General features: G+C 40.6%; 3 protein-coding genes across 10 annotated transcripts in view; 1 reads left to right on the forward strand and 2 right to left on the reverse strand.

The window, feature by feature from the left end:
• Window positions 1-11,168, reverse strand: part of LOC132822339 (ERC protein 2) — an 820,981-nt gene extending 809,813 nt beyond the window's left edge. For 2 of the 3 annotated variants that reach the window (XM_060835589.1, XM_060835590.1), the window contains exon 1: window positions 1-46. This exon is cut by the window's left edge and continues 773 nt beyond it. The gene's annotated coding sequence lies outside the window, so the exon portion shown is untranslated. Of the gene's footprint in view, window positions 52-6,981; window positions 7,041-11,145 lie in introns of those variants that run through there. The other variant, XM_060835591.1, reaches the window with a different exon arrangement.
• Window positions 11,169-99,760: 88,592 nt separating this feature from the next.
• ccdc66 (coiled-coil domain containing 66) lies at window positions 99,761-178,797 on the forward strand. Of its 2 annotated transcripts, XM_060835169.1 has the most exons (19): window positions 99,761-99,898; window positions 119,468-119,532; window positions 122,142-122,167; window positions 124,634-125,060; window positions 126,545-126,731; window positions 127,544-127,647; window positions 133,416-133,531; window positions 141,074-141,253; window positions 142,433-142,564; window positions 143,580-143,836; window positions 147,548-147,632; window positions 149,619-149,780; window positions 151,045-151,189; window positions 151,310-151,435; window positions 152,938-153,455; window positions 161,137-161,195; window positions 176,007-176,260; window positions 176,695-176,816; window positions 177,717-178,797. In XM_060835169.1, exons 1-19 carry the CDS (start codon window positions 99,888-99,890, stop codon window positions 177,819-177,821), a joined length of 3,081 nt encoding a protein of 1,026 aa, XP_060691152.1. In that variant the 5' UTR covers window positions 99,761-99,887; the 3' UTR covers window positions 177,822-178,797. The 2 variants fall into 2 exon arrangements, with proteins under 2 accessions (XP_060691152.1, XP_060691154.1); XM_060835171.1 differs by lacking the exons at window positions 119,468-119,532; window positions 122,142-122,167.
• A 3,323-nt stretch (window positions 178,798-182,120) lies between these two features.
• On the reverse strand, window positions 182,121-239,240 carry tasora (transcription activation suppressor a). 5 transcript variants are annotated; one of them, XM_060835593.1, is made up of 23 exons: window positions 238,761-239,240; window positions 227,697-227,845; window positions 227,528-227,620; window positions 221,344-221,416; window positions 221,082-221,173; window positions 220,527-220,661; window positions 220,232-220,356; window positions 208,536-208,555; window positions 205,928-206,030; window positions 200,191-200,294; window positions 199,408-199,511; window positions 198,981-199,050; window positions 198,791-198,868; window positions 197,446-198,186; window positions 194,455-194,978; window positions 192,307-192,445; window positions 190,642-191,666; window positions 188,276-188,401; window positions 187,051-187,210; window positions 186,553-186,661; window positions 184,959-185,137; window positions 184,713-184,871; window positions 182,121-183,615 (listed from the first exon to the last, which is right to left on the reverse strand). In XM_060835593.1, exons 1-23 carry the CDS (start codon window positions 239,092-239,094, stop codon window positions 182,996-182,998), a joined length of 5,262 nt encoding a protein of 1,753 aa, XP_060691576.1. In that variant the 5' UTR covers window positions 239,095-239,240; the 3' UTR covers window positions 182,121-182,995. The 5 variants fall into 5 exon arrangements, with proteins under 5 accessions (XP_060691576.1, XP_060691577.1, XP_060691575.1 ...); XM_060835594.1 differs by having other exon boundaries at window positions 190,642-191,624; window positions 194,455-194,993; XM_060835592.1 differs by having other exon boundaries at window positions 194,455-194,993.
• Between the last annotated feature and the right edge of the window lie 49,118 nt (window positions 239,241-288,358).

Here is a 288,358-nt window from a genome sequence, read left to right on the forward strand (position 1 = left end):
TACCGCATTTCCCCACTGCTGGGCGAGGAGGGCTTTGCCTACTCGTCAGAGCTGCAAGATATTTTAATAAAATAATGTACAGAATCATTCACATTCAACATATTTATAAACTAAACAGGTAAGCGGGGGGGGAGGGGGAAATCAGCGAATACAGGCTTCCAGAAATACAAAAACCCTTTGAAAAATAATCCCACAAATATAAAGCGATGAACACTGATAAGTGTGACATGTAAAACTAACAGATCTCCACAAGAACGTGTGAGAATTGACGATGCACTTGATAGAAACTATCAGCTGAAGGCATTTCTTCACAATCACGTTCAAATGTACCAAATGCTCATAGCTACTGGTACTTTTCTGTGCATTATATTTGTATTTTTGCTTCACCTTCAGAACAATGTTTTCTAAATATTAAGCACTAATGGTTAATATTAAGCTATCAAAGCAGAGATCTTGCACAGCACATGACTAAATGTAATTAAGTAACTGGAGTTAAGCAAGTAACATGACCTCCAATTTCCAATCTAATTTGCATTTCTTGTAATTCTGAGGAATATATTTACATTGTGTCTCTCTCCCTTCAACCTCCGCCCCCATCAATGTTTCTGTTTCCTTGGTTTTTTTCCTTCGCTCTGGGGGTATTTGTACGGACTACCGTATTGTCTTTGGGTGAAAGTGAGGACTGCAGATGCTGGAGATTAGAGTAGAGATAATGTATTTTCGGGACCTCCTTTCTGTTTATGTTATTGAGGCCAAGGTAAACCACTGCCTTTGACTCTTCACCTTCGATATTGGCTCTCATTTCAGTAAAGTCTTAATTTTTGCAATTCTTTCAAGTTTTTAAGTAAACTCTCTAAAGTAGACTCTTCCAGTTCCACAATTAATATTTCTGATGAGCAAGCAATTGCAGCATAAACTCCTCTAGCCTCTTGGCTCCTACTTATGACCCTGAATGAAACCTCTGACTAGCCTTTTGACTGAAAGAGAAAAACTTTTTTATTGTGTGGCATGGTATCAAATATTGTCTTTATATGGTATTGTGAAACGTTTTGGAACTTTTTGATTATCTTTCAAGGTGCCATATAAATACAAGTTGTTATTGCCAGTATTACTGCCTTCACTTGCCAAAGGAGTGAAACCAAAAGACAATGCAGTCCAGAGTGTGGTGCTGGGAAAGTGCCGCAGATCAGGCAGCATTGTAGGAGCAGGAAAATTGACATTTCCAGCAAAAGCCCTTCATCTGGAATGTGGCTAGGAGCCTCGGCAGTGGAGAGGTAAATGGGAGGGAAAGGGGAGAAGAGAGAAAGGAAGGTAACTGAGAGTGCAATAGGTGGAGAAAAGTGTGGTGCTGGAAAAGCACAGCAGGTCAGGCAGCATCCAGGAGCACCTATTGCACTCTCAGCTACCTTTCCCCATGCCCCACCCTCCTCCCATTTACCTCTCCACTGCCGAGGCTCCCAGCCTCATTCCAGATGAAGGGCTTTTGCTGGAAATGTCAATTTTCCTGCTCCTCCAATGCTGCCTGATCTGCGGCACTTTTCCAGCACCACACTCTGGACTGCATGGTCTTTTGGTTTCACTCCTTTGGCAAGTGAAGGCAGTAATACTGGCAATAAAAACTTGTATTTATATGGCACCTTGAAAGATAATCAAAAAGTTCCAAAATGTTTCACAATACCATATAAAGACAATATTTGATACCATGCCACACAATAAAAAAGTTTTTCTATTTAAGTCAAAAGGCTAGTCAGAGGTTTCATTCAGGGTCATAAGAAGTAGCCAAGAGGCTAGAGGAGTTTATGCTGCAATTGCTTGCTCATCAGAAATATTAATTGTGGAACTGGAAGAGTCTACTTTAGAGAGTTTACTTAAAAACTTGACAAGAATTGCAAAAATTAAGACTTTACTGAAATGAGAGCTTCTTCGAAGGTGAAGAGTCAAAGGCAGTGGTTCACCTTGGCATCAATAAGATAAACAGAAATGAGGTCCTGAAAATACAAGTTAGGGAAAGGCAGGATCTCCAACACTGTAAATCACAGAATACTCAGAATACCACATTCTACCTGGCACAGAAATCAGAAGCTTGAAAAAAAGACACACGGCTGGAAATTTGGTCGGGGAGGGAGGTCTTGAGATTTGAGGCTCCAGCACTGGTTTTGGGCAATGGGTTACATCTATATGGGACCAGGAGGAGCATTCTCAAGGAGAGATTTCCTAGTGCACTTGCTTGCTACGGGGACAGGAACAAGATATAAAAAAAGAGTTCAGATAGAATGACAACAGAGCGGATTATGGAAAATAGAAAAGCTGGAAATGAAAGTGAAACACAGCAGAAACAAATCAGAGAATCAACTAGCATCAAAACAAAAGGCAGAATTAAAAGCACTACCTGCATGCACATATCATTGGCAACAAGATAGGTAACGGATGGTACTAGAAGTAAAAGATTTAATTGGCATTATGCAGACATGGTTTCAAAGTGATCAAAACTGGGAACTGAACATTAAAAATGATATTCATCATTTAGGAGGGATAGGCAAAGAAAAAAGGTGGGATTGTGATGTTAATAAAAGGGCGGAATCAATCTACTGGAGGGCAGGGAATCTTCAATCAGAAGAATGGGATGTACAATCAGGAAATGACCATCTCCAATGAGAGAATCTAATCACTGTCCTTGACTGTCATTGATGTTACTATCATTGAATCCCTCACTATTTAAAATCTGATTGAAGATTTGTAGCTCGGGTATCCGTTGTTGTGGTTCTGCTCACCGAGCTGGAAGTTTTTGCTGCAAACGTTTCGTTCCCTGGCTAGGGAACATCGGTGCTGTTGGAGCCTCGTGTGAAGCGCTGCTTTGATGTTTCTTCCGGTATTTATATTGGTTTGTTCTTGCCGCTTCCGGGTGTCAGTTTCAGCTGCAGTGATTTGTATGTGGGGTCCAGGTCGATGTGTCTGTTGGTGGATGTTCTTGCCGTTTCCGGGTGTCAGTTTCAGCTGTAGTGGTTTGTATATGGTGTCCAGGTCAATGTGTCTGTTGATGGAGTTTGGGGATGAATGCCATGCTTCTAGGAATTCTCTGGCTGTTCTCTGTCTGGCGTGTCCTATGATAGTGGTGTTTTCCCAGTCAAATTGCACACAACACTACATAGTGGTGTTTTCCCAGTCAAATTCTATGTAGTGTTGTGTGCAATTTGACTGGGAAAACACCACTATCATAGGACACGCCAGACAGAGAACAGCCAGAGAATTCCTAGAAGCATGGCATTCATCCCTAAACTCCATCAACAGACACATTGACCTGGACACCATATACAAACCACTACAGCTGAAACTGACACCCGGAAACGGCAAGAACAAACCAATATAAATACCGGAAGAAATATCAAAGCAGCGCTTCACACGAGGCTCCAACAGCACCGATGATGTTCCCTAGCCAGGGAATGAAACGTTTGCAGCAAAAACTTCCAGCTCGGCGAGCAGAACCACAACATCCCTCACTATTAATATCCTGAGGATTACCATTTACCAGAAACTCAACTGGACTCACTGCAAACACAATAACTACAAAAGCAGGTCAGAGGCTAGGAATCTTGCAGCAAGTAACTCACCTCCTGATTTCCTAAAGCCATCCAGGAAGCATAAGTCAGGAGAGTGATGGAATACACCCTAATTGCCTAGATAAATGCAGCTCTTCACAATAAGAAGCTTGATACCATTTAAGACGAAGGAAGCCTGCTTGATTGGCATCACATCCACAAGCATTCACTCTCTTCACCAGCAACACTCAGCAGCATAGAAATGTACAGCCATGGAAAAAGACTCTTTGGTCCAACCTGTCCATGCCGACGAGATATCCCAACCCAATCTAATCATACCTGCCAGCACCCGGCCCATATCCCTCCAAACCCTTCCTATTCATATACCCATCCAAATGCCTCTTAAATGTTGCAATTGTACCAACTTCCACCACATCCTCTGGCATCTCATTCCATTATGTACCAACCTCTGCGTGAAAAAGTTGCCCTTTTAGGTTTCTTTTATATCTTTCCCCTCTCACCCTAAACCTATGCCCTCTAGTTCTGAACTCCCCAACCCCAGGGAAAAGTTTGCCTATTCACCCTATCCATGTCCCTCAACTTTGTAAACCTCTATAAAGGTCACCCCTCAGCCTCGGATGCTCCAGGGAAAACAGCCCCAACCTGTTCAATGATGCGCTACAGAAATTCACCATGGCTCCTTAGACAGCACCTTCCAAATCCATAGCGATTTCCATTTAGAAGGTCAAGGGCAGCAGATCCATGGGAATACTTGCAAGTTTCTCTCCTGCTATTCTAACTTGGAAATATATAACCATTCCTGCAGTGTTAAACTCTTTCCCTGACAGGATTATGGATCTGCTAACAGCACATGGACTGCAGTGGTGGTAAAGTGCATTCTTGAACCATCTTCTCAATGGCAACTGAAGATGTTAGCCACACACACACACACACACACACACACACACACACACACTCCATAAATTGACTGGATGAAGCTAAGAAACATCAAACAATAGCAATTGTTACGAGTGATTTTTATACATCTAAACAACTGTAATATTGTGGAACAGAGTTTAAAATACAGAAGCTGAAAGTGCATATTACAAGGGGAATAAATAACCTGGATGACTACGATCCACATCTTGGCTGGGTAAATTAATAAATACCAATTCTTAAAATGTGCTGGAGATTGTTGGTTCCTCCACAGACTGCTCAAGAAAACTAAAGACACAGGATATTTTAGATCTGATATTATGCAATGAGAAAGGGCTAATTAATAACATTTTGCACAAGAACCTTGAGGGAATAGCTGGCATAGTATGGTAGAATTTTCCATGCATTTTGAAAAAGAGGTCATTTAATCCAGAACTAAGGTCTTAAATGTAAACAAGGGTGATTGTGAAGCTGAGGAGGAAGCTGGCTGTGATAGATCAGGTTTAAAAAAACAATTCTTTCAAGGCAAAAATACCTTGTAAGTCATGATGAACTTTGGATAAATTAAAGATAGCACTAGATAAAAAAGAAGTTTTATAACATTTTTTTTAAAAAGTTGCAAATCTGAAGAGAATTTTAGATTTCAGAAAAGTAAGACCAAGACATTAACAAAGAAAAAGAATACAGTATCAATGTATATAGGTATGCAAAAAGGAAAATATTAGCAAAACATAAATCTGGGTCCACTGCAGGCCCAGACAGGAGAATTTATAATAGGAAAGAGAAATGGCAGAAAAGCAAAACAATTACTGTGTGTCTACCTTCAGAGGAAAACAAAAAAAAACTGTCTAAAATACAAAAGATCAAAGAATCTGTTGACAGTGTGGATTTGAAAAACTCATTTTGAAAAAATTAACGAAGTTTACAAATCTCTGGGACCTGACAACCTTCACCCTGGAGTGTTGGAAGAGATAACTAGGGTTAGTGAATCCATTGGTATTCATCTTCAAAATTCTATTAATTCTACAACACAGTGTTTGCAGACTGAAAATTTTAAAAGGAGAAGGAAAGAAAAGAACTACGGACCTGTTAGCCTATGTCAGTAGTAGGGAAATGTTTGAATCAGTTGTACAACACAGGATTGCTGAATATTTACAAAATAATTGTCCCAGTGAACAGTCAACGTGGATTTTCGAAAGGGAAAATGATGTTTTAAAACCCTGATAGTTTTAAGGATGTTACTAGAAAAATTTATAAGGGGAAAACTAGTGGACATGATGTATTTGGATTTTCAGAAGGCTTTTAATAAAGTCCCACACAAGATACAAGTGAACAAAATTAAAGTGCATGAGATCTGGTAAAATAGCCTAGTGTGGATTAAGGATCAGTTAAACAGGTGTAAACAAAATGAATAGAGTAGTTCTTTTTCAGAGGGTTGGCAGGCAGTGACCATGGAGAACCATAAGGATCACAGTTTGAGTCCCAGCTGTTCATAACCTAGATCAATATTTGAATTGGAGGACAAACTATGATATTTACAAACTTGCAGATGACAAAACTCAGTGGGAATGCACATTGCGAAGGAAGCAAAGAGGTTTCACAGGGATTTAGACAGACTAAGTAAGCGAAAACATGGCAGATGGACTATGTGGATAAATGCATGGTTATCCACTTGGACAGGAGGAAGGAAGATACAGAATATATTTTTTTAAAATGGAGAGAGATTGAAAATGTTGATGTTCAAAAGGACCTCGGTATCCTTGTTAAAAAGTCATTGACAGCTAGTAAATATTGCAGGAAGCAGCAGATTAGTCTTTAGTTCAGGAGCAAATAAGTCTTGCTTCAGTTATACAGAACACCACAATATGGAGTACTGGGTGTGACGATACAATGCCTTTAAGAGGTGTATTTTTTCCTTTTTTTTGAAGGGAGGGTTTAAGGCAGAGGTGAAGAGCTGTCTATTAAAAACTCAAAATAAACAGCTTGAGGCCTTGTGTGTTTTGTTTGAAATGTTGGAACAGTAGAAACAGCCAGCATGGGTGTGGTCAAGCTCCCGCAGAACCAGGAGTTTTAGCTTCAGCTTTCAGCAGTTGGTGCTGAAGTCTAAGCAGGGTTTGGAAACTGCAGTACATTTGTCCCTGCTACATTGAGTTTTCTCTTGGTATTTTCCTGCTGCTAGAGTTGCATGTGAGACAATAGGTTTTCTGAATTTGCTTTTTGCCAAGGATGTGTTTACTATATTGGAGCAGTTAATTATTATTCTATTAAATTTTCTAATAGAGTTGTTATACCAATTTCTTCTTTATTTCATTGTATAATAACAATTGTGAATGAATAAAGTCTGTTTTGCTTTAAATTCAGTAGTCTTGCTTCCAGAACGAAACTTGTCTTTAAAACAAAAAGAGAGTTAGGGTCTAGGCTATCTTCATAATGTATTGTTGAGGGGGTCTAATCTGGTCCAGAACAGTACACAAAATTGCACACCTTGACTAAGGAAGAATATACTTGCCAGAGACTAAGTGCAGCAGAAGTTCACGGTACTGATTCTTGTGATGATGGGTTTTTGTCCTATAAGGAAACAAATTCAGGAGAGTGAGCCTCTGTTTTCTGAATTCAGAAGAACAAAAACAAAGGGCAATCTCATAAACTTACAAAATTCCTTCAGAAGGGACCAGCAGTAGATGCAGAAAGCATATTTCCACTAGCTGAGAGGTCTAGAACTAGGGGGGTTACAGTATCAGTATAATAAACAATCCATTTCAGACAGTGATTCATTCAGAGGCTGGTGAATGTTTGTAACTCCCTCGCCTAGAGGGCTGTGGAACCTCAGTCATTCACCATGTTCAAGACATTTTCTTATTCAAATGATATCAAGAGATATGGGATAGCGCCAGAATACAGCGTTGAGGTAGATGATTAGCCACCACAGTCAAAAAGTGTGGTGCTGGAAAAGCACAACTGATCAGGCAGCATCCAACGAGCAGGAGCTCTTCAGCAGGAATGAGGGGGTGGCCCAAAGGGGTGGGGGGGTGTGGTCACTGGGAATACGATAAGTAGATGAATGTGAGGGGTGTGATGGTGATAGATCGGACAGGAGGGTGGAAAGGATAGGTGGGAAGGATGATGGACAGGTAGAACAGTTTAAGAGGGTAATGCCGACTTGGAAGGTTGGATCTGAGATAAGGTGGGGGGGGGGGGAAAATGAGAAAAAACTGATTAAAAATCAACATTGTTCCATGTGGTTGGAGGGTCCCAAGGCAGAAGATGAGGCGTTCTTCCTCCAGGCATCGGGTGGCTAGAATTTGGCGGTGGAGAAGGCCCAGACCCAGAATGGGAGGGGGAGTTCAAGTGTTCAGCCACAGGTCAGTGGCGTTGTTTAGTATGTGTCCCAGAATTGTTCTCTGAAACAGTCTGCAAGTTGGCAACCTGTCTCTCAAATATAGAGGAGACCACATCAAGAGTAATGGACACAGTAGATGGTGTGTGTGGAAATATAGGCAAATCTCTGTCTGTGGAAGGAACACTTAGGGCCTTGGACAGAGGTGAGGGGAGTGCAATGGCAGGGGAAGGTGCCATGAATGGAGGGTGGGTTGGACCTAACAAGGAAGTTGCGGAGGGAATGGTCTCTGAAGAACACAGATACGGGTGGGGAGGGAAATATATCTCTGGTGGTGGGGTCTGTTGTAGGTGGTGGAAATGGCAGAGGATGATGCACTGTATCGGGAGGATCGTGGGGTAGAAGTTGAAGACCGGGGTGGGGGGGGCTGGGGTTCTTTCCATGTTACGATTGAAGGGGTGGGGTTCAAGGGAGGAGATGCAGGAAGCGGAGGCGATGCTCTGGAGGGCATCATCGACCATGTGGGAGGGGAAATTGTGGCCCTTGAAGGAGGCCATCTGGGATGATGTATGGTGACATTGGTCCTCCTGGAAGCAGAGAGGCAGAGGAATTGGCAGCAAGGGATAGCATTTCTACAGGAGGCAGGGTGGAGCTAATGTAGTCCAGGTAGCTGTGGGGGGTCAAGTGGGTTTGAAGTAGGATGTCCATGTTGAGTTGGTCGCCAGAAACAGAGATGGAGAGGTCCAGGAAGGGGAGGGAGGTGTCTGACATGGTCCAGGATGGGGAGGGAGGTGTCTGACATGGTCCAGGTGAACTTGAAGCTAATGTGGAAGGTGTTAGTGAAGTTAATGAACTGTTCCACTTCCTCATGGAAGCATGGGTGGCACCAATACGGTCATCAATGCAGCAGAGAGAAAAGGTGGGGAATGGGGCTGGTGTAGCTGCGGAAGATGGAGTCTACCACATACCTAACAAAGAGACAGGCATAGCTATGGCCCATGCAGCCCATGGCTACCCTTTTGGTCTGGAGGAAGTGGGAGGATTCGAAGGAGAAATTGTTGAGTGTAAGGACTAGTTCAGCCAATCAAATAAGTGTGTATATGGAAGGGTACTGGTTGGGTCAGCGAGAGAGGAAGAAAGAGAGAGCTTGGAGGACTTCGACATGGCAGATGGATGTGTACAGGGACTGGATTTCCATGGTCAAGGTGAGGCATTGGGGACTGGGCAAATGAAAATCATGGAGGAGGTGGAGGGCATGGAACAATCCACCTTCCACAGATGAACTGGCACCATTCTTTACCTTGATCTTCGTTACATCAATGATAGAATTGACATCACCTTGTGCTCCCACAAGGAGGTTGAACTGTTCATCAACTTCACTAACACCTTCCACCATGACCATCTCGGACACCTCCTTTCCGTTCCTGGACCTCTCCATCTCCATTTCCATTTCTAGCGACCGACTCAACACACACATTTCGTTCAAACCTACCAACTCCCACAGCTGCCTGGATTACACCTCTTCCCACACTGCCTCCTGTAAAAACACTATCCCTTGCTCCCAATTCCTCCACCTCTGCCTCATCTGCTCCCAGGAGGACCAATTCCACCATTGAACATCCCAGATGAGTCCTTGAAGAAGGAGGCGCAATTTCCCCTCCCAAGTAGTCGGAAATGTCCTCCAGTGCATCTCCTCCACGCTTGAACTCAACCTTCCAATCACAACAAGGACAGAACCCCTCTAGTCCTCACCTTCCACCCCAACAACCTCCGGATACATCACATCATCATCTGCCATTTCTACCACCTACAAACAGACTCCACCACTAGGGATATATTTCCTTCCTCACCCCTATTTGTGTTATGCAGAGACAATTCACTCCGCAACTCCCTTGTTAGGTCCACGTCCCCCACCAACCCACCTTCCATTCCCAGCATCTTCCCTACCACCCAAGTAGTGCAAAACCTGCGCTCATACCTCCCCTCTCATCTCCATCGAAGGCCCCAAGGGATCCTTCCACATCAAACAGACTTACCTTACTTCCACACACATCATCTACTGTGTCTATTGCACTCAGTGTGGTCTCCTCTACAATGGAGAGAAAGGACACCAACTTAGGGAATGTTTCTGAGAACAATCGGAGACACACACAAACAACCCCACCATCCTGTGGCTGAACACTTGAACACCCCCTCCCACTCTGCCAAGGACAAGTCAGTCCTGGGCCGCCTCCACCACCAAACTCTAGCCACCCAACATGTGGAGGAAGAATGCCTCATCTTTCAACTTGGGACCCTCCAACCACAAAGGATCAACGTCAATTTTACCAGTTTCCTCATTTCCCCTGCCCCTACCTTATCCCAGATCTAACCTTCCAACTCAGCACCACCCTCTTAAACTGACTTACCTATCCATCTTCTTTCCCACCTATCTGCTCCACCCTATCACCATCCACGCCCCCACCTTCATCTACCTATTGCATTCTGAGCTACCTTCCTTCCCAGCCTCACCCATCTCTCAGCCCCCTGAGGCCACCCCCTCATTACTGAAGAGCTCATGCTCAAAACATCGACTCTCCTGCTCCCTGGATGCTGTCTGAGCAGCCATGCGTTTCCAGTGCCACACTTTTCGACTCTGATCTCCAGCATCTGCAGTCCTCACTTTCTTCTACAATGGCACAGCACTCAACAGGCTGAATGGCCTGCTCCTGCTCCTATGTTCACATGTCATTAAGGAGAACCTGGGGAGATGAGAAATAGGAGGACAGAGGCACTGGTCAGGGAAGGAAAGATAAGCCATTGCAAGCAATATTCAGACTATGATCAGACAGACAGAGAGAGAGAGGAATGGAACCAGATGAACACACACCTACCCAGTGAGTGGAGGAAATGTTGAACAAGATGGCATGATCAACCATGTCAGAAGATGGCTGGCAGGCAAAGAAAACTTCAAGGAACGTTATTTCCCTTTGTCACAATCACAGAAAATGTCATTTGCGACTTTGATTTTGATATTGTACCAGGGTAGAAAGCTACAGCATGCCCATGGGTGTGCCTAATCCTGACCCTGTAAGGTAAAATTCCACCTATGTACTAATGGTATCAAAATCAAACAACACTGCCGTTTGGATTCTTCTTGCCATCATAAATGAGTAAGGCCAAATAAGTGTTATTAGTTAAAACATGCTCATCGATGGGGGAAAAAATCCAGGAGGAGGAAAAGATCTGGTGTAGTGATAGGAATTGCACTTTAATAAAAAAAATACATAGCAATATTTTTACCAGGTTCACAGTAACTTGAAATAACCAAATACTTCCAAAAGTGCTATACTCCACCTCAGGTCAGACTTGAAAGTACTGTTCACTGCCAGTTAGAATCTGCAGAGGTAGAAGAGCTGTAGGGAAAGAAACACATGTCAGCTTGATGTGCTCCTGGTAGGAAAACAGATAGTATAATTGATCTCATTTTTATAAAGAATGGCCATCATAGAACTGAATTTTCAGTGGTGACATTTTTCTAGAGCACTGTTCATTAATCATGTTCACCTATTTAGCCTTGCATAGTCCACAAGGGATTAATCACGGCAACAGTAAAAATGGAGTCCCAATCAATTCACAAGTCACGCCATCCTGTGTTATTCTCTCAAAATAAAAGAACATCCTTCTTCCTTCATCAATACCTCTGAGGGCAATTCACCTTTCAACTCCTCTCTCTTGATAGATGTCTAGCTTTTATTTGCTATTTTCCTCCCAACTATGAAGACAATGTATTATTTTGCTGAACAACTTACCAATAACCTACTTTTGCACTTTTAAAAATAGTAAATGGCATGCAAGTGAATCACGAACAGATTTATTAACACTCAAGTAGGTGTTGCGTTCTCCCATGGCGCAGCATTTTCTTGCAGTAGCAGTTGTCTAAGACATGTTATCAAACTGAGTTTATGAATATACTTACTTCCCAGAACATAAATCATTCCCTCCTTTGAACAATTTAACAGCTAAATAACTGAATTAAAATCTTTAATGACATACTGGATACATGGTCATTGCATTTTTTTTTGCAAAGACAAACTTTTGTGCATGCTATGGACAATGATAGCAACTGGAATATCCACGTTTTGCCCTCAAATTATTTAGCATTCCAGTTTATTCTTTCCAGTATGTAAACTAACTGCAAGAAGGAAGTCAATTACCAAGACAAACTTTAGATTAATCATTTGGTTTGACATTGCTTTTATGTCTGAGCATATTGAAAAAGTTTGTTATTGTGCATGAACTGATTACTACTTCAAAGTTATTGGCCAAATCAACATCCCGCAGACATTGTTACAGGAAGGAACAAGTCCAAAACGATTAGTCATTACTTCAGAATTTGCACCAATCAAAATACACACTTCTGGGCTTGTTATAATGTTAAAGCTGGGAATTCCCAACTAAAAAAAAAACTGGGAAGTAAAGTAATTCAACTACCTGTGTACAACAGGGAATTAGTTTACTTAGATATATGTTATAGAAACAGGAAGCACTTGGTCTGCAATTCATTTCATGGAATAACAAACCTGTAAGAGGATACAAAGATAATTTTCCTCTGTTACCGAGTGTCTTGTGACATTAATGGCACGATCTAAATGCAAACTGTTGCCATTAGATAATCCTACTTGGGCAATAAAATTACCATGACAAAGTTTATGCATAAAGAACAATTTGTAGCCACCAAGATTATTGTTTTGTCATTCCAACAGCCTGAAACATTCTTCTAAACCAGTTAAGCAGAGTCAAGAAATGATAGATAATTGTCCTCAAATGTTTCTTACAATTTCAACATTTAGGGGATACGTCAGTTCCCAGGGAGGACCATCTGTACAAAAGCAAAATATAGTAGATGCTGGAAAGAAAACAAAACATGCTGGAAATAGACAGCAGTTCAGATAGCATCTGTATAAAGAGAAAAACAATTCATACCAATGATTTTCCATCAAAACGGATTTAATAATTAGAAATGCAATGCATGTTAAAGGGGGGTGGGGAGGAATGATGAGAAAATAAAAGCAAGGTTGAAGTCAGGAGAGAATAAAATGGCAAAAGAATTGGTGGTACATGGCCGAAGGCTGCAGCAATGCAGAAAAGGGGGAAAAAAAATCTAAAAAACATGTAGACAAGACATGAATGGTCGAAAAAATGACCAGACGGTATTTAAAAGCAAAAAAGAGAAGGATAATAATAGACAGAGTAGACTCAACACCAGCCAAGAAACGGGGGCAGATATTCCACAAAAACTGCTGAAATCAGCACTGAGTTCAGAAAGCAGCAAAATGACAAATCAAACATTTGTGCAGTTACAATGGAACAGTACAGGAGAATAGAGATCCAGCTTGGGAGTAAGGTGGAGAATTCAAATGATAATGACCATTATCTCAGGATCATGCGAATGGACTGAATGGAGGTAGACCACCGAAAAGGGGTGACACAATATAAAGTTTCCTTTTCACAAAGATGGGTAAATGGTTAAAACTCAACACCAGGCTACAGTCCAACATGTTTATTTGGAAGTACTAGCTTTCAGAGTGCTGCTCCTTCATCAGGTGGTTGAGTACACAATTGTAAGGCACAGAATTAATAGCAAAAGTTGACAGTGTGACGTAACTGAAATTATACATTGAAAAATACCCTTGATTTGTTTGTTAAGTCTCTCATCTGTTAGAATGACCATGTTAGTTTCATTTCTTTTATATGTAAATCACAAAACTCTTTTAAAAAGTTACATTCTCAGGTTAACTGTAACAATTGGTGTCAGAAAGTCTTATCTGGCCTTACAACAATTGTTAGTTAACCTGAGAATGTAACTTTTAAAAAGAGTTTTGGTGATTTACATATGAAAGAAGTGAAACTATCATGGTCATTCTAACAGATGAGAGACTTAAACAAATCAAGGGTATTTTTCAATGTATAATTTCAGTTACGTCACACTGTAAAACTTTTGCTATTAATTCTGTGTCTTACAATCGTGTACTCCACAACCACTCCGAAAGCTAGTTCTTCCAATTAAAACTGTTGGACTATAACCTGGTGTAGTGTGATTTTTAACCTTGTACCTCCCAGTCCAACACCGGCATCTCCAAATCATGAGTAAATGGGATTGAGATTATCAAATTTAGGATACTAAACTGAATGATATAGAAGTGAATCACTGATTCATTTCGGAATTTGGATGGTGAGGTAAAAAGAGCAGGTTTCTTTTTCTTGCACGTAAAGACACACTTAAAGTTGTTGCCAAGGGAACGGTCCCTTTGGAATGCTGGAAGTGGAGAACAGGAGGTAGCTGATGGAGTAGTCAATGTTATTACTAATCAATGTGTGGCAGTTCAAATGGGTTTGAGCAGGTTAAATTAACAGAACTAGCCGACGTGAATATGCAAGTTTATCAGATCAGACGTTTAAAAAAAACTGGAGTACATTTAAAATGGAAACACATCAGTAGCAAGAACATAAAAAGCTAGCCAATGGGTTGGTTAGGTTACACATATATATTAAAAAAGTGAACAAAATGTTGAGATAAATAGCAAAAGAGCACAACTTACAAGTCCAAGGTAAGATATATCTGGCCTCAAAGAAACTTCTAACACTACTGAAGTCAGGATCTGAATCTGCACGAAAATGCTGAATTCTTAGAGGAATACCAGATCACTGTTAGGATGACAATTCCTTAAGTGAAGTGAGGAAAGTGGTCTCTCCTGGTTGTTTATTCTCTGTAAGAATAGGAAAAGGGGACTGTGAGAAAGATCTTAAAAATTTGCAGAATATAAGACAAAGGAGCAGAAATTAGGTCATTTGGCTCATCAAGTCTGCTCCTCGTGGCTGTTAAATTTCTCAATCCCATTCTCCCACTCTCTCCCTGTAACCTTTGATCCTCTTGACAATCAAGAACCTATTTAGTTCAGTCTTAAAATGTACTCAATGACCCAGCCTCTGACTCTCTGCTTTCAGCCCGACAGCCAAGCTTCTATCCATGCTAGCATTTTGCTTCTAACACCCTGGGCTCCTATCTTACTCAGTAGCCTCCTGTGCAACACCTTGTTAAAAGGTGTTCTAGAAGTCCAAGTAGATAGCATCCACTGGCTCTCCTGTGTCTAGCCTGTTTATTATCTCATCAAATAATTCAAACAGATTTGTTAGACATAACCTCCCCTTGATGAAAGAGAGTGTTGACTTTGCCTTATTTTAGAGAAATCTGAAGTGGCTAATGGGGAGGAATAGAATTAGAATAGAATAGAAAAGTACAGCACAGAACAGGCTCTTTGACCCATGATGTTGTGCAGAGATTTAATCTTAGTGTAAAATATAGTAACAACCCACACACCCCTCAACTCACTACTATCCATGTGCACGTCCAGCAGTCGCTTAAAATGTCCCCCAATGACTCTGCTTCCACCACCATGCATTCACAACTCTGTAAAAAACCTACCTCTGACGTGTCCTTTGTACCTTCCTCCTAATATCTTCAAACTATGACTTCTTGTACCAGTCAATCCTGCCCTGGGGAAAGTCTCTGGCTATTGACTATCTATTCCTCTCATTATTTTGTACACCTCAATCAGGTCTCCTCTCCTCCTCCTTCTCTCTAGAGAGAAAGTCCAAGCTTATTCAACCTTTCTTCATAAGGCATGCCCTCCGGTCCAGACAGCACCCTGGTAAACCTTCTTTGCACCCTCTCCAAAGCCTCTGCATCTTTCCTATAGTAGGGCGACAAGAACGGCACACAATATTCCAAGTGTGGCCTCACCAGGGATTCGGAGAGCTGCAGCAAAAACCACACACTTCCAAATATCCAGAAATCTCATCCTTCACAATGGGCTTCAAAATCTTTCCTATGACGGTGGTCAGGAGAACGGGCCTGTAATTTCCCGTTTTTTTGCCTTACTCCCTTTTTAAACAGGGAGTTTACATTTGCAATTTTCTAGTCCTCTGGGAACCTTAGTGACTCCAATGAATCCTGAAAGATCATCACTAATGCCTGCAACTATCTCTTCAACTATCTTCTTCAGAACTGATGGAATAGTCCATCTGGTCCAGGTGATTATCCACATTCAGATCTTCCAGTTTTTCTAGCACCTTCTCCTTGGTGATGGCCAGCATAATCACCCCCAACTCTCTTGGACTTTTGGGATGTCAGAAGACTGACAAAGTACTTACTCAGTTCCGCCATTTCTTTGTTCCCCATTACTACTTCTCCAGCATCATTTTACAGTGGGTTAATGTCTTCTTTTGCCCTTTATACGTCTAAAGAAACTCTTGCAATCTTCTTTTATATTATGCCTAGCTTACCCTCATACTTCTCCATCCTTATTTCTTTTTTAGTTGCCTTCTGTTGGTCTTTGTAGGCATTCCATTGTCCCTCGCCATACTATGTTTTTCCTTGGCTTTAACACTGTCCCTGACTTCCCTTGTCAGCCATGGTTGCCTTCTCCTCAGTTTAGTATGCTTCCGCCCCCCCCCACTTGGGATGAATCTTTACAGTGTCTCCTGAATTACTCCCATGAACCCCTGCCATTGTTGTTCCACTGTCTTTCCTGCTAAGCTCCTCTCCAAATCAATTCTGATCAGCTCCTCCCTCTTGTTTTATAATTGCCTTTATTCAACTGTAACATAGCTTTAAACAAATAAAACTTCCTCCTCTCAAACTGCAAAATAAATTCTATCATTGCCTTCAAAGAGTTCCTTCGCCTTAAGCTCCCTGAAGAATATTCTCTTCCACTCAAGCCTCAAAAACATGCAACACCATAATATAACTACCAATGATTAGGCACAAAGAAATAGCAAAGGTAATTAAAAAATGATCGTGTTCATCTAATCTGTATCCAATTTTTGCCAATGTCTTACTTAACTATGGCTAAGCTGATGAAAGACGTCAGAAAGTACTACAGAATCGAAGTTCAATTTGTATAGTATTATATAAAGATGGATTCCAAATCCTTAGTATTTCTGTTGCAAAATAAAAGGGTGGGAGTTATCTAACAACTTTGAACCTAAAAAAAAATCACTGCCCAAGACAGTGATCGCCTGTTTGAAATACTGTGCTATTAATTTACAAAAACATTTATAAAATTTTAGATATTGATAAAATTGACTCAATAGTAAAAGGTTTTATTTCTAGCTAGGAGCTTATATACTACAGACAATCCTTCCCAAACTTAATATCCACTGAAATTACTCCCAACTTCCCAAAGTAGTCACCATGGTTTGAGTGAAATCATGATGAGTCAAGCTCAAACACCACAATTTGGTCTAATCAATGCCAGCAGAATCACAAATTCAGTCGAATGACTCTCGTGATGAAGCATAATTCCACACAGCTAACTCTGAATTAGCTAAAATGGTTTACGTTTGTCATGTGACCCTACTGATCAAACACAGCAGAGTTGAACCACAAAAGCAGAAAGTCATGGAGTGCTGCACAAATCATCATTTGAGACACCGCCGAGCGAAAGGGAGGTGCAAAGTATCACACTTTCAAAAAAAGCTCCTAACCTGTTTAACTAATCTTTTGGAATTTTAAGACATTACGAACACCATGGATAATGGTGACCCAGTAGACATGGTGTACCTAGAATTCCAAAAGGCCTTCGACAAAGTGCCACACAAGAGGCTGCTGCATAAGATGAAGATGCATGGTGTTACAGGAAACGTATTAGCGTGGATAAGGAATTGCTTGACTGACAGGAAGCAAAGAGTGGGGATAAATGAGTGCTATTCTGGTTGACAATCAGTAACTAGTGATGTCTCTCAGAGGTCAGTGGTAGAACTTTAAATATTCACAAATTACCTAAGTGATGTGGAGTTAGGGACCAGTGTGAAAGTTTGCAGATGACACGAAGATGAGTGGCAGAGCAAAGTGTGCAGGGGACCGTGAAACTTTGCAAAGGGACATAGATACTTTAAGTGTATGGGCAACGGGCTAGCAGATGGAATACAATGTTGATAAAAGGTGAAGTCATCCAACTTTGGTCGGAGTAACAGTAAAAAGAATTATTAATTGAATAGTAAAAAGTTGCAGCACACTTATGCAGAGGGACCTGGGTAACCCTGTGCATGAATCACAGAGTTTCTCTGCAGGTACAACAAGGGTAATTAGGAAGACAAATGGATGGGGACAAGGGGGTGCAGAGGAGGTTTACTAGGTTGATTCTGGAGTGGAGGGGTTTGGCTTATGAGGAGAGATTGAGTAGACTGGGATTATATTCATTGGAATTTAGAAACATCTTATGGAAACATATAAAATTATGAAGGGTAGCAGTAGAGAGGATGTTTCCACTGCAGGTGAAATTACGGAGGGGGTGGAGAAGAAAAAAAAGGCGGCATAGCATTAAGATTAGGGGGAGCAAATTGAGGATTAAATTCAGAAGGAACTTCTTCACCCAGAAGGTTGTGACTCTATGGAATTCCCTGTAAAGTAGATGATGTATGTTTTGAAGCTAAGATAGATATGTTGTTGAACAATGAAGGAATTAAGGGTTATGGTGAGAGGGTGAGGAGGTGGAGTGGAGGCCACAGAATGATCAGCCCAGAGGGTGTGCTGGTGTATATGCCTGTGAGAGGGTGAGGGTGTGTGCGCGCGTAAGTGCACTTCTGAATGCAGTCCTAAATCTGAAACCCCCCCCCCCCAACATTGAGGCTAAGCCCTCTTTTCCTAATTTTACTTGCCATTGGAAACATCCTCTCTACATCGGTCTTCTCTATTTCTTGCATAATGTGTACACCAGTGTACATGTGTGCATAGTGTAGTGCGGTCACCTATAGAATAACATGAACCAAACATCCCAGTTGAGGCCATTCTTATGGGTACTGAACTTGGCTACCACCTCTGCTCGGCAACTCTGCCTTGTTACATATCCCTAAGTCCACCTTGTAGTACTGTCACCCAAATATCCGAGGCCAAATGTCCTTGATTGCTTGAAGTATTCCCCGACTGGGAGGGAACATCTCTCTTTGACAATTGTTGCGCAGTGTCCATTCGTCTGTTTGGTCTCGCAAGGAGTCACTGAAACAACTACACAGTTATAACATGTTTCATCCCACTATCAGACTTACCATAGACTACTCTTTCAAATCAGTCTCATTCTTGGACACATACATCTCCATCAAGACAGACATTCCACCACCAGCCCACAGATAACCTCATGATGCTGCACTTCTCCAGCTTCTACCCTAAACATATTGAACGGCTATCCCCTATGGACAAGCCCTACGCATACACAGGATCTGTTCAGTCGAGGAGGAACGTGACGGACACTTAAAAGGGCGTGCTTCAGCATCTTTTAAGAACAGGATGCAATGTCCAACTCATCGATTGCCAGTTCTGACATGCCACAGCAAGACCTCATCAGGAGACAGACATGGGATACAACCAATAGGGTCCACTTCGTTGTCCAGTACTTCCTGAGAGCAGAGAAACTACGCCATGTTCTTTGCAGCCTGCAACACATTATCAAATGAAGATGAGCACTTCACCAAGACATTCCCTACATCTCCACTTCTCGCCTTTAAACAACCGCCAAACCTTAAACAGATCACTGTTAGTAGCAAACTGCCCAGCCTTCAGAACAACATCAACCACAACACCTACCAATCCTGTCATGGCAACCACTGCAAGACATGTCAGAATGTCGACATGGATACCACATTACACATGGGGACACCACCCATCATGTGCGCAGCAGGTACTCATGACTTGTCCAATGTTGTCTATCTGATACACTGCAGGCAAGGATGCCCAGAGGCGTGGTACACTGCCATAGCGTCTGCTTGGTCTCGCCAATGGATGAATGGACACCGCACAACAATCACCAAACAAGGACGTTCCCTCCCAGTTGGGAACATTTGAAGTGGTCAAGGACATTCGGCCTTGGATCTTCGGGTGACAGTCCTCCAAGGCAGGTTTTTGGACATGAAACAACAGTCACTGAGCAGAGGCTGATGGCCAAGTTCAGTACCCACCAAGATGGCCTCAACCAGGATCCTGGGTTCATGTCACACTACTTGTGACCCCACTTCACATACACACACTAACACATGATCACATTCACACACCCTCTCCTCATACACATGCTCTCTCAGACAGACACTCACCGCCACACTCACAGGCATTTACTGTCACACTCACACGTACACACACCCAAGTCTAAGATGAATTTGCATTTGCAGATACATTCTATTTTGTTCAAAAAGCACACACAATAAAATGTCCATGTGACATTTTATAAATTCACACTTTGGAAATATAACCTGCCAGTATTCCAATCTTGAAATCAGACCAACCGTAACCTCACGCCTTTAACGCACTAAGCTGAGATGTTACCCTTTTTTAATAAAAATCTTAAATTAGCGAGTTGAGAAGATTTGTAGCTCAGGCTGAGGTTCTGGATGTAGGTTTGCTCACTGAGTTGGAAGGGTTCTTTTCAGACGTTTCATCACCATACTAGGTAACATCTTCTCTGTTTGGCTTGTCCTAGGTGGATGTGTTGTCCCAGTCGAAATGGTGTCCTTCCTCAATTGTTATGTAAGGATACTAGTGAGAGTATCATTAAGAAAACTATAGGTGTTACCTAACTACGAGTTTAAAACAAGGAGAATGGTGATACTCGCATGTCAAAACTACTGTGTCATCACATCATTTAAAGTAAACTTGCAATTCTTTCTTCATCCAAGTATGTGCCTGCTTGCTTGTGGGATCTTTGGTTGAAATTTCAAACTAATGCTGAACTGAGGATTTTATTTGAGACCTACACCTACCACAAAACAGGTTACAATCACCCAGATTAACTTCACAGGACCGTCACAGTTAGCATTACAGACCTGGAATAAGTATCACATCCATGGAGGCAACTGCACTATGTGCCAATCCATTCAACAACTCCCACTATTTCATTAAGTAAAGAGTGCAACCAAAATATCTGTTGTTATGTCTAATTAATATTTCAGCAGTACAATGTAAATGTAGATTCATTATTTTAAGTACAATATGTCAAAAACATAAGTACAGAGATATCTTGAACACTAGTTGATACTATTTTGCTGAAAATATCTGAATGAATGCATAAATTTCATTAGCAATTTGTTTCATATTTGGTTAGAATAACACAATTAAAGAAGGAAAGACAAAACTAACAACAAAAGAAACTATCGGAATTTTGCTGATGTTATTTTAAAAACTCAGATACAGCAATTTAGGAGATGATAAAACAGCTTTTATAGCCAATAACCAACTTGATTCAACGAAAAAAGGCACTGCAATGACCTCAAGGTATAACTTTCAATTTAGAAATGACTTTATGATGGACTTTCTGAATAATGAAACAAGCTAATATGCTGAAAAAGCACAACTATAACTGCACCATGCTTGGAATCCAAATTCCCATCAAACATTGCAGCAAGAGATTGAAATTACAGTCCCTGGTTGATTCAACACATATTCAACCACTGGGCTAAAACTTAAGATGTCAGAATGACAGCCATCTTCATACTTTCAAGATAAGGCAACTAAAAGAAAACACTACCTCTATTTCCAACATAAAACATGCAAAAAGACAAGGGTACGAGTTAAGAAAAGCAGCTGGGCAGGAAAAATAGTTCAGTGCAATGAATTGAAAAATGTTGCAACACTGGCCATCATACGTGATCAAGTTTCTTTATCAATCAATTAAACACAAGGAATAGAATTTAAAATCAATAGCTAGGAGACTGGAGTTAATTAAAATTTTGTACTTAAATTTCATATACAAAAGCAACGTTTACGAGGCATTTGGACAAACATACGAACAGGCAGAGAACACAGGGCTTCTGACCTTGTACAAGCAGATCAGATTAGTTTAGAATGGCATCATGATCGGCATGGCCATGATTGGCTGAGGGGCTGTTCTTCCCTATGTTCTCTTACATGTATTTCAAACAATACACAGAAATAAAAAAATGTTGAGGCATTAATTTTACTTAGAACAGTCAGTCTCATATTTTAAATAAATGCAGATATTTAGATTTTTGATAAACTTACTCCATGTAAGACCAAAAGACATAGGAGCAGAAGTTAGGCTATTCAATCCATCAAGTCCACTCCACCATTCAATCATGGCTGATAAGTTTCACAACCCCATTTTCCCACTTTCTCCCTATAACTCTTGATCCCCTTTCCAATCAAGAACTTATCTATCTCAATCTTAAATATATTCAATGACCCGGTTTCCACAGCCTTCTGTGGTAATGAATTCCATAGATTCACCACTCTCTGGCTGAAGAAGTTTCTCCTTATCTCCATTCAAAAAAGGTTTTCCCTTCACTCTAAGGCTGTGCCCCAGAGTCCTCGTCTCTCCCACCAATGGAAACATCTTCTCTACACAGGCCATTCAGTTTTGTATTTTTCAATTAGATCCCCCCCCCCCTCCTAAAACTCCATTGAGTATAGACCCAGAGTCCTCAAGCGTACCTCATATGTTTAGCTTTTCATTCCTGGGACCATTCTTGTAAACCTCCACTGAACACACTCAAGGGCCAGAGTATATTGACTAGTGGTATTATTGCGGGACTATAAACCTAGAGATCCAGATAATGTTCTGGTGACCCCGATTTGAATCGGCACAGCTGATTGAATTCAATAAAAATCTGGAATTAATCTAATCCCACAAATGATTTTTAAAAATTGACCAGGGAAAGGAATACACAAAAACAGCTTTTATGTGGGACTTTCAATGTACAAAAGGTTCCAGGGCACTTTCAAAAAAAAAAATTAACATAACCACCTAAGAAGATATTAGACAGATGACCTGGATGAATCTTGAAGCAGCAAACCCAAAGGAGGCAAAGACCCTTAAAGATGAACAAGGCAGTCTGTGTAGAAGCATAGATACAGGTGACATACCAAACGAGTATTTTGCATCAGTATTTACTGTGGAGAAGGATATGGAAACTAGAGAACTTGGAGAAATAAATACTGATATCTTGAAAAGTGTCCATGTTACAGAAGAGGTAGTGCTGGACATTTTAAAATGCACAAATACTTAAAGCCCCAGGACCTGATCAGACATATCCTTGAACTTTGTGGGAGGATAGGGAAGTGATTGCTTGGCCCTTTGAGATATTTGTATCATCGACAGCCACAAGTGAGGTGCTGGAAGACTGGAGGTAGCTAATGTCGTGACATTATTCAAGAAAGATGGGAAGGAAAAGCCGGGGACTATGGACAGGTGAGCCAGACATCAGTGGTAGGTAAATTGTTGGATGGAATGCTGAGGGACAAGATTTATATGTATTTGGAAAGGCAAAGACTGACTAGGGATGGTCAACATGGACTTGTGCATGGGAAATCATGTTTCACAAACTTGAATTTTTTGAAGAAGTGATGGAAAGGATTGATGAAGACTTGGTCGACATGAACTTCAGCAAGGCAATCGACAAGGTTCTACATGGCAAACTGGTTACCAAGGTAAGATCGCATGGAATGCAGAGAGAGTTAACCATTTGGCTACAAAATAATTGGCTCAAAAGGGTGGTGGTGGAGGGTTGTTTTTCAGACTGGAGGCCCATAACCATTGGAGTAGTGCAAGGATCAATGCTGGACACACTGCTTTTCGTCATTTAAATAAATGGTTTGGTTGTGAATATAGGAGGAATGGCTAGTAAGCTTGCAAATTGACACCAAATTGGGAGGTATAGCAGACAGTGAAGGAGGTTCTGTAAACAATACAAAGAGATCTTGATCAATTGGATCAAATAGGTTGAGTGGCGGCAGATGGAATTTGATTTTAGATAAATCTGAGGTGTTGCATTTTGGTAACACGAATCAGGGCAGGACTGGTACACCTAATGGTAAGGTCCAGGAGAGTGTTGCTGAACAAGGATCTAGGGGTGCAGATTCATGGCTCCTTGAAGGTGGCATTGCAGGTAGACAGGGTATTGAAGGTGGCATTTGGTATGCTTACCTTGATTGATCAATGCATTGAGTATAGGAGTTGGGAAGTCATGTTGCAGTTGTGCAGAACATTGGTTAGGCCACTTTTGAAATATTGTGTGCAATTCTGGTCTCCTTCCGATCGGAAAGATGTTGTGAAACTTGAAAGGGTTCAGAAAAGATTTACAAGGATATTGCCAGGGTTGGAGGATTTCAGCTATAGGGAGAGACTTAATGGACTGTTTTACCCTGGAGCGTCAGAGGCTGAGGGGTGTTCTTCTAGAAGTTTATAAAACCATGAGGAGCATGGATAAGGCGAATAGCCACGGTCTTTTCCCCACAGTATAGAAGTCCAGAACTAGAGGGCATTGGTTTAATATGAGAGGGGAAAGATATAAAAGAGACCTAAGAGACAATGTTTTCATGATGAGACGTGATGAGTGTATGGAATCAGCTGCTAGAGGAAATGGAGGAGGTTGGTACAACTACGACATTTAAAAGGCTGGACATATGACCAGGGAGGCTTTAAGAGGCATATGGACCAAATGCTGTCAATGGGGCAACTTCAAAATAGGATGTCTGGTACGATTTGGATCCAAGGATCTGTTTCCATGCTGTACATCTCAATGACACTAAGTAGAGGCATAGAGAAATGTGGCAGAGCAATTCCTGGGTTCAGAGGCTAGCACCTGCAAATGGAAGAATGATTTTAAAAAACATATGCACAAAGTCAGAATTGTTAGAGCATATTTAGTTAGAGGGCAGAAATATCATGGGTAAAATTTGAAAACAAGGATCAGAATTTCAAACCAAGGGGCTTCTTGATCAGGAGGCAATGTTGGTCAGCAAGAACACTCAGTCCTCATTACCCTCTGATTTGCTACCCACGGATCCACGTACTCAAGAGGTCAGCCCCAGATCCCATGATCAGCAGGAAATTGATCTCAGTTCTCTGCAGGCCACAAGAGTGGTAGAATGTTTACTATCCATGGGAAGTCCATGCCCCCATCCCTTGTGGATGACAAGGATTAAGTGCATGCAAAAGATGCGCGAGCAGCAACTACTACACAATCAGGTGGGAGAGATGTGGGCAGAGATTTGAATGAATTAAAGTTTGAGGAAGGTCAATCACTGGAGAACAAGAATACACAACCAAGTCCAGAGGTAACTAAGGCACTGATGATGGTTTCAACAGCAGAGGGGTTAAGGAATAGGGAGAGTCACATAATGTTAATGCACTTGAAGGTGCAAAGGCTTGGTTACAGTTCATCTCTGTTCTATGCCTAACATCAAAATTTTTAAGAATCTTACTCAGTTGTTGGAAGAGGGATAGAGCCAGTGATAAGGGAAAATAGTTTGTATCAGGTGAATAGGTATATTTTTCTTAATATTTTATTGAAGGAAAATTTATTTTCATCCAACCCTGGATATTGGGCAGCAAAGTAATAATTTAGAGATAGAGGAGAGGCCATGTAAGAGAAGTAGCAAAAAGACCAGAATCGGAATACTGCTGAAAGAAAAGGCATCTTTTGTTAAAGCTTTTCATTTTACACTCATCAAGACCATTTCCAAGAAGTACCAAAGTAAAGGTAAAACAATTGGTGGTTGGTTGGCAAGAGATTGGTCCATTCTCCATGGCCACCCCTCTACCAATTAATGATGACTGAGAAGTAACTGTCAAACTTTGTTGAATTTTAAACCAAGCAGCTGGACTTTGATTTCTCAGGACAACACCTTGATCAGTGAACCAGAGAACTACCTACTTTGTTTGAGTTGGAATTTTTAATTTTGTCTGAAAGGAACAGGGCTCATTGTCTTAATATATGTATTGTCAGTACACAGAGATGTCACAGTGCAAGTCAAACTGACAACCAATTGAGGAACGTCAGCATAATGGTCAGGATTATGTAGCAAATGTCTGATTGCAAAATGTAAACATTGGATGGTGTGCTGAGAATTGTACAATCATGTGGGGGGGCATGGATAGGGTAAATAGGCAAGGTCTTTTCCCTGGGGGTGTGGTCAGTCCATTGCTTGCTGCAAAACATCCGAATGATTCTGCTATTTGGTGTGATCAGCCTGTCATTGGGACAGACAGCCTACATGCTCAATACCACTGGCACTAAATTTCATAAGCCACATTATTCATTTGAGAGACAGGTAGAATGCATTTTCAGCAAATAAAAAGGCCCTCTTCTTGACAGATAGAAAGGATATGCAACACAATCCATCTGTTTCAACACTATAAAATAGGTTTGTTTCTCAGGGCAATGTTTTGACTAATCAGAATCAACTTGCTGCATTTAAAATTTAAACAAATCTTGGTAGTTAACTGCCAGTCATCATTAACTGGTGTAATTGCCATGGAAAAGAAATGGTCTACCGGAGTGCATGTTCTGAACCATCAGCACTCTGCTCTCATGCAGTGTAACTTCACTTTTCCTTTATTTTGTGTTTTTTTTTCAAATTCTCCTCTCCTGATTGGAGAGATTCTCACAAAAATGTTCTGGGAAGGTGGAGCATACATTTTGGAGATGGAGAGACATGCAAGGTCATCAGATAGGATAGGGTGGTTAACAATATGGTGGCAGCTTGCCAGGACTGTGGAAGAAACAGTTCAGTTGAATTTCTTTTTGAAATGATGGTGGTAGATTTGAAGAAAAAAAGACAACACCTAAGGTGAGAGAATTGCTATTATCAGCTGCCATGGAAGCCAGAAAGAAAGTTGAATAGATAACAATTTATTATTAATAAAGTCAATAGATGCATGTCAGCGGACACAGAGTGGAAGACAAACAGCACAAGAAGTTGCTAATTTAAAGGTTAGAGCAGGAAGCAGCAGATACATCCGAACAGATGTGTCTTAATTTTTGGAACAAAAAAATTATTCATGAGCTTCTCACATTTCTTGTTGAAAGCAAGTGTGGTTTGCTAAGATAGTTTGTGTTGGAAAAAACAGAAGCTGTTTATTTTTGCTTTTCTAGATAGCGTTTGATCAGTGATGGAGCATATTGCCTGATAATGCTTCAAGTAATCTCATCAGATCTAGTGATAAATGGTTTAACCAAACACATCCATGTTGGACTTGAAGTGAATGGAGGTGAAGAAGGAATTGGTGGAATGGTTAGCAAGAAGAGGGACAACAACGTGACAAGCATGTGATTTAACAAATCATTAACCATTCGGAGTCACAATGGTTTAAAAGCCAAAGACTAAATAATTGGGAATGATAATTCAGTGGCCATCGATTTGAAGGAAGTTTTCCCCAATGACAGAAATAGAAAGACATGACCTGCATGGGCCAAGGAGGAGGTGGGGACAATGTGGATAAAGAGCAACACAACTGAATGATTAGATATATCCAATCATGGCAATGATAACAGCAAGAGAAGACCGAGGAGGTAATTGAGTTTGTGGAAAGACCTGAGATGGCACTTGCAGTGAGATAAGAACTCGCTCATGCATGGAAAATAAGAAAAGGATACCTCTGAGAAATCCATTGATGTACATGTGGACAAGGATTTAAAATGGTATGGTGGGTTTGGTGGTGGTGGGGGGCGCGGGGAAGATGGCCAAAGCAAGTTGCCTGGAGGAGCAACTGCACCTAGAGGACGAGGAAGAAAGACCTAGGTATAGAAATAAAAGGGTTACACCATGGTGAAGGTATTACTGCCAAAAGAACATTCTACCGGATATGGCAACACTAACGTAATTGCCTGGAACACCAACAGCCAAGCATAAATGCTGTGATATTTCAAAAGGCCATTTCTTTTTATTGTTCTATATTTTTGCTTGTGGATTGAAAAAGGGAAAAAAGGACAGTTTTAAAAACCAAGTATCATGGAAAGAATTACTGTATTTGTTCATTAAAACTTACATGCACTCAAACTAAGGGCTATTTATGCTGCTTTTTAATTGTGGCAGTGAGGGAAGTTATGATAGAAAAGCTGGAGCTGAGGGGGTGTACCAAGAGAGATTCAGCAAGCAACAGATAGTCATCATTTTACAGACTAATTGTTGATGACAAACGCTTTCTGCTAATAACAGAGATTGGCTCCCAGGTAGCTGAACACACTGTGTGAATGAGTGGTCAGAAGCCATGCTACCCCGATAACATAACATACTGCACAATCAATCAACAGACTTCTTCTGCTCACAACTATCTTTTATGTACAGAGATTGTACAGTATTCAGAGTCATAGGGATATACAGCAAGAAACAGACCCTTCAGTCCAACTCATCCATGCTAGCCAGATAGCCTAACCTAACCAAGTCCCATTTGCCAGCACTTGGCCTACATCCCCTTAAACCCTTCCTATTGATATACCCATCCAGATGCCTTTTAAATGCTGTAAGTGTACCAGCCTCCACTACTTCCTCTGGCAACTTATTCCATACACTTACCACCCTCTGCGTGAAAAAGTTGCCCTTTCGGTCTCTTCTAGATCTTTCCCCTCTCACCCTAAACCTATGCCCTCTAGCTCTGGACTCCAACCCCAAGGAAAAGGCCTTGCCTATTTAGCCTATCCATGCCCCTCATGATTTTATAAAATCTCCACAAAGTCACCCCTCAGCCTCCAACGCTCCAGGGAAAACAGCCCTAACCTATTCAACCTCTCCCTATAGCTCAATTCCTCCAATCCTGGCCACATCCTTGTAAGTCTTTTCTGAACCCTTTCAAGTTTCACAACATTCTTCTGATATGAAGGAGACCAGAACTGTACACAATATTCCAAACGTTTGCCAAACCAATGTCCTGTACAGCCACACTATGACCTCCCAGTTGCTATACTCAATGCAGACCAATAAAGGAAAGTATAGCAAATGCCTTCGTCACTATCCTATCTACCTGTGACTCTACTTTCAAGGAACTATGAACCTGTACTCCAAGGTCTCTTGACCTTACATTAAGTGTATAAGTCCTGCGAAGATTTGTTTTTCCAAAATACAGCACCTCACATTTATCTAAATTAAACTCCATCTACCACTCTTCAGCCCATTGGCCCATCTGATCAAGATCCCATTGTAATCGGAGGTAACCTTCTTCTCTGTCCACTACATCCCCAATTTTGGTGTCATCTGCAAACTTTTTAACTGCACCTCCTATGTTCACATCCAACTCATTTATATAAAATTACGAAAAGCAGTGAACCCAGCACCGATCCTGGTGGCACTCCATTGGCCACAGGCCTCCAGTGTGAAAAACAACCTCTACCACCACCCTCTGTCTTCTACCTTTGAGCCAGATCTGTATCCAAATGGCTAGTTCTCCCTGTATTCCATGAGATCTAACCTTGCTAATCAGTCTCTGATGAGGAACCTTGTCGAATGCCTTAGTGAAGTCCATATAGATCAGGTCCACTGCTCGGTTCTCATCAATCCTCTTTGTTACTTCTTGAAAAAACTCAATCAAGTTTGTGAGACATGATTTCCCACACACACTGCCATGCTGACTATCCCAAATCAGTCCTTGCCTTTCCAAATACATGTACATCCTGGCCCTCCGGATTCCTTCCAACAATTTACCCATCACCGATGCCAGTCTACGGCTCAGCAGTCTACAGCTCCCTGGCTTTTCATTAACACTTTTCAGAAATAGTGGCACCAACTGAGCCCACCTGGAATCTTCCAGCACCTCATCTGTGACTATCGATGATACAAATATCTCAGCAAAGGTGCCAGCAATCACTTCCCTAGCTTCCCACAGAGATTTAGGGTACACCTGGTCAGGTCCTGGGGATATATTCATTTTTATGCATTTCAAGACATTCAGCACCTCCTCTGGAATACGTACATTTTTCAAGATGTCACCATCTTTTTACCCCACATTCTACATCTTCCATGTCCTTCTCCACAGTAAACACTGATGCAAAGTACTTGTTTAGTAATTCCCCCTTCTCCTGTGGCTCCAAACATAGGTTGCCTTCCTGATCTCTAAGGGGCCCTTTTCTTCCCTAATTACCCTTTTGTCCTTAATGTATTTATAAAATCCCTTTGCATTCTCCTTAACCCTATTTGCCAAAGCTATCTTATGTCCCCTTTTTGCCTTCCTGATTTCCCTCAAGAATATTCCTAATGACTTTATACTCAAAGGATTCATTTGATTTATCCTGTCTATACCTGACATGTGCTCCCTTCTTTTTCTTAACCAAAACCTCAATTTCTTCAGTCATCCATCTTTCCCTATACCTAACAGCCTTCCCCTTCACCCTAACTCCTTTCACTGGACTCCTGTTATCTCATTTTTGAAGGTTTCCCATTTTCTAGCCATCCCTTTACCTGCAAACAACTGCCCCCAATCAGCTTTTCGAAGTTCTTGCCTAATACTGTCAAAATTAGCCTCGGTCCATCACTATTTTAAAACGAACAGAATTATGGTCACTGGCTTCCAACGTGCTCCCCCACTGACACCTCAGTCACCTGCCTTACTTCCCAAGAGGTGCAAAACTTGACCAACTTCTCTAGTAGGTACATCCACAGACTGAATCAGAACATCTTCTTGCACACCCTTAAATTATCCTCCATCTAAACCCAGTCGATGTTTGGAAAGTCAAAATCCCCTACCATAACCACCCTGTTATTCTTACAAATAACTGAGATCTCGCAAATATGTTTCTCAATTGCCCTCTGACTGTTAGGGGATCTATAATACAATCCCAATAAAGGTGATCATCCCTTTCTTATTTCTCCAGTTCCATCCAAATAACTTCATGGATGTATTTCCAGGAATATCCTCCCTCAGTACAGCTGTAGTGCTATCGCTTATCAAAAATGCCACTCCTCCTCCTCTCTTGTCCTCCTTTCTATTCTTCCAATAGTATTGGTATCCCGAACATTAAGCTGCCAGTCCTGTCCATCCCTGAGCCACGTTTCCGTAATTGCTATGATATCCTAGTCCCACGTTCCTAACCATGCCCTCAGTTCATCTACCTTCTCTGTTGGGCCTCTTGCATGCATTGAAGTAAGTGCAGTTTAATTTCTCAGTCCTACCTCATTCTCTGTTTTGTTCCTTCCTGCCCTGACTGACTCACTCCCTTTTCCAACTGTACCAGTCTCAGACTGATCTCTTTCCTCACTATTTCCCTGTATCCACCCCTCCACTTTACTCATTTAAACCCTCCCAAGCAACTCTAACAAATCACCTTGCCAGTCTATTAGTTCCCTTCCAATTCAGATGCAATCCGTCCTTCTTGCACAGGTCACCTTTACCCCGAAGAGATTCCAATGATCCAAAAGTGCAAACCCTTCTCCCATACACCAGCACCTCAGCCACACATTCATCAGTTCTAACCTCCTCCCTACCCTCACCAGCTCGTAGCACCAGGAGTAATCCAGATATTACTGCCCTCAAGGACCTCCTTTTTAAATTCCTGCCTAACTTTCTTTATTCTCCTCCAGAATCTCATCCTTTTCTCTTCCTATGTCATTAGTTCCAATGTGTACAATGACCTGCTATTGGGCCCTCTCTCCTTTGAGTACATTCTGCACCATCTCCTGAGATATCCTTAATCCTGACACCAGGGAGGATTCTAATTTTTTGCTGCTGTCCACAGAAACATCCGTCTCTGTCTCTCTAGTCATAGTCCCCTATCACAATCGATTGCTTGGAACCTGACGTACCCCTCATTACATTAGAGCCAGTCTCAATACCAGAAACTTGGCTGTTCATGCCACATTCCCCTGAGAATTTACCATCAGTCTGGTTAGGTGGATCAGATTTCTCCATATCACTACAGACTAAAAATTTAATTGGCCACAAAAAATTTTCTTACGTTTTGCAAAAGAACATGCTATCTGGCTAATTTGTACATTAGTATCTGGGCTAATTTCGAGTAATCAGCTTACAAACAAGCACACTTCCAGTGACTAAAGGTAAGATGGAATGGGTTCGTACATCTTAACATGTTAACATACTTTGATACAATCACTCTGAAAGTATCAATCTGACTGATATACAACAGTGAGTCTGCAGTAATTGTTTGTGCACAGAACAGAGATAGAGAGAACAGGATCAAGCAATTCGGGTTTCTGATCATTAGGAGGCAGTAATAGGTGCCTTGATAAGTCTTTCCGGAGGATGCCAAGTGAAGTTATGTTGAAAAGAAACTAAAATCGGAGATCATGGCATGAAAGCAGAGAACCCAATACATTATGAAAAACAAGAGTTTCCAATCTGTGTGTGAATTTATTTTCTGTGATCTTGGGTAATTAGGGAGGAGACAGTGACAGAGATGGGTAGAAGCTTAAAAAAAAAGGAGGCAAATGATAGATTCAGGTTCAAGGTAATAGCCAAAACATGCACTACAATTAAAAGGGGGAAAGCAAAGCTATGTGGAGAGCAAGGATACAAGTTAGATCATGATAGCTGAGCTTTGAAATACATGAAGAACAGAGGAGCTAACATAGGAGTTAAAAACTAGATTTAAAAATCAATAGTTATACAAACTTAATGGAGTGAAATCAATGAGGAACTGAAGGCCAGGTGCTGACACAGGTGAGTAGAAAGATGCAATACATGGAACAATGAGACACACATTTCCGAAACACTAGAACAGTTTCTCCATCTGTATTTCAATAAGTATTGCTGGAACCATCACTTCCACTGCTGGAACCAAATCAGCGCAAATAAATGCAAGAATTAAAAGAACAAGGTACCATATTCATCAGCTGTCAAAAACGGGAGAACAAAACCATAGTTCAAACCATTGCCTGTGTATTAAAAGAGACTAACCAGAAACGGTGAAGAATTTCTTAAATGACAATCTCAATGACTAGCCCGGAAGACCAAAAGGAGCTAAGAGATTGATTCAGGCACCCGTCAATGTCGATATTGTCAGTTTCAGTTACTGTACTGTTTAAGCTCATTCATACAGATGGCATTTAGATCCCAAAAGGTCTTGGCGGATTCAAAATTACACTGACTGGTAATGATTCCACTGGACAATGCTCTGCCTGGTGATCACAGGTCCCAGGCAACCCCCACCTACACAAAATAAACAACAGCTCAGCAGAAGAAAAATCTAGATACAGCACTGTAGTAGCGTCAGCTGAGAAACAAGATTTCAATGATTATACCTGCCGTACATGAAGTAGTGTATCATACAGGATACAGGACAGAGACAAGGAACATTGAGTTATCTACAGATCAGATATACCAGGGCCCACGATAATGACAGCCTCTATCAACAACAAGTCCACTTGGATCTCCAAAATTCTCTCTTCCTGTTTATCACCAAACAAGCAATTCAACAAAATAGAACTGTCAAGCCTGTTCACTTTTAGGAGTATATGGACAAATGCATTTAAGTATAATAATACTTACTTCACAGAATAATGTTTCTTATTAACTAAATTATCAGTTACGTTAATCATTATTTTTGACAATAAAAACACAGGCTGGCTTTAAACATGGCCACAGGAGATGACAGCCCTGTATTTAATTTAAAAAACAGCTTAGGTCGGTGAAATTTGTAATTGTTTGCCATATTTCTCTGTATAAAATATGGGCCTAAGATAGGGACGGTTGTATTTTAACCAATAGCCATCTAATAATAAAAAAAATACCAACTTGACTCAGAAAGGGGGATGTCTTAGACCATCACGGAGGTGCAGGATATCATCGATCTGATCAAGACAGGTGCTTAGAAAGTACTTGGATCGTAAATAAAGGGGACTGCTGAATCAGTGCCTCGTGGGTGGCTTAAAGATGAAGTAGTAGCGAGCGCTGTTAATCAAGATGGCCAAGCAAGCAAGCAAACTTGAAATGCTGACAACACAATTCAGTCAGGACACCTACTCATACAGCATAGAACGAAAGCATACCTCTATCAGGTCTTGTGATTCATGGTAAGCAGAGAAAAGATGGTTACCAAGACAAAAAAAAAATTGCTGTTCTTGCAAGTTAATGTAACAAGCAGGGTATGAAATAATATCCACCCAAGGACCCAGATTTGAAGGTCTACTTTTGATTTCCAGGAGCATCTTTTTTATTCTCACTGACTGTTTTATTAAGTAATGATATCACACAGTAACATTACCTTTTATATTTGAATTGACAAATGGGTCTTTTGCTTGACAAGGAGCAAAATTAGAAGAATTTATCAGAATCCTCAACCCTCCATTAAAACCACCGATACAAAAAGTGTTTCCTCAATACCAAAGTATCAATAAAAGTTTTTTTCAAAATAACTGACTTCTGCATGCAAAATGTAATCAAATAAACATACCTTCCAAATAGGCTAAGGGCACAGCCAAAGCAATACCCCATCACACATTTGCAAATCAGATATTTTAGCCAGGCATTACCACAAGATTTAAAATTTAACAAATGGCATAAAGTATTCATTACAATAGCATCAGCTACATTTCCCACTGTAGGTTAGCCCTTGAACATAAGCAGCAGTAAGCTGGAGATCCCACCTTTATTTGCACATGATTAAAATGACCTTAGTGATTTCAAGTTTTCTTAACTCTTAGTTATAGTAGGTAGTATTTGTTGTAGTTCTGTTCACCAAGCTGGGAATTTGTGTTGCAGACGTTTCGTCCCCTATCTAGGTGACATCCTCAATGCTTGGGAGCCTCCTGTGAAGTGCTTCTGTGAAGTTTCCTAGGATGCTTCACAGGAGGCTCCCAAGCATGGAGGATGTCACCTAGATAGGGAACGAAATGTCTGCAACACAAATTCCGCTCGGCAAACAGAACCACAACGAGCACCCAAGCTACAAACATAGAAGTATTTAGTTAAATTTGCATTAAAGATAAAATCATTTTTCTTTTATTCGTTCACAGGACATGGGCGTCTCTGGCTAGGACAGCAGTCACTGCCCATCCCTAACTGCCCAGAGAGCAATTTAGAGTCAACTACATTGCTGTAGGTCTGGATTCATGTGGACACTAGTGAATCAGATGGGTTTTTCCAACAATTGGCAACAGTTTTATGGTCACCATTAAACTCTCCATTCCAGATTTTATTGGATGCAAATTCCACCAACTGCTGTGGCTGGATTCAAACCCAGGTCCCTAGAACATTACTGGGGATCTCCAGATTAATTGTCAAGCAATACCATCACCCCCCACATTAGTTAAAATATAATTTTACATCAGAAATCTGCTTTTTACATTAGATCAAATAGTTTGAGAATGTTTTAAACATTTAGTTCTGCATTATTTTGGCTATTGATTTGACACTTGTGGAATGACACTACCACCATAACTTCAAGGAGATTCCCAAGGACATTATCACATCAGGAATATAGTGCATAAACATTTTAAATTGCATTTGAAAGGTGTATGCAAAGCCAAGATATTTGATTTATGGTACCACTGCCATAGGTGCAAAACATCCATCACGTTCAGATGGTTGCCCACCTAAAAGTGAGCTAGTAATGTCTTTGACATATGTGATAAAGCACCTCCTCTCCAACATTTACAGAACATGCAAATTGTATGCTGTTCAGTGTTAGTGAGTTGCACAATAAACATTTTGTGTTGTATAGTGGTTAGCACTGCCGTCTCAAAGGACTGGGGACCCAGGTTTGCACAATCACCTGAAGGTGGAATCAACTCCACACAGGCATTCGCCCAGTGTCTACATGGGTTTCCTCCCAGTGGTCCAACTTCCTCCCACAGTCCAAAATATGTGCAGGTTAGGTAGATTGGCTATGCTAAATTACCCAACCAGGTCCATAGATGTGCAAGCTATGTGGGTTAGTCATGGTTAATGCAGGGTTATGGGGTGGGGTGAGGTGAGATGTTTTTCAGAGAGACAGTGCAGACTCAAACAGCATATTTCTGCATTGTGGGGATTCTAGGATTTTCGTTTCTGCATATCACAGTTTCAAACTCTCACTAATCAAAACAGCAATTTGTTTCAGCTGTTCAACATTATTGCCACATTAATGACTGTTGGCATTTCACAGAAGCTCATAACTGGTATTCACAAGGCTTCTGGAGTTATAAAGATCCACATGCTAAATGGAAATAAAATCCCACGTGCATATCGAAGGTTTAATGTCCTGCAGATTATTACACAGATTAGATTTCAAACTATTCTGAAATATTGACAACATGTTGCCAAGGCAGCTTAGTAGCTCACTGGTTAGCACTGTTGCCTCACAGCACCAGGAACCCAGGTTCAATTCTAGCCTTGGCTTCCTGTGTGCAGTTTGCATGTTCTTCCCAAGTCTGCATTAGTTTCCTCCAGATGCTCCAGTTTCTTCCCACAATCCAAGATATGCAGCTTGGGTAGATTGGCCTTGCCAAACTACCCCATAGTGTGCAAGATTGGCAGGCTAGGTGGGTTAGCTATGATAAATGCAGGGTTATGAGATTAGAGTGGGGTGTCTGGATGGGATGCTCTTCAAAAGTGTCAGTGCATTCAATGGACTAAATGGCCTCTACCATCACTATAGGGATTCTATGATTCTTTGAAGCCAAACCAGGGAAGTGCAGGCCTGTCTAGTTAACATTAGGCCTAAAATGCAAATCAACAATGATTGAAGTCAATGGCAGTGCAAGATAAAAGGGGTAGAATAACCTACTCCTGTTCCTAAACTCTTTTCCACAGTCTGTTTTTTTTTGCATTCATCTTTCCGCTGCTTTAATGACAACCATAGATTGATTTTTTTTTAAAAGGTTATGTAGTATGAGCCTTGAAAACAATATTTAGGTCTTACTTAAACTTTGTGCATGAAATTATTCTTTGCTCAGAAAGCTTTAGATCACAACCATACTGCTATGGAATATTTACTTGAAACTAGGCAGCTCCTACGGATAAAGCAGAAATGATTAGCTGTCATCATGCAGCACTCATTCACTCTCCTCGCGCTGTTTACTCACTGCTAATGGTTGGGTTCAAGTAGATTCATGTGCTCAATACTGGCAGTCCACTTCACGTGGTCAGAGACATTGATTTAGCAAAGATACCCTTAGCAACACAAACATGGGTGTATCCATTTTACTGTTGTTATAGAGACAGAGGAGGGAAAATAAGCAAAACAAGATACATAAGGCAGGGGATAGTGTTAGAGTGGAGGAACAGTAGATGCAAATCAGAAATCCTAGTTAAGAACTCAAAAACTGCAGATGCTGAAATCAGAAGCAAAAAAGAGAAATTGCTGGAAAAGCTCAGCAGGGCTGGCATCATCTGCAGAGAGGAACAAAGTTAACGTTTCGTTCCCTTCACAGATACCAGACCTGCTGAGCTTTGCCAGCAATTTCTGTTTTTGAAATCCTAGTTACATTGCTTAGATCAATTTTGTAGTGTGACAATTAGTTGGTTCTGCTTCAAAGATATCAAACATGTCGGTGGTTACGGTATCCTCAGTGTTTGATTCACACCAAGGACGGGATTAACTTTAATTTATTGACTTTGGGAAACCTATTGATCTCAGTCAGTTTGCACCAGAACTTCAAACTCCCCAAGTTTCAAAAATATTTTGCTCAATGTCTCATTGTGATGAACAGGACAACAGAGCATGGTTAGCCAATCACAATGTGCATTCATTCACTTTGAGTCGAGTTACTGTTGGGAGAAGGCTGTTTTTGTGACTCGATGTTGAATGCCACTGGACACCAATGATCAATGCAAGATCCCCTGTTGTTCATGAATAATCTAAATAAAAATGTGGGAGGAAAGATACGCAAGTTTGTGTCGTCTGCATCGATTGGTTGACAATGAAGAAAACTATCTTACATTATGAATTTCGACAAATTGGTCAGATAGACAGAACAACGACAGATGGAATTTAATCACGAAAAGTAAGAGAAGTAGTAACAAGAGATGGGGGCATTCAAATGAAAATACATGAGGAAGTTGAACAGATAGATCTTGTCCAAAGATCCCTGAAAACAGCAAGACAGATTAATAAAAGGTAGCTAAGGTGGCATGAGACACTTATCAATTGTTTAAAAAAAACCCACAAACACCAAGTTATAGTCCAACAGGTTTAATTGGAAGCACACTAGCTTTCGGAGCATTGCTCCGAAAGCTAGTGTGCTTCCAATTAAACCTGTTAGACTATAACCTGGTGTTTGTGGGTTTTTTAAACTTTGTACACCCCAGTCCAACACCGGCATCTCCAAATCATGACTTATTAATTGTGGCATAGATTATAAAAGCAGAGGGGTTAGGTTTGAGCTGAATTAAAGGAACAGAGGGCGGCACGGTGGTTAGTACTGCAGCCTTGCAGCACCAGGGACCTGGGTTCAATTCCAGCCTCAGGTGACTGTGCAAACCCCACACAGACATTTTCCCAGTGTCTGCGTGGGTTACCTCTCACAATCCAAAGATGTGCAGGTCAGATGAATTGACCATGCTAAATTGTCCATTGTGGTAGGTGCATTAGTCAGAGGGAAAGGAGTCTGGGTGGGTTACTTTTTGGAGGGTTAGTGTGGATTTGTTGGGCCGAAGGGCCTATTTCCACACTGTAAGGAATCTAATCTTTAAAAAAACTGGCTTGTCGACAGCTGGAGTACTGTGAACAGTTCTAGTTACTGCATCAGAAGGGGTGTGATCGCACTGGAGGGGCTGCAGAAGAGATTCAATGAGACATTGTTGAGGATGGAGCATTTTAGCTACAAAGAGAGGGCTAAATAAGCTCATTGTTTTCTTTGGAGCAAAGGCGGCTGAGGGTTAAGATATACAAATTATGAGGGACATGGATAGGATGGATAGAAAGCAGTCGAAGGGTTAATAACAATGAGGCACAATTTTAAGTTGGAAGTCAGGAGGCTTCAAGGGGATTTTCACTGTGGGGCTGGAAGTCTGAAATGCATTGCCCGGAAGGGTAGTTGAAGTGGAAAACCTCAAGCATTAAAAAGTGATCGATGAACACAATGTTTAAGGCTATGGACCAAATGCTTAAAAGTGAGCCTTGTGTAGATTTAGGGTAGTTTACTTGGTGCAGGCACAAGAACCAAAAGGCCATCTATACTGTACAATTCTTGTTGAGATGTAAAGATTTTCTTTCCACTAATTTTCTCTTCTCTCATGAATGTGGTATTTCACACTAGTCATCCCATAGTTTGGCCATTCCTCATCCTTAATTAACCCACCCAGTAATTATTCGCAAATAATTGAACAATGTGTACCATCACAGTCCAGCCCTTCCCGTCTTTTCCTGGCTATGTACATGTTTACTTTCCAATGGAAAATAGCAGATTTCAAATCAAGGTTGGGAATATTGCCTCTTGACCTTTCGACTATAAATATTGTAATCAAATGCAGCACTCCATTCATTAACCCAACTGAGATCAAATACAAATGATAGAGGGTGGCCCAAGCTGAAGTCACATACATTTCTGTCATCATACCTAAGAGTCAAATCATTTTCTGCTTTTACTTAACGAACCATCTGGGATATCAGTTTTGAATAATAATCCAAAATAAGTGGATGTCAGCCATTCATCCATGAGGATCAGGTAGAACAGTGAACAAGATACTTCATTGCCACTCTTACCCACTACATGTAGCATTAATAAAAAAGGCAGCTCACACTTAGTTTGCTCCAAACCGTCCCGCTTTTTCATTGTTATTTCATCCTAAATCACCTTACATATTTCTGCACCATGTGTTATTTCTACAGGAATGGGATAATGTGCTCCTTGGCCTCCATCAATGACATTTTAACAATGAAAGACAATTCACCCCTAAGTCCTCCTCCACTTGGAGAAATACTTTTAGCTTCATTTCAACATCTCTCATGAACAACGCATCCCAATTCAGATCGCAGTACAAATAAAAGTTACAAATTAAAAATCGACAAGATAGGATGTGATTACAGTATGCATTACCTGTACTCACCTAGAAATATTTCTGTAACGTCAGTGAATTTGTCATGACCCATTTTTATATGTCACACAGTGCAGAAACAGACCTTTCCATCCAACCAGTCCATGCCATCCATAATCCCAAACTAAATGAGTCGGATCTCCCTGCGCTTGCCCCATATCCCTCCAAGCATTTCTTATTCAAATGCCTTTGAAAGATTGTGACTGAACCAGCCTCCACCACCTCCTCTGACAGCTCATTCCATATACATACCACCATCTGCATTAAAAAGTTCCCCCTCACACTCTCTTTAAGTTTTCCCCCTCTCACCTCAAAACTTATACCTCTCATTTTGGGCTCCCCTACCCTGGGAAAAAAGACCTTGGCTGTTCACTTTATCCATGCCCCTCGTGATTGTATAAACCTCTACAAAGGTCATCGCTCAGCCTCTGGCATTCCAGGTAAAATACCCCAGTTGATTCGGCCTCTCCATGTACCTCAAACCCGCCAATCCCAGCAACACCCGATTGTGTTTTTAATTAGTAATAATGCTTAGACAGGAGGTTGTATCAGGAATTTTGTTTATTTCTTGTTTTTAAAAACTAAAAAACTAGCTTTTTTTTCCAGAAACACCTTGCAGTATTTTATCATTAAAAGCACTTCAAAATTGTCTGGCAAAGGTGTGAACTCACCAATGCAATCTTCAGGAGCAATATGTCAGGCTGTGACAGCAGTGCATGCAATGTTGCCTTGGTTACAAATAGATGTAGAGCTGTGTTAGATTTTATGCTTTTTTTTCTCCATTTTGTGAAGTTTGGACTTAACAGAAGTGATGGGATGTGAATTTTTTTTCCCCTTTTTGGTTACCCATCCAAAATTATATATTCCAATATCTGGCTAGAATCACTTAGATACAAGTTACAGTTTCTTTTATTTATCCTGGGACCCAGTCCCACTATTTGACCTTCAGCATCCCATGGCTATCATGAGCACTGAGGACAATTAGCACAAGTTGTATCTTGTGAACTGGTGGCAATAAACAAGAACAGAATAGATCAGCTGAAAAAGCAATAAAGCCCTAAAATAGAGGGATTTCTATTTTACCTACCTGAAATGGATTCAAATCCAGATCCCAGCACATGAAAAAAAAATTGCATACAATCCCAACAATACAAATAACATTACCAAACCACTCAAATGTATCAATATTTCTAAGATACAGCACTAGCAAATTTTTTGGCACATGTTGATGCTTTGGACCACTTACGCCTGTGGGTTTCACAACTGAAAACTGACACCATTATTTATCAGTCGCTGGGCTTTTTAAAAAAATAAAAACAAGATTTTTGGATCATTATAAGTCGAATTATTTGTGAGCAACCAATGAGTGATTTGATGCAATGGCTCCCAATGACTGCCAGCCACAGTTCTAGCATCACAAGATTTTCATATGCCGAAGGGAAAAAAAAATCACGCCAGTGTTTCACTTAAAATAGACGTGAAATATTTCATAGCAAAATGTTAAACAGCGATTGCTTTATACAGAAGAAAACTCATTTGATCTGATATTTCATATGCCCAAAGGCACGTTTGAAAGCATCGATTAAATGAAAAGAACAGTCCATAAACGTTACCAAAAACCCTTCAATGGGCTATCTTGTCTGGAATGTCCTTTTTATTTAAGGGCCCCGCCCCCTCCCTCCAAGAAAAGAGGGCTCGCCCGAAACCGAAATTACTGCCAAACTTAACGCGGTCCAACCCCGACCTGTCGACCGGTCAAAACAATCCAAGATTTCTAAATTTTAACTTGCAGAATTGTCCATGAGATCTCAATCTGAATATCCCCCACCATTCACTTTACCAGGTTAGGCAGAGGCAGCAGCTTCCACGGACAGTAGATGGAGAGGGCTGTGCCCAGGAAACCGCCTAGAAATCAATACCTTCATTAAACCTCAGTTACTTTTAAGCAAATACGATGTTTTTCCTCTCAAAAGCAAAAAAAAAGAACAGTGATCCCGAAGATATTAAAGACACCGTTCTGCCCGACCATTTATTCTGACAATGGGCGTTTGCTGTACACATCTTGGCTCAGCAATACACTCACTGTATGTCTAATATAAAAGGCATTTCGAGGCCTTCTGCTGAAAAAAAAACTACGGACTGAAACGCTGGGGAATTTATATTTAATACACAGAAAATGTCACGTTTCTCCTGCTTTGATTTACAAAAGATGTCTCGCCCTCCCCTTGTAGCTGCAATAATGAAAGCCAGTCGCTCACCTCCAATCATTGCATGTCTCCTCACATTACACACCAAACAGAAAATATAAAAAAGCCCCTCAGCTATGTGACACACCAGGATTCTGCTGCTCAACAGAGACTCTGCAATAGCCGCATAGAACCTGAATGCGGTGATCCCCTTGAGACAGGAGGGGATTGGGCGGGAGGGGGGGGGGGTGTGGAAAAAAAAGCACAAAATAAGAACCAGTTCTTCAAATTTTTTTTACCTCGGGAATCCCTGCTCACTCCTTCACCATTCAGCTTATCCCAGCCAGGCTTGACTTAATATTCCCAGCATTCTACACCTCCTCTACAATTGGCTGGAACCACACCATTCAGCCAGGAAATTTAAAGACACAGTCACATTTCTGGATTCCGACCTCGAGTTTTTTTACCCCATTTATTTTTACTGGAATCATTCACATTATATGTTACAGGTTGCAGTTATAGTTTTTGTGACGGCTCTACTTCTGATTCAGAGCCAATTAACAGTAACAATTGACAATTCATTCTGTTCGATTCACAACCGCACGTTATCTCCACAAGCTGCAGTCGCCTTTTATTCTCCTCGGTTGAAGTTTGTCACAGTTAGAGGGCGTGGGCTGGCATTATGAAATAGCAAAACTACAGTATTACATTCCGCCCTAAAAATTACTTATACTATCCAAAAACAACAATTGAGAGGAAAAAAAATCTTTGTTACCGAAATGTAATCACCTATTTTCCCACCACTCTTTACTCATGGAAAAACAGGACCCTCATGAATAGGAAGATATATTTGAGTACTGTTAAATGAAAAAAAATCTCCGTTCTCCAGATTTTTTTCTTAGCACCCACCATCATGCTAAATGCTAAGTTGGCAAGGTGATTAGACACCTCGTTGCTGCCTTTTTGACAGATACCCTCTGCCCAGGTAAAGGTCGCATGCTCAGTGCTGGGAGCTACTGGCAGCAACGCCATCAGTATTTTTTTGGTTTAAGGTCTGGAGTCTCGGTGGACAATGGGTAATCGCAGGCAGAAAATCAGGAAGAGCTCACGTTTCCTGAAACACATGCGAGGATTACGGAAATACTCTTCCTTTCCCCCTGTCATGATGGCCATTCAAATTGAAAAGGGAAAACTCTGACAAGGGACCAAAGAGGAAGGGGAGAGGTGTGGCAACGTGAGCAGAAGACCTGCCCTTGGACAGATCACAACTGCTACTACTGTAATGTTACCATGGTAAATGAGGAGGGTGAGTGAGAATGGAGTGGCTACTTCTCCTGTATCTACATGGCAGAGTGCCAAATGTAAAACAGATTGAGTATAATTGAATTGATTTGTTGTTTTTCTTTTGCAGCGACTTGTTTTTCATCAGATGGCTGTCTGACACAAACATCAGACATAAGAATGTCAAAGCTACTAAGAAATACACATACATATATTTGCTTCACAGTACATACACTTATAAATCAATACATTGTGGGTTTGGAGCATAGTATAGGACTTTAGTGCATTATCCAAGCTGAAGGAGTCCTGCATTGTTGGAACTGCCATCCTGTGACAGAGCCATATCATTAAGGAACTTCCTTTTCTTTCGGAGGAAGGTAAAAGATGGCAAATTGTTTTTTTAAAATTGCGTCCCAATGACACTGGCCAGCATTCTCCTTCCAAACAATGTCATATGTTTTTTCAAGTGATCATTCATCCCCTTGTTGCTTGTGAAATGTGGCAATATGCAAAATAGCTGCTATTGCAGTGACAAAATAAAGTAACTAATTTTATGGAGAGTGATTTAGAGCATCCTAAATTAACTGAAATGGTCCTTGAAATAACTCCACAACGAGCAATATCCCATCACCAAGCTGCCTTTTATTTACATGTGCATAGTACATTACAGTGACCCAGCTCACCCAGAACTGGCATCTAGAGGGAACAGAACCCCTGATGCTTTTGATTTTTTTTAAAAAAATTATGAAACAGTACAAAATACAGTTAACAATAAACAGAAAGCAGCAGTTCACAAAAAAAAACACTACATACAGGGGAAGGGGCAACAAAGCTAAATCCCGAAACCCACTGTTCAACCAGTTTTCAGGGAAATGAGGACAAACCTCAAATTGCTCCTGTTTACATCTATCAGCCAGGATTTCCTGATTGGACCAAGTTACCAGCCTCAATCAGGGAATTCATATCTTATGAGGCCCACCTGGTTAACCTCATTCCAATCTTGCCCAGCTAAGTCCTGGGATACAGACCCATTCTTTTTCCTGCAGCTTACCAGCTCCAATTCCTCCAACTCTGCCTTGGATACTGGCAGTGTATACCGGAGGTTACCTTCCCCCACCCCCTTGCAGCCAGAGCTTCTCGGTTGAAATTCATCTTCAGGTGGTAGTGCCATTGAGGTTGCGACATCTTTGGTGTCCATCTCATCCTCGGAGGTTTATTCAACACTAGGCAGAGGACAAGAACCCATGGTTCTGACAGCCCTGCAGAAAGTTTTGAGGGACTGGGTATGCTTTGTTCCTGCCTCGGTTGCGAGGTTGCAGGTGTCCAGTAGTCCATGTGCTTGGTTAGGACTGTCTCTACTACCCGAACCTTGTACATCATGGAACCTGACCTCATGTCGCCCATGCCTTTTATGCAAACAGGACCACTCCCATGGCTTCAACACCAAACTTCATCTCATGAAGTAAACCCTCTCTCTCACATAGAGGCATCTTGTGTCTGGCATTGGCATTCCTGATGCCATTTCATCCTCCTCCTCCATGTCCAGGAAGATCAGATTCAATCTAATGTGGAGTCTTCTCCCTATTAGCACCTCTGCTGGAACTGTTCCTGCAGTTGAATGAGGGGTAGTCCAATAATCAAACAGGAACTGGGACAGTTAGGTGTTGAATGAAGTTGTAGGCTGTTTCTTTCAGCCTGCCTTCAAACTTTAGACTGCTCTTTCTGCCAGACCATTAGACAGTGGAAGGTATGAACTGCCCGTACATGCTGGATGCCATTTGACTTTAGGAAATACTCACATTTCCTGCCGGGAAATGGTGGCTCATTGTCTGTGACCAACGCCTCTGGGAGTCCGGATATTGCAAAAGATGCTTGCAACTTTTCAATCATTATCCTCATGTTGATGAATGAACCCTATATATGTTCAACCACTTTGAATGAAGGTCCACAATGACTAAAAACAGAGCCCATGAAAGGACCAGCATAGACAACGTGTAATGGAATCCAGGATCTACCCAACCATTCCCACGAATGTGGGGGAGTTGCGGGCTGTAATTTTTGTCCTTGATGGTACTGTGGGCACTGCTCCACCAGCATGGCTATGTCTGCATCAAATCCTGACTACCAGATTTAGCTTATCACCAACATCTTCATTTTGGAAACCTCTGGATGACTCCTGTGGAGTTTAGCCCATATCTGCAGTGTCCTTTGCTCATGACAATCACACTTGCTCCCCATAATAATATGCTGTCCTGTATGATGATCTGGTCTCACTAGGTCCACAAAGGTTTCAGTTCTGATTGTAATGGTCCTTTTGTTTCCCCCAACAACCCCCAGCTGTTTTAGTTTTGCCAAGATGGGACCTTTTGTGTCCACAGGTTGATATTGTCAGCAGTGACCAATAGGGTATCCAGAAAGCTTAAGACCAGAATGGACTCTTCTCATGGCAGCATCATCAGTGGTGTATCAACCAGCAGGAGGCAGCTAAAGGCATCCGCATTTACCACTTGGCCTCCCAGACAGTGTTCCAACTTGTGATTGTGCACTCTGAGAATAAGAGCCCACTGGTGAATTCAACCTGAAGCTGTGAGAGGCAAGGTCTTGTCCTCTTTAAGTAGCTCTAACAAGAGTGTGTGGTCCATTACTCCTACAAATTAACATCTGTCAAGGTGAACTTTCTCACACCAAAGATGACAATCAAACCTTCCTTCTTTATCTGGGTGTGTCTTTGCCCAGCATCAGCCAAAGTCCAGGAGGCATATGGTATTGGGTGTTCCTCTGTGCTGGGCCACCAGTGAGCCAATATTACCCTGATGCCATTTGGAGAGACATCGCATGTCAGCATCATGTCTTCCTTGGAATCATAGTGGGCCATCACCTCAAATGACGATAGCTGCTTCTTCACTTCACTAATGGCTCCATCTTGGCTACAAGAGCATTTCCAAGACTGACCCTTTTACAATATGTGACAAGGCTTCTCATTCTGGCAAGGTGATGGCGTCTTTGAATTTTTTTCAGAGAGATTGTAAATGGCCCCATCTCTGAAAAGTCTGAGAGTTTGGATAGATTTTAGCACCCACTTGTTTACAACTAGCAGATACTGCCTCAGGTAGAAGGCTTTCAGGTTTTGAAAAAACTTGTATAATGATAGGGCAGTGGCCAGTTCAGCAGCAATGTGTGCAAAGAAAGGCTTCTGGAAGCAAACCCAGCCTGGTTCTTTCTTTCTCTCTTTCTTTCTCTCTCTCTCTCTCTCTCTCTCTTTCTCCACCACCCCCCCCACCCCCCCCAACTCTAACTTCAAGCCTGTAAGCCCTTGTTTCTTTTTACCTTTTGTGCCAAGGGGTGTTTATTGGGATTGTTGCAAGTATTTTGGAACAGCATAACCAAGTCAGGATAGCTTGTTATGTTCGGATAGGGTAAGTCATTTTGGTATTCTATGTTCTTTGTGCTTCATTCCGTAATCTTGTAAATAAATTATGTTTTGTTTAAATCTAAGTCAGCTCTGGGAAAATCTGCTATATACTTTCATAAATCAAATAGTAAAGTTAGGATCTGGGCTACCTGCTTAAAGTGTTTTAAAGGGTTGGACCTGGTCCATAACAAATAGCATGTGAAAGGCTGTTAGGATGGAGGCCAGATCGGAACTTTCTGTAATAATTCCCTAACCCAAGGAAAAACTGAAGTTCATTACAGGCTTGGGAGCTGGAGCACTTTTTATTACCCTCACTTTATCTTCCAACAAGTGTATTCCAATCTTGTCAACTCTGTAGTCCAAGTAGGTCACTTGGTGTGCCTGCATTTTTCCCTTCTAAGATTATACCCTTACCTTCAAAAATGTGTAAGCACAATGTCTAAATTCTCCAAATGCTCTTTATTGGTCTTTACAGTTAATAGCATTTCATCAGATAAATGGTGACCTGGGGTAGACTTTGTAAACTGTTCTCCATTGTCTACTGGATGTAGCACAGGTTGCTAATACTCCAAAAGACAGTCTTGCATATTGATACAAATCCCTATGGGTATTAGTTGTAGCATATTTCTGGGAATCTTCATTTAGTCACATGGCCCAACTATATGAAGGAAAAACCCCGCCAGTTTTGAGTTAATGTCCTGTATGGGAGGGATGTATCTGTCTGTGAAAAGCAGTTCACCATCTGTTTGAGATCCCAGCAAAAGTGAACTAACCTGTCAGGCTTCACAATCTGTATGACCAGTGCTCATTCCACAAATTGTACTGGTGTAATGATTCCTTTGCTTTCTAGTGTCCTGATTTCAGCATCTCCTGTTGCATATAAGGCACTGGGCAGGTCTTGCAGAATCATGGTTTCTGGTTAACATCTGAGGTCACCTTGGCCCTGTGATTCTCCACAGACCTCCTTGAAAATCATCTGGTGTTTAATTAAGACATCACTCAGGCAGCCTTTCAAGTTGAAACTTTCTCAACCAATTTCACCCCCTTAAGTTTGACCCTGGGCCCTTACCACAATCAGTGGTACTGAACCAGTAGTCTCTCACCAGAGACTGTAACTGAAGGTGTGCCCTTAATCTGTAGGGCTTCCCTGGTATCGGTTCTCAGCCTGACCAAGGTCTTATGTGAACTTAAGGGTTGGAGTCCAGAGTGAATTTTGTTAAAGACTGGGTCTGCAATCAATAATAGAGCAGCCCCGGTATGGACCTCCATAAGAACTAGGTAACCATTTAACCAGATGTTTATTTGATTGATTCTGATTTGAATGTTGCTAAGCAATTGAACTGGTCCAAACCAGTTGTAGGTGGACTTTCCTGGTTGTGCGCTCTCCTGGATATCAGCCTATGAGTTCTCTTACTCAATTTAGGGTTGTTAGGACACTTTTCTGTCTCAAGTCTACATACTGACAGCAATTAAAATGGCCTGCTGACCCAGATCCTTGAGAAAATTTTAACCACTTGGCCAAGGCATGGCTTTGTTTTGGGGTTTTGCTGTGGGCTGACCTAGGACCCCTCTATTCAATATATGTCCTGAGTGAGGCTATACAATTGCCTTCACTCAAATTGTGTCCCCCAAGCTCAGTTGGCCTGGCAAAGGTGTCCTCTTCCATCAGCACATCCTATAACTCCTTTGCTCCACTTGCCATGTTTTCTAATGATAAGGGCAGTTTAGTGCCTGTTGATGTCCAGTTGGGCTTCAGCCAGTAGGCACATTTGCATAGTTACATCATTAATCCCGCATACCAAATGGTCTCTCACCATCTCACTTATGATTAAACCAGAATACATGTTTCTGCCAGTCACCTTTACCTCATCAAAAATGACAATATGGATTTCCCTGCTTCCCGAACTGTTGAGTAAAACTAGAATTGGAGGAGGCTTGGAGTCATAATATTCCTTAGCTTAATCTGCCAACTCCTGAAAGGTTTTAGTATCTGGTGCCTCTGGGAAAATTAGGTTCCTAATAATCAAAAAAGCTGCAGGTCCACACACTGTCAGGAGAATTACTTGTTGCTTTTCATCTGCCCAAACATCATTAGCCCATAAAAGATAACACATTCTTTCCACAAACTGGGCCCAGTCTTCAATGGCAGGATTGAACAAGTCAAGCTTCTGAAATAGCAGTGGGATGCCAGAAATGCCTACCATGACTTGTAGATGACTGTTGTAAGAGAATCTCTTCACGGGCATGTTTTCTCTTGTAACCATCGAAATAACTCCATCAAGGCTGGTATTCCATCACCAAGTCACCCATTATTACCAGGTGCATAGTATTTGACACTCTCCCAACTAGCACTGAGTCAGGTCCTAGAACAGAACCCCTGACACTCCTGTTTATATCTGTCATACAGGACTCCCTGAGTGCGGGGCTGTTAGCCTGGCCCATATTCTATGATATCTACCTGGCTGACCTCGTTTGATCACACAATCCTTTAAAGACAGAATTTTTTTCCCCATTATCCTTTCCTGAATGTGCTATTTTCAACTTCTAAACTTCCTCTTGTTTTCTCAACCTTTTTTTTTCAAATTATTGACACATTGGCATGAGGTTCCCAAGGTACAGAGAGCACCTCTGGGGCAAACTGTTCAAATAAGAGCCTAAACCAGACAGCAGAGATTTTCTATTTGGGAAAGATAATAACAGTGCAATAACAGTAAATTACTGTTTAATCTGCCACAGTTCCTGTTGTCAGACTAATTTTAATAATTTTGGTAAGCCTGCATCACTAGCACCGCTACTCACCATTTGGTGTGGAGGTGAATACAGCATATTACTTCTCCGAATTTGTCAGTAACTCATGACGACAGTTCTTTTCCCTCCTCATCCCACAAAACTAAATATTTCCTTCGAGCAAATCCTTCACTGTCTATCACAAAGACATATTGTATCACCTCATAATATCATTCTAAACATATCATCATCCCTTCCGTGGTTCCTTCAAAGCAACAACTTGCACCATTGTTTTAATTTGGAGCCTTTCCACAAAGAGCAATGTATCATACAGTTCCTTTTTCACATTCCAGAATCTACTTCTTGAAACAAAACATCAACAGGTCATCAGCTCTTGGTGGGCAGAGTCCAGTCCATCTTGAAAACCAGCCTTCCTTGTATTGACTCTGTCTACACTTCCCGCTGCCTCGGGAAAGCAGCCAACATAATCAAAGACCCCTTCCACCCAAGTTATACTCTCTTCCACCCTCTTCTATAAAGCAGAAGCTACAAAAGTTTGAAAATACATACCAACAGATTTAAGAACAGCTTCTCCCCTACTGTTATCAGCCTTATAAACTGATCTATCATGTATTAGAGTTGGTCTTTTGCTGCAAGTTCTCTGTAGCTGTAATGCTATATTCTGCATTCTGTTCTATTACCCTGATGTAGTTATGTAAGGTACGATTTGCCTGGTTATCACACAAAACAATACTTCTCACTGTATCTCAGTACATGTGACAATAACCAATCAAAACAAATCAGATCAATGTTAGTTAGCTGAGGAGGGGGTGAAGCATGTGCTTGTGACTGGACAACCCAGAAATACCAGAAGCAAAAGAACACACCAAATGTAATGAAAGGGCCACATTAGCATTTTACAAAGTCCCAATTCCAATAACCATTCCATTGGCCCTGCAAGCTAGTTTAGCCTGGATGCACTTTCTGTGCAATGCAGAAGGTGACATATTTTTATGTCAGAAGTCCAGCAGTATTCCGTTGCAGAATTTAACTGCAGAACTCCTTTAATTGTGGCTCCCACCATGAGTACCCATAAGAAACAGGCCAGAGTCCTTTGGGCAATCTTCCATCTTTCCATGGACAAAATCCAAGTGGGTAGGTATGAGCAGCAGGCAAAGAAAATATACTCTGGGTGGGGCTTTCAATGTGCACCACCAAGAGTGGCTCGGCAGCAGTACTCCAGATTGAGCTGATCAGGTCCTAAAGGACATAGCTGCTAGACTGGGGTCTGCGGCAGGTGGTGAGGGAACTAACGAGAGGGAAAAGCATATTTCATTCTACCCTTATCCATCTGCTGGCTGCAGATGCATCTGCCAATGACAATATTGTTAAGAGTGACCATTGCATAGTCCTTGTGGAGACAAAGTCCTGCCTTCACATTGAGAATAACCTCCATTTTGTCGTATGGCACCATCGCCATGCCAAATGGGATAAACTTTGAACAGATCTAGCAACTCAAGACTGGGCATCCATGAGGCACTGTGGGCCATCAACAGCAGCAGAATTGTACTCCAACACAATCTGAAACCTCATGGTATAGTATATTCCACACTTTACCATCAAGCCAGGGGATCAACCCTGGTTCAACAGAGAGTGCACGAGGGCATGCCAGGACCAGCACTAGGCATATCTGAAGTACCAACATGGTGCAGCTACCAAACAGGATTACCTGCATGCCAAACAGCATTGGCAGCAACTGATAGACAGAGCTAAGCAACCACAAAACCAACAGATCCAATCTAACATCTGTGGTCCTGCCACATTAAATCATTAATAGTGGCAGACAATTAAACAAGTCACTGTAGAAGGAAGCACCACAAATATCCCTATCTTCACTGACAGAAGAGCAACAAACTTGCTCCTAACATAAAGTTAAAGTATTCTCAGCAATCTTCAGCCAGAAGTGCCAACTGGATGATCCACTTGTCCTCCTCCACTGGCCCCCAACATCACAGATACCAGTCTTTAGCCGATTCAATTCCATCCAAATGATATCAAGAAACAGTTGGAGGCACTGGACACTGTAAACTGGATACTGTATACTGGCAATAGTACTGAAGACTTGTGCTCCAGAGCTTGCCGGTCTCCTAGACAAGGAGAAAGTGAGGACTGCAGATGCTGGGGATCAGAGCTTAAAAATGTGTTGCTGGAAAAGCGCAGCAAGTCAGGCAGCATCAAAGGAGAAGGAGAATTGACGTTTCGGGCATATGCTTTCCTGAAGAAGGGCTCATGCCCGAAATGTCTGTCCCCTAGACAAGTTTGTCCAGTATAGTTACAACATTACCATCTACCCGACAATGGGGAAACTTGCCCAGGTATGTAATGTACACAAAGAAGCAGGACAAATCCAATCCAGGCAATTCCCATCCCCTTCAAAGTCTTCTGAATTATTAGTAAATGCCAGGCAATGGTCATCCCCAATAAGAGTCACTGCCCCTTGTCATTCAGTGGTGTTACTATCACTGAATCCCCCACTATCAACATCCTTGGGGTTAGCATTGACCAGAAACTCATTCGACGTGCTTCATAAACACAGTGGCTACAAGAGCAGGTCAGAGGCTAAGAAAATTGCAGCAAGTAACCTATTCCCTGACTCCCAAAACCTGTCTATCATCTGCAAGGTACATGTCAGGAATGTGATGGAATATTTCCCACTTGCCTGGATGGGTACAACTCCAAAACACTCAAGAAGTTTGAGACCAACCAGGACAAAGTCGCTTGCTTGATTACCACCACATCTACAAGCATCCACTTCCTCTACCACTGATGCTCAGTAGCAGCAGTGTGTACTATCTACAAGATGCACTGCAGAAATTCAAAGATCCTTAGACAGCACCTTCCATGACCACTTTCATCTAGAAGAACAAAGGCAGCAGATACATGGGAAAACCACCACTTGCAAGTTCCCCTTCAAGCTCCTCACAACATCTGACCTGACTTGCCATTCCTTCATTGTTGCAGGGAGACAACCTAAGGGTATTGTGGATCAATCTATAACAGATGGAGAACAGTTCAAGAAGACAGCTGAGCCATCACCTTCTCAAGGGAAACTAGGGACAGAAATAAATGCCTGCCAGCCAACAACGCTCATGTCCCACAAGTGAATAAGTAAAAGATAGGCATTATGACATTGTGAGATCACAGGAAAAGGGAGACAGATTGCAATGGAGTGTGGGGAGTAGGAATCCGAAGGTGGTCAGGATTCTGATCATACATGGAGCACTGTTGGATTGTGGTCTGAGATCTCAATCACAAGTAGATATAGGACAGATGTCAGAGGTAGTTTCTTTACTCAGAGAGTAGTAGGGGCATGGAACGCACTGCCTGCAACAGTAGTAGATTCGCCAACTTTAAGGGCATTTAAATGTTCATTGGATAGGCATATGGACAAGAATGAAATAGTGTAGCTTAGATGGGCTTCAGATTGGTTTCACAGGTCAGTGCAACATTGAGTGCCAAAGGGTTTGTACTGTGCTGTAATGTTCTATGTTGTATGCTCTATGTTCACAAAGAATGGTCACACTGTGATGCAGGAACCTCCAATCAAATTATGATTAGAGGTGGGGAGTAGATAGATCATGGGGCACGGGCATTATAATGTAGCAAGAATTCCTGCTCCTCCTGGCATATACCTCTTGGATTGAGGCCCTCCTGCTTTCTAGAACTCAAAGAATTTGCAATTATAAATAGAATGATTGTGAAGATAAGCTGTCTGATTATAATATTTAAATGATCAACCTGTTTCCCATGAACAAATCAGTTACTCACTCTTCACACTGCCTCTGTTAAAGTCAGCAGTGAATGGCTTTGAGAGCATAATTAATTTTTCAGATCTTTGCATTTAAATCTGACATGACCTTACGTACCCAATTTAGGGAGTTAATTTCCAATCTATAGTTTCAGAATTGCCTGCCTGGAAGACTGCTTTCATTACTGGAATAAAAATCACGTTCTAGGATATGCTTGTTGAAGCAGATGAATCATCTTATTTGGCTGCATGGTTTAATTTCTCTCTTAATTAATGACTACTGTGGTGCAAGGTGTATGATTTATATGTAATTTTAATATCATTTATTTTGCATTTTTGAATTGTGTGCTGGGGCATATAGGATTTGTGTGTGTGTGTGTGTGTGTGTAAAGGAGGTTAATGATTCACTTGTCAGCATTTCTGTAGCCATGGTGATTTCTTTTAAAACACAGTATTTGAGAATGACTTCCTGGAGAGTTTTTTTTACAATGGGTTTGGAAGATAACAAAGTAAGGGCCTGTAGTGCCTAAGTGTCTAGATAGAACATTCAGGAGTAGCTTTTTGAGCCTAAAGGAAACACCCGTAGCTTGGAAGAAAGATTTTTCGTTTCAGTTGGACAGTTTTCCAGAACTCTTGGCTGAAAGTGGATGTGTGAAAAATATGCCTCTGAGAAATGGAGGGAACTTAGGATTGTTAAGAAAGAGGTTACCTTCGTGAAATGAATTTAGTTTAACAGCTCCAGATAGAAGTATTTGGTTAAAACCAAAGAGGTTATGTGAAGCTAAACTTGTGATATAACAAATTAAAGAAGAGGCTATGAAATTCTCAGAACCCATAATTGAAGCCATAGCTAAGCCAAACCTGGATTGGATAGAGAAGGGAATTCTCTCTGATGTTTGATTTACTGTATTGGGGATGCTGTTGGGATCAATGGGATTGTATTTTTACTGTCTGTTTCAAAACCTTTAATATGTTATATGTAATTAATTGTTTTACTGTATTTTATCATCATTTCATTTCTGTCTTCTAGTTAAGACCAAATCTTCAGTATTGTGTGTTTGTGTTTCAGTGAAAGACTACCTCATTAAAACTGAAAAGAAAAATCCCTGATCTATCAAGCCACCTTTCAGTCTGTGATCTGACTTGTCCAGTAATGACATCAACTGGGATTGTAACAATATAGAGTTACAATGCTACTTTCAGCGATGCCTGAATTAAGTGTTAATTTAGACTTCAATCTTCCAGCTGTTACCCTCCATTGGTAGATAAATAAAAGTAACTATCCAGTTGGCCAACAACAAGACTCACATGCCTTTTATGGCTGGTAACTACTTTGCTGTCTCTCATGTATTCGTTAAGTCCAGAATATAATGTTGCAATATACATTACACTGACATCTGGGCAAATCCCATTCTGCAAACTTCAGAAAGCACGTCTGTAGAACGACTACTATTGTTGCTGTAGAAATTGACCTAGTTACACTCCTGGAAACTTTCTACATCTTTCAGACCGAAATTAAAACTGCGCTTGTGAAAAGTTCAGTCAAACATCTAGATACAGTCAAAAAAACCTTAATCACCTCTGTCTCAATGACAAATCATTTGGATTGGCAGTATAGTTAGAATTAATGTTGTGTTGTTCAAGACATAGGCAAAATCATATCCTTTAGCACAGCATTGCCTCTGGCAAAATCTTAGCTAGTTTATTGGCTTGCCACCAACTTTGTGGCTAGAGTTGACAGAAAAGCAACAAATAGGTGCATTGATTGAATTGAAGTGATTGATTTGAAAGGCTAGGCTCAAGCTATGGATCACCACAATTAAAAACAAATTCACAATCCTGAAAGAGTCAATACTTATTCAATATAGTGGAAGAACAAATATCATGTTCTGAACTATCCCCATACTAATTACCACAGAGTGTTAAACTGTCTTTTCTTTAGGGGAAAAAAACTTTGCTTAAAACAAGTCTAGGAGAAATTAGTCTACTTTGTACCAGGCTTGCTGCCATAAAATGGAAACCAATTTCCGCACAGAATATCCTGCACCAGATCTGTGCCACCTACATGGCCACTGCCACATTGATTATCAGTGTTTTTGATGCCTGACAACAGTGTGAATCCAGTTTATGAATGCAATAAAGGATCCTATGCTGATTACAGGATCATTCTGCATCGTAAGACCCTCCTAGATTACACAGAATTTCTGCAAAGTTCCATAAAAAAGGTTAAATATCACACAATACCAGGTTATAGTCCAACAGGTTTATTTGAAAGCACTGCTCCTTTGACAGGTAGTTGCTGATGAAGGAGCATCACTCTGAAAGCTTGCACTTCCAAATAAATCTGTTGGACTATAACCTGGTATTGTGTGATTTTTAACTTTGTCCACCCCAGTCCAATGCCGGCACCTTCAAATCAGAAAAACAGGGCAGAACATGCTCTGTACCTGTGCCCATTAATCTTTCCAGATCCAAAGCAGTCTACTTAACAATTTTTAATGGGACCTCTAGATGCTGTTGAAAAAGGACAGTGTAATTTTTTTTAAAGTCATATTTAGGTGGAGTCAGGGAGAGCCAGAATTTTATTCAGAAATAAACAGAAAATTAATTATATAACATTGAAATTACATCTCCATGATGTAATTTGACCAGACACATAATTCAAAATTGCTTTATTGAAAAATATAGTTGACAAACTTGCAAAATGTAATACACTGCTTAAAAAGACTTTGCCAATAAATTTGATATGTCTGAGCAAAGCATGTCCAACCAAGGATAAGGAATGGCCAAGTCTGTGCTCAACAAAAAATACATAATCTTGATTGTTAGGCTAAATATTATTTTGTAGCAAAGGATACATCTACTACTAGAGAAGCCACATTTAACACTTCCAAACCAATAGATGCACATTTGTAAGCCAATTTGTTAAACAAAAATTTTTGTTCAAAAAGACTATGTCATTAATTTCGGAATTATCACAATTCTGTAAAGCTAAAATATCTATTTCTAATTGTTTCAGTTAGAAGAGATCTAATTCTCCTGCCACTGTGTGTTGTGCGCAATTTTATTTTGAGTGGGCTGAGAGGTAAGTTTCTGTAGTAGTCATAATACTCCCACTGACAGGCTGAGGAGAAGTTGGAGGAGCTGTTTGACAGAATTAAGGAGTTAGTTCCCACTGATATTGAGACAGTTTGGCCCATCTAATAGATCAGACAGCTGATCAAGGACAGCCAGAGAAAACTAGAGATTTCTCATGGAAAATCAGGTCGAAGCTTTCACAGTGTATAAAAAAAGTATCTCTTCAATCATCCTGATTAGAAATGTTATGACACATTGTTATGGATCAGACCAAAGCCCCTCTAAACATGCCAAGGAGACAGCCTAGACCCTGACATTTTCTTATATTAAAAGTAAGTGGCAGATGTTGCATTTTGGATGCAATTTGATTGGTCTAACTGTCAAGCTTGAAGCAAAACACACTATAATTAAAATACAAACAAAAGAAAGAAGGATTGGAATAACTTTACTCAATCAGAAAAATTAACAGAATGATAGATTATCAAACTACCTAACAGCAACTGTTCCAATATAGTAACATCTTATAAACACACCCTTGGCAACGGAACATTCAGTAAAATAGATTGTCTCACATGTAATTCTCCAGTCCAATAGGATGGAATATCAAGAAAAAACTCTGTGTGCGTGAGAGGGAGAGAACTCAAGTATTTTTTTGTGGCAGTGAGAGATGTACTGCAGCTTCCAAACTCCAAAGGCTACCGAAAGAGAAACTAAAATCCTGGATATGTGGGAGTGTAACTCCACTCCTCCATGCTGCTTCTTTTATTCCAATTTTAAATAAAACCCAAGGCTCACAAGCTGTTTACTTTATTCAAGCAGACCACTCGTAACCTCACTTTCAACCTCTCTTCATTAAAAAAAGGACAAAATACATCTCTTAAAGCCATAGTATCATCACAACATTAGTGTTACTGGTGGGACTTGAACCTAGACCTTCTGGCCAAGAGGTAGAGATGCTACCAGTGACCACAAATTGCCTTTTTCACAGTGTATAAACATTGATAATTATTGTTTTATTGAGGAAATTTCAAGAATTGCTGGTGAAGAAAACAAAAAAAAATTGCTTTGATGGACTGTGTTTGGGATAAGGCATGTTACTAATCAATGCTGAGGGTTTCACCTTGCATCCTAACCCACACAGAACTTGGCATCTGATGTCAGATGTGTAAATTATGAATGTTTTCATTCCCAATACAGAAACTCCAAGTGACATAAAATTCCCACTTCCCTGAATTAAGCTTGTATGAAGGGTTATATAATAAATGTGCTGAATTATTTTGTAACTCAGCTGGGTAAAAAATGTTGCATCAACTACTGATTTTTAAACTCTGACGAATCGTGAAATACATGTAATTAAGGGCTTCTCTTATGTCAATTGTACTGTAATTATGAACTGGCAGAAAGTACTCTTGTGGTTTGAAAACTGTTTATTTGTGGAAGTCTCAAGACACTTACTTTGCATAATGAACAGGAAGGGTTATTTAGAGGACACCTTAGAATCTTCTCTTAATATCAGATAAAATTAATTGAAATAATCTCAAATGAAAATTCAAATCCATAAATCTACATATTCCTGCTGCTATGAAATTATATTAAATTCAAGTTTGAGTGTTTACATTCTTTTACTGCATAAGATTGTTCAGACCTTTGTGGAACTTAAAAGTTATATTTTAAACTTTAAACTATTAGAAAAAAATTTTTTCACCATAATCTTTACAACAAAACTGATGCTTCTCTGACTGAAAAAGAAATGTCATGAACTGGGAAATTGCATTATTTTGTTTTATAAAAGTCACATATATTTTTCTTCAAACATATTTAGTAGTTCCTTACCAATGGTAAATTATTAATCGTTTAGTTCTACGTCTTTTCTACTGTGCAGTATGATAAGGCTTGCTCACACAAAATGATGCCTTTAAAAGGTAATAGGAAAGAATTTGATTATAAATGTTACAATTGATAGCCTCATATTGAATCTGTATTCCCAACCATTATTTACAAGATTCTCATTAGTGCTCCAATAACCACTTTGCTGTGATGGAAATGCAACACTTGACTTAAGTGCTTCTTGGCTTGCCAGAGTGCTGTGACCTTTGCCATGCACCACTCACTAAAGTCAGCCATCTTACAGGCATTTCTAATACAGACAGAGTTCAAGCAGCAATGCATTCATTGAACACATAACATGGTGTCAAGAATGGAGCTGGAATCGAGATTTGAAAAGCTGTCATTGAGCCCCAGGCTACTAAAAGTAAAGCTTTAAAGGCTACTGAAAAAGGAAAGTAAACAAAGAACCAGGCTGTGACTGAATCATTTGGTGAGTCACATTTTTCCCTCTTGCGCAATGGGTGTAAATTTTCCTTTCCCAGCTCCAGTCAAAAGGAAAGGCGATGTGAAAAACAGAACTGGCAAATTTTCCTCTCTCAATGGCAAAACTGCAAGATTGCAACAGATTTTATTGCAAGCCAGATAGGTACTTTTGACTATTGGGGAGAGACAAGTGTGAGACAAAACTGCAATTTAAAATGCGTGGAGTACACAGTTCATTCACCGACAGGAAAAATTCTTTGCCCTGGATCCCAAAAAAGTGAGAGCTGTAGTAGCAATTAGTGACTAACTGACATAAAAGTAATGCAATGACTTGTTGGATCCATGAACAACTTAGCAAATGTTTTTCCAATTTGTCATCGATGTGTGAACCACTGTGCCACCCCTCTGCTAAGGTGGTATTGGGGCACAGACAAGAAGTACATTCATTAAAATCAAGCATCTGCTAACTATACTGAATCACAAACTGAATGGCACTGTGCTCAGAGTCCCTTTGAAAGGTCCCTCACCATTCCTTGCTTATGAACATTTTCATCAATTGGGGGAAGAGACAAAGTAACAATTAATTCCAACGACAAATCATTTGAAAGCATTTTTCATTGTTGTTATCTGTTTCCAAACACCTACAAAGAATGTTTGTCAGGTTACAGAGTTACCATCTTGACGTGATACACAAACGAGGCAGGTGAATTTATATGTCAAGTGCAGCACTCCCGATGAAGAAAGTCAAGGTAATCACAAAAGAGTGTTAAATCTTGCAGACTGAAAGTGAAGCAGCAACTTAACATGCTCTGGAAATAATCAACCCAACAGCAACCTTTCCTCCAATTCTCTTACTGGCTGCGTGAGCCTAGAAGGCCTATGTGTGGCAACAACTTCTGGAACTGGAAGTCAAAGCTGTGATTGATATGCTGATGCTGATTGTTATGTGGAGAATATCAGAGCGACAGTGTACACATGCAGCTGCACAGCTTAGAGGGGTTGTTGCCCAGTGGTGATATTGAATCTGACAGACAAGGGTCTTTCTCAACTCAAGTGAATAACCCAACAAGCATAGCACCCTCCTGTGATCACGAGAGCATATTGGGCAATTAGGAATGGGCAACAAAGGCAACACTCCATCCTGTGAATAAACTAAAAAAAATGTATGCGAGAAGGTACATCACCCAGATGAACAGACAATGATAATGCATACCTTTAAAATAAAAGACCAGGAAGATCTAAAGACTGTGTATGCAGAGATTAACTAGAATAGAATTAGTAACTGCTATGACATTTGGATAGAAATAATGATGAGCTATCTGATTTGTGGGAGTCATGTGACTTTATCTATGAGACACTCACAACAAGCAGCACCTTACAGGATTTTTTTAATAAAGACTAAGTAGAAACAGCAGTGTACTCTTTGAACAAGTAACATAATTTAACTGTAATTGTAATTCATGAAGGATCCCATAATAGCACTTTCCAAACCCAACCTTTACCCTCCAAGCCACTCACTATCCTGACTTGGAACTATATCGACATTCTTTCATTGTTGTTGGGTCAAACCCTGGTATTCCTTTCCTAACAGTACTTACAGTGTCCCTAAAACCCACCATCACCATCTCCAGGGCAGTTAGGGATGGGCAATAAATGTTGACCGAGCCAGTGACTCTCACATCCCATGAATTCATTATTGAAAAGTATCAGTGAAAAGTACAGCTCAATTCCTATGTCAAATTTGTTATGGATACTGGAATTTTATAAGATGGTTATGTTTTCAACTGTGTCCTTCAGTTCAAGGTAAAGTGAAGTAGTTTGGAGATTAGGAAGTGATTACCTGCAAACTCTACCCAGCAGCAAGCATGTGACCTCGTATTAAATCTGCCTGGAGACCATCCCATATGGCTTGCTTTTTATGAAGATGTAAATTGAAATTGAAACAACTTGCAAGTGAAATGTGAGTTTTAACACCCGTACAAAAGAGGGTGGAGCTGGTTTTGCAGTGCACAGTCTCTCAGACTGTCTGACTCAGTCAAATGGAGAACATTCCTGATGAAGGGCTTGTGCCCAACATGTCAACTCTCCTACTCCTTAGATGCTGCCTGACCTGCTTGCTTATTCCAGCACCACACTTTTCAACTCTGCCTCTCCAGCATCTGCAGTCCACACTTTCTCCTCCACTTTGAAAATGCAACCCCACAACAGATATAGACTGTTTTGGAGGTTAACTACCAAGCAGAATGCTACTGAGGACAAATTTCTGGCTAGAAGACCAAGGCCTGAGGAGGGTAAAGGACCAAGGTTACAGAAGGTATCTTGCTTCTGGAAGTCCACTCAATTATACTCAGAGAATTGAGTGAAGTGACTTTGTTTGAAAGGTCGTGAAAAGATGTAATCTGATGTAACCTGGTGAGGCAGAGAGAATACATCCTCTTAAAGCCAGGTGGAACTTTGGGCATTTTACATAAAACTACATTTTCGTTGATAGCATGGTGTAATCTATAAATATGGTTTGGAGTTTTTAGTTTGTTAAGAAGCTAATGGGGGATTATATTTTCTGTAGTTCTTACATTAGTTGCTATATATATATTGAGCAGCAATTAGTCAATATTGACTGCAGTTTGTTTGTCACAATAGAAGTCATAAAATGTGATAGCTTTTGTGATTCTTTACATTGGTTCCTGGGAAACATATATCTTTTTTGTAAAGATATCAATCTCTCTGGGGATCATAACAACTTCAAAGTAAGGTTCCATAAAATAATAAAAATTAGACAAATTATAATTATAGTTATGTATTAGTTTGCACCTCACAATATAAGGTCCAGTCAGTTCCATTGAGGAAAGGTGACTCGCCATAAATAAGTCTTAAATTACTATGGAAGAGCAGGATCTGGAACAAAGCAACAACTCAGGAAGTAAATTTTTCTAGCCACTTGCTGTTCTTATTCTAAAACTTGAGTGATTGAGGAACAGATTCTGGATCAGTGGTGCTGGAAGAGCACAGCAGTTCAGACAGCATCCAATGAGCAGCGAAATCGACGTTTCGAGCAAAAGCCCTTATTCCTGATGAAGGGCTTTTGCTTGAAACGTCGATTTCGCTGCTCGTTGGATGCTGCCTGAACTGCTGTGCTCTTCCAGCACCACTGCTCCAGAATCTGGTTTCCAGTATCTGCAATCATTATTTTTACCTGATTGAGGAACAGAGCACAGCCATGTCTTATAGTATACCCAAACAAAATATAGGAGTCCCCTACTAATAAACCCAATCCTACACAGGGATATAATTACAAAGATCCGATATATGAGCACTTCCTGTACTTAAAAGTGGTTCCTTTACATTGTCTTGCATTGTGGTCTGACTTGCATACAGTCAACTTGCAAACAAACTGAAGAACAGGATTCGTTCATAACACGGAGTCTGCCTGTAGTGTAATCTTGAAAACAGAGAAATTCAATCCAGACATTAAAAGGAGCGTCGTAAAGACACAGAACAAGCAGATTTGGAGATGGGCAAGGTTATCATGCTTTGCATAGATAACTTTAAATTCGTAGCATGGCCCTAGAGTTTAGATTAGCTTGTGGCACTGTTAGGGTCAGAGATCTTAATGCCATTAAAGGTACACAGATAACAGACAATGAGTAAGAACTGAGAACATTTACGAAGAGGGAAGACCCTTTAAGGGGTTCCTTTAATTTGGCTAATTGATTAATTAAAGTAATATAAAGCTGGATACCTGGGTCACTGAGTTAGTAACTAGGAGACAGATCTGTATTGCTGCTTCTTGTGAAATTCTATCAAGGAAAACATTTATTTTTGTGCTTCACTTCCTGGGTTAGTTGGAATAGCAATGGAATCTACTGCTGTGGACAAAAAGAGATTGTTGGGAGTGGGGCATAAAGGGTAAAGGATTGTAATGGAAGACCAATAATAGAGTTGCAATGAAGAAAACTTTGATGAACAAATCTGCTTAATCTCGATGGGGAGCATTACAAATTCAAAGTAAGATTCCATAAAATAATCAAAATTAGACAGACTATTTGAACTTTTATAAAAGTGGTTGGTTTTGTGCAATTGTGAAGTAGCAGAAACAGAAAATAAAGACTTGAACAAAATATTTTTCTTTAGCTTGATATTGTATGGCTGGTGGTGTTTTCCATGGATCTGCATTTCTGCTCTATATTGATATAAATAATGCTAGTAATCATGTGGACGCACTGGTATTGGATGGGTGGACAAAGTCAGAAGTCACACCACACTAGGTTATAGTTCAACAGGTTTATTTGAAATCATAAGCTTTTGGGCACAGCTTATAAAGGGGCTGCACTCCAAAAGCTTGCGATTTCAAATAAACCTGTTGGACTATAACCTGATGATGTGTAACTTCTAACTAAATAATTTTAGCAAAAGGACGAGAAAAATGGCAACAAAATTCATTGATGATGCTAAAATAGTGACAGAGCAGTGTGGGAACAAATCCCTGCAACTTAAAACATTCATTATCAAAGTTCTCTTTAGGAATTTATTTGTATTTGTAATTTTGGAACATTTCAGATTATCAGATAAGACATTTAAATATGGTTGCAATGTAGAACAATTAAACAATGGGATCTGTTGCAACACTGAGAAAAATAGGTGATTTAAATAAGGATGGAAATCAATTTGGACTTTATTTTGAGAGTACTTGTAAACTTAAATTACAGTGCAGTGCATATTCAAAAATAAATTATGGATTATACAGCCTACGCAATGTTATCATGTTCCTTGGATAATGGGGCATGCAGCATATGACTCAGCAGCACCATCACATAGAAATCAGTCATTAAATGGTTACAGCACAGAAGGAGACAACTTGACCCCAAAGTGTCTGTGCTTGTTGCCTGCCATCATATCAGCTACTCCCATTTTTCAGTCCTTTCAAAGCGGCCTACAATTATATTTTCTTTACAGATATGTTTTCATTAAATGTTTTTCCAATCTCTTTTTGAAAACATGATTGAATTCATCTCAAATTCTCAGGCAGTGAATTCCAGATACAACTTGCTTCATAAAAACATTTCTCTTCATGCCGCCAGTGGTTCTTTTGCCATTCATTTTCAATCAGTATTCTCTGGTTGTCGACCATTTAGCCAGCGAGAACTGTAGCTCCATATCTACTCTGTACAAATCCCTATAGAGTCATAGAGTCACACAGCATGGAAACAGTCTCTTCGGTCCAACATGTCCTAAAATGATCTAGCAGTACTTGGCCCATATCCCTGTAAACCTTCCGATTCATGTCCTCATCCAGATGCATTTAAATATTGCCATAGAGTCATAGGGTCATACAGCACAAAAACAGACCCTTTGGTGCAACTAGTTCATGCAGACCACAATCCCAAACTAAACCAATCTCACCTGCCTGTGCTTGCCTCCAAATATTTCCTAATCATGTACTAAAATGTCTTTTAAAAATTATAACTATACCCAATTCCACCATCTCCTCTGGCAGCTCTTTCTAAACATGCACCGCACTCTGCATGAAAACATTGCCCCTCAGGTCCCTTTTAGATCTTTCTCCTATCATCTTAAACCTATGCCCTCTAGTTTTGGACTCCCCTACCTTGGGAAAATGACATTGGCAATGTCTCTTTGATACTCTTCATGCCTCTCTTGATACTATAAACCTCTAAAAGGTCATCCCTCAGCCTTCAAAACACCAGGGGGAAAAATCCAGACTATTTGGTCTCTCCCTATTGCTCAAACCCTCCAATTCTGGCAATATTTTTGTAAATCTTTTCTGAACCTTTTCAAATTTAACAACATCTTTCCTATAGCAGGGAGACCAGAACCGAATACAGAGTTCCAAAAGTGTCCTCGCCAATATCCTGTACAGCCACAACATGACATCCCAATTCCTATATTCAAGGCACTGACGAATGAAAGCAAGTATACCACATGCCTTCTTCACCACCCTGTCTACCTGTGACTCCAATTTAAAGGAACTATGCACCTGGACCCCTACGTCATAGAGTCTTTTTGTTCAGCAACACTTATCATTGATGTTAAATGCCTTCATCAAAAACAAAATCAAAACAACAGCACTTTCAAAAGGGAGAGCTACAGACAAAGGAAGCACATGGTGAGGACAGTGCAGGAGAGAGAGAGAGAAACCCACATTGCTAACTGACAGAGTTAGCAGTTACTGCCCTTGCTGCTGAATTCATGTATCGCTGGGCATTGGAGAAAATTAAAAACAGTGAAATTCACAACTGATCTTGGAGGAAACTGTTGGGAGAGGTCGCTGTATAGAAACAGATAAGTGGATGTATTAAGCGAGGTCTTAAAATAAGTCTGCAGAAGTGAGTAGAATGGGTTTTTCTTGATTATATGTTTTATTGAGCTATGTCTCTTGATTAAACTTAAAATATAAGCCACAAGTATTAATCTAACCTGGAGCAGTGTTTTGTAGAGGAATAAGACAGAGCTATTTTGTGGGTTTGTAGATTGAAAGAATCAAAAATGCCCTTTAGTAGAGTGATATGCTTTTCTTGTCAGATGTGGAAGTTTACAGAGAGTTTACGGATTACCAAATGCTGTTGGTTGCAAATCCTATCAGATCGAATAGATTGGTTGGAGAGGCAGTTAGAAGCAATGAGGAATTTAAAAGAGCAAGGGGGTGTGATGGATGGCAGTTGTAGGAAGGGAAAAATCACAGATACAGTCACATAGATGGGTTAACTCCAGGAAAAATAAGAGAGGTCGGCAGCTAGTGCAGAAGTGTTCTGTGGCTATCCCCATTTCAATCAGGTATGCTGTTTTGGAAAGTGTAGGGGCTGATGGATTCTCAGGGGAATGTAGCACAAACAGCCAAGTTTCTGGTATTAAGACTGACTCTGATGTAGATTAGATTAGATTCCCAACAGTGTGGAAACAGGCCCTTTGACCCAACCAGTCCACACTGAGCCTCCGAAGAGTAACCCACCCAGATCCATTTCCCTCTGACTAATGCACTAACGCTATGGGCAATTTAGTATGACCAATTCACCTGACCTGCACATCTTTGGACTGTGGGAGGAAACCGGAGCACCCGGAGGAAACCCACGCAGACACATGGAGATGTGCACTCCACACAGACAGTTGCCCAAGACTAGAATTGAACCTGGGACCCTGGTACTGTAAGGCAGCATTGCTAACTACTAAGCCACCGTGCCACCCCTAATGTAATGTAATGAGAAGTGCATCAGGTTCCAAGTGATCGATTGACTTATGGGATAGTCTAGTCTGAGGTACAGACAGATGTTCCTGTGGCCAGCAGTGAAAAATCAGAATGGTGTGTTACTTCCCTGATGCCAGGATCAAGGATGTCTCAGAGAGGGTGCAGAATGTTCTCATGGGTGAGAGGGGCCAGCAAGAGGTCATTGTCCACATTGGAACAAACGACAGAGGAAGGGAAAAGGTTGAGATCCTGAAGGGTGATTACAGAGAGTTAGGCAGAAATTTAAAAAGTAAGTCCTCCAGGACAGTAAGATCTGGATTACTCCCAGTGTAATGAGCTAGTGAGTGCAGGAATAGGAGGATAGAACAGAGGAGCTGGTGTATGGGAGAAGGATTCACATTTTTGGATCATTGGAAGCTGTTTTGGGGTACAAGTGACCTGTACTAGAAGGATGGATTGCACCCAAATTGGAAGGGGACTAATATACTGGCAGGGAGATTTGTTAGAGTGCTCGGGAGGATTTAAACTAGTAAAGCGGGGGTGGGACACGGAGATAATGAGGAAAGATTTCAATCTGAGACTGGTACAGTTGAGAACAAAGGCAAGTCAATGCTGGATGACTAAAGAAATTTAGAGTTTGGTTAGAAAAAGAAGGAAGCAAATGTCAGGTATAGACAGGATAGATCAATTGACTCTTGAGTAGAAAATAAAGGCATTAGGAGTATTCTTAAGAGAGAAATCAGGAACGCAAAAAGAGGACATGAGTTAGCTTTGGCAAATAGAGTTAAAGAGATTCCAAAGAATATTTACAAATACATTAAGAACAAAAGGGTAACTAGGAGAGAATAGGGCCCCTCAAAGATCAGCAAGGTGGCCTTTGTGTGGAGCCACAGAAAATGGGGGAGATACTAAATGAGTATTTTGCATCAGTATTTACTGTGGAAAAGGACATGGAAGATATAGAATGTAGGGAAGTAGATGGTGACATCTTGAAAAATGTCCAGATTACAGAGGAGGAAGTGCTGGATGTCTTGAAACGCATAAAGTGGATAAATCCCCAGGACCTGATCAGGTGTATTCTAGAACTCTGTGGGAAGAGAGAGAAGTGATTGCTGGGCCTCTTGCTGAAATTTTTTTATCATCGACAGTCACAGGTGAGGTGTTGGAAGACTGGAGGTTGGCTAACGTGGTGCCACTGTTTAAGAAAGGTGGTAAGGACAAGCCAGGGAACGATAGACCAGTGAGCCTGACGTCGGTGGTGGGCAAGTTGTTGGTAGAAATCCTGAGGGATAGAATGTAAATGCATTTGGAAAGGCAAGGACTGATTCGGGATAGTCAACATGGCTTTGTGCGTGGGAAATCATGTCTCACAAACTTGATTGAGTTTTTTGAAGAAGTACCAAAGAGGATTGATGAGGGCAGAGCTATAGATGTGATCTATATGGACTTCAATAAGGCACACACAAGGTTCCCCATGGGAGACCATAGCAAGGTTAAATCTCATGGAATACAGGGAGAACTAGCCATTTGGATTCAGAACTGGCTCAAAGGTAGAAGACAGAGGGTGGTAGTGGGGGGTTGTTTTTCAGACTGGAGGCCTGTGACCAGTGGAGTACCACAAGGATTGCTGCTGAGTCCACTACGTTTCATCATTTATATAAATGATTTAGATGTGAGCATAAGAGGTATAGTAAGTAAGTTTGCAGAGGACACCAAAATTGGAGATGTAGTGGACAGTGCAGAAGGTTATCTCAGATTACAACAGGATCTTGATCAGATGGGCGAATGGGCTAAGAAGTTTAATTTAGATAAATGTATTTTGGAAAAGCAAGTCTTAGCAGGACTTATAGACTTAACGGTAAGGTCCTAGAGAGTGTTGCTGAACAAAGAGACCTTGGAGTGCAGGTTCATAGCTCCTTGGAAGTGGAGTCACAGGAGATAGTGAAGAAGGTGTTTAGTATGCTTTCCTTTATAGAACATAGAACATAGAAAAATACAGCGCAGTACAGGCCCTTCGGCCCTCGATGTTGCGCCGATCCAAGCCCACCTAACCTACACTAGCCCACTTTCCTCCATATGCCTATCCAATGCCCGTTTAAATGCCCATAAAGAGGGAGAGTCCACCACTGTTACTGGCAGGGCATTCCATGAACTCACGACTTGCTGAGTAAAGAATCTACCCCTAACATCTGTCCGATACCTACCACCCCTTAATTTAAAGCTATGCCCCCTCGTAATATCTGACTCCATACGTGGAAAAAGGTTCTCAACTCCTAATCATCTTGTACACCTCTATCAAGTCACCCCTAAACCTTCTTTTCTCCAATGAAAACAGCCCCAGGTGCCTCAGCCTTTCCTCATACGATCTTCCTACCTAACCAGGCAACATCCTGGTAAACCTCCTCTGCACCCATTCCAGTGCCTCCACATCCTTCCGATAGTATGGCAACCAAAACTGCACAAAATACTCCAGATGAGTCTTATACAACTGCAAAAGTCAGAGTATTGAGTACAGGAGTTGGGAGGTCATGTTGCGGCTGTACAGGACATTGGTTAGGCCACTATTGGAAATTGCGTGCAATTCTGGTCTCCATCCTATCAGAAAGATGTTGTGAAACTTGAAAGGGTTCAGAAAAGATTTACAAGGATGTTGCCAGGGTTGGACGATTTGAGCTATAGGGAGAAGCTGAACAGGATGGGGCTGTTTTCCTTGGAGCATTGGAAGCTGAGGGGTGAAGTCAAAGAGGTTTACAAAATCATGAGGGACATGGATAGGATAAATAGGCAAAGTCTTTTCCCTGGTGTCAGGTGAGAGGAGAAAGATTTAGAAGAGAACCAAGGAACAACTTTTTGACGCAGAGGGTGGTACGTGTGTGGAACGAGCTGCCAGAGGATGTGGTGGAGGCTGGTATGATTGCAACATTTAAAAGGTATCTAGACGGATATATGAATAGGAGGGGTTTGGAGGGATATGGCAGGTGAGATTAGGTGGGTTGGGATATCTGGTCAGCATGGATGAGTTGGCCCGAAGGGTCTGTTTCCGTGGTGTGCATCTCCATGACTCTATAACCCTGGAACCATTCGTGGAAGAGTTTCTAATCCCACTCTTGAGCATGAAATTGTCTTTCATTTAAACTAATATTTTCCTCAGGTCAATGTTGCGTTGCCATACTGAAAAGAACAATAATTTGCAGCAAGCTTAATTTGTGAGTGATGACTCCAACAATATTGCAGTTGAGGGACTATGACATGCAACAAACCTGCTCTACTAAGTCCACAACTGAATAGCTTTTCATTGTTTTGATTCCAGAAGTGAAAAACTACATGTGTTTTTCTTTGCAGCCTGATAAGCATGGCTGCAACATTTCATCACAAGGCAGATGCTGGCTTTGTAGAATTTGCTAAAGGCCCCATTGTCGGAAGTTATTGACTTAGTCTTTTCATTATTAACCATAATGTATGATGTTCTACTTTCTCCTTAGATCTGCCATTATGTTTTTCAGATCTCAGGTTTGTATGAGATTTTGTCTCAGTTTTCTTTGTTTTGGTGGTTTAATTTTGATTTGATTTGATTTATTACTGTCACATGTGATGAGGTACAGTGAAAAGTGTTGTCTTACATGCATTACACGCAGATCATACTACATAAATAGTTAAGGGTAACTGAACAGAGTACAGTGTTACAGCTGCCAGGAAAGTGCAGAGAGAGATTAACAGTAACTTTTGAAGAAGTGCATTCAAAAGTCTGATAACAGCAGGGAAGAAGTTGTTAATGAATCTGTCCATATGTGTATACAAATTTTTATATCTTCTGCCAGATGGAGAGGGTGGAAGAGAATATAACCAGGGTGGGAGGAGTCTTTGATTATGTTGGTTACTTTTCCGATGCAATGGGCAGTACAGATGAAGTCAAAGGATGGAAAGGTTGTTAGCATCATGGACTGGGCTGTGCTCTCTGTAGTTTCTTTTGGTCTCGGGAAGAGCAGTTGCTACACCATGCTGTGATGCATTCAGAATGGATGTTTTCTATGCATCTAAAAAAACTTGTAAGGTTCTTTGTGGAATGCCAAATTTCCTTAGTCTCCTGAGAAACTACAAGTTTCGCTGTGCTTCCTTGATCATAGTGTCAACATGAGTGGACCAGGGCAGGTTGATGGTGATCATCACTCCCAGGAACTTAACTCTCTTGACAATCTCCACCTCAGCACTATTGATACACACAAGGCATCCCTTCTACTCTGCTCCTTGAAGTCAATGACCAAACCCTTCATTTTGCTAATGTTGATGAGAATTTGTTGTCTTTACATCAGGCTGGTAAGCACTCTATCTCCTTCCTGTACTCCATCTCGTCATCGTTTGAGATCTGACTCACAACGGTGGTGTCAGCAAAATTGTAAGTGGAGTTAGGGAGGGATTTGGCCACACAGTTGTGAGCGTATAAGGAATATAGTAGGGGGCTGAGTATGCTGCCTTGTGGGGTACCGGTGTTAAGGATTATCTTGGAGGATGTGTTGTCACCTATCCTTATGACCATTCTCTGTTTGTCAGGAAGTCGAGAATCCAGTTACAGAGGGGGGAGCATAGACCTAGGTCCTGGAATTTGAAGATGAGCTTGTTTAGAATTATGGCATTGAAGGTGGAGCTGCAGTCAGTAAGTCGGAGACATATGTATCCTTGTTGTCCAGATGTGCCAGTGATGAGTGTAGGTCCAGAGATATGGCATCAGCCATGGGCTTATTATACCAGTAGATGAATTGCCAGTGATCAAGGCAATGTGGGAGGCTGGAGTTTATGTGAACAATGACCAACCTCTTGAATCGCTTCATAATAATGGATGTTAGAGCCCATGGGCAGCAGTCATTGAGGTGTACAGCATGATTTTCCTTTGACATCGAGATGATCGTGCGTCTTCTTGAAGCAGCCATGGACTTCAGATTGTAGTAAGAAGAATTTGAAGATATCTACAAATACTCATGCTTTCTGTGGGTTCACCTTCAAGAAGGCCGATCTAATATGTGTGTCAATGACCAAGTGTACAGGTGCATCCAAGACTGACAGGAAAAATATATAATTTCACTGTCCTTCTGTTCAAAGTGAATGTAGAATGCATTAAGCTCACTGGGTAGGGATATACTGTTGCCCATGAATCTGTTCGATTTTGGTTTGTAGTCCATTATGTCATGTAAGCTTTGCCACAAATGGCAGGTGTCTCTTTGGTTAGTCTGGGTCTCCAGCTTACTTTGGTATGGCCTCTTATGAAGGTTGTATCTGGATTTCCTGTATATGTTAGGGTTGCCCAACTTGAACACCTCAGATCCCTGGTGGGACAAGAGATGTGTTGGTGGAATTCTGGTAGCACATTCTTGAGGTTGCACATGTTGAAGTCATTGACGATAAATGACTAGGTTATTCCAGCTCAAACTGTTTGTAGAATTGTATACTTCATCAAGTTCACTCTTCAATTCAGCATGGGGGTGGGATGTAGACAGCTGTCAGAATAATGGAAGTAAACTCATGCAGCAGGTAGTATGGATGGCATTTAGACAGAAATGTTTGCCAAGACACCAAAAGAAGTCCCTATTTTGTTTATGCACTCTTGAATAAGAAGATGCAGCCTCAGTTTTATGCCTCATCTGAGGAATATCACCTCAGACCATACAACATTCCTACAGTGTTCCACTGAACTATCACTTCCTGAAATGGTGCTTGAACAAATAACCTCTGGCGCAGGCATAAGAGTTTTATATTAAATCACGCTGACACTTGGAAGCGCAGAAATGAGGTCTACCACAAATGTTAAATGAGGCACGCTGTCACAAAATATACAAACAGATCCACAAAACCACTAGCTGCACCAAATCACTCAAAGGCTAATACAAGATTATACTTCATGGATATCCCTTCCAAGTTCCATAAATGTCATCCTCAATGGCAGAAAGCTACAAGAGAGGATGTGGCAAGAAAACTATTTCCCTACATATATACTGGCTATGCTTCTACCCTGACTCTTTCCAGAGAACAATCCTGCTGATTAAAGCAATTTGAAGAGTCCTCAAATAGCAACCCAGATCAATACTTGCTGGGCTGAACTCAATAGCAAAAACCTTCTCAAACCAACAAACTAGTGTACATAGTGCTGTTTATTGCAAGTGGATCCCACAAAGTTACAAAATGTAGGGTGTAACACAACAAACATCAGTTTAAGTATATCCCAACTACTCCCTGATCATGAAAGAGAATGAATTGCATGACCACTAATAAGTCTGATCTTCACTCCACTGCTTGCCCTTGGCGCTAGACCTACCTAATTGTCAAAAACCAAGTCAAAATATTTTCCACCCCTTGACTCACATTTTGTTAAGCACATGCACAATCATGTCAAAAAAACTGCAGATGTATCTGTACACTTTCCTCTCCAAGTAACCAGTAATCCAATATTAAATAGCTTTAGATTTAGGTATACAAATGATAATTCTGCAGAATTTTTAAAGAATTATTAAATATAATCTTTGTAATGTTTCAAAAGTTCAAAAAAATCAATGTAGCAAAAAAAATTTCTCCTCATTATTATATTTTAATATGCAAATTCATCACTAAAATGGTTTGTGAAACTTTGACACTCACGTCTGCTGATGAATACAGATTTGGCTTGTAGGGCAATTCACAACACTAATAAACTAGTGAGAGTAAATTTTAACCTTCCTCTAATGAAGATAAAATCTGAATCTATTGTGCATAAGAAGCTTGTTAGTATGTCCGAGATACAGCGCAGGGACAACAGTTCATATGAAGCAAACATCCAGGCATGTGACCTATAAATTACAGAAGCTGACTAACTTTGTTAATGTACCTGACTCATTGTTAAATCATGATTTGTCTTCGTTATAAATCATTCAGAATCAACTCACATTCAGTAATTACTGAAGATTGCATTCATAAGCATGTAGATCATACATTCTATGAGGAGATTCATACCAGCAAAATAAATTATTTGGCACTCTCATTAAATAGTCTTTTGTGTTGATCTGTGCAGCAAAGACCCATCTGTAATAAAAAGAGAATTTAAGGTGTTAGTGGGGGAGCACTTTGGGGACAGTGACCATAATTCTATTAGATTTAAAATAATGATGGAAAAGGATAGACCAGATCTAAAAGTTGAAGTTCTAAATTGGAAAAAGGCCAATTTTGATGGTATTAGGCAAGAACTTTCGAAAGTTGATTGGGGGCAGATGTTCGCAGGTAAAGGGACGGCTGGAAAATGGGAAGCCTTCAGAAATGAGATAACAAGAATCCAGAGAAAGTATATTCCTGTCAGGGTGAAAGGAAAGGCTGGTAGGTATAGGGAATGCTGGATGACTAAAGAAATTGAGGGTTTGTTTAAGAAAAAGAAGGAAGCATATGTCAGGTATAGACAGGATAGATCGAGTGAATCCTTAGAAGAGTATAAAGGAAGTAGGAGTATACTTAAGAGGGAAATCAGGAGGGCAAAAAGGGGACATGAGATAGCTTTGGCAAATAGAATTAAACAGAATCCAAAGAGTTTTTACAAATACATTAAGGATAAAAGGGTAATTAGGGAGAGAATAGGACCCCTCAAAGATCAGCAAGGTGGCCTTTGTGTGGAGCTGCAGAAAATGGGAGAGATACTAAATGAGTATTTTGCATCAATATTTACTATGGAAAAGGATATGGAGGATATAGACTGTAGGAAAATAGATGGTGACATCTTGCAAAATGTCCAGATTACAGAGGAGGAAGTGAAAGATGTCTTGAAATGGGTAAAGATAGATAAATCCCCAGGACCTGATCAGGTGTACCCTAGAATTCTGTGGGAAGCTAGAGAGGTGATTGCTGGGCCTCTTGCTGAGATATTTGTATCAACAATAGTCATAGGTGAGGTGCCGGAAGACAGGAGATTGGCTAATGTGGTGCCACTGTTTAAGAAAGGTGGTAAGGACAAGCCAGGGAACTATAGACCGGTGAGCCTGACCTCGATGGTGGGCAAGTTGTTGGAGAGAATCCTGATGGACAGGATGTACATGTATTTGGAAAGGCAAGAACTGATTAGGGATAGTCAACATGGCTTTGTACGTGGGAAATCATGTCTCACAAACTTGATTGAGTTTGTTGAAGAAGTAACAAAGAGGATTGATGAGGGCAGAGCAGTATATGTGATCTATATGGACTTTAGTAAGGCATTCGACAAAGCTCCCCATGGGAGACTGATTAGCAAGGTTAGATCTCATGGAATACAGGGAGAACTAGCCATTTGGATACAGAACTGGCTCAAAGGTAGAAGACAGAGGGTGGTGGTGGAGGGTTGTTTTTCAGACTGGAGGTCTGTGACCAGTGGAGTGCCACAAGGACCGTTGCTGGGTCCTCTACTTTTTGTCATTTACATAAATGATTTGGATGCGAGCATAAGAGGTACAGTTAGTAAGTTTGCAGATGACACCAAAATTTGAGGTGTAGTGGACAGCGAAGAGGGTTACCTCAGATTACAACAGGATATGGACCAGATGGGCCAATGGGCTGAGAAGTGGTAGATGAAGTTTAATTAAGATAAATACAAGGTGCTGCATTTTGGGAAAGCAAATCTTAGCAGGACTTATACACTTAATGGTAAGGTACTAGGGAGTATTGCTGAACAAAGCGACCTTGGAGTGCAAGTTCATAGCTCCTTGAAAGTGGAGTTGCACATAGATAGGATAGTGAAGAAGGCGTTTGGTATGCTTTCCTTTATTGGTCAGAGTATTGAGTACAGGAGTTGGGAGGTCATGTTGCAGCTGTACAAGACATTGGTTAGGCCACTGTTGGAATATTGCATGCAATTCTGGTGTCCTTCCTATTGGAAAGATGTTGTGAAACCTGAAAGGGTTCAGAAAGGATTTACAAGGATGTTGCCAGGGTTGGAAGATTTGAGCTATAGGGAGAGGATGAACAGGCGGGGGCTGTTTTCACTGAAGAGTCGGAGGCTGAGAGGTGACCTTATAGAAGTTTACAAAATTACGAGTGTCATGGATAGGATAAATAGAAAAAGTCTTTTCCCTGGGGTCGGGGAGTCCAGAACTAGAGGGCATAGGTTTCAAGTGAGGGGGAAAGATATAAAAGAGACCTACCAGCAACTTTTTCACACAGAGGGTGGTACATGTATGGAATGAGCTGCCAGAGAAGTGGTGGAGGCTGGTACAATGACAAATTGAAGAGGCATTTGGATGGGTATATGAATTGGAAGGGTTTGGAGGGATATGGGCCAGGTGCTGGCAGATGGGACTAGATTGGGTTGGGATATCTGGTCGGCATGGATGGGTTGGACCAAAGGGTCTGTTTCCATGCTATACATCTCTATGATTCTATATCTTCGCAGAGTTCAATTTAATTTTCCTATTTATTCTTTAAACCACTTTACTGCCTCTGTTACCTTAAATTCAGATATAAAGAATCACTAAAGTCTGACTTGTACCTCAAAGATTATTGCATTCCATAACACAAAAGGGGAAAGTGAATTATCACTGAGAAACTTAACTGTCAATTTATTCAGTTTTCAACAAATACCTTACATGTAATATGCATTTCCATGTACCTCACTAATATAGGAACGTACAGGTTAATTAATCAAATATTTATTGATGGAGGGCACATATTATGTAGGATACCTTAAGTTTTTTTTATAAATATCTCTTTCTGGGATGGATGATCAAGTACTTGGACAGTTGAATCTCTTTCCCTAACCCTTCCTGCCCAAACGCTGGTGAATAAAAACATTAGTGAAGATGTAAAAGATGTTTTTGTTATTAAGATTAATAAAATTGTGAGATATGGAAATAGCTTTAAATTTGTTCCCAGGATATGTGAGATGCTAGTAATACTGTATTTCTTGCCCATTCCTAGTTATCCTGATAAGGTCATGGTCAGTCTGTCCATGAGCTTGTTTCGATGCTACGTGTACAATAATGTAAGTAGCACATTCAAGGATATTGAACTAGTGAGGATGAAGTGATATTTCATGTTCAAGTCAGAATGGTGGGTAACTTGGTCATGATACTGTTCCTGCGACATTGCAGCTCTTGTTGTTATCAATAACAGACACAATGGGAAAGAAATGGAGATGGTGAGGAGCTACAGTGCATCCTATATCTAGTTTATATGACAATCACAGTGATCCAGTGATGGAGGGGTTTCTATTGATTTAGTGGCAAGAACTTTCACTGATCAAGTCGAACTTTTTTTCTTGGATGATGTTGAACTTCTTAAGTGTAAGTCTGCACATCCATTGTAACAATTGGTGAACATTCTATCACACTTCTGACTTGAGCCTGTAAACAGTGGTGATGATTTGAGGAATTAGTTGGTGAGTGATTCATTGCAGCATAGATTGTTTGCCCTGGTTTTATCGTTACAATTTTGCTATAATTGGTCCAAATAACTTTGTCGGCAATGGTGCCCCCACGATGCTTGTGAAACATATAGCAATGATGATGGCATAGATTGTCAAGAGGAGAGGCCAGGACTTCCTTGGATTGGAGATACTTGATCCATTGCTAGCTGAAGTCTAAATGCGACTGAATTCCTGACTTAAGCCAACATGAGCTGCATATTACTGGACCAGCTGTGAATGAAATTGAGTGCTATGGAATCCTATTACTAATCTATGATGAAAAGAAAGATTGTGATGAAGCAACTGAAGATGGCTGGGCTTAGAATGCTTTTTCAAAGAAATCCTGAGTGATTTCCTGGAGCTATGATGATTGGCTGCTGTAATCATCTGCCTTTGTGTCGGGTTTTTCTCTTTAACAAGCAAAGACCTTAGTTTTGCTCAGAATCCATATTTAGTTGAATGCTGCCTTGGTGTCAATAGCAGATAATCTCACCTTTCCATTAAAATTCAGCTCCTGCATCCATATCTTAATCAAAACAGTGATGAAATATGGAACCGTTATTTCGACAGGAGCCGAACTGGACGTTGATGAGCAGGTTATTAGGGGAATAAGTGTCATTGGATGGCACAGTAGTGAATCCTTCCATCACATTACTGATGATTGGTAGAAAGCTGATAAAATGGTAATTACTGGATTTGACTTATCCTTTTTTTCTGAACTCTCTAGATGTCTACACACTGTCAGTAAAATGCTATTTTAAGAAACTACCTGCTATTCTCCTGCCTGTGTCTTTTTGTGTTTATCTTTCAATCACATTTTCATTTATCTATTTACCTCCCTCTGACTGACACATATCAAGTATTGATTTAGATTGCTTGGATGTAAACCATTAGCATTGACCTTTTCCAACTGTCAAAACAGGACAGACAATTACATAGCTCCCGCATTCAATTAGTGCTCTTTTCAAAGGAACTAATATTAAGTGAAGAATGACTCTCTCCAGACCAGGGAATAATTTTAACCTAATTAGTTCAATAGAAAAGTGACAGATTCAAATCAAACATTTGCTTTACATCACATTGCAATCTCCATTGAAATCATTAACAACGAAGCTAACATCAGCTATAGGTATATGCCTTGGATGACTACAGGGTTCCCTAAGTGTGGTCTGTATGCATGTCACACATCTTATTGGTTTCACTTCTCATCTGATTTTCTAGGCCCAAATGTTTTTGGTTATCACATGATGCTTTTTATTACATGTATCATTAATAATTGTTTATTGGAACTACTGATTGGTTAAATTATTCAAAACATCATACAGAGACATACTGAACCTGGAATCATACTGTGCAGAAGAGGCCCTTTGGCCACATGTGAAACACCTGACCTTCAACCTTATCCCATTTACCAGCACTTGGCCCATAGCCTTGAGTGTTACAATGTGCCAAGTACCCATCCGAGTACCTCCCAGTGCATTCCAGACCATCACCATTCTCTGGGTTAAAAACCTTTTCCCACATCCTGCCCCTTGAACCTGTGCCCCTTCATGAGTGACCTGTCAACTAAGGGGAACAGTTGCTCCTTATCCATGCTCCTCATAATCTTGCACGCCTCAATCAGATTGCTCCTCAGTATTCTCTGCTATAATGAAAACAGTCCAAGCCTATCCAATCTTTTCTCATAACTTCAATTTTCCATCTCAGGCAGCATGTTGGCAAGTCTCCTCTGCGCCCATTTCAGTACAGTCACATCTTTCCTGTAATGTGGTGACCAGTACTGCATAGGGTTCTGTAGCTGTGGTCTCACCAAAGTTCTATGCAATTTCAATATGAGTTCTTTGCTTTGTAATATATGCACTGAGTTATCTGATGTCACTCGAGGCAATAGTTCATCATATATCTAGCAATTATTTCATGAAAGGATTATACACAGAGTCAGAGCAGGATCCAGGTGAATTACAAAGTGTCTCTCCACAGGCCACTTGCTGCTGGCCCCTGCTAACTAATTTGGGCATGTCAAAACATGTCAAAAATCACACGACACCAAGTTATAGTCCAACAGGTTTATTTGAAAATACAAGCTTTTGGAGCCTCATTCCTTCTTCACGTGTGAGCTAGGCTCCATATGCTTGAGTGTTCAAATAAACATGTTGACTATATCCTGGTGTTGTGTGCTTTTGACCTTGTCCAACCCAGGTATAACACCAGCACCTCCACATCATAACTAATTTGGGATCTCTGCTTTAAAGGACATATGTAAAGGCCATGAAGGAGATAGGCACTGGAGAGCTGCTGTGCATTTGGAGTCATATTTTGGTACAAATCTTTATTAATGAAATGAAGAGAGAGAAAAAACGATTTCCATTCTTAGGTTTCGGTGAATTTCCAGTTAGAGATCAGTGTAAAGTTTAGTGACAGCAAACAGGCAACCATACATGGTAAAATAGGGTAAAGTCAGCATGGTTTCTTCAAGGGTAGGTCATGCCTGGCAAATCTGTTAGAATTCTTTGAGGAGGTATTGAGCAGGTTAGACAATGGAGAGCCAATGGACATTATCTATCTGGACTTCCATGAGACTTTTGATAAGGTAAACCTGAAGGTTGAGTCGGTAGTTAGAAAGGCAAGGTGGATGGGAGTAGTTAAGGCGGTGGATGGATCTGATTGAAACTTCCAGAATACTTAACAGCCTGGACAGAGTAAAGGTTGGAAAGATATTTCCTTTGGCAGGAGAGATGAGGACCCGAGTGCACAGCCTCAGAATAAAGGGAGGACCCTTTAGAATGGAGACAAGGAGAAACTCCTTTAGCCAGAGAGTGGTGAATCTGGGAATTCATTGCCACAGAAGGCTGTGGAGACCATGTCATTGAGTATATTTAAAACAGAGACTTAGCTTCTTGATTGCCAAGGCTGTATAGTATGATTGCATTGCCAACACTTTAAGTGTTACTTGTATTGTGCCATTCTTGTATAGCGCAGGGTCGCACAGGAAGGCAACTATCACGCTACAGAAGAAATGAATGTATGTGATCACTAACTGCACAAACAAGTAGCCCTGAAATACACCCTGGTCCACTCCATGAATAGGTGCTTGTCCCTGGGCACAAAATAGTCTGGCAGCAGCATTGCAGTGAAAGATGAGGAGTGAGTGGTGTGGAGGGAATTTGAGGAAATAGTGGGTGATAGAAATATGGAATGTATTGCCTGAGAGGGTGATAGAGGCAGGTGCTCAACCAACATTTAAAAAGCTTCTGAATGAGTACTTAAAATGCCAGGGTATAGTTGGCTACGGACCAAGTGCAGCTAAATGGGATTACAGTCGGTTCTACTATAACGTGCGTTTCTTCGACATTAATTGGCTGTAGTGCAATTGACAAATTAAGACCATTATTTGTAGAACACAAACTTTCCTTGCCTGTATTGGGTATGATATGATTCTGGTCCCATTGGTTTAAATGATGCTGCTATTACATGATTTCTTATAATGCGAGATCACACAGAAACGGAACTATTGCCAAATATCAGAACAGACTGGAGGTTAGTTTGTTTTTTATTGGTCAGCATAGACATTGTGAATAGTTTCTATGTTGTATGGCTGTAAAGAGCAGAACTCACAGGCTTTGTTTTTTAATTCGGTCAGGGGATGGTATACATTGGTGGGGGTGGGGGAGTGACCTGGAAGGTATTGCATTTCAGGATGTTGTCATGGTAGGGCATAAATAACATGGGAGAATGGTATGGAGGTTTAAGTATGAAAGTAATGAAATGGGAGAAAGGATGGATTGGTATGGGAGAAATGGAAAAGGCAATGAGGATGGCATGGGAAGAAGGGATGGAATGAGGGCATGAGATGGTCATGGCATTAGAGTTGACATGAGATGTGGATTTAAAGAAATACCATTGCAACCAGATACTAATTGTCCTGCAAGTATTTTGCATGTATCTGCTAATGTAGATACATTACAGTACATTTTTAGTTTGCAATTTTTACAGAATTTCAGTTGTAGTTTATGAAACCCAGACACTAATGTAACCTCTGCAGTACATTTTGTAAATAAGCAGTGGTAGATCAGCAAAAAGCATGCAACATTAAGATTTTAAAACTGAAAATGTCATTGACAGGAACTTGATTGAAATGCTCTGAGGCATGGGATGACTAATGTATGACTCAAGACTGATACTGTGGAACAAAACCGTCAAAAGTGATGGCTTTCCCAAAGAGACCCGAAGGCATCTATTAATTTATTTTCTGAAGACTTTCTCACTGCTGTGGGGTCCCAAGACTGTACCAATTGATTGAAATTTGTTTGGCCTATGAATTACAGGCACATGGATTGTTATTTTTAACTGACCTGTATTTTCACCGCCATCAGATGCCAAAGCACCTTATTGCCAACTAAGAACTTTTTCAAGTGTAGTCACTGTTGTAATGTAGGAATGTAGTCAATTTGTGCATAGCAAACTCCCATTAAAAAAATGTGATAACGATTAAATAAGCTACATGATGTTAAGTAAAACAAAGAACTGCGGATGTTGGAAATCTGAAACAAAAACAGAAATTGCTGGAGAACCTCAATGGTCTGGCAGCATCTGGAGAGAGAAGGCAGAGTTAACATTTTCTTCAAATTGATTGGGAGATATGTATTGGCTCGGACACTAGCTGTAACTTGCCTGCTGGTCTTTGAAGGACTGTAATTAGATCTTTTACATCCACCCAAGTGGCAGGGGTGCTGGGGGGTGTGGTGGAGGTCTTGGTTTAATTTCCATATAAAAACATGATCTGAAGACATTATGGGCATTTGTGGTTGCCTGTGTTTTACTCCAGATATCAGCCAGAATTAAATTAAAATCAAAAAATGACGAATATTAGTCGCAAATAGCTGACTCGTATGGCTAGACTTAAAGCAGATATTGATTCTCTTGTGGCTAACTTCTGTAATATTTCAGGCTTGCAATACCTTCAAAGGATGTTGGTCTGGTTGGGATCAGGAACCAGTACTTGCACAATTTTATTTCACTTATTTTAATTTTAAAAATATTTTGAGCTTTCTACGCATGAGAGGAGCATGTGAGAGCACTAGCCATCTAATTCAGGTCATCTCTCAAATAAATTTGAATTAATCCAAAACTATACTGCTCATTTTCTATCATGCATCACATCCCACGCACTGACACATTTTTCCAGTACTACAAGGTTCTGAAAACTCTGCTGCTTCAATTCTGACCATTTTCACATTCTACAAGCTTTGACCCAATATTGACTGTTCTCATCTTCAGCCATCTAGGTCATAATCTAGGTGATAAGCTCTGGAATTCCAAATTAAACAGTTCCATGTCTCCAAAATATTCTCTCTATCTTTAAGACCCTGTTTAAAATCTCCATATTGATTAAATGTTTTGTCATTTTCTCATTGTCTCCTCCTTTTATAATTTTTGACTTTTTTATTCTGTTAAGCACTTATGATTATCTCCCCTTCATCTCTATAATTGTGCACATCAAAAGGTGGAAGTGACAAAATTCTTTGATTATGTACAAGACAACAGAAATGACTTCATTCCACTTGGTAGAAACTATGGCAATCTTGTCATTTACTTCACAATTATGAATTACAAGAAATTGTGACTTGCCTTATCATCAAATCTAATGACTTTGTGGGTATTAAATGCTCACCTAAAAGATCAACTCTATATTAATATGTATTCCTTTCTAGAGATAACTGATTTATTTTATATCAATTATAGCTCAACTTATTTGCCAAAGACTGTTGGCATACTGAGCTTAGCACCATCTGTAGATGGGAAAGAAAAATCCTAGAAGACAATACAGAGAACAGGACAGTATCCTAGTTTACGTTATTTGTTACATTCCTATTCATCAATATGAATAATGTTATAATAATGAATATAAATAAAACAAGCATCAACTTTTCCATCTAATCAGACATAATTACAATTGTATTGTATTAATCTGTACTTTAAAATAAAGCATCTTCGTTGTAAATGCCAAATTCCTTTGATATTTCTGGTTAGGTATTTAATTAATTTGTATTGACTCATGTATCAGTTAGGACACTTGCTTCGTGGCCCCACTGATGCTTGACAATTGAGTTCTCCAGCCAAGTGTGTGATGTGATTTGATGCTGTACAGCTTGGTTGTTGGATCTCATGAAAAAAGATGACACTCAGTAAATGGAATTCCTGGCAAATAAATTGTAGGATCAAGTAATATATGAAAGCCATCAGCTATGATGGAAAATAGAAAGGGGACAAACAAAAAACAGCAATTGAAGAAAAGCTGCAAGCCATTTATTTTGAGATAGAAAAATGCAAATTAGTATATTCTAAAAGTGAGAATGATAGCCTAGACCATAATATAAGCAAAAATCGGGCCATTCGGCCTATTGAGTCTGCTGCACCATTTAGTCATGGCTTACAGGTTTTTCAATCCCATTTTCCCACTTTCTCCCAATGCACACATTTTAAAAGTCCGTGTTTTAGGAACAATGATTTTATCCGTCAATTGCATTATAGTGAATTTGTCTTGACGAAACGCGTGATTTAGCAGAACGACCTTTACTTTGAACCTACTTGATACTGGCAGTCCTGCCCTGCTTTTTTGTACTTAGTACCCTCAGCCAGATCTTAAATGCTCACAATTTCTCTGTCTTGCATTGTATTTTTAGCACAGCCACAAAGCTAGGCAGTTTGTCAGGTTGTCAGCAGTGATCAGTCAAGGAAATGGACTTGTTGCTGTACAATACCATGCTCTGTCAATCTTACACCATATGCCTGACATATGTGTGCCAATACACTGCATGTGCTTTAGCCAAATGGCCATGCCCCAAAGTTGACAGATAGGGTTACCAAGAAGGAAATTGTATAGTTGTACAATGGTAAAAGGCTGAGCTTGAGGCTTACTGCTGAAAATGTGACCATTTCCACAAGCCTTCAATTGTGATGCAAATAATTAGGAAGAAATGGAGATGAAAATGGTGGACACCACATCCAGAATGGGCAGTGTAGCTGTTTTGTTCTGTGAAACACTTTCAAACAATATGAGGCCCTTCAAAGGCCAACAGCAATAAACAGACAAACATATTGTACAACTGAGAGACACCCACGTGCACTACATTCTGTGAACCTTAGGCATTAACCTGCTGAATGGACTTGACCCCAAGCACTCTTGTCAACATTATGCAGCATGAGGAATCAACCCCACTAATGGTTGTGATGCACAAGCAATATGTTACAATCTGAAAAGATTCACCTGAGTTGTCGAGATAGCAATCACCTTCCAAGGTCCCACAGCCTGGATGCGATGCAGGAGCTGCTCGCTTCACACCTTGGACCATAAGAACTCATGAAGCGCCAAGGTGTGGCTTTTGCACCTTTTGTTTTCCACTTGTTCCTATACAAACATTCACACTAAAAGCTGAAGATGGAAAGTAAACATATATTTACAAATATAAGAAACCATTTACAATGAAGTATCACCTATGTCACCTACACACCCTCAGGAGGACCTCTTCTTCCTTTCCCTCTCACAGTATCTTAATGCAAACTAGAAGTCCACAACCCAGGCAGAAAGGGGATGATTCACTGAGCATCCTGGACCTGGTTCTCCACAGCAGCCACCAACTGTTCTGTGGAAAATTGTCAGATGCGCACATGCTAAAATTAGCTTATTATAAGCAACATTGGTACAATCCTGCAAACTTTGTGTCAGTTCCCTCAGTGTCTCCAACAAACATGCCTGTTACTTCTGTGTCTTTCTATGAGTATTTCTATGAAGTTGCCAACATCATGGGCTCCTCTCATGGCTATGCCTGAGCAAGTGCATGGTCTCCAGCAATCTGCCGAGTGCCAGCTGCCGGGACATTTCTTCCTCAACCAGCTACCAAGATGTGGCAGTAAAGTGCTCACAGCATGTGTTTAACCTAGCTCACGTACCCAATTAGGTGTCAGTATATAAGCTGTTGGTGGGTGGAGAAAGCAGCCTTACTGATGTATTTTCAGAGGGATCTGAGGCATCTTCCTCCAAAGTGGAGAAGGAGATGCCTTGTGGGGCCAACACTTGGTTGCTGAAATTGAGTAGGTGTCATTTATACCTGCAGGATGCAAACGAGTAAACGTATTGCTAATAAGGAATAGTAGAGCAAACATGTTAGAGTATATTCACAGTGCAAATAGTGAGAGAGTTTCACAGCAATGGGCAATGCATTTTACTTGGTTGCCTGGACATGGATGTTTCAGTATCATCACATGAGGGTCTCAGTCCTTATCATTTTCATGGGGGACAAAAAGCGAATGTCGGGTGACCCAACACCCGTTGTGGCTGTCTTCACCCTGCTGTGAAAAGCAGGGACTGAGTGCGAACGCGATGGATGAGTTTGGCACAGCTAGTGATGCTGTTCTGGGTGGGGGAAAAGTGTTAAGAACTCCTGAGTGAGTGAATAGGCAGTGCACAAGTATACAGGGTTAGTAGTGTGTTTTGGTGGGTTTGGGAAGCTGAGAGCAAATGAAGGAAGATGTTTAGGTAATGAGTGTGGTACACCATGAGCCTTGTTAGCTGAAAGATTGTGTCACTTACCCTAGTGGAACAAAGAATGTAACTGATATTCTCCCTGTATTGCTGAGTGTTTCTCAAGACCAAGCACATCAAACTAACCTAGGTGGCAATCTCTGTCTAAGCTGGCAGTGTTGTGGTCTCCTCTGCCAGTGCTGGGGTAAGAGGCAGACCTCCTCTGCACCATATTATTCACCAGTTCTCCAGGTCCATATCTGCAGAGCCACATGCTAATCTTCTCTTTTCTGTCATGTCCGGGACAAATAACATGATTATACAGGGCATTCCAGACTGCCAGCTCTTAGTCTGATGTACAATTGCCTTTTATAAATGGTGGTGACACCAGGGATCCCACGATATCCGAGAAGTGGCAAATACTTCTGTCTATAGAAAATCAGAGGGTAAGACAGACAGGATGCAAAAGGTAATGAGGCATAATAATAAGTTTGGGAAGATAGCGTGAGAAAGCTCACTATGAACCTCACAGAGTGAAACCCTCCATGCAGCTTACCAAAATTGACATTTAGCCGATTCCTGGTAAGATTCAGCCTTTGATTTCACTTTAAGGTGACCTAGAGTTAGTTTACTTTCAATTTGCTTTATTTATGCTAGCATTGCTTAAATCTTTGACACAGCTAAGAGATTTGTAGAAGCAAGAAAATCCTGAACATGTTTTGGAGATTACTACTTCAAGGTCAGAGCTACATTCTGAACAGAAGCTGTTTTGTTTTGGTTTTAAAATGTCAGTAAGTAGAAGAAGGCTTAACCTGGAGGCTGTCAAAGATATGGCTGATGTTGTGAATGAAAGAACTCAGTTCTGTGTGTTTAGAGGGAGAAAGAGAGCTCTGGAGAGTTGGCTAAAATCAAAATATCTTGTGAATACAAAAGTCCTAATGGGAAATATATGCCAAAGGAGTGTGTGTCTCAGACTTGAAATATTAATTCTGCTTTCTCTCCACAGATGCTGCCAGACCTGCTGTTTTTCTCCAGCAATTTCTGTTTTTGGTTTCAGATCTTCAATATCTGTAATTTTTCATTTTATATTTGTGTGGTTGGTAGGTTGTGGTGTGTGACTGTCAGTGATGTCTGTACTTGGACCAGGAGGTCATTAACGGTCGGAGTATACCATTGATTTGATCCACGATAACAAGTCACTGCCTTCAAAACTATCAGAATGTCTAACCGTCTATTGGAGTGAAAGTCACAGTAAAAATATTAGGCAGAATTAAATCTGTTGGATTGAATTTTGAGGTAGAAGGTTACGTTGTTTGTCTTACTTATTAGAATATTATTTTTGTTGCTTTGTTCTAATTTGTATGGTAAAGAATCTTTTGGTGTTTCAATCTGGAGTTGTGCCACTAATTTTCTTAACCTTGTTTTATCCATGAATTATATTCTTTAAGTAATTATGTTGTATCAATCTGGATCCTAATAAATATTTAGCTTGTCTAGTATCATCATCAGTCTGATCTTCATGCATTATTTCAATGTTCTTGTGCTCTATATTCGCATTTCAAAATCTCAAGTATGTCACACTGCATAAGTTAATAGTTAACAATGCAAAAAAAGTACAAAATCACAGATTTTCATTTAATATTTTTGGTGAAGTAGTAAACATTATATTAGCTAGAAATAAGAATACATAGTTGTTTCATCCTTTTTCCCAATGGTGCATCTTTTTAAAATCTTATCTTCCTTTTTGCTAAAATTATTGAAAGAATAAATGATCAATTGGAGGTTCACAATAAAATTGTTCCTCTTAGTGAAGTATAATTGTTGAGACCATGTAATTCAGATAATTCATTTTCATAAATTGCAATGAAATTTTATCCTTCCCTTGCCGTAGTATTGTTGCCTCCATAAAACACGTTAGCATTCCATGTCAGGAGTTCACTGGAGTCGGATGCTATCAAGTCATTCAGTGCTGCATACTGCATTAGTACTGGCCAAAAGCAGACTCGAAGTGACATGTGTCGTGAGATGATAAGTCTTCAGTTATAAAAGCTGAACCACTGAGCTATAATCTATAACAGAACTTGAAGTGGATTTTCAAATCAGGCTCTTATGAGGAGACCACTTCCACTGATAGACTGTGTGAAGAGATTTATGTTTTCAATATGCTTGTTTATGTTGCTGCATGCCTTGCTTACTAAAAATGTATACAAAATGCAGTAAGGTCCATAGAACCATTTTTCACTCAAGTATTACTGATGTTAATCAGAACATTATCAGCAGTGGTCTTTTTACTGCATGAGATGGCAAGAATCACTTCCAATGAATGTAGATGTAAATCCTCCCACAGAATTGTTACTGTTAAAATGTCAGCCAGAAATGTGTCATGCAGATAGAGAATCACAATTTCTGATGCATGTGCTTAAGTTGAGGTAAGTGTCATCATTTGGATTCAGTTGTGCTTTATGTCTGAAAAATGGTGAATGTATTTGCTGCAGAGGAACTGAAATACATATCAAAACAATGCACACAATCACAGAGATAAATTATTTGAAAAATATGTCGAGATAGGTCTCCTATTTTTACAGTCCAATAATTAACAAATCATCAGTTTTGCTGTTAGGTATGAAGTGAGTAAAATGCCAATATGGGGGTCAGAGAACAGTTGGCCACAGAATAACTAAATTCAACAAGGAGTGAAAAGTCAAATGTAACAGTACTGTATTGGATAATAATAAAGTCAATTCATTAAAAAGGGATCTGATTCAAACTGACTGGATAAAAAGTTTGAAAATATTAAAAACAAATCAACAGTTGAAAATCTTCAAATGTAAGATTAAAAATTCATTATAAATATACTTATTTCAGGCAAAGAGGCGGTGCATGAATATATGGAACTTACAAGAACATTAAAAACAAGGAGTAAAAGCAAATATTTAAATTGTTTGAGCCCACACTACCATTCAATGCGATCCACGGCTGATTTTCTACTTTAATCCATTCCTGCACTATTCATGTATCATTTGATATTATTCATATGTAGAAATTAGCAATCTCAGATTTGAACATATTCGATGATTGAGTCTCACTTAACCCCAGACAGAGAATTTCAATGAAATTCCTTCTCATCTGAGTCCTAAATGGTCTGTCCCACATTCTGAAACTGGGTCCCCTGGGTCTAGATCATCCTACCATCTTGCCAGCCAGCCAGTCAACCAGGGGAAACTTGCATCTACTATGTTGATCCCTGTAAGGGTTAAGTATGTTTGAATGAGATTACCTCTCAGTCTTCGAAACTTCAGAGAATACAGGCCCACTTTATTTAATCTTTGCTTATCGGACAATCCCTCCAGCTGAGGAATTAGTTTGGTGAACACTTATTGCACTCCTTAGACATAGACATCAACACAAACTGATATACTGAACATAAAACATGTAGTAGTAAGATAAAAAGGAAGAATGGAAGAGCTAAAGGCAGATATGAAAATAGGCCTTCAGATTGTGTAAAGTAATAATGGATTTAGATGTACATATAATGTATATTAACTTTAAAGTGAGACAAAAGCAACTGAGGGAATGGATATCTAATTAGGAAGGATGATGGTCTACTGGAGATATGTTGTTGTTAGGCAAAATTCAGAAAGATCCTAGTTAAACTTTGAGAAAACTCTATATATCCTGATTCAGTGAGAAGGGGTGAGGAAACAAGTTGTTTCATAAAACAAATTTACTGGATTAGATACAGAATTTATTGGGATTGTTGACGAGCAAATATAATTTGATTAGAAAAATTACATTCCTATTCAAGAAAGGGAGGGGAGTTAACTTGTTAACTAATGGCCAAAATGTCTAATGTTAGTGGTGGAAAAACAACCAGAAACAATTATGATTATAAACAGGAACCTATTAGATGAAAAATGTGTGTTGTTACAGGTGCACAATTCTTTCAGCATTTGGCTTTTAAGTGGCTGGCTACCATTGTTTTAAAAGCTGAATTCAAGTTTTGATGCATAACGAATGAATATTGGGTCTTAATTCAGAATTCTACCATTCTTCTTGTCCAGATCAAAGATGGGAGGAGTCTTAAAGATACTGGTGCTCACAACACCTGGAAAAGTCTCAACCAATACAGGTATTCAATAAAACGGTTAAAATGCAGCAGAATATACTGGTATACTATTTCAACTGAATTTTGATTTCCAATATGAAAAGCTACATGTTTTAGTGGATCCAAAACTTAAAAGTATGCAGGAAGACAACAAGTCAGTACCTGCAAAAAAAATGGAGAGAAGGACATTAACTAAAATGCAAATTGGAGTATGCAACAGTGTTTAAAATCAGAAGAGAAGTGAAAATATAAGCAAAGGCTGAATGGTGAAAAGGAAAATGTAGCAAGATATTGGAGGACATCAAACTAAGTACAAAACAGTACAAACCAGGGGAGAGAGAATGATCATGTAAAAGTGTTTTGTAAAGTGAAGAGTCTGTACCCACACCAGCTAAGGTTACCATGAAGAACTCTCCTTCTCAATCTCTCCCTCAACTGAAGCGTAGTGACCCGAAAGTTAAACCACCACCAGTCACCTCCCTCTAATGAGAAAACAGCCCTACAGTTCAATAGGACCATGGTGACTTTACCTTTCCTTAACTTATAAGTGCCCCAGAGCAGAAAAAAGAAAGTGAGGCAAATTGCAAACTATGAACTTTGTGTGTGACAGAGGCAAAGAGATCAGAAAATAGTTCCAGAGTGTAGAGACCTTTATGTGAGAATAAATAAGGCAGCCTAATGACCTTTTCATTCCCAGCTACTTATTACATCAAAATGAAAAGTAGAATAAACAAATAGGAAGAAACAATGAAGAAAAAGAAAGGTACGTGGATAAAGGGAACACGAGAAACAGAAGTAGAAATGGGGCTGAATGTCCCTAGCCCCTGGAGGATAGGCGTAATGGCAAGTCATTTGGGAAAATATGGCAAGATTGGGAAAATGAGGCTCCTGATAGCGAGAAAAAAAAGTATACTTTTCACCCAAGGTGTGTGAGATAAGAATGCTGCTAGTGAGACACCTATTTGAGTATATTTATTTTATATGCAATTTGCTATTCTCCCACACCACGGAGAAAAATAAGACAGCAATAAATAGGAAAGGCAGAGCAGATGCACGGTGATTCCAGCTTGCCATATCCTTCATCTTAGCCAGGAGTCTCAAAAGACACCAACTGCATGTTCATGGAAGTTGGCATCAGAAATACACCACCCTTATCATATCATTATTGCATATCTCCAATACACTTAGAATATACTTCACCATTTCAATATTGCACTTTGATGCACAGCAACATCTTGCGGTATTTTAATGCTGCTGCCAGGCCACTTGTCATATTGAGAGAGCACATCCAATCATGGGTTGAGCAGGGTGTATCTTGGTTCTTTGCTTGTTCACACAGCACTCACTTGCCTTGCCATATTGCACTTTGCCTCCTCATTCAAGTGTTACATGTTTATAGACTTTCTGTCTTCCCTTGCCTTCTAGCACAAACTCAAACAGTTCTGAAGAAGAGTCGGGAGTGCGGTGCTGGAAAAGCACAGCCAGTCAGCAGCATCCGAAGAGCAGGAGAATCGAGGTTTCGGGAATAAGCCCTTCCTGATGAAGCATTTCCTGACTTTCTCCAGCATTCTCGGTGTTTGTTTCAGGCTTCCAGCGTCCACAGTATTTTGCTCTTATCAAAGCCAAGCAGCTTGGCGTCAGCAATGATCAGTCAAGAGTGTGGTCATGTTGCTGCATAGCACCACACTACCTCAACGTCACACCTCAAGACATCTAAGGGGAGTGATCCTCAGTCAAGTCTCTAGGAGTTGTCATCTGTCAGGGGGTATTAGCACAGTAAGTCCAATCTTAATTCGTGTGCTTGTATACAGTCAGTAGTTGTTAGGAATATGTAAATTAGGGGGTTCATACCAATAAAATCTGGGGAGTGGGTCTTAGTCAGTCCTGCAGGTCCAGTGTAACCAGTCCGGGGATGAGCAGTAAGTCAGTTAGGGAGCTTCACAGAGATCAGTAGGGATCTGGTTGCTCATCAGAAGGGGTTGTCTTCCCAGAGGTGAGGTGAGAATGATTGTCTTGATATGAATGCAGCATTTAAACAAGTGTGGCATCAAGAAGCCCTAGCAAAATTAGAGCCATAGAGTCAATGAGACGCAGGGGGAAAAAAGCTCAGCAATTTGGAGCTTCCCCGAGCACAGAGGCTTTGATTGTTGAAGGTCATTCATCTAGGACCTCTGAGCAGGAGTTCCATAGGGTAATGTCGAAGGGACAACCAACTTCAGCTGCTCCATCATTGACCAACTCTTCATTGTAAGGGCAGGAATGGGGATGTTGTCAATAATTGCACAATGTTCAGCACAATTTATGACTCCTCAAATACTGAAGCAGTCCAAATCCAGCAAAACCCAGACAATACCCAGGTTTGGCTGGCAAGTGGAAAGTAACATGTGCCACACCAGTGCTAGGCAACCACCACATCATAATTTTCAATGGCATTACCAACACTGAAACACCCCAATATCAACAACCTGGGGAGGGTTACCATAGACCAGAAAGTAAACAAAATAGCTATCGCTACAAGAGAAAGTCAGAAGCTAGGAATCCTGTAGTAAGTAACTCACTCCTAACACTGCAAAATCTGCCCATCATCAATAAGGCACAACAATGAGTGTGAGGAATACTCCCCATTTACTTGGCAGTGTTTACCATAAATCATTTTCTTCTGTATGGATCTCCACGTTCCATGTGCAGCAGCAACCTTTGGAACCGTAAATCAATACTGTGATCTACATCAGCACAAAATTGCAGGCCAGCTGTGCAAGCAATTTAAAGGATATGTTGTTGCCTGGATGAGTGCAGCTTCAACAACACTCAAGAAGTTTGATACCAGCCAGACAGTGCACCCGTGTGATTACCACATCAAAAAGCAACCATTCTGCTAATGCTCAGTTGCAGCAAGGTGTACCATGCAGATTGATGATGCTAAATTGCCCATAGTGTTCAGGGATGTGCAGGCTGGGTGGATTAGCCTTGTGAAATGCAGGGTTACAAGTAGGGGTTTATGGTTGGTTGGGGGGGGGGGTTATGAGTGGGATGCTTTTTGAAGTTTGGTGTGGGCTTAATGAGCTGAATGGCCTGCTTCCACACTGTAGGGATTCTATGATCCCATGATCTGCCCACAGCCCTCCACAGTGAATGCTCAAACATCAGGAACATAGGACTGAAGTGCACAACTGAAGAATTTTCAAATAACTAAAAAGAGGGTGCAAATGCCACAACCAATATAAACATGGTCCATGAAGTAAACAGTTGGGCTGGGAGTTCATGAACTGCTGCAAACTGCGGTTATAAGGACTGCTGTGTGCAACATCCTCACCCAGGTCCCCAATGGAAAATGGGAGGATTCCCAACTATAGCACTCTCCACTGGGGATTCCCACCACCCGGTGGCAAATGAGCATGCCAAGGTATGTCCAGGTGGTGGATGCAAGAGTCAAAATGGATGGTGTGCAGCAGCAGCCTGAGTACCTCATTTTTAATGCTATGGCATTCAGGGACTGCACCTGCCTCAGCTTAAGTGAGTTTACTTTCAGATAGTAGGTTTAACAGCAGTCAGCTATCAAATATCTATTCATTAACTCCTTAGGGTCTTTTAGACTGTCAAAAAAGTTTCAGATAACCAGACCAGAGGGTCTGTTTGCAGTAACCTCAGCCTCCACTGGAGAACTTGTCTCAGCATAAATCATGGGAAAATGCCAGGTACTTTCCCTGCAGCTGTTGGCTCTTGATTGGCTCAGCAGGCTTCTCAGAGACCACTGCTGAGGAGAAGGTTGACCCCTTCCTCAGGTAAAGTGGGGATGACTCCCCTGATCCTAACACAAGGTCCCTTTCTTTGAATACAAAATCTTAGTAATTCTTGCAGATTTGTATAACGTTATGCATCCAGTAAAAGAGGATGAGCATGTACCCTGCATCAATTCCTCTTGCCAGCATCTTGGCACATACTGCACTGTCCAGTGGGAAGACCCTGCCTTTGCTCAGCAACAGAATTTGGTAAGTCCTAGTATCCCTCAGCATCACAAGAGGCTTCGTTACCTCACCTTGGCAAAACGTGACCAGCCTTTCTTTGAATACAAAATCTTAGTAATTCTTGCAGATTTGTATAACGTTATTCATGCTCTCAGAACTGCCTTTAAAGGGATTCACAACCACAGTAAGAGCCATAGACTAGTCTGCTATGCTTGCTCATTTACCTCCATTCTTTGTAGGCAGTGTACATGATCCAGTATGTCCCATTGGTTTTTCCCTTATTCTCCAGCAGTTGGCCCAGACATATTGCATACCTTTCAGCAATTAAAACACCTATGCTATTTGGCCTTACTTTTGTCTCAGCACCATCCTTTCTGCCATGAGGAAAGCTCCAGCATTTCTCGATCTTCCATGGATGCTCAGTTTCCCATCACTTGCTCCACCTTTACCCTTCCAGTTGGCGATTAGGAAAAAAAGTCAATTCCGGAACAGGATTTTGTTGATCAGCTCGTAACCATCAGCCAGAGTAGCTGCTGCATGCCTGGTCCCTATTACAATGTTCATCTAGATGTGTTAATCCCAAGGCTTCAGAACTTTTAAGGAGAATTATTTCAAAGATTTTCTTCAGTTGCAATTGTTGCAAATGTAAACATCTACTGATCAAATGTTTGTTTCTTAAGGCTTTCAAATTTTTAGTACTTTTAGTCAGACCATTTCCTGACTGTGTGGAATTTTTAATAGTACACCTTTGGCACGAACTAGACACTTAAAACAGCCATGTTTTCCAATAGTTACTGGTAATTTCTACAGCAAGAGACAGTAAGCTTCAAGTCTCTACAGTAATAAACAGCAAGCAATATTAGACCAGCTCTTAACTGCTCAAAAGAGATAAAAACAGCACTGACCCTTTCTTCATCAAACTTAGCAATACGCAAACCAGATTGCCTCAGCCCTCAAGGCTAAGCTAATGGTGTCTTTAAGAGATACAGTAGGATTCCTGCCCCTCACCTGGAGATGTTTTATTTTAAACTTCCTATGCTTCTTTCTCTCCTGAAAATTCTGTGCCCTTTCTTCTCCCTCCTTCTTGTTCTCTTTCTTTTGTTTTCATGAAATTCCAATTTCCGTTGCTTCAAATTTAATCTCAATCATTACGATGTTTCATCTTTTTCAATTTCCACTATAAATGTTTGGCCATCTCAAATGAGTTCAGTCAGGAACAGGCCCTTCACCTCTTAGAATTTCACTCAGAAGCCGGAATACCATAAATTTTAATTCCAAGAGCCTAAATCTTTTAAGTGATCGAGGGACAGAACTTGTAAATCCTCAAAAGTAATTTCCCCTAGTTCTTCTGAAAAACTGCGAGCATCAGAGACATTTCTGTACTTTAGTCACACATAATCAAGACAACCTTTTTGCAACAAAAACAGAAATTGCTGGGAAAATCTCAGCAGGTTTGGCAGTATCTGTGGACAGAAATCAGAGTTAACATTTCATGTCCAGTAATCCTTCTTCAGAACTAGACCCGAAACAGAACTCTTGACTTTTCTCCACAAATGCTGCTAGACCTGCTGAGATTTTGCAGCAATTTCTGTTTTGTTTTAAGATTTCCAGCATTCACAGTTTTTTTAAGCATAGCTGTTTTGCAGTTTTTCTCTTTGGGCTTTAAAAGCTATTTTACAAAGTTTACTTTTTATGCTCTAGTTCATTCAGGTCATCTAAGAATATCTATTCCAGATAAACAAGACCCCACGGGTGGCACTGCTGCCTCACAGCGCCAGAGACCCAGGTTCAATCCCCGCCTCAGGTAACTGTCTGTGGAGTTTGGACATTCTCCCCATCTCTGCGTGGGTTTCCTCCGGTCCCCTCCCACTGTCCAAAAACATGCAGGTTAGGTGAATTGGACATGCTAAATTGCCTGTAGTGTTTGGTGAAGAGGTAAATGTAGCGGAATGGGTCTGGGTGGGTTGCTCTTTGGAGGGTTGGTGTGGACTTATTGGGCTAAAGGGCCTGTTTCCACACTGTAAGTAATCTAATCTAATCAAACTTGTTATTAAAACTGAAAGAACTGTGGCTGCTGGAAATCAGAAAGTAGAATTCTGAGGAAGGGTCACTTTCTGTTTTTTTCCCCCCAACTTGCTGAGACTTGTCTCGAGAGCCCAAAATCATTATGATGTGATGTGAAGAGGGAGGAATTGTTTCCCTGTTTTCTTCCACTCTTGCTTTCTGTTGATTGCAACAGGTTAATTTAATAGAAAGGTACTTTTCCCCCTTCCTTTATATTTATATTTTAAAACGAACCAAGAAATCCTGGTTTGCTTTAGTGTTAAAGATGAAATCCTTTAGACAGTAAAACACGCAGACAATTAAAACAGAACACCTGTAACAGAGGTTAGAAATGAGTAAAAAGATTTTTTATTTCAAAAATATACATTATTCATAAAAATATCTTTGTATACATAGTCACTAAAGCAGTTTGGTTCTATACAGTAGCATATGGGAAACAAAGTAAAGATGGAGCTTGACTTTATCCAGCAAACAAACCAAAGGCACTTCTTACCTGAGGAGCAATAAGGTAACAGGTCAACAGATATACAAAGCAGTTTTTGGTTTGTCCATGCAGAAGAGATAAGTAGTTGTTTAGTTGAATGATTCTGGTAATGTTGACTTTGGCAGTTGAGCAGCTGATTTGGAGATTCTGAATTCTGCAGATGAGCCAAAAGTTGTCACCCAGTTTCCAGTCTGATTGTGGCTTCTGATTGCCAATTTGATTTCAGCAGAGAGCAAGAGAGAGAATTAACGTGAGCTTGGGGGTCTAGGAGATGTCCTTCAGCAGTGATATTCACAGCTTACTCCAGCGCACTTGCACTAGAATGCCAGGGATGGAGTTTAAAAACAGAGAGGTTATGCTGCAGCTGGTGAGGCCACACCTGTAGTATAGTGTACAATTTTGATCTCCTTAGTTGAGAAAGGATGTACTAGAGGGTGTGAGATTCACTAGGATGATTCTGGAGTTTATAGTGTTGGCTTATGAGGAGAGATTGAGTAGACTGGGAGTATACTCATTGCAATTCAGAAGAATGGGTGGAGGGGGGGGATCTTCCCTAGCTTCCCACAGAGTTCTTGGGTACCTGATCAAATCCTGGGGATTTATCCATGGTTATGTTTTAACACATCTAGCACCTCTTCTACTATTATACGGACATTTCTTAAGATGTCATTATTTAATTCTCCGTGTTCTATATCTTTCGTAATCTTTTCCACATTAAAAGCACTGATGCAAAATACTCATTTAATGTGCTCCATCTCCTGCGGTTCCACACATAGGTAGCCTAGCTGATCTTTAAGGGCTCTTATCCTCTCCCCTAGTTACCGTTTTGTCCTTAATGTACTCAAAATTCCTTTGGATTCTCCTTAACCCTATTTGCCAAGCTTTCCCATGTCCCCTTTTCGCTCTCCCAATTTCCCTCTTAAATATACTCCTGCCATGATATTGTTCTGAGAATTCACTCAACCTCTGCTGTGTATACTTGACATGTGCTTTCTTCTTTTTCTTAGCCAAAACCTCAATTTTTCTAGTCTTCTAGCATTCCCTACACCTACGAGCATTGCCTTTAACAGGAACCTACTGCCTCTGGACTCTTGTTATCTCATTTTTGAAGGCTTCCCTTTTACCAGCCGTACCTTTACCTGCAAACATCCACTTTACTTATATAGGTCACTTCTACCCTTGAGGATCTACTTCTTAAATTCCTGCCTAAATTCCTATATTCTCTCCTTGGAATCTCATCCTTTTCTATTCTTATGTAGTTAGTTCCAACATGTACAACGACGTCTTGCTGTTCCCTTTCCCTTTTGAGAATATTCTGCACCCCAGATATCTTAGCTCCAGGGAGGCAACACACAATTCTGATTTCTCACTGTTGGCCACAGAAATGTCTGTGCCTCTGACCTGAGAGTCCCCTATCACAATCGATCGCTTCCCTTGTGGTCTCTGCCTTTGTCTCTCTTCCACCTTTTTAAAAGTGCCATTATTTAGATTTTTATTCCCCCAAAGTTGCAAAATAACTGAACAGCTTATAAAACAGTAATTACTGCTCCTGGAATTCAAGGAAATCAGCTCCAACACTGAAAAAAATACATTAAAAAAAGAGTAGCTCTTACAGCCACAAATGTTTCCCATCCTCCATCTTGGATTACCCAGAATCCTATGTTTAAACAGATGTACTGGCGTGGTCCCTTTAGATAGAACTGCTTGAACAATAAGGCCCATTTACTGGAAAATGCAAAGGACTCTTCAAGTTTTAAGCTATTAGTTAACAGCTACTCAACTCCTGCATGAAGTCTGCATAGAAATACTCAAGGTACCAGATGGATATTACTTGAAGAAAAGAATAACTTGCACTAGAGAACTTAATTTCAGTTTTGGTCAGTTTTAGACTGACCTTTCAGAAGGATGTGCAAAGGTACGTAGTGGGGATTTACCAGAATGGTTGCATAGTTGAGGAAAATTAGTTAAAGTTCATCAATACTAGGAATAACTCAAATGAAACTTATGATACCACATGAGTACGAGAAAGCGAGGACTGCAGATGCTGGAGATCAGAGTTGAAAAGTGTGGTGCTGGAAAAAGAGCACCCAGTCAGGCAGCATCTGAGGAACAGGAGAATTGATATTTCAAGCTTAAGTTCTTCATCAGGAAGAAGGAGATGGCCCAAGGGGGCAGAGAGATAAATGGGAGGGTGCTGGGGTAGCTGAGAATACAATAGCTTCACCAATTTCTTCATTTCCCCTCCCACCATCTTATTCCAGATTCACCTTCCAATTGAGCGTTGCCCTCTTGAATGGTTCCTTCCACCCTCCTTTCCAAAATATCAACATCACCCCTCACCTCCACCTATCTATTGCATTCCCAGCTACTTTCCCACCAGCACCAGCCTCTCCCCCTTCCATTGATCTCTCAGCCACTTGGGCCACCCCCTCATTCCTGATGAAGAATTTACACTCAAAATGTCAAATCTCCTGCTCCTCGGATGGTGCCTAACCTCCTGTGCTTTTCCAGCACCGTACTCTTCGATCCCACACGAGTAATGTGAGTGTCTAGATTACCATCCCAAGCCAACTGATTTCCTTCTGTGCGTTATGTTTCTACTACCTTTCAGGATCACGAGCCATCTTAAAATCAATAACCGCCAACAAACAATATGACATAAACTATACTCTTATGATACTAACTGTAGATTGGTGTCTTGAGAAGCAATTATTCTTTTTTGGAATCCACATCATAGGATCTTTTATGGCTAGCTCAGAGTTTAGGATGTCTGAAAAAGGACTCTTGGGATGAAGTGTTCGTATACTTACCTCTGGTCCAGGAAACCCAGGCTCAAGTTCCATGTGAGCCAGTAGTATGTCATAACATTCTTAAGCAGGAATATTAGAAAATATCTACAAAGTTTCAATTAAAAATTTCTTTTCATCATAACGAAGGCATCTCCTACAGCACAACTCTCCCAGTACTACACTGATGAGTCAGCCTTGGATTCTGCATTCAAGTTCCAGTCCCAACAACTGAAACGTAAGACATGAACTGGTGAAACTACTTGTAACTCACCAAAACTGTTCCTTTTTACTGGCTTTCTTGCTCCTGTTAATTAGCTCATCAACCACACCATCTACAACACAAGATCTAAGGAACAGCAGGGACCATTCTCTCCAGGACACCCTGGACCACTCTTCCTTAACTCCCAACAGCCCCCCACGGCCACTTCCATTGCAATACCTGCCCGTTTACTTCCTCCCTCCTCAGTGTCCAAGCACTCAAACATACCATCCAGGTGAAGCCACACTTTACCTACACTTCACACAATCTAGTCTACTGCATTCACTGCTCACAATGTGCAATAGAGCAAACTCTTTGCTACCTTCTCCCCAGCCCCACACCCCCCATTTATCTCTGCACCCTAGAGGCTACCTACCTCTATTCCTGATGAAGGGCTTTTGCCCAAAACATTAATTTTCCTGCTCCTCAGATGCTACCTGACCTGCTATGCTTTTCCAGTACCACTCTGATCTAAACTCTGGTTTCCAGCATTTGCAGTCCTCACTTTTGCCTGCTCACAATGGAGTCTACTCTGCATTGAAGAAATGATTTGTTGGTGCCAGTGTTGGACAGGGGTGTACAAAGTTAAAAATCATAAAATACCAGGTTATAGTCCAACAGGTTTATTTGGATTTTGTAAGCTTTAGTCCCAACAAGAGCAGCAACATAAAGGTGAAAACATGACTGGTGAAACTACTTGTAATTTGTTCCAAATAAACCTGTTGGGACTATAACTTGGTGTTGCACGATTTTTAACTTTGAAGAAACAAAGTATAGACTGTCTGACTTTTTCACAGAACCCCTACATTTTGCCTGCAAAAAAAAAAGACCAAGTTTCCAGTCACCTGCCACTTCAACTGTTCCCTGGCAACATTGCTGTCTCTCAGGTTTGGTACGAGATTCCAGCAAAGTTCAGCACAAGCTGGAAGAACAACACGTAATCTTTCACATGGGGACACTGCAACCCTCTAGACTCCATCCTGAGGCATCAATTTTCCTGCTCCTCACATACTGCCTAGCCTGCTGTGCTTTACCAGCAACAAACTCCCACCTCTAGAGTCAATATCAAGTTCAATATCTTTAGGGGCTGAGCTCTCCCATGTCCTGACCCCCCCAACCACCACACACCAGACCTGGTTACCGCATATTCTGTCATTACACAATACCTATTGTTAGCCACTGACAAGTCTCCATTTACAGCTATTCACCCTCCCAGCCAGATCGTTATCAACTCCTTTGTCTGTCTCTCTCTTCGAGCTCTATCCCTACCTACCGTTTACTCTATAACCCCGCCTCACCGCAATATAAACCGACAGTTCCTTAAACTAACTTGAATTTCTCCTCAGCTGAAAATGTGTGGCTGGTTAAAGCACAGCAGGTTAGGCAGCATCCAAGGAATGCTGCCTAACCTGCTGTGCTTTAACCAGCCACACATTTTCAGCTGTGATCTCCAGCATCTGCAGACCTCACTTTTTACCTGAATTTCTCCTCATACCAGATGTGCTGAGCTTCTCCAGCTATTTCTGCTTTTGTGTCGAAGGGACGGTATTGCCCATGCGCAGACAGACATGGGAATATGTGCTTTGCTGATTGGTGGGAGTCGGGCAACGGTTGTGACCAATCAGAGAGCCGCTTATTGCGTGAGTCCGGTAACGGTGGTGTGGAGTTTGTGACGGCTGGGAGCTAGGCAGCGGGCCCAGGGCGAGCGGCGTCGGTGGTGGCTTCCCACTTTACTGGAACCTTCCCCTTCCTTTCTCCAAACAGCTTATATGACGAATGTGCCATGAATTTGGGGTAATTGTGTAATTTTTAAATGTAAAAGCAAAACCATGTTCGTTATGAGGAATAGCCCATGTCCGACCCCGGGTTGTGAAGTCGCTGAAGGTGGTATTCCGGGCTGACCGAAGCCAGGCTTATTCCTGTCAGCTGGCGATCGGGGAACAAGTTTCTGTCATTAATCCAGTGTAATCGCCGAGGTCGTGAGATAGGATAAGGCAGCTGATTGATGTGGAGAAAGTGAGGTCTGCAGATGCTGGAGATCAGCGCTGGAAAAGCACAGCAGGTCAGGCAGCATCCAAGGAGCAGGAGATTCGACGTTTCGGGCATAAGCCCTTCATCAGGAATGAGGAGAGTGTGTCCAGCAGGCTAAGATAAAAGGTAGGGAGGAGGGACTTGGGGGAGGGGCGATGGAGATGTGATAGGTGGAAGGAGGTCAAGGTGAGGGTGATAGGTTGGAGTGGAGTGGTCAGCTTTTCGCTTCCCCGGTCCCCAACGCTTTATCTTCACCATGGACATCCAGTCCCTGTACACCTCCATCCCCCATCACGAAGGACTCAAAGCCCTCCGCTTCTTCCTTTCCTGCCGTACCAACCAGTACCCTTCCACTGACACCCTCCTTCGACTGACTGAACTGGTCCTCACCCTGAATAACTTCTCTTTCCAATCCTCCCACTTTCTCCAAACTAAAGGAGTTGCCATGGGCACCCGCATGGGCCCCAGCTATGCCTTCCTCTTCGTAGGATATGTGGAACAGTCCAGCTTCCGCATCTTCTACACTGGCACCACCCCCCACCTTTTCCTCCACTACATCGATGACTGTATCGGCGCTGCCTCGTGCTCCCATGAGGAGGTTGAACAGTTCATCAACTTTACTAACACCTTCCACCACGACCTCAAATTCACCTGGACCATCGCAGACTTCTCCCTCCCCTTCCTAGACCTTTCCATTTCTATCTCGGGTGACCGAATCAACACGGACATCTACTATAAACCGACTGACTCCCACAGCTACCTAGACTACACCTCCTCCCACCCTGTCCCCTGTAAAAATGCCATCCCATATTCCCAATTCCTTTGTCTCCGCCGCATCTGCTCCCAGGAGGACCAGTTGCAATACCATACAGCCCAGATGGCCTCCTCCTTCAAGGACCGGAGATGCCCTCCACCGCATCTCCTCCACTTCCCGCTCCTCCGCCCTTGAACCCCGCCCCTCCAACCGCCACCAGGACAGAACCCCACTGGTTCTCACCTACCACCCCACCAACCTCCATATACAGCGTATCATCCGTTGTCATTTCTGCCACCTCCAAACGGACCCCACCACCAGGGATATATTTCCCTCCTCTTCCCTATCAGCGTTCCAAAAAGACCACTCCCTCCATGACTCCCTCGTTAGGTCCACACCCCCCACCAACCCAACCTCCACTCCCGGCACCTTCCCCTGCAACCGCAAGAAATGCAAAACTTGCACCCACACCTCCTCCCTTACTTCTCTCCAAGGCCCCAAGGGATCCTTCCATATCCGCCACAAATTCACCTGCACCTCCACACACATCATCTATTGCATCTGCTGCACCCGATGTGGCCTACTCTATATTGGGGAGACAGGCCGCCTACTTGCGGAACATTTCAGAGAACACCTTTGGGACACCTGGACCAACCACCCCGTGGCTCAACACTTTAACTCCCCCTCCCACTCCAACAAGGACATGCAGGTCCTTGGACTCCTCCATCGCCAGACCATAACAACACGACGGTTGGAGGAAGAGCACCTCATCTTCCGCCTAGGAACCCTCCAATCACAAGAGATGAACTCAGATTTCTCCAGTTTCCTCATTTCCCCTCCCCCACCTTGTCTCAGTCAAATCCCTCGAACTCAGCACCGCCTTCCTAACCTGCAATCTTCTTCCTGACCTCTCCGCCCCCACCCCACTCCGGCCTATCACCCTCACCTTGACCTCCTTCCACCTATCACATCTCCATCACCCCTCCCCCAAGTCCCTCCTCCCTACCTTTTATCTTAGCCTGCTGGACACACTTTCCTCATTCCTGAAGAAGGGCTTATGCCCGAAACGTCGAATCTCCTGTTCCTTGGATGCTGCCTGACCTGCTGCACTTTTCCAGCAACACATTTTCAGCTGATTGATATGGTATTTCTGGAACAAAAAAAAATCACGTTTACCACTTTTCCAGGGCAGCAACTTGTTTTCTTTTATCTCGGCAAATACTACGGTCATTTTGCATATCCAGAATGTTAACATTACAGCACCTGATCACTACCACCTGATGAAGGAGCGTCGCTCCGAAAGCTAGTGTGCTTCCAATTAAACCTGTTGGACTATAACCTGGTGTTGTGTGATTTTTAACATTACAGCAGTTTTGGCTCGCGACAGGAATACCTAATTCAGCAGATTATCCTCTCCCGTCCATCAGCACTGTGAGGACGTTGGCCCTGGCTCTGTCCACGTGCAATCTGTTGACATATATAGGTTCATCCCCCAAACATAGAACTTGTCCCACTGTCTGAGCAATTTAAACCCCTTGCTGTTTTTCCAGCTCTGTCCCAAGGAATACTATAGACATCAATACATTTTAGGTCCAGCTTGCTTCATTCCCTTAAATCTATCTGGATGGTCTGTTCCCTATTTTTTTTTTACCTGTGGTTGTACCAATGATGTGGAGGTAACAGGGGTGGTCAAATGACACCAGCTTATAGTCTAAGATGTTTATTTGAAGAGTGGAGCCCCTTCATCAGGTGTTGTGTGATTGTACCAATATAGAGAAGAATCTCTGATTACTGATCTCCTCAAAGTGCTTTGTAGCTTCTTAGTAACATCTTCTACACTGAAACCAGGAAGGCAGTGTACCATTTGTGAATCATGTCTGTGGCTGCAGATACACTGTTTGTTCCTCTAACAACAGAATCCCTAAGACTGGTGCTTCCCAATTATTTTTTCCTGATTCTAAGGCCAAATATACTTGTTTCTGGCTGCTATCAGCTCTACACGTTTTCAGAATTAGTTGCAGAGTGAAATGCACTCTGGAGACTGATACGTTACCTATCTGATAATCTTTGCATGTATAACCTTAAGCTGTGGATTGACTATGTACAGTACTGTGTTTTAACATATACTGTTCTACAAATGTGCCAAAGTGGCACCATGGGCTGCTTGGGCTCTCAAAAACAGAATTTAAACTCTTCCAGCTAATGATAGCTCTTGCACACATAGTTCTCCAAGATCAAAAATTGTCCTGGTGTTCCCATTTGGAGAAGCATATTGAGCTTACTTAATTGAAATTGAATTTCTGAAATTAAACTCCACTATTAATCATAAGATTTAAAACCTGATTAATTATTCTATTTCCATATTGTAGATGTTTACATCAATGCTTGCCTGCTGTACCGATCTTGATCCTGTCACCCCTTCCTCTCCATTGATTAGCATCTCTTCAATGTTATTCTTGTAATTTCTATCCAGGTTAAGGTGGGCGAGGGGGCTCTGTGCATCTACTGTGTCAAGCCCTCTAGGAATCTTTTATGATGTGATAAAGTTGCCTTAAATTCTTTTAAATTCCAATCAGTATGGCTTGACATACTCGGCCTTGCCTCATAAACAATCCCTCCGCACCCAGTATCAGCCAAGTGAACTTTCTCTGGACTGCTTCCAATGCCGATATATCTTTCCTTGGGTAAGGGGCCCAAAACCTCACTACTTTTATACACCATTTCCTTCAAAATAAGGGGCAACAATTCATTTACCTTCCCTATTAGCCTAGTGTTTTGTATTTCCTGCAAAAGGATTTCTGAATCCCTTACTTGTATTTTTTCTCCATTTAAATGTTATTCAGTTAACCTATTCTTCCTGTCATTTTCTAACATTTTATTCCATCTGCCAAGTTCTTGCTAATTTGCTTAACCTTTGTTCTTCTGCATATTCTTTATGTTATCCTTGCCACTCGCTGCATCACCCATCTTCATGTCATCCACAAACTTGTTTACAGTATATTTATGTTCCTCAGCCAAGTTATTACTATATATTATGAACAATTATGGCCCCAACACTGATCCTTTTGGCATTTCATTAGTTAAGGGTGGCCATCCTGAAAATGCCTTGCATAGCCTAATGTGCTTTCAGTTAGCCAATTCTCCATCCATCCTAATATATTACCTCCAACACTACAGGCTCTTGTTAAGTAGCCTAATGGGAGATACTTTATCAAATGCCTTCTGAAAATCCGAATATATTACATCCAAGCTTCCCTTTATCTATCCTGCTTGGTAACGCCTCAAAGAATGCTTGTAAATTTGTCAGGCATAGTTTCTACTTCATGAGGCCATGCTGACTTTGCTTGATCATTTTATGTACTTCTAAATACTCTAATATTACATTCTTCATAATAGATTGTAACATTTTCCCCAATAAGACATGAAGCTAACTTGTGACCTGTACTTGTGTGTTTTTATCATCATCTTTCTAAGTAAAGGTGTTAAATTGGCAGTTTCTAATCCTCTGGAACTTCGTATCTTTAGATGATTTCTACCAGTACATCCACTATCTCGGTAGCTACTTCATAGAGTCATACGGAAACACCCTTCAGCTCACCATGTCTGTGCTAACCAAACTACACTAATCCTATTTACCTGTACTTGTTTTAAGTGCTCATCCAGATACTTCTCAAATGTTGGAAGAGTACCTGCCTCTATCACTCTCTTGGGCATATTTCTACCACTGTCTGGGTGAAAAGCAGTTTCCTCAGATTTTGTCTAATCCACTTACTCTTCACCTTAAACTTATGCCCTATGTTATTTGACTTGTCTGCCACTGGAAAAAGATTCTCTGAATCTACCTTATCAATGCCTCTAAATTTGAATATTCCAGTCAGATTCCACATTCGCATCCCCAAAAAAGGGATAATAAATCCAACCTATTCCATTTCTTCTCATAACAGAGACTTTCCATCCAGGCAACATCATGGTGGATTTCCTGTGCACCCTTTCCAGTGCCATCACATCCTTCTGATAATGTGACCGGAACTGTACATAGTATTTCCTCTGTGATCTAAGCTCATAAAGTTGCAACAAGACTCCCCTGCCTTCTTGAACTGCTGCAATCCATCTACTGTGAGTTGACCCACAATGCCATTAGGGAAGGAATTTGAGAATTTTGACCCAGCAGCAGTGAAGGAATGGCAATATATTTCCAAGTCAGGATGGTGAGTGGTTTGGAGAGAAAGTTGGAGGTGGTGGTGTTCCCATATGTCTGCTACTCTTAGTCCTACTAGATGGAAGTGGTCATGGGTTTGGAAGGTGCTCTCTGAGCATCTTTGGTGGATTTCTGCAGTACATCTTGGAAATAGTACACGTTGCTGCGACTGAGCATCAGTGGTGGACAGAATGGATGATAGTGAATGTAGTGCTAATCAAGTGGGATCCTTTGTCGTAGAGCCATACAACATGAAAACACACCCTTTGGTCCAACCAGTCCATGCCGAGCATGATCCCAAACTAAACTGGCCCCATCTGCCTGCTCCTGGCCCTATCCTTCTAAAACTTTCCTATTCACGTACCCATCCACATGTCTTTTAAACGTTGTAATAGTACCTGCATCCACCACTTCCTCAGAAAGTTTATTCCACGTACGTACCCTCTGTGTAAAAGTAAAATTACCAGATATCTTTTTTAAACTCTCTCCTCTCACTTTAAAAATGTACCTCTTAGACTTGAAATTTCCCATCTTGAGGGAAAAAGACAACTATCATCAACTCTATCTATACCTCTCATTATTTTATAAACTTCTATCGGGTCACCTCTCCTGTATGATGTCAAGCTTCTTGAATGTTGTTGGGATTGTGCATATTTAGGCAAGAGGGGAGTACTTCATTACGTTCCTGACTTGTGCCTTGTAGATGGGAGTCAGGAGATGAGTTACTCACTAGAATATTCCTAGCTTCTGACCTGCTCTTGTCCCATTGTATTTATGTGGCAAGTCCAGTTTAGTTTCTGGTCAATGCTAACCCACGGGATATTAATAGCAGGGGATTCAATGTTGGTAACACCATTGATTGTCAACGGATGGTGGTTAGGTCTTTTTTATTGGTGATGGTCATAGCGTGGCATTTGTGTGACACGTATGTTACTAGCCACTAGTCAGCCCAAGACTGGATATTGTTCAGATCTTGTTACATTTGAACATGGACTGCTTCAGTGTCTGAGGAGTCACAAATGGTGCTAAACATTGTGCAATCATTGGTGAACATCCCCACTTGTGACCATATGATGGAGGGAAGGTTATTGATGATGCCGCTGAAAGTGGTTGAATCTGGGACACTTTCCTGAGGAACTCTTGCAGACATGTCCTGGAGCTGAGCTGACTGACCTACAACAACCAGGGCCATCTTCTTTTCTGCCTATCCCTTTGAAAAGTCACATACCCCGACTGTTTAGTTCCCAGATTGGATCTTGTAACCATACCTCAATAATGGCTATAAGATCACACCCATAAGCCAGTGTTTGTGCTATTAATTCATTTATTTAGTTCTAAATACTGCATTTGTTCAAGTAAGGAGCCATTAATTTTGCTTTTGTCCATTTTTCCCCCTTTTGACCCTATTTACTGCTTTTTTCATGTACACTCTGTGTCTTCCTGTCCCACTCTATAGTTATAGTGTTGGTTCTTTTCACGAGGTTTCACACACAAAATGCAATTTGCACACACCAACTTCAGCAAACAGTTAAAGTTTATTATAGCCTGTACAAGCTAGGTGACCCCCCCGACAATCTTCACGGGCTTGTGAAGTTGAGTCAAATGAGGCCCCTCACAAAGGACCCTTTTATACAGGTCAGTTGGTAATGCTCACAGGTTCTCCAGCCCCATCTCCCTGCCCCCCCCCTCCAAAAAAAAGAATCCCAAGTATAATGGTAGGATGAGATCATCCTCAGAAATTATGTAAATGCCCTAATCCTGGAGAATCATTATGCAAATGATTTCCTGATTCCGTGATTTTCCCCATGACATTGTAAATGTGATATGTTCCAGCTTTGAGGCAGCCCATCAAACTAGTTCTGGCTCCACTACTTCCCTGGACAATGTAGATGTGATATACTTCAGTATTGGGTGGGAGTGGGGTGATCACATAAATTCATTTGATTGGCTGGGGGATGGCTATGACAGCATTTCTGAATGGAAGGGACTGAACGAGCGTTTAATTTGAAACTAGCAGTGGAGTACTAGTAAATGGCTGCCCAAATGAAGTGTGGATTACAATTAATAGTCATGTAAATTCCTGCATGCTATCTGTGAGACAGAATGTCGCCCCCACCCACTTTCAGCATGTTTAGCTTCTTTGAGAAAGATAGTATAATTTAATCTTTTAACATTACAATAGGTCTGAAGCTCTTCTGTTTTTCAGTCTCTTTCTCTCTTCGCCTCACTTGTAGCCCATCTCTGTCTGAGTCCCACCCCTTGGAAGTCTCACTCCTTCTTTGAATCCTTCCTCTATCTTCATTGTCTGTCCGAGTCACCCTTATAGTCTATTGGTTTACCCCATGCCATCCCCTACACCTAAGCAACAGCCCCCACCCCCACTTCTACTCCACTCCAACCTATCCCAGCAATTGTCTTGCAACCTCATCTGTCATCCCAGGTAGTCTCTGCCCGTCACCCTGCCTTAACTTTCTCCCCAATTCTCTCCACTCTAATTACAGAACCAAGTTTTCTCTGATTAGTCACCTCCAATTAATTTTCCCAGACAATTTGAGGACTTTGAAGAGCTGACTTGACTTCTATTCACATGCATTTTCAGCACTCATTGTCTTTGAGATTGTGGTAGATAGATTTTTGACTAACAATGGGATTTACTGCTTAATAGAATAGTTGATTGTGATGTTGATGTTGTAATTGGATCAGCCATGACCTAACTTGTTGATTGGAAGAGCAGGCTAGAGTGGCTCGAGTTCATATTCTCATATGTTCATGGGGTTTAAAAGCTGGAGTATTGTAGCAACAAAAAGTTATAAAACAACTATGAACAGGCTTTCAAGGTAGCCAGATATCAAAAAGAGGTGAGCTATGATTATTAATTGAGAGGTCAATTGATTAGAAAAATCAAGGAAAGGCCAGAAACAGTTTGCTCAGGGAGACACCACTGTTGATGATAGAAGTTGGAGGTATAAGAATTAGCTGAAAATGTGTTGCTGGTTAAAGCACAGCAGGTTAGGCAGCATCCAAGGAACAGGAAATTCGACGTTTTGGGCCAGAGCCCTTCATCAGGATTGAGGAGAGGGTGCCAGGCAGGCTCAGATAAAAGGTAGGGGGGAGGGACTTGGGGGAGGGGCGATGGAGATGTGATAGGTGGAAGGAGGTCAAGGTGAGGGTGATAGGCCGGAGAGGGGGTGGGGGCGGAGAGGTCAGGAAGAGGATTGCAGGTTAGGAGGGCGGTGCTGAGTCCAAGGGAATCGACTGAGACAAGGTGGGGGGAGGGGAGATGAGGAAACTGGAGAAATCCGAGTTCGTCCCTTGTGGCTGGAGGGTTCCTAGGCGGAAGATGAGGCGCTCTTCCTCCAACTGTCGTGTTGTTATGTTCTGGCGATGGAGGAGTCCAAGGACCTGCATGTCTTCGGTGGAGTGGGAGGGAGAGTTAAAGTGTTGAGCCACGGGGTGGTTGGGTTGGTTGGTTCAGGCGTCCCAGAGGTGTTCCCTGAAGCATTCTGCAAGTAGGTGGCCTGTCTCCCCAATATAGAGGAGGCCACATCCGGTGCAGCGGATGCAATAGATGATGTGTGTGGAGGTGCAGGTGAATTTGTGGCGGATATGGAAGGATCCCTTGGAGCCTTGGAGGGAAGTGAGGGAGGAGGTGTGGGCGCAAGTTTTGCATTTCCTGCGGTTGCAGGGGAATGTGCCAGGAGTGGAGGTTGGGTTGGTGGGGGGTGTGGACCTGACGAGGGAGTCACGAAGGGAGTGGTCTTTGCGGAAAGCTGATAGGGGAGGGGAGGGAAATATATCCCTGGTGGTGGGGTCCATTTGGAGTTGGCGGAAATGGCGGCGGATGATACGCTGTATACGGAGGTTGGTGGTGTGGTAGGTGAGAACCAGTGGGGTTATATCTTGGTGGCGGTTGGAGGGGCGGGGCTCAAGGGCGGAGGAGCGAGAAGTGGAGGAGATGCAGTGGAGGGCATCGTCGATCACGTCTGGGGGGAATCTGCGGTCCTTGAAGAAGGAGGCCATCTGGGCTGTACGGTATTGGAACTGGTCCTCCTGGGAGCAGATGCAGCGGAGACGAAGGAATTGGGAATATGGGATGGAGTTTTTACAGGGGGCAGGGTGGAAGAAGGTGTAGTCTAGGTAGCTGTGGGAGTCAGTCGGTTTATAGAAGATGTCTGTGTTGAGTCGGTCGCCCGAGATAGAAATGGAAAGGTCTAGGAAGGGGAGGGAGGAGTCTGAGACAGTCCAGGTGAATTTCAGGTCGGGATGGAAGGTGTTGGTAAAGTTGATGAACTGTTCAACCTCCTCATGGGAGCACGAGGCAGCGCCGATACAGTCATCGATGTAGCGGAGGAAAAGGTGGGGGGGGTGGTGCCAGTGTAGTTGCGGAAGATGGACTGTTCCACATATCCTACAAAGAGACAGGCATAGCTGGGGCCCATGCGGGTGCCCGTGGCAACTCCTTTAGTTTGGAGGAAGTGGGAGGATTGGAAAGAGAAGTTATTCAGGGTGAGGACCAGTTCAGTCAGTTGAAGGAAGGTGTCAGTGGAAGGGTACTGGTTGGTGCGGCGGGAAAGGAAGAAGCGGAGCGCTTTGAGTCCTTCGTGATGGGGGATGGAGGTGTACAGGGACTGGATGTCCATGGTGAAGATAAGGCGTTGGGGGCCGGGGAAGCGAAAATCATGGAGGAGATGGAGGGCATGGGTGGTGTCCCGAATGTAGGTGGGAATACCGTACAGCCCAGATGGCCTCCTTCTTCAAGGACCGCAGATTCCCCCCAGACATGATCGACGATGCCCTCCACTGCATCTCCTCCACTTCTCGCTCCTCCGCCCTTGAGCCCCGCCCCTCCAACCACCACCAAGACAGAACCCCACTGGTCCTCACCTACCACACCACCAACCTCCGTATACAGCGTATCATCCGCCGCCATTTCCGCCAACTCCAAATGGACCCCACCACCAGGGATATATTTCCCTCCCCTCCCCTATCAGCTTTCCGCAAAGACCACTCCCTTTGTGACTCCCTCGTCAGGTCCATACCCCCCCACCAACCCAACCTCCACTCCTGGCACCTTCCCCTGCAACCGCAGGAAATGCAAAACTTGCGCCCACACCTCCTCCCTTACTTCTCTCCAAGGCCCCAAGGGATCCTTCCATATCCGCCACAAATTCACCTGCACCTCCACACACATCATCTATTGCATCCGCTGCACCGGATGTGGCCTCCTCTATATTGGGGAGACAGGCCGCCTACTTGCAGAACGCTTCAGGGAACACCTCTGGGACGCCTGAACCAACCAACCCAACCACCCCGTGGCTCAACACTTTAACTCTCCCTCCCACTCCACCGAAGACATGCAGGTCCTTGGACTCCTCCATCGCCAGAACATAACAACACGACGGTTGGAGGAAGAGCGCCTCATCTTCCGCCTGGGAACCCTCCAGCCACAAGGGATGAACTCGGATTTCTCCAGTTTCCTCATCTCCCCTCCCCCCACCTTGTCTCAGTCGATTCCCTTGGACTCAGCACCGCCCTCCTAACCTGCAATCCTCTTCCTGACCTCTCCGCCCCCACCCCCTCTCCGGCCTATCACCCTCACCTTGACCTCCTTCCACCTATCACATCTCCATCGCCCCTCCCCCAAGTCCCTCCCCCCTACCTTTTATCTGAGCCTGCCTGGCACCCTCTCCTCATTCCTGATGAAGGGCTCTGGCCCTAAACATCAAATTTCCTGTTCCTTGGATGCTGCCTAACCTGCTGTGCTTTAACCAGCAACACATTTTCAGCTCTGATCTCCAGCATCTGCAGACCTCACTTTTTACTGGTATAAGAATTACCCTGTGTTTAGGCTAATGGGGTTTGAGTTTTACTACTGAGACATGAATTACCATTTCATACTGTAATGTAGCTAACATTTAGTATTTTAGCTGTAATATATAGCATGATTTGTGAGGATAGTAAATGAGGACTTTCAATGAGTTCTCAAAACGCACTTTACTCTTTCACAAAAAAATTCATTCAATTAATATTTTGTGAAATGTCTGAATCTCTATATGAATAGAATCATGTCTGTGCTTGTATATAACATTACACAGCATGTATGGCATAGAAACAGGCAATGTAGCCCAACCAGCGCATGCTTCCTCCCATCATACTGACCATTTATGTAAAGTTTGCTGTTAGATGGTGTAGTGGACAGTGAAGAAGACTCTCTCTCAAAACAATGGGATCAGATGGGCCAATGTCTGAGGAGTCGTAGATGGAATTTTGTTTTTAGGTAAATGAGAGGTGTTCCATTTTGGGAAAGCAAACCAGGGTAGGACGTATATAGTTAATGATAGGGCCCTGGAGAGTATTGCCAAACAAAATAATCTAGGGTTGGCGGTGATGGTTACTTGAAAGTGGAGTTGCAGGTAGGCAGGATGGTGAAGAAGGCATTTGGCACGCATGCCTTCATTGGCCAGAGCATTGAATATAAGAGTTGGTACACCATGTTGCAGCTGTATGGGACATAGGTGAGGCCACCTTTGGAATACAGTACTGCGTATATCTGATGATCCTTCTTTAGGAAGGATGTTATTAAACTTGCGATGGTGCAGAAAAGATTTACAAGGATGTTGCTAGGACTGGAGTTATAGGGAGAGGTTGAACAGTCGAGGGATTTTTACCCTAGAGCATTGGAAGTTGAGGGATGACCTTATGAAGGGGCATGGATGAGATGAATAGCCACGATCTATTTTCCTAGGGTGGGGGAAGTCCGAAACTAGTTTTAAGGTGAGAGGGGAAAAATTGAAAAAAGACCTGAGGAATAATTTTTTCATGCAGAAGATGGTATGTGTGTGGAAAGAGCCTTCAGAGGTTGTGATACAGGTGGGTACAATTACAACATTTAGAGTCATAGAGATGTACACCACAGAAACAGACCCTTCAGTCCAACTTGTCCATGCTGACCAGATATCCTAACCTAATTCAGTCTCATTTGCCAGTACTTAGCCCATATCCCTCCAAATCCTTCCTATTCATATACCCATCTGGACACCTTTTAAATGCAGTAATTGTACCAGCCTCCAACACTTCCTCTGGCAGTTCATTCCATACACGCACCACCCTTTGCCTGAACAAGTTGCCCTTTGGGTCCCTTTTATAGCTTGCCCCTTTCACCTTAAACCTATGCCCTCTAATTCTAGACTCGCCTACCTCAGGGAAAAGATTTTGTCTATTTATCCTATCCAATACCCTCATGATTTTATAAACCTCTATTATGACCTCCCCTCAGCCTCCGATGCTCCAGTGAGAACAGCCCCAGCCTCTCCATAGACCTCAAATCCCCTGATCCTGAGGCATCTGGATAGATATATTAATAGGAAGAGTTTAGAGTGATGTGGACCAAATGCTGACAAATGTGACTAGGGCAGGTTGGGATGTCTGATTGGCATAGGCGGGCTGGACCAAAGGGTCAGTTTCCATGCTGTATGACTGACTCTATCTATTTTCTTCCTTATTTACCTCGTTACATCTGCCACTGAGTTAATAAAAGTCAGGCATTTCCTTCAGTTGTTTAAAGATAAACAGACTAACAATATACTTCAGGCACTGATATATTTTCAACAAAGTTAAAAATCGCACACCAGGTTATAGTCCAACGCATTTATTTGGAAGTACAAACTTTTGAAGTGCTGCTGCTTCTTCAGGTGGTTGTGAAGCAACACCATAAGACACAGAATTTACAGCAAAAGATTAGTGATACAATGATACATTGAACAAACCTAAATTAAGTCTTCCATCTTTTAGAATGGATTTGCTGGTTTTGGTTCTTTAATATGTAAATCCCAGAACTCCTTTTAAGTTAGAATTATCTTGAGAATGTAAGGTTTTATAACAAAAGATAACATCTCAGCTCAGACAATGCTTTAAAAGTGTGAGTCAGACTGGTTCTGTTTTCAAAGTGGAATTTCCAAATATTGTATGGATTCACTGCCTGCATTGACTGCTTACAGGTTCTGCATTTCTTTGAGTAAAATAGAATGTTTCTGCCAATACAAATTCGCCCCATAAACTTATATGAGTGTGCATCTGTAGGAGAGAGAGAAAAAGAGATGGTGAGTGTACATGAGAGTGCATGTTTGTCTGTGTGCAAGCTTAGTAAAGTACGAGTGTGATGGAGCTTGAGAGAGTGCATGCGTGTGGAAGGTATGCGTGTATTTAAAAGAGAGTGTATAGTGCAGTGTGGTCATCTGTAGTGCGACATGAACTCAAAGTCCCGGTTGAGACCATTTTCATGGGTACTGAACTTGGTTATCAGCCTCTGCTCAGCCACTTTGCATTGTTGCCTGTCATGAGGTCCGCCTTGGAGGATGGTTACCTGAAGGTCCTAAGACCACTGAAAAGTTCCCCATCTGGGAGGGAACACCACTGCCTGGTGATTGTTGTGTGGTGTCCATTCATCTGTTGCTTGGTCTTGCCAATGTATCATGCATCGGGGTATCCTTGCCTTCAATGTATAAGATAGACAGCATAGGCTGATTCACATGAGTAACTGCCGCGTACATTTTGGGTGGTGTCCCCATGTGTAATGGTGGTATCTGTGTTGACACTCTGACACGTCTTGCAGTGGTTGCCATGACAGAGTTGTACGGTGTTGTGGTCGATGATGTCCTGTAGGCTGGGCAGTTAGCTGCTAACAGTGATCTGTTTAAGTTTTGGTGGTTGTTTAAAGATGAGAAGTGGAGGTGTAGGGAAGGTCTTGGCAAGGTGCTTATCCTCATGTGTTGTAGGCTGTGAAAAGCAGGGCATAGTTTTTCAGCTCCTGGGAAGTACTGGAAAACGAAGGGTACCCTATCTGCTGTAACTTATATCTGTCACCTGAGGGGGTAATTATGGTTTCTCACTGTGGCACGTTGGAACTGGCAATCGACAAGTTGAGCATTGTACCCTGTTCTTATGAGGGCATCCTTGAGCACCTTCAGGTGTCCGTCATGTTCCTCCTCCTCTGAACAGAACAGATCCTGTGTATGCATAGGGCTTGTCCATTGGGGATGGCTGTTTTAATATGCTTAGGGTTGAAGCTAGAGAAGTGCAGCAGCATGAGGTTATCTGTGGGTTTGCGGTAGAGTGAGGTGCGGAGGTGTCCATCTATGATGGAGATGCATGTGTCCAAGAATGAGACAGATACTAAAGAGTAGTCCATGATACATCCGGTGGGATGAATCTCGTTGATATCACTGTGTACAGAGGAACCTTGATTATTCGAATCTTGATTATCTGAATATCGGCTTATCTGAAGATGATTTCTTGGTCTTGCAAAAATATTACATCAAAGAGGTAAGTGTATTCGATTTACCTGTACTAAAGATGATATGAGAACACTGGCAAAAACAAAAGAAACATAAGCATCAGCGACTGGATTTTTTTTAGAGGTAAGGGTTGTTACACAGTCCTTTGCAAAAGTAAGTATTTTACAGTATTCCCAGCACTTTACTGGGCTGTTCATTTAAAAAGAAAGGCCGAGAACATAAGCGCATGTGCAAGCTGAGGTTTCCATCTTTCTATCACTAGACTGAGTTACAAGAAACTGATACTGTTTCTTTATCACTACTCCTAAATCCAAGTTTTCTTCAACTGTACAAAAAATTAATTACCTCATTTATTTTCCTACCAAAGTGGTCTATCTCACATTTAACTGTATTAAACTTGTTTTGCCAATTATTTGTTCATGGTCTTGCGATCATAGAAACTGTTTGGGACCATGTTTAATGCTGGAATTTCATGCTAAGGTTTAGTTCTTATTTTAACCTCTAATTTGCAGATGTAAGGATTAGTTTGTTTAAATGGCAGACTCATTAAAATTATAGATTTAAACAAATTCTCCGGTAGAGCAATGTTATATCAGTATGGCTTCCCCTGTTTAATCTAAAATCGGTTATCTGAATGAAATAGTGCCTGCCCATCTGGTTGGGAGAACAGAGGTTCCTCTGTAGTAGGAAATAGAACCAGTTTGACTCTCACCTTTTTAAAGCATTGTCTGAACTGAGATGTCATCTTTTGTTATACAACCTTAGAATTATCTTGAGAATGTGACTTAAAAGGAATACTGGGATTTACATATTAAAGCACTGAAACCAGCAAATCCATTTTAAAAGATGAAAGACTTAACAATCTAGGTTTGTTCAGTGTATCATTGTATCACTGTAATCTTTTGTTATATCTTCTGTGTCTTATGGTCCTGCTTCACAACCATTTGATGAAGAAGCAGCACTTTGAAAGCTAGCGCTTCCAAATAAACCTGTTTGACCTTGTCCACCCTAGTCCAACACCGGCTCTTCCAATTCATATTTCAGTAAAGCTTGGTACCAGCATAATGTATAGTCCAAAGAAACACTCATACGTTCTAGCAAAGCTGCGGATTGGATTTTTTAAAAGGATGCATTAATGCTGGGAAATGGGATGAATTGACTTTTTACTTCAAATTGTGGATTGTTTTAATTAGAATGTAGCAAATTGTCTATGCTCTGACTTAGAATTTACAGCGCAGTCAACATCTGAGCAGATTTTGCACAGCATGTTGTTAGCTCAGGATTGATCTGTAACCTTCTCGGCTGGGCTGTTATAGAGCATCAACTAGAGTTTGGGAATTGTAACAACATTCATAATGTTATAACCATATTGAATCTTAATTAGGGCACACAGGTTGAGCAGAATTTCTAGAAAATTGAACTTAATTGTAGAAAAAGAAAGCATTGTATTCAGGTTGGGTTTTTTAAGGACCTTACTAACCTATGGTACAAGTCTGAATGTTTGCTTTATCACTACTCCTAAATCCAAGTTTTCTTCCACCATACAAATAATAAATTACTTCGTTTATTTTCCTAACAAAGTGGACTATCTCATATTTAACTGTATTGAACTTGATTTGCCAATTATTTGTTCATTATTATGCAAGTTTATTAATGTGCTCTTGTAACTTTGTTTGTATTCCTCAGTATTGCCTATCTCTCCCAATTTGTTGTCATACACAAATAGGAATTGTGTGTTCTTGATTCCGAAGCACAAATTGAGAGTGTAATTTGTGAACAATGTTGGTCCCATCACTGACTTTTGTGAAGCTTGCACCTTCTGTCATTCTGGATAACTACCTTTCTGTTGCTCATCTGTGCTTTCTGCAGGCCAATTAGCAGTCCATTTTGTTATTTCTCCCTTTCATGATAAAGGGGTCTAGAAAATCCAAATAAATAAAATTCACTGCATAACGATTGTCTACTTTCTCTATTACCTCTGGTAAAGGCTCACAGAAATGCTTCTAGTGATCATGATTTTCAATTATATTGATAGATTAGAGAACTTAGGATTTGCAGTTGTTGTGGATATGTTCGCTGAGCTAGGAATTTGGATTGTAGATGTTTCGTCCCCATTCTAGGTGACATCTTCAGTACTGAGGAGCGTCCTATGAGTCTGTTTACCTCGATTAGCCAAAGAAAGAATAGCCAATCTCTTGGACAAACAGACCAAATGACATAACTGGGAACCAATCAACAAGGATGGTATACTCAAACTACCTGACCTGTGCTTGGCAACGCACCTTATATTCAATAGCCAGATATACAAAGAAATCAATGGGACACCTATGGGCTCACCCATCTCTGGACTTGTAGTAGAAGCAGTGATGGAAAGACTAGAACGAATAGCCCTCCCTCTAATCTGATCCAAACTTTGGATCAGATACATGGATGACACTTTTGTAATAATTAAAAGGACAGCAATCAAGAACACATGCCTGATTATCAACACCATGCTCACAGAGACCAAATTTACGAGAGAGGATGAATTTAACAACCAACTCCTATTCCTGGATGTGATGGTAGAAAGAACACAATGGGGAATGCACAACTAAAGTTAAGAGAGAGAATCCCCATACAAGGAACAGATCTTGAATTATAACAGCAACCATTCAAACTCTCGCAACTGAAGCTGCACTAGGAACCTGTTCAAAAGAGCTACAACGCAATAAACTACTCCTGACTGCGAAGAGAAGAAGGGCACCTCTCCAAGGTCTTTGCCAAGAACAGATAATGCCGCAACTTCACCTGCAGATGCCTGGCAGACAAACAATGCGACAACGACATGTCACAACCCAAGACACTAACTATTCTACATTCTATTAAAAAAAAGTCTGGAATCTGACAGCCAGACCCCTCCAACCATTTGGATTTATCACAGCACATGAACCAACAGCCATGCTCAGACAACTCATCAGAACAAAAACCCAATAACCATCAAGTGCAGGTCAAATGTGGTATACAAGATTCCATGCAGAGACTGCATGAAACATTATATCGGACAAACAGGTGGACAACTAGCAATCCACATCATGAACATCGACGAGTCACTAAATCCCATGACCAGCTATCCTTAGTATCTGTACACACAAATTCAACTGGAACAACACAACAATAATAGGACAAGGCAAACAGGATAGCCAGAGAATTCCTAGAAGCTTGGCACTCATCCATGGACTCCATGAATAAATTCATTGACCTAGACCCAATATACCAACCACTGCAACAAGTGACTGGAACCGGCAACCGGAGGTAGTGAGAATAAACCAAATAAATTCCAACCAACACAGTACAACAGCGCTTCACAGGAGGTGCCACAGTAGTGAGGATGTTACCTAGAAAGGGCATGAAACATCTGCAAACCAAGTTCTTAGTTCAGTTAATATACCTTCAACAACTGCAACCAGCACCTGACCTACGTACAATCTTTATATAAACTTAGAATTTAGGAGTGTTTTCCTTGGAGGAGATCTGATAAAGGTATTTATCATTTTGAGGAATCTGGGAAGAGTAATTGGGGAGAAACAAAACCAATTGGTGGAAGTATTGAGAACAGGATGGCACAAATCTAAGGTAAATGGAAAAAGAAACAATGGTGGTGTGAGCAGAAATCTTTTCACACAATGCGGTTAAGACCTGGAGTGCACGACCTGAGAAGGTGGAGGAGGCAGGATTAATTAATGATTTAAGAGCAAAGTGGTTTATTATTTGGAAAGAAAAAATGTGCAGAGTTCTGGGAAAAAGCTGGGGAATGGCATGAAGTATACTGCTCCTTTGGAGATGTAGCACAGATGGGCTGAATGGTCTCCTGTGATTTTATGATCTTAAAAAAAAAATCAACAGGCTGAATGCTGCAGCTGGCCTTTTCTGCTCGTGGTTAACAGATTAGATTAGATTAGATTAGATTACTTACAGTGTGGAAACAGGCCCTTCGGCCCAACAAGTCCACATCAACCCGTCGAAGCGCAACCCACCCATACCCCTACATTTGCCCCTTACCTAACACTACGGGCAATTTAGCATGGCTAATTCACCTGACCCGCACATCTTTGGACTGTGGGAGGAAACCGGAGCACCCGGAGGAAACCCATGCAGACACGGGGAGAACGTGCAAACTCCACATAGTCAGTCGCCTGAGGCGGGAATTGAACCCGGGTCTCTGGCACTGTGAGGCAGCAGTGCTGACCACTGTGCCGCCCACAAACAGTAAAAATATTAAATTAAAATAGATTGAAACTAATCACCATTGATCCTTTGGACCGCTGATTAGAATGGTTTTGGAATTGGTTGCTTTTTTATGTACTTTCATTCCAGATAATTATTTGCTGTGTTACATGAATCCTGTGCTCTTTAGGGTCAACTGTGCTCTTTAAGGTCAGCTTTATGTACTGGATTCTTTCTTTTTTGTATACTCTGCAAAAATGAATTTCAAGACTAGAGAGTGTTGCTGAACCTTGGAATGCAGGTTCATAGTTCCTTGAAAGGAGATAGGATGGTGAAGAAGGCATTTAGTATGCTTTCCTTTATTGGTCAGAGCATTGAATATAGGAGTTAGGAGGTCATGTTGCATCTTTACAGGACATTGGTTAGGCCACTTTTGGAATATTGTATGTAATTCTGGTCTCCTTGCCATCGGAAGGTTGTTGTGAAAAGATTTGCAAGATGTTGCCAGGGTTGATGGATTTGAGCCAAAGGGAGTGGCTGAACAGGCTGGGACTGTTTTCCCTGGAGTGTTGGAAGCTGAGGAGTAACCTTATAGAGATTTACAAAATCATGAGGGGCATGGATAGGATAAATAGGCAAAGTCTTTTCCCTGGGGTCTGGGAGTCCAGAACTAGAGGACAAAATGCCCCTAGATTAGGTTAGGATATCTGGTTAGCGTGGACAAGTTGGACCGAAGGGTCTGTTTCTATGCTGTACAACTCTATGACTCTGTCTCAGAATAACAGCTTTATACAAACCTGAATAATATAATCTAAGTGCAAATAACTATTTTCAAATATCTTTCAAATGCATTATGCATACTAACAAATTATGCTTACTTGCAGGGATGGTTTGAAACTTGAAACACATTTTTTTGATGGAAAGCCTAAGTTAATTTTAGCACCTTTTGGTAAGTGTTAACTAAATAACTGATGTAACCTTATAAGTTCACCCATCATAAACATCACCATTTTGGGTGTGGCAAGACCTCCTCTTCCTTATTGAATAGGGAGAATAGAAATAATACAATTATCCCACGTTATTTGTACAGATCATGCTCTGTTTGCCCAATAATTAGTAGGTTCCAGTTCCAGACCACTTTTACCTTTTTCAAAAAAAGGGGGGAGCGGTGGGGAGGTAGTGTGCATTAGTGAGCTGATTAATTTTTAATGATGGCATTTTTGATAAAGTTGTTTTCTATCGTATCCTATGTAAGATGTACTACTTTGCTCTTTATTCTGTTAGCAAAGTAAAGTCTGAAGACTTTCAATATTTCAGCCCACTTGTGCAGCAAGTTCTTGTTCCACTTATGAGGAGCATTTTAAAAGTGGTATCAAAACTGATTGAAAAAAAACTAGGTCACTGCCTTTGAACAGGTACCTAGAGAAGACCAAAGCTACTCGCTCCAAAAGAAAACAATGTAATTAATGATACTAGTCCGATACTAATCTGGGTGTAAAGTCATTGTATACAGTCTTGGAATTCCATGGTAAAAATCCTGCATGATACTTTATGAAGAGGAAATAAAGAACAAAAATTTAATGTAAAACGTGTTTTTAAGGAATTGATTTCAAATTTGTTATCTCCATTTGAATGAACATAAACACATGATTTGGCATAGCACCTTAATGAAGTCATATGAGAGTCCAATCCCAGTTATCCATATTTTCTATCAGCAAAACATTCTGCCTCGGATGATGGTTGATCCCTAGTATATATACTGCCAGAAGTCAGAAAATAACATCGATCAGTCTCTGGCATTTGCCACTGCCTATTAAATTGTTGAAACTAATGTCTGCCCCGCCAGGTTAGGGATTCACTACTGGCTGTGTGAGGAGCTTGTTAGCTCAGCCCAATCATCCTCAGTTGCTTCATCAATGACCTTCCTTTTGTTGTCAGATTGAAATTGGGGTTGTTCAGTGATGATTGCACAATATTCAGTATCATTCGTGATTCCTCACAACCCTTATTCAGCAAGACTTGGAAAAGGTTTATTTTGAGGTGTTGATAAATTGCATGCGACATTCACCTAACACAAATGCTAGATAATGATCATTGCTAAAAAGAGTGAAACTAGTCATCTCCCATTGACATCAGTGATTTGATTACAACTGAATTCTTCACCACTAATAATCTAAGTTCACCATTTACTAGAAATTTAACTGGACTAATCATGTAAATACTGTGGCTACACAACCAGGTCAGAGGCTAGAAAGCCTGCAGCAAGTAACTCACTATTTGCCAGGCACAAGGGAGTAGTGTAATGGATAACGTTCCCTGTTTTTAAAAAAAAATAATTTTTTTGCTACTGTGTGGATCTCCAAGGTCTGTGTGCAGCAGTGGCTTCAGGGTGTAGAAGCCATTTGTCAACATGTCAATTGATGTGTCCTGAGCTTCTCAGCAGCTATGTGGCAGTACAGCTTAGAGGAAACATTGGTGGAATTCTCCTCATGTATCTGGATGTTTGCAGTTCCAACAATACTCATGAAGCTTGGCACAATGCAGGGTAAAGTTGGACTGAGACATCAGCTATCAGCTTTACCATTCTCTTCAACCATGGCCAACATTCAGTGACAACAGTGTGTGCCATATGAAATATGCACTGCAACAACATGCCAAAACTGTTTCAACAGTACCTTCCAAATTTGCAAACTCTACCTAGAATGACAAATGGCAGATGCATGGGAATATCAGCACTCACAGGATTTCTTCCAAGACACACGTCATTCTGATTTGGACCTATTCTTGCATTCCTTCATTTCATTCAGTTAAAATCCTAGAATTTCCTTCCTAACAGTACTCTGGGTATATCCAAAGAAAAGGAACTGCAAACATACAAGTAAGTGTCTTGCCATCACCTTTTCGAGGGCAATTAGAGTTTCAAATTCTGGCCTTGCTAGGGTGCGAACATCCCATGAAAGAAGAAAAGAATGTAATGCTCTGATTGCCTGGTGATTATCCTTGCTGATAGTAACATGAGCAAAATAGAATTAACCTTTTGTAAGCTTGTTTCCACCAGTAGTACTTGTAATACATAACTTTATATAATCTGTTTGTTCCTGCTGTTAAATGCTATGGTGTGTCCTAATGTCCTCTAATTTTTGCGTTTATTTCACTTTGTGGGCGATGGTAATATTTCCATTGGGCACTAATTTGTCAATATAATAACCAGAATATGCTCATGTCATTTACATCCATTGTGTGATGATTTAAACCACACTGGAATAGATTTATTCATTAGTCCTTGTTCTAGCATTTTTTACTTTCAAAATTTTGATTGGGAGCCTTGGGACCAAGTTTAACCTTACCCCAAGTGGGATTGGTTTCACACGTGTTCTTCTTTCCCACCATTTTTGCTTTCTTGGTTTCCAGAGGAGTGGCAACGTAAAATAGGTGGAAGTCTTGCTTTTTGTTGGCATAATTGGGTGATTATAGTAGTTCTAGCAGAGTATATTTAATTTGGAAATGCATTCTCTTTACTGTTGTGTAATTTTCATGGCTGGTCTAATCTTATTACAGATGCTTCATCAAAAGATATTAAAAGGGTAAGTGCTGTAATCTAATTCATCTGCAATGGTATCAGAAAAGAATGTCAATAACAACATTCCAACCCTGCACCATTGATGTCAAAATTGAACTGATGGATACCCACCTGCTTACGAAAGAATTTTGTAATCAACAGAAGCAAAATTTGATCTCCAGATTACTTCTCTCCAATGCTCAGCCTTCCTGCTGGAAGTCACAATAACAATAAAATGCCTACTATTCCTTCCCCTCTCAGATAAACTTAAAAACTCTACTTCTCGTTGAAACAACAGTTAACTCATTCTGTGTTGCATAATGTTTGTGACTGTCAAACTGAGGCTAATTCACTTTCCAGTAGTCCCTCCAATTTAATACATGCAGAAACATCTCCCTAAACCACTGTTGATGCAAATGCCAGCTCCCAGAATTCATTATGAATAAATAGGGAAGAGTCACTATACAGCCCACTGAGTTAGATGGTAACTCCCATTTCTCCTTTCACTGGTTCTTTCCCTTTTTTGTCATCTTTCCCTAAGCTGCTGTTCAGCTTCCACCTCTACCTCATCTGCCATGACTTGCCTTTCCTTGTTTTTGGAAGCTTATTTAAAATTACCAAAGGAAGTGGTATGATCCCAGCTGATGTTATTATTGGGCAAGTCTGATCCCAGACTGAAATGTGATTTGATAGATCATGTTTTGTTTTGGTTTTAACAAGATGGTGTCTCACTAAAATATAAGCATTCAGAATTGCAAATTTGGTTTCAAAATAAAAAGGAAGTTTATTAATCAAAAGAAATTTAAGATAAAGTTGAGTAAATCAGTGTACTTTTAATGAAAACTTAAGATATTTGAAACATATGACAAAAAGTATTCCCATCAATCCCAAAATAAACCTGTGTGACACCCATGGCCCCCGTTGTACAATATTCACACCAGATTTAAAAAAAAATTCTAGCATCTTTGGTTTAATTAACTGTGGCATCCACTTCAGGTCTGGAAAATTTGATAGCCTCATCGTGGAGCATTCCTATATCTGATTTTACATGTTCACAGATTCATATAACCTCATCAGGGTTTTATTCAAACACTTTTTGGTCTGGAACTATTGCTAAAGTCCTTGCTGCAAGGAAATCTATTTTTACTATTTTCTCCTTTACTCAGGAGAACTATTTTCATGCAAGAACATCTGCAGCAAAATTAGAAATTACAACTTTGTCTAGCTTAAAAACATGCAATTCCTGAAGTCACTACCAGAAATCAATTGATTCACCAGTTGTTTACCTTCCTCGGTTGTAAAGTTCTCTCTTAATATGCACAAAAAAACCCATAGTTGGGTCAACTAATTTCCTCAAGCTGTTTTAAAACAAGTTACGATGGTGACAGAAACACTTGCAAATTAATCATTTAATCTCTTAAGACATAGTAAACCTATATATTGTAATGTCTACATTGCAGAAGCATACACATTGCTTTGGTGTTATGGATTTGTATACATATAAATGATAAATCCTCAGCAGAGATTCAGAATTTGAAATCATGCAGAAAGTTGAAAGGAAGTTGGGTTTACTTTCTTCTCCAAAGTTGAGGCAATTGAATTGAAATTTTTAGATTTTCAATGAAAAGTTGATGGAAGTTAATCCAGGTGAAAGGTACAAAAAAGGAACAAAAACATCATTACTTCGGCAGAATCTTTGCCTAGAAGAGTCTTGTGGAATAGTTCTCAGAATTTTAGAGGTGTAGCAATGCAGGAGGATGCTATTCAGCTTGTGATGTCTGCACTGACTCTCTGATGAGCATCAAACTGCTGTTCTTCTGTCCTCTTCCTGTAAGTGTGCAGATTGTTTGCTTGTTCCTTTTTGAATAACTATCTAATTCCTTTTTGAATGCCTCAACTGAATCTGTCTCTACCATCTCTTGGACCCACGCTAACCACTTGTTATGTGAGAATGTTCCTCTGATTTTTCTTTTTTGTTTTATTTAATATTTTAGATTAGTGCCCTCTTGTATCATTTGTAGAGAGTTGGGAACGTTTTCTCCCTATTTACACTGTCCATTTGTGATTATGATAATTCAATCCGATCTCCTTTCAGACTTTTCCAAGAAAAAAAAGTCTAAATATCACCAATCTATTTCCATAACTGAGTTTCCTCATCCCAGTGACCATAGAAAAGTATTGAAATAGAAAATATAATTATGTTCATTTAGTGTATTTTTAGAATTAATAGATGAAAGGAAATGGTACGGAATGGATTATTGGATGGAGATAGAGATCAATAGGCAATTTTTCAAAAGATGTTCATTGAACTGCATATCATTGACTTTTTTTAAACTTTTGAAATGTGGCATCTCTTCATCTTAGCTTTGTAGAAGATAATGTAAGTTGTAATGTGTTGGCATTCTGCAATGTGATATCTGAATGTGTTTTAAAACCTTACACAAAGAGGAGTTTCTAACAAAGTAACTGCTCCATTCTGTATGTTTGGCAGATAAAATACAAGAATAGAACAACAACGCACCAGCTGAGATCTAAAGTTTTACAAGAAGTCCCTTCAACTGCTGAACATAATTCAAAGACTGAGAGGCTATTACTGAAACATGCTGTAAATTACACTACTGTTGGATCTGGGAAAGGACCAAATACAGAACAGTTGATTGTAGATAAAAAAACTGATAAAAGCAAAAACAACAGTGAAACAGCTCTCAAAAATGGGCAGTCTGGAAATAAAACTACTGTGAAGAAACATGTTGCCACTAAGCAACAGCCAACAAAGAAGCAAAAGATCTCCTCTGAGGTGTTAAAAGAGAGCTTGGTATGTCTGACTCAAGAGCAACTCCAGCAAATTCTTGCATCTGTAAGTCAAGTGAATGGAAATTCCAACCAAAACCAGCAAAGAGACACGAGTTCAAAGCCAGGTTGGTGTTATGGCGGCCATTGCTTTGGCATCAAACATTTCAGCAGAAATTTATTTTCTCTACTTGCAGTTGCAAATGCTGTGAGTTCAACATCTTTACTGTGCTGCCTGACCTGTTGAGTATTTGTAGATTTTTTAATTTCAGATTTTAAGCATTCACAGTATTTTGCTATTATATTAGCTTTCCTCTGATATTTTTCCCAAATGGTAATTCTTTACATTTAAAATTGGGCATTGAGTGTCAGTAATTTCTGTTTATTCTGTCATCCATTTGAAGATGTATAAGGCCATTTGCAACAACAAAAGCTGTCACGTTGGCTGAAATGAGGTGACATAGCACAAACTCGGAATAAAACCTGCAGTCTTTGTGATTAAGATACTGCAAGTCATTCTTTTTAGAGATTCTTAATATCACTGTACTGTCTAAAATGTAGGTCTGAGGGGAGTTCATGTTGTTTCATACTTGTATAGTTTACTATATTGTTGACTTGTTTTGTGTGATCATAGTTCTGTTAGTGTTATGTAACTGTGATAAACATGCTGAAATTGGAACATTTGTGTTCATAATAGGTTGTCACATGCAACATTCTGAAAGTAATGATCTAAAGTGGGCTTCCCCCAGCCCACCCCCTCCTATTTATCTCTCAGCCTCCTTGGGCTTCCCTCACATTTCTGATGATGGGCTTATGCCCGAAATATTCACTCCCTTGCTCCTCTCTTGCTCCTCGGATGCTGAAAAATGTGTTGCTGGAAAAGCGCAGCAGGCCAGGCAGCATCCAAGGAGCAGGAGAATCGACGTTTCGGGCATAAGCCCTTCTTCAGGAATGAGAAGATGTGCCAAGCAGGCTAAGATAAAAGGTAGGGAGGAGGGGCATGGGGGAGAGGCATTGGGAATGCGATAGGTGGAAGGAGGTTAAGGTGAGGGTGATAGGCCGGAGAGGGGGTGGGGGCGGAGAGGTTGGGAAGAAGATTGCAGGTCAAGAAGGCGGTGCTGAGTCTGAGGGTTGGGACTGAGATGAGGTGGGGGGAGGGGAAATGAGGAAGCTGGAGAAATCTGCATTCATCCCTTGTAGTTGGAGGGTTCCTAGGCGGAAGATGAGGCGCTTTTCCTCCAGGCATTGTGTTGCCATGGTCTGGCGATGGAGGAGGCCAACAACTGCTACCGGGACATTAAAAAAAAACCCTCCGGATCCTCAGATGCTGCCTGACCTGTTGTGCTTTTCCAGCAACCACACTTTTTGACTCTGATCTGCAGTCCTTACTTTCTCCTGCTGTTCTTTTACTGTTGCAGAGAATAAAGTATCAATAGTCTCTTTTTTTGAAAATTGTTGAGCCTTTTCCTGAAATGTAATATTTTAAACAAGATATCACAAATACCAATTTTTAATTTGATGATGGCATTATTTTTACCTAACAATTTTCACTGGTCCAATGTACACAAAGGACAGTTATCAAGAATTTCTGCTTTGTTTTCTTTCTTATCAGATAAAGAAGTTAAAGAAGCTGAGGGCACATGTGAAGATAATGCAACCAAACCAAAGGAATTTCTCTGTACCAATAATGAGGCTTCAAAAGACAATAATTCATCTCAAAATGCACAAGCCAATAGTAAATTTGTAGCAAATGTTGAACAAGCAAACTCATTGCAAACTGATAAGACAGTGGCTGTTAGGTAAGTACTGGTTTAAAAAAAGCAAATGAGTACTGTCTGAATGTCAATAAATCAAGATTATGTATCATAATCTTCAATACCAGACTGCGTAATTGTAGAATGGTACATTATGTTTGCGAGGTAACGTAGAGAGATTATGATGTCATTTGATATATTGAATGATCTCTGTTATCAACAGTTGGCTTCAGTCAAGCAGTATCTTGATTTTGGAATTTTCATTGTTGTTCTTCCTTTGGCCTTGTCCCTTTTTATGTCAACCAGTCTCCTCCAATATGTCTGCAGTCACTTAATTCTAGCTTCTTGGCATCCTCCTTTTTGGTCATTCCACTATTGGTGGCCATGCCTTCCACTTCATAGGGTTTTGGAGTTGTGATCCTGCATTTAATTGTCTTTTTACCGTTCCTCCTTGACACTCTTTGCAAGTTAGCTCTTTTACGAAGCTTTTGGTCATATTGCCTAAGCTCTCCTTATTTGGCTGAGCAACATTTTGTTTTGCTACTTCTATGCTGTGCTGAGGAACATTTTAATGATATTAAATGTTCAGTGTAAATACTAATTATTGTTTTATATCACATTCTGAATGGAGATGTTGACATAATCAGTTAAGTGTATTACTACATAACCTATAAATGACATGGGTTTTTGAACTGAGTACAGTTATTTACAACAAATGTGATATTGCTACTTGCTCCATAGAGAATTCAGTTGATTTTACAATTGCATTGCAAACGTAATTTTCATTTAAACAAGTCCAGAAAACAAATTATAATCTTCTGGTTCTTTTTTTCTGTGAATGGCATTACTTTGAACAGTACATTCAGCCAAGTCAGTGATGGTCTTTTCAGGCACCTTGGAGAACGAGACAATGAAAAGGATCAGTTGGAAGCGAAGAGACTCCAGTGGAAAAAAGAACTAGGTACATGATGATCCATGTCTATTTCTGTTTTTTTTTAAGAAGACCCCACATGTATCATTAAATGTGAAAATTCAGGCATTGCTGTCAGAGTTACCTTCCTCCAGGGTGTTTGGCTGGGATATCCTCCAGTCTTCTGTTCTAAGGTACTTTATTGAAAGAAATGCAGATAAAGTTAATAACTGTGCTTTCAGCTGTAAATGATTTTGTTTCAACAACATGACAAATCTTTACTGGAAAGTCATCTTTCTGCATTGAATATTGAATTGTACAAATATGGAAGCTCATTCCTTCAAAATTTAAATAGTTTTGGAGATTTTAAGTGGGAAAAAAAACTGTTTTCTGTTTTTTATCTTTCTCCATATTTCCTTTTTCCGCCATGTCCCTTTTATTTATTGTACATGATTTTACATTAAACCAGACAGGAGATATAAGATTTAATTCAGTCTTTGGGCCCAATGTTAACTGTCTGCTACTGGATGAGTTTTGAATTAGTTAAAATCTTGCTTTGTCAGCCCTCCTGTATATGGATGTTTGTAGAGCTACGTTGTTGCTTGCTTTGCTCACACAAGCCTCATCATGTAGAGAGCACTGTACTGGATGAAGTGCCCAGTGATGCTAGCTGCTGTTCAAAAGCCGATGAAAAGTCTGTAGGTCTTTGTTCTGTAATTAAGATAACTTTATGATTGTTTTCATTTTGTAGATCATCAATGTCACTGGGAAGTGAGGAGGATTTTTAGATCAAAAAATGGGAGACATTTAACAAATGCACTTTGCATTAGGTTTTTCTGATTAGAGAGAAAGTAAATTCTGAAGTGGTAGCTAGTAATATGATAGTATTATAATTGGTAAAAAGATATTTTTATCTAAATTATTTGAGTTAGAAAAAGACAGATCCACAGTCTGCAACCAAATATATGTTGAGAGATGTTTTAATGCATTCAGGGAATGTGGACATCACTGACTATACCAGAATTTATTGCCCTTCCCTAGTTGCCCAAAGGGCAATTAGGAGTCAGTCACATTGCTGTGGTCTGGAAATAGGAAGAAGGAAACTGCTGAGGTCTTAGACATGCTAATCCTAGGCTCCAGGGGACTGGAGAATGGCTATAGTGCCTATATTTTAAAAGGAAAAGAGCTAAGTCTTGAAATTAATAACTAATGAGCTTAAAATCCATGGAGAAAATAATGAAATTAACGCATGTATAGGTAAAGACCAAGCAGAATCCGCCAAGATCAATGCGATGATTGTAATGTACTTAGTCTGGACAAGGCAACACATAGTAGATAAGTTATTTGAGAAGATTAAAAGGTATGGAATTTCAGGATAGATAGCCAACTGGATTAGAAATCAGTCAGAAGCATCATAGAATTAAGCGTGAGGTGATACATTGTGATTAAGAATGAAGAGAAAATTATTGATGGGGGAAAGTGGGCATAATATTGTGGAACAATGGAGTTGAAGGTATAGTCACATAGTAAAAGCAGTAATTCAAGTCGATGAATTTAAAAAAAATCATGCAATTCTGTTTAAGGTTATAAGCCAAAGTTTTTTTTAAACTATATAAAATTGTAAAACCTCAATTCAGGTGTTAGTTGAGGGGTCATGTTGCGGCTGTAAAGGACATTGGTTAGGCCACTGTTGGAATATTGCGTGAAATTCTGGTCTCCTTCCTATCGGAAAGATGTGAAACTTGAAAGGGGTCAGAAAAGATGTACAAGGATGTTGTTAGGGTCGGAGGATTTGAGCTATAGGGAGACATTGAATAGGCTAGGGCTATTTTTTCCCTGGAACGTTGGAGACTGAGGGTGATCTTATAGAGGTTTACAAAATCATGAGGGGCATGGATAGGATAAATAGACAAGGTTTTTTCCCTGAGGTGGGGGAGTTCAGAAATAGAGGAACTTAGGGTGAGAGGGGAAAGATATAAAGACTTGGGTTCATTTTTATACACTCAACACAGGTTAGAGGTAATGTGATTGAAATATTGGACAAGATAAATGAAATCAAACTGTTTCTGATGTCGAAGAAACTAGAGACGGTAAATGCAATTAAAGCAATGTTGGAGATACTCAGCAGGTCTGTTTGCATATTGAAAGGAGAAACAGAGTTAAGTTTTCAAGTCGAATATCATTTTTCAGAAATTAAAGTCCTAGAAAGTGATGGTTAGTATGGGGGAAAAGAGGGGGAACAATAAGTGGAACAGGTGAATGTAGCCAGAGCAAAATGCAAAAGGAATACAAATGGTAGTAGAGGAATGATATATGTATGCAGAATATATGTTAATGGTAGGTGTTCAGACTAAACCTTGCAACCAAGACGCTGGGAAAGTAGGTTTTGGGTGGATGGGAGATGATGGTCGTGGTGGTGATGGTGTTGTAAGTAAATTGGAGGTCATGTTTCCTGACTGAAGTTGTTGAGTTCAATGCAAAGTCCTGAGGCTGTGCAGTGTGGAAAATAAGGTGCTGTTCCTTCAACATGCAAAATTGACCTGTTTTCCCCATTTAATGCCTGCCGGTAACACCTATCCTGCATTTCTATATTTTCTCTACTACTTTTGCCTACTGTGCTGGGCACCGTCACCCAGGGTTCTACTGGCTCTTCCTTCCCCACTCCAAGTCACTTACTGAAACTCACAGCTACCTTGATATCAATCCTTCATTTTGCCAAGGTAACTCTACAGCTCTTGCTTTGAGTCTTTTGCCGCCACTTCCTCCTCCTTGAACATACTTTTACTGTCTTCTATTTCATTTTTCATTGGTACAACATTTGCCAATTGCAAGGGTTGCAAACTTGAGTGGTCTACTGAACTTCACACCTCTGAATTTTCTGGGTAGGTAAATGTAGCCTTCAGATTTCTTTAAGGCCTTATGGTTCACATCTCCTCTCAATTTCTGTCACCACCTATAGCCATCCATTCCTCTACTAACTTTGTGCTGCTCCAACTGTAGTGTCTTGCGCTTCCTTGGCTCTATCATTCATCCTATTTCCTGCTGTCATCTGTGCTCTCGGCTCTTTGATGTGACTCCATAATCTTTGCCAGCCTTTGCTTCTTGTATGTTTCTCATTTATCAATCCACCTCTTTCACTTTTTATTTACCTCTTATCGTATAATCTTTGCTTATTGGCCAGTTACTGAGCTTCATTAAGTTACTTTGAGAGATTTTTCCATGTTACCATATGAAATATTTTTGGGGACATGTCTTGTTCAGCAACGTTTTGAGTCTGGATGTAGGTTTGCTCACTGAGCTGCAAGGTTCATTTCCAGACGTTTCTCCACCCTACTAGGTAACATCTTCAGTGGGCCCCCGGGCGAAGCACTGCTGATGATTTCTGCTTTCTGTATATATGTTTGGGTTTCTTTGGGTTGGTGGTGTCATTTCCTGTGGTGATGTAATTTCCTGTTCTTTTTCTCAGGGGCTGGAAGATGGTGTCTAACTGGATGTGTTGATAGAGTTCCAGTTGGAATGCTGTGCTTCTGGACTTCTCGTGCGTGTCCTAGGATGGATGTGTTGTCCCAGTCAAAATGGTGTCCTTCCATATCTGTATGTAAGGATAGTGAGAGAGAGTCATGTCATTTTGTGGCTAGTTGATGTTCATGTATCCTGGCTACTTTTCTGCCTGTTTGTCCAATGTAATATTTGTTATTTGGTATTTTATAAATGGCATTAGTTTTGCTTGGGTCTGTGTAGGATCTTTCAAGTTCCTTATCTGCTGTTTTTTAATGTGTTGGTGGGTTTGTGGACTACCATGATGCCAAGGGGTCTGAGTAGTCTGGCAGTCATTTCCAAGTTGTCTTTGGGTTTCTGAAGTTCAAAAGACTTCATAAATCTGGAGAAATAAATAAGACCAACTTCCAAAAAATGAAACCAGATGGATCCAACATACCACGCTTCTACCCAAAATTCACAAACCAGGAGCCCCCCTCAGACCCATAGTCTTGCTATCTGGAACGCCAATTTACAGATTGGCTAAGGAGCTTCACCAAAGACTCGCGCCACTCCATCCAAGAATTCCTGAAGACCATCAAAGACACTAAGATAGAAGAGGATGAAATAATAGTCTCCTTTGATGTAACAGCCCTGTTTACATCAATCAATGTTAACCTGGCCAAGGAAACACTGACTACACGATTAGAATTCCCAAAGAGACATACAACAAACACCACTAACTTCATCAGCAAGGACAGTATCGTCAAGCTAGTGGACCTATGCCTTACCCCACACTTCACCTTCAACAACAAAACCTACAGACAAACCAACGGAACACCCATGGAATCTCTGATATCAGCGTTCTTAGCAGTGGCAGTAATGCAGAGACTCTAATAAATAGCTCTGCTAACCATCCAATTCAAGGTTTGGGTCTGCCACGTGGGCAACACCTTTGTCATCACTAAATGAAGCTAATTAGAGGAAACCTTTAAGACCATCAATAATACCCTTACTGGCATGAAATTCACTAAAGATGATGAAAACAACAACAAACTGCCAGTTCTAGATGTCACACTAGAGTGAACAGCCAATGGGCAACTTCAAACTAGCGTCTACAGGAAAACAACACATGCAGACCAAATATTGAACTACAGAAGCAATCATCCCAATGTCCACAAATAAAGCTGCATCAAACATTATTTCAATGAACTAACATACAGTGCAGCACAGAGGAACTAGGCAGATCAGAGGAAAATCACCTATACCGTGTATTCAAAAAGAATGCGTACCCAATGAACACAGTCTGTCGATTTCTCAGCAGCAAACCCAAACAAGCAGACAAAACATGTCCAGAAACCCTAGCCACTCTCCCCTACATCAAAGACATCTCAGAAATGACTGCCATACTACTCAGACCCCTTGGCATCATGGTAGTCCACAAATCCACCAACACATTAAAACAGCAGATAATGAACTTGAAAGACCCTATACAGACAACAAACAAAAACTAATGTCATTTATAAAATACCGTGCGAGAACTCTTAACAAACACTACACTGGACAAACACACAGGAAACTAGCCACCAGGATACATGAACATCAACTAGCCACAAAACGACATGACTTTCTCACTAGTATGCTTACAGATAAGGAAAGACATCACTTCAACTGGGACAACTCATCCATCACACGACAAGCCAAACAGAGACCCGCACAAGAATTCCCAGAATTTACATGGCATTCCAACTGGAATTCTGTCAACAAACACATAGAGTTAGACCCCATCTACCACCCTCTGAGAAGAAGAACAGGAGATTACATCACCACAGGACATGACATCACCAACCCAAAGAAACTCAAACATACAAATAGAAAGCAGGAATCATCAGCAGTGCTTCGCCCGGGGGCCCACTGAAGATGTTACCTAGTATGGTGACTAAACATCTGGAATGAACCTTGCAACTCAGCGAGCAAACCTACACTCAGAACCTCAAACTGAGCTACAAATCTTCTCAAAACTCACTTTTTAGCAAACTTTTATTAAAACTGGCTAGAGCTAGAAGTGCTAGACTTTTGTAATTGTGCTGTTTTGGGGTTGCAACCAGAGCAAATTATTATAAGATTATATAGACATTTAAATAATACTGTATTGCCCAGTACTTAAAAGTGTAAATAAATATTTTTCCACTATTACATCTATATCTTGCTGACTAAAATATTTTTTTCCTTCCCACAAAGAATGCTAAACCTTGGCTGTAAGATTGGATTTCACAATACTAATGCTACCAAATGGTTAACTGACTTAATTGATCGTGTTTCTTGTTATTGGAAATCTACAGATGAACAGGTGGCTTTAAAGAAACTGCTAGCAAAAGATAATGCAACTTCAGAAGTTCTGGAGTGGAATCCATGGGGACGCCCTGGTGCAGGAGCACCAGCACAATCAAAAACAAAGGTATGGGTTTAACAACACTTTATATTCTCTCCCTTTTGCATACTTTGCATACTTCCCTCCACCTTTCTTTAACTCACTGTTTTTTTTTATGTTTTCTCCTGCTAAAAGAAAGGTAAAATACTCTAACTTGAGTGGCCATAATATTGCTTGCTAATATTGCAGTAGCTATTTTGTTATACACTGTACATGAATATCATTTTGCCCAATTTCTTGTTTAAATATTTGCCTTATTTGTCACCCTCAAAATTTAAGAAATGGAATATTAATTTAATTGAGCCAGTTCATTTACAGTGCAAGAGGAAAACTGCCAGAAAGGCACTATGACACCTTTTTAACTTCCCATCAAAGCACACAAAGCTGCTGTATAAACTGCTGATGAAAACACAGATATTGGGTGAGGTCAGCATATGAAGAGTTAAAAACAGGTTCTCAGACTGGGCAGAAAACAAGTGCTAGACCTTGGACTAAGGCATTGATGAAATATGTATGTTAGAAATCTTACATGTGATTCCTTGTAAAATGAAGAGGTCAGTATTGCTAAAGATGACGAAGACAATGCAATGACAAGAAGAAAGAACTTGGACTTAGGTAGCACCTTTTAAAATCTTGTGGCATTTTACAGGCGCCATACAGAATTAAATAATTTTGTGTAATTACTATTGTAGACTGATATGGCAACCAAATCTTGCGCTGCAGAATACCAGAAATGCAGATAGAAAAATTATGTAACTTTAGTAATCATAAATAATATGCTACGAAACAAAAGTTCCTGTGTTCTTCAAGTAGTAGCATGGGACCTTTCACCTTCACTAGAGATAGGGAAGCAACTTTGGCATAAGAACATAAAAATGTCAGCTATAACAGTGCAGCAGTTCCTCATTTCTTAAGTTGAAAGGACATCTTTTGTTCTAATATGTCTTCACAGTAGTTAAGCAGGTAGTTCCAACACATCTTGCGCAGAATCTGCAGCAATCGTTCTGCTTGATGGATTTTTTTTTTCCCTAAAGTAAAAATCATTATTGTAATGAGGTTAACACTGGGCTCAGATGTTTATGGCGTTGGTGTAGCTGATCTGGATCACCTCAACTATAGTTGTCGATTTATAGCCAGTGAAGGGCCTGAGTTTAACTTTGGTAATGTTTTGCTCCACTAGAACTAAGCATCTATTTCCAGGCATCTCGTTTATGTTGAAGAATGCAAGAGAAGCAGTGAAGGGAAGGAGGGAGAATAGAAAAGCACTAGTGGTAGGGGAATCAATGGTCAGATGGATTGACAGGAGATTTTTTGGTCAGGAACTGGACTCCCAGAAGGTATGTTGCCTGCCCAGTGCCAGGATCCAAGATGTCGCCGAAGGGGGATGATGAGCAGCCAGAAATCATGGTACATATTGACACCAATGATTTAGCCAGGAAAACGATTAAGGATCTGACAAGTGACTACAGAGAGCTAGGTTGGAAGTTGAAGAGCAGGATAAGTAGAGTAGTGATCTCATGTTTGCTACTGGTGCTACGAGACAGTGAGGTGAGGAACAGTCAGTAAGTGCAGATTAATATGTGGCTGCGAGGCTGGTGCAGGAGGCATGACTTCAGATACCTAGACCATTGGGATGCCTTCTAAGAAGGTGAGACCTGTACATGAAGGATGGGTTGCATCTGAGCTGGAGGGGCACAAATGTCCTGGGTGGGAGATTTGTTCGTGTGGTTTGTGAGGATTTAAACTAGTTTGGCAGGGGGTTGGGAACCAGAGCTACATATCCGAGATGGGGAAGTTGTAGATGGGGCAGTGACAGGATATAGTGAATCTTTCAGGAGGGTTTTCTAGGTGATGAAACAAAGGGATTGGTTAAAGTATGTCTGCTTTAACACAAGGAGTGTCAGATGAACTTAGAGCATGAATCTGTACTTGGGGCTATGATGTTGTGGCCATAATGGAGGAATGGTTGCTAAATGTTCCAGGGTTTAGAATGTTTAAAAAGAACAGGGAGGGTGGAAAAAGAGGAGCGGGTGAAGCACTGCTGATCAGAGAGTTGTCAAGGCTGTCAAGGAAGGTTTGTCTACTGAGTCAATATGGGTGGAAGTTAGGAACAGCAAGGGAGCAGCCACCTCATTGGAGGTTTTCTATAGACCCCCTAATAGCAGTAGGGAGATTCATAGGCTGGCAGATTTTGGAAAAATGCGGATGTACCAGGGTGGTTGTTATGGGTGACTTCAACTTTCCCAATATTGATTGAAACCTCCTTAATGCAGATGGTTTAGATGGAGCCGTTTTTGTAAGGCGTGTTCAGGAGGGTTTCCTTACTCAGTATGTAGACAGGCCGATGAGGCAAGAGGCCCGATTGGGCTTGGTGCACGGCAATGAGCCAGGACATGTGTCAGATGTCACTGTGGGAGAACACTTTGTTGACAGTGACCACAACTGCCTCACATTTACCATAGCCTTAGAGAGGGAAAGGAGCAGTTACCAAGGGAAGATATTCAATTGGGGATAAGGAAATTATGATGCTATCAGACAGGAGTTGGGAAGGAGTTGGGAGTAATTGTTCCACAGAAAGGGCACAACAGGCATGTGGAGACTGTTTAAGGAGCAGTTGTTGTGAGTGATGCACAAATTTGTTCCTCTGAGACAGGCAAAAAGGAGTAAGATTAAGGAGCCTTCGATGGCGAGAACAGAGAAGCTTGTTGTCAAAAGGAAGAAGGCAGCTTACACAAGGTGGAGGAAGCAAGGATTTAGCACAGCTTTAGAGGATTACAGGCCTACTAGAAAGGAGCTCAGAAATGGACTGTGAGGAGATCCAGGAGGGGGCATGAAAAAGGCTTGGCAGGAAGGATTAGGGAGAACCCAGAGGCATTTTACTCAAATGTGAGGAATAAGAGAATAATCAGGGAGAAAGTAGGGCTGGTCAGGGATAGCATAGGGAACTTGTGCGTGGATTGTGAGCAGATTGGGGAAGCCCTAAATTAGTTTTCCCTGAAGAAGGGGACCTTGTTGTGAATGAGAACTTTGAGGAGCTGAGAAACAGGCTTGAACTGATCAAGATTGATGAAGTCGATGTGCTCGAAATTTTGGCAAACATTAAGATTGACAAGTCCCCAGGGCAAGGCCAGACTTATCCTAGGTTGCTCCGGGAATGGAGAAAGGAGGTTGCTAAGCCACTGGCGAAGATCTTTGCTTACTCACTCTCCACGGGAGTCGTACTGGAGGATTGGAGGGAGGCGTATGTTATTCCTCTTTTCAAGAGGAATTTGGAAATCCCTGGCAGATACAGACCAGTCAGTCTTATGTCTGTGATCAGCAAGGTTTGCGAAAGAATTCTGAGGGATAGGCTTTATGACTATTTGGAAAAGCATAGTGTGATTAAAGGCAGTCAGCTTGGCTTTATGAGGGGCTGGTCATGCTTCACAACTCTTATTGAGTTTTTTAAACAGGTGATTAATCAGGTCAATAAAGGTCGGGTAGTTGATGTGGTGTATCTGGACTTCAGCAAGGCATTTAATATGGTTCCCTGTGGTAAGCTCATTCACAAAGTCAGGAGGTATAGGATACACGGAGATTTGGCTGTCTGGATTCAGAATTGGAAATGAGGAAACTGGTGCAATCCACATTGACGCCATGGGGCTGAAGTTGATTAACTGCTCAACCTCCTCGTGGGAGCACGAGGTGGAGCCAATACAGTCGTCAATGTAGCGGAGGAAGAGGTGGGGAGTAATGCCGATGTAACTACGGAAGATGGACTGTTCTACGTAGCTGACAAAGAGACTGGCATAGCTGGGGCCCATACATGTGCCCATGTCTATCCCTTTGGTCTGGAGGAAGTTGTAGGATTCAAAGGAGAAATTGTTATGGGTGCGGACCAGTTCGGCCAAACGTCGGGTGGTGAGGGAGCAACAGTGGTGGAGGCCCAGGACTTGCATGTCCTCAGCCAAGTGGGTGGGGGAGTTGAAATGTTGGACTACGGGGTGATGGGGTTGATTGGTGCAGGTGTCCCAGAGATGTTCCTTAAAGCACTCTGAGAGAAGACGTCCAGTCTCCCCAGTGTAGAGAAGACCATACCAGGAGCAATAGATACAATAAATGACATTGGTGGATGTGCAGGTGAAACTTTGATGGATGTGGAAGGCTCCTTTGGGGCCTTGGAATGAGTTGAGGGGGAAGATGTGGGTGCAGGCTTTGCAAATCTGGCGGTGGCAGGGGAAGGTGCCAGAAGGGGAGGATGGGTTGTTCGGGAGTGTGGACCTGACCAGATAGTCATGGAAGGAACGATTTTTGTGGAAAGCAGAAAGTGGTTGGGAGGGAAATATATCCCTGGTGGTGGGGTCCATTTGGAGATGGTGGAAATGTCAGTGGATGATGTGATTTATGCGAAGATTGGTAGAGTGGAAGGTGAGGACGAGGGGGGTTCTAGCTTTGTTACGGTTGAAGGAGGTGAGGTTTGAAGGCGGAGGTGCGGGATGTGGATGAGATGCGTTGGAGGGCATCTTTAACCACGTTGGAAGGGAAATTGCAGTCTTTAAAGCAGGAGGCCATCTGGTGTGTTCTGTGATGGAACTGGCCCTCCTGGGAGGAGATACAGCGGAGGCGGAGGAATTGGGAATATGGGATAGCATTTTTTTTCAGGAGGTAGGGTGGGAAGAGGTATAATCCAGGTAGCTGTGGGAGTGAGTGGGTTTGTAAAAAACAATGTCAGTATCAAGTTGGTCGTCATTGATGGAGATGGAGAGGTCCAGGAAGGGGAAGGAGGTGTCAGAGATGGTCCAGGTGAATTTAAGGTCAGGGTGGAATGTATTGGTGAAGTTGATGAACTGCTCAACCTCCTCACGGGAGTATGAGGTAGCGCCAATGCAGTCATTAATGTAGCGGAGGAAAAGGTGGGGAGTGATGCTGGTATAACTACAGAAGATGGACTGTTCTACGTAACCGACAAAGAGACAGACATAGCTGGGGCCATACGGGTGCTCATGGCTATTCCTTTGGTCAGGAGGAAGTGGGAGGATTCGAAGGAGAAATTGTTAAGGGTGATGACCAGTTTAGTCAAATGAGGAATTTGCCGTACAATCCCTCTACACCTCCATCCACCATGACCAGGGCCTCCCAGTCCTCTGTTTCTTCCTCTCCCGATGTCCCCAACAGTACCCTTCCACCGACACTCTCATTCGTTTGGCCGAACTGGTCCGCACCCATAACAATTTCTCCTTTGAATCCTACAACTTCCTCCAGACCAAAGGGATAGACATGGGCACATGTATGGGCCCCAGCTATGCCAGTCTCTTTGTCAGCTACGTAGAACAGTCCAACTTCCGTAGTTACATCGGCATTACTCCCCACCTCTTCCTCCGCTACATTGACGACTGTATTGGCTCCACCTCGTGCTCCCACGAGGAGGTTGAGCAGTTAATCAATTTCACCAACACATTCCACCCCGATCTTAAATTCACCTAGACCATCTCTGACATCTCCCTCCCCTTCCTGGACCTCTCCATCTCCATCAATGATGACTGACATGACATTGACATTTTTCACAAACCCACCCACTCCCACAGCTACGGATTACACCTCTTCTTACCCTACTTCCTGCAAAAATACTATCCCATATTCCCAATTCCTCCGCCTCCGCCGTTTCTGCTCCCAGGAGGACCAGTTCCATCACAGAGCACAACAGATGGCCTCCTTCTTTAAAGACCGCAATTTCCCTTCCCACGTGGTTAAAAATGCACTCCAACACATCTCATCCACATTCCGCACCACCTCCCTCAAGTCCCACCCCCCCAACTGTAAGGATAGAACCTTCCACCCTACCAACTTTCACATAAACCACATCATCCACTACCTCCAAATGGATCCCACCACCAGGGAAATATTTCCCTCCCAACCCCTTTCTGCAAAGACCGTTCCCTCCGTGACTACCTGGTCAGGCCCCCCCCCCCCCCCCCAACAACCCACCTTCCCCTGCCACCACCGGATTTGCAAAACCTGCGCCCACACTACCTCCCTCACCTCCATCCAAATCCCAAAACGAGCCTTCCACAACCACCAAAGTTTCACCTGCATCTCCACTAATGTCATTTCTTGTATCCATTGCTCCCGATGCGGCCTCCTCTACGCTGAGGAAACTGGACACCTTCTCGCAGAGCGCTTTAGGGAACATCTCCGAGATACCCGCACCAATAACCCCACCACCACGTGGCCCAACACTTCAACTCCCCCTCCCACTTTGCAGAGGACATGCAGATCGTGGGCCTCCTCCACCACCGCTCCCTCACCACTCGATGCCTGGAGGAAGAATGCCTCATCTTCCGCCTCGGAACACTTCAACCCCAGGACATGTGGACTTCCCCAGTTTCCTCATTTCTTCTTCCCCCGACCTTACCCCAGTTACAACTTTCCAGCTCAGCACCATCCTCATGACCTGTCCTACCTGCCAATCTTCCTTCCCACCTATCTGCTCCACCCTCCTCTCTGATGTACCAACTTCATCCCCACCCCCATCCACCTATTGTACTCTTTGCAACCTTCTCCCCATCCCCCCACCCCCACTCCGATTTATCTCTCCACCCTGGAGGCTCCCTGCCTTCAGTCCTGATGAAGGGCTTTTGCCCGAAATGTTGATTTTCCTACTCCTTGGACGCTGCCTGACCTGCTGTGCTTTTCCAGCACCACTCTAATCTAGACTTGGAATATTGTGTCCAGTTTTGGTTGCCCTATTATAGGAAAGATATGGAGGCTTTGCAGGGGTGCAAAGAAGGTTTATCAGGATGCTGCCTGGACTGGAATGCTTGTCTTACAAAGTGAGGTTGAATAAGCTCAGACGTTTCTCCCTGGAGAGAAGGAGGAAGAGAGGTGACCTAATCGACGTATGCATGGTAATGTGAGGCAAGGATAGAGTCAATAACCAGAGACTTTTTCCCAAGGCAGGATTGACTGGCACGAGGGGTCATAGTTTTAAGATATTAGGAGGAGGGTATTGATGAGATGTCAGAGGTAGCTTCTTTACACAGAGAGTTCTGAATGCATGGAATGTGTTGCTAGCAATGGTGGTGGAAACAGAGTCAGAGACATTTAAGTGACTGCTGGACATGCACATGGACAGCAGTGCATTGAGGAGTGCGTAGGTTAGGTTAGGTTATTTTATTTTAGATTAGGAATAATCCTCAGCACAACATCGTGGGCCAATTGGCCTGTTCAGTGTTATTCTGTTCTATGTTCTATGTTGCTTTCACTTAAGTAAATTGAAGAAAATATCCAAAGACACAATTTATTTCTGTTTATTTAGCCTCAATCTGCAATTTAACAAATTTCAGATAATACAAATTAACTAAATTACAGTCCCTGATGTATTAGAACTTAAATGGAGCAGGATCCAAACATGTGTCTGTGAAAGGTTTTTCATTTTGGACACCTCTTGGCAAGCTTCTTCCTCAAATATTATTTTAAGTTTTAGCCAACCACTAACTCTAAATCTTTCTAGCATAATCCAGTATAATGCCGAGAATGCTACTGTATATTTTCAAGTTACAATGTGCAGATTGTTGCCTTTGTTTCTCTTAGTCGCAAGCCACGTTACCAGCCGCATCCGGACCATGTACTGACAGTCGAGTGATTAACACAGCCCCCACTACAGTGAACACTGTGGATATAAGCATTCCTTCAGATCCTAATGTTGGTAAAGCTTCGAGCTTTAGTTTTCCAGATTTACCTGCTGCCATCCGTTCAGCTTTTGTTCTCGGGGTAAGAAAAACTTCTTATGTCCTTCCCCTGATGTTTCATGAGAAAGTAATATGTTTCTTGCTGAAGAAATCTAATGGTGAAGTGAACAGTATTACTTCGAAAGAAAAGAGTTATGAATAACTAATTATTGTATTTGAGCTGGACTGATTTTTTTTAAAACACTGAGAATGCATTTCTGTTGTGAAAAATGACTTGCTGTTGTGTTAATCTTTTGATTAGGTTTACAACCAATGGTTAACTCTCGACTGCAGCTGCCCTCTGGACAATAAATATTGGCCTGGCCAGCAATGTTCATGTCCCATGAATGAATAAAATATAAAGAGTTCTTGCTTTACACTTTTGATATTTTCACACATTTCCTTTGGAAAGCACTGTTAGTGGAAAGGTTTACAGGTTGATTGACAATATTAGGTGCAGGCATGTGAATTCTCCTTCTAGACCACCTTCTATATCAAGTTATCCCCATATGACGTATGATGGGAACAGTTTGAACTACGCAATCCACAAAATAACAGAGTTCGGGTGACGGCATAAGCTGTCTCAGCTATTCTCACTCCCGCTGAATATTCCAGAGTATTCCATATTTCAGAGCTGGGCCGCATGTCTCTACTCACCAGAATTGCCCGGAATGGGACATGATCCAAAACAGAATTGAGAATGCTACCATTAAACCTTATTCCCACTTCATTGTCTGAACAGTACATTAATTTTATTTAGCAAAGACACGTTGATGTACTGATGCTAGATAACTATCAAAAGCAATACAATATATTTAACTATATTGTTGCAACAATAAATACACTTTCAATCTTCTGTATTGCAGCGTAAATTTATCAGTCTAAACTGACCCAGCATACAATAGCGTAATTCATATTGATATGATAAAAATTTGACTCTATGTATCTGGATTGGTGCCAAAATATGTCCCTTGATCCATCCTGCTTGTCCTCAGCTAACAACAGATGTTAATTTTATTTTATGAAGTTATTGTTGTACTAAATGTATGTTATGCACACAGAATTAAATGAAAATATTAATTGGTTGAATCATTGCATCACAAAAGACTGCCAGTTATCCCATTAGCAAACCATCAAATCGCATGTAGGGTGATATCTGCTTATCTTTAAGTTAATTTATTCTGCAAAGTGTTTTGAAGTGTTTCATTTTGGTGTTATATAGGAATCTGCACCACTAGATCATCCTTTCAGTGCAGTAAAACGTGATCAACAAAAGAAGTGGCTCCAAGAACTGGATAAACAAAGAGAGGAAGTAAAAATTAGGAAGATGCAAGAAAAGCTAAAATATTCAGAGGTACACGTGAAAACAACTTATCCAACCTTTAATTCTTCCTGTGCTGCACTGCGGCCATAAGATTTGGAGTTTATTTAATTAATTCAAAAGGAAAATATCTACCTTATCTCTAATGTAAAGTATATTGAGATCAGTAGTACAGCTATACAGTAGAGATGTAAATTATGCTTTTATCTCCTAACTTTTCTTAAGGCAGCTTTTGGGTATATGTATTTCCCACTCAATTGGAAAAGGTTGATGAGGCATAAAATGATTACCCAATTTATAATCCCATCATTTTTTTTGTATCCATGAGTGATTCATTTGTTCAATATAATGACGTTGGTGCTTCTGTGTGGTGTGTATGTGGCGTGTGTGTGCGCGAGCGAACGAGACAGACAGAGAGTGTGTGCGTGAGAGTGGGTGAAAGGTGGAGGATGGAATTAATTTTCAGTTTGAAGTTCAGCAGTATTTTTACTCCCTACCCTCATTTGCCACCACCAAACAGCCAGACAACTCTAATGAAAATGGTCAAAAAAAAGACAGCTGGCTGACTATGGGCAGGTAAAACTGCAGACCCCAGTATTGAAATACTGGTAGCTAAATAAATTGTGGGAAGGGGATCAAAGCCATATTTCAAAGGTATAGAATCCAGAAAACTTATGAGGTCCAGAATCTTTCCTGCTTCTTTTAGCACTGGTATGGAAAATTCTAATTTCAGTCTGGCCTCCTGGTTCTTCCCCTTTGAGTTTTAACGAGTAGGGTGGCCTTGGTGGATACCTCTTGCAGCAGCCCTTTTAAAATGCCATTCAAGTCATAATGAATGGTGCAGCACTTAATAAATCAGATAGTGCATTGACTGCATTAAAGTATGATTTAGTTCAAATAAATATCTTTGGAAATCTAGTAGAAATGGGCAAAGTCTTTGTGGGACTATTTTAATTAAGCACCACAATGGTCCAGCCAGTTGGGGTGGGTTAAAAATTTCCCTACACTTTTCTAACAATCGATCATTGCCTGTCTTTTGCTTTAATAGGGCGATGATCACAACAGATGGGCTATACATTTTGATTCTTACCAGAGGAAACCTGAGCAACTGACTCCAATTTCTGTGCACACTTCTGGATCAACACTAGAAAAATCTTCTGAAAAGGGAGATGGAGAACAAAGTGCATCATCTGAGTTACAGCAGTTTCCTGTACTCAGTCACCATAACTCTTCCACTGGAGAAAATGTCAGCAACATTGGCGTTTTTATGGGACCTGATGTGCTGTCTAACCCACAGAAGACTAGGTTAGGCTCATCTACAATTTTTATATGTTCCACTGCATGACTCTATCACTCCCTCAACTCATCTAATATTTAAACTCTCATCTCTCATCTATGTCTTTGTTATGTGCATACTTGATTCCAGCACATTACTGGCTGGCCTTTCACATTTGGTCCTCAGTAAACCTGATAATCCAAAACTGCAAACTGAGACTTGCATCTTGTTGCATATAGCCATAACATCTGTTTTCAGTCATTTACACGAGCTCCCCATCAAACAATCCCTCAATATTAAAATCTTCATCCTTGGTTTCTCGTCCATCCTCGCCTCGCCTTCCTATCTTTGCAATCTGTTCCAGCTCCAAAACCCTCCAAGCTAACTGTGCTCCTGTAATTCTGGCCTCCTGAACTTCTGTGATTTTAATTGCTCACCTTTCATGATGTTGTCTTTTAGTCTCTGGAATTCTCCTCTTAAACCTCTTCACTTCATAATCTCTCATTCCTCGTTTAAGACACTTCCATAAAATCTATCTTCTGGTCATTTATTCTAATGGTGCTTTTGTGGCGCAGTGTTAAAGTTTGTTTACCATACTTGTGTGAAGCACATCGAATGTTTTTATTTCCATGATGAGAGAGGACGTAGCTGAAATAATTGCATGCTTCTTTGCCATACGTATGAACAATTTCTGCCTTCACGTGAGGTCCCCAGCATCACACATGCCAGTCTTCAGCCAATTTGATTTACTCCATATGATATTAAAAACAGCTAAAATCTATAGACATCGTGGCAGTAATGTTGAAGACTTGTGCTACAGAACCAGCCATGTCCCGAGCTGAGCTGTTCCAAAATGCTACAACACTGGTATCTCTCTATCAGTATGGAAGATTACACAGGTATGTTTTGTGCATTAAAAACAGGACAACTCCAACCTGGATAATTACTGTCCTATCTATCTACTTTCCTTCATTAGCAAAGTGATGAAAGAGGTTGATGATGCTCTTGAGCAGCACTTGAACTCACTGACCTTCAGGTCAGGTTCCTACAGGCCCACTCAACTCCTATCCTCCTTACAGCCTTCCTTCAAACATGGACCGAAGAGCTAAACTACAGCGGTGAGGCAAGAATAATTGCCCTTGACATGAAGGCAGCATTTGATCAGGTGTGGAACAAAGGAGCAATATTGGAGTTAGTGGGAATCATGGACAGCTGTCTTCAGGTTGGAGTCATGCCTATTATGAAGGAAGATAGTTGGGACATCAGTGCAGGATGTTCCTTGGTGTCGTGTCCCAGACCCAACCATCTTTAACTACTTCATCAATAATCTTTTCTCCCTTATAACGTCACAAGTGGGAATGTTCATTGTGCAGTCATCAATGTTTTAACACCATTCACCACTCCTCAAACATTTAAACAGCCCATGTCCAAATAGCAAGATTTGATTAAAAACCAAGTTATTCGTGTCAATTACATGCTATACAGTAACCATCTCCAACATGTAAGAATCTAACTATCTCCCTTGATATTCAACAGCATTGCTATCACCGAATCCCCAACTATCCTCAGCCTTCAGAGGGTTACTATTGTCCAGAAACTGAACTGCCCAGACATCAGATACTGTGGCTACTGAGATCAGAGGCTAGGAATTTGGCTCCTGTCTCCACAATGCCTGTACTGTACCGAAATAACGCAAGACAGGAATATGATCGAACACTCTTTACCTACCTAAATAAGTGCAGCTCCAACTACACTCCAGGCTCATGCCATTTAAAGTAGCATGCTTGACTGAAACTCCATCCACCATCTTCAATATTCATTCCCTTTAGCACTGCAGCAACTCACCAAGGCAACTGCAGTAGCAACTTCCAAACTCTCAGCCTCTGCTCCTTAGGAAGACAATGGCTGCAAAGTCAGAGGAACATCCATCACTTATAAGTTGCCCTCCAGGTCGAACACTATCCTGACTTGGAATCATTTTCCTATTTCTTCACTATCACTGGGTCAACAGATAGACAATTTTCCCAAACAACATGGTGGACTTATCTATTCCAAGTGGTCTGTAATAGTTCACGAAGGCAGCTCAACGTTACTTCCTTGAAAGTAATTCAGGATGGGGAATAAATGCTGGCCTAGTCAGAGACACCCACATCTTGTGAACAAGCTTTTGAAGAACTGCCTATTGATTATGCATCAGATAAAGAAAATGTTCAAATTGTTCAAACAAAATAGCAAATATAGCACTGTCAGTTATAGTGAACCAGAAAAGTTAGATAGTTATAGATGTCGCAGTATATTTTAAAATAGAAATCGGAAGTGTAATTGAATAATCCTCATGTGCCTGGACGAGAGCAGCTCCAACAGCACTCTATGCTTAACATTGTCCAGGATAAAGCAGCCTGCTTGATTGGCACCACATGGACAAACATCAATTCCGTCTGCTCAGTTGCAGACATGGATACTGTCTACAAGATGCACTGCAGAAATTCATGAAAGCTCTTTCGACAGTATCTTCCCAACCCACAACCATTTCTATCCAGAAGGACATGAGCAGCAGGTACCTGGGAGCGATAGCACTTACAAGTTTGCCTCCAACCCACTCACCAATCTGACTTGGAAGTATATCTCCACTCCTCTACTGCCACTGAGTAAAGATCCTGGAATTCCTTCTCTAAGAGCATTGTGGATCTACCTACAGCACATGGACTGCAAAGGTTTGAGAAGTTACCTCACCAACACCTTCTCAAGGCCAACTAGGATTGGACCATAAGTGCTGGTTCGGCAAGCAATGCCCACAACCAGTGAGTGAATTTTTAAAAAAATTCGCTTTGAGGCCATAGCAAAGTCCAAGAAGCTGTAAAGTGTTCGGAAGAAGCCTGTGCACAGTTAAAAGTTAGTCAACTGAGCTGCATATGTTCTAGATAGTTGGGTCTTGAAGGATGACCTGAATTATTTGAATAGCTCTGTAGTTAGAGCTCAGGAAAATCCTATTATCTGTGAAGGGTTTGCACATATGCCATAGTTCAGTAAAGATCACACAACACCAGGTTATAGTCTCAACAGGTTTAATTGGAAGCACACTAGCTTTCGGAGTGATCACCTGATGAAGGAGCGTCGCTCCGAAAGCTAGCGTGCTTCCAATTAAACCTGTTGGACTATAACCTGGTGTTGTGTGATTTTTAACTTTGTACACCCCAGTCCAACACCGGCATCTCCAAATCATAGTTCAGTAAAGTTGACAGTGGATGTTGAATATCCACATCAGTATTTGCTTTGTGCATTTGTGCAAGAAGAGCTCAGGGAAAGTCCAGTGTTAGAATTGACTTGGTGAAGCTTGCCACTTGTGAAATGCTTTAGTTTTGCTTATGAGTAAGTGCTGGAATGCAGTTTTTAAGAATTTTAATGAGATTTAGTGACTCTCAATGCCATTATCATGGGGATTTGCTGAAAACATTTGTGGGATCTGTTTAATTACAAGCTATTTGATATTCTATGATATATTCAACCATTGTTTGTACCCATATTTACCTTAAGTTAACTTGTGAACGGCAAATGAAAGTCTCAACCTTTTGATCAATAATTTATGCATGTTTGTTTGAGTTATATCTAATAAACTAGTCTATCATAATGGACAGTCAGGTTATACATTTATTTTAGTACTACTTATTGTTTTATCATGCTTTCAACATTACCAAATCTTAAAAGAATGCTTGAAATTTTTCAATATTATGACTTTTCAGCTTTCTGCGATCCATGACTGCTTTATTAGACCCAGCACAGATTGAGGAACGAGATTTACGTCGAAAGAAGCAACTAGAACACCAGGTGATCATATTATCTTTGTTTTAAGAAAACAATCTCATGCATGCATGATTTAAATAGTCAATTTTTATTCTTTTTTCATTGTTTGGTTAGTGTACAGTCTTTTGATTCCTCATTGTACTATTGTGAAAGAATAACAATTTATGGAATCAGGCAAGATCTCAAAATCAAAAAACCAAGGAAGTATTGTTAACGTCATAATTTCCAGCAGATTTCCTTCATTCCTTTGGTTTCTCTATCCATATCCACAACCCAAAATTGAAGCAATGTGTTACAATCCTTGCATAAGTTTATCTCTGACCAGCGTCGAAAGAACTGTAAAATCTAAAAACATAGTAGATGATTTGGCACATTATACTTCAGCCCACTATGTTGAATTTCATTATTTTGTATTTAGTGGTACAGATAGTTCAGACATGAATCATAATCCCTTGTGAAGTTTTAATGAGATTTGGTGACCCGCTATATTACTAAGACCTGCGGTCTGTTGCTGAGGAATCTGTAGGATCTACTTGATTACAGCATCATTGTCCGTTACCTGTATTTGCTTCATGTTTGGGACGTTAGAATATGAGTCATTTCTATCTTTGCACATTTTAAATTTTGTAAAACCAGTAATCTTTGCATGTTTGTTAAAGTTTTAAATCTGTTATCCTTAACAAAATAAACCCTGGCTGAATTGTTTCTATTACTACCAGATAGAGCCTAAGCCTAGTTAATTGGTCAGATTATCACTCTAGTTAAATTTAAAATTTGTTCTAGCTTGTGAAGGAGTCTAGAAAGTAATTGATGCTTCCCTCTGACCTCAGCCACAATATCAAGGTCAATATTAACCCATCATTTGAGAAGTTGATGGTGAGTTGTTTTCTTGAAACACTGCAGTCCATGTGGAGAAACCACACTAACAGCATTATTAGGAAGGGAGTTCTCAGATTTTGATAAGACTAGGAATAGAGCTGTTGCTTCAAGTGGGGAGGGTGTGTGGCTTGGTGGAGTACTTGTTGTGGATGGTGATGTTCCATTTGTGTATTGTTCTAGTTCTTCTAGATGGGAGAGCTGCGTGTTTGGAAAGTCCTATCGAAGTCCTTATCCTTGCTACATTGTTGCAGTGCATCTTGTAGTTAGTACAAATTGTAGCACTATTTGATGTTACTGAGGGGTCAAATGCTTAATTTCTTGGTGGGATGAAGGTTAAGTTTGCTGCTTTATCTGAGATGGTAGTAAGCTTTGCTTTTATTTCTGGAAGGACAGCACTCTTTCAGGCAAGTAGAAAGTAGTCCATCAACTTTCTGACTTGAGCTTTGTAGGTATTATTGATAGTAAGTATCCAATTCTCTTTTTTAAAGTTACTTCTGCCACTATCGAAGCATATTTTACTTATTCCACCATAATCCCTCCGAGTTTTGGATTCCTGTAATAAATCAATCCTTCTGTTACTCTTCTCTTAAGAACAAAACCAGATTTTCTAATCTCTCCACATCATGAAAGATGCTTGTATCCTTGGACAATTTTCTCCTTTTTCAAGCCACAGATGTTTTACAGCAGTTGAGTCCAGTACTTGAATCTGATTAAATATCATAAACAATGCACCAGAAACTCCCCACTTGAACAACTTTGTTCACAGTTTCTGGAGATTATTATGATAAGGATCCTGGATGTCTATCACGTTATTTGAAGTACAGTCTCTATTCCTGTTTCTAAGAAACGTAACTACATGGTTTCACTCAAGCTATCACAAACAGCAGCAGCTGAAACAGGATCACAGATGAACAGTACAAAATGCGGAATTCTGTTAAGATATAAAAGCGAAACAACACTGAAGAATTGACTAAACAACCTATTTCCTAGTAATTCAAAGAACAAGGTTTCATCACCGCTTTACATTGTTTAGATCTTATTTAATGATATTTTAAGGAGATAGTAGATAATATAAAATTAATTGCTATCTTTCATGACATGATAGTTAATTTATTTAGTCTTGTTCTTTAGAAAGCTATAGCCATCCAAGTGGAGGAGCGCCGCAGGCAGAAGCAGCTGGAAGAAGATCAGAAACGCAAAGAAGAACAAAAGGAAGAACTTCGTTTGGCAAAGGAGAGAGAAAAATTGAGACAACAATATGAGGAAGAAACACGAGCACAAAGGGAAAAAGAAGTAGGTGTTGTTGACAATTTAATTTTAAATTATGGGTGGAGCTTCAATTGAGCAATATCTTTACTCAGTTTTTAAAATGCTATCTGATCTGCAACTAAGTTTAGTGCTTTTTCGGATATTTAACTCAGTTATACACATTCCCTCATCCTTGATGCACTGACAAAAATGTATTGTTATCTCAAAACTTAATTCACTACTTAATTTTTTTTTAGAGTTTATTGGCTCAACTGATGGAACTCTTCATATCTTCTTGTTAGATAGCCATGCATTCTAATTCCATTCTGTAAACTGAAAAGAAACCCTAGGTGTACACATCCTGTGAGAATGTTGTGTCCTCTCTAAAATGAGTATGGTACTTAGATTCTTGTTTCCATGTTTCGAAGTGTTCTGACCAACGTTTTTCAAACAAACAACACTGCCAAACTCATGAATCTTATTGGTACTTTTTTGCGGGATCTTGCTGCATGCAAAATATTTACGATATTTGCCTTGCAAACAATGATACCTACTCTAAGGAGTAATTAATTGGCAGCAAAGTACTATAAAAATACGAAAAGCATAAATCACATTTACTCTTATCGGTAATGTCTGTAATGGGCTTCATGTTTCCGGACATTAGAGCAACCACTCAAATGTTGATAGACCCCAAAAAAATCTATGTAATTGATTGCATAGGCTTGGCTGTGTTCTTATTAAAACAAATTCACCTGGAAGCTTAAATAGGTAGAAAAGAGGCAGCTATCAAGCACTCTGTGGTGGCAGGCTTTCTAGCACTTGCCATAGTCAATCCTGACCCCTATCTGTTGGCCATGGAGTCTGGGTGAGCCAACCTAAGAAAGTACAAATAGTCTAGATTATGGATAAATCAGCTGAGGTCTGGGATATAGTTTTGAGACACAAGGTTCCCATCTACTAAATATGCACCTTGAATCTGCAGTGACAAAAAAGTCTAGGCTAAACTATCCTTTTGTATGCTTCCGCAGCTCTGGCAATGTGCCCAAAATCTTCCCTAGAGCTTCACATTACTGACAATGTCTGAAATTGTATTTGCTGCGTCAAAGTGCATTGAAAGTGCCATTTGGTCTAAAGAAAGTATAATTGCAAATCTTCAACTTTGGTGGAAGTTTTTTTGACAACAGCTAATTAATTGACAAAACTAACGAATTATGAATGTCTAGTTAAAAAACATTAGAACAATGAATTCTTGTTCATTATAAGCAAAACCTAAAAAATTACATATTTTGAAGTATCTTTGATTTTCTAGGAATTCCATAATCGTAAAATCAACATGCTTTATGAAACTGTACAGAGGGCACAAGAGGAGGCACAAAGGCAGAAACAAGAACAGCGCATTAGAGAGTTGGTTCGTAAAGGGCATGATATTTCAAATCTACAGAAGAATGTAGAAGGTATGTAAGAGATAATCACTGCAAATTCTAAAATTTGGTTATTGTCAAAGAATGTAGTAAGGATTATTCTCAGCACTTTTTCACTTCCTTTTGATTTACTACATTATTTATAACTGACAGATATCACAGACTGCACAAGTTCCTGCACAGTACCTGGTAGCCATGATTGTGAAGAGGTTAGTGAGGTACTGGGACAAGCTGTGATGGAAAAAGATTCTTCAAGAAAAGACAGAGGTATCCAAACGGGTCAGTATTTGTTCAGCAAAAGACTTGCTGAATTTTACAAAACCACAAGACTGCCCAGGTATGATGGCAATATTATCTGTCCACTTAGCCTGGTCTATTTATAACAGCATTTAACTTTTCTCTCAAGTACTTCAGCCATTGGTTTGCTAGTTAGTTGTTGCTGGTGCTGTTGTCAGTCACCTTATGTCTGTCCCTTGTGTTTAACCACCATTTACTGTTTGAAACAGTTTATTTATTCATCCTAAATATTGCTTGATATGTGAATAGCTGTATAAAATCTCTTAACCATCTCTGTTCTGTGAAGAGTTTTGTCAGATCTTCCAGTCTGTCCACAAAGCTTTAGTAACTTATCCATGGACATAGGAACAGAAATAGGCCATTCAATCCCTTGAGCTTACTTTGCTTTTTGCTTAGATTATGGTTGATCATCTACTCAATGCCACTTTCCTGCACTACCCCAATAATTCTTGATTAACTTAAAAATCACAACATCAGGTTATAGTCCCACAAGTTTATTTGGAAGTACTAGCTTTCAGAGCACGGCTCCTTCATCAGATAGCTATGGAGCAGGATCATAAGATACAGAAATTTTAGCAGACGATCACAGTGTTATGCAACTGATACGATATATTAAACAAACATAGATTGTTGTGAAGTCTCTCATCTTAGAATGGGTTACAGGTTTCGGTTTGTTAATATGGAAATCCCAGAACTACTATCAAGTCACATTCTCAAGGTAACTTTAGGTTTTATTTAAAAAAAGTGACATCTCAACTCAGACAATGCATCAAAGATGTGGGGTTAGAGTATCCCAAACTTGAGTCAGACTAGTTCTGTTTCCAAAATGGGAATTTATAAAATGTTAAATGTGTTGACTGCCTGCAGGTTGTGTGTCTTTTGAACAAAATAGGATGTTTCAGCAATTACAATTCTTCAAATTCACCCCATAGATTTATGCGTGCATGTGATGAAAGAGAGAGAGTGCATGTGAGTGTGTATGTTTGTATGTATATGCCTATTGGGTGGCGGGGGAGAAGGAGTGTGTGTGTGTGTGTGTGTGTGTGTGTGTGTGTGTGTGTGTGTGTGTGTGTCTGACTGAGAAAGAGCATATGTAAGAGAGCGTCTACATACATACATATGTGTTTTTGTGTGTATGTATTTTAGTAGGGCCACCTGTAGTGTGACATGAACCCAAGATCCCAGTTGATTATGTTTGTTTTTCTAAGAAAATGTCTCACAATTCATATTGTTTCATCTGCACTGTTCTTGCCAATTCACTTAACCCGCCCAAATCACCTTGATGCTTCCCTGCGTCCTCCTCACAACTTACTTTCAGAATAAATTTGTCATCTTAAAATTTCATAGTATAATCTTTTCAAATCAATTTGATCTTATTGAAACATGGCTGTGAATTTGAAGTTTTGAGGTGCTATATGCTTATGTTAATTATGTGAGATTTCTTAGATGAAATAGAGAATTGTAACAATGTTTGTATTTTCCAGAGGATTTTGAGTTGATTGCGAAAGTTGAATACAGTGCAGAAGTTACAGACCATAGTGCAGTGTCCGACACACTAGAAACAGTTGCAGAGTGCAACACTGTGCCAATTACAAAGAAATCCAAGATGAAGCCAAGTGAAAAGTTTGTGGTGATTGAAAAAGAAAATGTTTTGTTATATGATGATTCATGTCACCAACTTGCAAAAACTAAAAAAGGGAAAAATGAAAAACGTCCAGAATGGAACACAAACAAAACAAGTAAAAGGTACATCCCTGCTTCAGAACGTTATCCTAAAGGTCTACAGAGAGAGAGAAAAGTGAAAAAAATGAGAAGACAGATGGAACTATTGCAGTTGTTGGAAAAAAATGCTCCAGAGCATCGAGTGAAGAAAAAGCAGTCTTCAAAAGAACCTGGAGTAGAGAGACCACCTTCACCAGTGGTGCCAGCACTACAAGCAAAAATAGCTGTCTGTGTATCCCCTCAACCTGTAGAAAAACAAGAATTATTTGTTCTGCAGCAGGTAATGAAGTTACTTTACAGCTATAATAACATGTTCAGAACTATCATGAGAAAAGAGACCACTGTGTACAGTGAAAATGAAAGGTAATTTCCAGACTTTTGCATTTGTGATGTGACTAACATCTGAATCCTGTTAAAATGTTAGACTTGATCGAAGGCCATGAGTATCTGGATGCAAAAGGTGATGCTCAATATGGAAATGAAATGTATGAACAGAAAGTTTTTTGACTTGGATTGATCATCATAATATAGGTTAAGTATATAAGTCCAGACAAATTTGGAATGCAGTTAATGAGATTCCTGCCCTCAGGTTGAAGTAGGGAATATTGAACAGGATTCCAGCAAGATTAAGTACGATTAATTAATTCACACTATTGAGAGGTCAGCTACCTTCCAGTATTCATTGTTCCAGCTCACAAATGAGTAATGTCCATTAAGTTATTGTATCAGAGGGTTTAAACTGAACATAAGTCATACCTGGAGAGTGCAAGGAAGGGAAGAAAGTGGTGTTTGGTGGGGTGTGGAGGGGGAGGAATGTGGAAATTGGGGAGAGAGGTGAAAGCTGGAGGATACTTCACTGTTGCCACTGGCACATTATTGCTACTGTGACTCACAACTTTATTCTTAATTAAATGAAATTCAATTATAACCATTCATTTTCTTCTTTCTGACAAACAACTAACTTCTAATCTGATAGTTTTACAAGGAAAACAAAGCCTTTTAACATAAATTTATTCATTTTCTCAATGATATTATCTCAAAAGTCACAAAGGATTGCCCCAGCTTGCATTACTTTTTTGAAGTGTTGAAATTCAGGCTAATTAGATTTAATTGAGCAGTTATGCTGAAGCCAAAATAAGAATAGTTTAAATATTTGTTCTTTATGAAATGCATTTGCATATTGCTATCATGGAATTAGATGAAATATTGGAAACATGGGCACAGCAAGATGAAACAATATTTTAAATTAGTCCTCAAATTAAGACATGACAAGACAGAGAACCTCAAGCGTAATTTCTAAATGAAAAGCAACTTCATAGGTTATAGTGTGGACTATTTGTTTCTTTTTCCCTGTTTCCCACATCTGATAAATTGTCTTTTGTCCTCCTCTTCAAATCTGCTTAAACAAAATACTGGCTTCCATGTTGACAACCCAAGCGTGCCATGGAGGAGCGATTTATGCAAGTTGATGAATTGTGAATGGTTGCACTGTTCTAAAGGTATTTGCCAAGAGATGATACTGTGAAGGTTCATATTCTATGATATATTGGCCTAGAATTTGCAGTTAGTGGCGAAGCAAGGGCACTTGCCATTTCTTAAGTAAGTCGTACTGAGTGATCAAGCAAACTCTGTGGTAATGATTTAATCTCTTCTGCTCTTTAGGAGCATTGCAACTGATTGTGATATTCTTTCTAGGCACTCATAGCATGGAACAGCAGTGATATTATGGGCCTGTCATAGCTGCCAATCACATTAAAGAATTTTCATGCTATCCTTAAAAAAATGTAAAGCACCAAAATAAAGGCATTTGGGAAAAAATAATTTCTTGAGAAAAATTTAAAAGTTGGGAGCATCTATCCAGGGATGTAAATCAAAGTTAAGGCATTTTACAACAAAAGCAAACTCTTGAATAAGTTATTTTTAAAAATAGCTTAAATATTTTATTTAATCATGATTATTAAGTAATTTTTCAGGTCAAGTTCTTCTCATTAAATTGTATTAATTTCATTGTTTTTGAAAATCTAGTCTCACACGAATAAATCAGATGTGTGCTGTAAGTAGATCCACAATACTATCAGGGAGTTCCAGGATTTTGACCTGATAATGTTGAAGCACCAGTCTCTGGCGGATTGCTTTCTCACTGTCTCCCTGTGTCTCACTACCACTACACACCCCTCACTGATTCAATCCTCCCAAGCATCTCTGGCAAATCTCTCTGCCAGTATGTTAGTCCCCTTCCATTCATGTGCAATTGTTTCTCCTTATACAGGTCTGTTCTATCCCAGAAGCAATTCCAATGGTCCAAACATGTGAATCCTCTCCCGCGCCTGTTCCTCAGCTACTGATTTATCTTCTCTGTCCTTCTATTCTTACCCTCACTAGCTCATGACACTAGGAGTAATCTAGGTATTACTACCTTCGAGGAACTTTTTAAATTCTTGCCTCACATCCTATATGCTCTCCTCAGAATCTCATTCTTTTTTCTTCCTATGTTGTTAGTTCTATTGTGTACAACCATCTCTTGCTGGTCCCTCTCCCCTTTTGAGAATATTCTGCACCCTCTCAGTGATATCCTTGATCCTGGCATCAGGGAAGCAACACATTATTCTGATGTGTTGTGTTGGCCACAGAAACATCTGTCTGTGTTTCTGACTAAAGAATCCCCTATCACAATCAATCACTTGGAAGCTGGCGCATATCTCGTTACATAAGAGTTAGCCCAGTACCAGAAATCAGGCTGTTAGTGCTGTGTTCCCTGAGAGTGCCCCCCCTCCCCACCTCACATTTTCCAAAACAATATAATTGTTTGAGATGGGGATAGCCACAGGAGATTCCTACACTACCTGCCTTCTCCTCTTACTTTTCCTGGAGGTAACTCATCTACTTGACTGTATCTATGGTTTTTCTTCTTTCCTGCATCTGCTATCCATTGCACCCCCTAGCTCCTGTAAATTCCTCATTGCTTCTAACTGACACTCTGACCGATCCATGTTATCCAATAGGATTCGCAACCAAACACACTACTTGCAGACATAATAATCAGTAACATGGAAACTTTCCCTATTTTCCATGTCAGACAGAAGGAGCACATTACTCTACTAAAGGCCTTCTTTGAACCTTAAGAATTTACAGACCCAGAAAATAACCCAGACTTACTGCTCTAAAATACATTTCCAACTAACATAGTACCTATGTTTTATATTGTTAAAGTTCAAGGGACCAATTTCAATATGATTGAGTTTTTTTGAAGAAGTAACAAAGAGGATTGATGCGTGCAGAGTGGTGGACATGATCTGTATGGACTTCAGTCAGACATTTGACAAGGATCCTCATGGTAGACTGGTTAGCAAGGTTAGATCACATGGAATACAGGGAGAATTAGCTATTTGGTTACTGCACTGGCTCGAAGGTTGAAGACTGAGGGTGGTGGTGGAGGGTTGCTTTTCAGAATGCAGACCTGTGACTAGCAGTGTGCCGGAAGTATCGGTGTTGGGTCCACTGCTTTTTGTCACTGATATAAATGATTTGGATGTGAACATAGGAGATTAAGGTTAATATGTTTGCAGATGACACCAAAATTGGAGGTGTAGTGGACAGTGAAGAAGGTTACCTCAATGTACAATATATTCTTGATCAGATGAACCAATGGGCTGAGGAATGGCAGATGGAGTTTAATTTAGATAAATGTGAGGTGCTGTATTTTGGAAAGGCAAATCAGACAGGACTTATGCACTTAGTGGTAAGGTTCTGGGGAGTGTGGCTGAACAAAGAGATCTTGAAGTGCAGGTTCATAGTTCCTTGAAAGTGGAGTAGCAGGTAGGTAGGAGAGTGAAGGAAGAGTTTGGTATGCTTTCCTTTATTGGTCAGAGCATCGAGAATAGGAGTTGGGAGGTCATTTTGCGGCTGTACAGGACTTTGGTTAGGCCACTTTTGGAATACTGTGTGCAATTCTGTTCTCCCTGCTATAGGAAGGATGTTGTGAAACTTGAAAGGGTTCAGAAAAGATTTACAAGAATGTTGCCAGTGTTGGAGGTTTTGACCTATAGGGGCTACCTGATTAAGGTGAGGCTGTTTTCCCTGGAGCATCATTGAGGGGTGACCTTTATAGAGGTTTATAAAATTATGAGGGGCATAGATAAAGTGAATAGTCAAGGTCTTTTTCGTGGGTGGGGGAGTCCAAAGCTTAAGGCGAGAGGAGAAAGATTTAAAAGGCATTTAAGGGGCAACTTTTTCTCGCAGAGGTTGGTATGTGTATGGAATGAGTTTCCAGAGGAAGTGGTGGAGGCTGGTATAATTACAGCATTTAAAAGACATCTGGATGGGTGTACGAATAGAGGGGTATGGGCCAAATGCTGGCAAATGGGACTGGATTAATTTAGGATATCTGGACAAGTTGGACCGAAGAGTCTGTGTCCAGGATGTAGAGCTCTGTGACTCTAACTCGGGGTGGTAAGTGGCTTGGAGGGGAACTTGCAAGTGCTGGTGTTCCCAAAGGAAGGACTTTCCTTTGTCCTTCTAGATGGAAATAGCTGGGGGTTTGTAAAGTGTTTTCTAATGAGTCTTGGTGAATTTCTGCTGCTGAGGAAGTGAATGCTTGTTGATGTGCCAATCAAGCAAGCTGCTTTGTCCTGGATGGTGTGAAGCTTCTTGAGAACTGTTGAAGCTGCACTTACGGGAAGTATTCCATCACATTCCTGACTTATGACTTGTAGCTAGTGAACAGGCTTTGGGAAGTCAGGAGGTGACTTACTTGCTGCTGACCTTTTCTTGAAGCTGCAGTGTTTATATAACTAGTCCAGTTCTTTTCAATGGTAATCCCCAGGCTGTTGACAGTGGCGGATTCAGTGATGTTAACAGCAATGAATATCAAGGGTTAGTGGTTAAACTTCTCTTATTGGAGAAGACCATTGCCTGGTATTTATGTGGCACACCTGTTACTTGCTACTTTTCATCCCAAGGCTGCATGTTGTCAGGGTTTTGCCAAATTTGGACATGGGCTGCTTCAGTATTTGGGAAGACATGAATCGTGCTAAACATGCACTCATCAGTGAACACCCACATTGTGACTTTAGGATGGAGGGATTATCATTGATGAAACAGCTGGAGGACACTACACTGGGAACTCCTGCAGCGATGGCTGACCCCCAACAATCGCAATCATCTTCCTTTGTGCTGGTAGGACTCTAACCAGTGGTAGTTGTCCCCTGATTCCCATTATCTCCAATTTTGCTAGGGCTCCTCAATTACTCTCTCTTTCTGGTCTTAATATCAAGGGCAGTCAGTTTCAATTCACCTTTGGAATTCAACTGTTCTGTCCACGTTTGAACCAAGACTTTACTGAGGTCCCTTTCAGAACCTAAACTGATTGTCAGTGAGCTGGCGTTTGCTTAGTAATAACTACTTGGTGGCATTGTTGAAGACATTGTCCATCACTTTACTGATGATCAATGGTAGAAGGATGGGGGGGCAATTGACCAGGCTGGATTTGTCCTTTGTCTGTGCAAGAGATACTTGAGAAAGTTTCCACATTGTTAGTTGAACACTAGTGTTGCAGTTGCATCGGAGCAACTTGGCCAGGGGTATAGAAAGTATTGGAGTACCGTTCTTCAGCTGTGTTGCTAGAATATTGTCAGGGCCCACGAACTTAGCAGTATTCAGTGGCTTCAGCCATTTCCTGAAATCATGTGGAGTCAGTTGTCATATTCTGTAATTTAAAAATCCAGCATGTCAGCCATTTGGATTGCTGTCAATGGGTAGGTACACAGACTGACGGGTGGATCTGGTGCTGGGTGACTGAGTACGAAGCTGGATTGGTAGAAGGTGTTGGGGGTGGGGGCAGGTAAATGAAGTGTTCACAGTAGTTGTGGGTGGACTAAGTGTCTGGCCACAGGCTGGGAATGGATAATGTGTGGAGGTAGGAGTGGAGGGTTGTGATGGGATGGGGGCAAGGTCATCTGGAGATGAATATTCGATTTGGAGCTGGAGACTCCAATCAGTTAGTGAGGTAAGGTGATATTGACTAGGGTCTGTGGGGTGTAAGGGTTTGAGGGATGTGTAGTTGGGGCTATGTGCAGAAGTTTGACTACATATTTAATAATCTAACTTCTTCTGAGTGACTATTTACTTCAGCATCCTCCAAATTCACTGATTTTAGATAGATATTTTCAGAGGTTTTGAAGTGTACTGGAACTGCCTGATGGAATCTTCAATTTCCAAGGCAATTATTCTGAGTCAGCCATAATCTGGATTCTGCAGGATCCCCTTGCAAAACTAATTTACACAATAGAAATTGTAACAGTCTGGCCACTGGAAAATCTAGGCTTTGGTTAGGAGGAGGGCGTGCAATGCAAGTAAAGCAGGCTGCCAATGCTCTGACATGCAAAGCGAATGACAGAAGGCAATGTCAAAGAAACTGCACTTCCACCCATCCAGCAGGAGATATCCAGCTTGAGCACAATAAGATGGATAAAGAAAAAATCCTATGTTGATATCAGAGACAGCAAAACTGATCATAAACCAATACAAACACAAGAGGCTACTTTTCTTCTACCTCCTTTTCCCTTCTCCCACCCTCCTCACCCATCTCTTCCACCTGTCTTTTCTCCCCTCCTTCCCTGCGACTTTTACTTGTTTCACTATTGCCAGGCATTCTCCCCTTTTCTTCCCTATTGCCTCTCCTTCTGGACTTTTCTCTTTTTCACGCATCTCTTCCACCCTTCCCAGGCTCCCCTTCTTCCCCAGTCTCTTCCAGTCTTTGTTCTCCCTCCCCTTCCATGCTTTTCTTGCCCCCAACTATTCTCTTCCCTCCTCTCCCTACTCCTGCAATTGCAATCCTTCCACTGCTGCCAGCATTGGAAGGTTTTGCCTGGGTATGTCAGAGGCAAGGAAGGAGATTGCAGGGGCTCTGACATTAACTTTCAAATCTCCTCAGGCCACAGAATGATTGTCAGAGGACTAGTCAGAGCATAGCTAATGTGGTGCCATTATTCAAGAAAGATAATAAGGATAAACCAGAAAAATACAGGCCAGTGAGTCTAACATCTGAAGTGGGGTAACTATTGGAGAAATTTGAGGGACACCATTTACAGAGTAAAGGATCAATCATGGATGGTCAATATAGCTTTCTCAGGGGAGATCACCTCCAAGAAATTTAATTGAACCTTTCAAGAAGGTGGTTAGGTGTGTGGATGAGCATAGTGAAATATACATTGAATTTTTTGACAGTCTCACATGGCATACTGGTTAAGAACTTAAGAACCCATTGGATCCAGGGCAGTTTGGCAAATTGGATCCAAAACTGACTTAATGGCAGGAGCAATGATTGATGATAGAAAGTATTTTTTTGAGGAGGCGTTTATCCAGTGGTGTAACACTGGGTACATTGCTGGGTCTCTTGCTGTTTGTTGTGCACATCAATAATTGAGACATGAATGTAGGAGATAGAACAGTAATTTGCAGATTCAAGAGTCATTATTTAAATACAAATAATGTGAAAGGTTTTGGAGATTAGTGCCATTCTCCCACTCGAAAGTTATAATGCTCTTTCAGCGTTGGTGCAGATATACACTGTGGGTCAAATGGCCTTTTTTTTTCCAATTAACAGTTCTGTTATTCCATAAGAAGCCAGTAGGGTTCAAAGGTCAAATGGATAATATTGGAAGCTTTGCAAATCATTGTAGCCAAAGGTGTAATACTGATGCATTCCTTCACAACATCCAAAATAACTTTTGGGTGCTTGAGGAGGTGTGTTTCTATTTACCTGGATGGAAATTTTGTTTCATTAATAGGGCTGCCTAAAATGTGTAAAACCTGATTTTCTGCTTCACTGAAAGTGTTAAGTGAACAAGTGAGGAAATCTGTTTTTATTTTCTGCTTGTGAAATCATACATACATTCACAAAGTTATGTATCTTTTAAACTGTGCAAATAATTGTTTAACTTGATTGATAACTCTATTTGCAGGATGATCCTGTCCTACAAGGCAATTCAAACAGTAAATCACCTGCTGACAAAGATTACAGGTTGGTATTGCTGAAGTTTATCTTTAGATTTGGAAAAATGTATACATTGAGCTATGAACAAAACATACTAGACTGAGCTTTGAGTAATTTATAAAATATTAGTTGATTGTTTATTCCTTATTTCTCAAGACAATAGCACAGTGCAACTAATGCCTTAAAAAAAGATACCAAATGACAGATCCAATACACTTACATTGTACACACAAAAGCTTATCCTTGAATCCACAGACCTTTGCAAACTGAAGAGAAGCTTCAGTACAATAAGTCAGATTGGAATTAAAATCCTGGATTCTTTCATTAACACCTTAACCAGCTGTTTATCTGCAGCTATCTCTTGGATTAAATATTTTATCTTAGTGATGGTCATGAGGGATGCTGGATAAAGAACATCCCATTCAGAAAAAAGTTGAGAGTTGAATTGGGTATCACAGCATCTCGCTCCACGAGTATGTTAAGTACTGCCAGCCCCTCTTACCATTCCCCAATATGGCAAGCATTAGCAGCTGCACCAGATGAAAGGAAGGGATGAGAGAAGTGTGTCTTTGGGATCTTAATTTCTCCAGCTAACATAGCTGCCCAGGCAACCTGACAATGTGCTGCTAAGAAGTGATGGAAAACTTTGCACGCTGGTGGGTACCTATTGAGAACAAACAAGTGACAGGATCTGCTTGGCTACCATAGTAATTTGCAGTTGGGATGAGAAATTGGAGGTGCCAAGGGAGGCCTAAGTATTCCTTGTGGAGTTGGGTTGTACACTTGTGGTTTTTGTAGCCTCATGAGATTATGAAGACGATTACAGAGAGTTAGGCAGGAATTTAAAAAGGAGATCCTCAAGAATAGTAATATCTGCATTACTCCTGGTGCTACGAGCTAGTGAGAACAGGAAGAGGACGATAGAGCAGATGAATGCATAGTTGAGGAGCTGGTGTATGGGAGAAGGATTCACATTTTTGGATTGTTGCAAGCTGTTTTATGGTACACATGACCTGTACAAGAAGGACTGATTGCACCTAAATTGGAAGGGAACTAATATACTGGAAGGGAAATTTGCTAGAACTGCTCGGGATGATTTAAACTAGTAAAGGAGGAAGAGGAGTGGTGTTTTTGATAAGGGATAGCATTACAGCTGTACTGAAGGAGGATATTCCTGGAAATACATCCAGTGAAGTTATTTGGGTGGATCTGAAAAAGAAGAAAGTGATGAACACTTATTTGGATTGTATTGTAGACCCCCTAATAGTCAGAGGGAATTGAGAAACAAATTTGTAAGGAGATCTCAGTTATCTGTAAGAATAATAGGGTGGTTATGGTAGGGGATTTTAACTTTCCAAACTGGGATTGCCACAGTGTTAAGGATTTAGATGGAGAGGAATTTAAGTGTGTACAAGAAAATTTTCTGATTCAGTATGTGGATGTACCACTAGAGAAGATGCAAAACTTGACCTACTCTTGGGAAATAGGGCAGGGCAGGTGACTGAGGTGTTAGTGAGGGAGCACTTTGGGGCCAATGACCATCATTCTATTAGATTTAAAATAATGATGAAAGGATGGACTAGATCTAAAAGTTGAAGTTCTAAATTGGAGAAAGGCCAATTTTGACAGTATTAGGCAAGAACTTTCGAAAGCTGATTGGGGACAGATGTTCGCAGGTAAAGGGACGGCTGGAAAATGGGAAGCCTTCAGAAATGATATATTGAGAATCCAAAAAAATTGCATTCCTGTTAGGGCTGAAAGGCTGGTAGGTATAGGGAATGCTGGATGACTAAAGAAATTGAGGGTTTGGTTAAGAAAAAGAAGGAAGCATATGTCAGGTATAGACAGGACAGAGTGACTCCTTAGAAGAGTATAAAGGCAGTAAGAGTATAGGTTAGAGGGAAATCAGGACGGCAAACAGGGGACATGAGATAGCTTTGGCAAATAGAGTTAAGGAGAATCCAAAGGGCTTTACAAATACATTAAAGACAAAAGGGTAACTAGGGAGAGAATAAGGCCCCTCAAAGATCAGCGAGGCGGCCTTTGTGTGGAATTGCAGGAGATGGGGAAGATACTAAACAAGTACTTTGCATTAGCATTTACTGTGGAAAATGACATGGAAGATATAGACTGTAAGGAAATAGATGGTGACATTTTGAAAAATGTCTATATTACAGAGGATGAAGTGCTAGCTTTCTTAAAATGCATAAAAATGGATAAATCTCCAGGACCTGGTCAGGTGTACCCTAGAACTCTGTGGGAAGCTAGGGACACGATTACTGGGCATCATACTGAGATATTTATATCCTTAATAGGTGAGGTGCCGGATGACTGAAGGTTGGCTAACGTGGTGCCAGTATTTAAGAAAGGTGGTAAGGGTAGTTCAGGGAACTATAGACTAGTGAGCCTGACATCAATAGTGGGCAAGTCGTTGGAGGGAATCCTGAGGGACAGGATGTACATGTATTTGGAAAGGCAAGGACTGATGGGGGATAGTCAACATGGCTTTGTGTGTGGGAAATCATGTCTCTCAAACTTGATTTTTTTTTTGAAGAAGTAACAAAGAGGATTTATGAGAGCAGAATGGTGGAAGTGATCTCTATGGACTTCAGTTCCCCATGGGACAAGGTTCCCCATGGGAGATTGATTAGCAAGGTTAGATCTCATGAATACAGGGAGAACTAGCCATTTGACTTCAGAACTGGCTCAAAGGTAGAAGACAGAGGGTGGTGCTGGAGGGTTGTTTTTCAGACTGGAGGCCTGTGACCAGTGGAGTGCCACAAGGATTGGTGCTGGGTCCTTTATGACTTATATAAATGATTGGGAAAAGAGCATAAGAGGTATAGTTAATAATTTTGCAGATGACACCAAAATTGGAGGTGTTGTGGATAGCGAAGAAGATTATTTCAGATTACAACGGGATCTCGATCAAATGGGCCAGTGGGCTGAGAAGTGGCAGATGGAGTTTAATTCACATAAATGCTAGGTGCTGCATTTTGGGAAAGCAAATCTTAGCAGGACTTATACATTTAATGGTAAGGTCTTCGGGAGTGTTGTTGAACAAAGAGACTTTGAAGTGCAGGTTCATAGCTCCTTGAAGATGGAGTTGCAGGTAGATAGGATAGTGAAGAAGGTGTTTAGTATGGTTTCTTTTATTGGTCAGAGTATTGAGTACAGGAGTTGGGAGGTCATGTTGCGGCTGTACAAGACATTGCTTCGTCCAATGTTGGAATATTACGTGCAGTTCTGGTCTCCTTCCTATCGGAAGGGTATTGTGAAACTTGAAAGGGTTCAAAAAAGATTTACAAGGATGTTGCCAGGGTTAGAGGATTTGAACTATAGGGAGAAGTTGAATAGGCTAGGGCTGTTTTCCCTAGAGCATCGGAGGCTGAGGGGTGACCTTGTGGAGATTTGTAAAATCATGAGGGGCCTGGATAGGATAAATAGACAAAGCCTTTTTCCTGGGGTGGGGGAGTCCAGAACTAGAGGGCATAGGTTTAGGATGAGAGAGGAAAAATATAAAAGAGACCTAAGGGGCAATGTTTTCACACAGAGAGTGGTACGTGTATGGAATGAGCTGCCAGAGGAAGTGGTGGAGGCTGGTACAATTGCAATGTTTAAAAGGCATTTAGATGGTCATATGAATTAGGGTTTTGGAAGGAAGTGGGCCAGGTGCTGGCGGGTGGGACTAGATTGGGTTGGGACATCTGGTTGGCATGGACGAGTTGGACCGAAGGGTCTGATTCCATGCTGTACATCTCTATGACTCTATAACTGATAGGACTTAGATAGGAAAACTAGAAATCAGAAGGATTCAGAAGCAAAAGGGACACGTCATCAAATCTCCTGGACTGATAATACTGTATTTTTCAGCATTTTACCCTCCATCCATCATAGCTTTATTTTTGTTTGTCTATGTCTGCCTGCATCTGTGTAGTGGTTTAGGAGGGTGATACAGTTTAGACTTAGAGTTAGAAGTTGACTGTTCACATTTTGTTTTTCTGGGTTTCAAACTGATTTATGTGTAGCAAATTGTAGTTAGGTACAGAAACCTGGTAAGTGTTTTTTGTTGACCGTAGTCCACCAGACAGGTAAACTGGGGCACTTTGAGTAATTTGATTAAAATCTTGAACTGTTGTGATGAATTTGCAAGTTGTGGGGCTTGACTATCAGCGCACTGTTCCCAAATGGACCATGACAAGAGTTTGGAGAATCATCTCTGATTATTTTGAAACAAAGGCAACATAGATTTAGGTGTAGTGTTAGTAAGTGATAAAGGATTAAAAGGAACACCAGGTTTGGTACTACAAAAGCAAATGACATTGAAAACTGCTAGAAACTCCTCCAGGTGGCACCATTGCTCCTGACAAGCTTGAAGCAGATTATAAAGGCAGACTTATTGCATTGGCAAGTAAGTTGGAAGTGGAAATGCTTAGAAAACAGACATAATCAAAGGGCTGGCACGGAACTGGTTCATATTGAGTTTCAATTGAAACAGCTTTAGCATGAGGAAAATCTTAAAGCAACTCCAAATAGAAAAAAACTAACTGGAGCAGAATTCCAAAGAACAGAGAAAGATTAGGAACTCCAAAGGTCATTGGAAATGAAAATAAAGATGAAAATTGAATTTAAGAAGCTGGAACTAGAGTTGCAAGCAAGAAAGGGGAGAAAGAATTTTAGGCTTAAAATGATGCAGGTTTTTAAACAAAAACAGAAACTGATCAGAGCTGTGTTAGAAAGTATCCAAATCGTAACCTTGAATCCAGTGAGGAAATGTTTAAGTTTGTACAGGGCCTACCAAAGTTTGAGGAGAAGGATGTGGAGGCATTCGTTTACTCTTTTGAGAAAATAGTGAGAGGTTATTTGGCTAAAGAAATGCTGGGACATTGCCCATTTAAAGTAAATTGACAAGTAAAACACAGGAAAATTATACTTCACCATCTGAGGGCATTTCTAGGGGTTATGAAGCTGTAGAAACAACTATACTGGGTGTATATGAGTTAATACCTGAGCTATGTAGGTAACAGTTTTGGTACTTAACTAAACAGCCTGGGCAAACCTGCATTGAATTTGGAACGTTAAGTAATTTTGACGAATGGGTACAAGTATTAGAAGGTGAAACAATGTATGAAGTGCTGTCTAAAGACTTTCTTGGATGAATTAATAGAACTTGTTTTTCAACATTACAAAAAGCAAAGGGTTGCAGCTGCTACACAGGTAGCAGTAATGGCTAATGATTATGAACTGATTCATAAAATTAAACCTTTTTCCTGTCATCCTCCTAAATCAGAAAGGGAAAGAAAGTCAATCTGTGAAAGGCAGACGAGTAATCGGGATAATGAGTGGATAGTTGGGAATGCTGTAAGATATCCTCTGGTTAGAGAGGAAAGAACTGACAGTGGAAGTGAAAATTGAAGGCCATGGTGTTTCCATTATGACAGTGGGATGCATTCATTGACAATTCTAGAGGTTGCAAGGGAAGCTTATGAGACTTACTGAGGTTTATAAGACTGAGAGTCCAAAAGAGAAACTCAAAACAAAAATGGCATGGATCAAAAGATATTGCAACTATAATCAAAAGGTTTGCGGAAACACTGCTGTAAAAGCTGCAAGAGTCATTAGGGAAGATGAGATATAAAAACAATTTTGGTCTGAAAGAAAGATTGTTCAAATAATACAGTCAAATCCATAGCTATATTAAGAGACACAAGAGCTACAATAAAGCCCTACTGGAGAAGGATTTAGCTTTCTCCAAGTCCTCAAATGAGATAAGTGAAGATTATCCTGGTTCCTTTGTACAAAGTCCAAATTGACTGTGCCTTATTGTTTGGACCAGTGGTAGTCAGAGTTGTTTAAAAGTTAACCATGGAAAATGTTGATTTATTCCAGGGGAATGATTTGGCAGGCGTGAAAATTATGGCTTCGCCTATAAACATGGAAAGTCCAAGTGAGGATAAAGAGATGGAACAGTTACAAGAACAGGCTTCATTCTGTCGTGCTGTGATCTCAATTAGGTGTTAGGGCGGCTGAAACCCTTATTTACAAATGACGATAGCTCAAAGGAAGTGTTTGCCTTCATTCATTAGTTGAGGCTGAAAGTAGATCTGGATGTAAATAAGCTAGCAAGACCGCTTATACTGAAGCTGGAGGAAGTGTGGAGTACTATTACATTAATAATTGAGTTCTGATAAGGAATTGGAAGCACCCTGACAGACTTGGATGAAGAATAGACTGTTGTTTATCAAACTGTGGGACTGTCCAGTTATCTTAAGGAGATATTGCAAGTGGCATATGAAGTTCCTGTGACAGGACATTTGGAATATGGAAAATGTGAGTTTTAATAATCAGGCATTTTACCTGGTTGAGAGTTTGTAAGAACATAGTGCAATTCCTGGGAAAAACATACGTCTGGCAGTAAGTAAACCTCAACATTGTAATTAGCATCTTTAATACCAATACTATTTTTTGAAGGACTATTCAGTTGCATGTAATACATTGTATAAGATCATTGTCAATAATGAAAGTAGGATACTTGTACATCCTTACAATTATGAATGTGATCTATCAATTTCTAGAAGCTATTCCTTTAAGGATAATTGCAGCTGATGTAGTAGTGGAAAATTTGACTTTTTTTCACTCATTGTGGCCTACCAGGCACCATTTGTAGTTTTGGTATATAACAATTGAAGTCAATTTCAAATTATTTGCAAATACAGGAGCTTTGCAGATATACCATCAGACTGTAAAAACAACGATTAAATCATAACTGTGATGCACACTTACACGATTGGGAGAAACTACTAGATTTTCTACCATATATTCCCCAAATCGATCTTTGGGTTTAGTCCATTTGAATTGATCGAGGCTGTAAGAGGTCTGCTAAAATGTTTTAAGGAGAAGTTCTCAAAACAAAATAGTCACTGGTGAGGTGCTAGAAGACTGGAAGTTAGCCAACATGGTGCCATTATTTAAGAAAGGTGGAAAGGAAAAGCCAAGGAACTATAGACTGGTGAGCCTGACATCAGTGGTGGGCAAGTTGTTGGAGGGGATTCTGAGGGGAGAGGGATGACATGTATTTAGAAAGGTAGGGACTGATTAGGGATAGTGAGCATGGCTTTGTGCATGGGAAATTGTGTCTCACTTTTTTTTAAGAAGTGACAATGAGGATTCATGAAGGCAGAACAGTGGAAGCAAGATTTGAGATGATTTGTAGCTCAGGTTGTGGTTTTGAATGTAGGTTTGCTTGCTGAGCTGGAACGTTCATTTCCAGATGTTTTGTTACCCTACTAGGTGACATCTTCAGTGGGCCTCAGGCAAAACAATGCTGAAAATTCCTGCTTTCTATTTATATGTTTGGGTTTCTTTGGTTTGGTGATGTCATTTCCTGTGGTGAAATTACTTCCGGTTCCTTTTCTCAGAGGGTGATAGATGGGGTTTAACTCGATGTGTTTGTTGATAGAATTCCGGTTGGAATGCTATGCTTCTAGGAATTCTCATGTGTGTCTTTGTTTGGCTTGTCCTAGGATGGATGTGTTGTCCCAGTCGAAGTGGTGTCCTTCCTCATCCGTATGTGAGAATATAAGTGAGAGAGGGTCATGTCTTTTTGTGGATAGTTGGTGTTCATGTATCCTGGTAGCTAGTTTTCTGCCTGTTTGTCCAATTTAGTGTTTGTTACAGTCCTTTCTTCTACAGAAAAACAACACATACAGACCAAATATTGAACTATAGAAGCAATCATCCCAACACCCACAAGCGAAGCTGCATCAGAACAATATTTAACATTGCACACTGAAAACCCACTGAAGATGTTACCTAGTAGGATAACAAAGCGTCTGGGAATTAACCTTCCAGCTCAGTGAGCTAACACACTGCAGCACAGAGGAACTACGCAGAGCAGAGGAAAATCACCAATACTGTGTATTCAAAAAGAATGGGTACCCAATGAACACAGTCCGCTGATTTCTCAGCAACAAACCCAAACAAGCAGACATAACATGTCCAGAAACCCTAGCCACTCTCCCCTACATCAAAGACTTCTCGGAAGTGACTGCCAGACTAATCGGACCCCTTGGCATCATGGTAGCCCACAAACCCACGAACACACTAAACAGCAGCTAATGAACTTGAAAGACCCTATACAGACAATGAGCAAAACTAACATCATTTACAAAATACCACGCAAGGTCTGTAACAAACACTACATTGGACAAACAGGCAGAAAACTAGCCACTAGGATACATGAACATCAACTAGCCACAAAAAGACATGACCCTCTCTCACTAGTATCCTCACATACGGATGAGGAAAGACACCACTTTGATTGGGCAACACATCCATCGTAGGACAAGCCAAACAAAGACACGCACGAGAATTCCTAGAAGCATAGCATTCCAACCAGAACTCTATGAATAAACACATCAAGTTAAACCCCATCTACACCCCAAGAAAAGGAACATGAAGTGATTTCACCTCAGGAAATGACATCACCAATCCAAAGAAACCCAAACATATAAATAGAAAGCAGGAATTTTCGGCATTGCTTCGCCTGAGGCCCACTGAAGATATTATCTAGTAGGGTAACGAAACGTCTGGAAATGAAGCTTCCAGTTCAGCGAGCAAACCTACATTCAGAGCAGTGGAAGTTGTCCATAACGGACTTCAGTAAGGCAAGGTCCTGTATGGTAGAGTGGCAAACAAGGTTAGACCACATAGAATACAGGAAGAACGAGGTTGGTGTGTGTATGGAATGAACTGCCAGAGGAAGGATTTAAGGTTGTTGCAGTTACAACGTTTAACAGGTCGTGAATGGGTACATGAAAAGCAAGGATTTGTAGGGATATGGGCTAAATGCTGGCAAATGGGAGTAGATTAATTTACGATATTTGGATGGCATGAACATGTTGGACCAAGGGGTCTGTTTCTATGGTGCGCATGTCTGTGACAAAAAGATGAATCTTCATTGTTTGGATTACATGTCTATCTTTCTAGAAAGATGCACAGGAGCATTTAATAGTTTTGCAGGGAAAGCACAAATATGTTACAATGAGAATGATTCAACATTTGGAGATGCCAGTGTTGAACTGGGGTGTACAAAGTTAAAAATCTCATAACACCAGGTTATAGTCCAACAGGTTTACTTGGAAGCACTAGCTTTTGGAGTGCCACTCCTTCCTGATGAAGGAGTGGAGCTAAGAATGATTCAAATGAGAGTAGTGGTATGGTTGCCTTTGCAATGTGAAGTGTATGCAAACATTGATCCATATAAGATGGTTAAGATAGTTAGTAAAATAACTTAGAGTAGTCCTGATTTTAAGAAGAAGAATTGGTTATGTCACACAAAGATGTTGAAACTGTCATTGCTGGAAACAGAATAAGGAGGTGCAAGTGTGTCAAATGGTAAGGATAGTGGAAGATGACGATGACAATAAGAACACAGTAAAGGGAAAGGTAAACAGTTCTTAAAGGGAGCCTCCAACGATTTGATCAGTCAGTACATTAATACTGGGGTAGCTGGACACTGTTCTATTTAGAGAAATGAAATAGAAGGTACTATTAGAACTGCTTAAGAAGTATAAGGAAGTCTGTACTTAATTAGCTAAGCATGATGTAGACATGAGAGAGTCAGTACTGATAATGTAACATCCTCATCAGTTGAGGTCAGAAAAATAAAACTCAGGTGGAAACAGAGATTCCAAACATAGTGGAACATGTCTGGATTGAACCTAGCCAAAGCAGCTAGAGTTGACTTGTTGTTGGTTTTAAACTGGTTAGATCAATAAAATTTTAGATATGCTATGGAAAAATAAATGCAGTCACAAAAACCAATCTGTATCCCATTTCATAATTTAGAAGATAAGATCTATGATCGGTCTATTGAAAGGGTGCTGGTAAGTGTCATTAACATCAAGGATTTGAAAACAATATCAGCTTTTGTTACAACAAATGAGTTATATCAATGTCAAGGTATGCCTTTTTGGGTTTAAAAAAATCCCAGCTACATTCCAAAGACTGAATCAAGTTGTAGCTGAAATACCTGTTAGTGAATTTATTTAGATGATGTCATATTACACAGTAGCATGTGGGAAGAGCGCATAAGGCAATTTGAAGACCTGTTAAAAGCAATTGCAGTTAGCTGGCTTAGTAATAGATTAACATTAAGCACTTTCTCAAAAGCAAAAGTAACTTACTGAGACAAAGCATAGAACAAGGACCAGTGTTGCTGAGCACAGCAAATTTGATGGTTCCAATAGAATTCTTTGTTCCTGAAACTAAATGGGAAATCATAAACTTTCTAATAACTAAACCAGTATCAGAGAAAGGACTCTACGAATGAAAAAGAGACTCTTAAAGTAATTTACACTAACCACAATTCATCACATACATTGAAATGCGACACTATTCGGATGGATTCCATTGTTTTATTCCTTTAATGAAAGATTAGTTAGAGGCTGGAAAAGATAATGCAATTACATTGTCCCCACTTAAATGATGGAATAAGTTGAACATTTTGGGAATAGGTTAAATATTGTATATGTGGGAGGAGGAAGGATGAATGGGTGTAAGTTTTGTGTTTTGTTTATGTGATGAAACACGTTTGAAATGGCATTTCATCTCAAAGGTCAAGGCATTTAAAGCCCATCTTCTTTTTCTTTATTTTTGGATTGTGAACCAAAATGGGAAAGGAAATGCTTTAAATATAAGACTATGAAAAACATTGCTGCACTTGTGAAAACAAGTTACTGGAATTCACTATGAGTTGTGTTTACACCGTCGCTTAGTTCAAGGAGTGGAGGAAAATATTTGAGACCCAGTGGCACTGTGGGTATGTGCACGAAGTAAGCTTCTCTCAGAGAGAGACTGCCGATTGATTTTTTTTTCAGTTAGAACCAATTATATGAGCTAGGAGTCATCGTGATGACAACAACTCTCAGATTGACTAACGGGCAGGTGAACAGCTTGTGTGTCAACATTACAGTCAGAAGATTGTGAGACTGCCAGAGACAGCATCTCTCCTCTCTCTGCAGTGAAATAACCAGAAAACTGAAAGACAGCTAACTATTCTCTCGCACCATTTTCTATTACTTGTTGCCTCTGACCAGAAACTGAAAAGCTAATGAACCTGCCATCTGCCCTGCATTTTCAGCAAAAAACTGAAATCTGAAATCAGCAGGACTTGGAAGAAGCAAAAGAGATACCTCACCAAATCCTGTGTACTGGTGCTTTTGAATTGAGTTTCCCTAGTAGTAGTTTCTCTCCACTTGTTTGTGTCTGCCTATATGTGTATGTCGGGGCTTAGAAAGGAGGTAAAGCTTAAACTAGCAGAGTTATAGAATTCTGTCTCATGCTTCTCTTCTACATAGTCTTCCAAGTTCTTTGTATGGCAGAGAATTCTGGGGCTGAGAGTCAATGCTGCAATTCATGCTGATCACTGTGTATAGGAGAAAGTAAGGACTGCAGATGCTGGAGATCAGAATCAAGAGCGTAGTGCTGGAAAAGCACAGCAGGTCAGGCAGCATCCAAGGAACTGGAGAATCAACATTTTGGGTATCGACCCTTCATCATTGATGAAAGGCCTGACCTGCTGTGCTTTTCCAGTACCACACTCTCGACTCTGATCACTGTATACAAAATGTTATTGCACAGCTTAGAGGGAACATTAGTTATAATTTGTTAATTCATGTTTTGTTTTCCTGTGGTTCAAACTTTTCTGTGGAAAAGAAGCTATATATATAGAAAACTGCTAAGTATTTTTTGTTAACCTTAATCCAACAGACAGATAAACTGGGCCACTGAGTAATTTCATTAAATCTTGAACTGTTGTGCTGACTTCAGGAAGAGTGGGGCTTAACTGTCAGCACACTTTCCCAACTGGGTCGTGAGAAGGTTAAGGAGAAATACTAGAATTGCCTCCTTGAAAGCACTGGCCTAAGCAGTATATGTAAAAGCACGCTAACGTACCCCTTAAAATAAGACTTGCAATTAATAAAGAATCTTTAAAAGCTACATAAGTTCCTGCATTGGGCAAATGAGCAAATAATTGACATGGTATAGGTGAGTGTATAGTGATGCTGATAATGAGTTACATAACTAGATCTATGTAATTTGAATTTTCTATCTGTCCACTGTGTACCACTGCAAATCTGAGCTGACCATTTCTAATTCCACTTTTCCCTCTTTTTGGTTACTTTTCACTTTACCCTTCTTAGATCCTTTCCTGTTTCCTGGTCTGATATTCTGTTCTTTCAAGGCCCATCCCATCCCTTCAGTACTGTTGACTTTTCTCATCTCTTACTGACCTAAGAAGCTTGACTTCCTTTTAATTATAGTCACCCTTTGTGCTTCCTGGAGCAACCACCAGAAGGTCCAGTGAAGCAACTGTCATTATTTCCTTACGCTAGCAATCCCAACTGCCCAATTCTATTCTCTAGTTTACCTTTAGCACTCAGTGAACTTGCCAGGCAAAATATTGTCAATCCTCTCCTCGTTCATGTCATCTCTTTCTTTGTCAACCTGTGGATTGGCTATCACTGCATCTCTTTCCCATCTCCCTGCAGAATGATGTCCAGTTCTGAACAATGCCCTTGACTTCTAATAACTTGCTGTGGACAATTACATCAACATTATAGCCATAGTTGAATTCTGCCTGAGAGGTGAGGACACCAGTGAAGCTTTCACTCCCTTGCTGTACCTGCCACCATTTGTCCCAGGCTGTCAGTCACAATGTGACTTTTACCGCAAAATCATACTTTGATTTATCCTCCCTGTCATCTGGAATTCTCTCTTTCTCTGAACATTTCCACTTGTTCCGATGTCTCACCTCTTATTTAAAATCTTCGCTTATGAAAATACTGAGCGTTCTTCACTTTTTTCCTTCAGTTTATGTCCTGAGTGACTTCTTATTCTTTCTGAAATTGATTTCCATCTTAATTTGTCATGTGCTGTCTCTCCTCTGAGTTCACTGTCTTATATGCTCCTTTCATACTTGACACTCCATATTCAGGAGAAAGTGAGGACTGCAGATGCTAGAGATCAGAGCTGAAAAATGTGTTGCTGGAAAAGCGCAGCAGGTCAGGCAGCATCCGTCGATTCTCCTGCTCCTTGGATGCTGCCTAATCTGCTGCGCTTTTCCAGCAACACATTTTTCAACTCCATATTCAGTCCTCCTTAACCTTCCCATCTTACTGCTCCCACCATGTAAATCATAGGACCATCATTGCTGACTTTCTTACCTCTGTCCCAATTTCCCTTTCCTTCCCAAACCCACTTTCTTCTGAATCCAACCACTTAACAACTGCACTTCAGAATCCCAGCTTGCTGTCACAATGTTCTACCATTTCCTTAGTTATCATAAAAATATATACTTCCTCTCACTCATTCCCTTAGTATCACCCTCACCTCTACTCCACACAAAGAACTCTAACTTGTATTGTTATGAAGGACACATTATTTAACTATTCACTGATCTAGTTGGACGCAAACTACTTTCTGTCATTTGTCAAATGAGAGATAAATGCACATTATATTAGGGTCATCCTAGAATTAAAAGAAAATTCTGTTTTTTTTCTTTACTGCTAATTGCTGACTTAAACATCTTTTCCCATTTTTTTACCCTCACCTCCAAAAAAGACTCCAGGACTAGTTCAACACTCAGATTGAGAACATTTAACCAGCTGCATGTGCCACTTCCCCTTCTTTCTTAGCCTACCAGGACAAACTTCTTTGAAGGTTCTTCCCTATGCTATTCCTCAACCAACATCCTACTTTAGTTTCTTTCCAATCTGCCCTTGTACTCCCTCTGAGCTTATTTTCTTCATGAGTTTCAAACCACCCTGCCCCCCCCCCCCCCCCCTTCCTCTCATCAGCCCATTCAGGGCCTTTAATGTTGCAAATCAGTTCCTCTGTTTCCTCTGTGTTTGAATTTACCCATTAAGACTCCTCTCTCTGTCACAGTATTGAAAAGACTCCTGTCAAAGTCACAAATAACAAATCACACATGACTGAGAAAGGTAAACTATTCCTTTATACCTGGCTGCAGTCTTTGACACAGTTGAAAACATCATCTTCCTCCAGTGATTCTCCATATTAGATTAGATTACTTAGTGAGGAAACAGGCCCTTCGGCCCAACAAGTCCACACCCACCCGCAATCCACCCAGACCCATATTGTCCAACTGTGTAGGAATGCACTGGAGCCTTTGCATCTTATCTCTGCTGTCATAGCCACCTGTTGTGGCTTTTCTCTCTAATCATGCAATATTACTGATATTTTTGGCACCTTTCTACATCTTATCTAATAACTGCTCCTTCGTGACCTCATCTGAAAGATACTTTTGCTTCCACATATATTTATGGACTGTATCCATTTGATCTTTCATCCAACTTTCTCAACCCCTGCATTATCTTTACATTGTCAGATTACTTCTCAAAGATGAACCTATTTTCATTAATTGGTTACTTACAGTCTACTTAAGGAGGTTTTAGGGGGTAAGTAATTTAGATGTTTGTAGGCAATATCAGGCAAGTTCTGAGGCGCCAACAAACTCAATAAACACAGCTACTAGGATAACATTAAATTTGTTGCAATTGATATTTTTGTGATTTATGCCAAGTTAATTTTTTTTCTAAATGCTGCGTGATTCTATCTCCAAGAAGTTTAAGAAATATATGAAAGAAATTAACAATGTTGGATTAAGATGGTATTACATTTTCCTAAGAAATTTAAATCATATCCAAACAAATACCATTTTGAAAGAGTTTTGAGAAGTACTAGAATAAAAACAATTTTGCAAGCATAATTCAATGAGAAATGGAGGTTTAATGGAAGACTTTTTTTCTGTAGGTGTATATCTCCACCAGTTCCTGCACTGAGGAACAAACCTCTCCAAATAGAGCAGAAGGAGCTCCATTCAATTCCAAATATGAATGCAGGCGAATGGTGCCAAAGGGCTATATTTGCTAATGAATCAGACAATGACAGACCACCATCATCAAACTTTGTTCCTTATGTGCGCACAGATGAGGTGTACCATTTGGATCCTGATGCACCACTGTCAAGGCCTTCAACAAATGACCCACAATACAAACATTTCAATGGTATTTATGTAGCCTTGTTTTTCACTTAGGGAGCTCATTTAAAAAGTGGTAAACATTGTACCTCTGGGCACAGATATCTGCTATAGCCTAGCTTCTATTTCTCAATTTGTTTCATTCTTAAAACTGCGATGGTTTGAAGTCTTTCCCTTGGCTTAATGTCCTAAAATAGTATTTTTTCAGCAGATCTCTTAAAATGTTCGCTGTGACTTGCAGTAAATTTTGGATCTTGAAAGAAATCCTGTTTAACAAACCATGCACTGTTGGATCTTTTCTATTTTAGAACATATGTAAATTGGAAGATGTTTTGTGGGTTAATACTTACAGATGAATGCATGTAGTCATTAAGATGATAGATGTGAATCTAGGAAACTGTGTAAGTCCTGTTTTAACAAATATACCCAAATTTTCTGTTTCATCTTTTGTTTCGGTTACAGATCACTTTCAGCAGCAAAACTATAACTCAGACCATTCAAGGGATCCTCTCCTGAACCCTGATTTGGTGAGAAACAGGGAACGACAACAAGCTATTCTCAAAGGTCTTTCTGAGCTTCGCCAGGTAATACGTAATCCATAAATTGATTCTGATACATTATATGAATTTTAAAATTTGTATACAAGTAGTCTTGCTTGCAAGCTGTTGATTCATTGCTCCATGCCAAACCAAATATGTAGCTGCTATCTTGATTGGCGTCTGTAGTGGCTTCCCAGTCCTCTAAGTTTTTGTACTTCAACTTGACACTGACTAATGTCTCCCTATTCCACCTTCCACAAATTGTAGCTCTGTCCCCTCCCTGGTACAGGGTACAGTTTTAGACAGGTCTTCTTTAAGCTGCAAAAAGAAGGGAGCTTCATAAAATAAAATGGCCTGGATTGAAGGTAACCTTGTGAAATGATAAAACAATGCTAAACTGGAAGTTCTTCTGAATATATGCCTCTGATGTCGTTTTAACAAAATGTTAGTTTCATGATTATTTTAATTTAATGTATTTGTGATACTCAAGGAGTCCTGCATGAGAAACAATACAACATTCAATAACAGGCAAACAGATGAAAGCAAAATGCTACTAAAATATTAAACGTGACTGCTTTTGGAAAAATTAATGAAACGATCAGATATTTCTGGTCAGGATGTATGCTGGTTGATTATGTCAGACAAAGACAATGAATGACAGTCTTGATCGAGAAGGCAAGTGAGTCAGATAACAATGCATGTGGTTCCATATATAAACTGCAAATGAAATAATAGGCTTTGAGAAGTATAGTTTCTGAGAATGCCACTTTAGTAGGGGTTGTGCTGAATTAAGAATAATAGTGATCTTTAGATGCTTTTTTTTTTGGAAATCAAGTACCAATGCAAATATGAAGAGGTGCAAGTATTCCAATGTAGACTGTGCATTTTAAAATACTAATATTCAAAAACCACAATTGCCTGAAATCAATTTTATTTGTTTTAAAGGGCCTAATGCAGAAACAAAGGGAACTGGAAACTGGTCTAACATCCAGTCCTGCACATGAAGATGAACAGTATTCAGTACCATCTCAAACTGTAGGATCACTTTGAAGCATCTCCCTCTTGCCAGCTGACCAACCCAAGTCTGGAAAATATTCAGCTCAGATTAATCAAATTTGAGTTTATCAGTGATAGCACTAGGCAGTTGTAGCCCTTTAGAAATGATTGTTGGCTACTATTTTTATTTTGTTTGTGTTATCTACAAAGTTTAAATATTAACCTGGAAAAGATGCATCCATGGCCAGGTGATGCTTGAAGAAGAAAAACATCTCATTAAACACCTCAAATGTTCCAAAGTATTTCATATCCAGTTTACTTGCAGTGGTGTTGACCAATACCCAGTACCTATAGACCAAACAGATTAGCCACTGTCTCATAGCACACCATTTATTGATTCAAATGCTTTGCAATTTCATGGCATTTGAAAATGATGTAGCTTCCAGGTTTCTTTGGGCTACATTTTTTCCGACTTAAGAGCAGTGGTGAGAGGTACTGTTACTCCCAACTATGTTCAGTTGTCAGGATGCAAACAATACTGGCAGGGTTGTACTTTTTTTGCCCAATTTTTATTTACCCAAAATTGTGCAGATTGCTTTCATGAACTGATGGTGGTTTTGTCATCACGATGCATTATTAGCTTTGTACTCTGGATAAAGAGCATATGAAAGTTCATTAGCAAAGAAAATTTTAGTCTCCCAAAATTTGTTTTCTTTAAGTTGACTCCTGAATTTAAGGGCTGACAAATGTTTGCATCATGTGAGAAGATAAGCAGCCAAATCAAATAGGGTCAGATGCTTCTGCTTTCCAGTAGTTAATTACATAGCATTTTGCTCCTGAACTTTACTAAGGAATTCTTTTAGTTCGGGTTAGCTAGTGTTGTTTGGCATAAAAAGTCTGCAAGAACTGGGAGAACATTAAAATGTCAGATACATATTTCAAAAACAAAGCATCAAGTTTTTAAGGAACACCATTAAATTTGTGTTAGCAATCAATTTTAAAAGTTTATATTTAAGGGAGACTTCGATATTGTGTGATTCAAATTCAGACTTTATTTATGTAAAAGCACTGTTTTCATATTCAACAGAGTGAAATAAATTCTGCTCATGATCTTTAAAATGAAAGGGATTGCAACAGTAATTCTTTAACCTTTATTATAGATCAATTATTTGTTTAATGCTTTGTCCAGAGAAGTAGTATTGTTTATTCCCTCTGCATTTGTGCTTGAGGCCTCGCGTGTCACTATGAGAGATCAGGTTCTCTGCAATAATAGTTAAAAGCATTTTAAATTATGTTCTCACTCCAGTGTAATGTGTTTACATGCTGCTTGAAATTCCAGTACATTAATGTATTTATTTGGAGGAAATTTAAGCAAAAATATATAGATTAAATTAATGCCATTCACGGGTAATAATTTAGATCGTAAAGAATTTATGCATTTTACAAGACATGCAAGAGCACAATGAATCTGTTAATCCTAAATTGGTTGGCTGTGCAATTCTTCACATACATGATCACCTACAAATGTGCCCAATTGCAGGATCACATCTAATGTTAAGTTTAGCAAGTGTAGTAAGTTTGGGAGCTTGTTATGAATAGTCAGATGTGCTGTTTGATGCAATCCACAACATGCATACATTGTATCTCTCATATTCTGCCCATCAAATGGAGTATCAGACTGTAGGAATGTGTTTTGTCTTGATGACAACATCCTGTTGGTGACAAACATCATATTGTGAAGAGGATGTGTGGTACATATGTACTGGATGCTACATATTAATACACAGAACATGTCTCAAGAACATGCACCAGTTTGAACTCAACAGAATATGTAACTGACTCATTTCTCAGGGCAATGTCTTGATCAGTCAACTTGTCTGGTCTAACTTTAACTAGTACATTACCCATGTTAACACCTCTACTGAACAATCATTCACTCGGTTTGGAATATATGTTACTTAAATTAGTACTGAAACTGTGTTGCTGGAAAAGCGCAGCAGGTCAGGCAGCATCCAAGGAGCAGGAGAATCAACGTTTCACACATGAGCCCTTCTTCAGGCTCATGCCCGAAACGTCGATTCTCCTGCTCCTTGGATGCTGCCTGACATGCTGCGCTTTTTCAGCAACACAGTTTCAGCTCTGATCTCCAGCATCTGCAATCCTCACTTTCTCCTACTTAAATTAGTAGCCATGCAAATTTTCCTCAGAGCTAGGTGAAATTTTTTGGTAATGTAGAATATGAATGTTGCTGAAAAAAGACCTACTGTGAAAGCATTTTGAACAAGCTATTTGGATAGCCATTTAACCAAATTTTCTGATGGTGTAGATGGATGCAAAATTACAAACAGTGCTTGTTTTTGTATCCTCCTGTTGGTTGAATACCAGTCCAAATAATAAATACTTAAACTTCTCAAGACTATACTACCATTCAGTGATATCACTGACTTAACTCTAATGGTATCGGGTGAGGGACATAGGAAAATTTGGTGCTGGGTGGCCCTGAGAGTCTTCAAGGATGAGTCTGGTTAAAGAAGGCTCTTGATCAATTGCCAGCCTACCAGTGTTGTCAGTACTTCTGACGACACTTCACTTCACTTTCATGAAAACAGGCCTGCAGAGTCTCTGTTCACCCTCCTTTGCCTGGCTGAGTTTGTTCTCACTTTGAACAACTCTCCTTATTTCCTCCAAGTTAAAGGTGTTGCCATGGGTTCCTCTTTGTGGGATATGTGGAATATTACTTGTTCCAGTCCTTTTCAGGACCCCACCAACAATGCTTTCCAATATATTAATGTCATGAGAACAAGTGCTAATGTAGAATTGAAAAAATTCACCAGTTTTGCTTCCAATTTCCATTCTTCTCTCAGCTTTGCCTGGTCCAGCTCATTCTTCCTTTTCTTGACTTGACTGTCCAGCAACTCTTCCATTGACCTCAACTACACTTCCTCACTCCCTTCCTATAAGGATTCTGTTCCATTCTCCAAGTTTCTGACACCCATAAACTCATCTTCCCCCTCTGTTTAGGAGTGATGTTCCTTTTGTGACACTCTGATCCAATTACCGCTAGACTGTTAACCCAGAGACCAGTAATGTTCTGGGGCCTTGGGTTTGAATTTGAATTCAGTGAAGATCTGGAATTTGAGAGTCTAATGATAACCATGAAACTATTGTCGATTGTCAGGGAAAACCTATCTAGTTCACTAACATCTTTACCTGGCCTGACCTACACGTGACTCCAAACCCACAGCAATGTGATTGACTCTGGCATGATCACTGATGTCCTCATCCCATGAATGAATAAAAAAACTACTTCACTTCCTCATCAAATTTTCATTCAATTGCACATGGTGTAATACTTGCCATTCAACACCTCAAAGGCCCCAAATACACATTTCACGTAAAGCAGCATTTCACTTTAATATTTTTGGTCTGGGTCTGCTGCTACGTTCCAAGAAGCATAATGCAAGTTCAAGGATCACCACCACATTTCTACTTAGGCAAGTTTACAGCATTGGAAGTGTCAGTACTGAATTCAATAATGTCAGATATTGACTGCATCATGTCTGTTCTTCCTCATCCCTATTAAAAAGGCAAGTTAGCCATATGCATTTTTTTTCCCCCCAAAAACGGCATTGATCATCTACCGACAGGCCATGGACTGCAATGCTTCAAGGAATCACCACTTTAAGGGCAACTAGGGATGGGTAATGAACATTGGCCCAGCCAATCTGCACATGCCATGAGTGCATGGTTTAAAAAAAAACACATTTAATTCCTCAAAACATTGGAGTACTTCAATGGAATTTAAAGAGACATAGTTCAATGTGAGAACAAGTCAGAGGATGGTGTAATGGATAGCGCTTGTATGGGCTTCTGCAGAGGAAATTGAGAGCTCTATTGGCTGCTGAAATTTGGACCTGCATTGGAAATAGGAGACCAAAGTACATTAATCATCAATTATCAGACTTTATGGAAGCTCTATAGTATCTATCTGCTCTTGTAATTGTAGGAGTGAGATGCTTTTCAGTAACTAATCATTTTAACTTGATTAAGCAAGTGAGGAATTCAATAGTACACTAAGACAGTATAGCCAAATGGCCCATGTGAAAGTACGGCAATGGTTTTCTGGATGAGACTATCACAAGTAGGATGGAACATATATTTCACCTGGAATGCTCATTCCCCCACAGGCTGTATCAGGTCATCATCTACACAGCATTCACTCTTTGACTCAGTAACTTTGCCAAAATTCAAACGACAATTAAAAAAAAACAAGGAAACAAAATTGCCCAGACTAAATTTGACAGGTCTAATTTTTAATATACAACAGTGTAAGAAAAACAGTTTTAATCTCTCTCTCATATATATATATATATATTTATATATTTACACACATACACAAATATCCTCAAGTAATCTGTATGCAAGTGTTTTGTTTAATGCTCAATTGAACAAGTGGCAAAATAGGCTCTACACTTGAAAATGAGGTATATGAATATGTTTAGTTAACAAGCAGTCCAGTGTCTGCTGTAAGGCCATTAAATAAAATACCATTACCAAACAGCAACCGTACAACTTGAATAAAAAAAAAACTGGTTCATGGAACATTTGTACAAAATAAATTAAATGTATCAAAAGGTTAACCGCATGTGAGAAGAATTGTGAGACATTTTTCTGAAAAATTAAAAATGTCTTTAACCAAAAAAGCCCATCAAGATACATTTTGGATTTTTCTTAACACAGGTCAAGACTGCCAACATGTAATGGATCGAACAGCCAATAATCATACTTAAGTTTACACACAAACTGATTGCCCATCAATGTAACATGCTTCAAAGAAGTTCTTACAGTACAGATGTACTAAAGTTTCAGACCTTGATAATTCTGACAGCCAGATCTGAATTTCTTGTCTAAGAAAGAATATAACTGACATCTTATTCAAGAACAGAAATGTGGTTCAGGAATTTAAAAAAGCTTGTTTCTAAGAAAAAGCAACTGTAGAACAAAAGGTCTTAAATCATTTTAAGTAGAAAACAGCAAAAAACTGTAGTTATTTAAACAGAAGAGGAACAAATGTAATGGTGTCCATCTCAAACAAAAGTCACTATAACCAACATATGTATGGTATGCCTCTGAATAAGTCATTTCAGCACCCCAGCACAAGGACACGAGTGTCTAGAAACTTATGTACAGTTCAAAAATCACCACAAAAGACAGTTCAGAGTTGGAATTTAGTGATACCTCTGTTGATGTTGTTTCTGCTGTTGCTGCTGGTAAGACAAATTTGATGCACCACCAGCATTCCAGGAATTTTTCCAGTTGTTCTTATAAGGTAAGTTTTGATTGTACTCTGATGAAAAATAACTATTGGCGTCCTGGCTGTTCTGGTTTAAAGGAGGAATATATGATTGCCCAAATCCACTTGTTAGAAAACTCTGATGGGTAATTACATTAAAATTCCTGTAATCTGATTCAACATTTGAATGGGAATAAAATGGAGTACTGTTATATGCAAATCCTTCTCTTTTGGAATCTTTATCTCCTTTGACCAACTGCAAAGTGGAAGTAGCAATATCATTTGATGGCACTTCAGAAGTGACATCCACTGATGGGGTGATCTGAACATCACCTGATGCCTGTTGTGTAGACTCCTCTGAATGGATTAGCACACCTTTTGTTCCCTGTACCTCAGTTTGAGAGCTATTAGCAATATTTATATCTTCAGATTTTTCACTACAGATTTCTATCTGTGGTGAATTATCTTCAGAGTCCAATGACATATCTTCCTCTTCATTATTTCCTTCGGTTCTTTCCACTTCTGCCAACTCCAGTGAGTTGGAAGAAAACGTACCTAGCCATGAGAAATTACTGATGAAAATATGGCAAATCATTCTGGACAACATCTGATCTGGAAGAACTCTTTAAAACAAAATTACAACATTGAAAATTTCCATTTTAGTAAGGTAAGTGGATACCAATAGAACCTAACAGCCGGGTAATAAAACAACTTCTTTGTTTCTAAAAGACTATATCCACAGTGTGTGCAAGGATGCATTGTTGGGCACAAAGTAAACAGGACCAATTCCACAATGCCATGTGACAGAAATCACTGGCTTGACTTTACAGGGGTAACAATAATGGATTGTGACCAAAACGGAAGAATCCACAAATCAACATCTGCTCTTCTGAACAGTCTTTGAGCAATCATGTTAATTGATTTAGTTTTCAATTGTTTGATGAAGAACAATGCACCAAAGTAATTTCTTCAATTAGACAGCAAGTAGCATTTAACTAAAAATAATTGGAAAATTTTTTTCTAGTTTAGATTAGCTTCTTAGACCAGAGGTGATGAAAAACTTTCCAGGTAATTTTTAAGTTTTAGCAGTTTCACTGTTTTGTTTTTGCATATAATTGTTCTGCCTTAGAGATATGTAATGTTTTGAAATTGACTACATTCAGAATATGGAATTAGAAAATTAATTTTCAAAGCTTTCCAATTTTCACCATGTGCAGGATCTGTCTTCCAGTTTTCTCTATTTTAATTAAACCATGCTTTTGTAGCCTGATCAAAACTGAACATGGTATCTAAGTTGTGATTAATGTAAAACTTCTTATTCAATGGATTTCCACATAATCCATTGATAACAATCCTCAGCATTCCTGCATCTTTCTAATAAAATTGATATTACTGAAGTTAGTTTGACATTTATTGCATCTCATTTTTTGAGTAAATACGAATACGCACTACACATCTTGATTTTGCAACTATTCTAAATCTTTCTCCTTCATATTTATGATTTGATTTTGCCTTCTGCAAATTCAAGCAGTCAAAATTGAGTTTGTTCATGTAAAATTTTAAGCAATACAAGTCTGAGTATTAACTTATTAAGATTTCATTCAACAATTCCCTGAAATATTAAAATAAATTTTCCAGTACATTTCACTTGCCTTGCGGGCCATCTTGAGATCCTAATCCTAACAGTTGTTTATCTTCCATGCTAGAACTATGATAGCCAATAAGATTTTTGAAGTTTTTCACAAGATCACCAATACTGGCCACGACTACTCCACATTCTGAGTAATTGAAAAGAGGCTCCATATTTTTCTCTGAAAGTACAATCCCAAAGTAGATTAATTTATAATCTATATGTACAAAAGGTGAAAATTACATTGTAGCTGAAATTCAATACTTACCAGTCAGGAACACTGCATGTCTGTGCTGTATTGTTTGAGCTTGCAGTTTAACTAAACAGTCTAATTCAATAGTGTTTCGTGATCTGGAGTCACAATCATGGTAAGACAGGACTTCGACTAGATTACACTTCTGATATTTATTCAGCAGTGATAGAATATTGAAAGCTGCTGTATTTGTTCTGTAAACAAAAATAGTTTCATTATTTACAGTACACAGCAAAAAGCTTCTAAGTACCACTACGATTTGAACATCTGAATCAGTTCACACCAATAACAGAATCATGCAAGATATTTATACTAACGAAGACAGCATCTCCTCAATAAACTTGTACAGATCTTCAGTTTCAGTGGTCTCTATATCCCATTAGAAAAATAATTCAATCCCATTTAGTGCTCGGTAATTTTTACTTTTGTATCAATAATTCAGTGCAGTCATAAACAGTCCAATCTTACAGGATAAAATATCACGAATTGTACAGTTTGGGAAAGATAGTACGTTAATTGTGGAAAGTCATAAGCTGTTTAGAGTCAGATTTACATTCAAATTTATTTGGTTATAGAAACTATGAAACAGGAGGAGCAATCCATTTACAGCCTTCACCATCTTCAGTGAACCCCCTGGGCACCTTAGTCCCAAATGACCTGCCCTTGCTCTGAAATCATGTCCCTACCTAAAAGGAACATCTTTTCTGGCTCCAATCTGTTGCGCTGTTTTCTATATTATATATTACAATATTCTTCTTTTACGTTTTGTTGAAGTACTTTAATGTTAATAATAAAACATTTAAATTTTCCTGTTTTAGTGTCTTTGAGGTTGGGAGCAATAGTGGTGGGCAGGGCAGTCAAGACACCCAACCAGTGACTATGGTCTGGTCGGGTGTCTCAGGGAGGGATTCAAGCCCAGAACCCAGAGGCTTATTCTGGTAAATCTGAATTAACAGTCAAGGATTAAAGTGGGCAAGGTTAGGGGCAAGGAAAAGGCCAGAGAAATAAAACCAGAAAGAAGAAATGTTTCAGATGTGCAGAAGGAAAGCAATAAGAAATCTGTCTTGCTGTAGGTAAGAAGTGATTACTTAACCCTCTGCGCTTTCAGTAACAAGAATTTCCATTATATACGACCAGAACAGAACAGTTTCCCACATAATTTAGAAGTGACTGTATTGGGAATCTGCAATATTCCCAAACAAGCCTCTCTGGAACATTCCAGCAAGTCCCTTACAAAAGGTAACAAATATTCTGGGGGAAAACCTCGTCTACTTACATTTCAAATGCCAGTTCATGATAAAGACCAAAAATAGTGCTGTGCTGTTTGCAGACTAAGGAAGGCCATTAAGGATTAGCAGTCTAAAGAGGGCAACTTATTCAAACAGCAAATGGAAGTGGGGAGAAAACTGCTCACACGAGCATGGACAGTCAATATCCATGCAAATTCATGTAGGAAATGTATATTACTGAAAAGTGTGAACATGACCTTTATATTATTGAGATCTATGTACCAAAAGTCAACTTTAATCAATATTCAACTATGATATCTGCAATAGATTATGACTGATCTGTTACTATTCAATAAAATGAAATAAGACAACACACTGACCTTGCCAGTTCCTTCAACTTTTTGTGCATTTTGCAATGAACTTTCCAGACCCACTTACTATCAGGAGTACTCAAATCTTTGAGGAAGTCCAGGAAGACCTGAAGTTTTTCTGGAAAAATTGTTTTTTATTGTTCAACAAGTACAATAATACTTATGCCAAACACACATAATACTGTATTTGGAACCTCAATAAACCATCACATTGTGAGCCCAGATCTTAATAAGCAGAGTAAGAGGATTCTGATTCTCAAGACATGTTAACTAAGACATTGAAAGTCGGGGGTGGAGAGCTAAACAGAGCGAAGAGGAGAAGGAATGACTCATATCGTTCATTTCAAAACTTAAAAACGGAAGTATTAACAAGACAGAACCATTCATAATTCTTTATTTTCTAATTTAAAATTAGAAGATTGTCTAAACTCTTAACAATGTCCAACAATAAAAATGGCAGAGTTATTAAAGCTGCCAGGAAACACTGAGCTGGAGCAGATCACTTACCAACAGTAACACATTCTGGATTTAGGACTGTTTCATCTGACACCATAAATCCACCAGATACGAACAGTTCATTGTAAGTGTGATTCTGTACATCATCCAAGCTATCTACTCCAGCAAAACTGACACGGGACAACTTCTTTAAAGATATCAAAGATGGCACCTGCAATTAAGGTAAATTAAACCTTTCAAATAAATGTACTCCTCAGCTGCAAGTGCCGATACCTCCACATTCACACCAAATCTAAAAGCAAATCTGAAATATCTTAGTACAAATGCTGCCTAAATCCACCTAAGAAGTCAGTGCAGACAAGTAGATGAGTGCCACTGCAAGTTTCAACTTGTTAAATTAGGCTAAGCTTTATCTTTGGGCTAACACTACACCAATATAGTACTTCCTCATTTGTACTAAACATTACTTAAGGGTTTCCCAAATTTTAGGTCATGACACCCAGGTGAGATTTTGGAGGCAGCACGGACCTCAGCTGTAAAACCTCTAAATGCTGACTTTTCCTTTTATCAGTATTAACTCATCACTGAGGCTTTATCCTGCTGCTTTCGAAAGCCTGTGAAAAGTTGGATGGTCTCTGCCTGCCTTTTCATCAACTTCTCACGAGAGGAGGAGGGAGGAGGTGGTACTGAAGGAGATGGATATGGGGAGGGTAGGGTGGGTTGAAGGAGGAGAAATGGAGAAGGGTTAAACAAGAGTGAAATTGGGTACTCCAAACTTCTTTCATCACTACTGTTCCACCTGAAGCCCCTCTAAAAAGAAATCACACTCCCTACCTCAGGTATTGCCCAAATCTTCACCTGTGGTCACACCAAGTCTGAAACATTGAATTGGGTGACACCGTGATGATGTTTTGGAAGCACTTGACTCCCTCTCAAAAAGTGTGCTCAAAACAACATATCACCAGACTACATTCAAAACTGTCTTGGAAATATATACCAATAAATTCCACCAAATCCAGAAAATTCCTTTCAAATTTTGTACTCTTAAGTAAACAGACTGTTCATTTATATCGAAATGTATAGTACAAGCATGACATTATTTACAGACATGACAAAAGTAACTTCCTGCAATAAAGTTCAATACCTCAAAGCTGCAGGAAATTACTTTTTTTGCAGTATATATATTTCTGGAAATTATTTATATGTGGTTGAACTTTAGGAGAGTAGAAAATACTCAATCAAATGCAAAGGAAGATTTGAAGAATGATGTCTTCACCTTGTGAATGTGAGATGCAATGTCTTCATTTTGAATTATAATCAGTAATTTATCCATCGAACCATCTTTCTTTTTCAAAAACTCCTCTGGATGACACTCCTTATTACCCAATCCGGTCAAATATTCCTGCATCATTCAGAATTAATGAATCATTTACAAAGTGTGTCACAATTTAGAACACTTTAAAACTGAAATTCCATTTAAAACAACTCGTGAACATATCCCTCCCACCTATTTTTCACTTCTTCAGTCTATGTTAAACATGCTTTTACATTAACACCAGTGTATCTGTACTAGTCACAATGACAGGGGTCACACAGTTATTAAATTAGACTTGCCAAAACTGCTTATCAGCCTGTCTTAGTATTATAATTACCTAGTATCTACCCCTCTAAAAATAAAATTTGTAAAATATGCTCGAATATTATAACTTCCTTATTCCTACTTACATAAAACATCACAAAAAAACATGAATATAGCTGACAATACTGTTAGAAAAACAGAACAAAGACATTCCCAACTGTAAAACTGAAAGGGAACATTGATGAAGTAACTTCTATGTCACATTAGTGACAGAGGTTCCTCAATTTTCTTCTAACTTCAAAACTAAATCCTCAAATAAGGACTTAATACTTGATAGTATTAAAGTAGTTGGAGTATTTTATAGACCCATGACCTCCCAAACGGTTTCTGTCCAGGAAAGACTGCCAAACCCAGGATTACACAGATAAGCAGGAGAAGACCAGCATGTTAAGGGGAAGGAAAGAGTTTCTAATATTCTAATAATCAACAACACAACAGGTCAGTGCATCTCAATATCACAACAATAGAGTGAGGTAGCGCGCACTTATGTCAAGTTGATATTGTTTGGCAAAATAAACCAAGTATTTACAAGCAATTAGCAAGCTTTGAAAATATTTGTAGCTCAGGTTGAGGTTCTGGATGTGAGCTAGCTCGCTGAGCTGGAAATTTCAGTTTCACATGTTTTGTCACCATACTAGGTAACATCATCAGTGAGCCTCTGGTAAAGCTCTGGTGTTATGTCCTGCTTACAATTTGTGTTTAGTTTTCTTTGGGTTGGTGATGTTATTTTTGGCTCTTTTTCTCAGAGGATGGTAGATGGGAACCAAATCAATGTGCTTATTGATAGAGTTCTGGAATAATGTCCTAATGCCATTCCTAGATATCACAGTAGAGCAAACAGTCAATGGGGAACTTCAAACCGGCGTCAACAGGAAAACACCACATACAGACCAAATACTTAACTACAGAAGCAATCGTCTCAACACCCACAAATGAAGCTGCATTAGGACACTACTTCATCAAGCTACCAAATACTGCAGCACCGAGGAACTACGAAGAGCAGAAGAAAGCCAACTATACAATATATTCAAGAAGGTTACCCAATAAATAGAGTACACCCATTTCTCAGCAACAAACCCAAATAAACAGACAATGTGCTGAGAAATCCTAACCACTTTACCCTACATCAATGACATGTCTGAAATGACTGCCCGACCACTCAGAACTCTTGACATCATGGTAGCCCACAAACCTCCCAACACACTAAAACAGCAGCTAATGAACTTCAAAGACCCTATACAGACAGCATGCAAAACAAATATGTCATTTACAAAATATCTTGCAAGGACTGTAACAAACATCACATTGGAGAAACAGCCACCAGGATACATGAACATCAACTCGCCACCAAAAGATATGACCCACTATCTTACATACAGACAAAGGAGGACACCACTCTGGGGCAACACATCCATCCTAGGTCAAGCCAGAGAGAGAGACAGACAGACAGACAGACACGAGAATTCCTAGAAGCATGACATTACAACCAGAACTCTTATCAACAAACACATTGATTTGGACCACATCTACCATCCTCTGAGAAAAAGAAAAAGAACTGGAAATGATATCACCAACCCAAAGAAAACTAAACACAAATAGAAAGCGACACATACCACCAGTGCTTCACTGGAGGCTCACTGATTATGTTACCTAGTATGGTGACAAAAACATCCAAAACTGAACCTTATGGCTCAGTGAGCAAGCTCACACCCATTTACAACCAAGCCTTTCAATTTAACCCTTTAAGTTCTGGCAACATTAGAATGATCCTGCACTACAACCCTTGTTCAGTTGTCATACCCCAAATTAAGTGCAGTGCTTTAGGTAGGGTCAGATCAAGGCTCTGTACCATTTTGCATACCCATGATACAAACAGAAATAAATTCTTCCTGTGAAACTCCAAATGGTTCAACATTCAGTTAAATTCAACATTCCCTCTGATTTACTGAAAACACACAAGAACCAAGTTCAGTTCAATTGTCATTATAAGAGTGTCATTGTACCTTTATTTCTGCACAAACAGAAGTCTTCTCCACTTCATAAATGTAAAACTTCACTGTGTTCTTCTGAACATCCTTAATAATTTCAACTAAGCTGCAAAATACTTCAGGGTTTAATTGCTGAATTAAGTTGGTTAAACATGGTTGTGCTCCAGGAAGCCCTACAGTCCCACTGGGTTCTTGCGATGGATGCACCATCTCCTGTTGATTCCCCAAGCCTGGGGTTTTCTCTGGTGACAATCTTTTGTCCTCCCCTGCCATGTAATTGGAATCATTGACTGAGCTAGTGTGCCCAGAAGTTTGCTGTGATTGCACTACACTCTCAGACAGGGAGACACCAGTGTTTGGATCTTTTTCAGGTCCTTGAATTTTTTCACAGGGAATCGCTTCTTCATAAACGGAGTTTTTGCAGTGAACAGATTCTTCTGTTGTGCACACTGAAGTATTTAACTGAGAAGGTGTGGATGGGAGTAGCTCTTGTGCGACTCTATTACAGGTTACAATCTCTTTTTGCCTTTTCTGAGCTAGCTTTGGGGGCGATGATGGATGAAGATTCAATTTCGTGCAAGTTAAGTCAGAGCAAGCATCAGCAATTACACTGTTCATCCTCTTGCGTAATTTATTTACATAATTTTGGACAGAAACTTGATGTGACTGGGCATTTGAATACCTGGATAGTGCTGGGACCTTTTGTGGAGCAAGAAATATTGGTTTTTTGTTGTCATGGCCATATTGGACCTTTTCTTTCTTAAGCAACTGTTTCATTTTATCTGAGAATTTGCTGTATTCTGATAGAACAGTATTTTCAATTGCTGAAGCAGAGTCACCCTTCAGATCGAATGGATGGCCATTGGTCTCATAAGTTGCAAAATCCGACTTGAAATCCTTTAGAACATTGCTTGCTCCAGCGTCAGAATCAATGGGCGACTGATGACTAATGTTCGACTGGCGATTTATGACACGTGGATCTTCAGGACATGAATCCTCTGGTGGTAAATAGAACAGTTGTTCAATCCGTGATTTCATATCTACAAACGAAGACAGCTATTATCGTACATCCTATAAACTAGACACGAGGCGTTCTAGTAACTCTAAGGCTTCATATTATTCAACCAGAACGCCAGAGGAGACCACAATTTTAAAATCAACACTCCAATGAATACACTGGAGTGGAAGACAGCATCTATACTGTTTCATGAAGATTTCTAACGTAATGCACTCAACATTGAAAAACCGCCTCACTTTTTCAAAACCTTTGCCACAATGCAGTAAATTTTAAAGAAAGCCCTAATAGCAATCAGTATGACAATCTAGTTACAGTCAAAAGAGACGCATTACCTTCATCCAACTAACTCAAATCAATGGAGTTCGTCATAAGATGGTGGAACATTAATGTCAATCAACTGAATACAAATTATATTAACTTCTACAATTTCTGATTCAAGTAGTTAACTGTCTGAACAGAGAGAAGAAAAATTATTATAAAGACCAGCCCACAGACTAATCAAGTAGTTTCGAAATCTGGGAAGGAAAAAAAAAATAAAAGATGTCTAATTTTTTTTTATAACTGCCTCTCCTATATTAAACATTTAATGCCTTCAAGTTTGAAGTTACAAACAAACAATCACTACACAGTATTTCTCAAGTATCAATTAGACAACATCTTACCGGTTATGGGAATAAGTTTCCAGTTGATTTCACTATCACTGGTGCAACCTGAGGTGGTCATCTTCTTGCTGTACAGCTGTTCAAGGGACGCATTTGTGGTGCATGGACTACAACTTCCTATACTTCCAATGCTCTGTTCCTTAGCAAGAGATACATGAGCACAAAAACAAATTCAGCAATCTGGATTAAATGTTGACACCTATTTATTTTTGTGTTGTGAATGGCCTTATTCTTTTCTGGAAAAACTTAACATTCCAGACTAGTAACTTAGCACTTCATTTTTCATCAAAAGGTTTGAGGAAATAATTCAAAGTAAGGCTTTAAATAATTATATTGTTTATACTTCATGTGTTGGTATGAGTCAAATTAACTATCAATCACCACCCTCATTCACGATTTCCACTGAATGTGTAGATTTCCCTAAAAAGTACATTGCAAAGACAAAGGGAACTGACTGGTCAATTACAAAAATTAATTCGGCATGAACAGGGTTTTCAGAGCAAAAACGTGTTCTTCAGGATAACCACAGTGAACCTTTGAAAGAAAAACTGCAATTGAAGCAACTAATGGCACTGAAGAGAACAGCACACAACTTTAGAGTCCCACACTAATATAGTGCCAGAGTCAGAACCTGTTGTTTCAAACTAGAAGAGAGAGACATGCTGTAATACCATGGAACCATTAGTTTGTTTCAGTTAAACGAATAATGCTTGAAAGGATCATAACATTCTGTTTGATCACCCTAACAGGGCAGTTATCAAACCCAATACTGCAACCTGCACCATTTTGCTTTTGTCAACACTAAGCTGATGCAACATCTTATGTAACGGCATTATTGAACAGTTTATTTAAAAAATTGAATCATAACAAAGGTGACTGCCTTTAGGTCAACAGAATTCATGCAGGCCCTGTAGGTATAATCAGTGTTATCAGCCAGTCTATACCCATTGTACTGTAAATATTCTACATTACTCTTCTAAATTCCTTCTGAAATTACTCATCACCTCTGCTTTTCTAGCCTTGTAGGCAGGTTTCAGATTGGTTTGCTGTGTTAAAGCTTTTGCAATTTGTTATCTGCTAATGACCCAGGTGATATCATTCATTGCTTTGCACAAATGTGCAAATTTTTGGATTATGGATAAAAATGCTTCCCAGTGTCACAACCAGCTAGCAGGTCTAATGGTTCTGGAAGTTAGTACCTAAAGTTTCCGATAAAAGATTGCTGACTTTTAAAGATATCAATATAGTTACGTACACGTATGCAATCCTATCAGTGGTGGTAGTGATGGCAGTGATTTGAAACATTAAATCATACAAATTAAATATGATACAAATGCACTTGCTTCCTTTCTCATCTCATCCAGTCTCAAATTTGTATCAACAAATTAATAACAGTCAGAAAACCCCATTGTAAAGTAATGTTACTTTGCTTATTGAATGATCCAGAATTTCTGTGATAGTGACAAAAATGATAGCATTCCCCATCATTAAGCCATTGAAACAGACAGCAACTCTGCAACTGGCATATGAGCAGTTAAAAGAAGAAATCTGGAAAGCTGCAGTCAATGAGACAATGGTGCACTGTAACTTTTCCCACAAATTGCAATCTTTATTGCCACCCTGATTTGAGAAAAATGCCCATGTCTACACTTGCAATTTCACTGAAAAACATCCTTGTAAAGAAGTGCACTTTGTTGAATGAGATAACTAACTTTGTTTTGGGAATGTTCCACAATAAAATTTTTTAAAACAAAAAATGATCTGTTGCTAAATTTTAGTTTCAATCATTAGCCAACTGTTGACCTTTATTTCATGATCTAAAATTTTAAACTGAAGGGAAAAAGATTCAATGGTTTTAATGTCCTAATTTCCGTGTGAATGTTTCGCTATGATTGCTCTATATGCTTGATGATATTAATGCTTCTCCACTGGAGACATTCCCCTGACTTGGCAAGAGATTTAATCTGCCAACAATAACTGCAGAAATTTCACCATGGAGATTGCAAAGTAACCTCTGAAGAAGTCACTGACAAAAAACCCTTGCCAATTTACTACTCACTGCAAAATCCAGGCTGGTAAATTAATCCCTTAATTCATACAGTTTCAAGTATAGGCAACTAAAAAGAATGGCAGACTAGTAAGCCTTACCTCTGGGTACTCTGCTCTCAAATTGTACTGCAGTGAATGTTCTCCAGAAGGTTGGTCCTTCGTTTTTATTCTGAAATGAATATCATCAACATATGCTAAACCTGAACCACTTCCGCATAATCTTGGACTTTCTTGCTCAAAGACAGGAATAAAGGCTTCCTGAGTGTGATCTTGATTTGCTGCTTCAGTGTGTGGTGTGTGACTGATGTTTTTCTGATTCAGTTGTTCTTTCTCATTAATCAAGCTGTTACTTTGGTCCCAAAAGTAATCCAAATTCTTGTTTTGTAGATCACCACCATCGGAACAAACTAGCATTCTTGCATCCTGGTTTAATGGAACTTCTGAGCCAGTGCTCTGACAATTTGACGATTTGAATATACCAAGCAACAAGCCAACCAGTTTTTCAGTATCTGGGGTGAATGTCGTCGTAGGCTCACGTTGCCTTAAGTCAGATTCATTGAAACCAAGCCCATTTATTATTTGATCAGTTTCAGATAACCTCGATTCATCAACTGCCATTGATCCTGCAAAGAAGTCACCTTTTTAAAACAGAGGCTGATTTTAATTGTACATTAATTGTGAATTTAACTATATGTACTGTTACAATGATTTAAAATATAAAAAGCTAACACATTTGAATCCTACTAGCCATTTTAATACTTGGTACTTTCACAGACAGAATCTTTTTAAAAAGACAGATCAAAAACACTGATTTCAAGTGGTTACAGGCAATACCGAGTTACACAGGTTGACCAATTTCATGAAACTTGGTTTTCCAAAAAAAAAGTCATATTGGACTCAGATTGTTAACTGTTTCTCTCTCCACAGATCTGCTGAGTTTCTCCATCACTTCTATTTCATGAAACCATGATCAGACAAAAATGATAGTCTGAACTGGTTAAGATATTTCCCCTTCCATCCGAAAGGCACCAAAATCAGTTAGCACGCAATCCCAGAAAGCATGAAATAGCTTTCATCATCCAGTTGATTTACACCATCAGTAGAACCTGCACACTGTGGAGTTGGAAACTCACATACAATTATCAAGCCTGATAACAAAACTTCAGCAAACAGGGAACATACAACCAGCTAATATTTCAAAGGGCTTCTTTGGCAGATCAGGAGAGATGAAGTTTAGACCACAGATCTAAACATAGGCTGGATAAGACCCAGTTAAAGCACTGGACAGAAATAAACATAAGGAAACAGAACTTTAAAGACTACTGAAATTTTATCTACTGATGTTTCAGTAAATGACCTGAACAGTTGATGTCTTAAGTTAAAAGCTCATGCCTCAAAGACATCCAAAATATTCATGTTGGGTTTGGAATTACATGTTTCCAATGCTTATTTCTGTAAAAGAAAGCTTATGAAGTGTTTCAAGATTAGGATGCAGTTCTATTCTTCATCACTTGATTTCCTTGAACAGAACACCTGGTAAATGTTGGGATGTTCCATTGCACAGGATCCACAACTCCAGCAATCTTGATTATTCATTCACTATGTTCATATAAGGTGAGAAGGCAAGAATCCCGTGGTAGGAAAAACATTGCTCACAATTTCTAACACAGAAAGTTGCTGGCATTGTACTAGAAAGCTTTCCCAGGTAGGACAATAAACTTTAACGTTAAAGACCTCAGGTTAATGGCCCTCCATCAAGGCTACTTCATTTCACTGGCACTGGCAAGGACAATATTGTTTTCAAGTCAGCGTATCATCTACTGTTTAAACAATAATGAAAACCAAGGGATGTGACTCGTGTAATGCAGAATTAGCCCAACAGCACGGGTTCAATATGTGTACCATCTCACCTTGACCCATTGCTAACAGTGATGCCACTCAAGCTATATGTAACTAATTGCTTCTCTCTAATGGAGTGTGTAGCTAATGCTTTAAGTCGGAAAAAGGATCACAGACCTGAAATGTTAGTGGTTTCTCTCTTCAGTGTTGTGCCCGACCTAGGTATTCCCAGCACTTTCTGGTTGTATTTCCAAATTTTCAGATTAGGGCACTGGGGATTGTCGCCAAACAGAGACCTAAGGATGTAGGTTCACAGTTCCTTGAAAGTGGAGTGGCAGGTAGACAGGGTGGTGAAGGCAGCATTTGGCACACTTGTCTTCGCTGGTCAGAACATTACACAGGGACCTCATATTGCAGCTGTACATGACATTGGTGAGACCACTTTTAGTATACTGCGTACAATTCTGGTTGTCCTTCTAACGGAAAGATTTTGTTAAATTTGAGAGAGTGCAGAAAAAACGTACAAAGGAGTTGCTGGGATTAGAGAATCTGAGTTATAGGAAGAGGCTGAATAGGCTGGGGACTTTTTTTCCTGAAGTGTCAGAAACAAAGGGCTGACTAGATTAAGGTTTATAAAGTCGGATAAGGTAAATAGCCTAGGTCTTTGTTCTAAGGTGGGCAAGTCCAAAACTAAAGGGCATAGGTTTATGGTGAGAGGGGCAAGATTTAAAAAGGACCTAGAGGTAACGTTTTCCCACAGAACGTGGTGCTATTATGGAACGAGGAAGTGATGGAGGCATGCAGAATTACAACATTTAAAAAGCAACTAGATGGATATATGAATAGGAAGGGTTTGGAGGGATATGAGCCACATGCTGACAGGTAGGACTAGGTCAGATTGGGATGTCTGACCAGTTCAAGCTGGTTAAATTGGAGGGCTGATTCTGTGCTACATGGCTCTATGACAGTTATTTTACATGTATACGATCCTTATGAAGTCATAATATCAAACCAAATTACCATGAGTCATGCCAAATGCTTGTTATCCTCATGTTAATTAACTGGCTTTGAAACTAGCCAAATCTATTTCAAAACAGAATTCTTAATCAGTGAAGACAGTTTTCATCCCATAGATCAGACCTACATCCACTTTACTTATCCTTACAAATTAAGTTGATAACCAAACAAACTACCTATAACACTGCATGAAGTTTAACATTAAACTAATATTTAAATGCTGCGTTCTATTACCTTGAGTGGTCTTCATATGCTTGTTGCTTCTCTCAGTAACAGATTCCAATTTTCTCTTTATTCCAAGGTTATTTTTGTCAGATATACAATGTGCAAGTCCTTCAATATTCATTATATTAGTTTCTCCTGGCCCATACCTTTTCCTGCTGTAGATCAAGTCAATAAGCTCTTGAATTTTATCAGGATCATAATCAGCCATATTATCAGAAGGCATCACAAAGTTACCATCAGCTATGATGTTGCTCGTCTGAGGATTCAGAGGCTCCTGAGCAGCAACCTCTGGCACAGGATTCTCAAATGTTTGCTCCTCTCCAGAACATGTAGTAGGTGAGCTCAGTAACTCAGTTTCAGAGATTGGATATTGATCTAACATCCCAATAGCTTTGGAAACTTCAAACTGATAGCGAACAGGATGAAAGAAGTAAGAGCGCAAGATTCTTGATAAATTTGACCTCTTTTGCCTGGTTGAAGAGAACCTTTTTTCCTCATAAGTAGGAATGACAAATTGAGCAGGATTTCCATTTTCAACACAAGCCTCTTTTCCTTGGGAATTCTTTAAGTAACCAATTAGATTATTTTCAAATGCAGCATCTATGGTTGAATTCTTTAAGCTACAAGGCAGCTCCTTTCGAATTTTATCCAAAGCAAAGTGAAATGCAGGTACAAGCTTGGATAACTGTGGCATGACCTCTGGATTATTGCAAACAGTTGACACAGACTCTGCATTTCTCTTTATCTCATCTACAAAAGAAACACAAATAACCGCGAACTTATTAAGCACATTTACATAACAGACCAACAGAATTAAACACAGAACTCAACAGAAAAGGGAAAGAAAATCTGCAGGAGATATATCCAAGCTTATATTACTTCTGAGAATACCTTTTGCAACAAAGTTGGCAAATTTTATTCCTCCTGAAAACAAACTGTACTTCACACTATTTGTTTAAAGAAATTCAGTAAGACTGACATTCAAAAGATAAATTTTAAGGTTGCGTCAACTTCCAGTATAAGATATTCAATTAAACAAATGAGGGCAGAAGATAGTCCAGAATCTAATTAAAGGGGACTATTTTAATCCATTAATATCAACTGAGACACACAAGGTAATTACAGTTGCTACATTCAACCCGTCCAGCCAGAGTGGTAATGAATACCTGCTTTTATTAACAAGATGGTGGATGTAGGAGAATGCAAAGATAGGCAAGTAGATACTGATTATGACACAACTGTTTAAATGATAATTTCATTTAATAATTTTGCACATTTATGAGGACTTAACATCATGGTTCAATATAAATGGTTTCTGCACTTATTTCTGCTACTTCATACAGATTTAACTTACCAATACCAATCAATCTAGACTCAGGAAACAAAAATAGTGCTTGAAGAAACTTGGACTTGGACTTCGAGCTTCGAGATTCTGATTTAAACAAAAATACATTCAGAATGAGAATTATTAATCAATGTATCTGTATTTAAAATTTCATAATTCTATGTCAATATTTAACAAAAATCTGAATAATCACACTTACCATTATCTGCCATCTCTAATGGAGAAAATAAAAGTAGAAATCCCCGATCACCCAACGGTTTGATCAGAACCTATGTATAAAGATATTAAGCCTTTAAAATGCTACAAATATGAACAAGAGTAAATTGGCCCAAGGAAAACAGCAGTGCTGATGGCAAGTGCTTGGAAAATACAGCACTGTCGTGCTTCGCATGCAAGTAAAGGAACAACAACAACAGCATACATGCAGTACATTTTTAAGCTTTAACCTTCCACTTGTTAACTGAAGAGCAGACATGCACAAGCCAAACTGAGCAGGACTTCCAAGCATTTTAATTACTCTCTAAGCAAGCTATGAACACAAATGATTGTACCATTTTATTCAAATGTTGAATTACTTTTCAATAAATCTTTCACCAGACCTCAATGGAATTAAACATGTAACTCACTAGCTTTTCCTCTTCCAGTTTATGAAGCAGAGACTCCAAATTGCTTCCTGCTTTTCTGTGTTCCACAAACTCATACAAGCTATAATATAATCCATTCTTCAGTGCTGGGGGGAAAAATTAAACTGGCTCTAAGCATTGTTGAGCAGAACTCATTGGCCTGACATTTCAATAAATGAGACACCTGCAAGAAAATTTACAAATCAACTTCTCTTCAAGGACAGCAGGCTGTTTAAAAATGCCTGTATTGTGGGTTGTTTCAACTGGCAAAAAGGAGGTGAGGATGAGGAGAAAGGATAAGGGTAGGACAAGCATACTAAGTTTTCATTCTGGTTTTAAAGATGGTATGGTCTGGAAATCTTATAATTCAGAATGGAAAAAAACCCAGAAATTGCTGGAAAAGCTCAGCAGGTCTGGCAGCATCTGTGGAGAGAAATCAGAGTTAACATTTCAGGTCCAGTGACCCTTCCTCAGAAGGGTTCTGAAAAAGGTCACTGAACCCGAAAGATTAACCGATTTCTCTCCACAGATGCTGCCAGACCCTGTTAAGCTTTTCCAGCAATTTCTGTTTTAGTTTCTGATTGACAGCATCTGCCGTGCTTTCAGTTTAAAAAAAAGACATTGGTTAGCTATCCCCTTCTCATTCACTCTTAATTACGCATGCAGAAGATGAGGATTATCAAGAATTCCAGCTCAAGTGATTTTACTTAAGTGATTCACAAAAGCTGAGAGTGGAAATTATAACAAAGAGTCAACAAAATGTTTAATCACAGACAACGTTCTTACCTTCTCTTGTCCCCGAGAAAGTTATTTTCTGGAACACTGTCATTGGTACCTTATTCTTTAAGCTATCAACACTCATAACTGTTTCAATATCAAGTTTCTCTGGCCTAAAAGAGAGATATACTTGATAAAAGATCTTTGTAAATTCAACAAATAAAATCTGCATTAACACCAAATGCCCCATCTAAATTGGAAAAAGCAGTAAGTATTTAGCTATTCAGCTTGTTTAACAGTCTTACGGTTGGTTCTGATATAACGCGACAGTTCAGTTCTCATGCATTCTTGTGTTACAAGAAAATCGTGCAATAGACGCGTCATTTAAACTAATGGGGCCAGAATTGCATTATACCCAATGCAAGCAAATAAAGTTCACATTCTGCAAATAATGGTCTAAATGCTTCAATTGCATTAAAGCTTATTTGCATAGAAGGAACCCGTGTTATAGCAGAACCAACTGTTTACCTAATTTGATGGGACCAGATAAGGTCATCACTATAAACATGGACCACCATAAAAGGATAACCTTTTTAAAAAAGGTGTCAACATTCAAGGCTCTGCAGAGTGATAAGAGTCTAACACAGTCAATGCGAAGATAAACATCTAGCATTTCACACAGCACAATCTTCCTGTCTGGAATTGAAAAACAGCATGAAAAATGAAGTTGGTAAGCTGTAGGCACAATTCACAACATTGGAATATGAAAAAATGGCAATAACAAAACTGATTCAAAGAACAGGAAAAGCATTGATAAAAAAAAACAATTATAAACACTGAAAAGATTTAGCTAGGGATTAGAAGCAGCATTTGTTTGGTTATTGAGTAACTCTTGTCAACTTTAACATATTTTACAGGTCACCAACTGCGGGGACGAAGTTCAAAGAGCACATTTCTAGACAAATTACAGAAGGATTCAAAAACTGCTATCGGCATACTCTGCATGGCAAACCAGCCCTCCAAGTTAACTGACCACTTCACAACTACAAAGTAGTAATGAAAGAAACTTTAAATTATCTTAAGTGAACAAAGATAGTAACTACTGTGTAAAAGGTAAAGATAGGGACAGGAATTTTTTTTTTTGGTCATCAGAGTATTCTTAGCCTAATAAGTAACCTGCCATACTATTTCCTGAAATGAAGTGGGGCATGTTTCAATGAGAAGATTTAGGGAACAGTGATAATTTTATCATAATTGAAATTGTAATGAGAAAGGGCAAGATATAAGCAAGAGTTAAAAACTAGGGGTTAATTTCAGTGAGTTAAAGGATCTGATCCAAATGCAATGAAATTTAAAAAATGGATACGGAAAACAAATATTATGAATTCTATACCACATAAGAAAAGATTGTTACTTTTAAGTTCTGATTAAGGAGTAGATACATTCCTGCAAGGAGTACAGTTTCAAAAGCTAGCGCTCCGGGGATGCACTTTGACAAAAAATATAGGCTTGTGACAATTATCAGGCTACCAATTTAGTAGAGAAACAAGGTGAAGATAGAAAGCAAGATTATTTTCCTGAAGAGAATAGGAGGGTAAAAGCAAAAAGTACAAAAATTAAATTGATAGCCTTCATAAAAGAGAACATTAAAAAACCTTTTATAAATGTAACTAGTGGAAAAGTAATCAGAGGACAGTTAGTTTTAAGTACCAAAAAATAGGTATTCTGAAAGATATAGTGGGCATAGTTAAGTTGCTGGTGAATACATTATATCTATCTTCACTACAAAGTGAGTGTGGCCCATGTAGCAGGACAAAAAGGCACAACCCAGATTTAGATGGAGAATATTCAACAATGTACCACACAATTGCTTCAATCGTATGGGACCTTGGTCAGATCATACCTAGAGTTTGTGTGTAGTTTCTATCTCCCTAATTCACGAAAAATATTATAGATGGATATTGTTGCCATGGACAGAGAGCAACGAAGGTTCAGCAGACTTGCCCCAGGGATGGTCGGGCTGTCCAACAAGACTCCATGAAGAGAGACTGGGCAAACTAGGTCTGTATTTTATAGAGTTTCAAAGATCGAAGGGTGATCTTTTGTTGAATCTTACAAAAACCATAAGTAATATTTAAGCAACAAATGCTGGAAATCACAGCGGGTCAGACAACATCCATGGAAAGAGAACAAGCTAATGTTTTAACTATCAGTGGCGTATATGATTTTGAGGGCTGGAGTGGGCAAAAGGCATGTTCAATCAGCCATGCGTGTAAGGTGATGGTGGAGAGGGGGAGGGGCACACTGCTGGACTTGAAAGGTTGACTCTGTCCAAGATGCCAGCAGACCTGCTGAGTTTCTCCATTAATTGATGGTTTTACTTGTATGGCTAATCCAGTTTAGTTTCTGCTCAATGGTCATCACCAGGAACTTGATAGTAAGGGATTTAGTGATGGTGATGCCATTGATGATCAAGGGATGATGGTTAGATTCTCTCTTCTTGGAGACAGCCATTGCCTGTGTGGTGTGAATGTTATTTGCCACTTGTCAGCCCAAGCCTAAATACTGTCCAGGTCTTCCTACATTTAGGAATTGACAGCTTCAGTATCTGAGAATTCGTGAACATTGTACTGTTATCAGCAAATATCCCCACTTCAGACGTAATGACGGAGGGAAAGTCATTGAAGCAGCTGAAGATGGTTGCGCTTAGGAAACTACTCTGAGGAACTCTTGCAGAGATGTTTTGGACTATCTCCAACAACCAGAACCAGGTTCCTATGTGTCAGGTATGGCTCCAACCAGAGTTTTCCTGATGATTCCAACTGTATTGAGTTGATTCTGGTTTTGCTAGAGCTCCTTAATATTCTGTCAGATGGGTCCTCAGTGACAAGGACTGTCACTCTCACCTCATCTATGCAATTCAGCTTTCTCCATGTTTGAGTCCAAGGTTATGACCTGAGGCTGAGTGGCCCTGATAGAACTCAACTAAGCATCAGTAAGAATGCTATTGCTAAAAGCAAGTGCTACTTGATAGCACTGTCGATGACATCATCCATCACTTGACTGATGAACCAGTAATTGGTTGGGTTGTATTTGTCCTTTTATATAGAGGATGTACTGGAGTATTTTGTAGCTGTACTGGAACAGCTTGACTAAGGTTGTCAAAAGTTCTGGAGCAGAAGTCTTCAGCAGCATTGCTGAAATCTTGTCAGGGCTGGTAGCCTTTGCAATACCCAGTGCCTTTACCCATTTTTTGATATTACATGGAGTGAATATAACTGGTTCAAAATGGATGTGAGATGCTGGGAATCTAGAGGACGACAAGCTGGATCCCAACACAGAACATCTAGTTAAAAATTCTCACAAATGCTTCAGCCCTATCTTTTGCTCTAATGCCCTGGGCTTCCCCATTATTGAGAATGGGGATGTTTGTGCAGGATCCTCCTTTTTTTATATGATTGTCCACCACCATTGACGACTAGACGTAGCAGAACTAGAGCAAAAATCAGGTCCATTGGTTGTGAAATATGTAGCTCTTGCTGTTCATGGAGTCTAGAATATAAGCAGTCATATTCTGTAGCTTCACCAGATTGACCCCATACCTTTGGGTATGCACGGTGCTACTCCCAACATGCCCTCCTGCACTCTTCACTGAACCAGGAATTGATACCAAGCTTGATGGGGAATTATGCCAAGCTGAGGTTGCAAACGGTGTTGGGAGTATGACTCACCTGAAGCTGATGGCCCACAGCATCTCATGGATGCGGAGTCCAGCTGCCAGATCTGTTTGAAGTAATTTAGTAAAGTAGTAGTGCCACAGAACAAAGAATACTCTCAACATGAAGACAGGATGCTGTCTCCAATAGGTCTGTGTGGTGGTCACTCTTACCAATATTTTCATTGGTCACTTATGCATCTGTGGCAGACAGAACAACGAGGATGGAGTCAAGTATTTTTTCCCCACTTGAATGATTCTCTCACTACTTACTGCAGAACAAGTCTAGCAGGTATGATCTTGAGGAACTGACCAGCTCGATTTGTTGCATTGCTTCCAAGTCACTATTGGTTTCATTCCCTGCTTCCTTTCAGCTGATACACCTGAATGGAATTTCTGGCCATTTCAGAGGGCAATTGGAAGTCAACCACCTTGTTATGGGTGAGGAGTCAAGCCAGATAAGGTTAAATTTTTAAGATTAGATTCCTTACAGTGTGGAAACAGGCCCTTCGGCCCAACCAGTCCACACCGACCCTCCAAAGAGTAACCCATTCAGAACCATTTTCCTCCTAACACTAACACTAGTGGGCAATTTAGCATGGCTAATTCACCTGACCTGCACCCAGAGGAAACCCACGCAGACACAGGGAGAATGTGCAAACTCCACACAGACAGTCACCCGAGGCTGGAATTGAACCTGGGTCCCTGGTGCTGTGAAGCAGCAGTGCAACACTGAGCCACTGTGCTGCCCTTAAGGACAGTATTTCCTAAAGGACATTACTCATCCATGAGTTTTTACAACAATCGACAATGGTCATCTTTAGACATATGTTTCTAGATCTTAAAAAAAAACTGAATTTAAATTCCACCATCTACATGGTAGGATTCAATCCTGGTCCGCAAAATATTATCTAGGTTTCTGGATTACTAGACCAGTGACAATATCACAAAGCCATCAGCTCCCCAAAAAGCAAAAGCAAGTTAAGCTTAACCTTCATAAACTAGTGTGACCTCAACGAGAGTGATGTAGTCCCACCTAGGCACACTTTAGGAAAGGTGTCAAGGCATTGGAAAGGATGAACAGATTTGCTCGGATGGTACAGGGGATGAGGTACTGCTGGTAATTAATGACATTGGAAAAGTGGTTTTGTTCTCCTTTGAATAGTAAATTTAATAGGGGTGTTCAAAAACATTAACTGCTCTGATAAGAATAATGATAAATGAAAACAAACTGCTTCCAGTGGCAAAAAAATTATAACCATAGGCCTCACTCCTAGTGACTGCCACAGAAGTCAAGGTAACATGAGGAAATATTTTCTTTTTAAAGTTTGTTACTACAATCCGGAATGCATTGCTTGAACAAGTACTGGAACAAGATCAATTGTTAATCTTCAGAAGAACACACACTGGTCAGTGCTGCATCAATCTGTGACTTATTGCAGAAGTAAGCATTGTTTAGCAGTTACTATTTCTTTGGTTAACCATTTGGGCAACTGCAGTTCAATCATGGTATGCTTCGTATTGAAGTATTTAGGGTTTTTCCTCAGTAAATTTTCCCGTCTTTGTACACCTACACAACACAATAGCAGTTTTAAAAATATTTTGAACAAAAACTGCCTTAACAATTTAATAATCTATTTTGAACAGACTTGGTAAGTTGTCATTTAACTATAAATGATTTCTCGCCATAATTACGAAGTGCACACTATAGGCTATCTTCAAAACACTATTCTAACTTTTTGACAGACATTAAACTTAATATTCCTTCAAAAAATATGACATTTCACAGCTATACTTATACCAAAATCCTACTCAGAACTAGAATATTAGCAAATTCTTCACCCATTACAGGATATTTCCATGTCATTGCATTGCAATTTCTTTTTTTAGAATAAGAGTTTACTATCATGTGTATTCAAGTATAGGAATACAGTGAAAAGTGTACAAAGTTGACATTCACTGGCACTGTCTTGGTTAGAATTTTCCAAACATTAAAGGTAGAGTAGGAATACCATATGGTCACTCCCAGTTAATTCTTCAATTTTATTTGCACAATGGAGAAATTTAAGTGAGTAAAACAATACTACTTACAGTTTGAATGGCAGAAACGGTTGAGTAGCTGATCGTAAAAAGCCAAAGCATATAAATCTCCCCTTGTTCATGAGTTGTCCTTTCCAGATGGTGTAAGACTTTCCTAAACAGGCAGAACTCAGTTTTTTTGACTGACCTTTGAAAATTAAGTTAAACTAACATATGGTGAGCAGATAGCTATTGTTAACTAAGGAGTAAAAGTAATTTTCAGAAAATGTTGAGATATAAAACTGAGAGATGAAAAGGAGTCTAAAAAAGATCAAGGCACAAAAGCCAAGGATTGTGCGTGAAATGAACCACTATAATCTGTCAAGAAAATGCTCAAAAAAAATCAAAAGGATGAACATAAATTTCAGAAAGCTCAGTCTTCACCACAGGATGCAAATAACAGTTCAGAAATATATATCAAATCAGGAATTGAAAGGGGAAGGGAGGAATTCACAAAAACTGCAAATTATGGGAAACTGTAGGTCAACAATTCCCCAAGTCCTGATGGCGTCCATCCTATAAAAGTCTTATAAAAGTTGCTAATAAGAAAGTTGACACACTGCTTTTATTTTTTTAAAAATCTTTAGATTTGAGGAATGTTCCATTAGATTGGAATGTAGCTGATATAACTACTTTCTTCAAAAAAGGAGAAAGAAAGCAGGAAACTATAGGATGTTAGTTTTAACATCTGTCTTGGGGAAAAAATGTTTGCAGCTATTAAAGATACAACATTTGAAGGCACTTAGTTGAGTTCAAAGTAATTAGGCAGCTACCACAATTTTGTGACAGGAAAAATCATGTTCAAGCACTTTATTGAAGTCTCTGAAGGACTAACATGTATGGTGGATAAAGGGGAACCAGCAGATGCTCTGTACTTAGATTTCTTAAGACATTTGATAAGCTTCCAAACAGAAGCCTACTGCAGAAAATGAAACCTCATGGTGTAGGGGACAACATATGTTGACATGCAATGCAGGAAACAGTATACATATAATGGGTTTAGTTGGTAAAGAGATCAGCGCTAAAGCATGAACTCTCCAAATTACACAGAAGATGTGGATGAAAGAAAAATATAGCTGCTAAATTTGCTGATGACAAAGAGAAGTAAGAAAGCAAGTTGAAGAGATCACAAGGAAGCTACAAAAATATACAGATAGGTTAAGTGACTGGGCAAAGATGTGGCAAATGGAGCGTAATATTGGAAAATTGTTTAAATTGTCCATTTGGCAGGGTCAGTCAAAAAAGAAGTTGAGAGATGGAAGAGCTCTGAGACACAGAAGGATCTGGGTGTCCAAGATCATGAATCACAAAAGTTAATAGAATGTTATCATTCATTACAAGGGGAATATGAAAGTCGGGAGGTTATACTTCAGTTGCAAAAAATATTGATAAGACTAAATTGGAGTACCGTATATTGCTTTCCTATTTTAGGAAAGATAAAAATGCATTGGAGGCAGTTCAGAGAATGTTTACCTGGAATGGATGGACTGCTTTATGGGGAAAATCTGATCAGACTAGACTTATATTTACTGGAGTTTAAAAGTACTGAGGCGACTTGACTGAAACATAGAAAATCCTGAAGAGACTTGACAAGGTGAATGTAGAAAAGATGTTTTTGCTGGTGGAAGAATCTAGAATTAGGGGTCACTGTTTAAAAATAAGGGCCTGTAATTTAAGACAAACAAGGAGAAATGTTTTCTCTTGGAGAATGGTGAATGTCTGCAACATTCCTCAAAAAGCAGTGCAGGTAAAATCCTTGAATATTCCAAGGCAAGAGACAGACAGATTTTTGATAAGCAATGGGGTGAAAGACTACTGGAGGTTTGCAGGAATGAGTTTAAAATCAGATGAGATATCTTTTTGAACGGTGGAGCTGACTCAAAAGGGGCAAGTGGCGTACTCCTAATTCATCAACTTGCATGTAGGTGAGGGACGACCACAGAGAAACACATTCTCCATAAATGTAGGAGATTTAAAATATTTTAAAATGCACACTTGTTAACAGACTGTTTAAAAATGAACTACAGTTAACATACTTTTCACTGAACCTAGCCCCAGTGCATGTAAAGAATTCAAAGCAGCCCAGCTGGAAAGGTTAGACAAGTAACACTAAGCTTGATCACTGGGTTGGTTACTTTTAAGCGTAGATCTAGAATAGAATAATTGGTATATACTTGCCACCAATGTGCATGTAATTTTCAAATGGTAATGAAATTCAAACCATTCTGCAGTAGCACTGATATGTACTTGTTGCCAGCAGATCAACACAACACAACTCAGTCAGTAGCCACAAATATACAAGATTTAAGGTTGGTACAATCTGTTTGGAAAATCAGTAGAACTGGTCATGTCCTTACACTATTACTATTAGCGATTAAGACTCTGATGTCAAGACTGGTGGGACTGGCATACCATTAAATGCAACAACAATAAAACTCTTTCTGGATGCCCAGTTTCTACTGAACAATGACAGCTCTTGGAGTATTCGCATTCCTTGTCCTCATCACTGCTCCCGCCTCAGAAGACAGAATTCCACCTTGGTTATAGCCAAATCAGGGCAAAGGTACACAGTGCTCTATGATATCTACCAATTCAAACATTCAAATGAGAATGAACATACCTGACTGGATGCCATCTATGCTGCAAGAACAAAAAGTAAAAGTGTATTACTATACATAAGCAATTCTGTCCCACAAATGACATCTTTAATAGAGCCTGTCTGGTGAACTTTGCAAATCAAAATATATTTAAAGAAACTCAACATGGTTGTGACTTGGTTCATACAATACTAATTATTTTCTGTCATTGCTCTTCCATGAAATATGAAAATTTCTGCCTACCTAGTCAAGAATTTCCTCTCATGCTTTTCAAAGGCACAGATTCCCTAGCGTACAAGATCTTGGGTTCCCAAATCCCCTTCCTTTACCTCACCCAAGTGGCCATGACTTCTAACAAGCATGTCAGACCATTCCATTCCTGAGAAATGGAAGAGACATTATAGTTTAGTCTCATCTTCCCCCAACAGCAAATATTGTAGGACTTAAACAGCTAACTGGGGAGGTGATGGCTTAGTGGTATTATCGCTATACTGTTAATCCAGAGTCCTAGATAACATTCTGGGGACTGGAGTTTGAAACCCAATACTGCAGATGTTGAAATTTGAATTCGAAGCAAAACTCGAATTAAGAGTCTAGTGATAACCACGAATTCATTGCGATTGTCAGAAAAACCTACCTGGTTCACTGATGTCCTTGAGGGAAGGAAACTGACAAACCTACCTTGTCTGGCCTACATGTGACACCAAACCCACAGCAATGTGGTTGAATATTCACTGCAATCTGGGCAAATTAGGGATTGGTAAGACATGCTGGTCAGGCCAATAATGCCCTCATCCCGTGGATGAATACATTTTTTAAAATCTTAAGTTACTCCTCTCTGATGCAGAACTGAAGAGGCCAAAAGCAGCATTCTGTTGCCACCTAGAGCGGACCAAATCTTAGAAGCACCAAAACTGAATTTTTCCAAGCCTGTAATCATTACTATAGACAGAAACCAGGATAAACATATAGACAATCACAAAGACAATCATTTCAGAGAGAATAGCCTTCAAGCAGCCTGAAAAAAAATGCCACATTCCATTAAAGACCACCAATCACAAAATTTTCCAAATACAACTGCAGGTATCTTAATTTGGCACCATAAAATTTGGCACTAAGGAAACAAATAAAACAATCATTCCAGTTATATTCAATCAAGTTTCTTCTTGGCAAGCAGCCATCTCAGTGGTCCAAAATTAGGAAGGGCTAAAAACCTAAATATCTAAAGGAGGAGTGCCTCATCACAGCTCTGTTATCTTTTTTCCACCTGGAAGAATGCTACAGATTGATGAGTTTTAAAAATCTGTTCATAGAATGTAGGATCACAGGTTAGGCCAGCATTCACTGCCCATCCCTAGTTGCCAAGAGGGCAGTTAAGTGGCAAACACATTGTAAGCCAGACCAGATAATGATGCCAGTTTCCTTCCCACAAGGACATTAGTGAACCACATGGGACTTTCCTGACAATCAATACCAGTTTTATGGTCATCATTAGACTCTTAATTCCAGATTTATTTAAAAAAAAACAAATCCAAATTCCACCATTTTCCATGGTAGGATTCAAACCTGGGTCTCTAGAACAACAGGATTATTAGTATAGCAATAATACCACTGGGCCAATGTCTCCCCATAATGGAATGGCTGATCTGTCTAGAAGGGAAGGCCATGTTCAGAATATTTAGAAAGCTTCAAGCTGACTGACAAAAACAGAGGTATGTAAACCTTCATTATGGAATTAATCCAAGATAGAATCACAGGTTTTAAAAAAGATATATACATTTGCTAAAAACCTTTTTATTTGCTGACCTAAAATTATGCACAAAGTGAATACTTTCATTTAAATATCAATTTTATACTGTATAATTAATCATTGTTTTCTTTACAAAGTCATTGCTTGTTTCTTAAATATCTTTAAGGAAGGAAAGGTCCAATAGTATAAGATATGAAAAACAAAAAAGGTATCACTCTCAATAAAAAGGGCAGATGAACATTTTGTATCTCTAAAGTCATTTAACAGAAATAACATTACATATTTGCACAAATGCTTGGGTACGAAATACAACTCCATGTTGACAATTATTGTGTGGGGTGTGGTCTATAGGCCACCAACTGGTGGAAAGGTACAGAGCAATAAATTTGCAAGAAATTTAGAGTAGTGCAGGAAATATTGTGCAGTTATAATGGAGAACTTCCATTATCCAAATACAGGCTAGCATAGCAGTAGTGTGAAGAAATGAGCTGAGAAATTTTTTTCAGCATTATTCTTCCAGTCCACTAAGAAATGCAGCACGAGTGGTCAAAGTTCCAATGAGACATTTAGGGCAAGTGGCACTATTGCATCATAATGTTTCGACTGCATCAGGAAAAGGATAAGAACAATCCACAGCAGGAGTAGTCCACTGGAGGAAAACCAACTTCAAACGCACCACTTTAGAATTTTTTATTCATTCACTGGATGTGGGCATCACTGTCTGCAAGCTTTTATTACCTTTCATTGTTGCAAATAGATCCACAATGCCGTTAAGGAGTGAGCTTCAGGATTTTGACCCAGTGACACCGAAAGAATAGCCATATTTTCAAGTCAGAATGGTGTACAGCTTAGTTGGGAAATTAAAGCTGGTAGTGTTCAAAAGTATCTGCTGATCTTGTCCTTCTAGATGGAAGTGGTCCTGAGTTTGGAAGGTGCTTTCTAAGAGGTTTTGGAGAATTTCTGCAATGCATCCTGTAGACGGTACACACTGCTGCTACTGAGGGCTGGTGGATGTGGTGCTAATCAAATGAGCTGCTTTGTCCTGGATGGTGTCAAGGTTCTTAAGTGATGCTGGAGTTGCACTCCTCAAGACAAGCAGGAAATATTCTATCATACTCTTGACCTGTGCCTTGTGGATGATGGACAGACTTTAAGGACTCAATCACTGCAAGATTCTTAGTCTCTGACCTGCTCACATAGCCAAAGTATTTATATGGCTAATCTAGTTTAGTTTCTGGTCAAGAGTAATGCTCATGAGACTGAATGCCAAAAGGCAATGGCTAGATTTCATTTTGTCAGAGATGGTCATTACAGTACACTTATGATCTCATTTGCACATGGATTGTTCAGTACCTGGGAATTCAGGAATGGTAGTGGACAGCGTACATTTCTGAACTCATGATGGAGGAATTATCATTGACAAAACAACTGAGGATAATGCCCTTGTCCCAGTCATCTTAAGGAACCCCTGCAGACATGTTCTGGAACTTAGCCGATTGACCTTCAATAACCAGAACCAGATTTCCTTGTGCCAGGTCTGAATCTAGCAGAACTTTCCCCAAGATTCCCATTCATTTTACTTTTGCTTGGAGTCTTTGATAGCAGACTCATTCAAACGCAGCCTTGATATCAAGGGCAGTCACTCACACTTCCCCTCTATACAGCTCTTTGGTCAATGTTTGTGCAAGGCTGGCATGAGATCAAGTGCTAAATGGAACAAAAACTGAGCATACACGAGTAGGCTAAGTGTTATTTGACACCACTGTTGATCTCGCCTTCCATCACTTTACTAATGATCAAGAGTAGAGTGACTAAACGGAAATTGGCTGACCTCCTGTGCTTTCCCAGCACCACACACTTGACTCTGATTTCCAGCATCTGCAGTCCTCACTTAGTTGATTTCCACCCTATTGTGAAGCCTTCTTTCCAGGATGTCTACCTTGAAGAAGTTCTCCTCTTTTCTCTGTAAGGATCTCAGTAAATCGCTCTCTCACTGCACTCCCCAGTTCATCCAATCTACCCTGAAGCTCTTTAGCCATGTCTCGCTACCACAGCCATATATGCTTCCTCAGTACCTGCCTACAGAACCAACTGATCCCACATGGACTCCGAACTACATAAAGACGAACACAATTTAGACCTGAACAGGACAACCAATATACAATTCCTGATGAAGGGTTTATGCCTGAAACGTTGATTCTCCTGCTCCTCGGATGCTGCCTGATCTGTGTTTTTCCAGCACCATAGTCTCTACTCTGATCTCCAGTCCTCACTTTCTCCTAATTGTTAGGTAGCTGTATTGTATCAGCACTGCAGCTCTCTTGAACAGCTTGAGTAGGGGTGTGGCAAGTCTTGAAGTACAATTCTTTAATACTATTGCCAGAAGAGTAAAAAATGAGGTCTGCAGATGCTGGAGATCACAGCTGCAAATGTGTTGCTGGTCAAAGCACAGCAGGTTAGGCAGCATCTCAGGAATAGAGAATTCGACGTTTCGAGCATAAGCCCTTCATCAGGAATAAGAGAGAGAGAGCCAAGCAGGCTGAGATAAAAGGTAGGGAGGAGGGACTAGGGGGAGGGGCGATGGAGGTGGGATAGGTGGAAGGAGGTCAAGGTGAGGGTGATAGGCCGGAGTGGGGTGGGGGCGGAGAGGTCAGGAAGAGGATTGCAGGTTAGGAGGGCGGTGCTGAGTTGAGGGAACCGACTGAGACAAGGTGGGGGGAGGGGAAATGAGGAAGCTGGAGAAATCTGAATTCATACCTTGTGGTTGGAGGGTTCCCAGGCGGAAGATGAGGCGCTCCTCCTCCAGCCGTCGTGTAGTTGTGTTCTGCCGGTGGAGGAGTCCAAGGACCTGCATGTCCTCGGTGGAGTGGGAGGGGGAGTTAAAGTGTTGAGCCACGGGGTGATTGGGTTGGTTGGTTCGGGCGGCCCAGAGGTGTTCTCTGAAGCGTTCCGCAAGTAAGCGGCCTGTCTCACCAATATAGAGGAGGCCACATCGGGTGCAGCGGATGCAATAGATGATGTGTGTGGAGGTACAGGTGAACTTGTGGCGGATATGGAAGGATCCCTTGGGGCCTTGGAGGGAAGTGAGTGTGGAGGTGTGGGTGCAAGTTTTACATTTCCTGCGGTTGCAGGGGAAGGTGCCGGGGGTGGAGGTTGGGTTGGTGGGGGGTGTGGATCTGACAAGGGAGTCACGAAGGGAGTGGTCCTTGCGGAACGCTGATAGGGGAGGGGAGGGAAATATATCCTTGGTGGTGGGGTCCGTTTGAAGGTGGCGGAAATGGCGGCGGATGATACGTTGTATGTGCAGGTTGGTGGGGTGGTAGGTGAGAACCAGTGGGGTTCTGTCTTGGTGGCGGTTGGAGGAGCGGGGCTCAAGGGCGGAGGAGCGGGAAGTGGAGGAGATGCGGTGGAGGGCATCGTCGATCACGTCTGGGGGGAATCTGCGGTCCTTGAAGAAGGAGGCCATCTGGGCTGTGCGGTGTTGGAATTGGTCCTCCTGGGAGCAGATGCGGCGGAGTCGAAGGAATTGGGAATATGGGATGGCGTTTTTACAGGGGGCAGGGTGGGAGGAGGTGTAGTCCAGGTAGCTGTGGGAGTCAGTCGGTTTATAATAGATGTCTGTGTTGAGTCGGTCGCCCGAGATAGAAATGGAAAGGTCTAGGAAGGGGAGGGAGGAGTCTGAGACAGTCCAGGTGAATTTCAGGTCGGGATGGAAGGTGTTAGTAAAGTTGATGAACTGTTCAACCTCCTCGTGGGAGCACGAGACAGCGCCGATACAGTCATCGATGTAGCGGAGGAAAAGGTGGGGGGTGGTGCCAGTGTAGTTGCGGAAGATGGACTGTTCCACATATCCTACGAAGAGGCAGGCATAGCTGGGGCCCATGCGGGTGCCCATGGCAACTCCTTTAGTTTGGAGGAAGTGGGAGGATTGAAAAGAGAAGTTATTCAGGGTGAGGACCAGTTCAGTCAGTCGAAGGAGGGTGTCAGTGGAAGGGTACTGGTTGGTGCAGCGGGAAAGGAAGAAGCGGAGGGCTTTGAGTCCTTCGTGATGGGGGATGGAGGTGTACAGGGACTGGATGTCCATAGTGAAAATAAGGCGTTGGGGACCGGGGAAGCGAAAATCCTGAAGGAGGTGGAGGGCGTGGGTGGTGTCCCGAACGTAGGTGGGGAGTTCTTGGACTAAAGGGGACAGGACCGTGTCGAGGTATTGGGAGATGAGTTCGGTGGGGCAGGAGCAGGCTGAGACAATGGGTCGGCCGGGGCAGGCAGGTTTGTGGATTTTGGGCAGGAGGTAGAAACGGGCGGTGCGGGGTTGTGGGACTATGAGGTTGGAGGCGGTGGATGGGAGATCCCCTGAGGTGATGAGGTCCTGGATGGTCTGGGAGATGATGGTTTGGTGGTGGGAGGTGGGGTCGTGGTCAAGGGGGCGATAAGAGGAGGCGTCCGCGAGCTGGCGTTTGGCTTCAGCGGTGTACAGGTCAGTGCGCCAAACTACCACCGCGCCTCCCTTGTCTGCGGGTTTGATGGTGAGGTTGGGATTGGAGCGGAGGGAGTGGAGGGCTGCACGTTCTGAGGGTGAGAGGTTGGAGTGGGTGAGAGGGGTGGACAGGTTGAGTACTATTGAGTACTGAGTACAGTATTGAGTACAGTATTGAGTACTATTGCCAGAACGTTGTCAGGGCACATAGACTTCGCAGTACTGGTGCCTCTAATTGTTCATCATTAAACAAATTGCACTGAATCGAATTGGCTGAAGACTGGCATCTGTGAAGTGGAGGACCTCTGGAGGAGGCAAAACAGATCATGTACTCATCACTTCCAGCTGAAGGTTTTTGTGACTACTTCAGCCTCATTTTTTGCACTCATGCTGGGACCCCCTTTATTGAGAATGGGGTCATTGTGAAATCACCTGCTCCAGTGAATTGTTTAATTGCCACCACCATTCATGACTAGATGTGACAGGACTGCTGAGTTTGGATCGAATTGGTTGTAGAATTGCTTTGCTCTGACTTTTTTCTTACTAGCTGCTGTTTAAAATGCAAGTCTTCCTTTGTTTTTGAGTTTCACCAGGTCATAGAGTCACAGAGATGTACAATAGGGAAACAGACCCTTCAGCCTACAGTTCCCTGGCTTGTCCTTACTACCTTTCTTAAACAGTGGCACCACATTAGCCAATCTCCAGTCTTCCGGCACCTCACCAGTGACTATTGATGACACAAATACCTCAGCAAGAGGCCCAGAAATCACTTCTCTAGCTTCCCACAGAGCTCTAGGTTACACCTGATCAGGTCCTGGGGATTTATCCAGCTTTAGGCATTCCAAGACAACCTGCATTTCCTCCTTTGTAAGATGGATATTTTGTAAGGTGTCACCATCTCTTTCACTACCTTCCATATCTTCCATATCCTTTTCCACAGTAAATAATGATGCAAATTACTCATTTAGTATCTCCCCCATTTTTTGCAGCTCCACACAAAGGCCACCTTTGCTGATCTTTGAGGGGCCCTATTCTCTCCCTAGTTATCGTTTTGTCCTTAATGTATTTGTAAAAATCCTTTGGATTCTCCTTACCTCTATTTGCTAAAGTTGCCTATTATACTCTTCTAAGGATTCACTCGGTCTATCCTGTCCATACCTTATATACGTTTCCTTCTCTTTCTTAACCAAAACCTCAATTTCTTTAGTCATCCAGTATTCTCTATACCTACCAGCCTTTCCTTTCAATTTAACAGGAATATACTTTCTCTGGAATCTCGAAATCTCATTTCTGAAGGCTTCCCATTTTCCAGCCATCCCTTTACCTCCATACATCTGCCCCCAGTCAGATTTTGAAAGTTCTTGCCTAATACCATCAAAATTGGTCTTTCGCCATTTTAGAATTTCAACTTTTAGATCTGGTCTATCCGTTTCCAGCACTATTTTAAATCTAATAGAATTATGGTCGTTGGCCCCAAAGTGCTCTCCCACTGACATCTCAGTCACCTGCCCTGCCTTATTTTCCAAGAGTAGGTCAAGTTTTGCACCTTCTCTAGTAGGTACATCCACATACTGAATTAGAACATTTTCTTGTACACACATAACAAATTCCTCTCCATCTAAACCCTTAATACTATAGCAGTCCCAGTCTATGTTTGGAAAGTTAAAATCCCTTACCATAACCACCCAGATAGCCGAGATCTCCTTACAAGTTTGTTTCTCAATTTTCCTCTGACTCTTGGGGGGTCTATAATACAATCCTAATAAGGTGATCATCCCTTTCTTATTTCTCAGTTCCACCCAAATAACTTCCCTGGATGTATTTCCAGAAATATCCTCCCTCAGCACAGCTGTAATGCTATCCCTTGTCAAAAATGTCACTCACCCTCCACTCTTGCCTCCCTTTCTATCCTTCCTGTAGTATCTGTATCCTGGAACATTAAGCTGCCAGTCCTGCCCATCCCTGAGCCATGTTTCTGTAATTGCTATGATATCCCAGTCCCATGTTCCTAACCATGCCCTGAGTTTGTCTGCCTTCCCTGTTAGGCCCCTTGCATCGAAATAAATGCAGTTTAAATTATTTGTCCTACCTTGTCCCCGATTGCCATGACTGTTTGATTCTCTTCTGTTCTCAACTGTACCAGTCTCAGATTGATCTCTTTCCTCACTATCTCCTCGGTCCCACCCCACCACCTTACGAGCTTAAATCCTCCCGAGCAGCTCTAGCAAATCTTCATGCCAATCTCGTCCCCTTCCAATCTCGGTTCAAACCGTCCTTCTTGTACAGGTCACTTCCACCCCAGAAGAGATTCCAGTGGTCCAAAAATGTGAGTCCTTCTCCGATACACCAGCTCCTCAGCCATGCATTCATCTGCTCTATCCTCCTATTCATGCCCTCACTAGTTCATAGCACCGGGAGTAATCCAGATATTACTACACTTGAGGACCTCCTTTTTAAATTCCTGTCTAACTCTTTGTAATTTCCTTTTAGAATGTCAATCTTTTCCCTTCCTATGTCGTTGGTTCCAAAGTGGACAATGACCTCTTGCTGGCCCCTCTCCCCCTTGAGAACATTCTGCACCCTCTCTGAGACATCCTTGACCATGGCACCAGGGAAGCAACACACCATTCTGATTTTACACTGCTGGCCACAGAAACGTCTGTCTGTACCTCGGACTAGAGAGTCCTTTAACACAATTGATCTTTTGGAACGTGACGTATCCCTGATTACATTGGAGCCAGTCTCAATACCAGAAATTTGGCTGTTCATGCTACGTTCCCCTGCGAATCCATCACCCCTACATTTTCCAAAACAGCATACTTGTTTGAAATTGGTATAGCCACATAAGGCTCCTGCACTTACCTTTCCTGAAGTTAACCCATCTATATGACTGTATCTGAGACCTTACCCCCACATCACTTACTGTTGCTGTTGCAAATTCCTCATTGATACTGTCTCTCCAAACAATCCATTCGATCTGATAAGATTCGCAACCAAAAGCACTTATTGCAGATATAATCCACAGTAACCCTTAACTCTCTTTAAACTCCCACATCTGACAAGAAGTGCATATCACTCTACTAAAGGCCATTTTTGCTCCTTCACAAACTACAGACCAGAAAATAACACCGTTATTCCTCTACAAAACACTGCCCCAGGTAAAATTAATAGTTATGGCTTATATTTTAAGTTTAATCAAAAGACATATCTCAAAAAACAATCAAGAAACAAACCACTTTACTCACTACTGCAGACTTTCTGTAGGTTCCACTTAAAAACAATACTTATCTGCTTCTGTGATGTGAACTTTGCCCAAACAGTTCCTCCAAGATCAGCTGTGAATTTCACTGTTTGTTCATTTTCCCAGACACACTTCAATGTCCAGCGATACATGAATTCAATCAAAGGCAATAACGGTGCAGGTTCCCTGCTATGTCAGTTTCTTTCTCTCTCTCTCTCCTGCACTGACCTCACCATGTACTTCCTGTGTTTGTTCTTCTCCCTTTTAAAACTGTTGTTTTGACTTTTTTTCCCAAAGTTCCAAAACAATGCAACAGCATATAAAACAGTAACTGCTACTCCTGGAATTCGAGGAAATCACCTCAACACCTAAAGTATTTCGATAAAGGAGTTGTTACAACCAGAAATTTTTCCCGTCCTCCATATTGGATTACCCAGAATCCTCTTCATGTTTACATTTGCATTTTGCTGCACATGGCACGCCCTCCTACACTGCTCATTGAGCCAAGACTGATAAACTAATTTGATGGCAATAGAAGATTTGATGTTTTGCTGTACCATGAGGTTGCAAGTTGCTTTGGAGTACAACTCGGCTGTGCTGTTGGTCCACAGTGCATTATGCAAATAAAGTCTGGAGCTGAAATATCCGTTCGTAGTCTATCGCATTTAGCACAGTGATAAGTGTCACAAACACATTAAAGGGCACTTTTACGTTGAAACTGGGCTTAATCTCCACAAGGACTGTGCGATGGTCACTCTCACCAATACCATCATGGACAGTTGCAGCAAGCAGGCTGGGTGAGAATTAAATACAGCATGCTTTTCCCTCATATTCGCTCCCTCACCACCTGCTGCCGACCCAGTCTAGCAGCTATGTACTTTAGGGCTCACCCAGCTCGGTAAATATTGATGTTTCCAAGCCACTCTTGGTGGTGGTCATTTAAGACTCCCACCAGAATATAATCACTGTTATAATCTCAGTACTTCCTCCAAGTGCTGTTCAAAATGAATGAATACCGATTCACAGGGGGTCAGCACTAATCAGCAGGAAACTTCCTGCCCATGTTTCACTTTAGGTCAGAGTCATAGAGATGTACAGCATGGAAACAGATCCTTCGGTACAATGCTGAAGACTTTTAATGCAGATCACTCCTGACCTTAAACAACTTTGCTACTACCTCTGTTGCCAGTGGTACAGGACATACCCATGGATAGTAATGTTTGTGTTTGGGATGTTGTGTGTAAGATATAATTCTGAGATTATAACTATGCTAAACTGTTGCTAGACTAATCTGAAAGACAGCTTTCCAATTTTGACACTAGCCCCCCACATATCAATAAGGAGGACTTTGCAGGGTCAACGTATGCCTTCACAGTTTCCAGTGCCTTAGTCAATGCCAGGTGGTCTGTCCGGTGTCATTTCTTGTTTCGTTTCTCGTGGCTGATTCAACCAAAAGACTTGCTGGACGATTTCAGAGTGCACTTAAGAGACAACCACCTCGCTAAGAGTCTGGAGTCACGTGTAGTCAGGCTGGGTAAGGATAGCAGCTTTCTTCTCTGAAGACCTCTAGTGAAACACTTTGGTCATCGTTACGCCTTTAATTTCAGATTTTTTTACTCAATTCAAATTCTACTACTGTGTAGCTTTAGAGTAGGGTGGTGAACAGGAGAGAGTCAAAGTATAATTTGTAAATTCATAGATTATTTTCTGTACGTTAAATTATCAACCAACAAGATAATGAACCACAAAGAAATTCAAGATTCAGGCCAACATCTGTACTGACTCAGCTGATTTCATCTAACGCAATATTCTTCCTTACAGATAAAACCAAAACATATGGCACTGGTTTGCAAATAAGATTACAAAGTTCTAATTATATGAGCTGATACCGGGCACTTCTCTGGTCCAATATTTTCCCCTCTGTGACTCCATTTTGAGGCTTGAAAATTGCAATGACCACATACAATGAGAACTGTGGAACATGAGAAAAGCCATGGCAGTATTTTCAATAATTTCCTTTTCACTGCATTTTTTGGAGTAGGAATCAGGCCTCAAATATTATGCATCTAGACTGTGCCCATCAATTTAAAAAAAAATTAAAAGGATCTCACAGCTGTTAAAGTTTCAGAGCCCCATAGCAGCCACTGTTGGCTGATAGCTCATGACTAATACACCGTCCGACAGCTTGTTCTGTCTACTCCAGATAATCTGTTAATTCACAGAATACAAATTTCACACACATTTTCCTTACCTGAGCACAACCGGCTTTGGTATTTTTGGAATCTTTTCCTTGTAAACAAAGGATACCACAGCATATGGGCAAACATGTCGGGGATACTGTCGCATGCCTTCATTTCCAAATTCATAAAGATAAAACTGAAAAAATCAAAGAATAATGTTAGTAACCCAGTGAAGCAAACAGTTAAGTTACCTATTATTTTCTACCATTTGGCATTAACAATAAATTGAATTTGTACCTTCAAAAATTACGAACAAATTAAGTCAAATACTTATTATTTCAGATGCATGAAATTTTGTAAAGGTACCTGTGTAAGGTCAAATGCTCTGTAAGTGAACAGTGAAGTGACCCGGTTAAGGTTTCTAAACACATGGCAATCATGTTTCGGAGTCGGAGGGGTTAAATTCTTGGTGGTGTTATCAAATACAGCTTTTACTCTTCCCTGAAGAATTGAAATTAAACAAGTAAAAATTAAACATATGTTAACATATCATGAAATGGTCCACCATTTTGAAATGAAAAACTTGATAGGGTCTACATCTCTTGGCCCTCGCACAAACAGATCACAGAAGGTCAATCAGAACGTTTGACACGAAAAACAATCTCCATTTAGCATCTATTCAATGCCTTCCCTTATAATTCGTGAAGATTCATCAACCACCACATTAGAAATTATAACAAATTTAATTACAAGACAAAAGGTGTCTTTTAACAATGTGGTATATCTTCCTTGTTCTACAAACCAATATTAAAACAACATAATAAGTGCATTTCATTGCAAAGGAGATATAATGATGCTGGAAACTAGGGAGAAAAGTGAAAACATAAGAAAACAGCTGACTTAAAAAGAGTCAGGCATTACCTTTATGATTTTGAAAATCATCATCTCGGCCTTCCTTCCACTATCCAAAGGATTGGGCTGAAGTATGTCACAATATTTTGAAAGGTAAACACCTGTGATTTGGAGTGGGGTGGGTGCAAACATTATACTCTCAATCATTGTTTTTAAAGGTTTTCATTAGATTAATGAGCAAAATTAAATGCTCGAAATTTCAGCAAGAACATAAAGAAAGATCATTGAAAACACAATGCATCTTTAAATGCTTCAGAATTTTTTATTTTACCCATTGTTGGATTTCCAAGAATTGTTACTTTTGAGTGCCCCACAGGCAATCCTCTTTCACAAATAATGGGAACCTGGTGAGGAAACATACGGTTATCACAGAGCCATCAATTCGTTTATAAATATACAGATGAAATTTAAAAAGATGGAATACATATTTTGGAGTGTTTTCACTATATGCTTCCTCTACATAATGTATAAATTAATCTTCTCTATCGGGAGCACTGAATATTATGGACTTACATATAAATATCATCACCACATTGTTTTTAGACATTACCACATATCTCCTATAGCAAATAAGTTCCAGGGCCTCCAATATATTTTGAGCTGAGGTGACACTGATAGGCAATTACTATATGCACTACAGGAATGAAGGAAGGAACCCAAAATTATTCTACCAGTGTGAATACTTTTGCATGACTATCAGCTGAAAGAGAGAAAATGCCTACAGAAATATATTCTGAAAAGATCTTCATTTTCCAAGCAGAAATTGTAGCTACAAGCCAAACAGATGGTTGTAGGGATGTTCGTAAACCTTGAAATATTATTTATGTACATGATACGTCACCTCAAAAAGGGCTGGAACTAATGTAGTGATAAGGGTGGGCAAACATCTCTTATGGGCGGAAAAATGGCAACTTATAACCTAAATGAGCAAACTATTGGGATTGAATACAGACAATCCCAGGGTGTGATGACCTACATCCTAGGGTCTGAAAGGAAGTGGCAGAAAGGCTAATGGATCCATTGGTTATAATATTCCAAAATTCCTTGCATGTAGGCAAGGTTCCAGTGATTTCGAACATTTTAATAGAATGCCTTATTCAAAAAGGGAAGAAGACAGGAAGCAGGGAAGGAGAGATCAGTCAGTTTAACAAGCATAACTGGGAAATTGCTAGAATCCATTATTATGGAAATAATAAGAGGGCAATTGAAACGTCAAAACACAATTCAACGGAGTCAGTATGGCCTTAATGAAGGGGCAAATCACATTTGACTAATTTACTTCGAAGATGTAACAAGGTGAATAATGGACATCCTGCAGATATAGTATATCTGGACTTCTAGAAGGAATCTGACAAGGTGCTGCAAAAAATTTTAAGAGCAAGGGAAGTTCATATGGATTAGGGCTAATTTATCAGCTTGGCTTGAGGACTGGCTAACTAGCAAAAAGCAGAGATAAATGAGTCTTTCTTTGGTTGGGTGTAATTCGCAGGATGTCATAGGGTTTGGTCCCAGATCCCATAATCTATATTATGGATTATAGAAAGTACGATAGCCAGAATTTTAGGTAACACTAAAATAGATGGGAAATAAAGTTGCAATGAAGAAATAAGAAACTTACAAATAGATATGGATATGTGAGGTGAATATGGATATGGATATGTGAGGTGAGGAAAATCTAGCAGATGAAGTTTAACGTGAATTAAGTATGAGGTTATCAATTTTGGTCAGAGGAACAGAAAGGCAAATTATCTAAATGAAGAGAAACTTCAGAGTGCTTCAACGCAGAGGCATTCAAGTGCCCTTCTGCATGAATTGCAGAAAATGAGTGTGTAGGTAACAGGAGGTAATAAGAATTTTGGTATTTATTGATGAAGGAATAGACTATAAAACAAAGCAAGTGCTACACAACTTTGCAAGGCATTAGGTAGATAACACCTGGAGTGTTGTGTACAATTTAGGTCCCCTTACTTTTGGGGAGACTTCATTGCATTGGAGGCAGTAGAGAGGAAGTTCACTGGATTGATTCCATAAAGGGTGTATGTTATGAAGAGACACTGGAGCAGTATAGACCTATACTCTCTAGAGTTAGAGTCATACAGCACAGTAACAGACTTTGATCAAACCCACCCATGCCAACCGAGTTTCCAAAATAAACTAATCCCAGTTGCCTACGTTTAGCCCATATGCCTTGAAACCTTTCTTATATACCTCTCCAAATACGTTGCATCTATCCTTTCCTCTGGCAGTTCATTCCATATACATGGTGGGAAAATGCTGCCCCTCAGTTTCCTTTTGAAATTTTCTCCTCTCACTTTTAAATTATGCCTTCCAGTTTTGAACTCCCTTTCCTAGGAAAAAGACCTTTGCTATTCAACTTATCTATGCCCCTCATAATATGATAAACCTCTACAAGATTACCCCTCAACATCCTATACTCTAGGGAATAAAGTTCCAACCTATCCATATAACTCAAACTCTCCAGTCTCAACAACATCCATGCAAATCTTTTCAATACTCAGTCTATTTTAGCAATATCCTTCCTACAGCAAGGTGACCAGAACTGCATGCAGTACTCCAAACGTGATGCCACCAAATGCCCTGTACACCTGCAACATGACACCCAAGCTCCTATACTCAATGGTTTCATCAATGAACTATGTTTCGGAAGTTAGTGTCCCGTAATGGTTGCAAAAATAAAAATCATGGTTCCTGAAATACTGACGAGTTAGTCACTAAGCCACCTGTCCACACCACCAACACACACAGCTCAAATCGGATTCAATTCATTACTCAATGCCCCTACCAATTAAGGTAAGCTTGCTACACCCCTTCTTTACCACCTTATTTGCTTGTGTTGCCACTTTTAGGGAGTACCTCAAGATCGGTCTGTAAATCAATGTTCGTAAGGGTTCTCCTATTTACTGTACACTTTCCTCTTGCATCTGACTACCCAAAGTGCATCATCTCACATTTACATGGATTAAATTCGATCTGTCATTTCTCTGCCCAACTTTCCTTCTGATTTATATCCTTTTGTATTCACTTGACAACCTTCCTCACTATCAGCAACTCCACCAATTTAGTGTTCTGCAAATTTAACAATCAGACCTATATCATCATGCAAATCATTTTATGTATATAATCACACAAACAACAGAGGTCTCAGTGCTAAACCTTGCGGAATACCACTGGTCGTTGACCTCCAGGCAGATGAACACCCCTTCACAATCACCCTCTGGCTTCTATGACCAAGCCAATTTTGTATCCAACTTAGCAACTCACCGCACATCCCATGTGACTTAATCTTCTGGACAAGCCTACCCTGAAGGACCTTGTCAAATGCTTTATAAAGCCCACTTAGTCTATATTGTTCTAACCTCAATCATCTTTGTCACTTCTACAAAAAAAACCCACTCAAATTTAAAAGACAAGATCTCTGGCAGTTCTATCTGGGGCAAACAGATTGATGAATGAGGATATGTAGGTTTTTGCCCCATGTTAGTTCCCTCACCACCTGCCATAGAACTAGTCTAGCAACTATGCTCTTTAGGACTTGGCCAGCCTGGTCATCAGCGGTGCTCCTGCTCCACTCATAGTGAGAGACATAAACGTACGCCTATCAGATTACATTCTGTGCCCTCGCCCATCTTAGTGCCTTTTCCAATGAGTGTTCAACACTGAGAAAGACTGATTCCAGTTCCAGACAGCGCTGCAGCACATGTGTTTCAGAGGGCTGCACAGCCAAAATGAAAATTGTAGGGAAACCTGGTCATTGTGGTGTCTGGGACATTGTCTCTAAGATATGATTCTGTTAATAGGATTAACAGGATTCCGTTTCTAAACGTTCCTTGACTAGTCCGTGGGACATTGTTCCTAACCTTACTCCGATCTTAACGTTCCAAAGTATGGCGTTGCTAGATCAGCAGGCAAGACTGGATTTGCCTTCAATGATTCCAGCAATCTGTACAATTTTGTAGGTGTTTCAGTGGCACATTGCTAGATCCATTACTGCGGTCTTGAGGTCAGACCAAGCAGTAATGGTAGACTTTTCTTTCCTTAAAAAGGACATTAGTGAACCAGAAAGGTTTTATCACAAACAACATGGTTGCGGTAGCTCTAGCTTTTAATTCCAGATTTATTAATGGAATTCAAATTTCACTGTCTGCTCAGTGTGATTCAAATCCATGCCTCTAGTACATTGGCCTGGGTCACCAGACTACTCATCCAACACATTACCACACTGCCATTACCTCGCCCGTAACTTATAATGGCAAGAACAGTGAAGCCATAAAACAACAGCACAACGGCTGTAAAAGGAGATTATAAAATGAGGGCAAAGATGAAGAGGAGGGATGCATAAAACAATTGCAGTTATATTGTATGTTAATACATTTAGATCATCAAGGTCTCAGCATTGTCAGTAGAGAAAAAAGTTAATTTGGGAAAACTCAAAACAAGGATTAAATAGAGTGACATTCAAGCAAAAGAGAATTTTCTAGGACCTCAGAAGAAAGGAAGATAACATCAGCTTTTAGAACATAAGAACTAGGAGCAGGAGTAGGCCATCTGGCCCTTCAAGCTTGCTCCACCACTCAGTAAGGTCATGGCTAATCTTTTGAAAGACTCAGCTCCACCTACCCACGTTTTCACCATATCCCTTACTTTCTTTGAAAAATAAAGGAATTATCTACCTTAGCTTTAAAAGCAATTACCGAAGTAGTGCCAACTACTTCCCTGGGGATAGAATTCCACAGATTAACAACCCTCTGGGTAAAAAAGTCTCAGTTCAGTTCTAAACCCGTGTGAGGCCATGCTCTCTTGTCCTAGTTTCACTTACCAGTGGAAACATCCTATCTATTTCAATTTTAACATTTCCCTTCATAATTTTATATGTTTCTATAAGATTCCCCCTCATTCTTCTGAATTTCAATGAATATAATCAAAATCTACTTAGCCTCTTCTCATAAGCCAACCCCCTTAACTCTGGAATCAACCCAGTGAACTACCTCTGCACCCCCTCCAATGGCAGTACATCCTATCTCAAGTTAGGAGGCCAAATCTGCATACAGTACTCTGGGTGTGGCCTCACCAGCACCTTGTACAGCTGTTACATTACCTCTCTGCTTTTAAACTCAACTCCTTTAGCAATGAAGAACAAAATTCCATTTGCCTTCCTAATTACTTGTTGTACCTGCAAACCAACCTTCTGCAATTCGTGCAAAAGGATAGCCAGGTCCCTCTGCAAATCAGCATGCTACATTTTACCATTCAAGTAATAATCTATTTTGCTGTTACACCTACCAAAATGTATGACTTCACATTTACTAACATTGTATTCCATCTGCTAGACCTCTGCCCATTCAATGTATCTATGTTCCTCTGCAAAGTTTCACAATCTTCTTCACTTTGCTCTGCCACTCACCTTAGTGTTATCAGAAAATGTTGACACTGTACATGTGGTCGCCAACTCCAAATCATCAATATAAATTGTAAATAATATTGGTCCCAACACTGATACCTGAGGCACATCACTAGTCACTGATTGCCAACCAGAATAGCATTCATTTATCCCCACACTGCTTCCTGTTAGTCAACCAGTCCTCTATCCACATTAATACACTACCCCTAATACTATGCATCCTTATCTTACGCAACAGCATGTGCTGCACCTTGTCAAAGGGCGACATATTTAGGGGGACATAGTTATACTTTCTAATGGCCTGGTGGCAGATTAATGTCATCACAGATCAGAGAGTTTAGACAAATCAAGGGGATTAGTGAACAAAAAATATTTGCTAGAACAAATTGACACCATGTCATTGACCTGGACTTCATACAAAACACAATTAAACCTCTTGCCTGCAGTACTGTTACATTTTTATATGCTTAGTATTTAATTTGTGCAGAACCAACCAAGTTAGGCTTCACTCCCACTGCGCGTGAAAGATGCTAAAGTGCATAGCAATGGGTATGCAGATCAAAATTTCCAATGAGGGAAATATAATGCACTTAAATAATAATCAAGTGTATACATGCTCAAACAATTAACTTAAATTGTTCTAAAATGGACATTTCCATTTGCTTACAGCAGTTAGTTATTGATATGTGTAGACTTGTACTCAGTTTTGCAAAGCTGCTTAAAAAACATGAAAACAAGAATCTTTACAAATTGATTTGGCATTAACACCGAAATTAAAACAAAGAACTTTCAAATTTTAAGTTAAAGCTGCCCTTAGTAGTCAATTGGCAACGTTCACTGAGTGCAAATTTGAGTTGGAGGTACTTAGATTTGACATGACTCACAAACATGTTGGGAGGTTAACACAGGCAGATGTGTCTGCTGCACAAACTTTAAGCTGCTGTTAAGTGGTCAAGTAACAATATGTAACATAAAAGCAGCGCACATCAGGCTACTTTTGGGAAAAAAACACCCAAGATAAAGGTGTGATACATACTTGCGAAGTGTCAAGAAGAAAGAATGCATATGATTCTGTCAACTCCTTTTCAGTTCGACCTTCATTTCTCAGCTCCTTCCTTTTTTCCATGTACTGGAATTTAAAAAAAACTATGTGGATGCAATTCAGAAAAAAAAATAAATTCAGTCAAATGATCAAATACACTAACCTCTTTTTCTAATCGCTCACTGTGAACCATACTAGCTTTCACATAAGTGAAGTTAGCACTAGATGAGGTATCCAAGTAAGATGAATTGAGAATTTTCAAAATGTCTTGTTTAAATTCTCTGGAGTCTACTGGTACTAGCTGACAAAGCTCTGAAAAAAAAAGTCAATTATTATAAAAGCAGCATAGGTACTTTATATTTCTCCTAGTTTGCAACTTTTTTTTGTTACTGTAATCTGCAATTATCAATAAGCATTGCATAAATCATTGCATCGTTGGGAGTTCACTTAATAATGCAAAATGCGCTCATGCATCAGAATGTGATTTACATCCAAAGCTCTCCACAAACTAAATTCCGAACTCAACCATACCATCAAAACGAAGCACGTTGCCACAAGAAAGAGAAAAATCAGTTCACTTTTGCGCACAAGAACATTATGTAAATATGTGGCCTATGGACTTTTAAACCAAAGTTAGGGAAACAAAAACCTCAAAATGTTTCCTAAACACCTTTTCTCAGAAGTCAAAGTTTGCTTTGTTATGCCTTAAACTTAACTGCCACTAAGAAAAATACACCCTAACTACAGAAACTGAAGAAACAGGAGCAAGAGTAGGACATTCAATCAGACTCTTAAGGACACAAGGCCACTCTTACACTCATGCCCAACTAGCCCAGGCTTTCACTCCTATTTTATGTTGGCTGCTCTCGGACCTCAACTCCCCAATATTTTAAAAATCTATCTGTCTTCACTTTCATATTTCCAGTGATCAAGCCTGTTCAACTCCAAGGTGCAGAATTCTACGCATTCACTACCCTGAGAAGAAATTCCTTCGAATTTCAGTTGTAAATGAATATTCTCTTACTTTGTAATTATGTCCGCTAGTTTGAGATTTCTTCAAGTGAAAACACCTCAAATTTTACCGTCAAGCCCCCTCAGAAAATTTTATTTCAATAAGATCACCTCTCATTCTTCTAAACTCCAACCCTCAGCAATAAAGATCGCAAGTTAATTTGCCTTCCTAATTACTTGCCGCAGTGGCATGGTAATATTTTGTACATAATTCACAGTAACACCCATATCAAGTGAAGGTGGCGTTTGGTATGCTTTCTTTTATTGGTCAGAGTGTTGAGTACAGGAGTTGGGAGGTCATGTTGCGGCTGTACAGGACATTGGTTAGGCCACTGTTGGAATATTGCATGCAATTCTGATCTCCTTCCTGTCAGAAAGATATTGTGAAACTTGAAAGGGTTCAGAAAAGATTTACAAGGCTGTTGCCAGGGTTGGAGGATTTGAGCTATGGGGAGAGGCTGAACAAGCTGACGCTGTTTTCCCTGGAGTGTCAGAGGCTGAGGGGTGACCTTATAAAGGTTTACAAAATTATGAAGGGCATGGATAGGATAAATAGGCCAAGTCTTTTCCCTGGGGTTGGGGAGTCCAGAACTAGAGGGCATAGGTGTAGGGTGAGAGGGGAAAGGTATAAAAGGGACCCAAGGGGCAACATTTTCACTCAAAGGATGGTGCGTGTATGGAATGAGCTGCCAGAGGAAGTGGTGGAGGCTGGTACAATTACAACATTTAAGAGGCATTTGGATGGGTATATGAATAGGAAGGGTTTGGAGGGATGTGGGCTGGGTTCTGGAAGGTGGGACTAGATTGGGTTGGAATATCTGATCGGCATGGACGGTTTGGACCGAAGGGTCTGATTCCATGCTGTACATCTCTATGACTCAAAGAGCCTTTTTAGGAATCTTTCACTATTTAAATAATAATGCCTTTTGATTCTTCCTACCAAAATGCCGACATTACACTTTCCTACATAGGCCTGTGAGGTTTTGCCTACTCACTCAATCCATCTACACCCCTTTGCAGATTTCCTATGTCTTGATCACATGATGCGTTGCCAGCTATGGATTTGTTTAACTCAAATCTTGATGACATCACAAGGTATAAGGTGGCAGTGTGATTAATATGTATATGGACTTTCAAAAGCAGTTTCATTAAGCATAATATTAGTAAAACTGAAGAACATAAGGTTAACGGTGCAGTAGCATTGTGAAACCAAAACTGGAGTTGAGTTAGGGATAGACAGAAGTGGCTTGTCAAACTAGAGGGAAGTAGGCGGTGATGCCCCCGATCAGAATTTGGATCACTACTGTTCATGCACATATTATGTTGAGTATACAAGACAGAATTTCAAAGTAAAACAGAAGGCAAGCTGCAGATGAAAAAGAAGCGAAGTATGGAAATAGGCCTTTCCATAGCAAGAGATTATATGGCACTGTTTTGAAGGGGTGCAGGATCAGAAACACCTGGGGGTCTGGATACACAAATCTTTGAGGTAGCGGGATAAGCAAAGAAGGCTGTTAAAAAAGTACTTGGTATGTTTTTTGTACTCACTGTTGCCTCTTTACAAAAGGATGTTACACTAAACATTTATAAATCACTGTTTCAGGTCCCAGTTGGAGTATTATGTACAAGTTAATGAAAATAATGACCTGACTTCATATGATTGCTGAATTTTCACAATAACCAATGGTTAAAATATTCACAGTTGTGGATGACTACAACAGACAGCAAATCAGTATAAAAGATTTATAAATCTGATCATCACAGGAAAATATTTATGCAAATAATTATGAGCTGATATCTTATACCTATCTAAAACCCAACCTCAGGGATGCAAAGCAAAAGATGTCCTCAGTGTACCTGTTCTTCATTATGACAGCATTACTCTACATCAGGTTGCTAAAGAATTGCCTTAGAGAGAGAATGTAATGACTAATTCTACACCATTACAGCTGACTGGTGGTCACTAAGCTGACCAGACTGGATATTTTCATTAACACTGACTAGCTACATTACATGTACATGCATACTCATAACAGCAACACTGGCAGCTATCTGACATGGCGGAACATTGCCTAAATGTGTAGAATTAAAGAATTCCAAAAAAATTCAGTCCACCTCCCACTGCCACAGCACTTGTGCACTACTAGTAATGACTGGTACTATCACCCCCACGTGCTGATTGAGACTAAGAAATTTCAAGGTGCCACATTCCTGGGACATGCAGCCAATTCCCCATTTTATGTTCTCACCTCTTGTATCTTGGATATATTTCTTTCAGACACTGATCAAAGAAATTTGCCTGAATATTCCTCAATTGATCATACAATTGACCCTTCCCAAACAGCTCGAAATGGAATCGAAAGGAGAAACAAGCTCATTCCTACTGTGATACAACAGGCCTCAAGTTAAGACACATTTCTTCTGTATGAATATTCTTGAAATGAGTGATTCAGAAGCTTGCAAATCTTTCACACACATCCTTTAAAACCTTACACTACATACTTTCTACTTATGAAATAGTAAGAATATTTTCCCAGTGGCAGACTAGAGGGGACAAATTTAAGGTGAAAAGTGGTTTTGAACAGGTCAGAGGAATTTTTTTTTCATTCAGAGGTTCAGACATTCCTGATGATGGGTATATGCCTGAAAAGTCAACTAACCTGTTCCTTGGATGCTGCCCGACCTGCTGTGCTTTACCAGCACCACAATTTTTTTACTTTAACTCTCCAGCATCTGCAGTCCTCACTTTCTCCTAATTACTGAAAACCTTATTGAGAAGTCTCTTCCAACAAATATGGAACATGTTGCCTGAGAGGGTGATGAAATCTGGTACTCTCATAACATTCAAGTATCTGCATGAGCACTTAAAATGCCAGGGCACACTAGGCTACGGACAAAGTGCAGATAAATAGGATTACTGTAATTTGATGTTTGCTAGTTAGCATAGCTCGTGGGCTGAAGGGTCTGTTTCAACGTTACATGACTCTACGACTCTACAAATTTGCTCAAGATTTTTCAATTTGTTTTTTGTTGACAAATAAAATGAAAGAGAAATTTTGACACGTGAGCCTTCATGATCTAACTATAGATTCTGGCCACTAGAAGAAATTACACCAGCTCTCAAATTTTCCTTTCATTTCAATTTAGCAAGAAAAGTGTATCTAAATAATAGCAACATTAAGACAATGCTTTCTCATCTTCACTGGTCTTCAGTTTGAACTACCGAACCATGTCCGACTTGACCATTATACAACTCTAACTGATAGTGAGCAATACTGGTCAACATACAGGTTCATCCTGCCCTGCTAAAGTCAACTATGAAGCAAGATATCTAGCTACAAAGCCTTTGGGAACTTTATTCTGGATCAGTGGTGCTGGAAGAGCACAGCAGTTCAGGCAACATCCAACGAGCAGCGAAATCGACATTTCAGGCAAAAGCCCTTCATCGGGAATAAAGGGAACTTTAGTTTACTCATCACATGTGCTGCTTCCTGTGCAGAAAATTAAAATCACACATTATATTGAATTCCCTTTTCATGGTTGTTTTTACCAATACGCTAAACAGTAACTGTTGCTTAGTACTGAAGTATTTGATTGAAGGTACGCCTATGTATATATAACCTAAAGCAACTTGCATTTGATCGCAGCAGGATACTTTGAAACAATACAAAATATATTCCCTCAAAATAATCATATTTTTGAGGGTGGCAGGACAAGACTGAAGCAACAGAAATTGGTCTCCTCAGAGCAGAGATAGTTCAGGGCAAATTAATAAAAGGAGTCCAAAACTATAATGGGTCTTAATAGTTTGTTTAACATTTGCACTGCCAGAATGATCAAAACGATAGAATTAATTGAGAAGACAATTAACTGGTCAATGGTGCGAAGTTTTAGCCAAGTGAAGTTACCTAAGGTAACTAAATTCATAAGGTAATTCAGTAAGCACATGAAGGAGAGAAAAATGTAGGACAATGGGAAAACAGCAGAGGGGTCATTTGATCTCTTTCAAATTACTAAATGCTCTCCTGTGTTGCAAAATTCTACATGACAACATTTCATTTTAATTCCAAGCATTGGGAAATAGCTGTAAAGCTTGAACATCAAATGACAGTTCTATTGTTATTCACCTGATACATTTCAAGCCTGGAAACTGATGCAAAACAATTTTCCAATGTTGCAGTTAATACATAACGTTTTTAATACAATGATGCAGATATATCAAGTTTCACAGTACTACTTCTGATAATTCCAAGACCACCCTGAAATGCAAAAAGGTGACCACAGGCTTCTTCCTCAACTGAAAGCAGTCCAAAAATATCTCTCCCCTGCCTCTTTGCCCTCACCTCCAACAAATGCCAGGAGTTCACAGAACTTGTATCAAGACTGAAATAATCTGATCAACTGCCCCTTCCACATCCCTTCGTTTCACCATCTCACCTAGCGAAAACTTCCTATAATGCCACCAAAACGAAGTAGACGTAAAAATTGAATTTTCTTTAGTTTGTCTGTCTCTTGTCTATTTTTATACTCACTCTCTGCTCATCTGACATATGGAACTCCACTTCTCCCTCAATCCTATTTTCACAAAACTGCAGATCATCCAATTTTCCTTCCTGATCCGCCTGTTCAATTATACCAGAAACGGCTAACTCTCTTCAGCGGTTCTCTTTTTCCTCCTCAAATCTGCAAGTGTTGCCACTCTGAAAAGAATCAATGACCCCACCGTCCAATCTGCAACCTTTCTTTATCTTCAAAGTTTTCATACATGTTGTTATCTTCACAAATCTGTTTCCATCTTTCCCAGAACTCCATGTTTAAATGCTTTCCAATCTGGTTTCCACCCTTGCTTTTGTACCAAAGTCATCTCATGTGACTGTGCCAAAGCTTTTTCTTTCTTTTTCTTTTTTTAAAACTTGGATGAAGTTAGATTAGATTCTGTACAGTGCGGAAACAGGTCCTTTGGCCCACCAAGTCCACACATCCTCTGAACAGCAACCCACACAGACCCATTCCCCTACGCCTAACACTATGGATAATTTAGCATGGTCAATTCACCTAACCTATACATCTTTGAACTGTGGAAGGAAACCGGAACACCCTGAGGAAACCCACGCAGAGGAGAATGTGCAAACTCCACAGACAGTTGCCCGAGGCGGGAATTGAACCCGGGTCCCTGGCGCTGAGGCAGCAGTGCTAACCACTGAGCCACTGTGCCTCCCAAACAAAGCATATTTTCCCTCAGACCTGGCTGCTACCATTGACCTGATTTGACTCCTATCTAGCTGTACCCAGGTAATCACTTGCAATGTCTCTCTTCCTGCTCCCAAAGAATTACCTCATGTCCTCCAGACATCCATTCTTGGTGGTCTCCTAATTCTTAGCTACATGCTGTCAATTTTAAGTGAGGATTCTAACACAAATTAATGTCTTTATTATTAATATCAGCAACAATGAAGTAGCAACTTTAATTTTGTACCTGAAAATGACTTCACTTTCTTAGAAGTCTGGTATATGCAAGTGTTTTTTTGAACACTTTAGTACAAGGCAATCTTGAAGAAACACATTTCGAATGGGCAAAGCAAGACTATTTAAAAATGCTGGCAGGATTCTTTTTAAAATATGAAGTTAATACACAGGTAATGCATAGTGAAGCTAATGTTACCAGGAAATCAATGATTAAAAGAGAGGTAACAACAAATTAATCATATTCTAATTTCCTGGGTACTTTGAAAGGCTACCTGCTATTTTTAAGAAAACTCAGCAAGTCAATACATAAGTTATATATTTCACCCCCTAAATTATCCAGCACATAAGCAACACAAATTACAACCACAAAATCAACTTCAAGTGTGCTGCAAGGTTCCATAATTTCCAGCTTACAGTCCTGAGCTGCCTCTTTGTGGTCATGCAATCCCTCTACATGTCCATCCTCCATCAAGGGTCCCAAAACATTAACTCAGATTTCTCTCTACAGATGCTGCCAGATCGGAGATTTTCCAGCAATTTGTGCTTTTGTTTGAGATCTCCAATTCATTCGGTATTTTGCTAACACTTTTGTTGTTGGCCTGCCGAAGTTTTCCAAAGCTGAATGCAAACTGGAGGACCAACACCTCATTTTCTAGTTAGGCACTTAACATTTGAGTTCTAGAAGCTGTAGAGTTCCACAACGTCAGAGTAAGATGCTTGCACTCCAATGTTTCTTACATTCCGCACTCTTCCCCAGCCTTGTTTTGTTTCATGTCTTGTTGACTTTGCTGTCAGCAAGTCAGGCCTATTTTCTCCTTACCACAGCTAACATTCACACCTATTTTACGTACCTATTTCTCCATTTCCACATTATCACTCACTTTGCCTAATGCCCGGGCACACTCACTATCTGACCAACAGACTCCTTTTCAATAGTATAACACCCATAATTTTCCAGCTCATTTCATTTCCAAAGAATAGTCAAAGAACTTGAAGCTGTCTCTCTCTCCACCACTGCTGCCAGACTTGCATAAGCTTGAAAAAGTGCTGGCCGAAACGCTGCAAGTTCCAAGCAGCTGGCTACAATACATTATCCACTTCCACTGTAATCAGGAATCAACCATAAACTGTACATAGTAAATTTGTTCACAAGAAAGTGGTTAGCCTCATAAACATCCATGCTTTAACAAAGTTAATCAGATCATTCATTTCAATAGCCCAGAAGTAGAACACTTCACACAAAGTCCAATTTTAAAATATTTATTTATTGACTCTTCAGGTAGTGTTATTTATAGTGCTAAAATGTAATGAGTGGAAATTGATAGTGGCAAGGCAACATCATCAGTATATCTGGATACTCATGACTTTCGGGATAAATTGTTCATCTCCGTAATATTTAAGAATAAACAAACAATGTCATAACAAAATAGGGCAAACAGGATAGAGACAGCAAGCAGGACAGGAAGATTGATTTGAGGGAACCAGAGTTTTCTTTAGAAAGCCTCTGGAATTGACTTACTGCATGAAGGAATTAGACAGGCAGTTCAATTGTTTCATTTCTAGGCTTTCAAGGTCCTATGGACCAAAACATAGGAACTCCATCATTGTCAGTGCCCTTACAAAGTATTAGCCCTAAGTGCCCAATGACATTCACCCATAAATTACAACACAAATCAAACATTTTTGTTTTTTGACAAAGAGCTCCCATTTTTGCAAGAACAATAGTGAAGAGTAGCATATTGGTCATTTACTCATGACAACTCATAACTCATGGAATACATCGCTTCTTTACCGCAAATTGTTTTTCTAAAAAAAAACAAATAATAGCAAGCACCATGAACTTGCCTAATTTTTGGTTTTAATTGCACTACACAAACCAAGTTTGAATTCAAAGTTATTTATGTACAAACTGATTCATTAAAGTGCCTCTGAAAATTGGAAACTTGGAAGACGGTGTAAAGTTTATGTCTAACCAATATTTTCGTATTGCTTACACTGTTACTGCAAAGAGAAACAATAAAATCACTAAATAATTCAATTGGATCCCATGGAATTTAAGCATTAACTGGGAAGATAGGAATAATAGTTATTTCTTGGCTAAAATACACCTAGTAATTAGTCAATGATAATTTACCTCATAATGCAGATTTGCAGTCATATTGTGCAAAATGAATAATATGCATTTATATGGTATTTCCCAGCAAAGACCAGTCCCAAGGTGATTCACCGGATTATTGACCCAAAGCCACAAAATGAGATGAAGTTAAATGGTAAAACATTTGGCCAAAGTTACAAGTTTTAAAGTGTCCTAAGCGAGAGAATCTATTTTGAGAGGTATAGAACAAGCAGTAATGCCTAGGCAACTGAAATCATGACCATCAATCATGATGCACTTAAAATCAGGGATGCAAATAAGTCAGAATTCAAAGTGCAGGTGTGTCAGAGGATTGTGAGGGGTGGAGGAGATTAGATTGAGGGTAAAGTCATGAAGGCATTTAGAAACAAGTCCGAAATTGTAAATTCAATGCACAATCAGGTGACAACTGTATGTTCACAAGGTCATAAATCTCTGTAAAGGACAAGGGGAGCAGAGTTCTGAATGACATCAAAGATCGCATGGTGACATAATTAGGGATGAGAATTTGGGAGACACACCAGGAAGATGTTGGAATAGTCAAATTTAGTGTGGCAAAGTCAGGAATGTAGGATTCTGCATATAATGTGTAATCATAGCAATGTCAGGCAACTGTGAAAGTGGAAATAGGGGGCTTGGTGAGAGAAACCTCATCTCTGAGTAAACTAAGCAAACAGACTGGCGTAATTTCAAGACTGTTGCTAGAGGGAAAGAAGAGAGTGTTTGGAGTGGGAGCTAAAACAATGGTATCAGTCTTACCACAAACTAACAAAGAAATTTCTGCTCATCCAGTACTGGATTTTGAACAGGATAAATTAGCAAAAATGGAAGAGTTGGGGGAGACAACCTTATTTCTTATGGTCTTCTTTGGTGGTGATGTACTGTAAGTTAGAACTAGAAGACGACCAAGGAGAGCCCAGGAAGCTAGTGGAGATAAAGTATAAGAGGAGAAGTATAAGCCATTCAAAGTAATCTTCTGGCTATGATTAGATATTTAAAAATGGAACTTGGTGAGAGCAGTCTCAACCAGCTAGCTGATAATGGAGAGGTGCTGAGAGAGTATGGTGGTGTCAATTATAACAGGCACTGCAGATGGGTTGAACAGAGTGGGATCTAAGTTTAACACTGTTGCTCATACTTATGATTCGGTTCACAGCTTGTTCAGTACTGTGAGCTGGGTAGAAGCTTGATTGAAAGGATTCACACAAAAGTTCCAAGAAAGATGAGAACAGTCTTTGGAGAGAAAGGAGATTGAGGGTAGGGACAAGAATTTGCAAGGGCAGTGGAGTTAAGGATTTTTACCTCCTTTGAAAAAAGGGCAATGACAGCAGATTAGTTTACATTAAGATTAATAAATCTCCAAATTTTGACATGATAACTGCAAGAGCCGAATTGGGTCCGATACCAATAGTAGTGCACATACTGCTAATTGTCAACTGGTCAAGAAGGACATTCTACTTGTTTACTCCAAATGCATATTAGTAATGGTGCTAAGCTATTATGTCCAAGATCATCAGTAGGTGCTACATTACACTTTAATCTAAAGGTAACAAATACGGGACTTAAAAAAATTGTAGAAAATACCAGGGAGACAAAGAAATATTTGACACATCAATGGTAGAAATATAGTAAATGTTATCTTTAAAAAGAATTGAATGCATATGTGAAAAGGGAACATTTGTAGGGCAACGAGGGAAGGAAGAAACAGTATGACTCAAACTAGACAACTCTTTTGAAGGGCTGGTGTTGGCACAATGGGCTGAACAATCTCCTTCATTCAACGATTTCAAGAATAATGAAACAGAAAGAAATCATCAATCCTTCAAGAAACTTACGTCAACGGCCACAAGATATTTTATTATAGCTTTGAATCCGGTGAATGTATAATTTCATCTTGTACACCACTGGTAATAAAGATAGATTATAGACATTACAAAAGAGCTTCCTCTTAACTGTATGCAATAAACTAGTATTGAAGAACTGATGCTGACTTCCCAAATTTGGTAGCTTTTCAAAGCCGAAAACTAGGTACGAAAGGAAACCACCAGGATTATCCCATCCAAGCCTCGACAATTCCAATGGCATTTAGGGCATGCAAAAGGAACTATTTCAAGAATATTCAAACCAATCACCACATTTCCAGCATCTTCCACCAGGCCCAAACCTTTACACGTGGCCAGGACGAATCAAGTCAGTCATATGGCCGGATTAACGAGACAAAGAAATGGATGTTCCTTCGAATAAAATCAAGCGGAAAGGGTCAATAATGCCCCGACTCCACTGCATCAATGTGGATGAAGATGAAATGTGAAGTGTGAGTAAGCAGTCTCTCCAGCAGACCTAGTATAAAAGCGAGAGCCCTAGATGGTTGGAGCTACCATGAAGATCTGGTAGGTAACCATAACATTTCTGACCATAGACCACATGCTGGCCTTAGGGTCCACTTACCTGTCCCAAGAGTCAGAAGCAGAAGCAGAGATTGGGCATTTATGTTCTTATTTGCTAACGACCCCTGTCAAAAAAAAATGGTGCCCTGCCACTTTCCAGCAACGAGCACATGAATTGCTGGCCAGCATCAAGAAGCAAACAGCGCTGCGTGTTAAGAGATTAAAGCACCTTTCTTTTCTTTGTTCTTCTTGGGGATCTGAAAACTCTTCCGCACATGATCTTCGGCGGTTTTCTGAACTCCGTGCTCCTCGCTTTCTGCAGCGAACGTTTGTGGAGCAGGAGCCGTGTCGGCTCGGAGCAGCCCGGGGCCGCCGCTTCCTGCCAGCGGCCCGCTCGCTTGTTCGCCATTTTGTTGTTTGGGTTTCGAGGCGTTTCGAAGCAGAGACGATGGCTTCGCCTTGCCGCCGGCTCTGAGACCGCTCTCACTGCTCGCGTGCCTCTCCCGATCGTCCTCTCTCTGAATCAGGGCTCCTTTCTCCTCACTGTCGCTATGAGAAGCCATTTTGTTTTGTACCCGTTGTGAGAGCGGCTGTGTATGTATAGTATATATATATATATCGCTTCATAAATATATATATTTGTGTCTGTGAACAACAGCAGCAGCAGCGCGGCCTCTTCTCTAATGTCCCTGCGCCATGCTCTCTCTGCCTCTTCTCCTCGCGCACAGGAGGGCGGGGCCACGGCGGCACAGTGGCCAATCAGCGGGCGACTAGCTGCGCTCCGTATAAAAGGGGGCGGCTGGCGCACCGAGGTCATTATTTGAGAAGCTGTCCAGGGCTGCGAACCGGGAGGACTTCTTCCAAGAGCTTGACTTGGCGACTTCAGAGAAGAATGTGATCAGACAACATCCAAAAGAAGGCTTCGTGCAGCAAAATAAGTCCATGACGTTTATTGGTGCCGCAAGCATAAGAAGTGAAGCCAAAATAATCTCCCCAGACAACAGCCAAATGGCCCCCCCCAATATAAAGTAATTGAGGTTGAACTATAATAGTCACGTAACGGTTTCATGAACATCAGATTTATGTGTCTTTGCTTTTTATCATTTGGATTTTAATGTTTTATCCCTACAATGGGAGATGCTGTTTTGTAAGTGGAGGAGGTTAATGATATTTTGGAAACTCAATGTCTCCTTAGCAATTCAATTGAGAGAGTTAAACATTGTCATTAATATGCTGTTATCCTGATGTAGATTGTGAAACTGGGACAAACTACTTGGTTTAGATTCTTAGTATAGCTGAAAATGTGTTGCTGGTTAAAGCGCAGCAGGTCAGGCAGCATCCAAGGAACAGGAAATTCGACGTTTCGGGCCAGAGCCCTTCATCAGGAATGAGGAGAGGGTGCCAGGCAGGCTAAGATAAAAGGTAGAGGGGAGGGGCGATGGAGATGTGATAGGTGGGAGGAGGTCAAGGTGAGGGTGATAGGCTGGAGCGGGGTGGGGGCGGAGAGGTCAGGAAGAAAATTGCAGGTTAGAAGGGCGGTGCTGAGTTCAAGGGAATCGACTGAGACGAGGTGGGGGGAGGGGAAATGAGGAAACTGGAGAAATCTGAGTTCATCCCTTGTAGTTGGAGGGTTCCCAGGCGGAAGATGAGGCGCTCTTCCTCCAACCGTCGTGTTGTTATGTTCTGGCGATGGAGGAGTCCAAGGACCTGCATGTCCTTGGTGGAGTGGGAGGGAGAGTTAAAGTGTTGAGCCACGGGGTGGTTGGGTTGGATGGTCCGGGCGTCCCAGAGGTGTTCCCTGAAACGTTTCGCAAGTAGGTGGCCCGTCTCCCCAATATAGAGGAGGCCACATCGGGTGCAGCGGATGCAATAGATGATGTGTGTGGAGGTGCAGGTGAATTTGTGGCGGATATGGAAGGATCCCTTGGGGCCTTGGAGAGAGGTAAGGGAGGAGGTGTGGGCGCAAGTTTTGCATTTCCTGCGGTTGCAGGGGAAGGTGCCTGGAGTGGAGGTTGGGTTAGTGGGGGGTGTGGACCTGACGAGGGAGTCACGAAGGGAGTGGTCTTTGCGGAACGCTGATAGGGGAGGGGAGGGAAATATATCCCTGGTGGTGGGGTCCGTTTGGAGGTGGCGGAAATGACGGCGGATGATACGCTGTATATGGAGGTTGGTGGGGTGGTAGGTGAGAACCAGTGGGGTTCTGTCCTGGTGGCGGTGGGCGGGGCTCAAGGGTGGAGGAGCGGGAAGTGGAGGAGATGCGGTGGAGGGCATCATCGATCACATCCGGGGGGAATCTGCGGCCTTTGAAGAAGGAGGCCATCTGGGCTGTACGGTATTGGAACTGGTCCTCCTGGGAGCAGATGCGGCGGAGACGAAGGAATTGGGAATATGGGATGGAGTTTTTACAGGGGGCAGGGTGGGAGGAGGTGTAGTCCAGGTAGCTGTGGGAGTCACTCTGTTTATAGTAGATGTCTGTGTTGATTCGGTCGCCCGAGATAGAAATGGAAAGGTCTAGGAAGGGGAGGGAGGAGTCTGAGACAGTCCAGGTTCCTTGGATGCTGCCTGACCTGCTGCGCTTTAACCAGCAACACATTTTCAGCTCTGATCTCCAGCATCTGCAGACCTCACTTTTTACTCTTAGATTCTTAGTATATTGGATGAACTCCAAACCATTGTCAGTACCTTTATGGAAACATGAGAGCACGATCTCACCCTGAACATCTGCAAGACAAAGGTCCTCTAACAACCTGGCCCAGCATTGCGGAATGAAACCCCAATCATCAAGGACCATGGGGAGACCTTGGAGAATGTTGGCAACTTCCAATACCTTGGGAGCGTCCTGTCAGCCAAAGCAGTTGTTGAGAAATCCAGCACCACCTCCAGTGTGCTAGCACAGCCTTTGGCTGTCGGAGGAAAAGGATGTTTGAGGGTCACAACATCAGATCTGACACCAAGCTCATGGTATACAGAGCTATAGTGGTTCCTGCCCTCCTATATGGCTCTGAGACATGGATTATCAACAGCAGACATCTCGAGGTTCTGTATGAGTACGGACAATGCTGCCTGTGCAGGATCCTGCAAATCTGCCAGAAAGACAGACGTACCTATGTCAACATTGTCAACCAGGCCAACGTCCCCAGCGTCAAGGCACTGATCACCCTTGATTGTCTGCAAATGGGCTGGACATGTTGTCCGCATGACTGACACAAGATTCCCCAAACAGGTCCTTTTACTCACAGCTCCAAAATGATGAGCCCCAGATGGACAGAGGAAACACTTCAGTGACACCCTCAAGGCTCACAGGTGAAGTGCGGCATTCCTACCAACATCTGAGAGTCACTGGCCCAATAGCGTCCAAAGTAGAGGAGGACCATCTGGGAAGGCATCAAGAACTTTGAGACTTGGCAATGAGAAAAAGCAGAAGCCAGGCAAAATCAGCATAAGGAGCATGCTGCCACACAAATGCCCCACCCTTTCCCATGATCACTTTTTGCCTCAAGTGTGGCAGGAGTCTGCAGAAGACAAATCGGTCTGTGCTGCCTCCTACCGACTCACCCGGAGTTTGGAGGAGAGTCATCCTTGTCAATGAGGACCGCCAGTAATGATGGTAATTTATAGCTTTGATTTTTGTAAAACAAGAGCATTGTAAGTGAAACAGTCACTTATTTCAATGCTAGTTCTGAAGATCAGATTCCCTACAGAGTGGAAATAGGCCCTTCAGCCCAACAAGTCCACACCAACCCTCCGAAGAGTAACCCATCCCCCTCTGACTAATGCACCTAACACTATGGACAATTTAGCATGGCCAGTTCATCTGACCTGCACATCTGTGGACTGTTGGAGGAAACTAGAGCACACACACTGGGAGAATGTGCAAACTCAACACAAACAGTTGCCTGGGGCTGGAATCAAACCTGTGTCCCTGGCACTGTGAGGCAGTGCTGCTAATCGCTGAGCCGCAGTGCTGCTAATCTATCCTTTACGATATTAAAGTTCAAACCCTTGGTGATTACAAACCTTACTTTCTGTTATTTATCTTTATGTAATTGGAAATCTTCTTATTGACATGCCAATGTTTTTATTAAAAAAAACACTAGCATGACTGCATATTTGGACCTTCACACATTTAATGTCTGCCCAACTCTGTGTAGAGGCAGTGGACTTGATTCCTTGCCCACTCCTCTGAAAGTGCCCCAGTGGCTGGTATATCAGACAGCCATCCTAACACATCTCACCCCTATTTTCCAATCTCCAAGACTGCAATCGCAGAGTCAGAAATTTTCAGGTCTAAGGTTTATAAGTATGGTAAAAGCACTACTGTATATTCTTATAGCAGCAATGACCAGATATTGTACTTATCTGAGTAATAGGAGTTGTACATTTTCCGATTCTTCTGTTTGCAAGGCTGACTCATGCTAGCTTGCATTGTGATTTACCACACATTAGATCATCTGATTCTAGCACCATCTTCCTGTGTGAACAGTCTTAACAATGCTTGTCTTTATTGAACACTATTTCTATCAGAAATGTATATTCCTGATCTGTCTGACCATACTGACTAGATGCTAGTGTTCAAGAGTCTTGGTGGGTGAGGGAATGTGCTACTTTCACATTTGTCCAAATTAGGCAAGAAAAATAAAGCAAGAAAGTCACAGTTATGTGATAACATGTGTATGTGGTTCAGTGGCAAAGTTGAACAGTTTGAAGCATGTGAGCTTAAAGTAATAATTGGAGGACTAGAATATTCTTGGAAATAAAACAAATCAAGTTCAAAGTGACTGCTCAGAATGGTTCCTGCATGAAGGAGTAAGAATCATCTATAGACGCAGATATAACAGACCTCCGAAATAAGTTTCTCAATGTTGTATTGGCCTCAGATAAGAGGAAACAACAACAGGGCTGCATTTTATTCTTATCAATTGGAAGTGGTAGAGCCTAGTTCTTTGCAAAATCACTTGTATCGAATGATCAATCAGATACCCAGAACCAATTTGCTTGTGATCTATTCCATGTATTAAAGATACTTTTGGAAAACAACAAAACACATAATCTATAATGAATTTTAAAAACGCCACCAGCTAAATGCTGCATGTGACAATCCTGATCACTTCAAGATCAGAGAATTGGAGAAAACATTAAGGGGACAAAAATGTGTCAAGGCAGCAGGACGTGAGAACATTGCATCAGAATTCTTAAAACAACTTGGGCCCTGTGCTCATGCCAGCTGACTCATTTCTACACAAAAATTATGAAGACAAACCCATTCCCAAAGTTGTGCCAAATCAAAGGCAAGAATCATTACACTGCACAACAACTGCTGGACAGGAGTGTTCCTTCAGTGGTCAAGGGCATTCAGCCTCCAATCTTTGGGTAAGCATCTCCAAGGCGGACATTGAGATACACAACAAGATAGAATCACGGAGCAGAAACTGATAGCCAATTTCCATACCCATGAAGATGGCCTCAACCGTGATCTTAGGGTCATCTAGAGCACGACACAAACCCATCACACTTCTATATCTGTAAAATTTTCCTTACTGTTCTGTTTTGATAGTATCACCTTGATAAATTATGATCTCTCTGTCTTAATTATTTTGTACATTTTTGGATTACATTTCTCTCCCTCTCTCTCACACACACACACACACACACACACACACTCTCACACTCACACTCACTGTCATATATACACACATAAACCCTCTCACGCAAACTTACACACGCATACAGACCCTCTTTCTCAGACACACTCTGTCACACTCACATACCTTCTCTCAAGTGAACACACACATATAAATCTGTGGGATGAATCTTTCATCCAAGATATTTGTTCATTTGCAGATAGAGTCATAGAGATGTACAGCATGGAAACAGACCCTTCGGTCTAACCCGTCCATGCTGACCAAATATCCCAACCCAATCTAGTCCCATCTGCCAGCACCCGGCCCATATCCCTCCAAACCCTTCCTATTCATATACCTATCCAAATGTTTCTTAAATGTTGCAATTGTACCAGCGTCCCCCACTTCCTCTGGCAGCTCATTCGTCTCCAGACTTCCTTTGCATAGGCATATTCCAGAAGGAGGTGTGTGACAGTCTTGTCTCCTCCGCAGCCACTTCAAGGGCAGCGTGCAGTGCGACAGAGAGTCTGGACGTGCATAAAGAATCTCACAGGCAGAGCCCTTCTCACCAACAGCCAAGCCATGTCTTGGTGCTTGTTGGAAAGTTCTAGCGATGAGGCATTCTGCCAAATGACTTTGACAGTCTGCCCAGGGAACCGCTCAACAGGATCCGCCCTCTCCTTTTCCCAAAGGGTCTCAAGGACACTACGTGCTGACCACTTCCTGATGAACTTGTGGTCAAGTTTTTCTTCATAAATTTCTCTACAAAGGACAGGTGATACGGAACGGTCCAACTACTTGGAGCGTTCCACGGCAGTGAGGCCAGGCCCATCCTTTGCAACACCGGGGACAGGTAGAACCTCGGTACGTAGTGGCACTTTGTGTTTGCGTACCGGGGATCCATGCACAGCTTGATGCAGCCACACACAAAGGTGGCCATCAGGGTGAGGGTGGCATTTGTTGTGTTTTTTTCCCCTGTTGCCCAGAGCTTTGTATATCGAGTCCCTTCGGACCCTGGCCATCTTTGATCTCCATATAAAATGGAAGATGGCCCGGGTGACTGCGACGGCATAGGTTCTTCTCCAACACCCATTTTAGGTTATTCACTCACACCAGTTGTATGGTCCTTTGATCTCTCTGCCTATAAACTCTGTGTCGGTGTGCCTTCTCACACTGCACCTGACAAAGGAGCGTCGTTCTGAAAGCTTATGATTTCAAATAAACCTGTTGGAATATAACTTGGTATCGTGTGATTTTGACTTCATCTGCCCTAGTCCAACATTGGCATGACCACATTATTTACAAAACCTGGTTAAAATTTCATGTGGGGGCTACCTATTGATCAATTTTATTTCGTTCTGCGTGCTTCAACTTCTCTGAGCTCCTTATTCAGCAATACATATCTCCAACAGGAAATACTGTCCTTAATATTGACCAAACTGATTTCTATAAGGGGTGCAGCACGTTTGATTAAGTTCTGATACTCATACCTACTTTGAAAATGGCTTCCAGTTGCACCTGAGGACTGAAAAGTGCTACTGGACGTTACAGCTGCCGACATAAGTGTGCGGTAAACTGGCCTGTTTCTAATGCAGTTCAGAGTGCTAACAGCCTGGGTCGGGACAGTCGTTGAAACATTCCTTTGCAACACATGATTTAGAGTCCACTTTAGACAAGAAAGAAATACATGGGGAAAATTAGCTGACAGACTACCACAGTGGGCAGTGCTAACCCCAAACCTTTTCAACATATAAAAAAATGACCTGCCAGCAACCACATCAGAGAAGTTCTTCTACGCTAAGGCAACTACTGCACCAAGTGAGCTCCATCCTTCACAACCTGACCACATCCTCAACGAAGATGTTAAACAATTAATGTACTATTGCAACAGTAGCTCAACACCTCTCTCTCTTAGCTTCCTGTGCTCTCAAACAACACTCCCCGATACATCTATTGGGTAACAAAAACCCAAAAGCTGTTTGAAACCATTTGTGCTGAAATTCACTTCCATCTCCATAATGACCAATTCAACCCATTTACCTTTCATCTCAGAGTCCCAAGCAACCTTCATGAGCAGGAGCTACCAAAAAACATTATTTATATCAAGGAATAAGAATCACAATAAGTCATTAACAAGTTTCTTGTGACAAATCCCATCTGTTGATTGATAACCTTTGGTAAGAAAAATTAACATTGTAATGTAGGAAATACAACAGCCAATTTATGTACAGTAAGCTACCATAAACAATGTGACAGGAAGATATCTACATTTTCTGTTTATTTCCTATTTGAACTGAGAGTGGTTTGAGTCTCCTGGGGCCATGTTCTGATTAGATTAGATTCCCTACAGTGTGGAAACAGGCCCTTCGGCCCAACAAGTCCCCACTGACCCTCCGAAGAGAAACCCACCCAGACCCACTTCCCTCTGACTAAGTGCCTAACACTACGAGCAATTTAGCATGGCCAGTTCACCTGACCTGCACATCTTTGGACTGTGGGAGGAAACCGGAGCACCCAGAGGAAACCCACGCAGACATTGGGAGAATATCCAAACTCCACACAGATAGTTGCCCAAGACTGCAATTGAACCTGGGATTCTAGTGCTGTGAGGCAGCAGTGCTAACCACTGCTGGAATTCTGGAATTCAACAGATGGGATTGGCAGGAGTGGTCATTAGTATACATATTCAGGACATGCCAGGGTCCTTGTGTAGCCAAATCCCACCACTGAAATTCTAGTACAAATTCCTGATGCTCCTTTAATATAATGAATGACTTTAAACAATTAACAATAGCATTCAGAAGTGAGCATGATACTGAAGACATAGAATCTGGGCTTCTCAAGTTGTAGGGGTGAGAAGATGATAGAAATACGGAAAGGCAAGGTCTTGCCAGGATTTGAAAACAAGGATGAAAATTTTTAAATCAGTATGTAACTTGGCTAAGAGCAATGTGTTTTAGTGGAGTAGGGATGATCAGTGACTGGAACAATACACACTTAAAGACATCATCAGCAGAGATTTTGATGACCACAAAGGTTAGAAAATGGGAGACCAACCAGAATTGGGATGCAAATTCTTGACCTAATAAAGGCATGAATAAAGATTTCACCAGCAGATGAGCTGACATAGGTGAAGGCATGCAATATCACAGACATTAGAAGAGTGGTCTTAGTGATGGCACAGATATAGGATCAGGACTCATCTGATGTGACACCTATGGAGGAAGTTAGATGATCAGCAGTTTAGGGGAATAGGATATAATGTTAAAAGATTAAATGGGACTATATCTCTGGACATTAATGTAATATTAAAGCGTTAAACTGCACTGTCTTTGGGTGGGGACGAAAGCCATGAAAGAATGCAGATGACTATCCATTGTAATTTATACTTCATTTAGACATTACTGCCCTGCTATTGTCAAGTTTAACTATCAATTCAATCTCTTCCATTCAGAATAATGATTCTGCATAACGATTCCCCAGGATTCGAGTATTAGCATTTACATCATCTCCAAGGATGATCTCATCCTGCCATTGTACCTGGGATAACATGTGACCGTGAGTAACTGGGGGTTGTCTTGAGTGGCATGTGATTGTGGGGAAGTGGCCAGAGTATCCACAAGCATTGCAACTGACCTATATAAAAGGGATGTGCTTTCTTTGTTGAGTACCTCACTTTGACCCGACTTTGCATGCCTGTGAAGAGGGTCAAAGGGGGGTCACCTAGCTTGAACTGTGCTGTGTTTAACAAATTTGGTTGCTTGTTCACAGAAGTTTGTGTGTTGCAGTTGCATCAAGTGTTAAGAACCTCAGGAGTAAAAGAACTCAACAAGGATTGAAGGAGCAGGAGGTGGGTCTCATTAACAAGTTAAGTTCAGAGATTGTAAGAGAAGATGTAGGACAGAAACTAATGAAAACTGTTGTGAGTTCAGGGCTAGGTCAGTGAGGACCATTAAAGGAAGTTTGGTCAAGTGGCTATAGGGAAGAAGGGATACTAGAAGTAGCCAATCAGATTGTCGTGATCTAAGTAAAAAGAAGTTGCAGGAGATCCTCACAAATTGTTGGAGGTAAGTGTGGAGAGAAAAGGGGAGATTGATTTAAGAAGATGCTTTGCACTAAAGAAAGAAGCAAGGAGCGAATCTTTGCATTCTAGGAAGGTTGTCATTATCCAAGACAAAGCAGACCACTTGATTAGCACACCATTCATCACTCTAATCATTCACTTCCCCCACTACTAATTCACAGTAGCAGGAATGTGTATTATTGTAAGTGTGGCTTACTTTTAACAGAGTTCACTTTTATGGACTCCATGTACTGTGTTTATATAATGTTGTGACTCTGTCTAGTAGAAAATCTGCCAAAGGTTTGCAAATTACTCTCATAGCAATCTGTTAGTTTGCGAATTCATGCCTCGTGATATGTTTTATTGTTTTAAAAAGTAACCCACAGTGTTAATCAAACAGTAATAAACGATTGATCATTAGACCAACATTATTATATGCAGTGTACGCAGAGGAAAACAATGTCCTGAAGAAGGGCTTATGCCCGAAACGTCGAATCTCCTGTTCCTCGGATGCTGCCTGACCTGCTGCGCTTTTCCAGCAACACATTTTCAGCAATGTCCTGATAAGGCTTATGATCCCTGTTAGCAAGTTAATTTACAGGTGAAACACAGAATTAATGATTTTAAACCATGCTAAATTGCATGAGACAACCCTAAATGCTTTTGTTCATTGCTACACTGGAGAGTGTTGAATTCACAGCTTTCTGGTAAATAGACAAACCTTTACCAAGAGGCCAATTTAACTCACTTGAGAAAGGAAGGCGATCAGGGTATATGGGAGGTTGGTAACAATCAAGAGAGGATTGAAGGTGTATTGTCAAAATGTCCACAAAATTCACCAGTTTAAATTGGGACACAGCAGACCTCCCAACAGCATTCAAATGTTTAAAGAGTTTTAAAAGCCATGGTTTCTAGATTATAGATGTGTCTGTGCATAAAACAAGTGGGTAGGATTTGCTTAACAGATGAGAACGAAGGTCTGCACAGACTTGACAGGATTAACAGTCAAAGAGCTAGATGATCCCCAAAACATATGAACCATATTGGAAGAACAATTCAGAATCAGATTAAATATGTGTATTAATTGAACAGAATTCCTCTCATTTAAATAAAAGCCTACTGAATTTACAGACCACTTTTAGGTACAGAGAAAGTAGGCATAGAGAAAAGCACTGATTATGTGATTTGGATGAAAGGATAGGAAACAACTGTTTGTGTTGGTAATCACATCCACATAATACAAAGTAATCTTCATAGGTCAATAAAGCTTACAGCTCCTATGTACAAACTCAGTGGTTGACGCTATCACTAGAGCCTGGATTAGTGGTCCTGAAGAGCATAGCAGTTCAGGCAGCATCCAAGGAGCAGTAAAATCGACGTTTCGGGCAAAAGCCCTTCATCCACTATCACTAGAACGCCCAAAGATAGCAAGACATTTCAAAAGTGTAGCCTTCTGCAACACGATGGAAATGCCCAGCTTACAATTACTTTTGTGGGGTACATCAAAGTAAAGACCATTGGCTGTCCAGAAAGAAAAATGTGGTGGAACTGGTAAATGTAACAAACTGATCTGACTCATATACTTCTAAATGGAGGACCAGTTTGACTAGTACATTTATTTCCAAGTGTACTGGGTTTCCCTATTGGATAGACAGTGCACTAGAGCAAAGGCTGATGCAATTACAAAGAGTCATGTACTAATCCAAACAGATTGCTCAGAAGGAGTAACTCCAAGCTACATTAAAACCATCTGGTTTTCTGCCTGGTTACATGAAATGATCAACAAACCAGAAATAATAATGTGCATGACAAGACAAAGAGTGGTGAATGCATGCTTCAAATTACCAATTTCATAGAAAACATCAATTTCATGTAAAAAGTGAGGTCTGCAGATGCTGGAGATCAGAGCTGAAAATGTGTTGCTGGTAAAAGCGCAGCAGGTCAGGCAGCATCCAAGGAACAGGAAATTCGACGTTTCGCGCAAAAGCCCTTAATCAGGAATGAGGAAAGTGTGTCCAGCAGGCTAAGATAAAAGGTAGGGAGGAGGGACTTGGGGGAAGGGCGATGGAGATGTGATAGGTGGAAGGAGGTCAAGGTGAGGGTGATAGGCCAGAGTGGGGTGGGGGCAGAGAGGTCAGGAAGAAAATTGCAGGTTAGGAGGGCGGTGCTGAGTTCGAGGGAATTGACTGAGACGAGGTGGGGGGAGGGGAAATGAGGAAACAGGAGAAATCTGAGTTCATCCCTTGTGGTTGGAGGGTTCCCAGGCGGAAGATGAGGCGCTCTTCCTCCAACCGTCGTGTTGTTGTGTTCTGGTGATGGAAGAGTCCAAGGACCTGCATGTCCATGGTGGAGTGGGAGGGAGAGTTAAATTGTTGAGCCACGGGGTGGTTGGGTTGGTTGGTCCAGGCGTCCCAGAGGTGTTCCCTGAAATGTTCCGCAAGTAGGCGGCCTGTCTCCCCAATATAGAGGAGGCCACATCGGGTGCAGCGGATGCAATAGATGATGTGTGTGGAGGTGCAAGTGAATTTGTGGCGGATATGGAAGGATCCCTTGGGGCCTTGGAGAGAGGTAAGGGAGGAGGTGTGGGCGCAAGTTTTGCATTTCCTGCGGTTGCAGGGGAAGGTGCCGGGAGTGGAGGTTGGGTTGATGGGGGGTGTGGACCTGACGAGGGAGTCACGAAGGGAGTGGTCTTTGCGGAACACTGATAGGGGAGGGGAGGGAAATATATCCCTGGTGGTGGGGTCCGTTTGGAGGTGGCGGAAATGACGGCGGATGATACGCTGTATACGGAGGTTGGTGGGGTGGTAGGTGAGAACCAGTGGGGTTCTGTCCTGGTGGTGGTTGGGGGGGCGGGGCTCAAGGGGGAGGAGCGGGAAGTGGAGGAGATGCGGTGGAGAGCATCGTCGATCATGTCTGGGGGGAATCTGCGGTCTTTGAAGAAGGAGGCCATCTGGGCTGTACGGTATTGGAACTGGTCCTCCTGGGAGCAGATGCGGCGTAGACGAAGGAATTGGGAATATAGGATGGCGTTTTTACAGGGGGCAGGGTGGGAGGAGGTGTAGTCTAGGTAGCTGTGGGAGTCGGTCGGTTTATAGTAGATGTCTGTGTTGATTTGGTCGCCCGAGATAGAAATGGAAAGGTCTAAGAAGGGGAGGGAGGAGTTTGAGACAGTCCCGGTGAATTTGAGGTCGGGATGGAAGGTGTTGGTAAAGTTGATGAACTGTTCAACCTCCTCGTGGGAGCACGAGGCAGTGCTGATACAGCCGTCGATGTAGCGGAGGAAAAGGTGGGGGGTGGTGCCAGTGTAGTTGCGGAAGATGGACTGTTCCACATATCCTACGAAGAGACAGGCATAGCTGGGGCTCATGCGGGTGCCCATGGCAACTCCTTTAGTTTGGAGGAAGTGGGAGGATTGGAAAGAGAAGTTGTTCAGGGTGAGGACCAGTTCAGTCAGTCGAAGGAGGGTGTCAGTGGAAGGGTACTGGTTGGTGCGGCGGGAAAGGAAGAAGTGGAGGGCTTTGAGTCCGTCGTGATGGGGGGGTGGAGGTGTACAGGGACTGGATGTCCGTCGTGAAAATAAGGCGTTGGGGGCCGGGGAAGCGAAAATCATGGAGGAGGTGGAGGGCGTGGGTGGTGTCCCGAACGTAGGTGGGGAGTTCTTGGACTAAGGGGGACAGAACCGTGCCGAGGTACACGGAGATGAGTTCGGTGGGGCAGGAGCAGGCTGAGACAATGGGTTGGCCGGGGCAGTCAGGTTTGTGGATTTTGGGCAGGAGGTAGAAACAGGCGGTGCGGGGTTGTGGGACTATGAGGTTGGAGGCGGTGGATGGGAGATCCCCTGAGGTGATCATAGCAACATCCAAAGTGTTAGCAAAAATTTAAATGATCCATCTTCAGAAAAACTATTCATCGTTGACTCAGACTAGCATGGATTAACTGCCATCCTGCAAATTCTGAAAGCAGTAATCATAAAACCCCCAATGTAAAACCTTTTGGATACAACTGTTCACTAATTCCATGTGCAGCATCAGTAATGCTGGATTGCAAATACAGTCAATGGATCTGGATGTCACAGATGCTCTACATTGTAGATACTGCTGAATGAACCATTGTAAGTCTATCTGCATGTTGCAGCATTGCTCCTAATCCATGAAATCAGTCAGAGATCAGACAATAAATCATTCTCAGAAATGTCATAGATCACTTTAATTCACGACTGAATGTTGAAATATCTCAAAATGTTTTGGCAAAACTGGCAGTTTCAAGAGCGATGTAACATTGTACTTGAAGGAGAAAGCAAGCTCATCCATTGATCCACCATGTAAGTGCAGAGTCCACTGAAAGGACCATTGGACATTGAGCTAAACAGAATGGAGCAAGGTGGAATCACTAGAAGAGTACAGGTGCATACTGACTGAAGTAGTTCAATAACATGTTTCATAGTATGTGTCTGTAGTATGTCCTCATTCACAAACCCTAAATGCTGTTTTGAAACAGTACCCCTCCACTTTAAAAGATCTAAACCTGAGATTTGCAGGTGCAACACTCTCAAAGCTGGGTGTTCATCATAGCTACTGGTCAGTACATCTTGCAGAGAGGTCCAAATAGCTCATGAAATTTTTGTACCACATTTGAATTATGCTGTTTTCAAAACTCCCTTTCAGGCTTTCTGTTAGTCAGAATTTATTTCAAGCTAATATGTACACTGCCATGAAAACATATTGACCTTTTTGGGATGAGCTAGGATTTCCTCAGGATAAGTTTTTAAAGGAAGGCAGGTAACAATACAAAAATCTTTGCGACCTGATATTCTTCAACAGCTTCATCACTCGCACACGGGAATAGATCAAGTGAGAAGAGGGGCAAGCGAGTAAATGTATTAACTATGCCTTAGGGGTAACATTGAAACATTTGTTATGAACTGCAAGGCATGTCAGGAGCATATACCAAATCAGCAAAACAAACCATTTTTTCTGCATGATACCTGGCTATCCTTTGTCCAAATTCACATCTGACCTTTTTTCATGACCTTGGAAATTATATATTGTCATTTATTACCTTACCAAGAACCCTATCATTGACCATTTGCATATTATGTCAACAACTATCACACACTCTCTAAATTTCAGTTTTAGTTTGTTCAATGACCCTAGTGAGACTATCAAGGACAATGATCTGCAATTTAAAGATAATCCACATGTGAAAATTGAATATCGATCACGTTACTTCTTTCCTACATTTTCCCAGATCCAATTTTCTAGCTAAACGCATGATGCACATTGCCAAAATTTTAATCCTTGAATGCAGGCAAATCAAGCAAAATCTATGCATTGCAAAGTTAAATTTGAGAGCATTAATTAGTTGCAGGCAGAGGTTTGGCAAACCAGTGTGTAGCAATTAATTGATTCGTACCAAAAGTACTCTTTTTTAAAACTCGAGAACAGCTTGTAAAATTACAAGTGAATTGACCAAATGTACACAATTAAAATGTGTGTACAGAATTGTCAAGATTAGAATCCTACGGAAGTTACATGACAATGAATGAACGATGAATCTGCTCAGAAGCAAGATCCTTCAAAGGGTAACACATGAGTTGAAATCACTAAGGATGAGGAGTTGCTCAGTGGGATTTGAAGTAAGCAAATTTCAATAATGAAGGCATCAAGAGAGCAGGAGCAATAGATTGAGAAACAGGAAGAGTGCCTTTAGAATGAGATGTTTAATTGAAGGAAAGCTGTTGAAATATGCAGACAAGCTAAGATTAGATTTGGTAATTTACACAGGCGGTTTGGTGGAACATGTAACAAGTCTGAGTATTTTTTGGTAACCATGGAGATTTTGTTCTCCTCATTCGCTATTGAAAATGTGATGGTCTTTGCTTCAGCAATATTGTCTAGCACTCTATACTATAACATGTATTTTAAAAGATCGATTTGCAAGACTTCTGGAAGTCATGCATCCATTTGGCAAAATAAAGAGGTTATCCAGCCCATAATTTTTTTACACAGGTGAATATTTACACATATCACTATCAAGAAGAGTTTAATCAAGTCCCAGAAAGATCTGTCCGTTCTTAGGGGCCTCAGGCAAAATTACGATGACTCCAATGTGGCTGAAGACTATACTACAAACATCATGGAACTGGTTATGAACAGTTAATCAATATTCACACTTAATATAGAGTCATCAACAAAGTAAAATATCCCAAGCTTCATTGAAGTTTTATCAAATAAACTTTGACACTAGCCCATATAAGGATCTGTTAAGCTCACGGTAGTGTCCTATGTCCAACTATCTTCAGCTGCTTCATCAATGACTTTCCCTCCATCACAAGGTTAGAAGTGGTGATTTTGGCTGATGATTACCAATATTCAGCACTATTTGTGACTCCTCAGATACTGAAGCAGTCCATGTTCAAATGCAACAAGTTCTGGACAATATCCAGGCTTAGACTGACAAGTGACAAGTAATATTTGCAACACACAAATATCAAGCATTGACCATATTCAATTAGAGACATTCTAACCACCACTCCTTAATAAGTAATGGTGTTACCATCACTGAATCCCCCACTATCAACATCCTGGGGGTTATCATTGACCAAAAACTCAACTGGATTTACTACATAAGCGCGAGACTAGAAATGCTGTGGCGAGTATGTGATGATGCTGCTCTTATAAAAGGTTATGGTGTCCTTGGCATTTTTTTCAGAGAGGTCATAAAAGACACAGACTACAAAAAAGTCTAAGTTAGAAGGCTTTTGGGGTCATTTTGATTATAGCTAACGGACATTGCCTCAGGCAAAGGTTTTCATGTTTTAAAAAAAGTTGTACAATGGAAGGGGAGTGGCCAGTTCTCCCAGTTCAGCTTTTCTGTGGTTTCGTTTGGTTTGGCTAATCACTGAAAACAGACAGGCAGTTGTGAAGCTGCTGGACCCAAAGATATAGGTCCATGCTGGTCATCCCTCCCTCTGACTTCTCTCCAGTAAGACCCAGTGTTTGATTTTACATTTTGTGCCAAGAGGTGTTTATGGGGGTTGTTGCAAGTATTTGGAACAGCATCATTAAGTTGAGATGATCTATTGGGTTTTTGGAGAGGCTAAGTTATTCTGTATTCTGTTCTCTTTTGTTTGTGTTTCATTCCATAATCATGTAAATAAATTCAGTTTTATTTAAAACTAAATAGTTTGACCAGCTGCATTACTCTTGGAATATCTGCATTATACCTGCTTAAAATAACTAGCAAAGTTTGGATCCAGGCTACTTTCTTGAGATGTTTTGAGAGGATCTGGCCAGGTCCATAACAAGTAATTCACTTGCTGACTCTCCAAAATGTGCCCACCATTTTGAAGGCGTAAATCAGGAGTGTGAAGGAATATTCCCCCTTGCCTGAATGGGTGCAGCTCCAACAAGACTCAAGAAGTTTGATATCATCCATGACAAAGTAGTCTACTAGATTGGCACCAAGTTGACAAGCATCCACTCCCTCCATCACCACAACAGCACTGCAGAAATTCACCAAAGATCCTTAAACAGCATCTTTCACAACCACTTCCAGATAGAAGGACAAGGGCAGCAGATACATGAACACCACCACCTGCAAGTTCCCTTTCAAGCCACTCATCATCCTAACTTGGAGATATTTCACTATTCCATCACTGTTGCTGGGCCAAAATCCTGGAATTCCCTCCCAAAGGGCATTGTGAAGCTCCGTATAGCACATGGACTGCAGGGGGTTTGGAAGGCAGCTCACCACAACCTTCTCAAGGGCAGCTAAGGATGGGCAATAAATGCTGGCCAGCCAGTGACACCCATGTCCCAAGAGAGAATTTAAAAAAAGAAAATAGGAACAGGGGGAGGTCTATGCCTTATTGAGCCTTTTGCACCATTCAGGAAGGTCATGACTAATCTGCTTTAAGAGATAACTCCACTTTTCTACATACAAGCCCTGAACGATAACCACATCTAGGCAGAAATATGCAGGAAGAAATATTGGGTGCCTGTGATAAAGAGCTGGCAATTATCATGGAAGATTTTACTCTAAGTATGAAATGGAAAAATCAGATTGGGTACTAGTAGCTTTGATGAATAATATAAACATAGAATGCTTTGAGTTAGTTTCTTACAGCAGCATGTTCTGGAACAACCCAAAGATTAAGGTATACTAGACTTGGTATTGTGCAGTGTCACAGGATTAGTTAGTGACCTTACAGCAAAGGCAGCTCTAGGCAGCAGCAAGTATCATATGAACTTTACATCCAGTTTCAATGGGAGAAAGTGGTTCTAACTCTAGTATTGTCAACATAAATAAGGGCAACTATGTGGGCATGAAAATTGAACCAGCCAAAGCAAACTGGGATGTTTGGCTAAGAGATAGTTCAATAGAGAAGTTTTAGTACACATTTAAGGAGGTATTTCAGACTATTCAGAATAAGTACTGTGAAGTAAAGTTCTAAAAGGAGAACCCATTATCTGTGGTTAATTGAAAACGTTAAGGACCAAACAATCATTAGAAAAATGCATATAATTGTGCAAAGGTGGCTGACAGATCAGATGGCTAGTTAGAATGGAAAGAATGACTAAAAGTTTAATCAGGAAAGATAAGTTAGAGAGGAAGCTAGCTAGTTATCTAAAAGCAGATTTGCAAGAGTTTCTTTAAGTATCTAAAAAAGAAAAATGAGAAAAGTGAATGTTGGTCCTCTGGAGAGTGAGATTAAGGAATTAATAGTTGATAATAAAGAAATGATAGAAGTTATAAATAAATATTTTTGCTTCTTCACTTCAGAAGATTGAAAAGAAATCTCAGTAAAGCCGATAAATTAAGGAAGGGAGGTACTTGATCAAATTATATCACTAGGGAAATGGTCCTGAACAAACAATCAGAGCTATGGATTGATAAATGGAGATTACCATAGAACTTTAAAAGATGTGGTGACGTTATGGCTCAGTGGTTGGCACTACTGTCTCAGAGCGCCAGGGACCCATGTTCAATTCCCACCTTGGATGACTATTTGGAATTTCCACATTCTCCCCCTGTCTGCATTGTGTTAGGTACGTTAGTCAGGGGAATGGATCTGGGTGGGTTACTCTTCAGAGGGTTGGTGTGGACTTGTTGGGTCGAATAGCCTGTTTTGACAGTGTAGGGAATCTAATCTAATGTGGCTGAGGTAGTAGATGCATTGGTATTAATTTTCCAAGATTTGTTAGATACAGGAATACTTTCATCAAACTGGAAAGAAAAGAAATATAACTCTATATTGAAGAAGGTAAGTAAAGAAAAAAACAGGAAACAATAGGCCACTTAGCTTAACATCTGACATGGGAAAGGTGTTAGAATTGATCATTCGGGAGGTTACAACTGGGCAATTAAATTGTTGTCAACGCTTCAGCCTTATCTTTTGCATTGATGTGCTGTTATTGATATATGTGGAGAGTACTCCTCCAGTCCACCATTCATGTCTGGATGTGGCAGTAGATCGAGTCTGTTTGTTATGGAAACATTTAGCCCTGTTTGTTATTTGTTGCTTATGCTGTTTTGCACACAATTAGTCCTGTGTTGTAGCTTTTCCAGGTTGCTATTTCATTTTTAGGTATACCTGGTGCTGCTCCTGGCATGCCTTTCTGCACTTCTCATTGAACCAAGATTAATCCCCTACCTTGCTGGTAATGGTAGAGTAGGGAAATGCCAGGCCATCAGGCTGCTGATTGTATTTCTTCTTCTGATGTCTGACAGTGACTCATGGATCCCACAAACAACTCAGTCTTGAGTTGCTCGATCTCTTCAAAATCTATCCCATTTAGCACAACATGATGATCTTCAATGTGAAGATGGGACTTCATCTCCCCAAGGACTATGCAGTGGTCACTCTTGTTGATACTGCTGTGGGCAGATGCACCTGCAGCAGCCTGATTGCTGAGGATGAGGTTAAGTATACTTTTCACTCTTGTTTGCTCCTTCGTTATCTGCTACAAACCCAGTCTGGCAGCTATGGGATCAATCTCAGAAGGCAGTGGAGTTGGGATCGTTGAATATTTTTGAGACAGAGGTGGACAGATTCTTGTTAGATGGGAGAATCAAGGGTTAATGAGGTTAAATCGGAAAGTGGAATGCGAAATGCAAACAAAATCAGTCATCACCTTATTGAATGATGGAGCAAGCTTGAGGGCTGAATTGTCTTAAGTATCCTCTATATGTCATATGGTTAGGTCATCAAAACAATTCCTGCACTGTGAAACTGTTCATGGGAATACCATGATTAATTTTCTTACAGATGATTTTGTTATTAATTTAACTGATGTTTATCTTTAGTCCTTGTCTTATTGTAATTATTCAGGTAAAATTCAAGATACAGCAACTTTGAAAGTGTGAATCACATGTCATAAACAGAGGTCTATTTTAAATCCATTGGTCAAACAAATTGACAATTTTTAGATTAGTCCTTATGATCAATGCTTAAACAGCTACAATTGTTTGTGGCAATGGATCACCATTTAATCTGACAAGCAAAGCCCACAAAGCTAAAGGTAGCTACAAGAAAGATGGGATTTCTAGTGAATGGCACAGGATCGGAGATCAATACAGCAAGACCAGTCTGTAAGCTTCTTGTAAATTGGTCATTCATGTGGACTAATCAGATAGCCTAACTGATTATCTGCGCATGCTACCCTGTCAGTTCAAATGTAGGTAGTAACATCCAACTGACTGTTAATTACTAATTAATTATCTGTAATATAATTAGTTTCTGTATAGGTTGTTGAAATAAAACCTTGACCTTAGGATTCTCAGCTATAAATGAATCAGTCTGAATCCTTGTAATTATTAAAGTTCACTTCAAATCTTGCAATTTTTTAACTGCCACCTTCATCACTGAAGGAGCTATTCCTGACAAGCCTTTCAAATCTTCTAATGTCCAGGTCAAAATCCAACCTTGTAAATATCCCCTTGTGAATACAAGAATGTTTGTAGAAGTCCTCCAATTCAGCAATAACTTGTATTCAGGTAGAAGCAAACTCCTGTGGATGCTGGAAATCTGAAAAAACAGAAAGAATACTGGAGAAACTCAGCAGATCTGTCAGCATCGGTGATGAGGGAAACAGAATGATCATTTCAAGTCCAGTGTAACTTTTCTTTGTGTTTTTTCACAATTCATTGAGCATCTTTAATTTGTTAAACATTCTAAGGTACTTCAGAGAATTATTTTCGAATAAAATATGATACCAAGCCACATAGGGAGAAACTAGATCAAATGGTCAAAGGTTTGTTTCATAATGTTTTTAAGGGGATTCAAGATGGCGGCAGTCTGAACAGTCTGCTGTGTTGGCTCTGTGCCACACCCTAGGCAAGGTGGACTCCGACCCCCACCCCACCCCACCCCCACTAGCCACCCCTGAGGAAAGTTTATAATGTAGGTAGATTACCTAGAATCCTTTTAAATTAAGATTTGACAGATCTGGAGCTGAAATGAAGACATCCAGAGGAAGGGGCAGCAAAAGGAACGCAACAGGCAGGGCACTCCCCTACTATGTCGGGCACACCTGCAGGCATTACCCCGAATCTCATGGCAGCACCCTTATGTTCAGTGGAGTGACAGCATATACTCACTGAGTTCACAAAACGCCATGAAAAAGTCCAGAGAGCGCTGGAACCAATTACTGCCACACTGACAAAGCATGAGCAGGAGATCCGGATTTTGGATCAGCGTGTAGAAGCAGTGGAACAGAGGACTGTGGCCTTGGAGGCCTTAGCGGAGAGCTCCATGGGGTGGGTGCAAACCTTGGAAAGCCAGGTTCGGGCCCTGCAGGAACAAGTAGACGACCTTGAAAATCGAAGTCGGAGAAAACTTTCTACAGATCATGGGCTTACCGGAACATGCAGAAGGTGACAATTTCACTGATTTCCTTGCGAGATGGCTTCCAGAGTTGCTGGGGCTGGACATCGAGTCAGGCGGGTGAGAATGGGTCCACCAGATCGCGATGCGCAGGTCCAGGCCATCCCAGTGCCCCCCCCATTCCTAGTGCAACTCCAGCACTATAAGGAAAAGCAATTAATAATAGAAACAACTAGAAGACTGGAGGGAGATCCAAAGGCTTTGGCTTATAAAGGTTCGAGGATAATGTTTTTTCATGACTTTTCTGGGCCATAGTTAAGAAAAGGAAGATCTTTGATGATGCAAAGATAAAATTAAGAGATTTAAATGTTCAGTATTCTCTGAGGTACCCTTTAGTGCCACATTTCAATTATGGGGGAACTGTCTACAACTTCAACTTGGCGGAAAAAGTAAAAGAATTTTTGAACTTGCTGAAATTATAGACTTTGGCTGAGGAGGAAGGAGGAAAAGATGTTTGTGGACAATGGCATAATATAATTTTTTAAAAATCTTCCCTCTCTTTGTTCTTTTCCCTTTTGGCGTCTTGGGCATTATAGGCTTGGTGTAAAATCCGATATGTATAATATTAGATCTGTTTGGCTGTTATTAGTTATTCTGTTGTTCTGTTTTGCTGGGTGAGGGGTGGTTACTCCTTTGGTATAAAGCTGTGTGGGGTTGAGAGGGGGTGGGGTGGGTGTCTGTTGTTAACTTGTAGGAGTGTAAATAATATTATTTTTCCCATTGCTTGGGTTGGGGATGCGGCCTTAACTGGAAGGTGCTAGAATGGTTGTGAGGTAGGGAGTGAACGCCCTCTTTGGATAAAGTGGGGGGGTGCGGAGGTGTTGGGTAGATCTCTGGAGATTTGTGTTTTTTGTGTCTATTTGTTTAAGTTAGGAGTAGAGATTAGTTTTTTAATTTTAGTTGTTTTGGTAACGTTTGTAGGAATAGTCTTTAGATTTGATAAAGTCTGTGTTTTCTCCACACATTGCACATTGAATGGTCTTCTTCCTCTCAGGCTGTAGTGTACAGTCATGGCTAGCCATTCCAGGTGGTGTACCTGGAATATAAAGGGGAGCCATTCACCCAATAAAAGGTAAAAAGGTGCTCTCAAATCTTAGGAAGGAAAGGTTTGACAGTGTTCTGTTGCAAGAGACACATTTGGCTGATGGGAAACTTCTGAAGTTACAGCAGGGGGGAATACAATAGAGTATTCTTTTCGTCCTTTAAGTCCAAAAGCAGAGGAGTGGCCATACTAGTACGAAAGAATCTCCCATTTCAGGTGGCAGATCAAGTCAAGGATGAGTATGGATGGTTCGTCATTCTCAAGGCGTTGATACATGGAGAAGAGTATGGTACCTGCACGTTTACTGTCCCCTGATGCATCTTCTCAAATTTTTAGTTAATGCAGTCTCTAAATTAATGGTATTTGGGGTGCGCCTTATGATTATAGGAGGAGACTTTAATTGTCTCGTGGACCCTGGGGTAGACAGGATCCCAAGAAGGCTGTTGGGTATACCTCAGCAGTCTCAACAGTTAGTGGACTTGTGTGAGACTTTGGGGCTAGTAGATATGTGGTGCCTCCACCCAAATGGGAGGGACTTTACCTTTTATTCAAACCCACACAAGTGCCACACAAGAATTGATATGTTCTTTGTTCCATCAGTTTGTTTGGACTTGGTGTCGGCATGCGGGATTAGAAGCATAACTATTTCGGACTATGTGGCAGTGTATTTCGATATTAAGTCCAAAGGTAGTGGAGTAGGCATGCAGCAATAGCGCATGGATCCATTTCTGTTGAAGGATAACAACTTTGCACAGTATATCAGGAAGGAGTTCAGGGCTTTTTGGGACATCAGTTGGGATACAGCTAGCAATCCATCGGTGCTCTGGGAGACTTTCAAAGCATTCTTAAGGGGTATGATTATTTCACACTTGACAAAGAGAAGGAGGCAGAGAGGGGAACAGCAGCGGATGCTCGAGGCCTGGCTGTAGGCAGCCAAATCGGCATATTATGCCAGACCATTAATGGTCAAATTGCAGCAGGTCATGGCTCTCCAGGTGGCTGTGGACTCAGTGCTCACACAAGTGGTGAAGAGAGGTATGCAAAGCTGTTTGAATATGGGGATAACTCTGGTAGATACCTGGCTTACTTGGCTAGGAAGAAAAGTGCTCCACAGTCCACTGTGCCTGTCAGGGAGAGAGCTGGTAATTCACTCATGAATTGAGGAAGATCTGTGCCAGATTCTGGGAGTTCTATATAGAGTTATACTGTCGGAGGTGTGGGGATGGCGATGCGAGAATGGTGTCCTTCTTTGAAAACTTGGACCTGCCCAGTAGAAATGCAGATCAGGCATCCCTTTTAAATGCACCTCTGACAGTACAGACAGTGCACGTGGTGGTAAGACAGCTCCAAGGTGGTAAGGCACCCACCTCAGATGGATTCCTGAGTGAATTTTAGAAGCATTTTACACATATTAGCTGAACTACTGCTGGGGATGTATAGTCATTTGAATAGCTAGGGCTGTCTTCCGGCTTCTCTTAGGGAGGCTAATATCTCCCTTATTTTAAAGAAAGGGAAACACCCCGAGGATTGCATATTGTATAGACCCATCTTGTTATGGAATTTAAATTCTATCAAAGGTGTTGGCTCTGAGACTGGGGAAGGTGCTGCCCATTATTATAAAAGAGAACCAGACAGGTTTCATCAAGCTCTTCCAATAATATCAGGCAGTGTTAAATATAAAGCAAATACATCAGCAGAGAACGATCTGAGTTTGGTGGTCTCCCTGGATGCAGAAAAGGCTTTTGATTGGGTGGAATGGTCATATCTCTGCTGTTGTAGATTGTTTTGGCCTAGGAGGGGCCTTCGCCTGGTGGATGGCAGGTGTTATATAACGTCCCCAGGCAGCGGTCATCACGAATGGGGTTAAACTGAGCAATGTTGGTGTGGAGAGAGTTAGCCGACTGGGATGTCCCCTGTCACTGCTGCTGTTTACCTTGGTACTTGCACCACTGGTGGAGGCTATCGGAAAAGACGGCGAAATAATGGCACCAAAGGTAGGAGTTGGGGAACACAAAATCACTCTCTATGCGGACGATGTCCTTTCATTTTCAACTAACCCCGAAAAAAGTCCCTATCACAGCTAATACAAACGATTAAATTATTCAGCTTTTTGGGATACAAGAAAAATTGCACAAAATAAGAAGTCATGCCTGTTGGCACTGAAAGTCCGATTATCATAAATACAGAAAAAGCATGGAGGACAATGTGACAGGGTGAGGGCAATTTGCCATTCATCCCATTAGTGGAACCCCCAGGATTTAGACCAAGATCAATGTACTCCGGCTTCAGAGCATGGGAGGGTAAAGGAATCTCCTGTCTGGGAGATTTATTCAAGGGAAAGATCTTGATGTCTTTTAGCCAATTAGGTCAGAAATATGCAATCCCTAATCAGGATGTTTTCCAATATTTCCAGGTTAGGGATTACATACAGAAGAAGACAGTGCTCTTGACCCAGCCCTACAAGTCAGATATAGAACGTCAAGTGCTCTGATGTAGGGGCTCTCTCTCATTTAGTACCATATATCATCTGCAGAGAGGAAATGCCCTCTGAGAGACTCCATGAGATTTGGAATCAGGAGTTAGGGGAAAACATCTCATGAAAACATGAGAGGATATGTAGGAGAATGTAAAAAAGATTTCAATATGCAATAAAGCACAAGCAATGCAATTGAAGATCCTCCACAGGACCCATATGGCACCAGAGAGGTTAGCAAAGTTTAAGGAAGGATCTTCCCTGAAATGTCCCAACTGTAAAAACAGTATTGGCACCCTTACACATTGCTTTTGGTCCTGTTATATTGGGTGGCCACAGTGCATGAGCTGGAGAGGATTCTGGGAATGGAAGTTCGGGAGGATCCACTGTCCCTCCTTTTGGGACTACTGAATCTTCCCTCTTTGGGTGAGTTGGAAGCGTTTATTCAACATTCTTACGCAGTGTGTGAGAAAGAACATCCTAATGAATTGGATATCAGAAAAGCCCCTGGGTCTTGCAGGGTGACACAGACTTGTGATGGAGCACGCTCTTCAGGATTACCTGACAAGTATGGTGCACCATGAAATGGAGCAATTTTATAAGACAATGCGGCCCTTTCTAAATTATATAGACATGGATCTGTCGGCAGTATTGATTAGCGCCTTTATATTGTCACGAGGGCCAAATATTGTGGTCCATGGATCCAGTGCAGGTTTGGGGGTGGGGGTGGATTTGGGGTTGGAAGGCCTGGTAAATATGGGTACAATGACTGATGGTCCTGTGGACAGGAGCCTTGATGGAGGTGCAGCGAGTGGAGTAATGTAATTTAGTAAGTACAATGTAGTAATTTAAGTTCAGTGGATTGTAATTTAGTGTTAGTTTGTTTAATTTGAGTTTGTGCTAATTTGGTTTAAGTTAAGGAAATATGAGTCGACTATATCTTAAAGAATAATAGGCAGTTTATTGTTACTGTTACTGTAATATAACAGGTGATGCAGAGGTTTGCGGGATGGCTTGGATAATTTATTTGGTGCTATAGGCACCCCCTAATTAAATTTACCAAGTTGCAACTTCCGCAGGATATTGGGGGGGGTGTACCTCCCAGATCTGAAGAGATACCAAATAGATGCCCTATTATCATATGTAGGCAGATGGGTGTGCAATGACTGAAGTTGATATGGCTTGATGTTGAGGCCTCACAGGCAGGATGTCTCCTCATAAACTTAATATGCATGGATAAGCTGAGATCTGTAGTTGAGCACTGTGAGAGTCCGTTTATCATAAATACAGTGAAAGCGTGGAGGATAATGCGGCAGGGTGAGGGCAATTTGCTTAAACTTTACTGTTCAACCCCTTACTGGAAGCCCCAGGATATAGACCAGGGTGCATGGACTCAGGCTTCAGAGCATTGGAGGGTAAAGGAATCTCCTATCTGGGAGATTTATTTGAGGGAGAGGTTTTGATGTCTTTCAGCCAATTAGGTTGGAAATACGGAATCTCTGATAGGGACCTTCTCTGATATTTCCAGGTTAGGGATTACATACAGAAGAAGACCACGCTCTTGGCCCAGCCCGACAAGTTGGATATGGAATGTAGCGTGCTCCAATGTGGGGGCGCTCTCTCAGTTAGTACCATATATCATCTGCAGAGAGGGAATGCCTTGGGGGATATGGAGAGACTCCATGAGATTTGGAGTCAGGAGTTAGGTGAAGAAATCTCATGGAGACATGGGAAGATATATGGGGGAATGTAAAGAAGATTTCAATATGCAATAAGGAACAAGCAAGGCAATTGAAGATCCTCCACGGGGCCCATATGGCACCAGAGAGGTTAGCAAAGTTTAAGGAAGGATCTTCACCGAAATGTCCCAAATGTAAAAACTCTTACACGTTGCTTTTGGTCCTGTTAGAACATCTGCGGATACTGAGGGCCATAGTGAATGAGCTGGAGAGGATCCTGGGAATGGAAGTTAGGGAGGATCCAGTGTCCCTTCTTTTGGGACTACTGAATCTTCCCTCTGGGTGAGCACAGGAAGAGATTATTTAATATTCTTACACACTGTGCGAAGAAGAACATCCTAATCAATTGGATATCAGAAAAGCCTTTGGGTCTGGCACAGACTTGTAATAGACTATGTTCCTCAAGATTACCTGATGAGTAATCTGATGGTGCACCACAGAACAGTGCAATTTAAAAGACATGGTGGCCCTTTCTAAATGATATAGATATGGATCTATCGGCTATACTGATTAGGGCCTTTATGTAGCCACAATGGCTATGTATGGTTGTCCAGGGACCCCGGTGGGGGGGGGGAGGCCTAGTAAATACGAGTATAATAGCTCTTGCTCCCGTGGATGGGAGCCTTGATGGAGGTGCAGCAAATGGAGTAATGTAATATAGTGCAATGAAGTGTAATTTAATTTTAATGGATTGTAATTTTATTTAGTGTTATTTTGTTTAATTTGAGTTTGTGCTAATTTGGGTTAAGTAAATATGAGATGACTGTATCCTGAAGAATAGAAGGCAGTTTATTGTCAATGTTACTGTAATATAATAGTATGATATTATTTCTACTTTTCTGTACTTTTGTACTTTTATAACTTTTTTTGGTATGATTTTTGTAAAAGAATGAAAAGTTTTTTGAATAAATATAAACATAAAAAAAATGTTTTTAAAGTTTTAAGAAGTACTGTAAAGAAGGAAAATGAAATAGAGAGGCAGAGAGTTACAGAAAGCTTGCATCTCGGCAATTGAGTCCACAAGTGATGAAATGATTGAAATCAAGCAAGAGGCTAAAACTGGATGAACACAGATGTTTTGGAAGGTTGTGGAGCTGAAGATGAAAGATATAAGGAAAAGGAAGGCCGTGGAGTGATTTGAAAACAATGACTGAAATTTTAAAATCTGAGGTTTCTTGACTGGGCGCCGATGTAGATCGGTGAGAACTGGAGAGAGAACTGGAGTGATAAAAGAACTAGGCTTGTTTTAAGATAAGACACAGACAAGTCAGTTTTGGGTGACTTTCACAAAGTGTATTAAATATATGCTATTTGGTGGCTTACTCGATAATCTTCATTTTAACTTGAAGGAACGCCTTGTGTGCATTCTGTTGAGGTGGTTGCACAGATTCCAGGCTGATTAGCCTTTGCTCTAATGCACAATCTCTGTCCATGGCCTTTTCTGCCACATATATTGTAAAATTGATTGTATACTGGAATTTACTTGATGCCATCAAATAGTTGCATCTTCCACATGACTTGGTATGTTTAGGTGTTCTATTGCATCAACTGTCAAGTTTGTACTTAGGACCTATAAGGTTTTCTTTATCTGTAAATATCATGCCATACTTACTTATTTCCTTTGGGAGTTCTTTGATGATATAAATCTTTGGTTTCTTTTTGAAAATCTTTCATAGGGGTGCATGTGATCATCAATTCAACAATTCTGTTTCCTATGTTACCATTCAAATCACATAATGAGCCCTTTACTTTGTACCTGCTCACAAAGTAGCCAGCACATTCTATAGGCCTCTGTATAAATGACATGAATTCTAGTCAATGAAATATGCAAGTATAATCTGATTTAGAATTAGTTTTCTTTGCCATCCATATTATTTGGAGATCTTTTAGCTGTTTGGCTGTTAATTCTGATGTATTAACTTTATCTAGACTTTTGTTCCCAATTGATAAGCATAAATTAATGGCTTGCTTTTCTATATCTATAAGCATATCTATATCTAGAAACCATAGCTGTGAATGCTGTTCAGACATTTTAAGTTCTGCTAGGAAGTCAGTGATGTCCTAATTTAAACTAGGGAAAAATAACATAAATTCCCAGGAAAGCTTAGCAGGTCTGGCAGCATCTGAAGAGAAATCAGATTTAAAGTTCTAGGCATTCCCACCATGAAGAATTTCTATTCCTCCCTCTGATGGAATTTCCATTCCAAATTTTTTTCTTTACTCCTTATACCCTTCCCCCACTTTATCATCTGCACAAAAACCTACATTTTCTTATTACCATTAGTTCTGAGGAAGGGTCACCAGACCCGAAATGTTAACTCTTGATTTCTCTTCACAGGTGCTGCCAGACTTGCTGAGCTTTTCCAGAAATCTCTGTTTTTGTTTCTGACTTACGACATTCTCAGTTCTTTCGGATGTTAAAATAGGGAATATTGTGGACACTTTGACTACATGTTATTTGCTATTGATCTGGTACAGTCTTTTCTTTCCTTGTTTAAAACCTTACTTGTTTTTCATGCAGCAATATTGTTGCAGTAAAGCTCATGAATCTGTTTAAAACTTTTCAAAGCTTTAAAATCTCAGTTTTCTTAGAACATCAGAGAAATAAAACTTTAATTTCTCTGTCACCTATAATAATGTGGTAAATTCAAGCTATTTTGTCTTCCTTCTGAGATAATTTCTACCTTTTCCTGGTATCAAAATGGCATCTTGTGAGGCTTTCTATTTTTAAAAATTTCTCAACTTTGAAAAACATATTCCAAGCTTTGAAGTCATTCCCTGGTTATCAGTCTTCTGTAGTTGACCCATGAGTCCTTTCTTTATTCCAATGTTGCTGCTTTTGAGAAGTTTAAACTTAGGACACCATTTTTAAGTTTCTCTTCCTGGCAGGCTTGGCTACAAGTAATGACTGCAGTATTGATTATTTTGATGTTTAATGCTGTTTTACAGATTCTCCAGTTTCTCAAATCCCAGATTGCATTGCACAGTTAGGTCTTTTATTCTTTTTCTCTTTGTACTTATTGCTAAAGCCTGAAATCCAATCACATCCCTTTGATTTCTGAGTTGGTTTTGTTCCCCTCTGCCCAGTGTAATTGTCCCTAGTTCATACTGACTTTTACTGCGGTTTTCTCCAGTCTGACTGGGTTTCTCAGCTTTAAGAGCAGCTTTCTTAATGCTCCTATCTAGCTCTGCAGCTATTAATCTGTGCTGGCTGCTGCTTTCTGTTTAAAAATTTTTTTTGTAACCAGGAGTTGTATGCTTGCTGCTTTCTTAAAGGCATTTTCCTTAAGAATGATATGCACTGTCATACAGAAGTTTCTTTTGCTGCTTCCCAGGACTTTTAATGGGTTCCTCACATTGTTTCAAAGCTTTAAACAACGATGGCCATCAGTGGTCGTTATGCCACATTAATGATAATCAGTCACACGTCAGGGATTGATTAATACCGTGAATTAGTTCATTTGAAACAGTTACACTATATTCATGTGCATGCAACTTGCACACCTAATGCCAAACTAACTGGTAGGCAGAATTGCAAAAATTGTATGTATTCAGCACATGGAATTCTTAAATGCAAAAACTCTTAAAAACAATACACATGTAGAACAGCATGAGGTTGAGCTGGGCATCATCAGTGTAACTGTGAACAATATTCTTCTCGATGCACATGTGAAATAGTGGGGGATAGATCTTGGGAAACACCAGAGGCGAACAGGAAACAGTGAGAAAAGCCATTACATTTGATAATCTAGATGTGGTTAGATAGTGTGACAATGTGACTAACAGAGTTGAAACCTAATATGCATGATGGAAAATTATGCTAACTGCATGTAAAAACCAGATCAACTTGCTCTGAAAGGAAGAAGTAAAACCAGACTGCTGACTGGGCAGATGGTTGTGCTAAAGGTTAATTAACCTCTGTGGTTGCAAAAAGGGGTAAAATAAGGTTGATAAGAGGAACCGTGGAAGCAGCTGTCTCCTGTTAACATGACCCTTGGAAATTCAGTCATGAGGTCTCTGTTCAAGAGATAGGCCATCAAACATTCTGGATGTTTGAGTTTAGCGAGTTTTGAGAGGATTTGTAGCACAGGTTGAGGTCCTAGGTGTAGGTTTGCTCGCTGAGCTGAAAACAAACCTTTCAGCTCAGCGAGCAAACTTACATCCAATGCTTTTTTAAAAATCAGAGGTATCAGAAGAGATGACTCGAGAGCCACCATTGTGCAGCAGAGACCCTGAGTTCAGAATTTAGAGTAGACTACAACTTGGAGTGAACCTGGCCAGTTCATCACACATGGGTAGTGTTAAAGTTCAAGTCAAGTATAGTGAATAGCAACCCAGCGTAGTGAGATAAATACAAAGTGATTAAGAAGTAATGAGATACATGTATGTGTTACAATATGGGGTAAGAGCAAGTGAGGACTGCAGATCCTGGAGATCAGAGCTGAAAATGTGTTGCTGGAAAAGCGCAGCAGGTCAGGCAGCATCTAAGGAGCAGGAGAGTCGACGTTTCGGGCATGAGCCCTTCTTCAGGAATGAGGAAAGCGTGTCCAACAGGCTAAGATAAAAGGTAGGGAGGGGCATTTCCAATGCCCCTCCCCCAAGTCCCTCCTCCCTACCTTTTATCTTAGCCTGCTGGACACACTTTCCTCATTCCTGAAGAAGGGCTCATGCCCGAAACGTCGACTCTCCTGCTCCTTGGATGCTGCCTGACCTGCTGCGCTTTTCCAGCAACACATTTTCAGCTACAATATGGGGTAAACCCTTCTGCTAATTTAAACCAGACACACAGAAAAGCTCACCTCGCCCCATAAATTTCGAATGGCAAAGAACTATCCCAAATAACATTAATTAAAGAAAAAAATTAATAATTTTATTCTTTAAGTCCAAAAGAGAACATTAGATAACAACAATTAACAACTCCTTTCTCTTAAACTTATCTTTTACTTCCCACTCTACAATACTGGTCTAATAAAAAAAAATTAAGATTTACAAGAAATAAGTCACATTTCAAAACCAGCCAACTTTGTCAATTTACCTCTGTAGAATTTCCTCTGTGGATTTCCCTGAGTCATCTTTTCTTCAGTCTTCTGCTGCACAAATTTCTTATGGACAGACCCTTTCAGAGAGCTATTTGGCTAGCAATCAGTTGGTGCTTCGTTGCTATTTGCCATTTTCTATTATTTTCCCCAACTGTTCAAAATATCCAATTTTATATACCCCAAAACATTGGACTGCCCCATTGGTTTGATGTCATCAAAACATTAAAATTCAAATTCAATTTGATTTTGGCATCTTGGGGCATAATTTAAACTGATTGGCTGAATTCAATTTTGCTGTTTCCATGGCAATGCAGCTCCAGCTATTTGTTTCACAGCTAAGTTACATATTTAACTTGTTCTCCTTGCCAGCTTTCACACTCTCATAAAGGTACAGTACACACCTATACCTTCACAACATACGTGACTTAAATAGTAATAAAGATTAAGTTGGACTAGACTCTAGCTTGAGTGTTTCTTTGTCCATCACATTAGTTGACGCCTAGTCCAAGAGAACAGAACTAGCTAGGAATGGTACCATTTGAGAGCAATGCCATTCAATTATGGACAATTGTGAAAAGATGCTGGAGCTGGATACTGTTGTCAACCACATCAGACGATGTAGACAGGTTGAAAAGGACAAAGGTGGAAAGATTTTTCTCTGTCACAGTCCCATCAAATGACAATTATGAATTAAATTAGTGCATTTACTGTACCACAGGAAGTGATTGAGGTAAATAGTTTGGATATTTTAAAAACGAAAGGTGAGGGATAAATGAATTAGAAATCCATTGAAAGGGGGTTGCGGTCAAGGGCAACTCATGTAACAATCAGTTTCTATCCTGTATATTCTATGTATTTCTATGATAAAATAACAACTGTTTATAAAGCACACACAACAGAACAGGCAGTTTGACTGCACAAAGATAGTAGAGTGATCTGGAAATGGCTATGATCAGTATACACCTGCAAGCTGACCCTGTGGCTAGGGCTGATATTACTGAGAAGTAGCATGTAGTTAAATGATAGCAGAAAAGGCAAGGATTGACCTTAAGAGATGCTGGCAATCATAATGCAGAGGCAGGAAATGGAGCTATCACCTCAAGATGCACTAGAAGTTTACAACAGTCTTCGATAGAAAGAAAATATTTTGTTAAACTCTCCCAAATGCTGCTCTTTTTGTGGTCCTTGTCGTTCGAAATAAAAGAAATGCATTCTTTGAAGATTACCCAGCAGAGGGCACTATCACACTGTGGAATTTTATGAATAACAGAATCCCATCTAATGGTCATGATTTGGAGATGCCGGTGTTGGACTGGGGTGTACAAAGTTAAAAATCACACAACACCAGGTTATAGTCCAACAGGTTTAATTGGAATCACTAGTTTTCGGAGCTCCTTCATCAGGTGGTTATGGAGTGCACAATTGTAAGACACAGAATTTATAGTAAACTTTACTAAACAAAAGTTTACAGTGTGATGTAACAGAAATTATACATTGAAAAATACATTGATTGTTTGTTAAGTCTCTCATCTGTTCGAATGACCATGATGGTTTCACTTCTTTCAAATATAAATCACAAAACTTCTTTTAAAAGCTACTTTCTCAGGTTAACTGTAACATTTGTTGTCAGCACAGATAAGATGATGAGATGTTGAAGGTGTTAGCCCCCTATGTTCCCTTCTGTGCCATAATGTTCTGTGCCATAACACCTTCAACATCTCATCATCTTATTTGCGCTGACACCAATTGTTACAGTTAACCTGAGAATGTAACTTTTTAAGAAAGCTTTGTGATTTACATATGAAAGAAGTGAAACCATCATGGTCATTCGAACAGATGAGAGACTTAACAAACAATCAAGGTATTTTTCAATGTATAATTTCAGTTACATCACACTGTAAACTTTTGCTATAAATTCGGTATCTTACAATTGTGTACTCCACAACCACCTGATGAAGGAGCGGCGCTCCGAAAGCTAGTGCTTCCAATTAAACCTGATGGACTATAGCCTGGTGTTGTGTGATTTATAACTTTGTACATCCAAGTCCAACACTGGCATCTCCAAATCATGCCCATCTAATGGTGATTTTCTAGTTGCAAAGATGAGGCAATGGAATTGAAGTATTATTGTTCTTTTAGTAATCTAGACACCTAGATAATGCTCTGGGGACCAGGGATTAAAATCCCACCACGGGAGATAGTGGAATTTGAATTTTTTTAAATATCTGACATTTAAATTCTAATGCTGACCTTCAGTTGCCGGTGGTTCACTAATGTCCTTTATGAAGTGAAAACCACAGCTTGCAATAGGAAAACTTGTTAAAATTATTATTTTAACTGCAATTTGAGTGCCTTTTCTTTTAAGGAATAAGAGTCCAGAACCTGCCTTGCAGCTTGAATACTTGTTTTTATTGAGTGATTCATAAATTAATTGCTTGGATCTACATGCTCCAGTTTTGGTACCCTGGTATCATGCCATGCAGTTGGGCTTTCCCAGCTAACACTCTTTTCCTGATGGAATGGTAGGGGTTGGTTAGCTTGAATCGCTGGGTTAGGATGCAGAGCAATGCCAACACAGTGGGTTACATTCCTATATTGGCTGAGGTAACCATGAAAGCCCTGCTTCTTCAGCTGAAACTGATGTGTGTCATCCTCAGATTAAACTCAGCATCAGTTGTTTATCTCAAATGAAAGAGCACCCTCTGTGAAAATGCTGATTTTCACTGCTATAATAGAATGCTATACACATTGCAGGAACTAGTCATTGATGCATAATGCTACAGAAAAGCTGTGCTACAGAGCTCCATAACACAACGACTGTTAAATTTGCACTCAACATATTTGCACAAGGTCAGTAGAATAACATGCACAATCTTGAGGAGAAAAATGGTGAATATTTTTTAAAGTGTGGCCCACCCAGAAATGATGTTAGTTTTTTTAATATAGTCCAACAGGTTTATTTGGAAGCACTAGCTTTTACAGTGCTGGTTCTTCATATATATATTTATTGAAAAAAAAAATCGTTTTTTTACAAAAACACAAACCAAAATAAAGAAGTACAAAAGTATAGAAAAATAGAAATAATATCATATTATATTATATTACAGTAACATTAACAATAAACTGCCTACTATTCTTTAAGATTCACTCGACTCATAGTTACTTAATTCAAACCAAATTTGCACAAGCTCAAATTAAATAAGAGAACATTAAATTAAAGTACAATCCACTGAACTTAAATTTCTACATTGCATTCTATTACACTACTTCACTTGCTGCACCTCCATCAAGGCTCCCGTCCACAGGAGCATCAGTGATTATACCGTATTTGGCAGGCCTACCACCACCCCCACACACCCCCCCCCCCCACCCCCACCCCGTGACAATATGTAGGCCCTAATCAATACCGCAGACAGATCCGTGTCTATGTAATACGCCATGTCTAATAAAATTGCTCCGTTCTGTGGTGCATCATACTTGTCAAGTAATCCATCACAAGTCTGTGTCACCCTGTAAGACCCGGAGGCTTTTCTGATATCCAATTCATTAGGATGTTCTTTCTCACACACTGCGTAAGAATGTTGAATAAACACTTCCAACTCACCCAAAGAGGGAAGATTCAGTAGTCCCAAAAGGTGGGACAGTGGATCCTCCTGAACTTCCATTCCCAGGATCCTCTCCAGCTCATGCACTGTGGCCACCCAATATAACAGGACCAAAAGCAATGTGTAAGGGTGCCAATACTGTTTTTACTTTTGGGACATTTCGGGGAAGATTCTTTCTTAAACTTTGCTAACCTCTCTGGTGCCATATGGGCCCTGTGTAGGATCTTCAATTGTATTGCTTGTGCTTTATTACATATTGAAATCTTCTTTACATTCCCCCATATATCCTCCCATGTTTCCGTGAGATGTTTTCCCCTAACTCCTGACTCCAAATTTCATGGAGTCTCTCCGTATCCCCCAAGGCATTTCCTCTCTGCAGATGATATATGGTACTAAATGAGAGAGTGCCTCTCCATTAGAGCACTCCACGTTCTATATCTGACTTGTCGGGCTGGGTCAAGAGCATAGTCTTCTTCTCTATGTAATCCCTAACCTGGAAATATCGGAAAAGGTCCCTATTAGGGATTCAGTATTTCTGACCTAATTGGCTAAAAGATGTCAAGACATCGCCCTCGAATAAATCTCCCAGACAGGAGATTCCTTTACCCTCCCACGCTCTGAAGCTGGCGTGCATTGATCCTGGTTTATATCCTGGGACTCCCACTAACAGGGTGAACGGCGAAGTCTTGAGCAAATTGCCCTCATCCTTCTGCATTATCCTCCACGCTTTTTCTGTATTTATGATAATCGGACTTTCACAGTGCTCAACTACCGACCTCATCTTATTCATGAACACTACGTTTATGAGGGGATATTTTGCCTGCAAGGCCTCCACATCAAGACATATTGACTTTGAGTCATTATGCACCCATTCACCTTCATATGACAGCAAGGTGCCGATTTGATAGCTCATCAAATTTGGGAGGTCCACCCCCAAACCCCCACCCCAATATCCTGCGGATGTTGCAACTTGGTAAGTTTAATTAAAGGGTGCCTACGGCACCTAATAAGTTATCCAAGCCATCCTGCAAACCTCCACAGCACCTGCTTGGGTAATAACAGCTGGAGCATCCTCCTAGGATACAACAACCGAGGAAGAACATTCATTTTAATCAAGGCTATGCGGCCTAGCTGCGATATGGGTACTCCCTCCCATCGCTACAAGTTCTGTTTTATCCTCTCAAACAGCTGCACAAAGTTCACTCTGTCGAGCTGCCATCTTTCTGTGACCATCTAAAAGAAACTCCATTCTGTCCTCCAGCTTTGGTACCTCCACCAATCCACCAATGGGCATGACTTCTGATTTTGTGCAATTTATCTTGTATCCCAAAAAGCTGAATAATTCGATCTTTTGTATTAGCTGGGGTATGGACTTTTTGGAGTTAGTCAAAATCAAAAGGACATCGTCCGCATAGAAAGTGATTTTATGTTCCCCAACACCCACCTTTGATGTCATTATTTCAGGGTCTTTTCCGATAGCCTCTGCCAGTGGTGCAAGTACCAAGGTAAACAGCAGTGGTTACAAGGGACATCCATGTCGGCTGCCCTTCCCCCCACCAAATTGCTTGATTTAACCCCATTCGTGATAACTGCCACCTTCGGGACCTTATATAAAACTGTCACCCAGATCAAAACAATCTAGAATAGTAAAGAGATACGACCATTTCACCCAATCAAAAGCCTTTTCTGCATCCAGGGAGATCACCAAACCTGGAATTGTTCTCTGCTGACATATTTGCACTATATTCAACACCGTTTGATATTATTGGAAGAGCTTGATAAAACCCGTCCACTCCTCTTTTATAATAATGGGCAGCATCTTCCCCAGTCTCAGAGCCAACACCTTTGATAGAATTTTAAAATCCACATTCAGTAACGAGATGGGCTTATATGATGCGTAATCCTCAAGATCTTTCCCTTTCTCTAAGATAAGGGAGATATTAGCCTCCCTAATAGAGGCTGCAAGACAGTCCTGGCTATGCGAATGACTATACATCCCCAGCAGCGGTTCAGCTAACATGTGTAAAATGTTTCTAAAATTCATGCAGGAATCCATCTGGGCTGGGTGCCTTACCACCTTGGAGCTGCCTTACCACCTCCTATACTGTCAGAGGTGCATTTAAAAGGGAGGTCTGATCTGTGTTTATACCGAGGAGGTCCAAGTTTTCAAAGAAGAATTCTATTCTCACATCTCCATCCCCACAGACCTTTGACAGTATAACTCTGCGTAGAACTCTCGGAATCTGGCATTGATCTTCCTTAATTCACAAGTGACATTATCGATTCTCTCCCTGATATATGCAATGGACTGTGGAGCACTTTTCTTCCTAGCCAGGAAAACTAGGTACCTACCTGATATATCCCCATATTCGAACAGCCTTTGCTTTGTAAAGGAGACTCCTCTCTTCATCACTTGTGTGAGCACTGAGTCCGCAGCAGCCTGGAGAGCCGTGACCCATTGCAATTTGACCATTAATGGTCTGGTCTAATATGCTGATTCAGCTGCCTACAGCCAGGCCTCGAGCATCTGCTGCTGTTCCCCTCTCTGCCTCCTTCTCTTTGTCAAGTGTGAAATAATCATACCCCTTAAGAATGCTTTTGTGGTCACCCAGAGTACTGACGGATTGCTAGCTGTACTCCAATTGATGTCCCAAAAAGCCCTGAACTCCCTCGTGATATACTGTACAAAGTTGTTATCCTTCAACAGAAATGGATCTATGCGCTATTGCCGCATGCCTACTCCACTACCTTTGATCTTAACATTGAAATACATTGCCGCATGGTCCGAAATAGTTATGCTCCCCATCCTGCAGGCCAACACCAAGTCCAAACAAACTGACAGAACAAAGAATGTACTGGTTTGAGTAAAACGTAAAGTCCCTCTGATTCGGGTGGAGGCACCTCCACATATCCACTAGCCCCAAATTCTCACACAATTGCACTAATTGTCAAGACTGCTGAGGTGTACCCAACAGCCCTCTTAGCATCCAGGGTCCATGAGACAATTAATGTCCCCTCCTATAATCATCGGCGCACCCCAACAGCCATTAATTTAGAGACTGCATCAACTAATATTTTGAGAATATGCGTCAGGGGACTGTAAACATTCAGGGTACCATACTGTTCTCCATGTATCAACGTCTTGAGAATGACGAACCATCCATACTCATCCTTGACTTGATCTGCCACCTGGAATGGGAGGTTCTTTCATACTAGTATGGCCACTCCTCTGCTTTTGGAGTTAAAGGAAGTAAAAAATACCCTATTGAATCCCCCCTGCTGTAACTTCAGACATTCCCCACCAGTCAAATGTGTCTCTTGCAACAGAGCGCTGTCAACCCTTTCCTCCCTAAGACTTGAGAGCACCTTTTTCCTTTTATTGGGTGAATGGCTCCCCTTATATATTCCAGCTGCACCACCTGAAAAGATGGCTAGCCATGACTGCACACTACAGCCCGTATTCGTCCGAGAGGAAGAAGCCCATTCAATGTGCGACGTCTGGAGAAAACACAGACTTTGTCAAATCTAAAGACAATTCCTATCATCACTACCCAAACTGCCAGAACTAAAAAAACTAATCTCTACTCCTAACTTAAACAAATAAACACAAAAAGCACAAATTCCCAGAGATTCCCCCCTCCCACCCCTTGCCCAAAGGGGGCATTAACTCCCAACCTCACAACTGTCCTAGCACCTTCCAGTTAAGGCCACACCCCAAACCCAAGCAAGGAAATGAAACATATTATTTACATTCCTACAAGTTAACAATGGACACCCACCCCTCCCCCTCCTCATCTCAACTCCACACATCTTTATATCAAAGGGGTAACCACCCCTCACCCAGCAAAACAGAACAATAAAATAACTAATAACCTCCAAACAGATATAAAGCATACCAGATTTTACCCCAATGCAATACCAAGTCTATAAAGCCCAAGACCCCAAAAGGGAGAAGAACAAAGAGAGAGAAGATACAAAAAAAATTATATTATGCCATTGTCTATACGCCTCTTTTCATCCTTCCCCCTCAGCCAAAGTCTATCATTTCAGTGAGTTCGAAAAGTCTTTTACTTTTTCCACCAAGTTGAAATTGTAGAAAGTTCCCTCATAATTGAAATGTAGCACTGCCCGGTACCTCAGAGAGTACTCAATGTTTAAATCTCTTAATTTTTTCTTTACGTCATCAAAGGTCTTCCTTTTCTTAACTATGGCCCCGGAAAAGTTATGAAAAAACATGATCCTTGAATCTTTATAAGCCAAAGCCTATCGCTCTTCTCCCAGTCTTTTAGCTGTTTCTATTATTAATTGTTTTGACTTGTAGTGCTGGAGTCGTACTAGGACTGGGCGGGGGCACTGGGCCGGCCCAGACCTGCGCATCGCGATCTGGGGGGCCCGTTCCACACTCACCCAGACTGACTCGATCTCCAACCCCAGCAACTCTGGAAGCCAGCTCTCAAGAAAATCAACGAGGTTTTCACCTTTTTCACTCTCAGGCAAGCCCAGGATCCGCAGATTATTTTGCCGACCTCCATTTTCAAGGTTGTCTCCTGTTTCTGCAGCACCCAAACCTGGTCTTCCAAGGTTCAGAATTGCCACTCCATGCTCTCCGTCGCGGCCTCTGAGGCTCCACCGTCTCCATCCGCTGATCCAATGCCGGGATCTCCTGTTCATGTTTTGTCAGCATGGTAGTAATTGGTTCCAGTGCTCCCTTGATTTCATTACGGAGTTTTGCAAACTTCATTAGTAAATTCTGTTGCTCCAGTGAACTCAAGGGTGCCGCCACTTCAGTCAGGTAACAGCTGCATGTATACCCAACATAGTAAGGGAGTGCCCTACCTGCTACGTTCCCTTTGCTCCCTTTCCTTTAGATGCCTTCATATCAGCTCAGATCTTCCAAATCCTAATTTAAAGAGGCTCTGAGTGCTCTACCCACTTTATGCTGCAAACTTTCCTCAGGGGTGACTAATCTGGGAGGAGGGGAGTAGTAGAAGCCCACCTTGCCTGGGGAATGGCTCAGAGCCTAACACAGCAGACTGTTCTGACTGCCACCATCTTGAATCTCCTCCGACGTTAGTTTCAAATGTTATCACTGCCTTAAAAAAAATCAAATGCTCGCTTGAAAGGTACAATTATATTTCTTCAAATTTGAGTTTTCTTTTGCTAAGCCTGCTTTTGCAATGCATATTTATAGCAATCAAGCTGTATTCAGTAACAGATGTCTTCTCTGCAGACTCCCTGACCTTTAGCCTAGTTGGGGATTACCCAACAGAGAGCAGCTTAAGTGCATTGTACATATATCTTATGTACATGCCAGCATTCAGTACAGTATGACATAAAGCAAATCTGACCCACATTTCCATTTCATTACTTAGCACTGATTAGATGTTTTGAACATAGCATACCTTTGTCTGTTAACTAATTTGATGCATTATAATTCAATACTAAATAAGTCCCTCTCAGGAAGATTGCAATTTATGTAATGATTTGAAAAATAATGTTGAACTGTCTCTCGCAAACAACCGGAAGCTAATTAAATTGATGAAAATCTGAAAGCATAATTGTAAATTATGTCATCAGGTATTGAAATAACATGTTATAAAACATGGTTTGCGAATGAAAAATAATTGCATTATTAAAAATTACATAATATGACATTTACTTACAATAAAATGTGGTTGCATTCTAAAACCTAACCAATCTTCAAATCATTCATAGATATGCAACTACTTATTATGTTTTATAAAATATCCTGGCTAATGATTATCTCTCAATACTTTGGAAATTACAATTACCAGATTATTGTCATATTGTCATGGGAGCTTGCTCTGCATAAATTAACCATCAACACTGACAAAAAATGACTTAATTGGCTTTCCTTTAAAAATTACTTTAAAGATCTTGAAAGGCATTACATAAATGCAAAGTTTTTTCTTTCAACCTAACACATCCGACTTGTTTGTTTTTACCCTACCATGCTAACCACATCTATCAGCTTCAATACATCAGTACAAAATTAATACACACTTGCCTCTGCAACTGTAATCTCCATCAGCAAGAAAATGAGGCATAAGTGCTTATTCTGAACAGCAACAATAACCAATCTTCAATATATTAAAATATCCCAAGTTCTTCACTGGAACACAATCAGATGCTTGGTCAGATTTTGCATTTGAATGGAAGGACAAGAAAGTTTATTATTTTAAATAAACGTGGAACGTTAAACTGTCCAGATGTCAGGCCATTCCCACAATTTAAGATACCAAAAGGCATCCCATTGTTATAAAGATGTAGACGTGTACTGTGCCTTTAAGAGAGACCAGAAGTTGGCACAGACTTAGAGAGGCACAGAACATACTGAAAGAAGTGAAAATGTAGCATTTGACTGCAAAACCATTAGTGCAGCTGAGTTGCCAGGATACAAAAACAAATTCAAATTCGACCAATCAGTTTAAATTATTAGATTAGATTAGATTTCCTACAGTATTGAAGCAGGCCCTTCGGCCCAACAAGTTCACATCGACCCTTTGAACAGCAACCTACCCAGACCTACTCCCCTCCATTTACCCCTGACTAATGTACTGACCCTACTATGGGCAATTTAGCTTGGCTAATTCACCTAACCGGCACATCTTTGTATTGTGGGAGGAAACCAGAGCACCCGGAGGAAAACCACGCAGACATGGGGAGAATGTGCAAATTCCACACAGGCAGTCACCCGAAGTGGGAATTAAAGCCAAGTCCCTGGCGCTGTGAGGCAGCAGTTCTAACCACTGAGCCACCTATGCCCCAAGATACCAAAATCCAATCAAATTTAAATTTAGTATGTTGACAACGTCAAAACCAATCTGCAAAGGAGAATCAGCAAAGCTGACTGGTTTTGAAACATGTTTTTTTCTTGTTAAATCTTAATTGGGTTTTTTAAAAATCAGACCATTATTGTAGAGTAAGAGGTAAAAGATAGCTTTAAAAGAAAGGAGTTGTAAATAGTTATTGATTTAATGTTCTCTGTTGGACTTAAAGAATAAAATTGTTAATTTTTGTTTTAAATAGTGACCTTTGGGATGGTTCTTTGCCTCTTGAAATTTAACAGATTGTGGCATGAAGTGAGCTTCTCTGTGTGTTGGGTTTAAATTAGCACAGGAGTTTACCCCGTGTTGTAACACTTTGTGGATACATTTCTCCTAGATAAGCTTATGTTTTAAAAGAAGTTTCTTGAATTAATAATAAAAGAGTGAGTTTATTAATTCCTAATCATGAGAAAAAAAATACTAATGCAACACTTAACACTCAAGTTAAAATAAGATGGGAGTCCAAAAAGAAAAAAAGTTAAAACAAAAAATACTGATCCAGTCTCTGAAGTGTTTGCGAAGCGTGGATAGTTGAATGTTGCAGCCTTTGCTATAGAGGTTCACAGTAGTATTGGCATTAATAGATGAACAGCCAGCTTCATGATCCTTAATTATACAGATTGGTTGAGAATCTTTTGTTCTGATGATTTTTGATCATGACTGGCTTCTAGTATTCAGGGTGAAAGAGAGTCTTTTGTTATTTTGTTTAGTTTTTAACTGGTTTGCAGCACTTGAAGTTCGAAAGAGTCTTTACTCGCAACCTAGATAACTAGGGAATAGTTCTTCAACTGTGACCATCAAAGCATACTGGAGCTCAAACTTAGGCTGGTATACATGAAAGTGTTCAATACCATTAGTCCACTTCTGCAGAGTTGAACTTGTCCTTGTGCATTCCTGGGGGCTAAAACAGACATGCCTGCAAGATTTTGCTATCTATTGAGAGAAGAGAAATTGTTAGATCCTTTGTTATCTCTTCTGATCCATCGTCACAACATAGAACTCCTTAGTACTGCTGTGAACCCTGTGGCTGCACACTTTTCTCAGACAAGATGGCAGTTCTCTCTATTGTTCCCTATGATCATCAGATCCATACAATAAGATCAATATTATGACAAAGAATAATTATATAAACTGCCCAATAAATTAGAATTCTACTTCAATCCCTCAACATTTGCTTATTTTAATTTATCTTCGTACTTCATAGTTATTGTGGGACTAGTTTGTTAGACACATCACACATTGAAAGATGCACATGAAGATCAAACATTCAGTAACCAATGCGAGTAGATTAAGTAAAGATACAGATCAGCAATGATCTAACTGAATGTCAGAACATGTTTGAGGACCTGAATGGCCTACCCCTGCTCCTAACTACTTATACCATGTCAGAAGTAATATATTTGCTCCATACTCAAGGCTCATCTCCTGATCTAATATCCATCAACATCACTTATTCATCCTTTATCTCATTCTTTAATTTTTTTAATTCTACTTGGCAGTGAATCAGCAATGATTATTATTTCAGTTGGCGTGATGATGATGATGATGATTGATTTCACTGCATTCTTTCTAGGATGGCCCAGGGTTTTTATCTATTAAAAATGGCATATTCTAGTTTTTTTCCCTGATTCTTAAGAAGAACGCACCTGTCACCCCAACCACTGCATTTTTAAAATAAATTTCTTACTCCCACCGATATTGTTAATGAAATTTATTTTAGCACAATATAAGATTATTTTTTGCACCAACCACTTAATATGCTGATGTTCCTACTATTTTAAATTTTCTTTGTTTCCTGCCTTTTCTTCTTTTCTCTCCTGAATATATTAACTGCCTGTAGACATTGGTCACTGGTGAATTTGCATGGCTTCCACTCAATCACCCAAGGTATCTCTGGAATTAGTTATAGAATAAATACTGGAAACTGTAAGTGATGATAGGTCCTCTGTCAGAAGTCATTTCTTCAAGGCTGTTCCGGAGTTTCCAAACATTTTAGAGCTAAAGTGCATTTATGGAGTTTCATGTTGCATTTCTGGACTGAAACCCTTTAAAGAACAATAGATGCAGAAAAATGACAGGACATCAGATTGAGCCATCAGTTATAGCACATTCTAGTATAACCAGGCATAATATTTGGATTTAAGTTTGAAGTCTTTCCAGAAACCTTCTTTGGCAGAAGCCAAAGATATGTTTTCTAAAGCTCTTCATCCAAAGATAAAGAATAACTGTCAAATTTAGTCAACTATGCGTCTCTAATTACTTGCCTCTCCTCATTCAGTGTGACTACTTATGCTTCATATGTTATTCTGTGAGGTCCCTGCAGTCACATCAATTATGCCTCCACATGCCAATTTGTTATTTATGCTTTCATGAGATTCCTTGGTTTTTACATTAAGTCATGGGATGTGCATGTCGTTAGCTAGGCCAGCACTTATTGCCCATCCCTAATTGCACTGAAGAAGGGGATCGTGGTGAGTAGTTTTTTTGAACCATTGTAAGTCATAGGATGTAGAAATCCCCACAGTGCTTTTCCAGGATATTTACCCATTGATAGTGAAGGAATGATTAGATTCCCTAAGAGTGTTCGGCCCAACCAGTCCACACCGACCTTCCGAAGAGTAACCCACCCAGATCCCACCTAACACTATGGGCAACACCTAACCTGTAGGTTACAAACCTACATCTTTGGACTGTGGGAAGAAACTGGAACACCTGGAGGAAACCTACACAGACGTGGGGAGAATATGCAAACTCCAAACGGACAGTCACCCAAGGCCGGAATCGAACCTGGGACGCTGGTGCTGTGAGGCAGCAGTGCTAACCACTGAGCCACTGTGCCACTCCAAATTTCAAAGTAATATATAGTTCCAAGTCAGGATAGTATGTGGCCTGGTAGGGAACATGTGAAAAGAGCTAAAACATATCGGATAGACATGAAAAATGAATTTAAAGGTTACTTAGCAAGACTTAACAAGAAAATAACTGTTTATTACAAAGAATTATATTTAATCAATGGCAATTAGGAAATGTGAATTGGTAACATATAACTCTTAAATAGTACCCTTTCCAAGTTGCCCCACCCCTCACAGACATACAAAGACAGACAGAACGTGGATACTAAGGGTGGAAAAGGAAAAAAGTCAGGGAGAAACAGTTGAATAGCACCACTCAAGATGACTAGTTTCAATAAGTTACTTTCTTTCTCTTCCTTTTAGCTTCCTTTCAAAAGCTGAAATGGTTAATCTATTTATTAGTTCTGGCTGAAGATAGGACAAACAGAACAGCCTTGTCTTGTTGCCTGATGTTCTGGGTACCTGTGTATGAACTCTGCCAGGGCAGATATTGGAATCTCAATTCAATAAAAATAAAGTCTGGAATTAATTCTAATAATGACCGTGAAACCATTGTCGATTGTCAGGAAAATCCCATCTGGCTCACTAATGTCCTCTAGGAAATGAAACTTCCATGCTTATGTGGCCTGGCCTCTCATAATGTGGTTGACTCTTAACTGCCCTCTTCCACTGGGCGATTCATGACTAGATGAGGCAAATTTGTACAACTTAGTTCTTACTTGTTGGTTTGGGATCATTTGGCTCTGTAGTTTGTATACTGCTCCCAATGTTTGGTATGCAAGTCATCTTGTGTTATAGCTTTGCCAGATTGACACTTCACTTTTTTGTACCTTCATTGTGCTCCTGGAATGCCCTTCTGCATTCTTCATTGAACCAAGGTTGATATGTCAGCCTTATGGTAATGGTAGAGTCAAGGACTCGCTGGGCCATGAAGTTACAGATTGTGGTTGACTGATGCTGCTAATGGTCCACACCACTTGATGGTTGCCAGTTTGAGTTGCTAGATCTATTCGAAGTCTGTCACAATTAGGATGGTGTTAGTGGTACAAACACCAAGTGAGGTTCAAAAAGCGGATCATTAGTTCATCACTGATGGGAGGTGATAATCAGCAGATATTTTCCTTTCCTGTGTTTGATCTGACACGTGAGGTTTCACAAGATTCAGATTCAATGTTGCACAATCCCATGATAACATTATGCCACTACCTCTGCTGGGTTTCTCCTGCCAATGGGTCAGAACATACCCTGGAATGGTGATGGTGGTGTATGAGTAAATTAGGCTGTTGCTTGACTGGTCTGTGGGACAGTAGTCTTAATTTTAGCACAAGCTTCCAGCTCTTAATAAGGAAACTGCAGAGTCAACAGGTCTGTATTTGCTGTATTTCCAGTGCCTAATCAATGTCAGTTTGTCTATTAGGTTTCATTTGTTTGTTTAAATATCAGAACAGTTCAATTCAACTGAGTGGCATGCTAGGCCAATTCAGAGGGCATTTCAGAGTCATTCACAATGCATTGAGTCTAGGGTCATATGTGGGCAGGAATGGTTAAAGACAACAAATTTCCTTCCCTAAAGATTACGCTTTTATTCCCATTGACCCTAGTCCATTGGGTTTACCCTGGATATTATTAACCCAAGGCAATTCTAACAATGGAATATACCCACTGTTTTTATTAACACAAAGTACACAAAAAAACAGCAAAGATCTTACCCATACAATGCACTCAATCATAAGTGAACCCTTTTATTTGGACTTATCCCAAGATCAGATCAGAGTAGATGATTAGCAACTCTGTCTCAACTTCTTATCATTGATTAGTTGATTTTCTTGAGCAAGCTAAATTCTTATGATGGGACATATTGTTTTATATTGTTTCGAGACAAAGAAGCTGTACATTTGAAGTCTTGATATTGTCCAGTCTCCAGCAATGATTATCTAGATAACTGTCAAACATCACAAATGTGTTGTGTTTTCCATGTCAGTTTGATCAATTAACTTCCTTAAGACTTGATGTACCTCTTTGGCCTTTAATGAACTTTGGCTTAAAACTTTAGTTTGCAGTTGCTGTTCACCAGTTAAATGTCATCCAATCAACTATATGAAACTTACTCAGCAGAATTCCATGACAATCACAAATTCAGCTATTAAATAGTTCACATTTTCACATCTGATTCACTGTGTCTGTTTTAAACAAAACTTCAGAATTTCCAGAGTTACTGTGACAATTCAGTCCATTACTGCTTGATGTAAACAAATGTGCATATTCCACCAGCCTAAATACACACACCTTTAAAACCCTTTCACCTTCTAATCACAATGTCATCACCAAGTTTTCTTCTTCGCATTTCATTCTGATTTAATTTGACTAACCCAGCAAATTTTAGGTTAACCCCTACAGGACATTACTGAACCAGATTTTTTGTTATGACAATCAATAAGGATTACATGGTGTCCACCAGGTGAGCTTTTAATTCCCGATTTTATTGAACTTGGGTTTCACCATCTACCATGATTAGATTTGAACATGACCTCCAGAACATCAGTTTGGGGTTCTGTGTTGCCAATGGAAGTACCACCACATCACAGCTCACAGCTGATTTTGGCTGGCCTCTTGACAGTTCCTATGAACTTGATAGTTCATGAGCTTAGGCACCTTTCATGTACATTACACATAATTATAATAATTATCTCTCCCAGAGAGCACATTATCCCTCCAAAGTACACTTGATCCCCCCCAAAAGTTGTTCTGGGACAATATTTAAAGGGGTAACTTACTTCTCCATAGGGGTATACTGACTATCTAAAGAAATGCACAATGTTCAGACCTGCTTGTACAGGTTTATTCTGTACATTTTGGTCTTCCCACTGCAAGATTACCAAAGTCTGAGTTGATTGGAAGCAATTACTGCTCTAAATGGATGGCTTCCTGTGTAATATGTGCATGTTCTGTGAAAATGGAACATGTTGTGTTCAAGGTTGGGACTTCTGATTTTGAGGCATGGCGCAGAAACGCAGTCTGTCTTGGTGAAAATCTGGACCTTTCTGCATGAATTGATTCTCATCATTTTTTTTGCTTTAGTGTGGAATTTACACTTTGTTTCTGAGCTGACAATCTATATTACATTAAAAAATTATAATGTAACAAACAAACACAAATGTAACAATTAACAAAAAGTCATTCTGAGTAAGAGTCACTGAATAAGAGAGAAACATTAAATCTGATTTCTCTCCACAGATGCTGCCAGATCTGCGGAGATTTTCCAGCAATTTCTGTTTTTGTTTCAGATTTTCAGCATCCGGAGTTCTTTGGAGTTCTGACAAATTTAACAATTACCAAAATGTTTTATCTTAAGCATAAAACTTCACAAATGTTTGTGATAATGCATCTAAATTTTGTCGATTAAGGCCTAACCCCACAGAATCTATTCCTGACTCATTATGGGCTGTTGCAAAGTTGCGTATACATTCTTCCCTACAATCTTAGCCATTTGACAATGATATTGTTGTCATCTATAAACCACATCAATCTGCCCCTGCCACCACAGACAGGTTTCAGCTTCTCTCCTGCCACTCCATCCCAGGTTAAGAACAGTTTGCAGTGCAAATTACACATTGATATTGTAAAGGCCAGCTCTCCTGTATATGTTAATGCTGAAGAAGCACAATTTTATTTCATTTTATGCAATTAGAATCAGTTTTAAGTCAAACACTGCCAACAACTACTCACCAGTGTGGTACTAGGGCAACAACCTTACAGGACTGAGTCAGACTAAACACTCCTAGGCCTGTAACCATTCAGTAAGGATAGATCCAGGCCCTGCCTTTAATGCTGTCATATCTCAGCCTTCCCCAGAGCTCTAAATCTAGGTTCCCACTTTATTGCTCCTTGGCCACAGGATCCCAGTACATGCTTAATTGAAGTTTGATCTCTACCTAATTTAATAATTTTTTAGAAATCTTCCATGAGGTACTTTGTCAATGGGACTGAGGAGTAACGTGGTAGAGATCTTTACAATTATGAAAGGCTTTGATAGAATGGTTAGAGAATAAATATTTTCACCTGTCAGTAAGAACCTAGCTGTAGGGCATAAATGCAAAATAGTTACAAAGTAATCCAGTTGCCAATTCAGAAGAAACTTCTTTATCCAAAAAGTAGTGAGATTGTCAAACTCATTACATCAACCAGTGTCTGAACTATATTGTACACATGCATTTGAGAAAAGTTAGACAAGCATACAAGGGAGAAGGAAATAGAGGGTTATAGTAATGAATTTGGATGAGGAAAGATGAGAGGAGCATACATAGAGGAAAAATTAAAATAACTGGTAAATGCCAAATACTGGTCTAATTCATCTTGCATACTTCAGAATGGTAATACAGTACACTCATTCCCAATGTGATGATACTGCTCCTTGAACTTCTTTATCAGAGGGGTCATAAAGATACAGGTTCTGAAATGTTGGGCTTAACTACTTGAAGAAGCTTATAAGTTTAAAAAAACACTTGTACAATGAAAGGAGAGTGGCAGTTCTCCCAGCTCAGCTTTTCTCTGGTTTGGTTTGTTTTGGTTTTAGCAGTCTGGCTGTTCAGAGCTGCCGGTCAGTTTAAGCAGGGGAATCCAAAGAAACAGCTACAGTGGAAAGAAGTTCCATGCTAAAT

Source organism: Hemiscyllium ocellatum, chromosome 14 (assembly GCF_020745735.1).
Source record: "Hemiscyllium ocellatum isolate sHemOce1 chromosome 14, sHemOce1.pat.X.cur, whole genome shotgun sequence".
Classification (NCBI taxonomy): Eukaryota; Metazoa; Chordata; class Chondrichthyes; order Orectolobiformes; family Hemiscylliidae; genus Hemiscyllium; species Hemiscyllium ocellatum.

What these genes read in the sequence shown, in the direction of transcription:
- ccdc66 (XM_060835169.1), top strand. An exon ending in CAGCACAATCAAAAACAAAG is followed by an intron (nt 133,532 to 141,073) that starts GTATGGGTTTAA and finishes TGTTTCTCTTAG; the next exon opens with TCGCAAGCCACGTTACCAGC. An exon ending in AGAAGCAACTAGAACACCAG is followed by an intron (nt 147,633 to 149,618) that starts GTGATCATATTA and finishes CTTGTTCTTTAG; the next exon opens with AAAGCTATAGCCATCCAAGT.
- tasora (XM_060835592.1), bottom strand. Translation starts at nt 239,094, where the DNA reads ATGGCTTCTCATAGCGACAGTGAGGAGAAAGGAGCCCTGATTCAGAGA. An exon ending in CTGTTTGTGCAGAAATAAAG is followed by an intron (nt 188,402 to 190,641) that starts GTACAATGACAC and finishes TGAATGATGCAG; the next exon opens with GAATATTTGACCGGATTGGG. An exon ending in TCCAGAATGTGTTACTGTTG is followed by an intron (nt 186,662 to 187,050) that starts GTAAGTGATCTG and finishes CAATTTTTCCAG; the next exon opens with AAAAACTTCAGGTCTTCCTG.